This window comes from Crocodylus siamensis, chromosome 1 (genome assembly GCF_052110815.1).
Source record: "Crocodylus siamensis isolate JL-2025a chromosome 1, ASM5211081v1, whole genome shotgun sequence".
NCBI lineage: Eukaryota > Metazoa > Chordata > Crocodylia > Crocodylidae > Crocodylus > Crocodylus siamensis.
Window position 1 is genome coordinate 90,197,586 of NC_143395.1, and position 264,584 is coordinate 90,462,169.

At 44.0% G+C, this 264,584-nt stretch overlaps 1 protein-coding gene and 1 pseudogene across 3 annotated transcripts; both read right to left on the bottom strand.

Annotated features, from left to right (window-relative positions):
- Positions 1-13,999: 13,999 nt before the first annotated feature.
- On the bottom strand, positions 14,000-215,311 carry CDK19 (cyclin dependent kinase 19). 3 transcript variants are annotated; one of them, XM_090037957.1, is made up of 15 exons: positions 214,624-214,729; positions 184,340-184,457; positions 175,018-175,079; positions 161,494-161,569; positions 113,214-113,324; positions 93,324-93,464; positions 63,635-63,692; positions 60,741-60,872; positions 39,751-39,894; positions 39,428-39,497; positions 36,848-36,920; positions 32,832-32,929; positions 29,014-29,092; positions 21,548-21,811; positions 14,000-18,459 (listed from the first exon to the last, which is right to left on the bottom strand). In XM_090037957.1, exons 4-15 carry the CDS (start codon positions 161,515-161,517, stop codon positions 18,328-18,330), a joined length of 1,326 nt encoding a protein of 441 aa, XP_089894083.1. In that variant the 5' UTR covers positions 161,518-161,569; positions 175,018-175,079; positions 184,340-184,457; positions 214,624-214,729; the 3' UTR covers positions 14,000-18,327. The 3 variants fall into 3 exon arrangements, with proteins under 3 accessions (XP_089894083.1, XP_089894067.1, XP_089894076.1); XM_090037941.1 differs by lacking the exon at positions 184,340-184,457 and having other exon boundaries at positions 214,624-215,310; XM_090037950.1 differs by lacking the exons at positions 175,018-175,079; positions 184,340-184,457 and having other exon boundaries at positions 214,624-215,311.
- LOC149873028 (18S ribosomal RNA) lies at positions 107,325-108,345 on the bottom strand (annotated as a pseudogene).
- Positions 215,312-264,584: the final 49,273 nt, after the last annotated feature.

Below are 264,584 nucleotides of genomic sequence, written 5' to 3' on the forward strand. Positions count from 1 at the left end.
ATAGCACTTTCAAATGCCTCAGTATGACACACTGTAGGCACCTGCCAACGCAAGAGGTACGTGGCCAATAAATTATTTACATACTGGAAAAGAATGCCCCCTATCAGGTACCTGAGCTTCATGGAAAAATAAAACAGAGTGTATTCTCCAGGACTGCACAAGGGAAAAAGGCTGGGTGCTTATGTTTTGTCCAGATTGCCTGATATAATGTGACACTAGGTCATGAAACATTCAGTTCCAGATGCCTTCAGAGATGCCATGCTGGTTACACTGATGAATGCCTGCCGCAGCTGGGAGATTTTCCTTTGGTTATGCTTCCTATTCATCTAAGTTTCATTTAAGTGGATTAGCCATAGGGCAAGTTAATAAAGGTTTAAAAACAAGGCAAGATCAGCCCATTTGCTGGAAGTGCAAAAATATTCATGGCAAAAATAGTTTTGCACATTATAGCACCTTTCCTCAGAGCATTGCAAAGTGCTCGTGCACTGAGTAATTATTAACTAGGTTCTCAGGGCCTTTCTACAGGGACAAAGCAGACCACAAAAAAGTTTAATGAAGTAGCCAGGGTTGCATGGTGAATAAAGGAACTGCTGAGAGTTGGGTCCGTGACTCCTGACTCTTAGGTCTTGTCTACACACACACACACAGACACACAATTCATTTTGCTTTAATTCTAATGCTAATACAGTTGAATCAGTGAAATAGGGCTTTATACCCATCCAAAAAAGGAAATCAGTGACACTTGCTTTTCATTTAACTGTATCCACTTGGGAGCTTTTACCAATACCAGTAAAAATAATCACATCTGTAATGGAAATAATTATACCAGAACAAACTCTATGTGCACAATAGGCCTTCATTCAATTCTTAGTATGAGACCTCAGTCTCTCCACCCTATACTCAGGCGGGTAGTGTTGCTACACCATAAAACATGACCAGAAGTGCGAAAACTACACTAGCTGTGCAGCCCTGAGAAAGCAGCATACTTATCCCAGTTTTAAAGGGCAAAGCCCACTGTTCTCCTCAGGTTTTCCATGCAAGGGGCTGGGGTAGGGTGACATGGAAGGGATGAACTTTCTGCTTTCAGGAGACCTCTGCTCCATTTCTGCTTTCTGAGAGCCCAGATTTTAAAACAGTAGCATTACAACACTTTAGATCAGCTAAGGATTTTTCCTTTTATTAGTTTTTTGTAAATAAGACCAGTGATGTAGGGTCTGTTTATATGGATAATTCAGATTCTAACCCCTTTCAAGCAGGGACCATGCATTTCTTGTTTCCTGTAAAGCACCAAACATATTTCTGTGGACTCAGAAATGTAATCACTCAAAAAAGCAGGGTGTAGTTTGGGCAAAATGTCACTGTATGCTTCAGCTCTACAATCTCTGAAAATCAAAGCCAGACCTAGCATTGTGTTCATAGACTATAGGAAGCAATGAGAGATGACCAAGCCATCTCAGACAGAAGACAGGTCATTGTCTATAGTAGGCTTATTTCTGTAAAATATATCACCCCTGCTTCACCAGTGCTGCTGATGATTGATGACTGGAGGCTGACTGTAGACAAGGTGCCAGGATCATTTTATATTTTAACCATCACATCACATATATCTGCTCACACTGATCGTGTAGAACGACAATGCAGTGATTAAAGCATCAGTGGCCAATGCTTATTGCTAGTGGTAAGAAGAAAGGATGTTGGTGCCACGTGGATGGGAAATCTTTGGCAAAAAACATTTAGTGTGGACTCTGATAAGGACTTCCCAGGAGCTCTGTGACCAAAGCAAAACTGCAGGCACTGAATTTCAACCAAATTGCTGCAATGTAGAAAGGAATGAGAAACACGTTGGAGATTAGATGTATGGGTGCTGATGGAGAAGAGCGTCTAATGCCTGAAAAGTATCTGGGACCTCATGTGCATACCTGGTGATGCCATCTCTGAGTTACACCTGCCACAGCTATTGCAGAAGACCCGTCTCGAGACTACATAGGGAGAAGAACCGGATCCCATGTAGCAGTCAGAAAATGATCAACTCCCTGAATTGAAGAGCCTACTTCGAAAATCTGAAGGAACTCTACTATAGATTTCCAAATGCACAGGGAATACCAGTGCAAGCTAAGACAGAGCCAACCCAGCCCGTTCTCACCAGGCTCCTACATCCACAGCTGTTAAAGCATGTCCTGGTGCCTGAAAAATGTGTGATGATTCATGGTAATAATGGAGCCACTCCCACTTGCCCATGTAAAAGTGAATCATCCATGCTTGAAAAATAGCCAGATACATATCAAGATAACAAAATAAAATACATAACCCGCCCCCCAGGGGTCTGACGCACTCCCTCACAGAATGCACATAGGTCTCATGAGCTTTGTTAGGACTTACTCATATCCTGTTGGGGAGAATAGACTCTCGCTGTGCAGCATGGCATCCACTTTGTTTCTGCATGCACATCAGAAGGTAAAACCATTCACACGGTACAGTTTTGGCCAACAGATACAATCACCCGCCTCTGAACCTTCAGTATTTTGCTTAGTGGAAGACTAGCTGGGGTCACATTTCCTGTATTTTTCTGTTGCTTGTTTCAGAATTGGCTGTTGCACAGATGCTGGCTGGAACTGGGAGAGGGAAAGCTAGACAGAAAATTGTTGCTGGAATCACTGCAACTCATCAGTTGTTGGAGAACCAAGATACAAGGAAAGGTGAAGTATTGCTGCAAGAAAATTCATCAAACTCCTTGCGTGTTTCACCATCCCCATCTTCTTCTTCCCGATAATAAGTGACTTGTCAGGTAACATTATTAAAGAAGTGCCAGCACAGCTTCCACCCCTTCCAGCTGACAATTCTTACTACCTCCTGTGTAACCTACGATTCTGAACTATTGTGGCATCGGCTTAATTTCTTCTGTAAGCAAGGTATTATAGTGTGCCTCAGCGTTTCCTGTCAGACCTGCACACTGATGAGACAGATTTCATGCAAAAGAGAAAAAGACTGAAGAGAAAGAAAAACTTGTGGCAGGCAATATCTACTAAAATCCAACTGCTTTCCCAGGGTAAGGTTGGTTCTGGCCCATCTCAGAGCTTCTAGAGTGGTCTTCAGGGGAGCAAAGTGTTAAATCAGAACTGCATGTCACTTAACATGGATTAGAGAAGGCTAATCTTAGTATGGCTGGAGGGCTAATGTGTTTGGACACACGCTTAAGTTTGTCAGAAATCCTGACATGACGCAAACTTTGAGGCTGCTAAATTAGTTCCTGAGAACACCATGGCTCAGTGGATGTTTGAAGCTGGGGAGGCAGCCATTTTACAACTATCGAAAGCAAAATGGAACCAAGTATCTGTGGAGTCTTCATGGGGTCTTGCATCACAATTCTTTGTCTTTGGAGGTCCGGTTAGTCATAACGAGCAGAAATAGACTTGGGAGGCGATTCAACTGCATTTCAATTCATGACATGCAGGCAGGCAAGGATTTCAGGATTCAGCCCTCAGTTGAATTAAGCAAAGCAGGAGCCACCAACAAAATAAAAGTATGTCTGACCACCCACCAGACTCCCTGGCCACTCAAAAGTAGTGTCTGAATTTTGGATAACACTTGTCACATTCACGGCAGCTGGAATGGCGGAAGGCAAAGTCTTCAACTTCAACTGAATGTAGGAAACTGTCACAACAACAGAGCAGTTCCCCTAGGTTACTGTGTTTTCTGTAAATATTGTACATAAAAAATCTTTACATATGCCGTATGTTGTAGAGGAAATTCCTCAGAGGCACTCCTACACGCACAACCCTGTCCCAACAATATGTGCTGTAAATGGTTCAGCTTAACTATGCCTTTTCAGCGTGACAAAGCTGAATTGCCCCATCTCATCCCTTTCTCACTGAGGTTCCTTTTTGTAATCACAGGTACATATCAATGCTTGGATTCCCCTACATGTGTTGGCATATACCTATGCTGTTAAACATGCTCTTCACTGCATAAATTGGCAGGTCACTTATATCTTGAGGTCTTTTATGTGGTTAGCAGTTTGCACGACCTTTGCACAAGTCTGGAATTTTTATTATAAACATTTCAAAAGAAAATGATTCAAATTGTGAAATAAACACATTTTGAAATGTGTCAGATCTACAGTCTTGAACACGCAAGTCTTTCATGTACTTTTATCTGCAACACATCGGTACAAACATCTTCTCACTGCCCTCCATCACCTTAACCCACACTTGCAGAGATCATCCTTCAGGGTGAAAAGGCAGTTCAAGCTTTCATAGCTATTCAGTACTTGGCATCTCTCCTGAGACTTCCAGTAAAGATACCAATTAACACTAGCTATGTTAGTGACTTCCTTAAAGGCAAAACTGTCCATTGGGAACTGGACTTTGCATGCCAAACTCAGTTCTCCCAGGGCACCAAAAAGTCACTCAATAGTACTCAACTGTGGTCATTGCTAACACTGTAGTCATGGGCCAACACTGAAGTGACAATCTAGAGGTGAAAGGGTCTCTAGCCCAACCCATTAACAGTTCAGTCTCTGATGAAAGCATAGTTATTAGTTAGCAGCTATTAGTTATTTTCAGAACAGCTTGCAAACGCTGTGGCAAACATTATGATAGAATTGGAAACATAGGATTTCATAGGCTGCGTGATACCTACCTTTATCAAACAGAAAGTGGTTTTGGCTCACAACACAGTAGGCATAACTTAGGTGAGAGGTTTACCCTCTAGTAAGTGTAGAAATGAAAGCTGGCTGTGCATTCCACTGAAGGAAGTTCTTCGGTTACTCATTTGGGAATGTTTGGCTTTGAACATGTGAAGCTGAGATGCATTGTGTGCATCTGAAACCTTCCTGATGCATGAATGTTGAGGGTTGCTATACTTAGCTTAGTTATTTTGGCTGTGCAGAGTATCTTGTTTTCTTGTCACATTTTTGGACAACAGACCATGTCTTACCCCCACATTTGGGCATGCCGATGAGTGGAATGACTCACAGGAAACTTGATAATTTTTTTTAAAATTCTTTTTAGAGGTATCACTTCATTGGGGAGCAATGATGATGAACTGTACTAGCATGACCCTGTCGACCGCACTGAAATGGAAAGCCTTGCGAAATACCTCTAACATTTTCCTTAGGTGATCAACGTTGAAACTTTACATTAAGCTCCAGTGCTGGAAAGAGCCTGAAGTCTAAAAGCAAAGTATGTTTGACTTCTTCATGCACAGTGTACAAGAGCCATCAGAGACAGCCTACAAATAGCAGCCCTCAAGTACTTCATAGCACCTACAGTCAAGTCTCACTGTCCACATAAAGACTGGTGATAACTGCAATGGTAATCACCAAACAGGAAGGCATCCAATCATGTACAATATGGAGCCACAGATCATTGTTCTGTTTTCTTTCCTATCAACTCATATGGGGCCCCACTCAGACTGGAGATTATAAAATGGATTATTTACAACATCAGGAAGGTTAGGTAGGATAATAATGCATGGAGCTACTGTGATAATGAGAGATTAGAGTACAAAGGCTGAATATTAATAAGGCCAGGACACACTAGGGTTGTTGTATGGGTCTTGAATGCATGGGGGATAAATACCACAGTTTAACACGGGGTGGGCAGCATGCGGCCTGTCAGGCCATTCTATCCAGCCTGCTGAGTCCCTAAAAAATTTAGAAAAATAATATTTATCTGCCCCTGGTGACCTGTCATGCGGCCCTCGATGGCTTGCCAAAACTCAGCAAGCGGCCCTCCACCCAAAATAATTGCCTGCCCCTGGTTTAACATGTCCCTTTCTGCACTGATTGGCAAGTCACTTATATCTCAAACCACGCACAGGCTACTGACTAGTATTTTACAAGACTTACATTAACAGTACAAAGCCAGGTGTGTCTCCATACACTTTACATACATGTTAATAGTGAGCCTGCATTCACAGAGATGGAAGCACAGTGTGCAAACATGAAAAATATCAATTAATCTCAGATGATTCAAACATACTTCTTGCTTTAATAGCACTGTATGTGGTAAAGGACATCCCTTGAAATAGTTGTTTAGGATTGTCACAAAATTTGCAGGATTATTGCCTTCCCTAGATAAACAATGCTACTTAATAGCAACTCTGGCATATTTTGCAATGGAATGTTTGGACATTTTTCCTGTTGCTACTTAAAATAGTGGACCATCCTTTCTGTGCTTGTGAGACGTGATAAGTCACGAAGTAGGTTAAAGGTGTATACCAGCATATTCATTTTGGAATTCTCAATTCCATGTAGATATTGATGCTTTTGTGGCTAGTATGAACAGGTACCAATGCTTGCAGTCACTTTGTCATGGGTAAATCAGACCATGATCTGGAGTTTTTTGTGCTAAGTTGAACTGAACCTGAAGTGCACAGCTGGTTCTTAGGTTAAACTACACACCATTATGTCTGCATTTTATAGTTGTAATGCCAAGCTGTATAGTCCCATTTATGATGCTAAACTTTGAGAATTTATAATTTCACATCACTATGCAGCGAAGGAGATGACCATGTGGTGCTGTGGTAGGATTCTGAATGTTCCTCCAGTCCCTTAGTTCACAAGTGTCCTAAGACAGACATGTTTTTTTCCCCCAAAAAAACACATGATAGTTTTTCTGTGGCCTGTATGAAATAAGCTGGTGGCTCAATGATCAGATTACAAACATAACTTTATCTTACAGATGTACCTTGATGTACCTTTGCTGGCTGAATGCTCAGAGAGACTGAATGATACTCTTGGCCTCAGATGTCATCCCTCTAGAACAGGGTTGCATCAGACCAACCATGTGATGTTTGTACTGTGGCAGAAATCACTATGTAAGTAGTTCTCAAAATGCCAGCTATGTTTTTGCTTCTTTGTTGACTACAGAAAAATAACTGATCAATTGTGTTGCAGCGAACTCAGAAATACCACAACACGCCTGGATGTTTATCTTGTTGGGGCAATCTGACCCCAGGTCACTTCCTGCCCCTTGGGCAGGGGGCTGGACCCAATGATCTCACAAGGTCCCTTCCAACCCCAATGCCTATGAAATCTATGAAACTTCAGAATGTTTTTAACACTGGGGATTCCTATTATAACAGCGCAAGCATTGTGTGGCCCCGTATGGCATCCTCGAGAGGATTTCAAAGCATCCCAGGGTACTGCAGCACCTGGTTGAGAATCAGTTCACTAGAACAATGCAAGACTTCAGATGATCCTTCCAAACTGTCACTGGGCGCATCTACATGTGACACTATGTCACCGTAGTGTCAAGCAGACACAAACCATGACACCACAGCTACACTGTCATAGTGATGCGCTCCCTTGCTATAGTGCATTACTACGGTGATACAGCAGCTAAAAATAACCATGTGTCACCGGCACGATGCAGTAACAGCTGTTACTGTGCCCTCATTTTCCTTTAGGAAGTGCTAAATGATGGCACAGTAACAATAGCACCATAAAGACGCATGTAGACATGCCCACAGGCACTTAATCTAACAACAAAAATCAAAAGAACGAATATCTTGCTTCTATCTATTCTTTAGTATCCTACAGAAGAGCCCTTAGGTGTTAACATGAAGAATATTGTAAGGAGCTGAACTATTATTGTTATATATGCTGCTGTTAAATGCACATCAGATCTCACACTGAAAATATACACAAGCAGGATCCAGCCTGTCAAAACTTTGACCTACTGCAGATACTGACGCTACCAATGCTAGCCACAGTGTGACCCTGTGTAGTGATTTCACTGCCAAAGTGCAAAGCTAAGTTACATCACTCATCTTTCTGCCTTTGGCTGTTTATTTTCCTTCTGTAGCTGTACAGTTCCAATGGTTCATTTTCAGTTTGTTCTAGTAATTTTCAGGTTAAACAACTGTATATTGTGCAGGCTCTCAGAGTTGAGCTGCAGGAGTATGCTGTCACAGTTGTTTTTAAATTGGGCCGGAACAGTCTGATGATATAACTTATTCATACGCCAGTAGCAAACCAAGGACTTGACTGCAGCCCATGTGCACACATATTAAATATGCCACTTGCATTCTCTTTCTTGTCACATGGAAAACATAAAATACACATTATTTTGATTACTAGTTTCATAGCTGTGTCTGTCTGTTCCAAGAGAATAAAATATTTACTCTCATTTTTCTTTTTACTGCTGATTTAAAAATTGTATTTAAGATGACAGAAGAGAGTCCCGTGGCTAATTTGCTTTGATAACTTTCACTGACGATTTATATTTACGTCAAGGAACTTATTGGGTCAAATGTATCCCTTGTATAACTCCCTTGAGTTCAGGCTCGTTTCTCAATTTGGCTCGTTCTCTCTCATTGGCATCTTCAATGCATTGCTATGGAATAGCATCTGAAGGCAGTTTCGCTCCACCAGTAATTTGCATACTTCGTTCACAAATGGAAGATGACAATTTTCTGCCATATGATGAAGGCACAGAATACATGTAATTTATACTATTCCAAATTCTCCATCTTATTCAGGAGAATCAAAAGATACAATCTTATAAATCCTATACCAGTAGTTCTCAACCTTTTTAGACTCAAGACACCCCTTGTCTTTTCCTACAGAAAAATAATAGAGCATTTTTTCTGTTGCAAAGAACTCAGAAAGACCATGGATTTCTATTTGAAATCTCTGGACTTATCTTGTGAATCATGTTTGTAAACTTAACAGTGCTAAGACCCTGATACACACTTGAAAGGATCTCAAGGCATCCCAGGGTGCTGTGGCATCTTGTTGAGAATCGCTGCTTTATACATACATGCATTCATACTTATTATCATGTAACTTTGTTCCTACTATATTTACATTACATAAACTGGCCATGTAAACAGGAAATAACTGTCAGACTAAGTGATGCCTGAATGTTAGATTATGATTTTTGAAAACTTTCCCTGTAGATATTATTTTTACAAAAACCTAGAAATAGTAGAGTAATGGCAACAGCCAGTTGCATCTAATATCTATGTTCTCCTATCTTTCATAACTGTGCTAGTTGTTTCAATCACTTCTGGGGTAACTATTTGACTATTAAATATTTAATTCATAAATGAAAAATTGAATCTCTGCAGTGGTCTAGTGAAATAATACTATATTTTCTCTTTTTAAATATGTAAGAAATACAACAACTAATCAAATTTGGAGACTATGATGGATAAGATGGACACAAGATTCTCTTGCAACATCTTGTAAACAGTATTTAAAGCTACAGTAGGGATAAGGCAATGAGAGTTCAGCACTGGAGACCAACAGCTTCCATGCAACAGAGGCGGCGGAGCAGGTGTAGAAATGAGAAGGGGTGACATGATGAAAGGGTAGGAGAAGGAGCTTTCTCTCTGCATTTGAACAGATAGGAGCAGGACAAGATGGTATTTTTTAAGGCCACAGAAGAGGCCATTAAATTGAGACATAACATGACCACAGCCTTGAGGAGAAATTTGTGTGAATAGATAAAAAAGGTCCCATCTTTGAAATGTGATACAGAAAGAAATCACAAAACTTAGATGTAGCCTGGAAAGAAATCAGAGTTCAAGATGGTGCTTGGGTTCTGGGCCTGACTGATGGATAGCATGCCAGTGTTGTGAACAGTGATAGAGAATGGCATTAGTAGCAAAAGGGAGATTGAGAAAGGCACTAGTAGCAGAAGGGTGCCACAGAGGCTGAGATGATGTCTAGTTATCTGCAAGGAGATATCGAAGGAACACACTAAAATTTTAGTTTGGACAGGAGACGAGTAGATCTATTAAATATTTTAATTAACACACTGAATGGCTGTTGAGAGAACATTTTTATAACATTTGCAAAATGACACCAATCTGGGAAGCCTTATAAACATTTTTTAAGGATGGTATGAGAATTCAAAATGAACGTGACAAATCAGTGAGATGGATTTGATCTTGCTGATTACAGACTAATAGAAAAATCAAAGATGGGTGACAACCAGCTAGGCAGCCATACAGCACAAAGATATGGGGGTGATAGTGGATTACAAACTAAATAGGAACCAACAATGTGATTCTGTTGCTAACAGGCTACTCATTTTGTGGTGCATTAACAGCAGGACTGTATATAGCAGGAAGCAATTTATTCCATTCAGTGTGGGTGAGATTTCAGATGGAGGACTACATCCACATCTTAAAGAAAGATGCAAGTAAACTGGACAGTCCAGAGACAGCAGCAGAATATTTGAGGCTGAGAAAGCAAAACCTATGAGGAAAGATGGAGGGAATTAGGTTTAAGTCCACAAAAGGGAAGCTTCAAGGAGGGGGGTGGGTAGGGAGAAGGTGAGGATGGACCTCATGATAGTATCCAATATGCAAAAAGTTGTAAAGAGGAAAATTAAACAATTGTTTCTCAAGGCCACTGGAAAGACAGACAAGGTATAATTAAGTTAATTTGCAGCCAAGAACAATTGGGTTGGATAGCTGGAAAAACTTTCAAATTGTTAACACAGTTCTAGTGTTAATTCAAACACTCAAACAGGCTGCACCTGGATACTGGAGGTATTTAGCAAATTGGATAAACTTCTGCTAAGTATGGTCCACGAACCTGCCTCAATGCAACTTTTGCCTTGCCTACAATTTAGCTCTAAATACCAACAGAAGCTTGCCTTAGTTTTAAATACTCGGCATTTCTCCTTAAAGCAGTGTATGTTGTAGGGCTTATTTTTCTTTGGACCATTACCCTCAAATTGAGGTTTTTGTTTTATTTATTTATTTGTTTGTTTTTTTTACATAGAATGCCAGAACCCAGGGGTGGAATCCAATATTAAGCACACTAGCTGGGTATGATGAATAATCTCTGAGACAGGGCTATATATTCAAACACAAGGGATTTCAGAATACTGTTGCTTATATTGTACTCAGCCACGTACAAACCAAAGAGGAAAAAACAGAGGCAGTATAATCTAGGTGTTGTCCTTTATGTGCCCTTATGTCAGCTCTTGAAGGCTGAACAGTTCTACAGCAGGCCTTAGGAATACCCATCACCACAAATACAGATCTGTAGACCAGAGTGAATCATTTCCTACAGTTTGTAAATATAACCATGGATTTCCACAGATGAGGCAAGGAATTTACACTGTGGGGTACTCAAGAAGCTGGCAAGCATCATAGCCCAGCCCCTAGCACGGATCTTCAAGAACTCCTGGTGCTCTGGTGAAGTGCCCAAAGATTGGAAAAAGGCTAACGTGGTGCCTATCTTCAAGAAAGGGAGGAAAGTGGATCCAGTAAACTACAGGCCCATCAGCCTGACCTCTATACTGGGCAAGGTCTTAGAAAAGATTATCAAAGAGGACACTGTTAACAGACCGGCCAATGGCAACATCCTGAGGGATAGCCAGCACGGGTTTGCCGCAGGTAGGTCTTCTCTGAACAATCTTATTTTCTTTTACGACCAGGTGACCTATCAACTGGACAAGGGAGAAGATATTGATGTCATATATCTCGACTTCAAAAAAGACTTTGATTTGGTATCCTATGATCACCTCTTAACAAAACCAGCTAACTGCAGCCTCGGCATTACCATGATCCTCTGGCTGGGGAATTGGCTCCATCGTAGGACCCAGAGGGTGTGGTTGATGAAAGTCAATCGCCCCGGTGCCTGGTGACCAGTGGGGTCCCCCCAAGGCTCTGTTCTTGGGCCTATACTATCTAACATTTTCATTAATGATGTGGACATTGAGGTCAGAAGCGGACTGGCCAAGTTTGCCAATGACACCAAACTCTGGGGTAAAGTGTCCACATCTGAAGACAGGAGGGCTATCCAGGCTGACTGACAGGTTCAGGAAATGGGCGGATGAGAACCTGATGGTATTTAATAGCAAAAAATGCAAGGTTCTCCACCCTGGGAAGAAAAACCTGCAGCATGCTTATAGGCTCAGCAGTGCTACACTGGCTAGCACTACCGAAGAAATAGGTTTGGGGGTCATGATTGACCACAAGATGAAGATGAGCCTTCAGTGTGATGCTGTGGCTAGTAAAGCGAGCAAAATGCTGGCTTGCATCCATAGAAGTTTCTCAAGCAAATCCCAGGACGTCATTCTCCCGTTGTACTTGACCTTGGTGAGGCTGCAGCTGGAGTACTGTGTCCAGTTCTGGGCTCCACAATTCAAAAAGGATGTGAAGAAGCTTGAGAGTACAGAGAAGAGCCACACACATGGTCAAAGGTCAGGAAAACAGATCTTATGATGAAAGGCTGAGGGCCATGGGACTCTCCAGCCTGGAAAAGTGCTGGATCAGGGGTGGCCTGGTGGCCACCTATAAGTTTATCAGGGGTGCTCACCAGGATCTGGGGGAACGTCTGTTCACCAGAGCGCCCCAAGGGATGACAAGGTCGAATGGTCACAAACTCCTCCATGACCATTTCAAGCTGGACATAAGGAAGAACTTCTTTACCATCCCAGCCCCCAAGGTATGGAATAGACTGAAGCCGGAGGTGGGTTAAGCACCTACTCTAAATGCCTTCAAGGGACATTTGGATGTTTATCTTGCTGCGGTCCTATGATCCCTGCTGACTTTCTGCCCCTGGGGCAGGGGGCTTGATGATCTTCCAAGGTCCCTTGGGTTCATTTCCCAATGAAATCTATGAAGGGACAACTGTAAGCCTCTCTTCTGACTCCTCTTATAGCAACACAGGCAATACAACTTCCCTGAATTATTTCTTGTTTAAACTATAGCATAGTTTTCAGAAAACTTCCTATCCTGCTTCAAATATTGCCAGTGAGGAAGAATCTACTACAACCTTTGGTAAGTTTTTCTAATTGTTAATTACTCCCATTGCTAAAAAAATGAGCTTTGTTTCTAGTCTGAATTTGTCTAGTACCACCCTTCAGTTACTAGACCAAAGCAGATAAAGACATCATTATCAACTTTCTGATCCCCCATGCCAGTCCTTCACAGACTGTAATCACTTTACTGTTGTCTATGATAACTGAAATAGATTATTATCCACTGCAATCTTTCACAAAAAGGCATGGGTTTTCAACCCTTTAATCATTCTCATGGGTCTTTTCTGAACCCTCTTACAATTTATCAACTATCTCCTTGATTCATAAACATCAGAAATAGACAGTATTTCAGTAGTGGTTTCAGCAATGCAAAATACAGGCACAACGAAACTGCCCTACTCAGTGTTCATCCCATTTACACATCCAAACATTATGTTTGCCCTGTTAACCATAATATTTCACTGGGAACTCGCATTGATCAGATTATCCACTACGATCCCCAGAGTCACTGCTTCCCAGGATGCAGATTCCCATTCTGTACATAATGACTTGCTCTGTCTGGTACTTTCAGACTCTTCAGGTGAAAAGTACTATACGCTCAACTTAAATATAAACAAAGTAAAAGAAAGAAACAAAGTAAAGGAAAATGTGCCTGCATCACATGACACCTACTCTCTAAACATATCATGCAACTAGAAGCCAGTCTTATCTCTATTTGTTGGAAACCACCAGTACACCATATGTTACCTTGTTCAAAAAATCAGTAAAAACTGAAGTCGCCTCATTAATGCTGGTGAAGATGATAAATGTCAGCCATGCTATCATACACAACCTTTATAGAGAAAATGGGTGGAATTCATGAAGAAGCCAGGGCAATGATGACCATCTCTGAAACAGTAACTTAATGGAATTAAAATGTGAAGCTCAACAGAGCATGGGAAGTCAACTTGAAAAGCAGAGCTAAGCTCTTTAACTTATGTTCTTCAGTTTCCATGCTGTCATTTTAGTCTTTTGAGTCATTAGAACCAAAGACAGCCTAGAAATCATATAATGAGGGGAAATTTAGCCTCAAAACTTGTATCTTTTTTCAGAAAACAAATATATAGGGCCATCAGACTAGTAATCTTACATTTCTACAAGCAGCATCACTGCTGCATAGTAAAGAGAGAGAAAAACCTTAATGAGACCATTTCAAATCTGCTTTGCTTTTCCATAAAGCTGCATTCTATTTTGATGCATACAAAACCATAAATACCCTCTTGGGTATGTTTAAAAAAAAGCTATAATTCCAACTTTTAGGTTTTCCAGGCTCTATTTTGGGGGGGATTTATGATATAAACACCCTGACCACATACTGCATTTCTCTAGGACAGATCTTCCTTCCTTCTTAAAGCCAAAAGCTTAAAGTTTACAAAAGTTTCCAGCACACTTATCTGATTTGAACATTTTATTATTATTACAAATGTATATTATTTTTATTTAAAAAATTCACACTGAAGCAAAGTCAATTCAATTTCATTACAACCAAGAATATAAAATAAATGCAATGAACTCATAGCTTTGTTTTAACAGTCATTTCAAGAGTGACATCAGGACAACTTAAAAGCAGTAAACTCTTTAACTGTAGAATGGGAAACAAATATCTTGCCCTGTGGTTCTGCAAGTCCATCAGCGGGGGCACTGCTGTAAGTGCCCACCACAGAGCTAGAACAGGAAAGCTCTGCTGCGGAAATCTCTAATAAAACTACAAAAATGAGGGATGCGTGCAGGAAATAATAATAATAAAAAATAACTGAAGTAAGACAGGCAAATGTCCACAAATAGTAAACATGGGAAAATACAGCTAGAACAATTTGAAAGTATACTACATTACATATATAAAAAGTTCTTTAAATTGCTGTTAAAAAGGACATCTTCTGCCCACATTTTGTGTAATACTTTTAGTGTCTACACAAGACAGGTTTTTAAAAAAATTAAATAGTATTAATTTACTACTAAATATTTAGGAGATAACAGTGCATTAAGGACTTTTTTCATATAGTAATACATATTGCTGCTGTGTGGCAACATTTTTAGAAGATTACATATGGCCTTATGTACAATACATTTATTTAACCCTAAAACAATTCTTTGCTTAATGGTGTTTAAGTACCATTACTGAAGATTATGAAGGGGAACTAAGATTATGTTTATATAAAATATTATACACATTTGAATACTTCAAGCTTCCCCCCATCCCCTCTCAGAATGCTCTTCCCTCCCCACCACCCCACCCCCAAAAAGATACAGTGTCACAGATACAGTGCAGGACTCACGGCTTTCACAATATTCTTCCTTCATTGTGCAGTTTGTGCTACATAAACTTCACCAATGTAGACTATGCCGCTAATCCCATTCCCCACTTTTTTGTTTCCTCAAAAGGCCAGAGCAGAAACATTGCAGAATGGTACTGGATGGTCCAACTGCATCACCAAGGGAACAGGAAAAAAAGCTTATTGGTATCACTTTCCATTACTAGGTTTCAGGTTCTGTGGGGGCACATAGAGGTTCAGGGTAAGGATAAAAAGGGAATACCAGTAAGTATCAACTGCAATAACTGAGCAGGCACAAAAATATGCATGCTGCTGGTTGCTCACAACAGATAACCTGATTAACCTTTTGACAAAAAGAGCATTTTTCCCTCGTGAAACCACCCCTGAAACTAGGCTGCTTCATCTTGCGGCTGGCTCCCATCTATCTTGAAAGTCACATATAACTCACCAGAAAAGGCCAAACATTCAAAAACCAACTAGCGGAGGAAAGGGAATAAGTGTACACAGTAAACATTTCCAACAGTAACCTTTTCCTTTATCTATTCCCTATTCAGCTTTTACCTGGAAGGCAATGGAGGAGTTAGCTCAGTTTTATGAATGCGCACAGAAGCAGCAGGGCACTGGAGCACAATAAGTGATTTAGATCAAGCAAATACAGAAATATTTATTCAGCTCATGGCAGTTATTCTAGGGGATGGAAGCTCATTGAATTAAAGCATAATACAATGCTGTGAATCTTCATGCTTCACACATATGTGAACCTACACTAAAATTTAACTTTGTTGGCACCATAGGAATCCAACTCAGCCAGGAGACTTGTCCCCTTCCACCTCCTGCCATTACCATACTTTGAAGAGGTGGCAAAGAGTATAAACATTAGATAATTATGCTCAAGGAGACAATAGTGCTTTGACTGGATAGAGGGGTGAGAAGAGGAGACGACAAAGCAGCATATGTCAAGGGCTGCTAGCCAGAAATGTGGAAGCTAATAACAAGAATATCCAACAACGTTGTCGGCAGAGGCCGAATTGTTCCTCAGATACAGCCATGGGGCTCCTCCTAACTTCAATAAAAACTTGGGGAAATTAATCCTGGAAAAGATTTTAACCATAGCAGATTCACTGAACTCAAGTAAAGAACCGATGAAAATCAGTTCCCACCAACAAAGTTACTCAGATACACATGGCACATGATATCATAAAGATGAAGAGTATTCAGTAGGAGATGGTTTTGTCCTAACAACAATTGGCAATATTTCTCTTCAAATTGCTCCATTTCACTTTCACTACTCTTTCACCCATTTTAAATTTAATTTTACCTCCAGACACTTCTCCGAGAAGACCGATGTCATCAAAGTCACGTGGCACATGATCTGGCCAAACCACATTTCCAACTGCTTATGAAAGCAAAACATTTTTGCAGGGATGAGAGATCAGTCTGCACAGAAATATTTATCATTCTTGTATGACTGGGATGAATGAATGTTCTCCTTGGGGCGCACATATCTAACACCCTGCTAACATCTACCACTAATTTATTGTGAAATGTTTACTGCTTTACATCTAAATTCTCACATGGATTCAGGCTAGAACACAGAGTCAGACAGAAAAGACCACACTGTAAAGTGTAAATTCCAATAATATGCCCTTTTTATACATAGCTTGCTCCTTCTGCTACCACTTTTTCAACAATCAATTAAAAAAGCCTGGGGCTGCTTATCCAGCTCGTAACATTTTAAAGTAAATAAATGTCTTTCCAGTTTTAGTGCAATGAGAATCATGAGCCTTCTTTAAGCAATGAAATATAAAATGGAGCTGCCTCAAGTTACTTTACATTTCTCTGAATAACTGAGCCTTCATTAATTGAATTGCGGTCCTCTGATTATGCTTGTGAATGCTGATTATTTACCTGGCATAGCCTGCCAGTTATCCATCCACTTATGGTCCTCAGGCACAATCAAAATATATTTGCTTTTGGAAGAAGCGGAAACCACCCCCCCCAAGCCCCCCAACCTATTGCAGTGCAATCAAGTGCATCTGGTGTAACTAATCTGGGATAATCACAGCAATGGGAAGAATACAGAATATCCATTATAAACATGAGAAACTGGAACAGTTTTTAACATGCTTTTTAAAATGTACAATATTTTTACTTAAATGTAATGATCCTATGTAAAGATGGATACTTCTTTGTTCTTTATAAGTCTTAATATTTTCTGTAGTTAGATAAATGACTCAGGGAAATCAACAAAAGAGACTGCAACATCAAAAGCAGGATTTATAGAACATACTAAAGAGCTGTTCAACAGAAAGACGAGCCCTTCATCCCCACACTCTCTTCTACTAAGACGTGAGGCCAGTCAATGCATTTTCCTGGCTATTCTGGGTGCACAACCAGGGAAGATGTTCCATTCCTTTGTTCCAGCAGAGCCCTGAAGGCCATCTCTTTTTCATGTAACCATCATGGTCTAATTTTAAATAATGTTTAATTCAAAGCTACTTAAAAGGTGATGGCAGTAATCAATGGGATTCAATATGAATGATTTAAAAAACATTCATGATCTTCTGTTTGGTGTTCGGTCCAGTAGCATGCAGCATATTAGCTGCTGCAGAGACTTGGGTTGGGTACTTTTTATCTTTCTTTTTTTCTTTTTTTTTCTTTTTTTTTTTTTTAAGACCTTGCCTGAAAACTAGATTAATAAAAACAGAATAGTAAAATACTCTGGAACAGTAAAATTCGCTTTTCTTGACATCCATGAGCAAAACAGTAATATCCTGTGAAAATAACATAGTGCTTTAAAAAGGTGCATTATACTTGTATAGCTAAACTGGTCTGCCTAGTAAAAAACTAACTATATACAAGCTTGAAAGCCTGGGAGTTCAAGATTTTAAAACTGTAAAATCCCATTAAAGAGATTTGCAAAGATAGACTTATGGCAATCAATACAGCATGAGAAAGGTGCACCAGGAATTCTTCAAAAATTCCAAAGGTTAAAGAAGTTAAGTGCTGGGTTCAGATCAGAAGGTTTCATCAGAGTAACCACAATGGGACACATGCGAGGGGAGGCTGGGGGGCACTTCACAAGAATCTCCTTTATGGCAATGATGAAAGGACAGAGTTGTCCAAAAACAAAATCTTCAGTAACTAAAGTTTTCCTCTTGTCGTGAATTTTAAATCTGCATCACAGTTTGCATTTTTGGTTCTTCTCATTATTATGAACTTCATATTGCTGGAGTCTTCTGGCTTTTAGTCCATTCCTTTCCAAGCACAGTTTATTAGGCCTCTCAGTACCTGTGAGATTGATGAGACTGGTGATACTGAGAGCTCTGCTGAGATGATGTGGAATAGCCCATCGTACTCTGGGACTGAGAAGATCCCTGAATGTTGCTTTGGTAACTCAGGCGTGAGCTGGAGTGCTGAAGAAAAATAAAGCAGAGTAAAAAAACTGAAAACAGCTGAAGGAATTTTTCACAGCCAAGAGGATCATTCAAATCCAAGTGGCAGGTAAAAGTGACTGGACAACGTTAATACAGAGATGCAGTATGATAAATAATCATTATTATTAATACATTATCCAAAATATGCAAGCTGCCTGACAGATGCATAGAGAGACGTACTTTCAGTCAAAAAAGGGCAGCTTTCCAAGGGAAAATATTCACATTTAAAAAGTAGATTATTTAAAAAGTACTTTCTTACTTCCTAATGTCAACTGTTACAGTGGTCATATCCAACTACAATATCTGCATTTAATATTTATTATTTTTTACTTATATGCCAAAATTAACTAAATAGATATAAATAACTGCTTGCTCCAACCCTTGCTCCCCAAGATGGGGTGCTGCAAAAGTACTGGAAAGACTATGTATTTGGTTCGATAGAAGAGATTTGTTGATAAATTCAAATAATAATATACTGTAATTTTAAAATTGGGTCTCTGGGCTCCCAGTTTGGCAGAAACAAAAAAACTGATTTTCCTCTGGTTTCTCTTGAAAGTGCTTGAGTTACCAAACCCCACTTTTGCAAAACCAAAAAGGTGTTGTTATTCATTAATCTTATGAAAATGAATTAATCTCATGAATCTGGGCCAGATGAAGAAACATCAGCAGCTTTAAGAATATTATAATTTTCAATTGTCTTTACAGTATTTTAGAGATTCCTAGAAGAAAAGTCAATCTACCTATGTTTTCCCATTTCCTTATCAATAACATACTGGTCTACTAATAGGTATCATTATTCAACAGAGAATGTAAAATGCATACCCTTTTTCATGTCAAATATTTCAAAGCCTTGTGCAAAGAAAAAATAAATCTGGCTTTCATACCAAGTAAGTGCTGATGTGTCCCTGGTCTTGATTTTTGTTTTTAAAAGCTCAGGTTTTGTTGCCTTAACATTTAATGTCCAGGCATTCAAAAGAGAAAAACAAATAAATGTTTCGGCACCATCAGTGATAAAGTTTAATCTATACTCCATTAAAAACATAAATGAAGAATTAGGACGAAACTGCTGGAAAAGGAAAAGGTCAGAATGTTAAACAAAAAGCAAGGCCATGCCAAGCAATGTAGAATGCAGACAAACAAGGAACTTAAAGCAGTAGTAAAGCAGACTGGCTTTGATTAAATAATACAAAATATTGTTCATCAAAAGATTTTTAAAAAAAGCTAAATCAAAGGAGTCTGCCTCCCTGGATTTTGTAGAAGCTATAAGGAGTCAGATCAATGCTATAAGACTATAGGAAGGCATTAACTAGCCTATGCTGATTTTAGTCTCACAGAAGAAAATTTATTTCAACAGAGCCCAGTCTTGGACAAATTGCAGACATTCCATTACAGATACAAGACAAATAGCCAGCTAAAACTAAGGAGCATACAAATACCAAAGTAAAAATAGATAATCAGATTGTATGAATAAACAAATGATTTAATGGGGATATACAGAACATACACTGCAAGAAAGCCTTGAAGGGAGGAGACACTGAAACAAATGGCTGCAGGCTGAGAAGAATCATCTCACTGTAACTGCCCTAAAAAGATAAGATTTAAACCAGGAAATGACTGAGGGGGAGGGCTGCCCAGAACTCTGAAAACTTCCAAAGGATCCAAGAATTAGCAAAAAAAAAATCCTTTAATATAGACAGAAACAAGGCAGTAATAAACAACCTGCACCTGAACAGTTATAGAGACTTGTTCAGACCAAAAACCAGGCTGAAACTTATACAAGAAAGCTGAACTGTCTTTACTCCTAAACTGGCCATTACAACTTCACAATAGTTTACAATGAAGAAAGAAAATTAAAAAAATGGGAGAAAATGTCTAGCTTCCAGAAATCTAGCGGTGAGGGGAGGATTATGAAGTCAAAACAGCTATGCATTTACAAGAAAGACTGAATACATGCTGAGCTGAGTCCTTCTCTAAGAGGATCCAAACGGCAGAATCTGCAAAAACCATAACTACGAGAGATATCCATTCTCTTCTTTTTTCAATAATTTATTGAAAAAATATATGTAGGCCTTTAATGTAGGCTTCACTTTTTAAAATTAAAAATATTTTTTTAGTAATACTCAATGAATCTCATCAGAAATGACTGTGGTCTTCCCACATAATTGGGAGCTTGTTTAATATAATTCTTTATATGTCTCAATATATGTCACTTTTTTAGTGGAAAAATACTCTAATTTCAGTAAACATAGACAAATGTGTTAATTCAAAGTAAGTGAATTTGGAAATTTCATTCTCATGTAATAAATTCTAATGTTACTGGACTGAGACAGGAACATAACAGACCAATTTGTTGCTACTAAAAAATAAAATACTACATTTGAAGATTTATATTTGAATTTTCTCTTATAGTTGAGATGAAACAGTAGCATTATTATAGTGCCCTGCTTTAGAATAAAGCGTGCTGATCCACTAATGCTCATAGGCTATACTAACAAAAGAACTGTATTTTAAGATTAAAGAACAGTTAGTGAGGATTAGGACAAATAATCAAATCTGAATTGTCCTATCATTTTGATAAAGCAGAATAGAAGGTGTCAGGAATTAAAGATCCGGCTGCTCATTTAGCTTCTTTTTACCAGGACTGCTTTTCACATAGGCTTCAATTTTACGAAGTTGCTGAATGCTTCGGATTTGATCCTGTGTAAAGCATTTAAGTACGTGACAGTGATTCCACTAGTTTTCAGAGTTACTCACAGGCTTATGGTAAGTACATATTTAAATTCTTTGCTGGATGTAAGCCAGAACGCTCAGCACAGTACAGGATACAGCTCATTGACTGAGAACAGCTGATGAAATCTATATCTGCAACAGCATGCAATTCACTTCCAGTTAACTCTGACACAGCAAAATCCTTTCTAAACTGAAGCATGTGCATCAGGTGACAATGAGCTTCAGCTTAAAGTGTACTTGTTCTCTGAAACACACACACACACACACAATCTTCTTAAGAGCACAACTATACTTTGCTCCTTAGAATAACACAAATGAGAAGAACCAAAGTCTGTACCTGATAATCTGAAGGCATAACAGGCCCGCCTGAGTTAGTGCCTGAAGGCCCTATGCGTGGTTTCTTATTTGGAGGCACCTGATTGAGGCCGGAGTCCTGGCTATGCTGGAGTCCTGCCCCAGTGCCCCCTCCTCCTGCTCCACCTCCTCCTGCCGTCCCATTTGTCTGGGTACTGTTTTGTTGCTGTTGCTGCTGCTGAGGTGCTGCTTGCTGTTGCTGCTGAGGTGCTGTTTGTTGCTGATGCTGATTCTGCTGCTGCTGATTCTAGGAGAAAGCACAGCTAGGGAGGGTAACTTTTTCTGGCTTTTTTGTTTGTTTGTTTTTTGTTTAGTTTGGTATTACATGCTCTCAAGCTGCCCCTAAACAGAACAAGGAGTAAGAATCAACCAGTCACAGGACAAGAGACAGGTGGACCAAAGTGAAGAATGCATCCTCAACATGCTGCAGGTAGGAATGTGTGCTGATGAGGGCTGGGGGAATTCTGAAGTCATTTCAACTTTATGTTTGAAATTACTGACTGGAATCAAATTATCTGTGGTTCATTTTTATTTTTATTAAATAGGGAGGCCTAGATAAGCAGCTACTTGAATGACCGATGCGTAACTCGTAAGAACTATCATTTAGTGGGTAAGACCATATGCCCATCTTGCCCAATAAATATCCTGTGTCACACAGTGGCAGAGAGTGGATGCTGAAAGGGAAAGTGAACTGGGTATGACCAGGGTTTTTTCCACTGTTCCTCTCTTACTTGCAGCCTTCAGCATTTAAGATTGAGTCAGAGGCTGTATCCGCAACTCCCATGCTCAAGAGCTACCTGATGCACCTTTCCCTCCATGAATTTGTCCAACCCTGTTTTTTCATAGACATTAGGGCTGGAAGGGACCTCAGAAGATCAAGTCCAGCCCCCCGCTCGAAGGGCAAGTCAGCTGGGTTCATAGGATCCCAGCAAGATAAGCATCCAATTTACTCTTGAAGGTGTTCAATGTAGGTGCTTGAACCTCCTCTGATGGCAGGCTATTCCAGACCTTGGGGGCTCAGACAGTAAAAAAATCCTTATGTCCAGCCTGAAATGGTGTTGCAGTAGTTTATAACCGTTTAATCTCGTCATCCATTGGGGCGCTCTAGTGAACAAATGTTCCCCCAGATACTGGTGGTCACCACAGATAAACTTATAGGTGGCCATCAGGTCACCCCTGAGCCTGTGCTTTTCCAAGCTAAAGAGCCCTACTGCTCTCAGCCTGTCGTCATAAGGTCTGTTTTCCTGACCTCTGATCATGCGCGTGGCTCTTCTCTGGACTGTCTCAAGCTTCTCCACATCCTTTTTGAATTGTGGAGCCCAAAACTGGACACAGTACTCCAGCTGAGGCCTCACTAAGGCCGAGTACAATGATGTCCCAGGATTTGCTTGAGAAGCATCTATGGATGCAAGCCAGCGTTTTGGTCACTTTAGTAGCCGCAGCATCACATTGCAGGCTCAAGTTCATCTCGTGGTCAATCATGACCCTCAAGTCTCTTTCTTCGGTAGTGCTAGCCAGCGTAGCACTACCAAGCCCATAAGGATGCTGCAGGTTTTTCCTCCCAAGGTGGAGAACCTTGCATTTTTCGGTGTTAAACACCATCAGGTTCTCATCCGCCCATTTGCTGAGCCTGTCCAGGTCAGCCTGGATCGCCCGCCTGTCTTCCGGCGTGGATGCTTTACCCCAAAGTTTGGTGTCATCGGTGAACTTGGCCAGTCCGCTTCTGACTCCAATGTCCACATCATTAATGAAGATGTTGAACAATATGGGTCCAAGGACAGAGCCTTGGGGGACCCCACTGGTCACAGAGCACCATGATGATTGACTTCCATCAACTACCACCACCCTCTTGGTCTGACCACAGAGCCAGTTCTCCAGCTAGCGGATCGTGGTGGACCCAAGGCCACAACTGGGCAGTTAGACCAAGAAGTGATCACGGGATACTACATCGAAGGCTTTTTTTTGAAGTCAAGGTACATGACATCAATTTCTTCTCCCTTGTCCAGGTGATAGGTCACCTGGTCATAGAAGGAAATGAGATTGGTCAAACAAGACCTACCCGCAACAAACCCTTGCTGGCTATCCCTCAGGATGTTGGCGTCAGCCAGTCCATTAAGGATGGCCTCTTTAATAAACTTTTCTAAGATCTTCCCCGGGATAGAAGTCAGGCTGATGGGCCTATAGTTAGCCGGATCCACTTTCCTCGCTTTCTTGAAGATCGGCACCACACTGGCCTTCTTCCAGTCTTCGGGCACTTCACAAGAGCGCCAGGAGTTTTCAAAGTTCCATGCCAGAGGCTGGGCTATGATGCTCGCCAGCTCCTTGGGTACCTTAGGGTATAGATTGTCAGGGCCAGCTGACTTGAAGGTATCCAAGCCTCTCAAGGTGTTTTGAATCTGCCTAAACTCCTAACCCTATCTGGTCACTCAGGATCACATTAATTGTGAGGAGGGTAGAAGGCACAATCAAGAAAATGGCAGTCATATTCTTCACTTTATACACTGCTCTATGCTTGTCCTTTCACAGCATTTGATGAAGTGAGATCAAATTCACAGAAGCTTATGCTCTCTATATAAATTATAGCCTTTAAGGTGCACTATTTACCCTGACTTATAGTCTCATTATGAACCACTGTAAATAAGCTGTAGTATACTGAGAAAAAGCAGTGGGGCACAGTAATAAATAGCAATGTGTTGATACCTTTCACCCAACATTCAAAACAGCTTTCCAGGCAATGAATTAAACATCACAGCAGTTTTGTCAGATAGTAGCATTATTCCCATTTTACAGAGACATAGAGACAAAGTGAATTGTCCCCAAGCATGCAGCACATCCATGCAAAATAAGGAACACATCTCACTACTGCATTACAGTTCTGCATCTTACATCTTGCAATGAGAAATACCTTCGTAAGAGAGCCACACATGGCAGATACAGAAGAGTTTTGTTGGTGGCAATAAGAAGGAGGAAGAAAACAGCATATAGTCCAAAGACAGACGGTTGAAGGAAAATAAAAGTTTTCTGGCAGTACAAAGGCTAAGGTAGAATGAGGAATGACAAGGGTGTCTAAAGATGGGTAGGAGGGAGGAATATAAATGAAAACCAGGAGGGTCTGGCAGCAAATAGGAGAGAAAGAATGGCTAGAGTGGCTGTGGGAACAGGACAACAAACAACACTGTATTGATAGCAGAGAAGTAATGACTTGAAGGAATGGGAAAAGAAGTAGACTGTGATGGGCTAGGGATCGACAGATACTCAGTTGTAAGGAGCATCTCAGCTGCATCATTCTTGTCTCTGCTTTGGGGCTTGGCAGAGGCTCCCAATCAAGGGCACTGCTATACAGCCAAGGCAACTACAAACGTGACTATTTTATTTACTGGTTATATTAAATATATCATTCTCACTCCACAAAGAAAAACATTTCTTTATTGCAGCTTTAAACCTACTTTTAAATAAAAACTCTCAGATGCCGTACAAAGCAGTTAAGGCCTTTGCAGTAAACACTATAAAATGCTATAGAATTGAGAACTCATTACAAGGTTGTTTGGGGATACATTTATTGAGGTACCATTTATCAAAGCTTGGATGTGGTCAGTTTTTATAGAAAGCTGATGTAACTAACTTTTCATAAGTTGCTGAAACCAATTGCCTTTCGCAGAAATTTTTAGACAGTCTCACTAACCAAAAGCTATTTAGTTACCACTGTAAAATTAAGTCAAAATGTGCACTGGTGGCATACATTGTGGCAATGTCACAAGTTACACACCAGAGGAAATTCATAAGAATGCGTGTATTTAGGAGTGGAGAGAAGCACAGATTATCCGGCATTTTCAAGTACCTAGGAGTAACTGATGTTTCACATACATGTTCAGTGACCGAAGAATGCTTCCTACTGCTTGTATGCCTCAGACCCAGGCAGAGACAGTTCCTATTTTAAGAGAGACTTCAACAAGCTAACTTCCTAAACAATTTTAAGGTTACTGCTATTGAATGTTTTCTTAAAAGATATTATTTATCTACTGGTGTAGACTGAGCCATTATTAGTTATATAAATGATGGCCCTAATTAAGACTGCTTTTGTGTCGCAGTTCTAAGATGTCTGGGTCTTAGAAAAAAATCAGTTATGTAACATGTTGCGGGGGTGTTTTGCCTATGGGTGCTTGGATGTAAGCTGAACCATTTTTATTGCAAATCGTGAAAGCTGCCAAGTTGAAACCTGGACTGCATGAAAAACTGAAAGAGAATGGGAATTCCCATGACTTGGGCTAGTGGCTTGCCAAGCACTGAAGGGAAATGCAGAGTCCATGTTTCCTCTGACTTTTGATAAAGGCGGCATGAAACTTACCTCAGTGGTTTGAAATATCTATGTGATATTTCTGCTGCTGCTCCTGCTGCATTTGTAAGAAGTAGAGGTTTAGTCTACACTAGATAAAGGTTTGCCAGTACAGCTGTAACCAGCTAACCCTGCTAGTACAGGCAACAAAACAGTGCTTTTAGGTAGAGTGTTTCCTAGTTTCCAGAATGGAAGCTATTTTTATGAATATTATATTGCAGTTTAACTAATTAACATTATTTGGTTGGACTACCCCGTGTTCCAGTCTAGAGGGGTGCCAGGAAGAGCAAGCAGGGACAAAAATATGGTCAGTTGAGACAGCTTGAATGAAACAGTGAAATCATTCTCTTCCCAGGTACCAGCCATGAGGCACACAGCTGTTTTTCCAAGGCCAGAGTCCAATGGTCAAAGGACTAACAATAGTTAAAAGCAGTCCCAAAAGGAAGAGACGAAACAGTCTATAGCTGCTTGATGCTGACAGACGCACACTGGGACCAAAGGGCAAAGAATGCAGCAGTGCAATCTGTCTCTTCCAGCCGAAAGATAGGGGTGTCTGGGTTGAGCATAATTTTCTGAGACTTCCAAGGATAAAGTTTTGGTAAGACCAGATAATACATGGTATTTGTTGTTTTAACTCTCTTTTCTGATTGCTATGTGCCTTTGAATAAACAGACAATATATTTGGAAACACTTCTTTTGAGTCACTTAAACTAGCCGCTGGAGACAGATTTACAGAGGGGAAGTTTTTTACAGGTGCCCAAAACAGCTGGGTCTGTATTAACACAAACAGAACCAGGAACTGCTCCTGCCCATACATCTGGTCTGAACCAGGGATTCCACCAAGAGAAAAGTGTAAGTGCAAAGTCTCTTATTTGAGAGGGACTGCAAAGGGGCCTAAGGCACTGCTGGCTACATAGCTGTGACAGTATGATGGATGAAAGAACAGGTGAGGTAGCCCTACATTGCAGGCTAAATTGGACTGAACTGAAGCATACCAGTATGGGAGAAAGGCTGGTGAAAACTTGTCACTTAGAAGGGCTGCTCAAGACAGACTGGGAAAGAAACTGCAGGCGTTGTTTCCTCTTAAGTGACAACCAGCAGAAACACTTTTTTGCCTGTATAGCACTATCCACACACTAAGACTGATTGGTATAGAAATATGAAAATCATACACTGCAACTTGCAACCAATACTGCTATCCCAGCAAATTTTCTAGCACAAATCTGGCCTAAGTCAGGGGAGCAGTTTGTATCACAGACTCCCATGTGCCTTTGCACTACAGGATAGCATCAATAGGTACTGGTAGTGGTTTCCAAAGTTTTGAAATTAATTAAAGGTCATCAAAGCATTTTACTGTATTGCAAAATAAAAAGTGTTTTTGATGTTACTGGACATTTAGGTCTTACTTTTTCCTATGATCACATCATGATGTTTCATTGAAATTACAGTTGCAAATCATTAGCTTTAATTCAAATATGTTTCAAGAAATGTGTTTTCAAACTGTATTTTAAGTAACAACTAGTTCAAGAATCAATGTTCCTTTATGAGCACTGCACTGAAGGGTTTTGCTATTTTCACTGAGTAGGCTTCATATCTTGTAATGATTACCCAGAGATCCCATGGAAGAAAGCTGTCATTGAAATAGTTATGAGACAACATAATATGTTGTGTCCGCACTTCCCCTGGTAAAGTAAACCCAACATTCAGCAGTTGCATAGCTCAGTGAAAAAACTAAACTAATTATATAGTAAAAGGCCTAAGGACAGCAGCATATTTCCCAGCACTACCATCCTCTTATCTATGCCCTTATTACTAAAATGAAAATCCAGCTGCATGTCTGAAAGAAGAGGATTTTAATTAGAAAAATCTTAGGATTTAGATTGTGTCTGTGAATCCCTATTTAACCACTGATTAATGACCATTTTAGAAAAAGAATATTTTTTTAAAGGTTTGTTTTTTAACTGGCTATGAGTTGAGAGGATTTCTCTCCATATGGCTTCCAGCTAAACCAGGAAACCCAAAACCAAACTTGACATAACTGAAGCGGTGTTATGGGTTGTTATTGTTCTTGTTTTTAAATATGGTTTAAAAACAGGGGGAAAATACTGCTAAAGATCTTTTTAGCCTTTTTGATACCTTATAAAGTACCAAAACATGGCACAAAATCCATTTTTATAATACTGCAGACTGGCTTAAAAACAACTTTTCACTGTAAGGGATTCAGTAAGCAATATATATTCTAAAAATGTCCTTTTTTCTTCTAAATTAACTAAATGTTCTGCAAGACCTTTATTTACAGCATGCTTACATATGTGTCAGTCCCTACCAGTCTCAAAGGCCATTTACAAAACCAAACTGCTTTAAATATGTATGCTCTTTTATGTCATTTTTAACAAATACAAAGTTCCTAAGAAGATGCGAATATTTACTTTTAAATGTATTTTACCTCATGATGTTTCTTCTTATTTGGTAAGTAGGAGTTTAAAAAAAGCAAAGTCAGTCACTGAATTTTAACCATATCAGTATCATGACTTTTATGGTATCTTAATTAGGCTTTGTGGGTTTTCTACACTTGAAAATAAGCTAGGGAAAAGTATCATCTGTATTTAGTAGATTAACCATGTCCCTGTTCTAGACATTTCTTTTTGTCTCACAATGGGTATCAATCAACAGTGGCTGAAAAAGTACACACTACTCTTTCAAATGCGTTATTGCTGAGCATACTTTCAAATCTTTGTTTATATGGAACATCCTGATCGGAGGACATGCAGAGTCAAAGGGTTCCTCTTTGATCAATAATAGCCCCTTAACATGTAGCCATCAGGATGCTTACTGATTATAGAATAAGGCCCCTTTCTTTTTCTTCTTCTTGTCACATTAGTGCCAATGGTGTCTAACAGGCTGTGTATTAAATGTAAAGAAAACACAAGTTATCTGACTCACTTCAATTTACCACGTATTATTAATTAAATACTTTCCAATGTACCAACAAGTAATTTTGGGATGGTCTTGCCTGGAAAATACATTCTTGAGTAACAGCCCATGTGCTATTAGTTTTCCCTTAGAGGCATCATTACATTTTTGTTGCACATTAGACACAGTATTTTTTACTATACCTTATCCCCTTTCTCTTCAGGTTCATCCTCATTGAGGAATTCTCGTTTTGGATAAGGAATCTGACAGCCAGCAAACACACTGAAATACAATAAACAGCAAATTAAAAGAAAACAGTAAATTCGTTTAACACCATCTCTTTCAGGGGTTTTTTTTCTTTTGCTTTTATGAGTCCTAGTTATTAGAGTAAGTGGCACTTTGAATTATCCAACATACAAATACAGCAGGACATGCACTGATTTTAATTTGAACTCTGCTTGCTTTTGGCCTCCTGCCTGCCTTCAGAATTCACAGCAGATCTGAATGAGTACAAATGGCAGAACAATTATTTGCTGTCAGGACACCACATTTGTTGACTTGGTCATCCAAATCAACAAGAAATTCTGCAGCATTTGGCTGGGAGCATGTATGGCACAGTGTACTGAAAACCTGTTCCAAGCCAGTTAATGTCATGGGAACCTTCTCATTGCCTTTTTGGATCAGGCTCCATACATCCTAGCTGATATGTGTAAAACTGGATACAGTCTCTGAAGCCTTTCATAGGGAAAAAATAGCTTTGAGACCAAGCTAACTAACAAAATACAAAACACCATTTAGTATCTAGAGTAAGCAGTTTTAGCATCTTAATTATCATGCTACCTGATTGCTTTGAAATCTGAGGGAACTAGATCAGTCTGGGACAGCAGCATATAAATACCTGAGAGAGGGACCGGTAGACCAATTCCCATTTGAATTTCAACATTTCTTGGTGGTGGCTGACTCTAGGAAGGCACTTCTGTTACAACCCAATCAGCGTTTTGAAAGTGCTAAACTGTATCTCTACTAGTTACTAATTGGCATATCAAATAATTTGGGCTAACTCAATGTCAAGAACATAAGGATGAACAAAAAAAAACTCCTAAAGCAAACATTTTTCCTAGTCGAGCCCAGATCAACATGTGGAACCATTCTGATCCTCCATACAGATCAACAGCAGGGCTGGAACAGTTAGATCCACAGCAACAGACCTCTAGCACTTGAGGTGATGAAGTTGTTGGCTTCTTTAGTAATCTGTTGTTCTCTAAACGGACCAGCCACTAGACAGGAATGAGAGATGTTTCGCTAGCTATTCGCTGAAAGCAAAGCAATGATGGATTCTGACTTTTATTCCAGATCCTAGTGTGGGAAAGTGCCTACTGATTATAAATCCTTCTTCCTTTTCCCCTGCACATTTCCCTCCCTGCTGTTATTCCTTCTCAATACCCTCTCTTTACCACCCCCACAATCCATGTCATCTCCAGTCTGATCTTCTCCCCAGTGCCTCTCTCCTATGCAATGAGAGCAGAGGAGAGAATTTTTCAGTTCCTCTAGCTGCTTTCAGTTTCTGTGACTGGATACACTTCATCATCCTGGCACGTGGAGGAAGCAGGTGCAGGCAAAGTCCTACTAGCTCTTCCAGTCCTGGAATGGAGCAGGCCCAGTTACAATAAGAATCTTTGTAAATCTCGGGAGATAAACTAACAAGCTTCTACAGAGCATGCTTGAACTGAAATTTTTTAGAAGCTTAAAACTAAACCAAATTTGAGTGGACTTTCACAGAGGCAGCAAATGATAAATACCTTAAACCACAGAACGACACTCCCTAATTTCTGATCCAAAATTAGAGCCCTCTCAGGGACATGTTAGTAAGATTTTTAATGTGGGCAAAATAACAACATGGGCTAAGCCATTTCAGGTAAAATTTTCCAGAAAAATTCAACCCGAGTCAGATACCAGGCATGGAAAATTTCAGTCTAAATGATTAAAAGTTGTAGTGACAGTCTTATAATAGAAAATTTTAGGCAACCTGCAGTAGTACAAGTTGTCAAACGCACTACATCCCCATGGCCAGAGCTGAACTGCAGGGCTCTTTGCTGACTGGATTTGGACCCAGCAAGTGGGGTGAATGGTGGCTATGCCACCTGCAACCCAGATGGCATAGCTATTTGGGCTTGATCCAGCCTGTAGGCCAGGGGCGGGCAATTATTTCAGGTGCAGGGCCACTTCCTGAGTTATGGCAAGCCATTGAGGGCTGCACCCCTTGACAGGTGCCCTGCCTTCTGGTTGCTATCTTGGTACCTGAAGTCCCGCCCCCTAACCCTGACCTTTGCCACCAGAAGTCCCTCTCTTTGCCCCCCATAAGTACTGCTTGCAGCAAGGGGTTTCGCCATCTCGGAACCAGAAAAATACCAAATTATATTCTAAAAATCAAACATGTACTACAACATTAATTAATTTAATAAAAAAAATATTTTTGTCCTGTTTTACATGTGTTTATGTAGTGTACATACAGGTGATAGTATAATAGCTTAAAATGAAGTTTTACTCTTGTATATTGTGGGGGGGTGGTTAGGTGGGTATAAGTTTGTGGGTGTGTAGTTAATTGGGGTGTTGGGGGGAGGGTATGGGCGTGTATCTGGGGTTTCTGGAGGGGTGGATAAGCATGAGGGGTATAGGTGTGTCTGTGGGGTGAGGGAGCATGTGGGGGGGTATGGATGTGTGGGGGTATGAGGTTGGTGGGGGGCTGTGAGTGTGGGAGGAGGGTGGCTGGTTGTGGCATTGCATGGAAGGGAAGGGCTTGCCCACAGCCCTCCCCACCCACCCCAACAGCAGGCCCCAGGGCACTGTGTTCCTGCTCACCGTCACTTCCTCCTCTCATTTGCCACTGCTGCCCTTCTCATGCCACTTCCCCATCCTCCCCCATGCCCCCCCACTTGCTGCTCCAGTGCCACATCCCAGATGTACAGCTGAGACCACAGCAGGAACCGGACCAGCCCAGACAACACCGCATGGAGCCAGCTGAGAATTGTGGGGGCCAGACTGGTTCCAGCCGAGTCCTGCAGCCTGGCGCTACAGCTGGGACTCGTGTAGTGCCGGAGCAGCAGGCAGGAAAGCAGGGAAATAGCTGCAGCAGGTGGTGGAGGAGTGGCAGTGAGCAGGTGTGCGGTGCACAGCGACAGCTGGGCAGAAGCACAAAGGGCGAGGGTCACTAGGAGCCCAGGGTGGGGCACAGGCTACCAGGGGCTCTATGGAACTGGGCTGGGCTTAGCCAGCAGGGAGATGGGGGGAGCCAACTCAGCTCCACAAAGCCCCTGCCGGCCCAGTCCCATGCTCCTGCCACCCTACTTTGGGCCCTGCCAGCACTGGCCCCGGGACACTGGTGTGAGCCCTGTGTTCCCGCCCAGCTGTTGCTGTGCTCTCTGCACCCTCTCAGTGCCCTTTCCCCCCACCTTCTGCAGCCATTTCCTCAGTCTCCTCTCCTCTCCGCCAGCAAATTGGATAGAATAGCCTGGTGGGCCAGATCTGGCCCATGGGCCGTATTTTGCCATTCCCTGCTGTAGGCATACATCTGACACCTTTGCTGTGGAAGATATTCCTACCAGCTCAAAAGGATTTTGATAGTTTTATAACACCAGTTGAAATGATTTAACCATATCACAATATCGTTACTGGTAGAATTCAGAGTCTCTGAGCAGGAGAGTTTGTGGATTCTAATAAAGTGTGATTTGTCAAAAATAAATCAGAACTAAGTGTATTTTATACATTTTCTGAATGACAGATGCCCCAAAGGGACAGAATAGGTTTCTGAGTATCATCTCTGTTCCTTCATCTTCCCATCTTTACTGGGTAAAGCAATTTCAAAGTTTTTGTTCTCTCCTACACTACAGGTTGTCTTGAAAAGTTTTGAGTTACAATCATGATGGTGAGGGAAACTGGTTCAGCTACAAGCATATTTCTTCATTTTAAATGGTCACCGGAAAAGCAGAATCTCAGTAAAAAGCACAGAAAAAGCAAGACATACTCTGATGTAGGTAGTGGATCCTCCTGGAAGTAGGGATCCTGCAAAGCCTGCTCTGAGGTAATTCTCTTTGTAGGATCCATAGTGAGAAGTTTTTGAAGCTGTAGAACAGAACATCACAAACAGTCAACAACTTAGGAAATGACCAGTTTTGAAACCCCTGGCTTGTACACTTCACTTTCATCGTGATTCAGTAAGCTACAAATAGCACACTTACAGAAAAAAAAAATGGCATTTCATGTAGTGTAAAACTTTTCATTTCAATAACCTTCTATAGTATCATGACTATGGAGTGCTGCTGGCATAAGAAATTTAATTAATTGTGCATTGGTTTGAGCAGAACACTGAAATAAACTGGACCTAAAAGCAGTACCACAGACCCATGGAGGATCTCCCCAACTAAAAAATGATCCTCTGATGGCAGAGATGGCACAGAAACTCTTTGCTATCTCCTACTGCTGCCATAACAGGGAAAGAGAAACATAGAGGAAAGCAAGATCCCAAATGCAAGGCCCACTGGTGTTAGTTATGGCTAATGCATGAAAAAGCAGTCGGAAAAGAGTTGTAATTCTGTGCATAGGGACTTGTCCTGCACAGAGGCTGCACTAGGACCAGAGAAGTGCACATAGGACCTTTACACTGCATTTGTGCACACACCCCTGGATCTATCATCTCAGCAACTCAGTTTGTCACAGCCATACTGATAGCACTGCTGTCATATGAGAGAAAGCATTCCCCCTCCAGGAGGAAAGGTGATGCCAAGCTCTCTCCCCCCTATATGGATATAATCTATAAACTGATGTACAAGTATACAGATCACTTCAGCCATCTTTAATATGTAGCCAGTCCTCAAATTTTTTTAAATACAAGTTTAATTGCACAGCCAGCAGACCAAGGCACTTAAGGGGGCACTTAAGGGAGCCCACCCCTGCCCCAGCCCTGGCACAATCTGTGGGCAAGGCAAGAGCCCCCAAGGGCACACTTGCCTGCCTGTACACTAATGCCAGGAGCCTGGGCAACAAGCAGGACGAGCTCATCCTCCTGCTCAGTGCAAAGAAATATGATGTCATTGGGATAACGGAGACCTGGTGGGACTCCACCCATGACTGGACCACGGGTATAGAGGGCTATACCCTGTACAGGAGGGATCGTGTTGACAAAAGGGGCGGGGGTGTAGCTCTGTCTGTGAAGGAAAGCTACATGTCCCTGCAAGCTGATGTTGGCGACCGGCATGGACAGCTAGAGACCCTCTGGGTAAAAATTCGTGGGAAAAACGGCACAGGGGACACAACAGTGGGAGTCTACTACAGACCTCCCACTCAAAGTCCCGAGCTTGACCAGGAGTTCGCCCGGGAACTGACTGAGGCCGCTTGCACCAGGACCTTGGTTGTCATGGGTGACTTCAATTACCTGGACATCTCGTGGGAAGATCACTCAGCTAAATCTGAGCGGGCGCAAAGCTTTCTCTTGTGTGTGGATGACCTCTACCTGACTCAAGAAGTCTATGGGCCAACGAGAGGCAAAGCGCTGCTAGACCTGGTACTGGCTACGGGGGACGACCTAATCGGCGACCTAGTGATTGATGGGAAGTTGGGTGACAGCGACCACGAGCTGATCACCTTCACCATCCGCCGTAAAGCTGGCAAGTCAGTCAGCAACACAGAAGTCCTTGACTTCAGAAAAGCCGACTTTGATAAGCTCAAGAGGCTTGTCGGTCAGGCCCTCAGGGACCATGACCCCAGGGAGATGGGAGTTCAAGAAGAGTGGTTGCTTCTCAAGGAAGCAATCCTCAGTGCACAAGCTAAATCTATTCCAACACGGAGGAAAGGCAGCAAGAAGGCACAGCAGCCCCCCTGGCTCTCCAGAGACCTAGCGGACCTACTGTGGCTAAAAAGGAAAGCCTACAAAGGATGGAGGATGGGATTCACCTCCAAGGAGGATTACTCCGCGCTGGTCCGGTCCCGCAGGGAGCAAACCAGGAAAGCCAAGGCTGCAACTGAACTCCAACTAGCTTCAGGCATCAAGGACAACAAAAAGTCCTTTTTCAGATATGTGGGGAGCCAGAGGAAAAGCAAGGGCAATGTTGGACCCCTGCTAAACCAGATGGGGCAACTGACAACTGATGCCCAGGAAAAAGCCAACCTATTAAATAGGTACTTTGCGTCAGTCTTTCATCAGTCACACGGGATGCCCATGCCTGCTATGGGACAGGGAAATCTGGGTGAGGGGGATCCCCTACCCTCCATCAATGCTGACCTCGTGAAGGAACACCTTGAGAAGCTGGATACCTTCAAGTCAGCCGGCCCTGATAATCTGCACCCCAGGGTACTCAAGGAGCTGGCAAGCATCATAGCCCAGCCCCTGGCACAGATCTTTGAAAACTCCTGGCGCTCTGGTGTAGTGACCGAAGACTGGAAGAAGGCCAATGTGGTGCCGATCTTCAAGAAAGGGAGGAGAGTGGATCCGGCTAACTACAGGCCCATTAGCCTGACTCCTATCCTGGGGAAGATCTTAGAAAAGTTTATTAAGGAGGCCATCCTTGAGGGACTGGCCCAGGCTAACATTCTAAGGGATAGCCAGCACGGGTTTGTTGCGGGTAGGTCTTGTTTGACCAATCTCATTTCCTTCTATGACCAGGTGACCTATCACCTGGACAAGGGAAAAGAGATTGATGTCATATATCTTGACTTCAGAAAAGCTTTTGATCTGGTATCCCATGATCACCTCTTGGCCAAACTGCCCAGTTGTGGCCTTGGCTCCACCACGATCCGCTGGCTGGGAAATTGGCTTCGTGGTCAGACCCAGAGGGTTGTGATTGATGGCAGTCACTCATCATGGTGCCCTCAAGGCTCTGTCCTGGGACCCATCCTGTTCAACATCTTCATTAACGATGTGGACATTGGAGTCAGGAGTGGACTGGCCAAGTTCGCCGATGACACCAAACTTTGGGGCAAAGCATCCACGCCAGAAGATAGGCGGGTGATCCAGGCTGACCTGGACAAGCTCAGGAAATGGGCGGACGAGAACCTCATGGTGTTTAACACCGAAAAATGCAAGGTTCTCCACCTTGGGAGGAAAAACCTGCAGCACCCTCGTAGGCTCGGCAGTGCTACGTTGGTTAGCACTGCAGAAGAAAAAGACTTGGGGTCATCATTGACCACAAGATGAACATGAGCCTGCAATGCGATGCTGCGGCTAGTAAAGCGACCAAAATGCTGGCGTGCATCCATAGATGCTTCTCGAGCAAATCCCGGGACGTCATTCTCCCCTTGTACTTGGCCTTGGTGAGGCCGCAGCTGGAGTACTGCGTCCAGTTTTGGGCTCCACAATTCAAAAAGGATGTGGAGACGCTTGAGAGAGTCCAGAGGAGAGCCACGCGCATGATCAGAGGTCAGGAAAACAGATCTTACGATGACAGGCTGAGAGCCATGGGGCTCTTTAGCCTGGAAAAGCGCAGGCTCAGGGGTGATCTGATGGCCACCTATAAGTTTATCAGGGGTGACCACCAGGATCTGGGGGAACGTCTGTTCACCAGAGCGCCCCAAGGGATGATGAGGTCGAACGGTCACAAACTCCTGCAAGACCGTTTCAGGCTGGACATAAAGAAGAATTTCTTTACTGTCCGAGCCCCCAAGGTGTGGAACAGTCTGCCAGCGGAGGTGGTTCAAGCACCTACATTGAACACCTTCAAGAGCAAATTGGATGCTTATCTTGCTGGGATCCTATGACCCCAGCTGACTTCCTGCCCTTTGGGCAGGGGGCTGGACTTGATGATCTCCCGAGGTCCCTTCCAGCCCTAATGTCTATGAAATCTATGAAATCTAGTAGATGGCAGCTAATCTGTTAAAATATTAAAAACCACAGCTGAAAAGTTCAATGCATGATTTAAATTTTGTAATTCCTTATGCTTACACCCTTTTGCAGTAAGCAATAAAAGTCAGAACAGTATTCATGTTACAATAATATTTCAAGGTAAAATAACACCTAATCATTAAAAATGATTTTGGAAATGTACTTACCAAAAGGAAAACTTTGCTGTCAGGCTTGACCTTGTGTTTCTCCATGTATTTTATGAGGCTACTATTGGCATATCTGGAAAATTGCCAAGCAAAAACATTTCAGAAGTAACAGTGTAAGACTCAGGAAATGTATCAGGCAGTAAAGAAAACTCATTTTAACTATGAGAGATTCGTTCCTTTTGTATTGCATTTGCTAGCAGATATAACATCTTATTGATAACCTGTCATTTTCTCTATTCTGTAAAGCATGAATACACGTCCTAACTTTTGCTCTTGGTACTTATATAAACTGTGAGTATTTATTTCAATAGAATATATAACTGCACTGCCTCAGACAGGCACAGTGATTCCAACAGTGTGGCTGTTCAGCGACCATTTGATACCTGGGTGCTTGTTGCAATCGCTTCTCTTAGTTGGCTGGGAAATAGCTTTCCCTTTTTTGCAACAAAAACACTATGTGGAGTTTTAGTATCCACTCAATTCAAAATACAGCAACTCCTCACTTAATATCCTTCTGGTTAACACTGTTTTGTTATTACGTCACTGATCTATTAGAGAACATACTCGTTTAGAGTCACACAAAGTTTGGTTATAATGTTGTTGGGCCGCCACCTGCTAGTAGGTAACTACCGTGACAAGTGGATTCACTTAACATCATTTTGCTTAAAGTCACATTTTTCAAGAACATAACTACGGCATTAAGTGAAGAGTAGCTGAATGTGGAATATATATCTTGCTTTTAATATGCAGATATCAGGTATAATTATTATTTGACAGCAATAAACAGAAAAGCTCTTATGATTGGTCTAAGGTCACTGTCACGATACAGCCTCCCCAGGGATGGCCGTGATGTCCCTACAGCCCCATGACTGTGTCAGCTCCACCCTATGGATGCCTATGAATCTCTCCTGCCACGTCTTGCTGGTTTAAATAATGAAAATTGGGAGGCCGCCCTCAGGTTGCTGCTCAGTCACAGTCCTGACAGACTCCTCTAAACGCTGTAGGTTGTTGGACCCTTTACTGGGTCCCACACTTAGGAGGTGCCTTACAATACCCCCCAAGTCTTATGAGCTAGATGTCTGGCTCCAAAATCTCCCACACTCCATGCCTCACAGGTGGCAATTAGACATTGTCCCTTTTTATGAGACCTCCATATAGCTTGGCCTCCTGTCATCGTGCACTCTGGCGCTGGGCTCTCCGCAGCCCTGTCTCTGCGCCCTCTCTGGCGCTGGGCTGTCCACACTGTAGTGTGCCCCAATGAGAGCTCCTCCCCAATAGCCTCAGCCTGATCCACCAGTTTAAATAACACAGCACACAAGCCCCTGGGCTACAACACAACAATAACATAGGTCTACCGTCTATCCCTTTTAAGAAGGCAAGCTTCTCTCTCAATTTAATGGGTCTCCTCCCCACCAGCACTTATGAGCTCCTATAGACCCTTAATCCTACCAGCATCAGAACAGGCAGTCAAGCATCTCCAAGTAGCTTCCTCTATGAGCTCCTTCCCTCTTTGCTGTTGCCAGAGAACTAACCCTCTAGTCCCAGCCCTGGGGTTTATATGTGCCCAAGGTCCTGTCTTCTTCTGGTCAGCTGACCAGGTGCAGGCTAATTCCCTCATTAGCCTGCTGCCACAGCAACCTGCACCTGTAGGGGTCATGCCTGGCTCATAGGGCCCTCTCTCTAGGCAGTTTCTGCCCTTAAAGGAGCATGCACACCCTTCGACAGTTACATAGCGGATCCGTGGCAAAACTGGAAGAAAAACTACATCTCCCAAAGGCTGGTCTTGAGCTTTATCAATATGTCTGTGCTGCCCTTTGTGCTCTTGCCCTTCCTCTTCTACAAAACAGGACAATCTGATTAACTGAGCTAACAGTCGCATGATAAATTTAGAGGACACTAATCAAAACAATATTCTTCCAAAACCTAAACAAGACTTAAGATACTGTATTTTCTTACATGCAACACACCCTTTGTTTCTGTAAATCAGAGTTAAGAATAAAGGCTTTTACTAGAGTCATGACTGTACACAGCAAGAACAGAACCTAATCTTCAGGTGACTCATCCTCCCTTTCCTGCTCAACTAAAACTAAAACCTAGCTACTGTTGAAGACTGGTGTCTATGAATGGATCTATGTTTTTGACAAAGGAGCTAAAGAATCTTCAAGACTGTAAACTAGGAGGAGAGAGACCAGGAGCACCTAGCAGACAGCAAAACTGCCCTAAGAAGGGTTTGCCTGATTAGTGAAACACCAAGACTATTCAAAATGAAAGACAATCATTAACACCTGTGGACTGAAGAACAATGAGCCATTAAATCAACTGAATCCTCAGCTGCCTAAACAGTAATGCCACAGCTACTGCAGTGTGAAGCAGAAATCAAGGCAAGGTACTTCTATCCTGGGCAGAAAATCAGCTTCTCTACTTAATACACGTACCCCAAATTGGGGGGACTGATTTTTGGGGAAAAGGTGCATGTCATGTGCAAAAAAATACGGTAACAGAAGCCAACTTCTAGTGATAATTTTTGTATAACTGTTCCATACAGTTCTTAATACCTATGTGTGGTAGATAATCACTTACGTTGTTCTCCTAAAGTCTTTTTGAAGTGTGGGATATTCTGGCATCTTCCTTATATCTTCCCAGTCTTTATCTTAGAAAAGAAAAAGCAATTGGGCAGTTTAAGTGTAGAATAAGCCATACACTTGTACACAAACTAGTATTTGTTTGAAAATTTCTATTACTTGTTCAATATTATTGTTCTGCAATTCCCAATGCTTCCTTGTGCAGAGGCTCCACATCCATCATACTGCCAACTTTCATACAGCTATTCAAAACAGCAAGTCATTTCCTTTTTGCTGAAATCCAACTCAAAGGCTTTATGGCTGACCTTAGACGTAAATTACCTGCAGGGAATCCCATTACGCTGAAAATGCGATCTAGCTGATCATGATGAAAAGGATTACTTGTTTTGATGTCTTCCTGACGACAGTGAAAAATAGGTTCTGAAGTCAATAGTTCAGCAAATATGCAGCCAATTGCCCATATATCTAGAAGAGATGGAAGATCATTTACGTGAATTCACTGAATTCTATCAGCCTGGTCTCAGTTACAGCATAAATACGGCCTCAACATCTCACAGTGAAATTCATTATAAAACCAAAGCTTTTAAAGCATTAAATAAACTAATATACAGGAAAATGGAATAAATGCATCACATTTTCAGATGCAAAACAAATCAAGCTCTTGTAAACTCCATCTGAAGCAGTGCTTCAGCAATCAAACCGATCCAAAAAGTGGAAACTGTAGCCCGCCCAACCTCTGCTGATAACTAATCTTCAACTTAACCTTTAAATAATCTTCTGATTATCTAAAACAAAACATAACATCCCAGAAAAGATGTACTGAAATAACAGCTGTATCAGAAACTTTAGAATAATTTCTCAAGATGATCAAAACACATTCTGAGAAGGAAAAATTTATCATCCTTTGTGTGCCTAGGCTGTAATTCCATAGTACACCATGCAAATCATTTAAACTGGAAGTGACCAACCAGCAGCACATGTGCCACAAGTGGCACAGGCAGCCTCCATGTGTTGCATGCAGAGGGAAGAGACAGGAGCGAAGACAGGCAAAACAGCAGCAGACGAAGTAGGAAGCAGAAAACAGAGCAACAGAACAGGCACACAGCACAGGGCAGGGAGCAGGAAGCAGAACAGCAGATTGGGCAGGACAAGGGAAACAGAGTGGTACTTGGGGATGGTGTGGGACTACTTTGTGGTACACCTGGCAAAAAGGCTGGCTCTCACTGATTTACATGAAAGCAAATCTAGTGACCTCCATTTGATGGGAAGATATTTGACGTTTTTTCATTGTTGTGTAGTGTTCAAAACAGAATGTACAATCTACCTGTAATCTCAAATAAGATATATAAAGTCTACAGACTGTAAGTGATCTAGCTAATGGTCATCAAAAAGCCTTAGAGTCCTGTCCTACAAAAAAAAGTTTCATTACATCAAGCACCCTAAAATGTGAAGTAGGAGATGTGGCAATGGGAAATATTGGCAGGAAAAGACTATCTGGTACAATATATTGTTAGCATCCCTTAAAAAAGATGTTGAGGTTAGGAAAATAAAAGTTATGGATAAGAGAGTATAGATTCATGCCTGATTTTAGAAGCTGAACTAGCTAATCCAGGAAGCTTTTTCCAACTTTCTTGTTTCTGATTACCTGAATACTTCAATCAACTTTTTCCTATTTTAAGAAGTGCAAGGATAAAATGTTTATTTAACTACAGACTAGTTCACTAAATTCATGACAACTAACCTTTAATAAGATACCTGAAGCCAGAGAATATAACAATATAAAATCAAACCTGATCAATACTATATGGACTGTGTTCTAAAGATTATATGATGCCTTGTGGAAAACTAAAAAATGCATCATGCCAGCATATTTTTCCTATAGAACAGCTATTAGATCAGTGATTCCCAAAGAGTGTGCTACATTGTGCAGTGAGAGCAGAGGTGCACTGTAAAAAAATGACACTTTTCTTTCTTTCTTTTTGGGGGGCGGGGGGTGGGGATTTTAAGTTGAGCCAGCATGGCCATGTCCCCCAGACATGGGCAGAATGCAGCAGCAGCTTGAAGATATCCAGTCCTGGCACAGCTTCCCAACAGCTGGAATCGGAGGGGGGGGGGCTGGGAGAAGCAGTGGCAGCACTGGGACTGGATGTCTGGATACTATTGCTGCCTCACCCTGCCTGCACCTTGGGGATATGGCTATGCCACATTCTGCTGTGCCCTGCTCTTCATGTTCGACGTGCGCCTCTCTTTAGTCCCAGGTCCAGCTGATTGTGGGCAGCTTAGAGAGCTCTGACCCAGTCCTCTGGGGAGCCCTCGCCAACAGGTGTCCCTATGCCCCACTCCCGAACCCAGCTATGCCTGTGCCCTGCAACTTCCCAGAACAGCAGAGTTTGTTTATAACCTCCCACCTCAGTCCTGGGACACACAGCAAAGCGGCTCCATGCACACTGTCAGAGATGCTGCTGCCCCAGTTCAGCCTGACACCATTTCCCCAGGAGGAGAGCTTTCTCCATGTTTGCATTGCCATCACTTGTTCCAGCCCCCCGCTTCCCAGCTGCAGTGTGCACACAGCTTCTAGTCTTTGGGGAGCTGCAGCCAGACCCGACATCTGCAAACTGCATCTGTGTAGTCACCACCACTTTTCGCCTTTCCCCTTTCAAGGTGTAAGAGTGAAATGTGCTGCCAATTTTAATCCAGAAAAAGGTGTGCCCAGATATCATAAGTTAGGGAAACACTCTAATAGGTCATCCAAGTCTTGCTCTTTGTCCATACAACACTGTTCTTTTCTGAAGTTTAGTTTTCTAAGTCCCAAATAATAGGATTTCCCACACTTTTTTCAAGAAATACGATCCCCCATAATTCACTATCAGACTTTCTCCCTGATGATTAGCCTGTTTTCCCTTTCATAATTTCACCTCATTACTTCTTGGCAGAGCAGAGCATGTTATAAGCATTACATCACTTTCTCAGGATTTATCATGTTTGGTTTTTTTTATTACCAGGAGTATGTGCATGAAAACAAGATTTTAGGTACTTAAGATTTTATCTGCTCTGGCAGTGGGTACAGATTAGTAGTCACGACATTTCTATTTGGAACTACTGAAAAGACTTAAATCATTCTGTCTTACACCAGCAAAACTTTTAACTCACAAAGTAAAATATACAGTGATCTCCTTTTGGTATCAAAGATGAACTCACATATTTCGCATCAAATTATGGCTCCTGACTCCCTCCTGCCCCCCAGGAGCTAGACTGGGTGGGAGAAAAATTACATTTGGAGGATAGATTCAAAGTTCCTGGATCTTTCGGATATGAATTAACATAGAAATCATATCTGTCCTATCCTCTTGGCTTCACAGAGTTATCAACATGACATTGGCAGTCTCTCTAGAATAAAAATGTATTTTTAACTATGCTTGGTTGTTTCAATTACTCAAGCAGCACACCAGACACCAGCATACATTCATTATGATGCTTTTCATTCTTTACATTCACAAAGATGAAAAAATAATAATTAATAAATTGAGTCTGTTATGCTTCTTGCTGGACTTCCTTCAAGTTCAGGGTATTATAAAACTATCCCCTGAATACTTACTAAAACTACAGAAAATCTGGAGTTTTCATTTTTCATATAATCAGAGATTAAGTGGCTGGAATAAGCCACATGGCTTGCAGTCCAAGTAAACCAGGATTTTACAATAATCCTTAACTTTTATGTAACCTACTCTCAAACAAATCCTTGGGAGGTCCTATAATTGGCCTTAGTACTAGGACTTTTTTTTCTTTCAGATACTTCTACTCTGGTATTCTATGCTAGTTACTTATTATGTGGGTGTTTCTGTGGGAGGAATAATTTTCAGGGATCAAATCCTGAAAACAGCACTCTAGTGTCTGTGCCTTTGTCCACAGAATAGACAGTCAGTGAAGAAAGCTGCTGGAGCAAGCAAAAATTTGTAATATGGAGGAAACTGAGACAGAAAAAAAGTGATATGCAACAGGTGTTTGTAATGTCCACAGGGAAGTCATTTCATCCTCAAACCCAAGATGAGCAGTAGGCGGGACCTGCATCCCCCTTTACTGCAGAAGGACTGGGCAGATGCTGAGAGCGCCAAAAAAGGCCCGATCCTTGTTGGGACAGTACAGCCCCAACCCCTTCCCTGAGGCACAAGTACCAAGCAAAATGCCTTTGTACGCCACATTCTGGCACATGTGCCGGGGCTTGCCTACCCCTGTGCTACTCTATGCCCCTGACCATCTTTCTTGTCCTTCCCTGAACATTTTCTAGTTCCATTATATCCTGTTTGATATACAGCGACAAGAACGGTACACAGTATTGAAGATGCAGGTGCACCATGAATTTATATACAGTGGTAGGATGATGTTTTTTATTTTGTTTACAATTCTCTTCCTGATAATGCCCAGCATTTCACTGACCTTTTTTTTTTTGGTTACCAGTGAAAACTGAACTGACATTTTTAGAGAACTACCTAAAATGACTCAAAGGGCTCTTTCCTGAGTTGTAATTGATGGTTCAGAGCCCAGTATTATGCAGGTATAACTAAGGTTATTTTTCCCCACAGGCATTATTTTACACTTGTAAATACTGAAGTTGATCTGCCACTTCTTTGCCTACTCAGCTTTGTAAAAGATCTTTCTCTTTCCTCAGCTCTTTACTATCAGCTTGGGATTTGACAACCTAGTATAATTTAGTGTCACCTGGAAATCTGAAAGTTCACCCTCAACTCTCTTTTCCAGGTCCTTAATAAAAATGTTGAACTAAACCAGGCCCACCACAGATCCCTGCATATCCCACAACTGACCTTCCCCCATTGTGAAAAGAAACCATTTAGCTTTACCCTTTGTTTCTTATCTTTTAACCACTTTGATCCACAAAAGAGCCTTCCTTCCAAACCAGTGGCAACTCAGTTTTTTTAAGAAACTTTGGTGAAAGGCCTTGTCAAAAGCTTCCTGGAAATCCAAATATGTATCAGCTAATCCCCTTTGTCCATATATTTGTTAATGCCTCCAAAGAACTTCAGGAGATTGGTGTGAAAGAATTTTCCTCTACAAAACGCATGCTGATTCTTCCTAAGCATATTATATTTTTCCATGTAACTGCTGATTCTGTTCTTTTCTAGAGATTCTACCAACTTTTCATGGATAGAAATGACTTACTAATTTGTAGTTCCCAAGATCACCTCTGGAGCCTTTTTTGAAGATTGGTGTTGGCAACTGCCAGTCCTCTGGCACAGAGGCTGTTTGTAACGACAGGTTACACACAACTGCTAACAATTCTGCTATTTCACAACTGAATTCTTTCAAAATTCTTGGGTGAATGCCATCTGGTCTTGGTGACTTACTAGTGATTAATTTATTCATTTGTTCTAATACGTCCTCTATTCCCACCTGAATGTGATTTAACTCTTCAGACCCACCTGCTGGGAAGAGTTGATCCAATATCCTTTACAGTAAAGACTAATACAACAAATTCATTTAACTTCTCTGCTATGGCCCTATCAATTTGGTTATCTAATGGTCCCTCCAATTCTCTAGCTGACATCTGGCTTTTGACGCATTTAGAAAAAGTTTCTTTTATTAACTTTATCATCTTTTGAATTCCTATCTTCAAATTTGTTTTTAGTTATTATTTTATGTAGTCACACAGCCATAATGCCATATTGAAGACAGCAGCCTATTTTATACATTCTGAGTCTTGGTACAAATTTAATGCTGGTAACACAAAAGTACTACTAACGGTCATTAAATGGAATTTATCCAAACTCTTAACGACACACTAAAATAAAAAAGCATATGTCTTTAAAGAGGGGAGATGTCATATTTGAATACTTCTGATATGAGAAAAAATAAACAGAATTTATCCTTAATTTACAAAACGAGGACAATTTCTCTCTTGTTAAGGACAATTACTTGTACTTTCTTTCAGTAGAAATTCTGTTTTATTTCTCCAAACACTGGAAGAACACCTCTTGTAAAAGATTGGTAACTGACAGGTTCTATGCAGATTTGCTGACAGGTTTGGGTGAGTTAGCATGTGCAATGCTTTTCATAAGGAAGCAAACAGTGAGGTCGGTAAGCCAGAAGCCAAGGATTTGGGTATCACTCAGTGAGATGTTAGCAAATATCTACAGAAGCTTTAACAAACAGCAGCTCAAAGAAATAGTACTGAAGAACTTTTGTTTATAATTTAAAAATCTGATGAGTGAATTAGCATTTGCCTACCAGTATGCTCTCAGAAACTCAGAGAATGTATACAATGGGCAAGTGTATTTCACAGTAGTGCGCTATCAGGAAGTGGGACCTCTCTTATGCAATTATACATAGGACCAAACTAGTCAAATAAAGAAGGGTCAAATCATCATGCATGTGAAATTAATGAAAAATATAAAACCCTAAAGTTATCCTTTTTATATAACATTTGGGAAATTTCATTCCCACCTTTTTAAAACAGGCTGAATTTTGCCCAAAGTTTCTTAAAGGCATTCAAACTACTGTCATAATCAAGGTTTACGCTCCCATTAATAACATCTTACAAAACTCTTAAAAAAAATAAAAACAAAACAAACCACTGGTGAAATCCTGGCCTCAACAGTAAAATTGTCAGCGACTTCACAGGGCCAAAATGTAATCTATTCCATTTAGAAAGAATTGTTTGCACATTAAAATATCTATTCTTTTTTTTTTTCTGTTCCTGTTAATGTTCCCATAAAAAAAGAAGATCCCTGGATCTTCGGAGGTCAGCTGATGGTGTATATTAGACACTTAGCATCATAATTTTTTTTTGTGACAGTAGGTTTAGTTCCTGTTATAAACTTAATGCCACAGACACGGAGCAATGATTTCACATGCGTAGGTGAAAACCTAAAGAATATAGTAATTTTTTTTTTATTTAGCACAAAGAAACCCGATTAAATGCTTAGCAAAGTATACAGTTTTCAATATCACACAAAATCACTCAAACTACCAGCTTTCTGCTTACCAACAACTCAGCAAAGTGACTTTGTCACCTTGAGCATTTATGCTGTGCACTGGGCAAGGATCCTATGCAAAAAACAGCTTGAGTGATCACGTAATTAAGGACTGTAATCGTCTTGCACACAAGAATTCATATTAAAATGGCAACTGTAAATCTGGTCTTTTCTAATCTTCAAGTGCTGGCTTTTGCAACCTTAGAAACATTCTTTTAAACACAGCTTATGTTACCTATGGGTGAGGCAGGACAACAAGCTGGGTTTGGACATTGATTTTAGGAAATGTGGCCCTGTCCATCAATTATCCTTCCCTGAAATGGAGTAGTGCCAGTCCCAGGTTATATTTTCAATTTGGATCATTGGGATGTGCATTAATTTACAATGACAGTAGGGCTTGGATCTCAGACCACATCTCTCTCCTGTCCTTGTGGGTGAGAGGTGGGCACAGAACACTGGGTCTATATGTTGGGAAAGCATACCTCTTTTTCACCCCAGCCCGGGGCAGAGCCAGACAGGCTGCCGTGGCTTGGTTGAACTTCCCTTTCAGACCACAGCATGGGAGCAGCAGCTGGGGACTTTCAGTCTCCAGTTTAGGTAAGAATTCCTCCCCCCTTCCATTACACGGTCAAGGGCACATCCCCCTTCTTTGACCTCCTATTCTCTCCCTCCTCTGCCTGCCATTGCTGTTGTTCCCAGCTCCCCTGGAGGTGGGAAGAGCTCCAGAGTTCCTCCTGTCCTGCTCTAGCTGGGCTGCACAAGGAACCAGGCTCAGCCTGAGAGAGCAACAGCAGCAGGCATATTCCTTTTCTCTGTCCAATTCCCCTGGGCATTTTCCACCAGCCTGGGTGCAAACTCAGAAAGGGGGAACCAGCCTGATGCCCTTCCACTGTCTCTGGCTCCCTACAGCTGGAGAAGGGCAGGAGTGAATCTTGAGCTCCCCCTGCCCCCCATATCATCCAGGGACAGTAGCAATAGCAGGCAGGGGAAATGAGAGGGGAGGGAAGATGCTCTGAGCACAGAGGGGAAGGGGAGAGTGACAAGAGCATTGTGTATGGGAGGGAATTCTTATCTGCTTGAGGGACTTAAAAAAATTAAGTACCTGACTGCTACTCCTATAGTGTGGTCTGCCAGTTCAGGGGAGGTGGGGGTAAGAGGGCAGTTAAGACTTGGGATGCAGCACCTATCTCTGCTCCCACCTATCTCTGCTTTACAAAATCCTGGATCCACCAATGACCCCAGAAACAGCTACTCCCAGGTGCTTCTAATACCATATGAGCTGCTTTTGCTGCTTCTTTTCTGGGAGCAGCAGGAGCCCATCTCAGAAAGTATGTTTGATTATTATTCTGGTTATTAACTGTAACACATTTCAATGTTTCTCTATCACCAATTGTAAATCACGATATGCAAGTATGCTCTACAGGCTGATACAAGATGAGAGACCTGCTTCTCACTGCTAGACTTGAAGTCACAAAAACCAAAATGGATGCGGCATACAGTCAAAGTTTGTTCTAAGTCTCAGTGAATCCAGTAAGATTTCTTCCTATTGATTCCACTGGGAGATAAACACTCTGACATCTAAGCTGCTGTTGCAATTCATAGGAAGGAAGAAACAGGCAAGATCTTTCCTCTCCGACAGCAGAGATGCTTATTTTCTAAGACTTTATTTTTTCCTCTTTGTTTCAGAATCTCTCTGGGTTTCTTTGTTAGAGAGACATTCAATCCTACATTAGTTTGTTGCAGTGTGTGAGTGGCTGAAAATAACCCTTGCATCTTTACATGCAACTAAGTTGCAATGTTGTGAACTGAACCACTGTGACTGGACTTCTGCTGCCAAGACAGTCAGCATCAATACCAGGCAGATGATTTGTAAAACAATCCCAGCTACATCTTGAGAATGAGATATTCATCTGAGGTGCTAATCTACAATGCCACATTGAGAAATATATTTGCTGTTGCTGAAACAATAGTGTTCCAAGCCCAAATTGCTGAATCAGTTAAAATGTTACTTAGTATCAGGTCTGCCTGTCCTGGAATGGCTGTAAAGGTTATGCAAGTGGAAGAGCTTTCTTTAATCAAGTTCCAATATCTAGATTACAGCTTGATAGCAAACTCTTTGGACAGCAGTCAACAGATGGACTCTTTCAACGAATGCTTTCAGGAACAATATGCTGAAGAGCTGGAGGAAGGGTCTGCAGAAACTCATTAACAGACCCAGCCTTTTGGCTCTCTAAATGAAAACCTCATCTTTCATTCAAAAATAAAAAGTCTGCAGCCTATTTCCTTGTGGAGGGACCCTTAAAACAGTTAATTTAATGAGATTAAAAGGAATTTGCAGCCAAGATATGCTTCTGCAGGCATAAGGCTGAAGAGACCAGTATCTCCTTGTCTCCTGCACCAGTGTACTATATATGTAAAACAAATCAGTTAAGTCTGGCACAGTTAATACCCCTCTTAAGGATCTCCCTCAACTATCTTTTGGTTGTCCCTGTGCATAGCTGTGCAGTGTGAAATGGAAAGGAAGGTGCAAAAAATGTCGTAACCTTCTTAACAATGCTAAGTTTGCATCTGCTTGTTAATATTTGCATCCACCCTATTGCTGAGACTGCGGCAGCTACTTAGGTGAAACTTCCCTTATACATCTCCAAAATGATCTCGCAGGTGTACCTTGGAGATATGCCCTGTATTACTCACAGCCCCGTTCCCTATCCAGCTTCTCCAGCAGTCCCTGACAAGGAAAAGAAGGGACCAGCGGAGACTGAGGGCCTGCTGCTACTCTGATACATCAGCTTCTCTGGTATTTATTCATTTACTTGATTTATAAGTCATCCTTCCCAAAACAGACTCAGGGAGGCTTACCATACAACAGAACACCCTATAAAATCGGAGAAACCATAAACCCGAAAAATCAATTGATTTCTCACCCTAGCTTTATTTCCTAAATGTCCATCCACGTAGGAAGAACTTACATCGTTTCCAAATGATGCCCAAGCTTGGGTTCTGGCAGGCCTCAAGAGAGAGGGAATTCTAAAGCTGAAGTACAACTGAGAATGTCCTCTCATATGTTTCTGCCAAGGGTACTTGATGCATTGAAGATACTTGCAGGAGATTGCTCCTGGCTGTCCTTAAGGATCATGAGGGAATGTTATGAGAGAAGGCTGTCCCTTAGGTATGCAGAGCCCAGACTGTCTAGAACCTTATGTGTCACAGCCAGCACCTTGAATTGCACTCAGAAAGCTATTGGGAGCCAGGGCAGATGCTGGACCACTAGAGTTACGTGCTTCTGGTGCTCCAACCCCATCAGGATGCAGTCTGCTGTGTCTTTAAGGGCAGCATGCAACACACGTCCCCCTTGAACCACTCAAAATAGGCAGTCATGATAAAAATCCTTTAATGAGACACCCCTGTATGGCACTGAACATGAACTCTAAAGACAAAACACTTGGCTTCACCAGCCATTATAGCTTGCAGAAAAAAATAAGGGTGCTTTTACAGGTTATTTTTACAACATTTTAAATCTGTAGAATATTATGCTGTCAAAGTTGGAACAGTTTTAGAGCAGACACAGGTTAAGGCTTAATGACACCTCGGACCTACACAACTGTGACTTGCCACTCCAGGACGTGGTGAGCAAGGGCAGGGACAGCAGCCAGGATTTTATTTTTCCTCTGGGAGAGGAGTGGGGAGAGCAACATGTAGCTTGGAGGTAGAGAGACCACCATGAGGGCTATGGCTTCCCTCACTCCACAGCCACCAGAGAGCAAGAGATAAGAGTGAGAGAAAGAGAGACAGAGAGAACCAAAATCTTGCACGTTTCACGGAAGTGAGACTGGGTTGCAGGGGAGCAGGGTTGGGTCAGCTGGGTTAGAGCTGAGACCCAGCAGGCTCACTGCATACCACCCCACGGTAGGAGTTGCGTTAGCACTCACAACAGGGCAGAGCCGAGACCCAGCTAAGAATGGTTTCCATTCTCTTCACAGAGGTAAGCAGTAGGATTGCTGTTGTTTGCATGGGGGTGCTAGAGCAAGCATCAAACTGGTGAGCTGCACCTGGCTGTTTAGAGCAGTTAGGGTGCACTGAGGTTGCACCCCTGGGTACAGAACAGGGTGTTTCCTTGGGCCCAGCAGTTAACTCCCTGGGCAGTAGAGTTCAGGAGGGTTGAACATTTGCCCATTGAGCAAACAAGTGGGATGGTCTGGGAATGGTGCATCCTGAGATGCCAAAGGAATGAAAACAGAGTGTTTTGTCTCCCTGGAGCAGGCAAACAACACTAAATGACCTAGTAAAATGGATCAAAGATAACCCTCACCTGAAGTGGCATAACTTAAAACATGACCACTGACCTCATTTTTATACACTACTAGCATGCCAGTTCCTGGAACATTTAATGCAGCAAGCAAGCTCTTACAGAGCTTTGGATTCCTGTTTATTTTCAGTTCTCACCATCAGCCTCTTACATTTCACAAACTGCCAATTTATGTAAGCTCCTTTAAAATCTTTTATATAAATAACCTTGCAGCAAAAACTAACACCTGTTACGTTCCTGCCAACACAACGCTGCTTTCCACGTGACCAAAGGGAGGGAAATGTTTCTTTCTATTCTAAAATAATTCTAGAGTTCACAACACTGCATATACATGACATTTTTCATAGATTTCATAGACATTAGGGCTGGAAGGGACCTCGGGAGATCATCGAGTCCAGCCCCCTGCCCAAAGGGCAGGAAGTCAGCTGGGGTCATAGGATCCCAGCAAGATAAGCATCCAATTTGCTCTTGAAGGTGTTCAATGTAGGTGCTTGAACCACCTCCGCTGGCAGACTGTTCCAGACCTTGGGGGCTCGGACAGTAAAGAAATTCTTCTTTATGTCCAGCCTGAAACGGTCTTGCAGGAGTTTGTGACCGTTCGACCTCATCATCCCTTGGGGCGCTCTGGTGAACAGACGTTCCCCCAGATCCTGGTGGTCACCCCTGATAAACTTATAGGTGGCCATCAGATCACCCCTGAGCCTGCGCTTTTCCAGGCTAAAGAGCCCCATGGCTCTCAGCCTGTCATCGTAAGATCTGTTTTCCTGACCTCTGATCATGCGCGTGGCTCTCCTCTGGACTCTCTCAAGCGTCTCCACATCCTTTTTGAATTGTGGAGCCCAAAACTGGACGCAGTACTCCAGCTGCGGCCTCACCAAGGCCGAGTACAAGGGGAGAATGACGTCCCGGGATTTGCTCAAAAAGCATCTATGGATGCACGCCAGCATTTTGGTCGCTTTACTAGCCGCAGCATCGCATTGCAGGCTCATGTTCATCTTGTGGTCAATGATGACCCCCAAGTCTTTTTCTCCTGTAGTGCTAACCAACGTAGCACTGCGGAGCCTATAAAGATGCTGCAGGTTTTTCCTCCCAAGGTGGAGAACCTTGCATTTTTCGGTGTTAAACACCATGAGGTTCTCGTCCGCCCATTTCCTGAGCTTGTCCAGGTCAGCCTGGATCACCCGCCTATCTTCTGGCGTGGATGCTTTGCCCCAAAGTTTGGTGTCATCGGCGAACTTGGCCAGTCCACTCCTGACTCCAATGTCCACATCGTTAATGAAGATGTTGAACAGGATGGGTCCCAGGACAGAGCCTTGAGGGACCCCATTGGTCACAGGGCACCATGATGAGTGACTGCCATCAATCACAACCCTCTGGGTCTGACCATGAAGCCAATTTCCCAGCCAGCGGATCGTGGTGGAGCCAAGGCCACAACTGGGCAGTTTGGCCAAGATGTGATCATGGCATACCAGATCAAAAGCTTTTCTGAAGTCAAGATATATGACATCAATCTCTTTTCCCTTGTCCAGGTGATAGGTCACCTGGTCATAGAAGGAAATGAGATTGGTCAAACAAGACCTACCCGCAACAAACCCGTGCTGGCTATCCCTTAGAATGTTAGCCTGGGCCAGTCCCTCAAGGATGGCCTCCTTAATAAACTTTTCTAAGATCTTCCCCAGGATAGGAGTCAGGCTAATGGGCCTGTAGTTAGCCGGATCCACTCTCCTCCCTTTCTTGAAGATCGGCACCACATTGGCCTTCTTCCAGTCTTCGGTCACTACTCCAGAGCGCCAGGAGTTTTCAAAGATCCGTGCCAGAGGCTGGGCTATGACGCTCGCCAGCTCCTTGAGTACCTTGGGGTGCAGATTATCAGGGCCGGCTGACTTGAAGGTATCCAGCTTCTCAAGGTGTTCCTTCACGAGGTCAGCATTGATGGAGGGTAGGGGATCCCCCTCACCCAGATTTCCCTGTCCCATAGCAGGCATGGGCATCCCGTGTGACTGATGAAAGACTGACGCAAAGTACCTATTTAATAGGTTGGCTTTTTCCTGGGCATCAGTTGTCAGTTGCCCCATCTGGTTTAGCAAGGGTCCAACATTGCCCTTGCTTTTCCTCCGGCTCCCCACATATCTGAAAAAGGACTTTTTGTTGTCCTTGACGCCTGAAGCTAGTTGGAGTTCAGTTGCAGCCTTGGCTTTCCTGGTTTGCTCCCTGCAGGACCGGACCAGCGCGGAGTAATACTCCTTGGAGGTGAATCCCGTCCTCCATCCTTTGTAGTCTTTCCTTTTTAGCCACAGTAGGTCTGTTAGGTCTCTGGAGAGCCAGGGGGGCTGCTGCGCCTTCTTGCTGCCTTTCCTCCGTGTTGGAATAGATTTAGCTTGTGCACTGAGGATCACTTCCTTGAGAAGCAACCACTCCTCTTGAACTCCCATCTCCCTGGGGTCATGGTCCCTGAGGGCCTGACTGACTAGCCTCTTGAGCTTATCAAAGTCGGCTTTTCTGAAGTCAAGGACTTCTGTGTTGCTGACTGACTTGCCAGCTTTACGGCGGAGGGGCCGTAGAGCCCGAGGGGACCCGAGGGGTGTGGCGCATGCCCATCCGTGTCATGCCTCTGGTAGGCTGGCTACGGTTGGGGCTGGCTATGACTGGGGGGGGGGGCTGCCCCCCAAACTCCCTTTCCCTCCCCCCTTCACTTCTGACTTACCAGCTGGAAGCAGCTCTCCATGCTGTGGGCTCTGCTCCATGCTGCGCTGTGCTGCACGCAGCATGCATATTTATTGGCCAAATTATTGGCCCTATTGGGCCGATATCTAATACAGACAATTTTCTTTATATCAGTACCAATCTGACATTGACCAATGTATCAGTGCATCTCTAATGAAAACCTATACAAAAGTATTCTGTTACTTGTAACCTTTGCATAAAATGGAACTTCACAAATATTTTTATTTGAAAAGAACAAGTTTGATACAAATGAGTTATGTAAGAAGTTTATAATTAACAAGTTATTACTACAGCAACTTATGAAATCTGAAGACAAGTTAAACATACTCCTCATAAAGATGTCTAGATGCAGTTTGAGAGGTACATGGCTCACCAATGAATACGTGCCTAATATGAGTTCTTAAATTGAAATGGAAACTCTTCCTGGAGTGATTAGCTCATTAAAGATTGCTTTTTAAGTGCTCAAAATGCTACAGGCAACATGCAAGTTCAGACTCATAAGGAGCACAAACATTGCAGCAGTCATTACGTTATAAGCTTCTCTTTGCTTTCAGGTTCTGCATAACTTCATCTCTGCATATACCTCAGGTCTTAGGTTCTCTTTTAATTCTTTACACTGACAACAAACCTGGCCTCAGTATGTTTTCCTCTGCTGTCCTCAGCTCCATGCTTTTTTTTTTTGCTATCCCATGCACTGTGAAAGGACTCTACGCCAGCTCCATTGTGCGACTTCCCTTTCTGTTTATTCAGATTCCTCAGACTCCTTCCTTATGTCAAATCTACAAATGCTAACCTACATCAATAAAAATAATGATTAAAAAAATAATCTTGCCAACCTGTCAATCTCCTCCAGGATATCAAAATAAGTCCTTGTAATGTACCTTGGTTTATACCAGCAGTGCTCAACTCATCTGGCCCTACAGGCCCAATCTGGCTTGGGGAACTGCATTTCCGGGCTCACAGGGCTCCCCGTTGGTCTGAAAATTTGATAGCAGGACAAGCAGTGGCAGCAGTAACTGTTGCAGCTCTGGGAACCATGGCAATGCTGTCATGGCTTCCCTGCTGCCAAACTTCCAGACCCAGGCAAGTCCCACAGGCCAAATGACACAACTCAGTGAGCCAGATCCTGGTTTAGACCATATAGTCCTTAAGGAGAACAGAGTGCCATGCTACGTCAGACCAAAGGTCTATTGAGCCCAGTATCCAGTTGTGACAATGGCAGGAGTAGATGCTCTAAAGCAGCATTTCTCAACCCATGGATTGCAACTCAAAAGTGGGTCACAAGACTATATAAAAGGGTCACAAACAAACGTTAAAAATGGATCAAACAACTTTAAAAATGGAGAAACATGTGGGAAATGGTGGCTTTTTCCCTGCAGGCTGTCAGAATTTCAGCCTGCAAGGGGCTGCTTAGGGCCCCCCATGCCCTTCACACATCCACCCCCTGTCTCACACAGCGGGGGTGGGGGCAGAAGTTCAGGAATGAGGGGCACTGGGTCGGAACTGGCCAATGTTTACAAATGGGTCCTGGTACAAAAAAGAGTGAGAACCACTGCTTTAGAGGGAGAGCACTGGATTGGGTGCATCTAGAGCAGTGATTCTCAACCAGGGTGCCGCAGCTTTAAGAGCCTTTCAAGTGCAACAGTGCAAGTTAGCACCATTAGGTGCACAAACATGATTCACAAGAAAAACCCAGAGATTTCAAATAGGAATCCACAGTGTTAAAAACATTCTGATCTGTTGTGGTCTTTCTGAGTTCTTTGCAACATATGAATTGTCCTATTATTTTTAAGTAGTCAAAGAAAGAGTAAAAGCTAAGAGCTGGCATTTTTTGGAGGGTGTCTTGAATCTAACAAGGCTGAGAATCACTGAACTAAAGTAAACCATCTCCTTGTTCATTATGTTCTCAACATCCACCATCACTGGTATGGGCAAGAACCAATTAAAGTATCACAGCTGACAACAACAAAAGCATGTTACACCAATAACAGGAGGTATCCTAAGATGTTAGAGAAGGGGGTGTGTGTACGTGTACTTAATTTACCTGGATCAGCAAATAGTTTGTCACCTATCAGCAATACCTCTGAATCAAGATAATTTCCTACTATTGTGGCAATATGTCACAGAACACTAGACAACCAACAGTGATTCTAGTATGTTTTAAAGTTACAGGCAGCTGTGATGGCCCCCACACAGCTGTTAGGCAGCTGGGAATGCACTGACTCACACCAGCAACCTAGGCAAGCTCCCTTCCCACAGTTAAACCTCCTATATTGTAGGTTGTCCATTGAACTATTTATATGAATTCTAAGTCACTGGGCCTTCTTCCATGCAGAGAGAATCTTGAGATGGCCATTTAAACCAACATTATAGTCCATTTATATAGTTGCAGAGCTACAGGGATTGGACCAGAGTTAAGGATCTAGCTAACATTTGTAACTGATATGGAACTGTAACTACCATATTTACTCATGTGCCACAAGCGAGTTTCCCCAAAATTTTCTACAAACATTACCAATGCAAAATTGGGGTGGTGTTTTAAGGGAACAAAATAATTTCCACACCAGAACGGAGGCATGGGGATGCTGGAATGGTTACCAGGGACCATGGGCGACTGGTGCCTCCAGTCTCCAGACCATAGGCGACTGGTACCTCCAATACTGTCGGGGCACCTGTAGCTGGTCACCACTCAGCGCAGAGAGAGAAAAAAAAATTGTGGGGACCATGTGTGTCCTGCTGCTGGGCAGGCCGGGCAGCAAGGCATATGGCACTGTGCTGCATCACTTTCAAAGGCTGCAGCGAGGCCATACAAAGATTGCGGGGGTGGGGGAAGAAACATGTCCCACTCGGCTCCCCGGTGCTATGACTGCAGGAGCCTCCAGGCTCTGTTTGTCCCCTGACCCAGCTCGCCCAGGGCTCCATTCACTGTGAATGGGGCCCTGATTGGGCCAGGTCATGGGGCAATCAGAGCCCAGTGGCTTATCCACGACGCATTGGATCCAAGGGGTCGGGGGAACATGCCACCCCTCCCCCAGTTCCCCCACACTGAGCGCAGTGACTTCATAGATTTCATAGACATTAGGGCTGGAAGGGACCTCGGGAGATCATCGAGTCCAGCCCCCTGCCCAAAGGGCAGGAAGTCAGCTGGGGTCATAGGATCCCAGCAAGATAAGCATCCAATTTGCTCTTGAAGGTGTTCAATGTAGGTGCTTGAACCACCTCCGCTGGCAGACTGTTCCACACCTTGGGAGCTCGGACAGTAAAGAAATTCTTCCTTATGTCCAGCCTGAAACGGTCTTGCAGGAGTTTGTGACCGTTCGACCTCGTCATCCCTTGGGGCGCTCTGGTGAATAGAAGTTCCCCCAGAAACTGGTGGTCACCCCTGATAAACTTATAGGTGGCCATCAGATCACCCCTGAGCCTGCGCTTTTCCAGGCTAAAGAGCCCCATGGCTCTCAGCCTGTCATCGTAAGATCTGTTTTCCTGACCTCTGATCATGCGCGTGGCTCTCCTCTGGACTCTCTCAAGCGTCTCCACATCCTTTTTGAATTGTGGAGCCCAAAACTGGACGCAGTACTCCAGCTGCGGCCTCACCAAGGCCGAGTACAAGGGGAGAATGACGTCCCGGGATTTGCTCAAAAAGCATCTATGGATGCAAGCCGGCGTTTTGGTCACTTTATTAGCCGCAGCATCGCATTGCAGGCTCATGTTCATCTTGTGGTCAATGATGACCCCCAAGTCTCTTTCTTCTGCAGTGCTAACCAATGTAGCACTGCCGAGCCTATAAGGGTGCTGCAGGTTTTTCCTCCCAAGGTGGAGAACCTTGCATTTTTCGGTGTTAAACACCATGAGGTTCTCGTCCGCCCATTTCCTGAGCTTGTCCAGGTCAGCCTGGATCACCCGCCTATCTTCTGGCGTGGATGCTTTGCCCCAAAGTTTGGTGTCATCGGCGAACTTGGCCAGTCCACTCCTGACTCCAATGTCCACATCGTTAATGAAGATGTTGAACAGGATGGGTCCCAGGACAGAGCCTTGAGGGACCCCACTGCTCACAGGGCACCATGATGAGTGACTACCATCAATCACAACCCTCTGGGTCTGACCACGAAGCCAATTTCCCAGCCAGCGGATCGTGGTGGAGCCAAGGCCACAACTGGGCAGTTTGGCCAAGAGGTGATCATGGGATACCAGATCAAAAGCTTTTTTGAAGTCAAGATATATGACATCAAGCTCTTCTCCTTTGTCCAGGTGATAGGTCACCTGGTCATAGAAGGAAATGAGATTGGTCAAACAAGACCTACCTGCAACAAACCCGTGCTGGCTGTCCCTTAGGATGTTAGCCTGGGCCAGTCCCTCAAGGATGGCCTCCTTAATAAACTTTTCTAAGATCCTCCCCAGGATAGAAGTCAGGCTAATGGGCCTGTAGTTAGCCGGATCCACTCTCCTCCCTTTCTTGAAGATCGGCACCACATTGGCCTTCTTCCAGTCTTCTGGCACTACACCGGAGCGCCAGGAGTTTTCAAAGATCCGTGCCAGGGGCTGGGCTATGACGCTCGCCAGCTCCTTGAGTACCCTGGGGTGCAGGTTGTCAGGGCCGGCTGACTTGAAGGTATCCAGCTTCTCAAGGTGTTCCTTCACGAGGTCAGCATTGATGGAGGGTAGGGGATCCCCCTCACCCAGATTTCCCTGTCCCATAGCAGGCATGGGCATCCCGTATGACTGATGAAAGATCCCGTGTGACTAGGCTAGGTCATGGAAGAATCCCCACAGTGCAGCAGAGTGGGGCAGGGGTGGGGGGTGAATGATTTGGCCCTGCCCCTACCCTGCTCCCTCCTGCACTATGGGGATCTTGATATCTCTCTCATGTCCCCCAAGCCCAGAAACTAAAGGAAGAAAAGAAACCGTACCTACCTACCTGCCTGCTCTGCTAGGCCGACTGAGCGCCCAGTGTGCCCCTCCACACCGCTGCAGCAGCCTGCAGCTGGGTTGCTCTCGTGTTGGGGGGGGGGGGCCTAAGGCCAGTTAGCCCTGCCCCCTTACCCCAGCAGCTAATTGCTGCCACTGGCTTCTCTAGGGGGAGGGCACAACCAATCTCAAGGGGTGCATGTGCACATGCATGCACTCCCTATGCGTCACCAATGCCAGGGGCCACATGAATCAGGTACAAATTTGGCAGAAGCTGGGAGACGGTTAAAACTTGAGCTATGCAGCTTGCAAGGACAGAATGAGTGACACTGAAGAGTGAACTCTGACCATCCTCCATGCAGCCTGTATTAAGCCCTGATTCTGGAAAAATCTCCCCCCCCACGCCCCTTCTACCTTTCCCAAAACATGGTTCGTGTCTTATTTGGGGGCATGTGGTATGCAATAAAACATGGTATTATACTTTCTAACTCTTTATTCTTTAGAGTGGCCCGAGTCCTGATACAATTCCTTAAAAGGGCCAAATGCCTGTTCTCACAAATACCTTCAAAAACTTAAGAAATTTCACTATCACTGGTAATCTAAAATGATACTTCTTGTTAAAGCTAGTATTATTTTCTTTCACAGAATTTTGCCATTGATATGCATCTATCTCTTTATATACTTTTGTAATATAGCATATTATTAACCAACTAAAGCTGACTAAATTGACTATAATTGAGATCTTTGTTCTGAAGGTAATAGCAATTTCTTCAGTGTTTAATACCCAGTGTGTAAAAGATGTAAGCAAAGGATAATAATAATTACTGCGTGAATAAGAGGTACCTTGAAGAACACCAGATAACACAATCTCACTTTGTGGAAAATGTTTAAACTTAGAGTAGACTGTTTTCTCTAGGGAGCAAGATACCCTGAGTATTTTACTAAAAAAGTTTTGATAGTCCTTTCTTTACTTGTAATTCATTCTATACTTCAAATATGTTCCTATCACAAATAAATTGCAAAACTTTAATATTGCCTTGTTACATCTTGATAGTAAAAAACAGTTGAACTTATTAAGTTTCTACCATATTAGAATGTAGTATTTTTGGTTAACAATCTTATGGGATCTATTCTCATAGTCACAGAAAGTTTTTACAGGCCCCAAGTTTTTTTTTAAAGCAGCAGTAACATTTTAATCAGTTAATTGATCTGTACAGCTAACTGATAGAAGGCATTATTTTATCTCATAATGATCATATTTTACCTGAATCCCAGATTACTCTGAATTTAAGATGAACAACCAAAAATTTAGATTGTAGACATGGAAAATTAATACATTTGTTATAGATTTTCCATGTCTAGAAATTAAATTCTCCCACCACAACCCCCCGCCCCCACTGGGACAAGCAGCAGCAGCAGAGCAGGCAGCAGAGGAGTTAAGTGTCAAGATCCTGCCCCTTGCCACCTGTCCCCTTGCTCCCTCTCATGATGCCTGGACATCTCATGTCTGCCCCTGTGGTGCTTGTACCCCCTCTACCCACCCCCATCCATCTGCTCATTCCAGTGCCTGCCCTCCTTCACCTACCCCTCTGTGCCACGCCCTGATGCCTGCCCCTCCCACCCCCACAGTGCCTGTACCCCTGGACACCTCCTCCTCACCAATTTGCCTCCCCACTGCCTGCCCCTCCCCACAGCGATTCCACCATGCACTGCCCCCCCCGCTGCTTATTCCCTTACCTTTCTCCACCAACACCTTGCAGTTCTGACACCTGCTGGGGCCCAATCCAGCAAGGGCAGGGAACATGAAGCACATGTTGCCTCCAGCCCCACCCAAGCCACACAGAAGCAGCAGCTCCATGCTCCCTGACTGGACTGGGACCCAGGGGAAGGTAAGAGGAAGCAGGGAATATAGGCTTTGGGAGGCAGTGACTGTGACTAACTCTGATCCTGGCCTTGGAGTTAGAGCATCAGCTGCTGCTTTCCCCTCCAGCCTGTACTCAAATCCAATACAAGGGGCTGTCCCCCATCCCTGTCACCCCTGGCATGTTGAATGGGGGAAAAAAACCTCACCTTTGATTCAAGTAAATACAGTATTACATTTCCTTGCAGATAGAAATGAAAATCACTCACCTATGACTGGAGCTCTTCAAGGTGAATTCTGCATATTCTTAGACAGTGAGACCTGCGTCCGTTAGAATAGCCTTGCATCCTGTCCTCACTGTTCCTGCCCCAACACTGACATGTCTTCTCCCTCCCCATGTGTCTGACCCTGCAGACCACCCAAGGCCCAGCAAGCTCCACTGGCCAACATACAGCAATATCATATTATGTAACCTTCCAGCTTATTTAGGAAATATATAGATATACCACTTCCCTTCGTAGTAACTTACCAATGGCCTTCGTGTAATGCCTGGCACCAAGTAACAGTTCTGGAGCTCTGTACCAGAAGGTCACCACAACTGGATCCAAATCTGCTAATGGTTTTAGAGGTGAATTGAACAATCTGGCAAAACCCATGTCAGCTGGAAAATGAATATTAAGACTCTTATTTGACTGTACATAATGAATCATAAAATAACAAGAACAGTGTTGCTATTTTGTTATCTCTTTATTAGTGGAAAATATGACCTAATAAACACCAATCATTACAAAATCACAGTTAACTAGATACCCTACTGAATTTCTTCAAATAACCCTGGCCCCAATTCATCACTAAACACTTGGAATAAATTTGTCTCATTCAAGTGGCTTCATCATGGAACTATAATACAGTACACAAAACTGTAGTACAATACTACTATTGTCCAAATGAGCTCTGGAAATTATTCACAAGGCAAGGATTTTTTTTACCAACTATCAGACCAGTTATGATTTTATTGGACCAACTAGTTGGAATAATGTTAGACAGACTTTCAAATGCAAGAAATTCTTCATCGGGTCTCTGATTACAGGAAGCTGGAAACTGCTCAGGTTAATTTCCTTCCCCAATTAAGTTTATGCCCATAAAACTAAAACGTACTTTCCCCTTCCCCTTTTTAGTGTATTAACTGCTTTTGAAAGCTTCCGAACCAAGAGCTCTTGTGACTGATAGCTATTTATCTATGGAATGAGACTAGAATTATCACAGTATAAACTTCCTTAATACTAATTTGGAGAAATCATTTAAAGAGGCAAGAAGTTAGACCAGTCAGTGCCTTGACAAAGCATTACCCACTGACTTCAACTAGCTCTAAGAGTAAGAATGCTTTAAAAGTAAGAAGAGTGAAAAACTGGCCCCTAAATTCTGTCATAAGTCAATGAATACCAGTTAAAGGATAATGTTAGAGATAAATCTGGAATGCAATCAACTTGCATAACTCAAAAATAATACAATAGTACTGAAGATAAGGAGTTATCTAGGCATGTACTTGTTAATAATGATAAAAACACTAGGAAGGAATTAAAAGTGTGAATTCTGCAAAAACATTCCAAGATGTGGACTGCTTGGACCCCAATTATATTCTATATTTTATTCTATGTGCCTGGAGCATGCAGGCTGCAGACTGTGGCTCTGCCCCAGCTCCGGACCATGCTGTCACCGTACAAGGAGTTGAGGCAAAGCCACGACCTGCTGCCTGCATGCCCCTGCCCGAAGAATGTAGGCTGCAGATTGCGGCTCTGTCCTGGCTCGGGACCACACTGTCACCCCTACAAGATCCCAGCCCAACCCCAGAGCAGCTTCCTGCCCTGCTGTGTGCCCTGCCAGCACTGCTGGGGCCGGTGTCTACAGAAACCCAGGCCCCATGCTAGCACAGCGCAGCTGCTGCTGGAGTCTCTGCAGAAACCAGCCCCAGACAGCTGGGCAGGGGTGGCTGGGAAATGGAGACCACTGCTGGCTAGATCCAACCCGCAAGCCAAGCTTTGCCCACCCCAGCCTACATAGTGAAACTGACTTAACTAATTTTAACTAATTTAACATAATTATTTCTCTGCAGTTCTTTAAAAAAAAATCAAACATTTTAAAGTACTTTTCTAGAAACTGCCTACACAATAAAGTCAAGCATTGTTAAATTCAGCAACCTGGAATGCAGAGTGCCAGACTATACTAAGCAAGAGATTTTTCTAGTCAAGTAAACTATTGTATTTTCTCACATACCACATACCCCCAAATAAAACATGTACTTTTGGAAGGGAAAATGCAGGGGAAAAGTTTTTTCAGACACGGCCAACTATGTGTCAGAGTAAGTCCTCCTGGAAACAGTGTCCAGAAAGTGTGGCATCCCAGGAGACAAGTCTGGGTGAGGCAACCAGACTAGGCCCCAGACCCTTGCAAAAGCACTGGCAAGACCAGCTTCTTCACTGCAAACAGTCCTTACATAAGCTCCAGTAAATAGTATTGCTGTTTCCATACAACAAGCCTCATGATACTACAGACCACATGCAACAGCTAAACCAGTTCAGTTGCAGCTAATAGTTACTGCAGCTGTGAAATGTTAACATGGGACTCTGTCCCTTCTTGCCGGGACAGACAAGTAGGAGCCGTTTTGGGAGCACCATTTCTGTTTGTTTCTATTCAACCCTGCTTCTATTCCTGCAAAGACAAGAACAAAACAAAAACAAAAAACAAACCAGCTTTTCTGCTTAAGACAGCACCAGTTTTGGAGAACTGGTGTTGAGGGAAAAGGTAAATGTGGTATGTGAGTAAATGCAGTGCCTCCAACTGTCACCAGTGCAAAAAAGTTTCATAATAGTTGCAGGAATTCCTAGGCTGGATGGTATTAATAAGGTAATGGGTAGACAATTTATTCACCCTATAGTAAGAGGAGGTGGGGATTTATCGTACATCTGCTACAGAGTAACCACCATTGTGTATGATTTACCCTGTGGTAGGTGAAAGCAAAACTCTAATAGCTTAGCCCTCAATCCTTTCACTTACCTCAGGACAAGTTACCAGTCACCTTGAAGTAGCTAATTAATCTGCACGTACCCTTACATGCTTGTAGGGAAATTTCTATTTGTGTGCAGGCAGCCAGTTGCTGATTTGTGCTGAAGAATCAAAATGTTTATAGCTCCTGCATTTTATCTTATCTAATGGACCTACAGATGCCATTATTATTCATATATAAGTCTACACAATTTTTTTGAAAACTGCCAACCTCTTAAGACTCATTGACAGAGGTCCACAGTTTGTCATGTTGCATACAGAGTCCTTTAAAAATAACATGGATTTCACTTTACATTATGTCAAATAATATTTTTAATTATGTGTTGCACAGCTAATGAAAGCATTATTGAAAAGCATTACCTATTTTGACTCTTCCTCTTTCAGGACCTTCTCCCATTACCAGAATGTTTGCTGGTTTCTGGAAAACAAAAAGGAGAAACTCAACTGACCAATACTGCACAATGAATACCCACCAGAAATCTCCCCCTCTCTAATACTTTTACCAGACACCATCTAAAAGTATAGTGTGATCAACCTCTGTCAATACCTGAAAATAAGGATCTGGTCCCAACCATGGGACTCAAAAAAACAAGGCTAGATGTCTAGCTTCATATGTAGTCAATGGGGAAACATGGGACACCTCCAAAAGATAACTGAGAGAACTCAGATGCTGAGCACAGAGGCACGCACAGGTGACCATGAGGAAACACTAAACTGGTAAATATGTCTGAGGTCCAGCCCCAGCGGACTCAGGGCTATAGGAATCACCATCCACCCAGTCAGAATGGCCAAGTGCAATGCATCTAACTGACAGGATACATCTAATTTTCAGCCCAATTACCTAGTTGTTGGAACATTCACCTGGGAAGTGCGAGACCAGGGTTCTGGGCTCTCCTCAGCCTGAGGTGATTCAAACTTATGTCTCCCATTTCTCAGCAGAGTGCCCTAACCACCTGGCTACTTAATATTCTGGGTCAGGGTGCTCTCCATACCACTTGTCAAAGCTGGACTTTTTTTTGTTTGTTTTGGATTTAGGCACCCATAATATGCTAAGTACTCCTGTAGGTGCATACAGCGCTCCTCTGTATCCCACTCTATCCCTGCAGGTTATCCGCCTGCATGAGATTCTCAAAGTGATTTAGCAGAGGATGCAATCATCAGGAAGGGTGTTAATTTTAGCCCACAGTTATTTGCAAAAATAAAGCATGGGCTTTTCAGTAATCTAAAAGATGGCAAAGATGATGTTTGATCTGTGGTCACACACAAAGCCAGTTCTTTCACCTGTAATGGAATATGCCATTTAAAAGGGCAAACTTCTGCTTGAAATATAAAATGGACAATACCAAACACTGTCCAAGTTCAAAGCATCTGAGAAGTTGAAGTATACAGTACAGCAGATGTATAAAGACAGTTATTATGTAGGTATATTCAAAGTAGCTATCTCAAGTGGAAAAGATGTGGAGCACAGAATATCATTTATTATATATCTGTATATTAGCAACACATACTAAATAAGCTGCTATCACAAGCTGATACCAGAAGCTAACATTGGGTTTCTAGTGGAGGTCAGGCACAACTTTACTTCAAACTCCTAAATAATTTCATAAAGTGTCAAAATATTGTTTCTAGCAAGTCAGCAGGATGTCAGTAGTCTTAGAAATATTATTGAAAATGCATTATCAATAGTGTTGTTAGAACAGCACAGCTGTCAACTCTCCCTGGTGGGGGAAAGAGGTTGGAGGAGAAGCTACTAAGGGCTCTTAGTATTAAGGTATCACTCTCTCTTTGTTCTGCAAATTTACTATCTCTTTGTTACAGTAAAGCATATATTCCTTAGCGTTCTCATGCAGATAAGAGTAAATTGCAATTTTTAATGGTCTCCTGGCCTTGAGGCAGGAAAGGTTTGAACTTTTTGTAACCTAAAGTACTTTCTGAGCAGGCGCAATTAGCTAATGCATATAAGCCTATCCGCCCCGCATACTTAAGTAGTTAATTATAATGCACATGCGACGGATGATGTGACGTCATTTCATATATGTTTGTATGAACCGGAAATGAGATGTAAGAGTTCCTGCTTCTGCACACGTGCTCAGGAGAGAGGGGATAAAAGCCAGCTGAGAGTTGTCCTCAGTGGTTGGAGTGATCCTTTGTTTCCGCTCCAACCCTATTTGCAAATATATACCTTTTGTGTTACTAATGGAGTGTGTCTGTGACTGAGAGTTCTTTGCCTCCCGAGAAACGAACCATAGCAATTTCTGCAACAGTAGCATCAGGTAATCTGCAGTCTGTGGCAATATAATACAAGGCTCCAATTCAAAAGCATGTCCAAAGAGCACATTGGTCTAACTATCAAGGCAAAACTTCTGTGGTTCACAGGTTTGGAAGACCCTTTGAAATGGACGACCCCTTCAAAAAATGTCTTAGCAAAAGAGTCATTAGAAAATATGTCACACTACTTTTACTGTATTTACTATTTAATCCTTTTCATCTCTGTGTATCTATAGTGTAAACATTCTTAAAGCATCACAACTGCAGAGTGCTCTAACGAAAGTACAGCATTAGCTAGATACTCATTCTTGAATATTTAGCCTCTGACAAAGACAAGAATACAAATGAATGTTAAGAAATTTTCTTTAGGGCAAATTTTCACCTCTTAGGCTGCGCCCAGACAAGAGAGAATGTGCCTGCTGTGGTGTCTCAAAGCAGTTTGAGACGCTGCAAGAGGCATGCTAGGAACGAAAAAAATGTTCCCTTCGCTGCATATTTGCAGTGTGGACTCTAAATTTGATACCAGGAAATCCTGGGATAAAAAACAAACAAACAAAAAAACCATGCCAGAAAAAAGACGCTCAGGGAGTAAACCAGGAGTGTGCCATGAGGCAACCAGAGGCTGGGTCCCCCAAGGAGACACTGGCACCCAGCCAGAGCGTCTCTATGGCTTCCCCATGCCCCTGCTGCTCCAACATGCTTCCTTAGGCTCATGGGGCAAATATTAGTGAAGCAAGGCTGCAGCAGTGGCTTGGACCCAGACTCTGTCCCAGGCAAGTAGGGACATGTGGGTAGGGGAGGACCCACTTGGGGGGTGTAATGGGCTGGGGTGAGGGCTAGAAGTGGCAGCAGGGGTGTGTGTGTGTGACAGATAGAGGTTGGGGGAAGAAGGGACAGGAAGGGAAGGGAAGGGAAGGGGAGGGGCTTGCCCAACACAATCCCTGAGCCCCAGTTGAAGGCTTCTCAGGAACACCATAGGGATTGCTGGGGCCTGGCCACAGGCACAGGGGGCAGAACAGCAAGAGCTGGCACTGCTAAGCACCACAAAGCAGCAGGTGGGACAGCTGCAGCTGGACTCATGTTCAGGTGTTGGGATGGAGCTGAGGCCAGGAGAGAGCTGGTAGGGGCAGGCAGGGACTGAGGGTCAGGAGTGAGGGGCACTGGTGGGGCTGTGGATTGGAAGCGAGAGGCAAGGGTAGGGCCAGGACACTGGCATATCAGTGCTGCTCAGCACCCCACAACCTAGTGAGGGAAGGGGGTGGGGGCAGCTCTGATTTTTCTATAATAAAAAAAACCCAAAAGCAAATGCCAAAGTGTACAGATATTTAGAATCTGTTTTATGATGACAGAAGCACTAGTAGGCTTCCAAACTGCTTAAAATCATAAATAGATCAATAAAACATTGCCCAACTGATCTCTCCATATGCAGTGGTGTTTCATTTCAATCATGGAAGAACACGGATTTGGGTTATTTTAATGAGAGAATTTAGGTTTTTTAAATCAGAGAAGCTGCAATTTTTAAATAGGGAACACCAAGATTTCTGTTAGTGAGGCAAATGGCGGGACCCGGGCAGAGGAGTCCATGCAGGGCCAGCAGCGGGGATGCAGTGGGAAGGCAAATGAGATGGCTGACCTCCTGGCCATTTGGGGCCAGGAGGACAGGCTTCAACAGTCTGAAGTGCACCACTGCAACGAGCACATCTTCTGGGCAACAGCTGCCCAGATGGCAAAGCGGGGGCACCAAAAGACATGACCACTGTGCCACCCAAAGGCCAATTGTGCAGCCAAGGTCTGCTGGTAGCTAGCCCAGAGTGCAGTGCCCATACCACAGCCCAGGTGGCTGTGCAGACCCCATCTGGGTCCGGCAGGCATACAACCATAGGATCGCAGGTCCAAGGTGATGCTGTCGTAGGTGGCAGCAGGTCGCAAACAGGCAGCAGCCCCCAATGCCAGACTGCTACCGTGAGTAGAGGGCACGGGGGCACTCTAGGTTAGGGCTGCTTCAGCAGTCCAGCTGGCACAAGGGGCTAGTGTACCCAGATACCAACTGGCCAGGCTTCAGAAGCTCTGAGTGCTCATCAGGCATAGGTGATGCATAGGCTCTCGCCAGCTGGGGAGTGAGAGGCGATGGCTAGTGTTCCCCCTGAGAATGTGGGGATGCTGAGAGAAGCCTCCCCTGCTCGGTGATCAGCCACTGGGGACCCCCACACCCCATGCAGTCAATGATCAGCCGCTGGTGCCCCCCCAGGATCAGGAGGCACCAGTCACCCATGTCACCAGGGCAGCTTTTTATACTGCTGGGGCCAGCACAGGCAGCAGGCCCATGTGCACCACCCAGGTGGCTGAAGACCTAGGAGGAGCTGGGCAGGGTCAGTCTGCCTCAAGTGATACAATTTGCCCCGGACCAAAGTGCATGTTCAGTCATGTGTGCTGAGGCACAAATCTCCAGCACAAATTTGTGCTGCTGCTATTTGACCTCCTGCAAGTACACATCCCTACAGATGTGGATGTGTCCTTACAGCTGAAGAAAAGACTGCAAATCTGGAAGTTCCTATATCCTCTTCTTATTTCCATACTAGTATAAGCTACATATCATGGAGTGCCTAACTTAAGCTTTTTTTTTTGTTCTCAAATACATCTACTCACAGCATCTTTGCAGTGCTACTTTGAGAACTATGGCAAATTTGAGAAGAACAAAAACACAGAAAGCAAAGTAAGTGTCACAGACTGTGCAAGGGACATTCTGATTACCTTAGTACTAGAAGTAGAATGTTTTTATCTTGGAGTAGATTTCCAAGTATAAGCAATAATTTAAAAAACAAACTAAAAAATTGCTGCAGATAGACCTACCACACGTAAAAATTAACAGTGGGAAAATGCAACCTATAAACTTAAGGATAGATCATTCAGCTGGGACAAAGCATCGTAGCCCCAGTGCAATTTTTTGAAGTATAGTTCCACTCTGAAAAACACTAGCCAAACTTGTAACCTTCTTACTCAACAGACAGGATTCTGAATACCCTCTGAATTCAATCAATTTATCTTAAGGCTCAAGTAAAATTTTATTATATTTTACTACTGCTAAAGTCACAGAATTAATACTGTCCCAGAAAAGTACGCGAATTCCATTCAGGAACCCTTCACCATCTGAACTGTTAGCCTAAGCACTAGCCAACAGTCTAGCCACTGACTAGGTATCTAGTTTGTAGGCATCACTGTGTATAAGCAGAAATGCCTAAGGGGCCAATCTGGATTTTGCACCAAATGCCTAACCAAAGGATCTTACTGTTGCATACAATATTACTAAACACTTCTGCAGATCTTCATATGTAAGCTATAAAATACATCAATATTTCAGTATGAAAAGTGATGCTGTAAAAAGAATATTGTAAGGTTCTATTTTTATTGTCTTTCAAATGCTTCCAAGTAAATTTGTCCTGTTTATAAACAAAGAGATTTGCAATACAAGAGCCAGCCTTACAGATTCAACCTGGTATCCAAAGGTCAAGCCTCGTCCTTTACAGCTCACCTTACAAATCACAGCAATAAAAATCTGAAACTGGATTGAGAATGCAATCCAACTCTTCCTCCTAGAAATGTATGGGGTCTTTAATGGCAGTGTCACTAACAGAGGCATAACATAATTCAAAAGTCGGAGCAGATCTGTTGGTCACCATAATACTGCTCTAATAAAATATGACACATCTTAACAAGAAAGATGCAGAATTCAACATCCTGCTTGCCACCAGACACCTCTGAAGTAAATAGACTGCTCCAACTTTTATCCAAGCCTAATTTGCAGAAAATGAACTTTTCCATCTAGGAGAATTTATAAAATCCTCCAGCTCTCTTGTGCAGGATAAAGTTTCATTTCTACCTGGGAAAAATGTTACAATCTTTTCATTCTCCTTTGCCTGAGGAAGGGTGTGTGTACCCAAAAGCTTGCAAACAGAGAATTGTTTTTGCAACTATTCTAGTTGGTCTAATAAAAGATATTGCCTCTATCATACTGACCGATTTCTACAACTATTTATTTTTGGAAAGCATTACAAAAGAATTTATAGCCTTTGGCAAAACACCATATTGATCTTTACTAATGTAACCTGCAGGGAATAATAAAGCAAGTTAGGAACACAACAAACTAGAGAAGCCCGACATCAGGTTAAGGGCTAAAGAAGGCCCAAAGAAGTAGCGTATTTTAGGCTAGATTTCAAAAGATCATGGCTATCCTTGCATTAAATTGGTTTCAGTGGGAGGCTCAACGTGCAAAGAAAAATCCAAAGCAACTAACAGCTCTACATCAGCCAGGAAGACAGGGGAAGAATAGGAAAATCCATTACACACACAGCTAGCTGAACCAAGGCTTCTGTGGGGAAGCTACTGCTAAAAAAAAAAAAAAAAAGCTAACGTGAGACTTAAGACTTAAGAATGCAAAACATCTTCTGAATTAACTCCCTCTCTGTGTAGATACTCTTGTTCTACACTAAGCATGCCTTTTTGTAGTTTAGCTAAATCCAATTCTAAAATTGACAACAAAAAATCATGGTGTGGAATAATAATGGTTGCACACACATGTTCAAATGATTCGGGAGAATTCTCCCAAGTTTGTTCTCCTGGTACAAAAATGTATGTGGAGATGCCTGAACAGACATTCACATGCTGAGCCCTAAAGAGTAGAGCCCTTGTGCACATCTCAGTGTGCTCCCTCAATCTCCCTAGGGACAGAATGGCAGCAGTGTACATAACAGCCCTAATGGGCTGACCCAGACTGCTAATGGTCATCTTGCGTCTCCCTGCAGCACAATGTGGGATTGCTAAAGAGGCATGTTCTTCTCCCTCCTTAGCTGGAGCTGCAGAGTCCAGCAAGTGATATGCTGTCTCCTGGGAGGCAAGAAGGGAGGTGGAGCAAAGCACCCTGGGATGCTGAAGGACTGTACTGTGTACAGATATTTGTGCTCTCGGGACAAATTCTCCCAGGAGTGATTTAACCCTGATTGTTCCCAAGTTATTTTTCTCCTGGAGCAGCCATTTTTACTATGGGAGAAAAATCCTAAACATTTGTACACTCGTGATTTCTTCTGAGAAACTGAAGGTCTGTATGAGGCCAGTGTTAACATGAGGAACTTGTGTGGAATATTCACTGAAAGTTATTTCCTCATATACAAACCATAAACACATATGTAACCACAGAAAAAAGAGCTGAGACAGGAGGCGGAGAAAAGGAGGAGATGCCAACAGAACAATGAACTGTATTCAGGTAAGCAGTGACTCTTGGTTTACTAGTCACAGAGGACAAGCAAGCCAAAAAAGTAAAAAAGATGACCGAACAGCTGGAGTATGGTACAGTATTTAAATAGCTTAAGGTTTAGTTTATCTAAGAGACTGAGGTGACTTGACTACAATGTAGAAGTTCATTTGTGGAGGGAAAGTATTTGTTATTAAATGACTCTGGGACAATGAGAAAAGCATAAAAACAGTAAGTGGCTGGACGCTGAAGCTGAACAATAAGGAATAAATGACAAACTTAACAACAAAGTGGTTACGCAAGAGGAAAAACTTCTAAGCCAGCTGGTGGATTCTCCATCTCTTGGCATCTTCATATCAAAGTGAAAGATCGTTCTTGAAGCTGTTTTAATTGAGCATTAGTTGTTTAGCACACATAGAAATAAAATGTTGAGATTTAATGACAGAAATTTAGTCTGGACTATGAAACTAAAATTTTAACATAAAATAAAAAAACAAACAAAAAGAAACAGGAAAAAGGCCAGGCCTGACCTTAGGTGAATTTTTATCCCCACATCCAGAATATATTCTATATATCCAGCCTTTTACAATTTTCTGAAAATGTGATTGTATCATTTTACGTAGGAATTTTCTATTACATAAAAACTGTCTACATGATATGAGCAGCTGTGTATGATAAGTTCAGAAACTACTAAAGAGGAATCAAGAGAGAAAGATATGAAAAGAATATTTTAGGCTGCCTAGGAGGTATAGTCAACCAGATGCTAGCCTCTTGGGACAATAAGTCTTGGGACTTTATTTCAGTGTCAGACAGTAGCTCCATTAATTCTGCTTTAGGGAACTGTTGTTTCTAAGAGACGAAATGTACATATAAGGAAGAAGAATATGCTAAACTTGTTTAGATGTGCACAATATCTGACTGCCTCAAACAATTTTGTCTTGATATGGCTTCTCTTATATAAAAGACACTGGATTTGACATGATTTGGTCAGGTGATGAGGCAGCTGAAAAAAACAGGATAGATAAAGTAGCAGTTATTAAAAAGGGGGAGGAGGGAGATTTAAAAAACCAAACACATAAAATTGTAGGCAGATGACTATTAAGAAACAGGTATAGGCAACACCATAATTGTTGAAATAGGTCTTGCAGTTATTTATATCATGAAGAAAGAACCATTCTAGGTCAGAGACTGTCAAGGGCTGTGCTGCCCATGGCATACAAGAGACCAGAAACAAAGAAATACATTAAAGAAATCATGGACATCTCTTCCCTAAAAGGGTAGTATTTCACTCAAAGGAAAAAAAAGACATGCTACAGAATGCTCCATTCTGAATCATTAACTTCTTAATAAAAGATGATGCAACTCTACAATAATGTCAACACTTATGACCCAGATACATGCCAATTAAAGAGTCTGTGCTTTCCTAAAACTCTCCCCTTACTGAGAGCACAAAATGCCAGCTGTGAAACAAAGTGATACTGCTAGGTTTGCACAGGTTTGGTTGCTATAGAAACAGCAAAACAGTAAGAACTGGAAGTCTCACATTTAAGTTATAAGCTGTAAAAAAAGAACAGACAAAGCCCTGCTGAGAAATGTGTTTGAGGCTTGATTGCCCAAAAAACAATTAAACAAAGAATGAGGTCAACAGCAACAAATTGGAGTGAAAATTTGAAACATCTGCAGCAAGGGGTGTAGATGCTGATATAAATTTGGCAAGTTCTTTACAAGAAGTTAATGTAAATTATACTGTTTTCTTTGCTTTGATGAATGGACTTGGAAAATAAGGAAATTAATCCATTTCAGGGTGAAAGCTGGAAATTCTGAAGTAGTAGATGTGTCTTTAAATAATAAAACCATTTGAAATACAAACATGAATGCCACTCCATAACAATTAGCATTAAGTGGGTCAATGTGCCTCCTGTCAAGTCTCTAATGTGGTTGCAGCTGGAGAAAGAAAAAAAAAAAATCAACTTTAAGGAACAAAGTAAAACCATCAACAGCCTTGCAAGAGCATAACAAAACTAATTTGTTTCATAACAGGAACGGCCAAATAACAATGGATAGTAGAGTACTAGTTTTAATAGCCATTACTGTTCTTATATTTCAATACACTGGTGGCAATTCTTTAGAGATCTGGTCCGGAATTATATTCCTATAAGAAAGTCTCCATAGGGTCATGTAGCTTTCCATTGACTATTCTTCATTGTTTTTAAACAAATGTTTCCTTATTGGACTGTACCAACAGACAAAGAACTAGCTGAAATAAGGAATTTTCTATTGTAAACAACAATGTAGTTGCTCTCTAAATAAAAGGTTCTTTCCCAAATTCTGAAATTAGCAAGATGATTGGGGTTTTGCAAGTCTTGGTTATTTACTGGGTAAAGTGCTCTTAGGTAGCACAGAGTTTTTCAGCTCTGGATTCTTAAGAAAAAAGTGAAAATAATTGTGGTAATGTCATACTGGCCTTTACTATACAAGTTCTCAAGGCCATTTAGCTTGCCTATTGGCAGTATGCCCAAAGAGGCCCATGGTCAGGATTTAGGTGTATATGCAGATTTATTTTTAGAATCGTGCACACAGCTTCCCTGAACACCCCAAATCCCCTTTATTGCTTCCCCACCATGACAAATACATTTCTGCAATAAAGCAGAAGCCTGTAAATGGCTTTCCATCAGAAGCTCAAAACTCAAATCCACTTTGAATTAAAAATGAGTACTTTATTTTTAGTTAGAGTAGGTATGCTACCATGCCAAGTTTTACAGCAAATCATCAAGCTTATTAATGAAGTAATTCAGTAACAAATGACTCTCTAAATCTTTCATGAAGCATTCCAACCTTCTAAATGGCTTTTCGGGCTCTTTTCTTAACTCTTTTCACTATATTAAATTATGATGAAAGGTAGCCCACCATCCCATTTTTAGAAAAATGTTTGGTCAAGGGCTTTCTGGAAATAAAGTACCTGAGAACAAGACAAGGTCTTTAATGTACTCTTCACATTTGTCGTCTTTGTACTCCTATCATATTGCAACCCCAAAAGCCTAACAGCTGTGATTTTATAATATCATTTTCTTCTCTCCTTCATTAAATTATTAGTTTCAAGGTCCTTCCTCTCACTGCTGTGAATCAGCTCTATATTTTTAATTATATTCTCTGTTCAGATTTCTAGCTCCTCTAGTTTCTGTATTATTTCTTTATTTTCCTGGTATTAGCATTATCTCTCAGTGTGGTACTGTTTATTGATTCCATCATCCTGCTGCTTACCACTTCTTCTACATCAATCTTTCTGAAAGTATTTTTACAATGAACCATTCCACTATAACAGGTCAGTACAAGTACATGATTTATGTAGCTTTCCTACATTTTAAGAGTGGAACATGTTTAACAATATTTGGAAGCTATTCAATTGCATTTTAAATCTGTCCAAATTTAAACAGAAATAAGGTAAGGAGGCCAAAATGGTTATGCAAAAATGTAACAAGTAGTACTGTGCAAAACTTTTAAAACTAAAACTAAATTATCCAATAAGGCAGCAAATGAAGAAAGATATAAAAAACAGAAGCAAGCTAATAAAGGACACTATTAGATTGGAAGGTCTAACTTCCCAATTTCTAATTTTGGTTTATCGTAAAAATGGAAATTAAATAGGGATGCACAGAAATGTAAAGTTGAGAGCTGTCAGATTTATCTTTTAAAGATGTACATGTTTCAAAATTTCATGCTTATTTGATGTTCTCAGAGCACCATCAGCTCTGGCCACAAAGAATGTTTCAATCACATTCAAAAGAAACTAAGCCCAACCTATGCCCTTTCTTCCATTTTATAACAAAGGCAGCATTTTTGTCTCACCCCTTCTCAAGTCAAACATTTACCTCCTTGCTCTTTGCACTGATAGTTTTCAAGTGAAATTCACAAAACTAATTCATCTCTTTATTAAACAGTGTACATCTGCATTTTAGACCAAAGGAACTATTGAAAAATCTCTCAGACATAAATATAGAATAAATATTCAACTGTGAGCTGGCTGTGGTGACTGCTGGTCTTGCAGATTAAATGTTTTACTTCTCTATCGTTCAAAAATGCTGGATTATCAGATATCCATTATTCTGGAGACGTAAAATTTCAACTATAACTTCAAGCACAGAGGCTGGCCACAAACTGAGACAGATAATAATTTAGTATTTACCCAGAGTAATCAACAACCTGTATAGGATAGGAGATAAGTAAAATACTTCTGCTGGAAATTTAGCAGTTAAAGATTTTGAATAGCATCCTTGGCTATTAGCCAAGAGGGGCTTCAGTAAAAGAATGTAGCTTTCATGTCAAAGCTTGATAACACAGGTATATTGTTACATTTAAAACTAATACAGAATCTTTCCTCATACTGCTTTCCCAAGGTGAAGGGATGCAGCAACACTAAGCATATGCCTACATTGCATGAGTATATAAATGAAAAAATATCTAGTTTAGCCACCCCAGATTTACATGGGCTTCAGCACAGACTAAACTCTACAGATTTAGCAAAAATCAGAAATAATGGGGGGTAGAAAAATAAATCAGTGTAAAGGAGGTAAGAATCCACTGAATTCAGTGATAAAGAACCAAAAAAAGACTTTATTACGGCAAGGAAAAATTTTTCTGAAAAAGAGGTTTCGTGAATTTTTAGGAGCTATAAGAATTATCCTCTTTGAACACACCGTTTTGCTATTTTTTTCAGATAGGGATGCTGAATTAACTGAAAAATTGTTGCAAAAATTAACTCAAGGTGGTGTCAGGACTCAAAGCAGGCCCAGAAGACTGGCTGTTTCACCCCAATCAGTAACAACACAGTTGAAGAGAATAGAATTACACATGCACACACGCAGAGAATTCCATAACATTTGACACAATTTATGTGCAGTGTGCCATGAAACATTTTCTATCCCAAAGTACTTCATTGGTGCCAATTCTGTAACCATGTCTTTGATCTTATAATGTTAACTGGTGTATTGTGGACAGCAAAGAAGCAAACAAAAAAGAAAGGGAGAAATTAATGGAAATTAAAAAAGCATGATAACATTGCTTTAATAAAATATTTTTTAAAAATCAGAACATTTTTAAAGCAAAGTATTTGTTTATTGCTTAACATAGCTGTTTAAAGTAACGTATTCATTTTATCTCTGGGGTTCTCAACACATCACAATCTATTCTAACAGACTTCTCATTAAGCTATTCAGTATTCAGTCACTTAGAGGCTGTTTCTATCTGGCCCTGCAGAAGATGTTTTGTACCTGAGAAGAGGCGGAGAAGTGGATTGCTTTACCCCTGCTATGTAGCTCAAAGGAGTGCAGGGAGTTTTTCCCCATTCCCTCAAGGGCACCGAGTATCTTAAGGGAGTGACACTATTGCTCATCTCCTAAGCTGCACAGAAGTATAAAGGGAGTTGGAATGCAAAACTCTAGAACTCTTGGTTCACAGATGATACCTTTTAATAGACCAACTAAGAAATTTTCTGCAAGCTTTCCGGGCCCCACACCCTTCCTCAGGCTCAGGGAAAATTAAAGATGGTAAAAAGTCCCCATAGGTAGAAAATAAACTTTGTTTTTGCATTGAGGAAGCTGAAGGTGGAAGTCTGTTCCTCTGGGCTCATGAGAGTGTGTTTGAGTTGCTCTTCGATGTGCAGATCAGGCAGGATTCTTTTCCTGGTGGTGTCAGATGGCAGAAAGGCAGGGAGGTGTAGAAACCTTTCTTGTTGAGTAATGAAGTTTAAATCCAAAATCGGCTAAAATTCGGCAACTTAAAGGGAGTTGGTGCACTTGTTAAAAGCTGTAGTAATAAGGTGACAGGCCTTTCTTGTGTAAGAGCTCCAGGAGACATGCTACTGCACCATACCGTGGGGTATGGTGACCAAATCAGGGTAGCTCTAGCCTACTCCTTTCCAGCTATCATACCTAAATTGCTCTTGTGCTGAACAGCCCTCTGGCTGCCAATATACTGAGAATGGACTTACAGCTGTATATTCTTAAAACAGTATTTTGTTATGCTCTAGAAGTCCTGTCATTGTTTTTTGTTTAAAGGTAAAAGCTGAGAGACAACAGGTCTGATAAAACACTAACATAAAATACAATTGTTTGAGATGTTTTGATGGTAGAACCTGACTGAGGCAGAAAATGAGATAAAAGTATTCAAATGGAAGTGATTTACACCTGTTTTCCACTGGTGGGACTTTTCCTTATTAAAGTTGCTGTATTTTCATTACAATTCTTTGCCTAGAGAATTAGGGATCATAACTACCAGGTTGGCTATTTTCAAGTGGTGCAATAAATTCAAAATTGTCAACTTCCGATATTTGTTGTAGATAGTATTCTGCCTATTCCCCATAGTTGGGTAGAACTATTAACAGGAAGATGAACCCTCTAACCCAGTGGTTCTCAACCTTTTCAGGGACAGATGGACAGTACCAAGTCCATCTGCAAACCAGATCTGGACAGTGGTACTGATACAGTGCTCAGGATAGGCCAGGCAGGCACCATCTGGCTGTGCAGAAGGGAGGGGGGTCAGGCCAGCCCCAATGTGGCCCCACGGAATAAAGGGACCTAAACTCAGTACTGCAGGGGGGACAGGGGCATGTTGTGGCCCCAACCTGGCCCTTCTAGGGGAAGGAGGCAGACCCATCCCTGATCCAGGTGGCAGGGAAGGGAATGGCCTGGCTCCAACCAGCTGCACAGGGCTTGGGGTTTGGGAATTTACCAGAAAGAAAAGTGGTGCATTAATGGCCACTGCTTTCACCACTGCCAAAATTTCCAGATCCTGGGGCACCCCACTAGCCAGATGCAATGGCTCTACAGGCCGCATTTGGCCTGTGGCCTGCAGGTTGAGCACCCCTCTTGTAGCCAAATCAAAGTACAAATGGCTGCAAATGAAATGCAAGGTAGAAATGACTGCATGCGAATGCCATAAAATGTTAGCTTCGCTTTAGGAGATAGCTCGCTAAAAAAATTCTGATACTTTATTCTCCTGGGAGTTTAAGTCAAGAAAAATAACAAAGCTTTTCAAACTGCAATAAATAATAGCAACAAAACAGATGCAATATTGACTAATTTTGTTCAAAAACCTAGTTCTGCCTGCATGGTTTAGATTGACTGAATTAGGTTGAAATATTAAATCCTTTACCAGAAATCTTAAAAGGAAAACAATAAGGAAAAATATGACCTACCTATTTATAGAGTTGTTACTTTACAGAAAATTTGTCTCGAGTATCTGCCTCTGTGTCTACCAACAGATTTATGACTACTTCAGGGAATATGCACTATGGAATCAGATCAGCCATTTTATTTTTTAGGTATAAAATGTTGTTAGAATTAAGTAAAATTTTAATATATCAATTATTCCTGATGCATTTTAATAATCAAATAATTACTTCCAAAGATATTGGAAAGTTTACTCGTTCGCTAAGATTTTCAAGATGCATGGAACAAGCCTACTTCCTGAATATGGGTGCAAAACTGCTCCACTTTCTTCATGTGCAGCTTTCCTAAACCCAAACCTTGAGAATCCTTTTAAGCACTCAATCACTACTGTTGTGTAGAAGGAACATGCTAACACATGTACAATAAATTACTCTGAAAAACTGTAGCTAGTTTAGCTAGACCTGGGCAGGCAATTATTTTAGCCCACAGGCCACACAGGCAGTTCTGGGGAGCTGGCGCAGGCCAGTCAGCACCACCCCCACTGCCAACAGCCTGGAGCCCATGCACCCTGCAGCTCCTCCCCATCGTCACCAACAGTGCAGTCCCAGCTCTGGCCTGTCCTGAACCAATGCTGGACTCGCCCTGGCTGAAGCAAACCAGCAGGAACCCGCATGCACAGCCCTGGCTCTGGCCTGCCCTGCGCCTGCTCCAGACCTTTTCCTCATGCTGAATAGTGGCAGCAGCTGGGCAGATGTTGCTGCTCGGTGTGTGGGGGGAAACGCAGTCCCTCCCCATCACCTCTGTCAAGCCCTTTTCACTGCAGCTGCCCGGAGCCCACACCCCACACTATAAACCAATATATACAAAAACCATAAGGATAACCATACTTATGTCCACAAAACCAGCAACCATTACAAATACACAAAAAACCCTGCAATCTATTATCAGGACCTCAGATTCAACCATATGTGCTCTGGGGACAATACTCGTGACACCTACCTCACCAGTCTTAAAAGTGCCTTTACCCAGCATGAACAGCCTGGCAGAGAAAAACACTGCATCTCTGAACAAGCCACCTAAATACGCAGCAATAACCTACTACAATACAAAAAACAAAACCCAGAGATCACATACTGCTGGTTGTCACATACTACCCAAATGAGAACCTAAGAGTTAATGACAGTATATACTCAGAGGATCTGATTTTAAGAAAAATATTCCCAAGCACCCCCTTCTCAGCTCCAGACTTTAAAATAATCTCTAAACGTTGCCCAACTCATCATTAGAAGCAAACACCCCACTGATTAAAAGGCATCAACTGGGGTACAATCCTGCCAGCACATCTCCACTGCTACCACATTCAACACCTCCCATGATGAAACCATTTGAATCCATACATCCAACACATATGGATAGGGACCTACTGAATTTGTGGCAGAAGTGGGGTACTCAGCAGGTCCTTTAATTTTTCAAGTTCTCATGCGCACCCCACTCCTCCCCGCTGATTGGCAGAGGAGCTCCACCGCTCACAGCGCCTCACTCGCTCCTGATCAGCAGGGAGTCAAGAAGTGCCATTTTAAATATGGTACCGTTTCTGCCTTCCTGCCGGTCAGCAGCAAGCAGCAAAGCTGATGGGGCCCCTTGGCCAATCTGAGATGGGAGGCAAGAATGGCACCATATTTAAAACTGCAGTTTTTGCCTCCCTGCCGATCAGAGCAAGTGGCAAGGCCCTCTGATAATCAGCAGCGTCGGGGGGGGTGTTACAGAGGAACCTGCAAGATTAAAGGAGTGGCCATGCACCCCACTTCCACCATGAATTTGGTAGGTCCCAAAATACTGATCACAGGATATAATACATCTCATCCAATACACAAAATGCTCCCCTGGAAACTATGTGGGTAAAACTAGACAAAGACTATACTCCTGAATGAAGAATCACTGGAAAAAGATAGAGGATAGAGATGGACACAATTACCATTAGAAGAACGCTTTACAGGACAATCCTTCCAACCTGACCAACCTGGGAACAAAAATTCATAACTTCCTGGATACTAAAAACCAAGGTATAAATGGCTTTATGACTCATTCCAACCTACCTGCTATCTTGTTAACCGCTCTGCTTTCCACAGATAACAATAGCCCTTTTCTCTTTTGTGTGGTCTTGTTTTTCAACATATGGGAAATGAAGACAGGATAACCCAGTTTTTAGAAGCTTCTTCTGATCACCTCTCTTTGGATATGGACACATGTATATTAGCAGTCAAAAGGGGAGCATTTCAAAAGGGCGGAAGTTATTACATTCTAATTGGGGGGTAAGCTGGGAGTGATACAAATGAAGATGCAGCAAAACTATTTCAATTTTTTTTTTTAACACTGGGCGAAGCAGTGTTAAAATTGGAGCCATTTTTACCTCATTTGTTAGAATTCCTGGGTTGTCTGCATGTAACCATTAGAACCTAGCTGCTACCCTATTGAAACAGCTCCAAACATGCATGTACCCACACCCTTTGCTCCTACTTCAGTCATCCTTTCACATTCTTTCACAAGTGACTTCTTTCATATTTACGTATAGTTAACACAAACCATTGTTTTTTTCCCCTGTTATTTAGCTTAGTCTGGGTCCGCTTCTTTCCCAGACCTCAAGGAGGGTACTTTGTGCCCAAGAGCTTGTCTAGCATCTCTCCCAATTATATACTTGGCCCATTAAAGGAAAAATTGCAAAAAAAAAATTAAATAAAATCTTGCCTCTTGTACACTCCTGGATTATCAAAGCTTGACTAATATGCCAAGCCCTTTAAAAAATTCAAATTACCATTAGCTACTTAGTTACTGCACTGTATTATATGAAATACTAAAGTGTTTACCTGGACTTAGAAAAGGAAAATATTTCGGCATCTCGGATATCACAGTGGATAGACAAACTTGAAAAATGTTGACTTTTTAAAGACTTATGTTTTTACATATAACAGCCATTAGTTTCTAGTTTGATATTACATGAATTAGTGCTTTGGAATCAACAATCAGAACAAATGGCAATAATGGGAAAAAGGGCCAGGGCTGGCCTTAGGTGCCTGTGGAGCCAAGCATGGGGAAAATCTACTTCCATCCTCAACTGTCTACATGGTTTCCTGTCTCTGACCCAGGAAAAACTGTCTCAGTCCTAGTGAGCGTCATTTCCTTTTCTAAATGCACATCTCTTTCTACCAATTTTTTGGCAGTCATTGTTCCAAACAGTCTCAAAATCCTTTGCACAATCTTCACCAAAGTTTTTTGATGTGGAAACCATGACAAAGGTAATCTAAAACATATATGGAGAGAATAGGTAAGGTACTGAATTCTAATTTTAAGAGACTTGTGGTCCCATGTCCTTCAATTAGCAGTAATCATGGTTATCAGGGAATAAGACAGTCACTTGGTACTACATTTTTCAAAGGTATTTAGGCACCTAAATTATTGTTTTAGTGGGAATTAAGCACCTGTATACCTTTAAAAATTTTGACCATAAAGCTTTCATGTTGCATCTTAGTTCTGGAAACAACTGCATTTTCCCTCTCATAAATACCAGCTTCAGTGAAAAAAGGTAGCCGGTGTACCAGTGCTTACTTTAAAAGACCTTTCATGTGAAAAGGAAGTGCTGGTCTTGGGTCACATATATAGAAACTTTAAAAATACTCAACATCTTTGTCACTCCCCTAATGCTTGGCATATATACATTTCACTTAATAAATATGCAACAGTATACTTTTTAGTATTTTCTCTCATGTTTCTATTATGTGGTCTGGCCAGCTTATTTTACCTATTTTGAACTGCATTAAGAAATGGAAAATTAAAATAAAATAATGGTCTCAGTCTAAGTACTGTTTTAACTAATTTAGTAAATTCACACACAATAATCAAATATTGGAGCAATCTCCTTTTATTCAGGACAGTAATGTGTCCAGCCCTGATATATATATTCCCAAAGTCAATGGATAACTGAAGCAATGAAATCTTTTAAACTTCATAATTAATGCATGGATTACTCCATAACGTTTATGGCAGCTTTCCAACAGTTAAAAGTTAAAATAACATGTGTAAGATAAGATAGCAAGAACAAAAATACTGAGCATATTTCAAATAGATGTTTTAAGTGCTCCTAGAAAAGACTGAGGCTACAGAAATACAAACTTCAAGGTACACAGTAACAGTTAATTCCTTTGGATCCTGCTCATCTAATCTGAACTATTTTCTTAAGATCCAGAGGAAAAATAAGTCTGTAAGAGGAAGGATGGGGGCAGCAGGACACAACAGAAGAGCAAGGGAGAGAACAGGGAACAACCAGGACAAAAAAATAAACAATACAGAGGCACACAGCTGGTTCTCCTAGAAATCTCTTCCCCAGGTTGTTGATTAATGTGTCCTGTATAGCTTCCCCATGCCCCCTTTTGCAAGAAGCCATACAACCAACTAGACATGGAAAAGTAGTTCTGTAAGTCACTGCTACTACAATGAGCTTGTTAGAAATATTATTAAAAATGCATTATCAATAGTGTTGTTAGAACAGCACAGCTGCTAGCTCTCCTTGTCTCCTTGGTGGAAGAGGGGGGGTTAGAGATTAAAGGAAAAAAAGCTACTAAGGGCTCTTTGTACTAAGGTATCACTCTCTCTTTGTTCTGCAAATTTACTATCTCTTTGTTACACTAAATCACACTTTCTTTCATGGCTCCCACATTTCTTAGGCTAGATAAGAATAATTACTATTATGTCCTTGGGTTTGAACCTTTTGTAACCTGAAGTTCTTTCTGAGCACGCGTAATAAGCTAATACATATAAGCCTATCCGCCCCGCATACTTAAGTAGTTAATTATAATACACATGCGATGTATGATGTGACTTATTCACATACATGTTTGTATGAACCGGAAATGAGTTGTAAGAGTTCCTGCTTCTGTACACGTGCTCAGGAGAGAGGGGATAAAAGCCTGCTGAGAAGTGTTCCCCGCGGGCAGAGGGTTTGATCTTTTGTCTCTCTCTCTGACCCTATTTGCAAATATATACCCTTTTGTATCACCAACAATGTATGCCTGAAGGATCATTAATATTCATGAGCCTCCAAAGAAACGAACCGTGATTTTTACATCAAGCTAATAATCATGGACACACCAGTTACCGTATTTTTCGGACCATAAGACGCACTTTTTTCCCCCCAAAAGTGGGGGGAAAACGAGGGTGCATCTTATGGTCCGAAGGTGTGTGTCCCGGGGAGAAGGGGCGGAGCTTGCCCGCGGAGGCAGCGGAGCCCGAGCGGGACACCCGCCTCTTGTTTATGCCGTGTCCCGGGGAGACGGGGCGGAGCTTGCCCGCGGAGGCGGCGGAGCCCGAGCGGGACATCCGCCGCTTGTTTACACCGGAAGCCGGCGCCCGTGCCGGTGGCCGGGAGCCGGCAATAAAAATGGCCGGCCACCGGCACACAGTCTCTCCTGCCATAAAAATTGGGTGCGTCTTATGGTCAGGTGCGTCTTATGGTCCGAAAAATACGGTATTTGGAAGATGGCAGGCAATGACAACTTAAGCACTTCATGGAAGATGTTGGTTAGGTAGTAGAGCTGTATAATCCCTTACACTGTTAAATCCTGGTCACATTTTTATTATGTTCATGTCTAAGTCACGTGCCTGATTAAAGTAACTTGAAAACATAAACTTATGAGGCATCCAAATCTTTAACTGGTGGTATTCCTCAGTTCCTACTTTCTTTCTTTGGCCTTCTAATATATTCTATTAGGTTTCTTCCGCACACTCCCACCCCGCCCTTGATTTATACTGCTTTGCATCTTTGTCCCATTCCTCATTACCATTCGAATGAGGGAGGTATAAAACATTTTTTTTACAGTTGTGTTATATTTTTATATTTTCAATATTTACTGTAATGTGCGGTTACAAAAATACTGTTCTGGATTCTGCTAGTTTATTTCTAAGGTTTTTTTTACTCAGATTTTAGTTTCTATTCCTTTGTTTTGCTATCTTTTAACTAATTTACAATTTAATGTAGTCAGAATTAATATAAGCCCCCAGTTGGCAGCAGGAGTTATTCTAATTATTGGCAACAGGAATTATTCTAATATAGGGAGCTCCAATGTTCTAACAGAAAAGAACAGTTACCTACCTTAAAGTAACTCTGGCTCTTTGAGATGTTTTGTTCATATGGATTTCATGGTTGGTATGCATGCGCTGATAGAGGTGCACCAATACATCGGTCCAATATCAGATAGGAACGGATATAAAGAAAACTGACTATATCGGAAATCGGCCTGATTAAAGAACTCCCCGATGACAAGCTCCCTGGTAAGAGATGCAGGGGTTGGGCACTGCCCAGTGGTCCTGGAAGGGCAGGGCCATCTTTGAGCCTGTGGAGGGCCCGGCAGGCCCAGGTCTGGCACAGGGCCAAAGCCAGGCCAAGGGTTAGGGGCGAGTGGCAAGAGGCCCTGTAAGCCTGCAGCACACTTGGTGATTGATAGAGCAGTGGCCCACCGAGAGGCCATAAGGGCATGGAGCCAAGAGTTGGAGTGGTGATGCAATGGCCCTCATGGTTGGTGAGTGGACTGGGGTGTAGGGAAGGTGGAGCCCCAGGACCACTCACATCAACCCTGTGAGTATTACTGTCCCCGGGCCAGGGTAGACACACCACCAAACCCCTCCTTCCAATAACCGATCCATCAAGACGTGGCAGGAAAGTCGGGGGCCTGGCTCAGGGAGTGAGAGAATATTCACAGCACCAACAGAGGGCATCACACCTACACGTCCATTTGCCTCTCTCACCCGACACAAGGGCATAAAGAACTGAGTGGACCAACACCACCTTTTCATCATGGAGACATGCATGAGGCTGCCAGAGCGCATCAATTTCCGTGCTCTAGCAGACTCGATTAATCAAGTCTGCTCCGATGCACTAGACTGCCAGCACATCACAGCAGGCTCCACACATATGTACAAGCCCATAGATTTTATTTTGTACAAAATCTTTCCTATAAATTATCTCAAATGTTCTTTATGAGAATGGGTATAGGTTGTAGCCATAGATTCATAGATGCTAGGGTCAGAAGGGACCTCAATGGCTCATCGAGTCTGACCCCCTGCCCATGGCAGGAAAAAGTGCTGGGGTCATGTGACCCCAGCCAGGTGCTTGTCCAGTCTCTTTTTGAAGACACACCAAGGTAGAGGATAGCACCACCTCCCTTGGAAGCCTGTTCCAGGTTCTGACAACCCTAACCGTGAAGAAGTTCTTTCTGATATCCAACCTAAACCTACATTCTGTCAGCTTGTGGCTGTTATTCCTGGTTATTTCAAAGGACTCTCTGGTAAACAGAGAATCTCCTATTCCCTGCTACTCCTCACTACCCCCAACCCCTGGTGAATGTGTGTACAAGATCCCTCCTCAGCCTTCTCTTGCAGAGGCTGAAAAGGTCCAGGGGTCCCTCAGCCTTTCCTCACAGGGCCTTCCCTGCAGGCCTCTAACCATATGAGTGGTCCTCCTTTGGATCCTCTCAAGGTCGTCCACATCCATCTTGAACTGTGGCACCCAGATGCAGCCTGTGACAAGTAGATGACATCTGATCTAACGACATGGGCAGACAAGGTTCCTTGGGTAAATCTGATAACTTTTCTTAGACCAACTCAAATAGTTGGAAAAATTCTTCTTTACAAGCTTTTGGGTATAAATACCCTTCATCAGGCTAAGGAAGCATTTGCAGTTGGTGTGTGCTCTTACTGGATGGAATGAATAGTAAAGAAGCCAGAGGCTGGTATGCATGCAAAAAAGCCAGTCAGTGAAGATGTTAATTGATGAGTCAGTGGGTGAGAGAGAGGCTGGTGGGGGGAGGTGGAGGGGAATGAATGGGGCTGGTAAATAGTGGAGAGATACCTGAGGAGTCAGATGTTAGGCAGGTTATGTGTTATAAATCAAATGTCTATATTTAGTTCATGATTTTTTGTATCCAGGAGGTTGAACCAAAATACCACATGTACATGTAGAATCCATTAGTTTAAATAGAACATATTGTAAATAAAATTGATTATTTGTAATGTCAACAAAAGAAGAGGAAAAATTAAGAAGTACAGGGAAGGAAGAAGATGCGTTAAAATAAAATATAGTACTGGAAGACTGTTTCAGAGGACAGGAGTTTCAGAAAGATTTTTAAAGATACAAGCACAAATAAGATTAGGGGAAGAAGCAGAGGAGAAGCCTGTTTCAGAAATACTGAACAAGTCAGAAGGAGTTCTAAAGAGAATCACAGGCTTAAGCAAGTCTCTGAGAAGAACTTTAAAATGACTGACAGTTCTGAACTGAATCGTGAAGTATGGGAAAGAGATTAGTAGAGCTGCATAAACAGTGCAGTGGATTGGTTTATAAATGGAACAGTATGGAACACCATCATGCACTTGAAGGAAACTACAAAGTTTAGAAACTGCAAGGCAAAATAAAGAGCTATGAAGAGAGAGAGAGATGAGTGTTTTGGGACAGACTGAAGCAAGGCAATATACTAGTAATACTAAAGAGGTGGCATGAGGCAGATTAACAGGTACATGGGTAGAGGAGCAGAGATTGCAACCAAATGAAAGGTTTGTCTCAAGTAAAGAAAATGGTGGAAAGAGGTATGATTAAGAAATTTCTTCTTGCCAAACAGAAAAATCTAAGCTGGTTCAGAACTACTTACAATTTCCTCTCCATTAAAAACTGGTATAAATGCTGAAAGTGGAATAACTTGGGCAGGCATGCAATCTTACAGCAACCATATCTCAGGTATTGGATACATGGGCTGCATTCAGATGAGCATGTCCCTGGGGAACCAAACGTCCAAGTAGCAGTGCTACTTGTCCCCAGGGAACACCTATATCAGGTGTGCTTTGGAACGCAGCAAGTTATCCCAGGGACAGTAGGGGAGGCTGGGGCCAGCACTGTCCTGGCCCCAGCAGCCTTACCTGGGTCCTGGGGGCCTCCTGAGCTTGCAGCAGCAGCGATCCTGCCTGGCAGCCACAACATGGCTCTGGGCAGCCAGGCTCTGATTTTTAGCAGCACACGCTGCTCATTTGTGTGCTGCTCCATTTCCCCACCCCTCCATGGGTTTCTTCTGCGAGCTATGCAAAGAAAACTCATGGGGAAAAAAAGCGGACCAGTGCATGCATAGCCAGCGTGCCCTTGCAGCAGGGAGAACACCTAACTGTGCAGTATGTGGCACTGCAGACGTGTTTGCAGCACAACATACTACATGGCCATGCTCATCTGGATGCGCCCATGGGATTTAGTACTGAAGTGTAGGGCCAGACTTTCCAAAGGTGCATTAAACATGCAGATAAACCCCAGTAAGATTTTTTAAAGTATGTAAACAGGTTAGGAGCCTAGCTACCATTCCTGAAGGCTAATCAGAGGAGTTAAGTGTCTAATGTACTTAGACACTTTGAAAAATCTCACCGAGCTATATTGCTTAGAAAATCTGGCCTCTGCTATATGCCATAGGTATGTAAAGAATGCTTTATAAACAAGTGCATGCCACCCTGAGTTACTGCTTTCTTTTACATAACATACTACATCCTGTGCTGTTCATTAGGGGTGCAATGATAGAGATTTTGGGGGCCAATACCTATAGCCAATTTTTAAGGTGGCATATCAGCTGATACTGATCCGATTTCCAATACAGCTGGGTGCAGCTGGTAAGTCTGTTGTGGTGGAAGGGGGCAGGGAAGAGCCATGGGGGGCGCAGATAAACATCCCCTGTGGTGAGGAAGGGGGCAGGGGCAAGCACTGCCAAGCTGGGGCACAGCATGGGATGGAGCCATGGCTCCTCGGGGGGCAAGGAGGGCAGGTCCCATGGCTGCTTGCACCCTGGGAGGCCATGGGGGGTTCTGTGCCCCCAGATCTGCACAGGGCAGGGCAGGGCAGGGCAGGGCAGGCAGGCTGCAGCTGCAGGCTGGAGCCAGGACTATGCCGGGCTCTTCTCAGCAGGGGCTGGGCTCAGGGTGGGGGCTGCAGCCACTCCTAATTTCGCCGTAGCCCCACTCCCAGCATCACTGTGCACCCAGTACAGCCCTGGCTCTTCCTGGTGCGTGGGTAGAGGTGGGGAATTGAGGTGGGACTGTGCCAGGCACACGGTGGCAGCAACACTGGGAGCAGGGCTATGGCAAAATTTGGGGTGGCTGCAGCACCCTCCATAGCCCCTGCCAAGAAGAGTCTGGAGCAGGCTCAGCTCTAGCTCACAGTTGCAGCCTGCCTGCCCCACCCCATGCTAATCTGGGGGCACAACCCCCCCAGGGTGCAACCAGTGGCAGGAGCTGCCCCCCCCCCCCCCACCCAAGGAGCTCTGGCTCCATTGCACACCCTGCTCTGACTGGGCAGCGCCTGCCCCCGCCCCCCCCACACCCCTTCCCTCCCCCACAATGGACTTACCAGCTGCACACAGCTGTGGTCCTTGCTGCCTGTGTGCTGTACTGTGGCTGTGGGCACACACGCACGAGCATAAAAATTGAATCATTACAAAAGTGTTGGTTTTCTATACAAATGTTACAACTGCCACTTAAAATGCTCAGTTTTAACATAACAAACCAGACAGAAAATAAAGGTTAACACTACTGTCAGCACAGGGGGCACTACCTAGTGGTAAGAATTCCTGGAAAGAGCAGTGATCTTAGCATGGCGCTTAGAAAAATGCACAGCTGATCCACACCCAGAATAAATCTGACCCCTTGCTTGGGCTTCCCCATTTCCCTCAACCTGGATGGTAGAGTGAAAGCCTCAGATTCTATGATTTCTGAAATTTTCTGCAAGAAGACAGATTATGGCATTCTCCAAGTCCTACAACTCCAGAAGACAAGTGCAAGCCTGGAATTCCCCACTAAAAAACAATTAATTGGATGGAATCAGTAAATGCTCCTCATGTTTATGATTCAGGTGTAGCTACTGCCATTGTTTCCTCTTCTGATTTGTTTGTGTATCTCTGTCAGCTGACCAAACAGAGGTGAACAAAAAAATTCCTCCCTTTAACCTCATCTCAACTAGCATAGGGAGGCATTAATGAAGCCTCACTGAGAAAAAAAAATTGCCAAAAAAGTCACCAAAAGTGATTACATAATATTTATAATATTGGATCAAGTGAAACCAGTCGCTGATACAGAGTGTTTATAAAGTCCGTGCGTGATTTTAAACTTTAATAACTTCGGATATACACATGAGAGAAGTAAGCTGGCAACTGAAACCATAATTAAGTTTTTTAGCCTACTGTAAGCTATGCATAGGGTAAGGCTCAGCAATTAATGTACCTCTTATTCCAGAGGTGATTATGTAATAGTTTACACATATTTATTATGTTGTTTATTATGAGAACCTCTGTGTATTAATAGTGCTCACAAAGTTAACAATGTTTTTCTTTGCAAATTGCTATTTGGAAGTAGCTGCTGTGCTCAAAAGTAGATATAACATTTTCTTTTCTTGTCCTAGCCACATGATATCCAATATAAATTACTATTTTAAATGGCTCAACTGGAGACAAGCATATATATTATATACCTAATTACTACAGTAATTACTTCTAAAAAGATGCAACATTATGAAAAAAAATCAAAAGCTGAGTCATGAAAATATGAAGACTGATGCTCTTGTCCCAGACTCAGTGTTCCCTAAAATGCCTATTCTAGCTGGTAGAATTTAAGCACTAAACGTTTAGCTTTTCCCCTACCATGGATGGAGGGGAGGGGAAAAAAAGTCAACCACAATATTACTATGAAGTTTATCATCATGATTAAATAAATTCAGAGAATAAACTTCAAATTATTGATGATCAACAATCTACCTGAGAATTGAGTGCTTTTTACCAAACTGTAACCTAAATGGTACTTTGGATGGTGCAGACAAATACATATGTCTTCCTAAGCATCACCATTTTTTAATTATCCCCCTTTACAAGCTGTTATTTAAATACTGGTATTATTAAAAGTGCAACGACTGTTCAGCACTGAATCAACATTAGCATATTATGACTAATTTTTCTTTATTTTTTCCTTTTTTAATTTTTGTGAACATAACCGAATTGAGAAGTCAATCTAAAGAATTTAGACTCACTTAATACTGCTTACATCTGTCCTACCCCTACTCGGACGAAGCAGAGGTAGCAAATACATCAAGAAGATTGACATAGATGGATGTTACACACTATGTCAAATTCTCTCACACGTTGATTAATAATGGACTCTAACTTACACAAATATATGTATTGCTTCATAGGTCCCATCTACACATTACTCTTAAGGTGTGAGTAACCAGTTAATCACACCTTAAGTTGTGACCCAGCTATGTGTTCAACCAATTAATAGCATGATAAAATGAGCAATTAGGTACAAAATTATTCCACACAAAATGTGTAATTAACTTCCTAGCTTATTCTTATCATGCCATCAATTGAAAATGTGGCCAGATGCTCCCCTATGGCTGGGGGACTCCCAGCCACAGGGGTGCACCCACCTGCTCACCATGTGATCACATGGCTGGGAGCCCTGTCAACTGACATGGACTGTGGGGGTTTTTGCCGTCCCCCATAGTGGGAGACATACCTCTTCCTTATAACTCTTGAGCTTATTTTAACAAACTAATTCCTGTCCTTGTAGTGGCAGGACCTTGACAGCACCCTCATTCACCTTTTACCTGTGGCAAGCTGAAGATTGTTTTTGATGTTTTGGCTATTGTGCTTGGTAGCAATATGTGATGGATTATTCCCGGAGCTTTAGGAACAGGTTATATACACACTTGTCTAGTATGGTGTTGATAGGGATGATCCTAGCTTAAGTAGCACTAAACAACCTCCTCAGGTCACTTCCAGCCCTGTTTTTCTATGATTCCATGATAAACATATAGTCACCAATACAGAGTGCTTGTCTATGGGTTTTCAATAGCACCACTCACTGTCATATCCTAATAAATTAGCTTTTCAAGACAAGATGACAATGAACTTCTGAGTCTTTTCTTTTCCATTTCTGGCTTTAGAAAGCTCTCCTTTCTAAAGTGTGATCATTGCAGAAGTACAATGAAATGCACTCTTTTCTCTTAAAGACAACTGTCACTTCCCAAGGGAAGACAGATATCCAGAACTATCTTTGCTTTATACAGGTTTCCCTTGCTTTATACTGTACATGTGTTGCTGGAAAAGGGTACACAACTCAAATTCATATAATGGGAACCCACTTTACAACATAACAGGTATACTTTCCAAGACCCCAACTGTACTGGCCCCCAGGTGCAATTCTACCACTTTTACAAGATAATTTTGGTACTCACCAACAGCAGACAGTACACACAAGCATAGGGCACTATCATAATGGGGGCGGGCAACAAGATGTTGCAGATGAGCAAGGAGCATGGATCCACACAGCAGACTATATTTTGGTGCACGTCACTCCCACAATGCACCGCACAAAGCAGCTGACTGCAGGCTTCCACCACACAGATCGCATAAAGGTGAATTTACCTCGCATATAACAAATTTTTGGTATAAAAAGGGTCATCACATAAGAGTGAATTCACACATACAGAACCCACATAGCGCAAGGGAAACCTATATATAACAAAAGATAATATCTACAAAAATACCACTGGACAAGCAAAGCTTAAATAAAATAGTTCTCAAATTTTCAGCCTTCCTATGGTAGGTGCCTTTTCAAGATACTGACCTCACAGACGTCACGTCTCTGAAACTGTGTACGATACAGTCCTTAGACTATCTGTGCTTTCATTAAACATTGCTCAACAAGAACTTTGGAGGTGTTTGGCTGCTTTGTTTTTGTTTTTTTCTCCTTAAGATGCAATTAAAAATGGTTTAACACATTCTGGAAAAACAACACTTCTTATCATGGACCGTCTCCTGAGAAAAGTGATACATTCAGCACTGTACTCAGTGCTATTTTTGTACTTTATTTCCTGCTGTTGTCCAAAACTACCAAAGGCCAAGAAGCACAAATAAATCAATATTTAAGAAAAGAACAAACCGCTAAAGGTTTAAAATTATTAAGCAAAGAGTGCTATGTTACTTTCGCTTTAGTTCAGTTAAAATTTGGACCATACTGCTGACTAATGTTACCACATGTTGTATCAAGAGATCCATTACAACTGGCTGCAGAGGACAGACCAAAGATGGAAGACAGCTGTGTTAGCCCAATTGTAGTCAACCTTTTTGGCAGAAATGCCACAAATTAGCCCTACACCCTCTGCAAGTGCCACTCTTATCTGCTGCCCTGCTTTCTGCTCCCCGCCTGATCAGCTCCTCTATGTTCAGCTTCATGTTCTATCTGCTGCCTGTGCTGCCTGTTCCTACCCCAATCTGCTGCATGCCAAACACAGGCCACCTATGCCACTTGTGGCACCTGTACCTCAGGTTGGCCACTCCTGCATTAATTTTTCTGCAAATAATCACTTATTCTGGTTGCTTGTGACATCAACCTGACTCTGCTTTCACTGATCACTAAAGGCGTGGCAACAACCAGTTGTTTCATCCACCAACACCTGATAATATTTTATATTATATTATTATAATGTTTCTGCAGATACCACTGGGAATCTGAAAAGCTGTGGGCACCTATAAAACCACCCAAGTGTTAATTATCATTCCTACTACTGATGCAGCTCTGCCAATGGTAGCATACTGATTAGAGGAGCTGCTGCTATTTTAATCACTATGGTGTTTAAACTTTTCAGAGAAATTTTAATTAAAATCCAAGCAATTACTAGCACCTTGTTTATCTTAGTGTTACTCTTCTTGTTAACACTGGTAAAGCTGCATTAGAAATGGTGGGAAACTTTCAGAAAAAGAGTCCAGCTTTGAACAGCACAGTTGGCTGGTTTCATAATATTCAACCAACTTAAAGAGCTACTTTAGGTCATGAGAAACTTCAAAGCTGACAACTCTTTCCCAGGTCTTGTCCCACAATCAACAAAAAATATCACATGGAAAAGAAACACCCCATAGTACAAACTATTATTTCACTCACTTTTATGATAAACTTGTACATAAAGCCAAACAATGTGAAAGACTATCCATTTTTCATGATGAATGGACCTTTCAAAGCAAAGCACATACTTATACTAATGACTAATATATACGTATCAGTGGACTGATGCATTGTTTTTGGATACTGGTATCTGCAATCTGTTTACCGGATGCAGTGTCATTGTCTTAGCTCAGATGTTACAGATAAAGACAATGTGAAACCGTAGTTTGTTTTCATTTTTAAAGCCTCCAATGGCATCCAGCAACAATAACAGGAAGAACTGTAGGGATCAACATGTAAGATTGCTACTTCTCCTCCCAAAAAAACCTATATGAACTTTTCTTAATCAGGTAAAATATACAGGACTTACCAGGTCTCTGTGAAGCACCCAGTTTGCATGGAGGTAATGTATTCCATCAAGGATCTGGTAGAGTAGTGATTTAACCATAGATCTTGGCAACTGCATGGGCTTTTTATTTGCTTTTGAGGCACGGTGAAACTTGATAATATGCTAGAAATAAAACAAATAGAAATATGAAGCTTGTTTCAACAAAGTAAAATATTTCCTCTCAAATATTATCACTAAAAAAAGGGAAGAAAATAAAGAATTCATTGGCTTTTGCAATGGAAATTCATGGTGGTGACCTCAATTATTTTTTCAAGCTAATGTATCCAATTCTAATAATTTTTTTACGTAAATCTTGATATAAAAGAATGGTTACTTACCCTTCAGTAACACTGTCCTTCAAGAAGTTTTCCCCTCCATGGGGACCCCTCTTTTGGTGCATATGCACCTCATTCTTATGAGAACACAATCTTCTGACCAGCAGTGACCATAGGAGCCAAGCCCTGAATATCCTCATATGCCACCCCGCCCTCTAAGGGTATATGAAACAGAGTGGCTCCCACAGCTTTTCCATATTTCCATTAATTCAAAACCCCAGAGGAGACACATTCCAAAGGAGTAAGGATGGAGGTCAGATTAGGTACAAAGCATCTTGAAAAAAACAATTTTGCTAATGTAAATAACCATCCTCACTTGTAGTGATTGGGGGAGGTCCCAGACAATTGAAAAAGGGCAAATATAGTGCCCATCTTTAAGAAAGGGAAAAAGGAGGATCCAGAGAGCTATAGACCAGTCAGCCTAATCTCAGTCCCTGGAAAAATCATAGAGCAGGTCCTCAAGCAATACATTTCTAAGCACTTGGAGGAGAAGGTGATTAGGAACAGTCAGCATGGATTCACCAAGGGCAAGTCATGCCTGACCAACCTGACTACCTGCTATGATGAGATAACTGGCTCTGTGAATGCGGGGAAAGCAGTGGATGTCCTAAATACCTTGACTTCAGTACAGCTTTTGATACCATCTCCCACAGCATCCTTGAAAGCAACCTGAGGCAGTATGGGTTGGATGAATGGACTGCAAAGTGTATAGAAAGCTGGCTGGATTGTCAGGTTCAATGGGTAGTACAATGGCTCATGTTTAGTAGGCAGCCGGTATCAAGTGGAGTGCCCCTAGGGTTAGTCCTGGGGCTGGTTTTGTTCAATATTTTTCATTAACAATCTGGAATATGGGATGGAATGCACCTTCAGCAAGCCGGCAGATAACACCAACCTGAAGGGCATAGTAGATGCACTGGAAGACAGGGTTAGGATTCAAAGTAACCTAGACAAATTGGAGGATTGTGCCAAAACAAATCTCACAAGGCTCAACAAAGACAAATGCTAAGTCCTGCACTTAGGATGGAACAATCCCATGCCTGGGGACTGAAAAGGACCTGGGGTTTACAGTAGACAATAAGTTGGATGTGAGTCAGCAGTGTGCCCTTGTAGCCAAGAAGGCTAACAGCATACTGGGCTGCATTAGTAGTAGCGTTGTCAGCAGATCAAGAGAAGTAATTATTCCACTCTGTTCTGCACTGGTGAGGCCACATCTGCAGTCCTGTGTCCTGTTTTGGCCCTCCCCACTATAGAAAGAATGTAGACAAGTTGTAAAGAGTACAGTGGAGGGCAATGAAAATGGTTCAGGAGCTAGGGCACATGACTTATGAGGAGAAGCTGAAGGAACTGGGTTTATTTAGTCTGGAGAAGAGAAGACAAATACAGTCACAAATACAGGATACAGAGTACTGATCCAATGTGCTCCCGTAATGCAACTCCATTTAGCAAAGCCAAAGCATTCTTCACTATCTTCAGTTTCTGAATGTTCCCGAAGTAAAGCCACAGGCAGAGTGCCTTACAACAATCTAATTTTAAGGTTACAATGAAATACATAATTGTGACAAGGTACTCTAACCATTAGTCTGTTACATGAAAGGAGAAACTGGCTCCATGTTTTAATGAGTGATACCAGCTCTATTCTTTCAAAGAAAGGGCCTAGGCCAGTGATTCTCAATCAGGGTTCCACACAATGTTAGTCCTGTTAGGCACGTAAACACAACTTACAAGACAAACCCAGAGATTTCAAATAGGAATCCACAGGGTTAAAAACATTCTGACTTGTGGTCTTCCCAAGTTCTTGGCAACAAAGGAATTGTTCTATTATTTTTCCATAATAAAAAAAGAATTGAATGAACGATAAGGTCTGGCATTTTTCAAGGGGCGCCTCAAGCATAAAAAGGTCGAGAACTACTGGCATAAGTACTTAAGTACTTAACTTCAGGGGACAGTTCCATACTTTGGGTCCCAGGTGGAATGAGGTGTTTATAAAGAGAGGGACAGGACTTAAAGACGCATTCCTATCCTTAACTTTTCCTTTTTGGCTAACTAACTGGATCCCATTCCAAGGCACGTTACTCTCCCTAGACATCAACCTAAGCACCTAATGCAAGGTTTCAGATTGCATTCCAGGGACCCAGCACCTACGAGTTAAGCACTGTAGAGCCTGACTTTTAGGTACTTAAATTCTTTATTGCATATAGCCTTTGACTTTGTAGGAAAACAAAATGGAGGAGCTTTCCACCATTTAAGTGCAGCCACTGAAGTACACATGCACTAAGACAGAGGCAGTTTGAGTGTCAGACAGCTTCATTTTGCTGCTCTTCTTTCATGACACATACCACTATAAACCAATTTGGTGCCTCAATCCATCTTTACAACCTGGGGGAAAAATAATTCAAAGAACACTAATAGACAGTCTGGGGAAGACTGCATCACCCTTTCATGTCTTTAAACTAAGCAGTCCAGTTTCACTGCCCAAGTTGGACATGCTGCAGTAGATGTAATTTTCAAAGGCTATCTTACCGTCAATTAAAAATACAAAATATAGTAATACCAAACTCGTGTTACTATACATTCAAGTCAAATTATTTGAAATAAAGGAACAAATGTATAAGGTTCATATCTGCATCTGAGCTGCAAAACTAAAGGATACACTTAGCCTGGGCAGTGAAACTGGACTGCTCTGTTTCCTTTGTCACATAGTTTTACTTTCTGATGCTTAAATGCTAAAGGCCTGAACAAAACAACACTTATACCAAGGTAACTTGCTTCAGTTTTACATACCACAAAATAGAGAGGAAAAATATTAAGGTTACTCTGGAGTGACTGCATATAATAAGTAGATATTACAACACCTACCCACTAAATGGCAGGAGTAGGTTTGCCTAAAGCATGGGTGGGGAATTATTTCGGCTAGAGGGCTGCTTAATGAATTTTGGTGATCTACTTACGGTCACAAGGGTAGCCCCACAACTTGACAGGTGCACCGCCCTCTGGTTGCCATCTTGGGACTGGAAGTCCTGCCCCTAACCCCTGACTTTTGCCACCAGAAGTCCCTCCCCTTGCCCCGGAAGTAATCCTTTTGGGAAGGGGGTTTACCATCTTGGAACTGGAAAAAAAAAACCCCAAAAAAATCACACACCTACACAACCTATTTTCATTTTATTTCAAAAAATATTTTGTCCTGATTTCTGAACGTTGGGGGGGGGGGAGAGAGAGAGAGAGAGTGTGCGTGTGTCTTTATCTAGATAGATAGAGAGAGAGAGAGGTGATTTCGTTAAAAGCTCAAAATGAAGTCTACCCAGGAGAACTTGTACAATATTTTCTCCAATGCCTGATGAAGGGTGTTTGTGCCTGAAAGCCTGCAATTAAAGAATTTTTTTTTCAAAAAACTGGTTTGTCTAATGAAAGATATCATCTGTACTATGAGCCCTGATTGCCTTTTCCTCTAGACCAATACGGCTACAACCTGTACACCCGACACATGGAAGATATTGAAATTTAGCTGATTTTTAAAAAAATGAAATCTTCATATTTTCCTAAGCAGGAAGCAACTGTGACCACCTGAAACCTGAGACCCTGCTCCTGTCTTTGTTTCAAAGTAATCTGAATCATCATAGATCCTCACAGGAGATGAGAGGCTTCTTACCAGCTAGGAACCGAATGCCCAGTGGAGTTTTCCATCTGTTAACACCTCTGTGAAATCCTATGAAATATGAACTTCCATTTCTACCCAGGAGAACTTTTACAATCTTTTCTCTGATGCCTGATGAAGCCTGTTTGTGCCTAAAAGCTTGCAATTAAAGAATTTGTTTTTGCAAAAATCTTGTTGGTCTAATAGAGAGTTATCTCGTAGTAGAGATATCTTTTATCTCTACTATGAGTCCTGATTGCCAAAATTAAGCCTTACTTTCGTACATTTTGGGGAGGGGGAATGGGGGCATGTGGGGGGCATATGGCAGTATGGGTTTTTTGGGATTGCTCTGTGTGTGCAGGGGGGAGGGGAAGGGCAGAGAGGCGGATGGACATGACAGCACCACAATTCCCGGCTGCAACATGGGGCTCACAGGACTCTGGCTCTGTGCTTCCATGTGTAGCTCTCAGCTAGAATGCCAGGAACCATGCATGGGGACACGAAGCCTGTGTTTCCTGATGGCGCAGGACTCCCCATGGCTCCTGGCACTAATGCACTGTTGGGCCAGGCTGGGTCTGTGAGGGTCCCAGCATTGCAGCTGTGAACCATGTGCTGCAGGGCCAGCCCAGCAGCCTCTGTGCCACACTGCATGGACCCCAGCATTGCAGCCAGGAACTATGTGGTGCCTAGAAGGGCTGGGCCAGGCTTGCAAGCTCCGCACCACAGGTCCCAACTGCAATGCCAAGACCTCTGCAGCGCAGCATGGAGCTGGTCTGGCCTGGCTCAGCCATGCAGTCCATGGTACCCACCTGCAACACCGAGACCTGCACAGAGCCAGCCCAGAGCATCCCGTCCCAGCTTGATGGCAGGGGAACCTAGAGAACTGAGCATGGCTGGGCCAGGACAGGCCAGCTCTGTGCACTGCACGGGTCCTAGTGCTGCAGTCCAGAACTGTGCACTGCTGGGCTGGGCTGGCTGTGACATGCTGTGTGGGTCCTGGCATTGTAGCCAAGAGCCATGCAGCACAGCACAGAGCCGCCTGGCCTGACCAGGCACCTCCCAGCAGCACGTGGTTCCCAGAAGTGCAGTATGGAGCTGGCCAGCCCAACCTATACCCTCCAGGCACCACATGGATCCCGGCTGCAATGTCAGGACCCACACAGCACAGCATGCAGCCAGCCGGGCCAGCCCTGTAGCACACCGTTCCCAGCTGCCAGACACACAGAGCCAGCCTGGCCCGTCCCGTCCTGACCCAATGGTATGCTAGTGCCAGAAGCCGTGGGGAATCCCATGCCATCAGGCTGGGCCACCTCCATTCCTCCATGTGGGGTTCCTGGCACACTAGCCAGGAACCTCACAGAGGCACAGGACTGGAGTCCCTAGCCCCACGGAGTGGGCAATCGCCCAAGGTTTCCCACCCCCCACACACAAACACTCTTAATTACTGTTCTTGGACAGAGGGAGCACTGTGGAACAACCAGAGGGCAGAAGCCTCTGATAGGCAGAAGCTTCTGAGGGCTGAGGGAGAAGCAGAGCCAGGCAGGCAAGGTTGGGGTTGGCTGCATAGCAACCAGAGCCCAAGCAGCTTGTTGCTGCAGCTGGAGGCTCCTATTGCCACCGCCTTCTGCTGCCAGCTCCTCGTAAGCCACTGGTAGGTAAATAGTTCTCTAAATCTTAGAGGGGCTCCATGGGCCGGATAGAATGGCCTGGCAGGCTGGATGCAATGCACAGTACGTATTTTGCCCACCCTTGGCCTAAAGCAAACAGCTCCCCAGGGTCACCCACAGACATATAACATTAACTAACATTGTTTTCACCACTGTAGATTTACCTTTGGTTCTTTCAGGGATAGTTCTTCATTAGTTTAAGTCAAATTACTGTGGTATAGCAGTTTCTCTCATCTATCTGCTCCTTTTTCCCCACTGATATAAATCTGTTGTCTGGCCAACCCAAAGATTCCACTATAGTGTTCAGATTCCCAGGGCTGCTAGGGAAATGCTCACATTTTGAGCTGGGTTTTAACATTTTTTGTTAATGGAAACATTATAGAAATATTTCAGTTGCTTTTTGTATATTATCTTAAAACAAAATAACATAGTTAGTAACACAGTAGCCATGTAAGCACACAGCCTGATTTAATTAATATTTCTTTCACCCTTATTAATATTTAATTTCTAATTTCTTTTCCTAGGAAACTGAAGGGAGTTCCAGATATTTTTGTTGGTACAGGACAAATTAGAGTGAGCTGTGTAACAACAGAACACACAGAAAATTTATAAATTTATTATAATTTTCCATACAGGGAAACTAAACATTGAAGGATCATCTTAAAATCCTTTCCCCCACTGCTGCAGATGGTAAGGGGAAATGTGGTGAGGGGGGCAGTAATGGGGCAGAGGCAGAGAGAGGCAGGCAGTTTAGCCCCTGCTGCCTGTTCCACCCCCACTTCCCCTACTGTACCTGTTCCCCACCCCCCAGCCACAGCCTCATGCTATCCTGATACCCCCTTCCCCCATTCTCCCCTCCTCCCCTCTCCATGCTTCTTCTGCCACCAACAGCTTCAGGTCCCTGCCCCACTTCCTCCCTCTCCTCTACCCTGAAGTCTGCCTTCCCCCTGTCTAATAGATTCATAGATTCTAAGGTTGGAAGGGACCTCAGTGGGCCATCTAGTTCAACCCCCTGCCCCTGGCAGGCAAGAAAAGGGTCAAACCTGGGATCATATGATCCCAGCCAGGTGCCTTTCCAGTCTCCTCTTGAAGACCCCCCAAGGATGGAGTGAGCACCACCGCCCTTGGAAGCCCAATCCAGATTCTGGCAAACCTGACCGTGAAGCACTTTTTCCTAATGTCCAGTCTAAACCTACTCTCCAGTAGCTCATGGCAATTGTTCCTTGTTGTTCCAGGGGGTGCCCTGGTAAACAGATCATTGCCTACTTCATATTGCTCTCCCCTTATGAATTTGTACGCCGCCACAAAGTCCCCTCTCAGCCTTCTCTTGGAGAGGCTGAAGAGGTTACAATCCCTTAGCCTTTCCTCATACGGCCTTCCCTGCAGGCCTCCAATCAAATGAGTGGCTCTTTTTTGGACCCTCTCCAGGTTGTCCACATCCCCCTTGAATTGCGGCGTCCAGAACTGGACATGATACTCCAGCTGCGGCCTGACCAGTGCCGCATACAGAGGGAGAATCCCCTCCCTGGACCCATTTGTGAAGCACCTACAAATGCACAACAAGGTGCTCAACTCCCCTCCCTGCTTACCTTTGCTTGGTGCCAGTAGGTTCTGTTCCTGCTGCAGCCATGGGCACGGACCATGGTTCTGTCCCATCCGTACTGCTGTTACAACCCAGCCCTGTAGCAGCAGCAGCTGTTGATGCTGATGCTACAGGGCCAGGCTCGAACAGCAGCACCAATTCTGTGCCACTGCTATGGCATGGGCTGGAGTCATGCCAAGGGAGACTTGGGGCTGTGCAGGAAGAATGGCAGGGCATGCAGAGGCAGTGCGTGGAGGGGCAGACAGCAACTGTGGCTCCAGCTCTGGGTTGGCTCTGGCCCCAACCCCAGGTTCAGGCCAGAGCTGGAGCCCCAGCAGCTGCCAGCCTCCTATCCCCTCCACCCCCTGCTGCCTCATGCTCAATTGTAAGGCAAGGGGTTTTCCCTCCACCATGATAAATGGGGAGAGAAAACTTGTCTTCTAATAAAGTAAATACAGTAATTAATCAATCTCCCCATTCCCATGTTTAAGAGCATGGTGAATAAAAATCGACGATTTTTTTTTAATTTTAAAAGCAGAATTTTTTTATTTAAAATAGATTATTTTTTAATTTAATCATATTTTAAGTTTTTTTTAGGGGTGCACTGATAAAGATTTTTTGGGTCGCTACCAATGGCCAAATATTAACCAGCCATATCGGCTGATACTGATCTGATAGCTGACACAGCTCAGCAGCGTGGAGAGCAGCATCTGGACAGTAAGTGTGTGTGGAGGAAGGGTCATGGGGGGCAGATCAAGGCCCCCATGGTGAGGGAGGGAGTGGGGCTGGAGCAGAGGCAGGGACAGGTACTGCACAGCTGGGGTGGGGCAGGGTGCAGGATGGAGTCAGGGAGGTAGGTGGGGGCAGCTCTCACTGCTGTGCACAACCTGAGGGTGGCACAGAGGGATACATAACCCTTAGATCTGTGAGAGGAGCTAGGACAGGCTGCCACTGTACGCTCTCAGAGCTGGAAACTATGCCAGCCTCTTCCCAGTGGGAGGGGCTGGGAATGGGATGCATTCAGAGCAGAGGCAAGGCAGGCAGTGCTGGGAAGGGGGACTGAAGGGGGTGTGGGGAACTACAGCCACACAAAATTCACCTTAGACCCCCTCCAATGCTGCCAGCTGCCCTGCCCCTGCCCACTCTAAGCACAGCCCAAGTACACAGCGGGCAGCCCACCCTTGCCCCACGCACAGATCTGGGGGGGGGAGGGGGTGCAAGTACCCTCCCATGCCTTCCCTGAGGCACTGCCCCCACGCCTCCCTGACGAGCCACAGCTCTTTCCTGTGCCCTAGCCCACCCTGACTGTGCAGCACCTCCCCTCCCCGGCCTCGATCTGCTCTTCTGCCCCTTCCCCCTCACAGACTTAGTGGCAGGAATGCTGCTCTCCAAGCTGCTGGGCTGCATTCCTGGCTGCATGCATGCTGTCCCTGCGCACATGCACGCAGCATTTATCAGCAACATTATTGGCCACTTTAGCCAAAAAAATCCAACTGCCAATATTGTTAATTTTCCTTGTATTGGTGCTGATACAATATGGACCAATGTATCAGTGTACCTCTAATTTTTTTAAGATGCTTTTTAAAAAAAATAAACCTATACAAAGATAGTTTTAAGACTGGTTAAAGCTCAAAGATATCACGATGGAATAGGGATTATAACTTCTAATTATATACTATGTGAGACAATATATTCATGTAACTTTTTTTTAGAAAAGTTTTATAAATAGGTCAAAACAGGCCATTGACTATTTTAGGGGCCCAATCTTATGGGGCTCCCAGAGGCTCCTCTATAAATTAGTAAAGATTAAAGAAAACCACTCTACCCAATGGGAATCAGTGCTTAATCTAGAAGACCTCATTAAGGATCTCTGTGATACTTAGTTTCAGTTCTCAAACTGTGGATATATGTCACCAGAGATAACATCCTTGTTAACAGCAGTATATGGAGATGAGAGATAACAGACCTGATTACCCACCCATCAGCCCTATTGTCTCTCTGCAATTGTGTGTCAAGTCCATACTTCTCTCCAAAAGTGCAGTTTCAAGAAATTAAATGAATAGAGGATTGTTGGGTGAAGTAGATCTGGGCAAGGAGGAGTCTAGAGATAAATGCAAGGAGGGAGGGGCAATAAAAACAAAAAGGAAAAATTTTGAGCAGAATATTTCTGAAGCCTTGAGGGATTAGTTTCTGAGTATAGCCTCGCCACTCGTCTGAGATCTACTGAGGGAACGGTATGGTAGAAGAGAAAACCTATCATGGCAGCCGGCTTGCCAGGCCATAAGAGAGATCTTGTTTGGGAATATTTTAATGAAGGTTATTATCAAACAACAAAAATGTGCTTTTTGTAGAAAACAATGATAAAATCAAGGCTTCCTGACTAGTGATTGAAATCAAATGGATTGAAATCAAATCCACCGTGCTTAAGAGATGCAATCCAAAAAACAGAAATGCAAGTGAAACTAGCTTATTTTAGGTAAATCAACTCTATCTTCATCTATATATCTGAAGACGTACAGAAAAGCCAGAAAGAAAAAGACAAAACTAAATAGAAAATGCTATGAAAACTAAATAAATATGTAAGTCATATGATATACGACTTTATCATATATGAGTGCTGAAAAATCTTAATAAGAAAAAGTCATGAGGTTGAGAACTGCTCCAAGAGAATAACATGTACATCGTAGACCTTCCAGAATATGACAGAAAAGCAAAATAAGACAACAGTAAGCCTATATAACTTCTGTTCCATTGAGAAGCCCAATAATTTACCCCAGCTGACAATGAAAACTCATTAAGTTACTATTCTAATGTTTATACATGACTAATCTTTATGACACTGAAATAATGTCCAGGCTGGGTAGTTCCCCACAAATTTGATTCTTCCTATTAAATTCTCTATCTGGCTGCTCCTAAATCTAAGACAAGCCTCCTCCTCATCCAATCCTGGATTAAGGTTTCGAGAAGGAATAGTTATACTGAACATCAGTAATATATAAATAACTAATTGCAATTTTGAGAAAAATGCATTTTTGAGGGGAAAACCTGGATTATAGAACTTCAAATCCTGTTTCTAGCAATCAAAATATTCATACTTACTCTCTTCTCATCTGTATGAAATATATCCAAGAATAACATAAAACAAAACCTAAAGATTTCTTCTTGGTATTTAAATCCAAGTGGCATAATTTTCACAGGTGATATGTAGCTCGTACTGACATCAGAGATTTGTTTGCTGCTCTGAAGATCAGGTCATTTGGCTTTGGTGCCTCAACATGTATTCAGGACCCTAACCTTAGCCAGGCTAGTTTGAAAACTCTGGCCAGTATTGAAGGCATATAAAACCAAATAGAAAGAAAAATGGGTTAAGGTTAGCAGAACTACAATATAAAAGCTCTCCAAAATCTCCAGTTTTGGAGGCAGTATAATGTTCAGTTTCAAAAGCAGCCCTTTGTAGACACAAAATCAATTCAACAACCATTCCATAAATCACTGACAGGACCCAATATCCTCATCAGGACCTCAAACTCAACAACCTGATGGCATGACATAGTACTCCTTCATTAACTTAGATTCACTAAAATAATTCTGCTGTTCATATTTTAACTTTGCAATTTTAAATGAAAGATTTCAACTTTAAAACATCAATGAATTTAAGAATAATCCCCTTGTCAGAGATGAGTAGGAAGGTATTTCTGGTTGCTGTTGCAGCCCAACCCATTAATTCTACAAAACATAAGCAAACATAAATAAATTTCTTGTAATAGAAACATAGAAATTAGGGTTGGAAGGAACCTCAGAAGGTCATCTAGTCCAAACCTCTGCTCAAAGCAGGACCATCCCCAACTACATCATCCGCACCAAGGTTTTGTTTACCCAGGTCTTAAAAACCTCTAGGGATGGAGGTTTCACAGCCTCTCTGGGCAACCTGTTCTAGTGCTTTACTATGCTTCTAGTGAGAAAGATTTGCCTGTAATATCTAACCTCACCTTCCTTTACTGAAATTTGAAACCATTGCTCCTTGTTCTGTTATCTGCCACCACTAAAAACAGTCTAGCTCCATCCTCTTTGGAACCACCCTTGAGGTAGTTGAAGCCTACTATTTAATCCACCCTCAATATTAGATTCATAGATGTTAGGGTCAGAAGGGACCTCAGTAGGTCATTAAGTCCGACCCCTTGCCCAGGGCAGGAATGAGCGCTGGGGTCAAATGACCCCAGCTAGGTGCCTGTCCAGTCTCCACTTGAAAACCCCCCCAAAGTAGGGGAGAGCACCACTGCCCTTGGAAGCCCATTCCAGATTCTGGCAACCCTTACTGTGAAAAAGTTCAACCTAATGTCCAACCTAAATCTGCTTGTCATTTTGTGGCCATTGTTCCTAGTTACTCCAGGGGGTGCCCTAGTAAATAAAGCATCTCCTATAGACTGCTGCCCTCCCCTGATGAATTTATAGGTAGCCACAAAATCACCTCAGCTTTCTCTCGCGAAGGCTGAAGAGATCTAGGTCCCTCAGTCTCTCTTTGTAGGGGCTTGCCTGCAGGCCTATGACCATGTGAGTGGCCCTCCTCTGGGCCCTCTCAAGATTCTCTCCTTCCCTCTTGAAGTGCAGCACCCAAAACTGGATGCAATACTTCAACTGTGGTCTGACCAGTGCCACATAGAGGGGAAGCATCACCTCCCTGGACCTGTTCATCATGCACCTGCTAATGCACGGTAAAGTGCAGTTAGCCTTGCTGATCACTTCGTTACATTGACGACTCATGTTCATCTTGGAGTCAAAGACCCCTTTCCGCTGCTGTGCTGCTGAGAAGGTCATCCCCCAGCCTGTAACTGTGTAGGTGGTTCTTTTTGCCTAGGTGCAGCACTTGTCTTTGTTGAATTGCATCCTATTTCATTCTCCCCATTTTTCAAACCTGTCCAGATCCACCTGGATCCATTCCCTACCCTCTGGTGTGTTAACTTTGCCCCATAATTTGGTATAATCTGTGAACTTGGACAGGGTGCTCTCTACGCCCTCATCCAAGTCACTGATGAAGACACTGAATAACACCAGCCCAAGGACCAAGACTTGCAGGACGCCACTGCCCACATCTTTCCAGGTCAATATCGACCCATCCACCACCACTCTCTGTGTGCAACCCCTAAGCCAGTTTGCCTCCCACCTGACTGTGTGATCATCTACATCATAGCCTGTCAGTTGATTTATGAGAGCAGAATGCAATACCGTATCAAAGGCCTTCTTAAAGTCTAGGTAGATGACATCTACCCCGACTCCTGCATCTAAGCATTTTGTTACCTGGTCATAAAAAGAAACAAGGTCAGTCATAGATTCATAGACATTTGGGCTGGAAGGGACCTCAGAAGATCAGAGTCCAGCCCCCTGCCCCAGGGGCAGGAACTCAGCTGGGATCACAGGATAAACGTCCAATTAACTCTTAAAGGAGTCCATAGTAGGTGCTTGCACCAGCTCTGGCAGCAGTCTGTTCCAGGCTTTGGGGGCTTGGACTGTAAAGAAGTTCTTTCTTATATCCAGCCTGAAACAGTCTTGAAGAAGTTTGTGACCATTTGACCTTGTCATCCCACCGGGTGCTCTGGTGAACAGGCGTTCCCCCAGATCCTGATGTATACCCTTTATATACTTATAGGCAGCCACCAAGTCTCCCCTGAGCCTGGACTTTTCCAGGCTAAAGGGTCCAATAGCTCTCAGCCAGTCATCATAAGGCCTGGTTTTCTGCCCTCTGATCATGCATGTGGCTCTCCTCTGGACTCTCTCAAGCTTCTCCACATCCTTTTTGAATTGTGGAGTCCAAAACTGGATAGGCAGGGGGACACACGAGACTTGGGATACATGAGTCTTTGAACTTTTGCCCCCCCCGCACAAAGCAAGGCGAGGCAAGGGGTGGAGGAACAGGTACCTGGTAACCTGGGCAAGGGAAACGGTTCCGAACTCCAGATGGTTCCAACCCCCCTCCCGGACTCCGCCTCGCCTTCTGCGGACAGAAGAGTGAGGGACAGATGCCAGAGGGGGATGTGGAGCTGCACCCAGCACCCTCCAGCCAGCTCCGCGAGCCCACTAGGAGGGGAGAAGCATCCACCCAGAGGGCAGCACCCAGGACTCACCACCATGGCTACTGCCTTCCCAGTGGGGGGATGGGGGGGCGGGGTTTCTCAGGTCCCAGCTGTTTCCCTGGGGGCTGATGTGGCTGGGCCCACCCCCTGGACAGGCCCTCTCCATCCCATGCCAGCCATCCCAGCCAGCACAGGGGCCCACCCACAGTGGCAGTCAACAGCCACACACCCCAGCACTGCACCCTGGGTCCCTTTCCTGCCCCTGCGCAGCCCAGCTGAGGAGGCTGGGGGAAAACCCAGGAACACGAGCGAGAGGAGCGGACCGGCTGACCGGCATGCCAGGGCGCGCGACCCACAGGAAGGCTGGGGTGACACAGATGTGACAGCGAGGGAGGGCACCACCACACAGCAGGTCAGATGGACCGGTGATGGACTGATGCTGCTGAGATAAAACCCTGGCACCCCCTCCAGGGACCCCACTCCTTGTCTCCCCTTGGGTCCTGACAGGATGGGAGTGGGAGTGCAGGAGGCCACTCATGGGAGTCGGGGGCTGCCCTGGGGCTGCTCAGCACCTGGGCCCCCCGTGGCTGGGGACTGATCCTGAATGCCGAGCAGTCTGACCCAGGGCTGGGCTGCATGAGGCCCAAGCGCAGCTGTTGCACCCGCATACGCAGCCACTGCAGATTGGGATGGGGATGCATGGTGATCCTTCCACAGGTTCACCTACAGAAACCTTGTTACAACTTCTTTTTCCTCTAGTTTGACTGTCTTCTCGGCACTCTGCCAGTGCTATGACCAACCATGAAAGGACCAATTTGAGGACCTCACTAAACCGTCCTATCGGTAGTAGCAACAGGAGGTGTATACAAAGGGCAGGGACTTAATCAACATGAGCTTATGACCCGCACTTACTAGGAATTCCTCATTCATGGGGAATAATTACAATCCCCGATCCACATCACAAACAGGGTTCAATGGGTTACCCACAACTGTCAGCATAGGGCAGACACACGCTGGGTCAGTCAGTGTAGCACACATGCAGCCCCAGACATCTAAGGGCATCACAGACCTGTTATTGCTCCATCTCCAGTAGCTGAATGCTACTTGTCCCTCTAAGAAGTTGGACACTGACCACTCAGGGCTCGCATAACTAGTTAGCATGCCAGAGTCTCATTCATTATTGGAATTAACCAGACAAATCGCCAGATGAATCGCTCCACCAATTAAGAACGTCCATGCACCATCACCCACAGAATCGAGAAAGAGCTATCAATCTGTCAATACTTTTCATGTCTGGGCTGGATGAGGTTTCCCATGTTGAGTCAAATTAAGCTGTAGGCTCCATTCCTGATGGTACCCTTCCATCAATTCCTTTAAGTTTCAGCTTTGCAACCATACTCCCCCATTATCTTAATCATGGCCCCAGCTCCAAAAACTGACAAAAGTAGAACTGGAGTCCTATTCCATAGCTATCAATCTGTCAGTCTGTCTTGCCAGATGAGCCCAGGTTGGTTTTGGTCTGATCCTCAGAGGTCAGCACTCATTGGCATGTATTAGCTCTAGAATTACTACAGTTATCGAAGTAATGGTTGGAGCAACCAAAAGAACCGTAACTGATTTAATGAGACATTCACAGTTTCACTGTACCAGCTGTGTGTACTTAGACATGCATGACTTAATCCTTGAGACAAGCATATGCTACTGGCAGGATCAAGCAGGTAGCCGTGCTCCTTAGGCAAGGGAGAGCGCGGTGTGGGAGCCTCACGGACATGTGCCCACTATCCTAGGACCGCTGACTTTCCCGCCTGCAGCCCCCCACCTCTTGGCAGCCCTGCAGGGCCCCTTCCCCAGGGCGGGGAAGGCGTGGGGACTGCAGCACAGCATCACGGGGAAGGACAGCAAGGAGGGAAGGGCAGGCATTGGGCCTCAGCCTAAGCATCCTCTTCCCACCCGCTTTCCCCAGGATGCCCCCTCAGGCAACATGGTGGGGTGCAAAGGCAGACACCTCAGCAGTATCTGCCCTCACACCAACTACTAGTAAAGATGGTGTCCACAAGACAGGAAGGGCAGAGGGGCAGGGACCCGCACAGGGCTCCCCAGCAAGGACTGCCAGCTCTCACCAGCATCTCTTGGCATGGTCAGACCTCTGGGAGGACTCCCAGGGCAGCTCGTTCTAGCTCAGCAGGGTTTGGCCAAACATCCTCCAGGAAGGTGGAGAGCCTCATCTCCAACGGAGGGGATGATGCAAGTAGGGGAGGTAGCTGCTTCACCTGAACACCAGAGGGGCGACTGCCAGCCCGCTAAGGGCCCTCCCCAACATGACTGCAGTTGCCACATTGATCGGTAAAGAGGGAAAAAAAAAAAAGAAATGTACAGGTTTCCTGCAATTTATGCAGGTTCTTTATATGCTAATTCGCTCTTATGTGATGACCACACTTAGACCCATAAATCATTATATGCGAGGTAAATTCACTCTTATGAGATCAGCAGAGATGCCCTCCCACCCAAATAAGTAAGTCTGTGCGGGGAGAGGAAAGGACCATGGCCCCACTCACCCCAGCCCTGGCTGCAGTGGCCCCGGAAGCAGCCGACAGTAGCTGCCTGCACCAGGGCATGGCACAGCCTAGGAGCAGGTGAGTGGGGCAGGCAGAGCACAGTGTCCTCAGTGGCTGTGGGCAGCAGGTAGCAGCCATTCCCAGGGCCACTGCAGCCAGGGCTGGGGTGAGTGCCGCTCTGTTCCCTCCGCCTTGCTGCCTTTTGCAGCCCCGGGAGTGGCACCCGTCCCTTCCCTAGTCCCAGCCTCACTCCCTCCCTCACCACCGTGGGAACCTATCCCTATTTGTTACATTGCACTCTTACAACAGTCTTAAAGTCTTACTAAAGAAAGTCAGATATAGTGGACATCAGTTATGATTTACAAATTTTAATAAGTGAGATCTTAAATGGCTTAAGATACACTCTGGAAGTTGTGGACAACAGCAGAAAAAAAACAAACATACAAAAAAAATCCCCTTAAGCTAAGACAGAATTGAAAAAAAACACTAAGAAAAATGCAATAGGCCAAAAATGGTTTCTTAATGATAAGGCATCAAGACACGCATTTAAAATAATCTTTATTTAAAAAAATTAAGCAAGGTCAAGCCTGAGTATTACAAAGAAGTGGGAACCTGGCTTAACGAATTGGACTTGTTCTTAGATGTGGCTTACCCAACACAGCGTATTTCATAGGACAGTGCAAACAGATGTGTACTGAAGATAGTCAAGTGGAAGAAAGGACAGCACTCTACCTGTGGCTTTATAATTAACTCAGCTTCAGGTAGAGTAAATAATTGTTTTTATCTAAAGATATTTTTATCAAAAAAGACAAATCTGAATGCAAATTACCTTATAAAGAATAAAAAATAAATAAATTTCAGATGCTAGAAGACAATATGCCCCCAACAGAAGAACAACAGATAGTCTTACTCAGATCATATTATTTGACATACAGATTTATAAAATAAAGGAATGAGTTTATTTTAAAATATATGGAATCCATTTGTGGATTATACTAAGAAATTTAGAATTGAAGTATAGAACCAAGTGTTGGTTGAAAAATTACTACACAGTGGATTTTTTATCTCTGAATTATTCTTCCTCCTTCATATGGACTGTTTTGTTTGCTTTATCTGATATTATCTGAAACATATGTGTGTGTGGGGGTGGGGTAATTAGGACTGGCTGATAATCAGGACAGATAATGTTCCATATATTAATAAAGACTTATTCAAAAATATTTTTAAATTATTGTAACTCTCTTCACCACTGCCTTATGCCAACTTCATAAGCTACTAACAAATTAAAGTTTATATTTACTTGTATCTGCCCACATATAATCAAATCTGATGGTCTGTGATAGTCTGGTATTAAGACACTGAAAAAAAATTAATAGTGTTTTTTCTTGCCCAAAATAAAAGACCATTTAGATCACATGCAATTACCATCCAGTTCCAAAGACTTTAATGGTTGTACTTCCACCCATCATTTTTCTTAATTAATAGGATGAAGTTTTACTGTATTACAAAACAAATGGAAGATGATAGAATCTAGCATTCCCTCCTTATTCATGTCTGGCCAAAATTTTCTAGCATAGGAGCCTGAAGTTAATCCCTTTAATTAAAAGCAAACTGATTTTTGAGCAATGAGCATTCAGTGCTCTCTGAAGCCAGAAAAAGCTGCCCATACTTAGCAACTCTGAAAATCAGAACATAGGTGATATAGGTGCTTATATCTAAATGGAAATAACTATTTTTAGTCATCTGCGTTTGAAAAATGTTGGTTCTGATATACATCTTGCTAGGCAAAGCACATCTATTATCCCACAATTCAAAGATTTTTTTCAGACATATACAACCAACAATTACACATTTTATTTTAGGGAGTTCTGTGAAAGTGGGTCAGTAGGAAGACTGCCAAACACATAGCAAGTTCTCCATCCCAGTGAATTTAAGGGCCCAAGCTGTAGAGCACAGGAAACGCAAAACACAACACAACACAGATGGAATGGCAAGTGGTCGTTATATCTGAAATGTATCACAATACAAGTGTATTTTAAGGAGGGTTTTTTTGAAGGAGGAGGAGAGTGAAGGAACTTTACGTACGTTAATTGGAAGGCTGTTCCATGTGTAGGAGGCAGCGTGGAAAAAGACACAAAGTTGGGAGTGAGCAAAAGAGACAAAAGGGGGAGTGCTAAGAGATATGCTGGAGAGGTGTGGAAAGCACAAGCCAACTGCAGAGGATATAAGGGCGAAGTTAGGGAAGGGCAAAAGTTAGGCAGCTTTGAATACAACTAACTTTACACAAAGAAAGAGGCGGGCATTCTTGTAAAGGCTCAAAAAGTAGGAAGACATGATCAGGTGTGGAGGAAATGGAAATTATTTTGGTGGCAATAATGTCACATGGAAAGGACTGAGGAGATGAGAAAGCAGGAGACCAGATCATATAAAGCTAGGGTAGCAAACATTAAATCTCAAGTAATTGGGACCTTGATTAAATAATAGCCAGACTACAGGGAGTGGTGAGAGCAGTACAACACAGTGATTCTTCATCTGAAGCTATTAGTGACATTTTTTAAATAACAATGTGAACACTACATGCCCAAAACACTCAAATGGCAAAGACTTGTGAACAGGGTTCTTGAAGATGACACAGTGCAGCAGTACAATCTGGTTTTGCCTAAAAGCAGGTAAATTCAACTGATGCATAGAACGAATTAAATTCTATGCATGTAAAATTATATTACATGAAATGGGAATAAAACATGCTCAGTTATCAGTTAAGAGGAATAACTATGTTCTTTGTGTAATTTAACTTTGATCAAGAAAACTTGAAAAGTGAATGGGTGCAAATCTGTCACTATAGCAGAAGCTCAACTAATTATATCTGGTATATATAGCAGAATGAAACCTTTGATTTTATTCTGAGAGAAGTAGTTTCTTTTTCCTTGTACATGGTCTGTTTACTTTTCCCAGCAACAGATTTATGATAGTATCTTGTGTAAGTAGATCTCTTCATTTAACATAATTAGAATTCATTCAATAATCTGTCAATCATATTAAACTTGTCATTAGTAATGTTAGCTTTCCAATTTGAAAAACCCTAATAAAATACTACTGGGATTGATATTGGCTATATCAGAAATCATAAGAATGATTTCAGAGAAACTTTGCATTACAGATTACTCAGAGCCACCATTTAGTCTCTTTAGGCTTTGAACCCAAACCCCAGATACAAGTATTTTTTTGACATATGGGGAGCTTGATAATCTGTACCCAAATCAAAATCAGAGTGCAGTGCACCCCCAGCCCCAGCGCAGACTCCATGGGGCCCCCAGTCAGGTACCCCCCATCAAAATTGGCTCCTAGAGCTCATGCCCTGCTCACACTCCCTAGATATGCTAGCAGCACCCAGCAAAAGCCCACATCACAACACCAATAGCTAAAGCACAGGGAACCCAAACCACATAAGGTAATGTTGCTGTTGTGGCTCCCAGGTGGTCCATGCAATATTCCCATCCACCCACTGTGACCAGAAAGCTGCAACTTACAATCAGCACTGAGTCAGAGGAAGACTGAGGAAATCATGCTGGCTCACTCATAGCCACTCCCCACCTTGACACCCCAAAGAGGAACCAGGGCCCTCCTCCTTGCACTGGCAGAAAGGATCAAGCTGGGGTGCAACTCTACCTTCCAGCCCCAGATCCACCCCTGAACACTATGTCTCTGTGAAGGTAGTTACACTCTTTCTGCCATGCTGTTTTACATTTTGCAACACAGAGGCCAAAAAAATGTTTTGGTTTGGATTTTTTTTCTATTTTATGATGTCACAATTTAGAATCCCCTTTTTTATTCAATTTCAGTCTAACAGGACAACTGTCTTGTTTTCAAATCTAATCACCCAGTTTTGAGGTGCACATGACATTGTAGATGGATTTTAGATGGAAGACCACAATTGGACTAATAATGGAACCTCAGTTACAATTTTAGAGAATGACAAAACTCAAACACATCTGTCACACATGAATGCCAAAAGTGTCAAAATCTGCACTTACCCACAAATCATGTTCGGCATAATCAAACAGCAGCCAAACCTTTCTGTCGCTGTGAGAAAGGAAAACCTTCTGTAACGCAATGACATTAGGGTGCTTCAATTCTCGTAAAAGCTGCAAGTGAAGAGAAAAAAAATCAGTGTTTCTGCAGCTAGATAAGACACCATTTATATTAATGTAATTTGTAGCAAAATGTACCAAATGAGCAAGACCAGTATATTACCATAGTTAGATAAAGACATAAGTATGGCTGGTTAAACCCATGCTGATTCTTGCAATAAAGTCATCTGGCACTGTAGAAAAAACAAATTACTGAAGTGATTCAATACATTATTGCTCATAACTCCAAAAAGAGCCAGCCATTTTGCCTCAGTTGCAGTCTTAATCTTTGCCTGGTTAAGATGCACAGCGATATACCGCTTAAAGGCCAAAAAAATCTGGGCATCACTAGATATTCCGTTCCTTCTTCCACTGAGGGAAAGGTATAAAGTGCAGGACCAGGTATTCCCTCCAGATTATCATCCTTGCCTACCCCAATAAAAGGGAATGTATAGACCAACAAATTCCAGGAAGTATGTTACATGATGCCTCATGGGCTAAGTTACAGTCAAAAAGCTTGAGGCTGAATCAATTCAATCTTCACATGCCAGTCTAAATTGCATAGATTAAACTGATAAGCAAGTGATTAAGTATTCACTTCTGATTCCAAAAATGCAACCACATACCTACAGCGGCTCAGGCCAGAAGCTGGGGTGGGGTGGGGTGGGGTGGAGTGGGGAAGAGGTGGGGGTGCTAGTGCACTCCTCTCCACTCTGCTGGAACAGACAGCTTGGGCACAGGCTAGCCCACCCACACTGTGAGGGGAGGTTTGCGGGGGAGGTGCAAAGCAACTTGTGATGGTGGGGGACTGTGAGTTGACTTGAATCTGGAGGGGACCTGGGACAGAAGTTCAATAAACCGATTTAAGCTTAACTGATTTAAGTTTAGTTCAAGCACCTCGCTGCCATTTTTAAGCGCGGAGATGCTGATAAATGAAATGCAGGACGCTGCTAGAGTGTGGTAATTACCACGCTCCAGCAGACTCGACTGAGTCTGCTCGGACACGCTGGAATTCCAGTGCATCAGAGCAGCCTCCGTGCTCATGTATAGGTACCCATATGGTTTCTCTCCTGTTATGCTACTTTTATTAGTAAACATTCATATTATTACCAACAAAAGACCATTATTAACATCACAATAACCAACCAAAAATACCACAATTAATGTTACTCATTCAACATTTGCTTGGTGCTCTTGTGCCTTATGGTTCAGTCTTTACTTTCGTTTTCACCTGCAGTTTTTTTTTTCCCCATACAGGAACCTTGACTCATTTAGGTAGGTTTTTATATGGGATGACAAAAGACACATTCTTGACACAAAAGTCACCTCTTAACTCTGCTCCAAGTCCCTGTTTCAGTACAAAAGGTGCTAGAAACATTCGAAGGAAAAAGGCAATTGAATATTTTTAAGCAAGGACACAGGAACACTTTTCCTCTTTTCTCAGAAGCAGGTGAGCTGTTTAATTGAAAATGAAAACAACAAGATCAATAACAATATTAAAAGCAGACACCCTGCACACAAAACTTTAGCCCAAACAATTTAAGTCCGACAAAATTTTAAGATCTTATATTCACTTGCTTATCATAGGAAATGTCAGGCTATCAGCCCACTTGTAATGATAATACCAACAGTTCAGAAAGCATCTGACAAAGAAAGCTCCCACCTACAATATTTATGCTTTTCTGAATCAATCAGTCAATCTCCAAGGTGCCACCCTGCCTTGCTTTCTGCCTAACTTCAGGCTAACAAGGCTAACTAAATCTCCATACCCAAAGGTTCGAAAGTCAGTTTTGAATTCCAGGTCTTTGTCACTGCACAAGTACAGGTAAGAGACAGAATCACAGCATTACAGAAAGTTGGGGTTGGAAGGGATTTTACGAGGTCATCTAGTCTAACCCATGCTCAAAGTAGGACCATTCCCAACTAGACCATCCCAGCCAAAGCTTTGCCTAGTCAGGTGTTGAAAACCTCCAAGGATGGAGCTTCCACCACCCCTCTCGGTAACCTGTTCCAGCATTTTACTACCCTCCTACTGAGAAAATTCTTCCTAATATTTAACCTAAACTTCCTTTGCTGCTACTTGAGACTGTTGCTCCCTGCTCTGTCATCTGCCACCACGGAGAACAGTCTAGCTCCATCCTCTTTCGAACCCCACCAACCTTCAGGTAGTTAAAGGCTGCTATTAATTTCCCCTTCAGCCTGAGCTTTCTAAATTAAGAAATCTAAGATTCAGGTTGGTGGACACAGGACAGATGCGGCCCAGCAAAGGGTCAATCTGGCACAGGGGACTGATGGCACAAGCTGCACCCAACTACCCATCCCTTCTGCAGCACTCCCCTTAGCTGCAGAGCCTGCTGCTCTGCGGCATCTGCTCTTAACCTCACTGCAAAGGGGTTGAGGACAGAGATAAGGGTAAAACACAGGCAACAGGTTCCTCTAGGGAGTGAAGACGTGTGGCCTGCAGTAGGGTTGGCTGTGCCAACAAAAGGTTGCTGACCCCAATCTACTAGGTACTAAATGTCATTGTGAAGAGTATAGGGATGAGGAGGGATAGCAGGAACAGAGAGGTTACCATGAGAAAGCAACTAGAGAAAACGTCTTTAGAATGAAAGTCTTCAGGGAAAGGACTCGCTCTTACCAATCTTTGATAAGATCAGAACTGGGGCCTTCAGGAACTACCATAATATAAATATATATTTTAAATTATAATAAACAAGAGCAAAAGAAGGAATAGTTTTAAAAACAAGAGTGAATCTTCACATTTTTGCAATTAACAAGAGAGAAACAAATGAACAAATTAGAGCAAACTAAAAGGGAACAGGGACTTTCCATTTGTCATTTTTTTACACTAGCTGTCAACATGCACGCTCTTATCCCATGGTAAGTAGATGCTAAACAATGGCAGCTTAGCCCTCTTTTATTGATGGAAAAATTATGGCTTAGCTTTTGCTTACTGAGGCAAAAGACTGCAAACAGGCAGTTATCTCTGAGCAGTTGATGCACAATAAGCCTTTGTCCCATTTTTACTCATTAATGTGGTCATCTGTCCATTCTCTTAGAGTCAAAATTCCACCCGACCCTGGATGGTAATTTTTCTTGGTGGGCATCAGTAAACTGACATTGGCCACCTTTTATTCAGTGGGTTATTCCAAATCCTTGTTCTCTGATTGAAAGAGAAGCTTAAACTCTCCCCATCAGGCAATAATAGTCTTGATCTCTGCAATGGTGAGAGCACCAATAATTAAACTGTATATTAGAGCAACTCCAAATAAATGGCAGGCTGAGAGCGCTAGCTAATACAACCAAGGCTTTATTCTGATTAATGCTTCCAATTCTTCACAAAGATTAGAAGCCAGTGTTGTCAAAATTCCACTCCTATGACTCATCAACTTTCTCAAAGGAAATGAATAAGTTTCTCATGGAAGGGACTTTTCTATTTACCTATAAATCAACATGAACACCTGTAGCACAACAATAAAACTCCTGCTGCTTTTAAGCAACAACTAATAATACTTGATCAAGAAACAAAATAAGTTTCCAGGCACATCTAAGAGAAAAAAAACTTCCATTTTTTCCAATAGAAAAGACTTGAGGTATTGCCATTATGGAAAATGTTTTAAAAGAATAGAATTAATCATAACTGCTTATTCTACAGCTTACAAACAATAAGCAGGTTTGGCCTCCTGGATGGCTCTCAAAACAAGGGCTTTTGTAACCTGTAAATCTATGGAATACAACAGCTGCTGAAATCTTTTACTGTTGCCTATGAATTCAACCTCTTCAACACAATTCTGCAGTGCATAAATTTGAAGAAATTATGTTTTACCAGATCTTCTTCCTCTTTTGGAGGATAAGGACTTTACCTCATCTTATTACAAGATACTTTCTATTGAGCTGAAACAATTTCTCAGCGTCTCAAACATTTTTCTCTTACAAAATAATATGACTTTGTAATGCTGTCTGCTTATTATTGTTAATATTATTATTAACTTAAAATTAAATAAAATTCCTACAAGTAAATACTAAAATTCCTACTGAAATTTTACAAAATTGGATGACACATTTTAAGTTATATACAGGACATTTTCTTGTGTACAACATGCACCATTCTCTCCAAAAATAAGCCCCGCAAAACTGGAGTGTATGGAGTAAGCAGGGAATGTGTTTTCTTCACTAGAATAGAAGGATATCTGAAGACCCTGTGCATGCAGTTGCAAGCTGCTGCTTGTTTGGCTCAGCAAGCTGAAGGGGTGGAGGAGGCTTGTGTTAAGACATCCCTGTTGGCTGAGCACCATAGCTTATGCCCGAACAGTAAGTGAACTGCTGGTAGTATCTTGATAAGAAGCTTTTGATGGGGAACAACACTTCATTTGTAAGAACTTACATAAACTATTTATAGTAAAGAACTAACAGTTTTGCTGTTGCCCTTACAATGGTCTGCAGCCTAACCTTTCAACACAGAGTAAGTCCTCCTGGGATCATTGAGTGTCCAGGAAGTGTGGCGCCCCGGGAGACAACCTAGGTGAGGCAGCAGGAACTTCCTGCCCTCCATCGCCCAAAAAAGGCTATAGTCTAATTATACAAAGGGAAAGAATGGACCCAGCCAAGGATAACAGATAGGAAGATATAAGAAAACCAAGCATCTGAAGTCATTTTAAACATGTTTTGTTTTTTTTAATCTTCATGTATTTTTTCATTAGGCCTCTCCATTTGCCCAATCAGGCTGTTCTGCCCCTTGATCCTACTTTCAAGTATACTATATCCTCTTTTATCCTGGACCTGACACATGGATTTTGGGATTAGACACTTAATCACTCAGTCAGTACTACTCAGTGTCTAAACATGAAGAGAGGGCCTGTAAGGACAGAGTTTCTCAACTGGTGAGAAGTGTCCCACTGGTGGGATGCAAAAGACGTCTAGGTGGGACCCGAAGTTTCGAAAATAATTACAGTAATACCTCAGTGAAGCCTTGGCAAAGCTCATTTATAATGAAGTCTACCAGCAATGAGCTCCCTGCAGGCTGGCAGAGGTCCAGCCTGCAGGGAGCTGAAAGGAAGCAGAAGGAAGGCTGTGAGACAGGGGCACCATATGCATGTACACTACTACAGCACATACACATGGACCCACGCAGCTTCAGGGCAGCTCCGACAGGTAAGGGGGGCGGGGAAAGAGGGGGATTAAGGTCCATGTAGGGAGGGAGCTGGGCAGGGCTGGGGCAAAAGGGTGAAAACCACTGCTGTACAAAAAAGTGTCCAGTCCAGTCCGGGACTCTATTACAGCTCCCTCTGCTTCTCTCCCCAAAGGGAAGAGGTGGCATCTGATTACTGGGCCTCTTGGAAGAAGTAGTCTTCACAACTCATTCCTGTTCAGAGGATCTGACAAATACTTCTCAAATGTCTTTTTTTTCCTCTGCTATTGCAATGGGGATGAATGTTAGTTAAAACTATTTGTGTTGTTTGATATTATTAAACTATAATTCCCCAAACTAATCTAACATTCCAGAAGGAACACAGTGGGAAGAATAGATGGCGCAAAAAAATTGTTAGCATGTTTCAGGGCATTCTACCTACAGAATACATTTTTGGCATCCTGGCCAAAATCAAAGTCAGGCAGTTACATTCTTAACACCCACACTTCTTAATTATGCCAATTAAGATTTCACACTATTACAAGCCTTATTAGGGCAACAAGTACCAACATATGTGCAGGTTTGGGAGGGGGGGCACTGGAGGGTGTGGGAGGAATCTCCCCTGAAGGTGAGGTAGGGTGGCAGGGTGGGAGGGCAGAGTGGAGTGATGCGAACAAGTTTCTCATATCTAGATGTGAGCAAGCGTCAGGTGGAAGGCACAGTTGAAACTGGCAGAAGGGTGTGCTTGTGCAGGTCTTTGGGCAGGCAGGCAGGCAGGCAGTGGTTGAGGGGAGGAGAGGAGTAGAGTTTTCAGATTTTAGGGTGTTGTTTGGGGAATCTTATCCATGAGTTTATTGTAAACTATTCTGTACTTTTTGGATTGCGAGGGATATAAACCTAAAAAATAAAATATACAACAACATGTAGATAACTAAGATACCAACACTAAATTAATTTAGAGATGCAAGATACATGAAACTGAAGGTTAACTACAAAATGTAGAAAAATGTAAAGGCTGCTTTTGCGATAGACTCCAATGAAGTTCCAGTAAGGTACGCTAGTATTCAAGTCACGATCCTAAGTTGGATAGTAATGCTCTGTATCAGATGATACATAACTAAAATGGCTAAATGACAGCATTATTATTGTGATGCTGTACACCATATGCTACAGTATCCAGGGATCTTATTTTTTATTAAGGATCTTATTATTGTTGCATTTAAAAATAAAAAAGATCCTTTAAGTATGTGGGGAGCTGCAGAATATTAACACCATTATGTTCGCAAATACTTAAACATGGTTCACAAGGTAAACCCAGAGATTTCAAACAGGAATAAATAACATCAAAAACATTTTGACCTGTTGCACTCTAAGTTCTTTGCAACAGAAGAATGGTCCTACTCTTTTTCCACAGTCTAAAATAAAATAAGTCTGAATAAAAGCTAAGAGATGGTATTTTCTGAGGGGTGCCTTGAGTCCATAAAAAGGTTAAGAACTGCTGCTGCATGTACATCACAGACCTTCTGAACACCAGTTACAACAGAGACATATCTACCCTCACATTTCAACACCAAAACCTAATACTTGAGCTAAACAAGTACTATTATAATCTTCAATTATATCATGTCTTAGAGTGTATTAAAAAAACAGGAATGCTAATCAAGCCACAGAAACAAATTTTATGCAATAGATACCATGCCAAACTGACATTATAAAGATACATGCACAAGCTGATAAAATATTCGCACAGGACTTTGGACATATGCCCCTTACCAAAATGTATACAATTGCATCTCAACACTAATAGACAATTATACAACAAGTTTTCTATACAACCAAGGTGACAAAGAGAACATTAGACATAACTTACTTAAATCAACTTTTTTTTTTATCTGTTTGTTACCACAAACCAACAGATGGGGCTCACACATTAAACTGTGTAGCCAGTAACTCTTCATGCCATGACAACAAAATGGTGGGGTAAAAAAAATAAATAAATAATAATCTGTGAATACATGCTCAGCAGATAAATCTTAAAACAGGGCATACTTGAGGCCCCAAAGGCTTAGGGTACTACATTAAAGCAGACATTAATAAGACTTTTAAAAAAGAAATGGGACTGGTGGGTGATGTATGAATAATGACACACACACACAACTGCTCTACTTAATCACAAGGTAAAACATTTATTGAACATTATTAGAAATGTTGTGGGTTACTGTTAAGGGTACAGCTATGGAAAATACTGCTCTATACTAGATGCTTGTCAATAACAGGCAATACAGTAACAGAACAGTTCCATATAGCATAAAAATAGGAATACACGACATCAGTAATACACTTCAGTTAACGTAGATCATAAAATGAGACAGCAATAAGTAAACATTCTGGAATTACAGATGAAAAGGCAAGTACTTGGCTATTGTGACTTTCCTATGGCAGATTTTTTTTTTTTTTTTAAGATGAGACATATTTTAATGTATGTAAATATATTATAATTACAGATTTAGATTAAACAGTGCATGTATGAAAAGCACCCTAATCCAAAGAAAAAGACTAGGAAGAACTGACTTATCTGGTCTGACTTCTTACAATGATTTTATGTTCAAAATAAAAAGTTGTTTTGGCCTTAAATTGGTTTTAATCCTGTTTCCTATGCTGAATAAAACGCACACATCTGCCCCTAACACTGAAAAGTGTATTAAGATGGAATAGCATGAATGCTCTCTGAAAGAAAAAAAAAAAAATGGGTAGATTGTATTTTTAAATTAGTGCATTAGCTGCCGGTCAGAATCTGTGTGGTCACAACAGCAGCTGCCAGGAAGCTCCTGCCAAATTACATAAATTCATTTTTACACGTTACAAAATATGCCAGCTTTCAAAAGTTGTTCTGCTCTGAAAGCTGAATTAAATAGACCAACATTCCAAAAGAATTTGAAAAGTTGCCAAGTGAAACTAACTAGTAATTTTTATAAACTCAATTAAATTGTAAATGCAGTTTAAATGCTATATGTTTATTTAAAAGCTCAGTAGCCAGATGAATGCAAATGATCAAATTAGCAGCTTTCTCTCACGTTCACTTAGCTGCAGTAGGTTTCCGAACACATGCTGTAACTGCTATTCTTTTAAAAGTAAATATCCACAATATCCACTTTTAATGAGTAGATTATAATCTAACACACAATGTTCTTTTGAGACAAAAGGTCATGAAACCAATTGCCCAGTGAATGGAACAAGTTATAATTCAAAAGTACTCTGTTTAAATTTTTTTTTCTTTAAGGCTCTGTAGGAACATGAGTCAGCCCACATTAACCCAACGATGGGAATCAGATCAAATCACAGATTTGCTTTGTCCTAAAGCTATAAATTCAAAATTAGATATTAAGTTTTTACATATTTGATTATTGGTATTAAAACAGTCCTCTGGTCACTTAAATCAGACACCAAAAATGTTATTTATTAGATTACAGCAGCACAACCCATCATAATCTCCCCATTCCTTGTGACAGCGGGCATATAGGAAATACTCAAGGCTTTGGTCTTTCAGAAGTATTACCCGAGTTCTGTAGAATGTTCTGTGCTCTACATTCCAACAGATGAACAGAGATTCTCATTAGATTATGTCATTTAATATTTTTCATTTCTAAATTCATGCCTTTTAGTCGTTTGAATGGAATGACGTTAGCTATTACTCACAGACCCATTTAAAATGCTGTTGCAATGCCATCAGCACACAGAAGTACAAACATCAGACCTTTTCTAATAAATATTTATACACTGGTTAAATAATGAAATTCATACAGTAAGTTTTTAAACTGAACAAGCCCCATGTTGTACATTTATTTGGTCATTAAATTCTGATTGTAAATAAGGCAAAAATCATACTACAAAGAAATGGCACTTGTCAAAATACAGTACTCAAGAAAAAATGCTTTGTTAGGTTTGTATTCAGGATTATTAGTTCTAACACCATGATTTAAGTAAGATTTAATCAGAAACCATAAAAAGCAAGACAAAAAACAGTAAATACCTTTTCCCTTTTGGTTCATTTTCAGCAATTCAAAAAGTTAACTTCTTACCATTCGTGATGCACTTGATTTGCTTTCCATTCAAATAGATTAGAAATAAATGTTTGTTTAATGATTTTAAAGTATCGGGTACTGATGTACTGTTATACATCCACAGCTAGTGTTATAGTTATTTGTCACAAGAATGAAATGGGACAACGTAGAGTATCTTTATTTTATTGTAAATTCCCAGGTTTTCAATATGTAGCACAGAAAGCAATTTTTTAGTTTTAATTATAATGGAAAATAAGAACTAAGATAGTAGTTAAAAACTACTGCTAGGTAGTATGTACTATTTAATGCACCTGTAACTTGATTTTGAGGTGCACTGTTTTACTAAGGAATCAATAGCTATATAAAATATCTTCACAATCCTGGGTTCTTTTATAATTATTGCTGCACTCAGACAATCACAGAAAAGAACCCCATTGTAATAGGTGCTATACAAACACAGAAGAGACCCTCCACAAAAGAGCTCACAATCTAAATATAACATGAAATAACAGTTGAATACAGATAGATTGGAGGTTTGCGGGATTTTAAAAAAAAGAACAGTGAGAATTTGGACACACGTTATTCTTGTAGTATTATACACATCCTTATAGTGCTATAAAAAGCAAGTGTGCACATGGTCAGGCTACTGTAGCACTACAAAGATGATGCTCCATTAAAAAAATAACTTGCCCTTGTTAAGTGTTAACACTTAGCAGCTGCAGGACAGAAAACCAGATGTTCCTGCAACTGAGACAGAAAAGTCTGGAGAAAAAAACTTGATATACTCAGTGAAAAAAGTCTACCACAAAATCGTCCATGATTAAGGCAGAACTTGAATATGAGGACCCAGAGAAAAGTCAGGTTTACAGGCTTAAATGACAGGCTAGAGTATTAGGTCATCCACAGCAAACAAGAAAAGTGGAAGGGTAGGAGGGGAAAGTTAAGAGTTCTATTTTAGCAAACCTGGCGAGTAAATATCAGAAAGCCAAGCCAAAATTTTAGCTTAAGCAAAAGCAGGTAAGTCTGAGAACCATTTGCAAAGAACAGGATTTTTGTTTACTAATGAGCTTATCCAGAGTACAGGCAGAGAAAAGAAGGCAAATAAGGACACAGCCCCATAGAAATAGATGGATGAGATGATAATATCTGCCAACAGACAGTGAAGGAGCAATCAGAATCCAAAAAAGAATGAGAAGACCAAGTCACACAAGTCAAGCAAGGAAGATTTTAAGACGAGCATAGTCAACTGTATCAAAAGCAGCTGAAAGATCTCAAGGAGAATAAGTATGAAATACTAGTCTGAGATTATTGGAGCCTGACAAGAATGAAGCAGCTAAAGCCAATGAAGCTGAAGCACAAGAAAGAAATCTAGAAAGATTCATATTAGTATATATTTTGAAGATACTTCTCATATGCTATGCATAACCTCATGGGTATTCTATCCAATAAAGACTGTGCAAACATTAATTATACATCTCATCAACACTATCTTAGAAGCAAGATTTCTATATCATTTCATAAGTATCCACTCTGCGATACTATCTCCTGGTCTCAATAACCATTTCTATCTGTGAAAACAAACATATAGCTTATCTCATGTTAAAACACAATGGCTTTGCTCTTTGTCTTTGTAACAATCATTTTCCAAGGCAAAAAAACCTTTTTAATTTTCTTTCCCTAAAACTTTTAAAACTAACTGGAAATTCTCTGAGAAAGAGGAAAGGTAAAGTTCAAACAGAAGTAAATATAACTTAACCAAAAGTTTCTGTATGCCACTGGGCTCAACTGATATTAGCATGTCTTGACTCTATTAAGGAACACACATACAATTCTTCAACAACTGGACTTGCTAACGAGTTACAATTTCATACAGCTTGGACCAAATTTAGCCCACATGTCAGCCCATTAGCTCAGTCTGAGAGATCTTGCTGTCTGATCTTGCCAAGAGCCACATTCAAATAGCCAAATGTTAAAAAGGGAAACGCTGTACATAAAATGTAAAGTAAAATTAAAACAAATTTTAGATCAAGTTCAAAATAACCCAGCTATGGCTTTAAGACCTCTGATCATCCAGAGAAACTCCTGGCATTTCTACTAATATGCTGAAAAGCCACATCCTAATGTTAGAAATATTATTAAAAATGCATTATCAATAGCAGATTTAGGAAAAAAAAAAAAAAGAACACAGCTGCTACCCATCCTTGTCTCCTTAATGGGAGAGGGAAGGGGGGGGTTGGAAATTGAAGGGAAAAACCACCAAAAGCCCTTTGTACTAAAGGTATCACTCCCTCTCTGTCCTGCAAATTTACTATCTCTTTGTCACACTAAATCACACTTTCTTTCATGACCCCACATTCCTAAGGCTAAGATAAGAGCAAATGCCATTTTTTGCCTTCAGGATGAACCTTGAGTAACCTTGAGTCCCATCCACGCACGCGTGATAACCTAATGCATATTAAGCCTACCCGCCCCGCATACTTAAGTAGTTAATTGTAATGCACATGGGACGTATGAAGCGACATGTTTACATATATGTTTGTATGAACCGGAAATGAGTTGTAAAAATTCCTCCTTCTGCACACGTGGTCAGGAGAGAGGGGATAAAAGCCTGCTAATGATTATGCTCGGGGGCAGAGGGATTTGATCTTTTGTCTTCTCCCTCTGACCCTATTTGCAAATATATACCTTTTGTATTGCTAATAAAGTGTGTCTGAAGCTGAAAGTTTTTTTCCACCTCCCGAGAAACGAACCATGATTTTTTTAATTCAACACTAACAAAATGCAGTGAACAAAACTGTCTTTGTCATGTAGCTTTCCTGGCAGTTTCAGCCCTTTTCTTTACCCTCCTTCTGCTAGCTTATTTACCAGCAGGTACCTCCTGCCAAGTTAATGACACACAAAAATTTGGTCATAGCCCAGCTCCAAAGTAACTATTTGTCAGTTCATCCCTACAAATCTGACTCCCAGAATGAGCATTTCAGTCACTTCAGACATCTTGACATCAGCCTCCCCTCTTGCATCACAATCTGTTAAATCTTCTTAAAGGTATGGACAAATAAACTAAACAGCTGAGATTTAAACAGGACAGGGACTTACCATCCACTAGCTGCTACTCGGCAACTACCCTTGTATATGCTTTTATTCTACAGTAGTTGAAAACTAAAGCAAAGTACCTTGGCCCTCTTTCACGTAATGCTGTGACAAAGGGCAACTGCAGTACTATTATCTACTATACCTTCCATGGACCTCATTCCTAAGCTGAATTACCTTTTGCAAAAGTCTAAATGATTTATTTTACCACTTTAATTATTCCTCTACCTGACTAGATTTTATTATACGCGATATATAACCTGATGGAACAAAGACCTGAAAACCTGGCTCCTAGGTGAGTTACTGAACAACTGTTTGCTTATTTTTAATAAGAATATAGCAAGCAGTTAAGGGAGCAGAAATAATCCGCTCTGGGAATTTAAATATATTCATCAGCATTACATTTTATGCAATTCAGACTGTACTTGCAAAATGTTTAGAAGTGTCATGTCTTACATTTCTGGTCACAATATTTTTGTACAGCAGTGCTTCTCAACCAGGGTGCTGCACCACCTGACCCCGAGACAGGATGCAAGCACTGGCTCCTCCAAACAGCCTGGACCCTGTACCTGCATCAGCATGCTGGCACTGACCACATCTGTGCCTCAAGTGACATGCACTGCCTACAGGCAGATGGATGCAGGACTTTTCTGAGCCCAGCAATACTGCTCCTCCTGCACCCTCAGAGCTGCAGAGGGCAGGGAGCTGCAGGGAATAGATCCAGCATTCAAGCTGCTGCAGGTCCCATCTGCCACCCTCTGCACCTGTGGCCACTGTCACCCACTTCCTCCCTCTGCAGGCGGGGAAGGCAAAATACAGTCAGCAAGCCAGATCTAGCCCACCAGGCAATTCCGTCTGGTCCATGGGGCCCCTCCGTAAGTGTGACCCCTTGCTGCCCCTCTGCAAGCCAATGCCCCCACCATACCCCCAAACACACCCACACTCTGCCACAACCCCCACCCAACCACATACCCCACACCCACACCACCACACTCTCCCACACACCTCACCCACCATACCCACACCCCACCACACAAACACACCCACACCCCAACCACACCCTCCCACATGCATCTCCTTACCCTCCCCCACACATACAATATACAAAAGTAACTGTATTCTGAGTTATTATGCAATTGCCTCTAGATGCACTACCAAAACACATAAATCAGGACAATTTTTTTTAAATAAAATTAAAATGAGTTACAGTAGTTGTCTGATTTTTTTTTTCAGTATATGATTTGTCTTTTTTCTGGTTTCAAGATGGCAATCCCCCCTCCCAAAGGCGTACTTCTGGGGAAAGGGGAGGGACTTCCTGTGGCAAAGGTTAGGGGCAGCACTTCTGGTCCCACAATGGCAACCAGGGGATGGGGCACATTACAGCCCTCAACAGCTCACCAAATCTCATTAAGTAGCCCTCCAGCCGAAATAATTGCCCACCCCTGAGACAGCAGCCTCCTTCAGGGGTTTGATGCTGTACCCTCAAAGCTCCACAGTCTGCTCCCACCTGGCAGTCTTGCCACACTGACCATTGTATACCACCCCCTGCCTTGCTCTCCCTCTGCTTCGCCTGCTGTTGCCCACCCTGTCACTCGGAGTTGCTTTGGAGGGTGCTGCAGAGGTGTGAGACAGTAAACTACACAGGAAAAAAAATGAGGCCTCACTAAGTTCCAGAAAGTAAATCAAAAGGAGTCTTGAGTCTTAAAAGGCTGAGAACCACTGTTACATACCCTGCAACATAACACTTTCTACCTGACGGTACTGTCTCAGTTTTCAAACCCTAGGTTTGGACTGCTTGCAATCCTTTGTGCACATATATTTTATATATAAAATTGCTGGTAACTTCTTTTGCTTTCTGCCAAATTAATTCTCTCCTAAAGGAAACTTACCCCGGAAAAGGCTTCCTTTACCAGAGAGTACCCGATGTACTGGAAAAAAAAATAGTAAACTTGAAATGACAAAGGAGGAAAAGGTTGGTACCGGAATCAGCTCAGAAGTTTAAATGCCAGAAGCAGAATTAGACCTTGCAAAAAAAAGTAACACATATAGCAAGAAGTTCTTCATTCATGGGCATTTAAAAAAAATTGGAGCCATTATGTAGTGAGAATGGAACAGAAATTAGAAGTAACCCAGATATGGGCCAAAAATCAAAATAATATTTTACTCAACTGGCAATACAGATAATGTTGAACATGGAAGCAAAAGTAGAAAGGTTATTGTGAAAATGGAAATGACCACATCAAAGCAATAGCAACTTACTAAAGAGTTTTAAGCATTCAGTTTGCCAAGGCCAGGGGAGGAAGAGGAAGAAGAGGAAGAAGGAAGTCAGATAATCTCCACCCCAACCTCTAAAAACTGGCACATGAAATCACAGGTCCAGTAGCACAAAAACTGATAAGTCAATCAAGCCAGAGACAGTATCATATGACAGAAGAATAACAAACAGTACCTGAACTAAAGCAGCAGGGAACCTGATTCAGGCTATTATAAAACTGATAATCTAATCTCAAAATTATGCAAAGCCTTAGAACAAATTTTGAAGGGAAAAGTAATTAAAGACATGGACATAAACAGAAAATAGGTCAGAAATGAAACAGGTTTTTGCTTTACCTGTATTGTGCCAGATTATTTAACCCAGTATCGTCCTTTGATAAAATAAAATCACTGATTAACTAAACAAATGAAATGCGCTAGATCTAATCTATTTGATATAGTCCCACACGGGAACCATATTTGGTAGAAAAGAACTCAGAATAAGTGGAGGATGAGTAACAAACTGGCTGAAGAAGTGACAACAAATAATGCTAAATGGAGAACTACTGAACTAAAAGAAGGGTATTAGTAGAGTACCCAACAGACTGGTGTGCACAAGTCTTATTTAATATTTTATTATTAACAGAAAGTGCATACAAGTGACATTTACTAATGATGCGAAGTTAGGAGGCATCCTAAACTACCAGAGGATCAGGGTATCATATAGGGAGAACTGCATGACCCTCAGCATTGGAATAGTACTTACTATAATCTGAGGGATTACATGGGTATGTGAATTTTTACAGTCTAACTGGACTGTAACTTCTGTATTTTCTTCCTCCCCCCACCTAAAAGCAACATTTATCATAATACACCATGAGGTTTGCAATATTAAAATATCTGGAATTGTAAAAGTTAAGATTTGTCCAAAAGGATGCAGAAATGCAACAATTAACTCAGTTGCACTTAACAGTCTATACATTTTAGCAACATAAAAAGAAACGTTTATTCACATTAAGTATTTAACTTAAATGGATTAAGGGGAAGTGACAAAGGAGGGGCTGTATTAATCAAAGAATGACTATTAGCCACTATTGTGATGTGAACATGAAAAATAGGAAAACAGTGATTCTAAGATATATAAAGACATTTTCACTAGAGTTAGATAAGTATGAACAACATTATAAAAGGCCCTTTTGAGAACTTATCTAGAAGACTGAACAACTCTGGTCATCCATATTCAAGAAAGATTTGTTCGAACTAGACCAGGTATGAAGAAAGATAGTCAGGATAGTCACAGGAATGGAAGACATCTCTCATGAGAGGAGACTGAAACAACCTGGTTTAAATGGAGACTGAGGGTGATGGGACTGGTTTCTATAAATACACCAAGGGTAAACAGTAGAGAAGAACTATTTAAGCATATATACTACAAATTAACGGTGCACCTTCCAGCCCCCTCCTTCTGCTCTATCTGCTGCCTTGCTTTCTGCTCCCCACCTTTTCCTTAGCTGTGCTGCCTGCCTTCTCCCCAGTCTGCTGCATGTCCCACACAGGCTGCCCATGCCACTTATGACACATGTTGCAGGTTGGTCACCCTTCATTTAAGCTAAAGAACACCAGCACAAGAACAAATAAACTGGCATGAATCAATTAGGCTGGAAATGATAAGTTTGCCAACCATCTCCCAAAGGGTATAAAAGGCTTAACATACCAAACTGTCTTAAGCTCTTGCATTAACACGAACTAAAGGCTACCCTAAGTTTTTCATTTTGCTCATTAGTGCCCACACCTACACAAGACGATTACTGAACAGGAACTCATTATTAGTGCACAGTAGCTAGTTACTGCTACACGGTAATGTCACTGGGTATGAATTGTGACTCAACACTACTGCGCAGGAGTAATAAGCTACTGCACAATAAGCACCACTAGGCAACTGTGCTGGGATGCTACTACACAGTAACGCTGGTTACTGCGCAGTGGGTGTTTCGTGTAGACGTGCCCAGTATAATATAGAAGTTGGGTCATCAGGCCTACCACCCTTTCCCAAAACATAGGCTTGCGATTCTCAACACCCCCAACTTAACTTTGAAGAACCTCTCTCAAAGAAAGAACGAGGGTGTGTATATACTGGCCTGCCACAGCCCCATCTATTGGGTATCTGTGGGTGCAATGCCCAGACAAACTGCAGCTCTAAAAATTCAGCTGACACTCATTTATGCATATGTGGAATGAGCTGTACACTCACATCTACTGAGGGAAATTTCTGACTGTACCATTTAAAAAAACCCAAAAAATTAATTCTCATCCTTACACTAGTAGCACATTTTAGTACATTTTCACCAAAGCAGCCCCTTCAACCTGGGAGCTCTCTCCATTGTATTTGAACCTTCTACCATTAAAGAATGTGCTTTAAGGAAAGACTTAAGTCCCCAGTAGATTTATGAGCTCTAGTCGCCCACAAAAGTATAGGGTTAAGCCAACAGGAAATTCAGAGCTAGTAAACTGCTTCAAGCCTGTTTTCATTATTAGTAGACATCAGAGTAGGCAGAAGAAAAAAAAAAGGCACCACACCCTTGTTCTGTAATGAGCAACTGAAAGGTATTTGTTTTATAAATATAAATCTTTCAGGCTCTGAAAACTGTCTGATGTTATTCAATAGCATTCTTTCTGAACAAGAGCTTGTCAAGTAACTTTTAAAAGTAGTATATTTTAATCTCAAATGAAGGAAAAGGGAACAAAGCTAATTGTGTTTTTAGTCCAAGCGATACAGAAAAAGAAATTTAAAGTAACTTTATTGATTTTCTTAAAGGAGAATAAAAAAAAAGTTAAATTTGCACATATAAAAGTTCTCTTTGCTTCATATGTATCATTCTGGCATATTTCACAAGCATCTGAAAGATCCTTAAAGAAATGCACCTAAAACAAATGCATCATAAGTGAGCACTACTATAAAATTTAGTGCCAAAATGAAAATTGTTCAGCTTCATGACAACCACCTACTATTTTTTCTTTGAGGTGTTCAAAGCATTAAGAGTGATAGAAACTCAGGCTCCTACTTCAATATTTATTTGATCACATTTTAAGTGTTATTATACATAATATTTTTAAGCTAAATAAACACTAACATACATTTATTTTTATGTTGCTAAAAATATACAGAATAAGTATAACTTAAGGTTGCATTTCTGCATCCTCTTGGAATATCTGGCAATACAAAAGTTAGTTTAGCAGGCATAATGGTTTATTATAATCAAATGTTGCTTTTTGGGGGGAAATATAACATGGAATTCTTTAAAATTGTTCCTGTTTCATCTAGAATGCATTTAGTCAGATTAGGCAAGTGTGAAGCACTTCAGGCCTGTCTCCTCACTTTTGGGAACATTTTGAAGAAAGTACAGAAACTAAAGCCCAGTCGGACTTTAAAAAGTTCACATCCAAATTGGTATGATTATGACATGTGTTTCCTCCTCTTGTTCTAGTTAGAGATAGTTCTTTTCCAAATTTAGACTGGTTTTATATTATGTTTTTATCGTTGCAAGGAAAACAGATCAACAATATCCATTCTAGGGAAATTTTTCTCAATACCTAAACCAGCTCTAAAACTAGTTCAAGTCAGCTGATTTAAAAAATCAGAGCACAAAAGATAACCAAGAGAAAAGAAAGCATAGGATTCAATTTTAGTACCTTCTTGGTTGAAACATATGAAATCAAGTTGGAATTTTTGGTCCACTGAAGTCATGTTCTCTTTAAATAAGAACTTTTTTTTTTTTAGAATATCATTGAAATAGCAACATGTAAAGCTCTCCAGATGAGAAATTCTCATCCCTGATATTAAGGACAGTTTTTAGGAAAAGATCTGATTGTGTATTTCAGTTAGACATTTACAGTTTTGCTTTGTTTTTTAATCCCCAGCGAAAGATAGAGGAGTATAGTCTTCCCTCCAATAAAGGGAAATTTCTCCTTATGTAGGGGAATATGTGGTGTATTAACAAAATACAGATCAAACTGAGTAATCCCAAACCACTAAACTGAAAAGATAAAGCAACTTAATAGAAAGTTATTAAGAATGTTTGGAGTTTCTGAAAGTGTTAAAACGCTTTGAATTTTCTTTTGGGTGGATTTACAAGGAAAAAAAATCCTACGTTACTGAAAATAGGAGGAAATATAATTTCAGTAACAAAGCTTTAAGAGTAACCTATATGAACTGAACAAAATTAACATACAAAAATAGTTTCTGAAATAACTTCTGTAAAAAGTGAATCATCCTGTTAAAAAAAAATGAAACCTCCAAAATTATCTCCAGTTAATCCTGTGTTAAACATTTTGTTATAACATATCTGAACATGCCTAAGGCTGGGTTTATGTTGAGTTTCAGCTGGATAGCCTTATAAGGATTACTCTACTTTAGAGACAAGTATTTTTGAGTAAAATGTTTCATTGGAGAACCTGCATGGTTGGAATAGATTCTACTTCACTTCACTTTACTATTCATCTTATGTGACAAGTTATCGTGTCAGAAACTGACATTCTCTAAGTCAGCATACCCAGGTGGGATGGAAGGTGCTGACAGTATTTTCTGTAACTGTTGTTTTCCAGAATGCTTCAAGAAGAAAAACCTATAAATTACACAACAAATAGACCCAATAATTTTGACCAGTAGCTTATTTTTCAAAAGCAGAATTTTCCTCCTCCAAAATTTATTAAACATTTGGCATTAGAATGAAGGATTTAAAAAGGAGTGTAATGCACTGTATAAACCAGAGCAAAACAAATTACAATAATGCTTTTTCCAATGTCATAGGAAAGAGAGACTAATCTAGATCTTCACATGATAAATCAGTCTGAGAGTTAGGGATTTTTCTTCTTGGTTACTTAATGTTTTCCTATCCTGACACAATTAGGTGCACTAAACGTAATGTACTGTGTTCAAACACAAAAAATCTACATTTAGTTGATACCAATGTGATAGTGTCTTATATTAGTATGGTTCACAAATTAATTTTAAAATTACATTTCTTCTTAAATTTGAACTCTTGGAAGATTAGAGATATGTATTGCTTTCTTGCAAACAAGTCTGTCTCAGGTAAGTAGGGTATTAAAATATAAAAGGGGATATTATTATATAGATATAGAACTCCAACATGATCAACTGCACTAATTTACTGATTCAGACTCTAACCCTGTGGATTTAAAAGCTAAATTATCGAGTTCAAAGAATAAACTGACAGTCAGCAGACCACATCAGGTAGTATGCAGAGGGAATACTTTTGGATTTTCCTACAAAAAAAATTACATTGATGCTGTGGGTCATTTATTTACTGGTTGGGGGCACCAGAACAGCTATGTAAATACATTTTTCCTAGTATGTCAACAGACTAAAACACATCAAATTGATTTATATAAAACTTTAGTTATAGGCATGGAGTAGTTAGCCACTTAACTGCAAAACTCCACACGTTGTAATCATTTTATATTAAAACACTGCAAAACGTTTAGCTGTGCAAACTCAGCAGAACATTCTTAATATAACTAATTAAGTAATTCTTACCTAAACATATTATGGAGCAATTCTTAAAACGTATATTATGTATATTGTTAGTTGTTTCCACAAAACTCTAGGTCGCATTAAAACAGTGCAAGATGCACAGAGCAGAGGAGGAGGAAGCAAGAAGCAGCCTGATTCTGCAGTAAGGAGAGCACTCCCTTGCCAAGGGGAGTCCTTATTTCTGGTTCTTACTCCCCATGCCATATATGTATTTTATCCAATGGCTGCTGAAAAATGCATAAAACAACACTGAGAACAAGCTCCAGAACCCCCTCAGCCTCCACTTCCTGAAATGTACCCACATTAGTGGATTAGAGAAATGAGCTCCCTCTTACTTGTTGCCCTAGTCTTGTGAACTTTCTATTCCTTTGCTTCACAATGGTTCAGCATCACCAGGAGAGATAGCTGGTAACCCCAACCTAACCCATCCCCTAGCCCATGGTTTGATCATTTCCCTGGAAAGTGGTACATGTCAGCCCAAACCCCTGCAGGCTGAAGACCTTAAATACAGACATCCAGTTCCCATGTGACTGTTCTAACCATCTGGCCATTATAAAATAACTCCCTCCTTATATCCCCCAACTTAAAAGAAAAGACTGGAGTCAATTATCTGTACATGAAAGGAAAACTTAAGGACTGGATTTCAGGCCAGGAACCCCTTTCACGAGTCCCTGATCTCTGTTCTAGGGCCTTCACTTTCCTATGCCCTCTGCCTCCTTTGCCTGGCCCAGGTATAAAGGAGAAGGAAGGCTTTCACAGTTCAAAGGCAGAAAGGACAAGAGCCAGAACTTCTGGGGTGGATTCATACAGCACTATGGGTGCCAGGAATACTGGGAATGGGGGCTAAGAGGAAAGAGAGGGAAACTAGACACTGGAATTAAGACAAAACTAGAACAGGATGGGCCAGAAAACAGGGACTGGGCTGGAAAGCAGACAAGGACTGACTTGAGTGATGAGGAAAAATGAACTTGAGCAAGGTGCAAGGGATATTTGGGAGATAAATACAGGGACTGACTGGAGCAGGCAAGGAAAAAGCAGAGGGAATAGACAAAAGAAACTTGGCCACTGAAGAAAAACTCTTCTCCAGAAGCTGCTGATATGGAAACCAAGATTCCCAAGCCCCACTGATGTTCTAGTGTCACAAAGGATGTGAGGGAGATCCTGGGGAAAGAGTGAGAGCTAAGAGTCAAAACCAGAAAGGAAGTCTGATAAGAAGTCTCAGATATAGGTACACGTAGCCTGAGAAAGGGTTACAAGAATTAAAAAAAGGAAAAACTCATCCCTCCTACACAAAGGAGGGTTTTAGGGTCAATCTTAATTATTTCAGGTACCACTGCCATAACAAACACTCTCATGTCACTGTCCAAAATGTCATTAATATAAGATGGTATAAATCAATTAGGTAAATAAGTTAAGAAGCAAGGGATGTAACTATTAATTTCTTATTTCTACTCATCTTGAGTGTTTTTACAAGGTCACAAACTCTACAACAGTATTTATTTGAATATGAGTAAGATTGGTCAAGGACATTTTGCTTTATTCCATACTACCAAGGTAGAAAACATGCTGTTACTGTGCCCTTTGTAAAAAAGGAGCAAGGCAGAGGCTTTCCTTCTATTTATGGCAAGAAACATGGAAAAATACAGGCAAGAGGCTAAATGTTCATAGTATATAATGGCACTGTGTCAGTGACAAAACATTGCCAATGAAGAACAGATTGAATTTTATTAGTAGATGTTTAGGATTGAATCCAAAAAAGATGACAAAGCCAGTAGGGAAATACAAATCACCCCAGTGAGGGACTAACATTAAAAGGATCAGGGTGAGGAGGGGGAAGGCAACTAAGTTACAGAAAATACACCTGGGGATCTCATCCAAACAGCCCTTTGCTCCTAACCATAATATCCCATATCAAATTTTGTTCCCAAGGTCTGACTCATAGTAAAAATTCAGAACTGTTTACTGACCTACACTGGAAAGGCTGAGAAGGCTCCAGGGAAAGAAGAATAAGCCATACCTAGAAGCACCTGAATAGCAGCATAACTGCAATATTAGGGAGGCTGTAGTAGTATAACTATTTTAGTATGAAAAAAGCCAGAACCCTAAATAAAGTATCTATACTGCTAACAAAATCTGTGTACATCTATATCAATGAAGTTTTACACTGAGGTAGACAACCCCTAGCATGAGATCCAGAGCATGGCAAGTGAAGGCATTTTGCTTGCCACATGCACCTTGGGACAGATGGGAAGGAAGGAGCCAGGGCTGCGCTGCCACAGGAAGGATTGGGTCCCTCATAGCTGCCCTGCCACCAGACCCTGGCATGCCAACATCTTACAAGTCAAGGTTGTAGGTGTTTTTGGCACTCTGCCCAAAAATGTTGTTGACCTACATTTTATACAATTGCTTAAATATTTTTTTGTAATCTGCTGGAGATTTATTTTTTTTGAGGTTCCACCAAATTCCTTTTTGATATTCAGATGTTCTAAAAATAACAAAGCAGACTAAATGAGATGTGGTATTAGACTGGCATGGCACTCAACATTATCAACAGAGTCACTGCAATTAGTGAGGAGAAAAAACATCAGAAGACTGCATTATGTTGAAGAAAATGCTGTGGCAAAACAGAAGCATGTGAAGTCTAAAAAAAAAAAAATCACTTTAATATGAAAAGGAAAGACCGTTTAATCCTACGTAAGATACATATGTTTAAAGATACATCATTAAGGACATGTAAGGGGTCCCTCCTCCCATTTCTCTTACTAAATAATGATTTATGAATGTGATTACATACAACGACAAATTAACAATGAGTTGAAATACTACCAACATCTCATATTGGTAGTAAGTGGATTTGACTCCATACTCTTCATAAGAACATTTGTTCAGCTGGTTCTTTTCCAGAGGCACTCACGTCAATATTCTGTTGCCTAGGCAATAAAAGTCTATCAGGTCACTAATAGATTAGATTAAATTAAACATTTGTAGCTCTCCAATTGCCTCAAAATGTTCCCAAAAGTGAGGAGACAGGCCTGAAGTGCTTCACACTTGCCTAATCTGACTAAATGCATTCTAGATGAAACAGGAACAATTTTAAAGAATTCCATGTTATATTTCCACCCTCCACCAGAGTATAGTAAGGATTTGGTCAGCCTACCATCCTCCCACAATATTTCCCGCTTTATTCCTCCTGCTCCAAAATGGCACCCTTGCCTTGCATCCCTAGGCATGTCTCTTCCAAAATGCTTCAGAAGTAGTTCTACCAGTTTATTCTTAGAGGCATTTAAGTTCACTCCAACAATTCAATTCCCTGACATTCATCTTCATTATAGGCATGCCATTTATCAGAGTGCCAATTATATTGACTTTATTTAATAATCAAATCTGAATCATAAAGTAATGGATAACTTTATAGAGTCCAAAAATTAAGGATATTCAACAGGATGCCACTTAAGTAAATATATCATCCATTAGGTTTGTCACTGGGCAAAGAAAACATTTCCATCTCAAAACCCTCCATCTAATAAGGTAACATGACAATTGAACAAAAACAATAACCAAAACAAAACAAAAAATGAGACTTATTGAAAACAAGGTTTTTGGTGCATTTGTTTTCTATAATTTACCATACACACTGTACTTTCTGACTAGAGGGTCAGGAGTCTACATATAATATAGAAACTTATTTTATTTAAATTTTTACCAAGAACATTTTTAAGGACAATCTAAAAACATTGAAATCTTCTATGACCAGGTTGGCCAACCTGCAGCACATCTGTAACAAGCAGCACAGGCAGCCTTTGCAGGTCGCTCACAGCAGATGAAGAAGGGGGCAGGCAACACAGCAGGAGATTAAGACCAGAAGAAAAAAGCAGGGCAGCAGATCAGGTAGAGGAAGCGGATTGGAGTGGCACTTGGGAATGGTGCAGAGCTAATTTGTGGCATACCTGCAAAAACTTAGCTTCTACTGTTCTATGGCAAGACTTGTTAAAATCTACCAATAGAATTACGTAAAATAAGCCATCTTACACTCAGAAATTCTACCAGCAGCTTCTACCTATACATTTTGGGTATGATCCAATGCCCACTAATGTCTAAAGAACATCTCCTATCAGCTTCAACAGGCATTAACTGCAAGCATGCAAGTAATGTTCACTGTCTTGTAGTGTTAGCCTCCACTCATCACTATCCCTGGCTCATTTTTCCAAGATGCCTTTTGGCTTCTGCCTTGAGGACCTGCTGGCGCAGGAAGAATTGTGTTGAATCTCCACCTCCACAGTGACACTAAGGATGCACTTACATGTCACCATATGGCAATGTTGCTACAGCGCTGTGCTTTACTATTTCCTTTTGGTATACTAAAGCATGGTGCAGCATGGGTGATTATTGTGCCATGCACACAGCACACAGGTAGATTTTGCTGCTACATCACTGTAGCGGCGCACTATACTGGGGGAGTGTACCGCTATAGCAACATAACTGGCAACATAGCTAACAATCATGTGGAGGCCATGTTATCACTACATCACCACAGCATGCCATATGGTGATATAGCATGTCACTTCATTGCCATAGGGCGACATGTAGATGCACCCTAAGAGTCTCTAATCAGAGCAAAGCCCATTTAATGTTACTGGACATTACGTATACTACGTGAAATACATTAAAGCTAACCTATGTTAAAGCTAAAGCTAGAGCAGTGCTATCAGTGGTGGCTGTGTGGCAGCGGTCCTGCCTGCCATCTGGGTTCAAGTCCCAGCTAGGATGACTGGGGGTGAGTGAGCTTACAAGAAGCAAATCTTCTCCCAGGCATAGCAGGGATCACTGAAATGTGGTGGGACCCAATGCATGACTGGGCAGTGAATATCAAAGGCAATAGGTAGTATGTACAGGAGGGATAGGAAGGGTGGGGGACATCCTCATCAAGTAGCACAGAGTCAGAGGAGGGGCACACTGAAATCCTCTGGATTAAAATACAAGGCAGTGGAGGAGAAAGAGACTTAATGGTGTGGGTCTACTACAGACCACCCAACCAAGGGCAAAGAGCTAGACCAGGAATTATTAAGTCAGCTCATGGAGGGCAAAGGATGTGGCCATCATGGGTGACCTGAACTTTCCAGACATCTAACCCAGGAGGTGCACAGCCTCACCAGGGCAGATGCCTTGCGGGACCTGGTGAGGGGGCTGCAGGTGCTCAGTGATCATCACCCGCTACAATTCACCATCCAGTGCAAGGTGGCAAGGCAGCAGCCCTAGATTTCAGGAGGGCAGACTTCAATGAGCTAAGGAGAATAGCCAGAGAAGCACTCAGGTCCTGGAGGGGAGCCAGATGTCCAAGAAGAGTGATCACACCTTAAGGAGATGATCCTCCAAGCCCAAAAGGAGGTAATCCCAACATGGATCAAAGGGAGCAGAAAGGCACAAAAGCCCCCATGGCTCACCAAAAGCATCTGGGAATGTCTCCTAGCTGAAAGGGAAGTGCACACCCAATGGAAGGGAGGGGTCATAACCAGGGAGGACTATACTGCAGTTGCTCTGGGATGCAGAGGAGCAGTCAGGAAGGCCAAGGCAGAGACGGAACTGGGACTAGCTTCCCCGATTAAGGACAAGAAGTCCTTTTTTAAATACATAGGGGGTAAGAGAAGGTACCAGGTAACGTGGAGCCCCTAGGAAATTTGGTCTTCACACCAGACAACAAAGCTAACCTATTTAACAACTTCTTTGCCTCCATTTTCCTGAATAGGGACCAGATTGGCCCCCCTCAGGCCCCAGGAGAGGCACACCTAGGCCAAGGGTCAGGGAGGATCTAGTCAGGGAACTTCTGAAGGGACTGGACGTATTTAAATCAGCTGGTCCGGACAATCTCCACCCCAGAGTGCTCAGGGAATTAGCTGAGGTTATTGCGGGACCCCTGGAACGGCTTTATGAGTGCTCGTGGTGCTCTGGCATGGTGCCAGAGGACTGTAAGAGGGCCAACATGTTTCCCATCTTCAAAAAAGGGAGGAAGGAAGATCCAGGAAACTACAGGCCAGTTAGTCTTACCTCAATTCTGGGTAAGCTTTTTGAGAGAATTATCCTGGCACATGTCCACGAGGGGTCAGCAGGGGAGGTTATACTTGGGGGTAACCAACCCAACTTCATTAGAGGCAGGTCCTGTCAGACCAACCTGGTGGCCTTCTATGACCATGTCACCACAGATGCAGGGATAGCAGTGGACGTAGTCTTTCTGGACTTTTGGAAGGCCTTCAACACTGTCTCTCACCCCATTCTCATTAAGATACTGGGGGACTGTGGTGTCGACACCCACACAGTCAAATGGGTCACCAACTGGCTGGAGGGCCACACCCAGAGAGTGGTGGGGGATGGGTCATTTTTGACCTGGAGGGATGTGGGCAGTGGGGTTCCCCAGGGCTTGGTCCTTGGGCCTGCACTGTTCAACATCTTCATCAGTGACTTGGACAAGGGGGTAAAAAGCACCCTGTTCAAATTTGCTGATGACACTAAGATGTGGGGGGATGCAGGCACACTAGAAGGGAGGAATAGGCTGCAATTGGACCTAGACAGGGGTGGGCGGATGAGAATAGGATGGGATTCAACACCAACAAGTGCAAGGTGATGCACCTGGGGAGGAAGAGCCAGCACCATACCTACAGGCTGGGGAAGTTCCTTCTCATCAGTACAGAGGCAGAAAAGGATCTTGGAGTCATCATTGATGCCAAAATGAACATGGGCCGGCAGTGTGGAGATGCAGTCAGGAAGGCCAACCACACCTTGTCATGCATCCACAGCTGCATCTCAAGCAGATCCAAGGAGGTGATCCTCCCCCTCCATGCGGCACTGGTCAGGCCGCAGCTGGAGTACCGCGTTCAGTTCTGGGTGCCGCACTTCAGGAGGGATGTGGACAACATGGAGAGCATCCAGAGGAGGGCCACTCGCATGATCAGGGGGCAGCAGGGCAGGCCCTATGAGAAGAGGCTACGGGACCTGAACCTGTTCAGCCTCCACACCAGAAGGCTGAGGGCGGATCTAGTGGCCTGTTACAAACTAGTCAGGGGGGACCAGCAGGCATTGGGGAAGTCCCTGTTCCTCTGAGCACTACCAGGAGTGACCAGAAATAACAGTCACAAGCTAGCAGAGGGTAGATTTAGGCTAGATATCAGGAGGCGCTACTTCATGGTCAGAGCGGCTAGGATCTGGAAGCAACTTCCAAGAGAAGTGGTGCTGGCTCCTACCCTGGGGGTCTTTAAGACAAGGCTTGACAATCACCTTGCTGGGGTCGTTTGACCCCAGTACTCTTTCCTGCCATGGCAGGGGGTCGGACTTGATGATCTGCTCAGGTCCCTTCCGACCCTACTAACTATGAAACCCTATATCTGATTATGACCAAGCATCTAACTGGGGTCATCTGACCCCAGCACTCTCTCCTGCCCAGGGCAGGGGGTCAGACTCAATAACCTACTGAGGTCCCTTCTGACCCTAACATCTATGAATCTATGGGTACACCCCCCATCCTTCACTAGCAGGCCAGACTGGGCAGAAGCAGAGCATCTGCCACGATGTCCCAGATGCTGCCGTAACACCTTAAAAGATGCTGAATGCTGCAGACATGACTGGGGTGGGCAGGGGCAAGAACAGCTAAGCTGCCCAGCCCGGCCCGGCCCAGCATGACTCAACCCGCAGTTAATATTGGCTACAGTATCAATATTGGCCGATATGGCTGGTTAATAATCAGCTATGGGTGCACCCCTATGTGATATTCTTATATGATTCTAGTGAACATGAGAATTGTGCAAGTATTCAGAAATAAAGTGAATATTTTTCTGGTCATTTCTCTTATCCGACCTTTTGTAATTTAAAAACAAGGAAATTTAATGTACAAAAGAATTGCAATATTAATTCCACAAATGTTCCAACTGAATGAACTGTTCTTAATTCCTGCTTTCAGTCATTTTAGATACCCTCTTTACTCCTCCAGTCCTCTAGAACAGTGGTTTTCAGCATATGGTCCATAGACCCCTGGGGCACAGACTGTGCCTAAACGGTCGGCAAAATATGACTATCATCGATCAAAAGTACGTAAATACCCACACATACCACTGAAAGGTGTCCACACCTCCATTCAAAATGTTTTAAAGGGTCTGCAAATGAAAAAGGGTTGATAACCACTACTCTAGAAGCAGAGCTGTATCTTTTTCAAAATCTTCTATACTTCCTTTCCAGAATGGCTCTTGGCAAAAAAGAACAAACGCAAGCAGTTCAGGCCACACTAACTGTCTGACAGGAATGGAAACCCACTATTGGCAGAAAGCCCCAGCTTGCTCATGTCCCTCTGAAAACCAACTGCCTCCTCTCTCGAGAAATCTTCATCAGAAAAAACACCAACAGGAGTTACAAATGGTATCTCTCAGGGGTTACGTAAGAGAGTCTACCCATGAAACTCTTATAGTATTGGCAAAGATATCATTACAGGAGTCCATAATTATTTCTAAGCAAATTAGAAAATTCAGTTTTATAGTGAAAAATTTAAACTAAATGAAAGGTACATTCTAAACTAGAGCTAACTATAGTGCTGCTCATAGAGCTGAAATACTAGTACACATGGCAAGTGCACACTTCCTGTGTTTTCAATGACACTGAAAAGCTACAAGTGACTTCTTCCAAACACAAGAAGAGTTCGTATGGATGACAGAACAGGGAATGAACATAGTCGGGGGAAAGGCAACCAAAGTGAGAGAAGCAAGAAGGGGAGAAGGAGGAAGAGCAGAAATCAGCAAAGAAACAAGATTCAAAACAAATATAGATGAGAGGTCATAGAAGGAGCATTTCTTTTTTTAATATGAAGGATGCATTTGCATTTTGGAGATAAAAATAAAGACATTTTATCTAACAACTTGCTACTTTTCTTACTGCATTTTAATTTTTCCTGTCTTTTGAAATAACCCGGAATCATACTTGCAATGCCTTGCTGTCCACAGCTAAAATTGAGTCTTGGATTCTGCATTTCTTTTTAATTTTGGTTGAAAGCACTGCAAATTATTAATGCATTTGTGCCCTTTTCAGAGTCGTCATTTTGAATTTGCTGTAAGCTCCACGTATTGAAGGACAGCCTGGCGCTAAGAGGCATCAAAAGCACTTGTGTCCCTACTCACGATTTCAATATAAATTTGTGCTCAGCATCCAACCCTCGGAATATAGTCTATTCTCCTATACAGGCTTCTTTGGGTTATATATGGCTGCCAACTTTGCACAATAATGGGTGAAAATTATTTATTTAATTTAACATACTTGCTACAGATTCATTGGTATTGTCATCAAGTTTTGGGCACACAAGATGCAGCTTAGGGAGGGAACGCAAATTAAGCTTTGTAGGGGGGAAAAAAAAAAAGGTTAAAACTCCTGTGCTTGGATGGTAATTGCACACATAAGCAACACTCTCCTCCTATCCCATCTTCACAAAGTGTTTTTTTGTGTTTGGGAAGGGCAAGGGGGAGTTCAGTTTTTTGTTCTGTTTTGTTTGGTGTAGAAAGTGGTGGTTCCAGTTATTCAGTGTAGCTGAACAGGTACTTCGGGAAAGATACTTCATTTTGTCACATATACACAACTGACTGGATAAGCTTGCAAAGCCTTGCTATTTATATACAAGTTAGAATGCAACTCTGTACTGATAAGAGTGATATCAGTCAGCTGATAAAGCACAGAAACAGGCAGGAAGCAGATACCATTTTTTCATTCCTCTCATGCCAACAGCCCTTAAAAGGGGAAAAAAAAAAAGAATTAATACCCAAACCACTTTCTGAAGCATAGAAGTTACAATTCTCTCACACAAAAAGACAAACACTTAAACTGCACAGCTTATAAAAAATAGCCCATATAATTGGTGTAAATCTCATTATTCCCATGACATGCACATCAAGATTTGTCTGGTTGCTTTACAAGCATATATTCTGAACAGTTGATTTTATCTGTAAGACCATGATCCACAGATCTCTAATACATGTCTAATACCTCTAATAAAATTCTTAAAATTTTGTAGCATCAATATTTTACTCCTTCCAGCTACTGAAATAGGGGCAAGGGGTTTCAAAGCTTCCACAAGCACAACACTGACACTTTTTTTCTAACGAGCTAGGAAAACTTTTCCTTAAAATCCCGTGTTGCCAAATATACTATCTATTCATGATATCTTGACTGGGATAAGTGACGTTTATATTTAAAAAAGAAATTGTTACAGAAAATGTACTGCAAGTTAGTTTAATTCCTTCCCAGAGATAAATTTGTGGGATTTTAAGTCTTACTTTATTCAATGTAACATATTCACCTGAATCCAAGACAACCCTGAATTTAAGATGACCTCCAATAATTAGATTCTATATATGGAAAATGTTTCAAATTTGTTTTTATTTTCTATGTACATGATCTAATTATTGGAGGATCATCTTACATTTGGGTCCCCCCCACCACTGCAGATGAAGGGGTAGTAATGAGGCAGATAGTTGGGGGTATGCAGGGAGGGGCATGCAGTGGGGTTACAGGTGATAGGATATGCAGTAAGGCAGGGGTTGTCAACCAGGGGTACGCTCAGCAGCTGGAGGTACAATGATCTAAAAAGGTTGAAAACCCCTGCAGTAAGGGACAAGAGGTAGAAGGAAGCAGTGGGAAGCTGGCAGTAGGCAAGCAAGCAGCTTATCCCCTGCAAGCCTGTCCCCACTAACTTATCCCCTTTTATGCCTACTCCCTTAAGCCTCAACCCCTTCCCCCTCTCATTGCCTCTGCCTCCCCCCCTCCACAGCCTCAGGTCACTAGGTTTCAAGACAAGGGGATTTACCCCCCCATGTTAAAAATCTCATAATTCGTGTAAATTTACTCAATTCTCATACTGAAATCGAGTAAATATGGTACACTGCAAAGAAGGAAGGAAAATAAAAGCAGAAAGCCATCTTTCTGCAAGGAAAAAGCCTTGCAGCAGATACTGTAGAGTGCTTTTGAGATAAAGGAAAAATGGAAAAGGCTTTGCAATGCATTCAAGTTCCCTGCTTTGGTTAAAAGTCTCACTAGTAAGCAAAAACATTCATCTAAGTTTACATCTTACAATGTGGAGTTCTTACACGCTATACAATATTAGTAAAGTATTTTAAAGATGTGTAATTTGAAAAACTCCTGTAAGGCAAGTATTTTTTGAAGTTCTCAGGTGTGGAGACAGGAAGAGTGACTCCAAGTTATTGGCAGAGCCTTGACCAGAACCCAAAATTAATTCAATTGCTCACACATCACTGGATCAAAACTGCCTCAGAGGCCTTGCTTACCCCACAAAAACTGACCCCTCATTCTTACTCAGGGCTGTCCAACTTCTGCGTAAGGGGCAGGGGGGCACCCTCCCAAGGTCTCCCCACTGTGCAGGAAACCTATCCACCCCACCCCCACAACAGCACAGGTATCCCAACCCTTTTCCACCCACTGCACAGGTAGCATGGTCCCCTCCCCAGGCTCCCTCCCAGCATACTGCTCCGCCCCAGAAAGCAAAGGCAGGAAGCAGAAACCAGATAAGGGAGCCCACAGACCCCAGCTGCCACAGCAACATGAAGAGTGGGAGAAGTAATGGCTGGGTGAGAGCTCATGGGCCACATGTTAACTGCTTATAGGTTGCACATAACCAGTGGGGCAGCCCTGCTCTAACTCACTGTAACCCGTTTTACACCCATATGTACAAGCGCTTCAGATTCATAAGCATGCTAAATTCTGGCTGGCTAAGCTTAATTTATCCCCACTATATAGTCTAAACAGTTTCAGCCTACGCTGTGTACAGGTCAGTATGAATAATGGTTCAACTAGTCCTCCCACTACATGTCTTAATGGCCACTCCTATACTGTAAACTGACCATGTCTGGCAGGTCAAGAAGGCTGCACTGACTCCAAATGTGCTGTCTCCTAAATCAGAAGCAATGTAGCTGTATCTACACAGCAGTCTGGGTAACAGTGCCAATTAGCACACCAGCAGCAGCAGCAGCAGCAAAGACATATCTGCAATACTTCTGGTTTAGGAGGCAACACAGAGCAGCATTCTTACCATGCCTGGCTATGGTACTGTTAAGGTCACACTACAGTTACATCTCCATGATACATCTCTTTCAGTTATTGTTACAGCTCCAAGTAGCAGGTCACAAAGGGTGCCTATACACATGCTCCAATGCATTCTAATTAGAACACATCAGAGCAGAACCTAGTCTGGTAGAGCATTCTAATTAAAATGCTCCAGGATGCTGCAGTGTCACATGTATTCAGTGTCCCAGGTTTCAAAATGGCAGCAGGGGCCATTTAACTAAAACTTGTCAAACAAGCTTTAGCTAAAGAGTCCCTGTGGGTATTTTGAAACACGGAACGCTGGGTAAACGTGACACTGTAACTTTTTAATTAGAGCAGTTGTCTGGGACCCGCCAAACCCAGAGCACATGTATAGACACCCAAAGTTAGATAGACACAGGACTCTGCCACCAAAATGGTTTTGATCCCTACTCCTAAATTCCACATCTGGAAAACATGCAACAATCCAAAATACACACAAGCACAGGCAACATGGGTACACTCAATTAACAAAATACAAGAGGCTCAAACAGGATTAGGTCAATTTCCTTTGCCAAAAGAAGATCACTTATCTATAAAAGAAACGAATAAACAAAACAAAAAGCCAAAGGCTTATGTTTAATCTATTTTCTCCTACGTAAAATTCAGTGAAAGTTAGAATTTAATTCACTGTTTCTACTGACAATATACAGAGTTAGGAACAAATCACTGGAACCAAGTCCCTGGTATTTATAGAATGCTATAATGTTTATTATGCTGTGCTTGGCTCATTCCGGTCAGACATAATGAAGAATGTCTTGCATATGAAAACTTGTCTAACTTCCAATTATATAGTTGGCCCAATAAAAGACATCAGCCTAAGCAATCCTTGCTTCTTGCATAATTTCGGGACCATCAAAGCTACAACATCACTCTTATACTGCTATATTATGCAATAATTATTACTGCGCTATTCAGACCAACTGAAAACATATACTTACACTGAGATGACTCAATTTTTGGACAGATCAGAAGGAAACTGATTGGGAGCAATTTCCCTACCATAAAATGATACATTTTTTTATACTGGGTCCCAATATCATCCATGGCCTCTTTTGGCTGCAGAAGTTAAAGGAATTAAGAAAGTATTGAATACATGAGATGTCTACAGCACCATAATCTTTTGATAGGATTTGTATACTACAGTTCACAGTTACTTCCAGAACTTATTCTTGTATGTATACAACAGAAAATGAAATGTTAGTATTTGATTTATAAAGTAGTTTAAGCTTCCTGATTTACATAATGTGTTTTGTTTACAGGTTTTTCTTTTTCATAGTGAGAATAACTTAAGTTAAATAAATAGAGATATCCAGGAATTCAAGTATCATAAAATACTGATCAACACAAAGGTATCCTGGACTTGATATGTTCAACTTGTTCAACTCACAGTTAATATACACACCAAAGCAGGAAGCTAGACCCAGGAAAGGCCTTCAGCACTTATAAGTAAGATACCACAAAGCCAAATTTCCAGAGTGGCATCCAATACCCCACATTAGGCATCAAGACTCCCTTTACAATGCACAAAGAGAGTCAGGTGCTTCGGTATAGATTCATAGACATTAGGGCTCAAAGGGACCTCGGAAGATAATCGAGTCCAGCCCCCTGCCCAAAGGGCAGGAAGTCAGCAGGGGTCACAGGATCCCAGCAAGATAGACATCTAAATGTCTCTTGAAGGTGTTCAAAGTAGGTGCTTGAACCACCTCAGGTGGTAGTCTATTCCAAACTTTGGGGGCTCGGACAGTAAAGAAGGTCTTCCTTATGTCCAGCCTGAAACGGTCATGGAGGATTTTGTGACCCTTCTATCTCGTCATCCCTTGGGGCGCTCTGGTGAACACACATTCCCTCAGATCCTGATGAGCACCCCTGATAAACTTATAGGTGGCTACCAGATCACCCTTGAGCCTACACTTTTTCCAGGCTGAAGAGTCCCATAGCTCTCAGACTCTCATGGTAAGGACTGTTTGCCTGACCTCTTATCATGTGCGTGGCTCTCCTCTGGACGATAATGCCTATCCCCCAAAAAGTTCTCCTTTAGGCACCAAAATCCAGCTTGGGGTCACTCTGCACCCAATGGATACTGTCCAGTGTTGTACATACAGACTGGCTTACAAATAAAAAGTACTGTCAACACCATTATAAATATACCTAGGAATGTCACTTCATCTGATATGCCCCCTTGCCCCAAAATCCATACATCAGCCCTAATTCCCTGTGAGAGTTAAAACTCCTTTTAACGTAGAGGCTTCCAAATACAACCTTAGCCATCTTGCAAGTAATGCATCTGAAATTCTTGCATTTACCTTCAAGATGAACAAATTCATAGAGCAAATAATTTTTCTGAAGTGTTTTCTTTCTGCAAATACACTTCAGTTATCCTACCATCTCGATTCTAGACAAGAGAGCCATCTTTCCTTCTTTAAAAATCAGTTACGTTTTTAAAATAAATTAAGAAATTCCTACAAGCTATTTTGCCCATGAACACCATTTTAAGGCATGTATTGCCTATGTTACAAAAGTGAACATGCCACCTGATCATAGAGTAAGTTTATACGCATCTGTGATACTGTATTGAAAATTCCAGGTTGGATAACTCCTGAGCTGCAAAAGGTGTTATTTTTGTTGCATTTAAATTAGTTGCATAAAGATGAAGAAAGTTCTAGTTTATGTGTTTTAATTTTATTGAGATTTACTGCATCAATCTTAAAAGTGCTCACTTTTAAACCCAAGACAAATTTATTTATCAAGAGCTTTCAAATGGTTGGAATACCAGGTATTTGGCATTTGAACGACAGAAGCTACAGAATCAACCTACAAAGAGCCAAATCCCATTAGGATCTCCAAGAGGATTTTCACCCCACAAGCAAAAGGAACATTACAGCTTGTACAAAATGTGAAGACCTGCCTCAAAGGTGTTTAAAAGTTGAAGATACAGTTACCACCAGTAGCTCCAGAAACCACTCTCTACTGGTCATTATCACTGATAGCATAGCAGCCCTTTCCCTTCTACGAACAGGGCACATTAACAAAAGCATAGAAAGTACGGCATAAAAAAGTCCCCAAAAATGACAAAATTATCTGATCTGTAATCTCTAAAGTTAAATACAGTAGTCTTCACATTCTACCTGACACAAATAAAAAGGAAAGTCAGCCTCTAAATTCAAGCCATATTATTCTCCTGAATACCTAGACAATGCTTATATTGAAAAGGATTCAAATACTTGAATAATCTAACAGCCTTCTTAGTGATAAATTCCTTGAACTTCAGCTTTCGCTTAGATAGGTTTCTGAACCTCAGCTTTCACTTAGATATGTTTGCATATTCCAGGATAGGCTGATAATTTAGGATACTGCCAAAGTACCAGCATAGCACTGCTTCCTATATGCAACATGATTCTCATGTCTGAATTACACCGTATACGTACTACTCAAAAGGATGAATCTCTTCCCCCTAACTATTGAACAGGAGACTGGCATCCATCCTAACAGCTGATGAGTAGGGACTTACAGAAATTGCAATTTTTGAGATTTCATAAAATCCAGCATTGACTGCAAATCATCAGCAATCCCTCCATCCAGTAGTCAAGGATGGCTGATGAGGCCCGTCTGAGATCAACAGACTGTGTTGTAGCTTGGGCACATTTCCTAATTGGGTGGGTAGTTCTGGGTTATTGGTTTGGTCTGCCGCTCCTGTTCTTCCATCTTCTCTTGTCATCATAAGGTTTCAAAGTATTGAGATCCTTGCAGCAGATTCTTCCTCCATTCAGGGTGGCCCTGAGTGATACCCTCCCAGGAGTTAATATCAATGTTCCATTTTTTCAAGCTGGCTTTGACAACGTCCTTGAAGTGCTTCCTCTGGCCTCCTCTTGAGCATGTGCCTTGACTGAGCTGGGAAAATAAAAACTTGTTTCTGGGGTCAGATATCCGGATTATATGGCCAGCCCAGCAAAGTTAATGTCAAATGACCATTGCCTCATGCTTAGGGTGTTTGCTTGCAAGAGGACGCTAACATTGGTGCATTTGTCTTCCCACTGGATTTGGAAGATCTTCCACAGGCAGCATTGATGGTATTTCTCCAGCAACTAGAGGCGTCTCCTGCATGCTGTCCACATCTCAGCTTCATACAGTAAGGTGGGGATCACGAATGCTTGATAAACCATGAGCTTGCTTTCGGATCTGATGTCACAATCTTCAAACACCTGTTTCCTCTGGCATCCAAGTGCTCCACTTGCACATTCCGGGCAATGTTGAATTTCTTTGTTGATGTCAGCCTTCTATGAAAGATAGCTCCTGAGGCACGGGAATATACTAAACATTCTCCAGAGTCTCACCATGAATCTGAATTACTGGAGCTAGGGACTGGTCATTAAGAGCTTCTTGACGGAGTACCTTAGTCTTCTGAATGTTCAGCATCCATCCCATTTTCTTGTATGCCTCGGTAAAGACATCAACAACGCCTGAAGATCTGCTTCCAAGACAGCACACACTATCGAATCATCAGCATGCTGCATCTCAGTGATTGAGGTTGGGGTGGCCTTGGTTTTGGCTCTGAGTCAGCTGAGTTTAAACAGTTTACCATTCAATTCGGTAGTTTAGCACCACTCCAAGTGGAAGCTTGTTAGTGGTCAGATGTAGCATCACAGTAACGATTACTGAGGAGACTGCTGGAGCAAAGACACAGCAGTGCTCAACTCCCATCTTAACCTCAAAAGGAATCTGTGATAGATCTGTTACTGAGAACTGTGCAAAGGTGCTTTGCAATTGCACCCGGATGAATGGCCAGGCCGCCTTGGCGCCAAAAGCTAAGCCTGCAGAGGCTTCTGGGTTGATGTGCCGTGGCGGGAAGCCACTGCAGCACATACACCATCGATCAGTTGGCGCGAAAACCCTTGCAGGCTCGAACAGGAAACATACCATATAAGGGGATTCACACAGCAGCGCGCAAGATTGATTGGACAATCGTCAAGCAGCGTGTTTAAAACCTCACTTCTCCCCAGGCTCAGGGAGAGAGCCTGCAGACGGCACTGAGACAACAACTCTGAGGCTGAAGAGAAAAGGAACTGATCACCCCAGGCCGACTCTCCCCTCTTTGAACAGAGGCATTTTCTAAGGCCTTCGCGTTACCCACTTCCCTAACCCAATGACGTTTATGCACATGACATAATGTTACACCTGTTATCGCTTATGATTTTTTGCCTAACCATGAGTATTATTTAAAGTGGTAGCAATGATTGATAAGTTCAACCTTTGCATAGTTGTATTTGTTGTAGCCACCACTGTTTGTTGTATTTTGATGTACCTTTCTATCTTAGGGGTCATTCCATAGTAAAATAAAAAACACTTTTTTTTCAAAAAAATCACTGTATGTCTTCGGCTCACTCAAGTGCACACCGCATCTCAAACCTCCACAAGAACCATTGCCCATATATTGTCTTGAAACAGGGAAAGAACAGTGACAAATATTGGTGGGCATTCCTATTTCAGAAGGATCCTCGCAGTGCTTCTCATCTGATCAGGCCAAAGGCTTTTGTGAGGTCAAAGGCCATGTGGAGAGGTTTATGTTGTTCCTGGCATTTTACTTGCAGCTGGCAAGCCATGAAGATCATGTCAGTTATGTCTCTTGCCCTAAACCCACACTGAGATTTTGGGAGGAGCTCTTCAGCAAGTGGAAGGAGACTGTTAAGGAGGGTTCTCACAGTGATCTTTCCTACAGTGGAGAGCAAAATCCCTCTGTAATTTCCATACTTGGATTTGTCTCCTTCCTTGAAGACCACCATGATGATGAGGCCTTGAGGTCATCTGTGATTTCCCCATCATTCCAGATCCTTAACATGAAGGCATATAGCTATGATGCAAGCTCCACCCCCCCACTTGAAGATTTCAGGAAGGATTCCATCAGCCCCAGATGCCTTGCCATTCTTCACCTGCTTGATCACAGACTCATAGAAGTAGGGTCGGAAGGGACCTTGTAGATCTTCAGGTCCAACCCCCCACCTGGACGGGAGAAAAGACTGGACTCAAATGAGTCCAGCCAGGTAGTCATCAAGCTTCTTCTTAAAGACCCCCAGGGTAGGAGCCAGCACCACTTCCCTAGGAAGTTGGTTCCAGCTCCTAGCTGCCCTAACTGTGAAGTAGTTCTTGCGGATGTCTAATCTAAACCTACTCTCTAATAATTTGTGTCCATTGTTCCTTGTCATGCCAGGGGGTGCTAGGGGAAACAGTGTCTCCCCTAAACCCTTCTGGTCCCCCCTAGTGAGTTTATAGACTGTCACCAGGTCCCCCCTCAGCCTTCTCTTGTGAAGGCTAAACAGGTTTAGGTCCCGCAGTCTTTCAATGTAGGGTCTGCCCTATAGTCCCCTGATTATGCGGGTGGCCCTCCTCTGGACCCTTTCAATGTTGTCCACATCCCTCCTGAAATGGGGCACACAGAACTGGACGTAATACTCCAGCTGTGGCCTGATCAGTGTTGCATAGAGGGGGAGGATCACCTCCCTGGCTTTACTTGAGATGCACCTGTGGATGCACGACAAGGTCTGGTTAGCCCTACCAACCGTGACCTCACATTGTCAGCCCATGTTCATCTTGGAGTCAATAATGTCTCCAAGATCCCTTTCTGCCTCCGTGCTCTCAAGAAGGGAGTTTCCCATTCTATAATTGTGCTGCTGGTTTCTACTGCCTAAGTGCAGCACCCTGCACTTGTCAGTATTGAAACGCATCCTGTTTATGTCAGCCCACTCCTGTAACCTATCCAGATCTTGCTGCAAGATCTTGATGGCTCTCCTCACCTTGTTAAGTTGTTGGAGGGATTCCGAGATGGTCTCTGACTGGGTGTTGTAAGATGGAGTTGAGAACACTCTTGTCAACAACAGTCCTAAATTTAGAATGTCTTAAAAATGCTCCTTCCCATGGGGACAGATAGCCCCCTGTCCTTGATCAGGTCTCCTCCATCCTTAGATATCAAGGGGTTGATCCCTGAGTGCTCAGACTGTAGATGTCTTTGGTGACACTGAAAAAAAACATGCATGTCACAGATACCAGCGATTTGAATCTCCTTAGCCTTGTCTTCCCACCATCTGTCCTTCATATCACGGGTCCTTCTGTGGACCTTTGCCGTGGCTTGTGGGCTATTCAATTTTTTTTGCTTACAGTGGATGTCTTTCTGCCAAGCATGAAAGGCATTATGCTTGCAGTCAATCAACTCTTGAGTCTCCCGGTCACTCTCATCAAACCAGTCTTGATGGGCTTACAGAAATGTGGTGGGATTCATCCCACCACTGGGCAGGTAGCATTAGGGGCTATCGGCTTTACAGGAGGGATAGAGAAGAAAGGAAAGGTGGGGGTGTGGTGTTCTATGTCAAAGAGCAATACACATCCTCTGCCAGCAGAATGGGGTCAGAGGAGGGGCAACCTGAAGTGCTCTGGGTCAAGATACAAGGGGGCCATGGGGAGAGGGATCTAACGGTGGAAGTTTCCTACAGCCCCCCCAACCAAGGGGAGGAGCTGGATCGTGAATTTTCAGGCCAGCTTGCAGAGTCACTTAAGGCAAGGGACGTAGTTGTCATGGGTGATTTAAATTACCCAGACATCTGCTGGGAGGAACAGTCAGCCAGGTCAGACCGTTTCAGGAGGTTTCTGGCCGAGATACAAGACCTCCACTTAATTCAGGAGATGCACAGTCCCACTAGAGGAAATGCCCTGTTGGACCTGGTCCTGGCCACAGGCGACAACCTGGTAAGGGGCCTCCAGGTTCTTGACCACCTGGGTGATAGCGATCATAGCTTGCTGGAATTCACCATCCAGCACAGGGTGTCAAGGGCCTGTAGCAAGGTGGTAGCCCTAGGCTTCAAGAGGGCCAACTTCAACGAGTTGAGATTAGCGGGAGAGGTGCTGGGGTTCGAGAGCAGGGGAACTCAGTGCCCAAGATGAGTGGTCATTCCTTAAGGATACGATACTCAGGGCCCAAGGGGTGACCATCCCAACAAGAAGCAAGTGGGGCAGGAGTGCCCAAAACCCCCCTGGCTCACCAAAGGCATCCAGGAATGCCTGATTGCCAAAAAGGCGGCATACAACCACTGGAAGGGGGGTGCTATCTCCAAAGAGGAGTACACCTCCTCTGCTTGGGCCTGTAGGGGGGCTGTCAGGAAAGCTAAGGCAGATATAGAGCTAGGACTTGCATCCAAGATCAAAGATAATAAAAAGTCTTTTTTCAAATATATCGGGAGGATGAAGAAGGCACCGGGAAACGTGGGGCCCCTGCAAGATTCTCTGGGCAATCTGGCGGTTGCGCCAGAGGAGAAAACAGACCTCTTTGACCAATTCTTCACCTCCGTTTTCTCGTGCAGAGACCAGGACTTCCCCACCGTGATGCAAGACGGACTCGAGGGGAACGTCTCCAGACCTCAGGTTGGGGAGGACCAGGTTAGAGAGCTTCTGGAGGGGCTGGACGTATACAAATCAGCGGGTCCAGATGCTCTCCACCCCAGGGTGTTGAAGGAGCTAGCAGGGGTTATTGCAGGACCCTTGACACGGCTTTACAAGCGCTCATGGTGCTTGGGCCAGGTGCCAGATGATTGGAAGATAGCCAATGTGGTCCCCATCTTTAAAAAAGGGAGGAGGGAGGACCCAGGCAACTATAGGCCCATCAGTCTTACCTCAAACCTAGGGAAACTCTTTGAGAAGATCATCATGGAACACATCTGCGATGGGCCGGCCTCAGAGATGATGCTCAAGGGCAACCAGCACGGTTTCTTTAGGGGCAGGTCATGTCATACCAACCTGATTGCCTTTTATGATCATGTCATAAAAGCACTGGATGCAGGTGTCGCCGTGGATGTAGTCTTTCTGGACTACAGCAAGGCCTTTGACACCATCTCCCACCCCATCCTCATTATAAAATTGGGCAACTGTGGCATTGATGTCTACACAGTCAGATGGATTGCAGATTGGCTGAAGGGTCACACTCAGAGGGTGGTGGTGGATGGGTCATATTCGACCTGGGGAGAAGTGGGCAGTGGAGTCCCCCAGGGCTCGGGGTCCTTGGGCCCACGCTGTTCAATTTCTTTGTCAGCGATTTGGACAATAGGGTGAAAAGCAACCTGCTTAAATTTGCTGATGATACCAAAATTTGGGGTGAGGTGAGCACGCTGATAGGGAGGGAAAGACTGCAGCAAGACCTAGATAGGTTGCAGGGGTGGGCTAACAAAAACAAAAACAGGATGCATTTCAATACTGACAAGTGCAGGGTGCTGCACTTGGGCAGTAGTAACCAGCAGCGCACTTGTAAGATGAGAAACTCGCTTCTTGAGAGCACGGAGGCAGAAAGGGATCTTGGAGTCATTACTGACTCCAGGATGAACATGGCCTGACAATGTGAGGTCACTGTTGGCAGGGCTAACTGGACCTTGTTGTGCATCCACAGGTGCATCTCAAGTAGGGCCAAGGAGGTGATCCTCCCCCTCTATGCAACACTGGTCAGGCTACAGCTGGAGTACTGTGTCCAGTTCTGTGCGCCCCACCTCAGGAGGGATGTGGACAACATTGAGAGGGTCCAGAGAAGGGCCACCCACATGATCCAGGGATAATAGGGCACACCCTACAATGAGAGACTGCGGGACCTGAACCTGTTCAGCCTTCACAAGAGAAGGCTGAGGGGGGACCTGGTGACTGTCTATAAACTCACTAGGGGGGACCAGAAGGGTTTGGGAGAGACCTTGTTTCCCCTAGCACCCCCTGGCATAACAAGGAATAACGGCCACAAATTGCTGGAGAGGAGGTTTAGATTAGACATGCGTAAGAACTACTTCACAGTTAGGGCGGCTAGGATCTGGAACCAACTTCCTAGGGAAGTGGTGCTGGCTCCTACCCTGGGGGTCTTTAAGAAGAGGCTTGATGCCTCCCTAGCTGGAGTCACTTGAGCCCAGTTTTTCTCCTGACCAGGCAGGGGGTCGGACTTGAAGATCTACAAGGTCCCTACTTCTATGATTCTATGATGTTTCCTGCTAGAACATTCAAGCAGCTCTTCGCAGGTGCTAATGACAGTGGACATGAAGGCACCCCAAGTGCTACCAACATTTTCCCAGTGTTGACAATTGGAATTAGCCAGTTTTTCGTTGAGGAACTGGTGGAAGAGGTCACTCTTGATTGGGTCCTCAAGCCCTTCAACGTTGACTTCCATCAGCATTGCTTCTGCTGCAGCTGTCCTTTGGAAGCCAGTTTGAATGGCATAAATGAGCAGATAAGTGACCCTTCCAGCAATTAACAGAAGTTTAGGGTTGGAAGGGACCTTGTGAGATGGTTGGGTCCAGTCCCCCTGCTCTGGGCAGGAAAGACTGCTGGGGTCACATAATCCCAGCAAGATGTGCGTCCAGTCTTCTTTTGAAGATTTCCAGGGTAGGTGCCTGCACCACCCCCGTTGGGAGTATATTCCAGAGTCTGGTCACATGAACTGTGAAGAAGTTTTTCCTTAAAAACTGTCAGCTCCTAGCATAGCTCAGGTGATGTAGATACCTTTATGATCCTGAGCACAAACAATAACGTAGTAGTCAATCAAGTGCCAATGCTTGGGTCTCAGGTGTTGTCATGATGCCTTGCGCCCATTTTTCTGGCAGAATAGGGTGTTGGTGACGGTGCATCTATGTCCTGTGTATTTGGTCAAAAGAAGTATGCCACTGGAGTTGATCTTTCCCATGCCTTCCTTGCCACTGGCTCCGTTCCAGAGGTTTGAGTCTCTTCTGACCTCTGGTGTTGAAATCACTAAGAAAAGGGAAGTGACACTCCCAGCAGCACAGAAGTGGAAAGGGATTGCGGAGTCACAGTGGACTCCAAGATGAACATGAGTCAGTGTGACAAAATCATCAGCAAAGCTAACCACACTTTATCATGCATCAGCAGATGCATGACAAATAGATCCAAGGAGGTGATACTTCCCCTCTATGCAGCACTGGTCAGACTGCAGTTGGAGTACTGTGTCTAGTTTTGGGTGCTGTACTTCAAGAAGGATGTTGATAGACTCGAGAGGGTCCAGAGGAGGCCTACTTGTATGGTTAGGGGCTTACAGGTCAAGCCTTATGAGGAGAGACTGAAGGACCTGGACCTCTTCAGCCTCCACAAGAGAAGGCTGAGAAGTGATCTTGTGGCCACCTACCAATTCATTAGGGGGACACAGAAAGGGATCAGAGATGCTCTGTTCACCACGGGGCGTCTTGGGGCAACAAGGAACAACGGTCACAAACTGACAGAGAACAGATTTAGGCTAGATATCAGGAAAAACTTCTTCACAGTAAGGGTGGCCAAAATTTGGAATGGGCTTCCAAGGGAAGGGGTGCTCTTCCCCCCTCCCTTAGGGGTCTTTAAGAGAAGGATGGATCGGCATCTGGCTGGGGTCATCTGACCCTAGCACTCTTTTCTGTCTAGGCAGGGGGTCAGACTCAAAGATCTGTTGAGATCCCTTCCAACCCTAGCATCTATGAATCTATAAGAATAAGTCCAACTCCCTCCAGAACATCAGAAAGGACTTGGTCAAGGTTAGCATAGGATTTCTCCTTGGTTTCATCAGTGATGTCGAATCAGGGAATATGCACTGATGGCAGTGGTGTATTGACTCCCTGCCAGTTTAAGACGGAGAGTCATGAGGCACCCATTAATTCTGACAGGGAACTCACTAAGTCAATTTACAAGTTCATTCTTAATAGCGAAACCAACCATGTGAAGTTGATGCTCTTCTTCCTGTTTACCCTTGCAGAAGAAGGCATAGCTGCCTCCTTCTTTGAGCTGCCTATCTCCCACTTGCCAGGTCTTGCTCACTGCAGCAACAACAATGTTGTGTTACCTGAGTTCTCAAGCCATGGTTGTGGTACAGCTCTCTAGGCGTTCACTGTTAGTCTGTTCATGGGGGGGCCCTGCTGTTCTAGAGGTCGCACAATTGATTGCGTGTCTTCTTTGATTTTGACTGCAAAGGTGATCCAACTGGACACAGTTATCCAGTCAGGGAACAGGTAACTAGGCTATGTTTAGGGCATCTTTCCTAGGGCCTTCCCCATGCAGGGTAAGCAGAGTGGATCAGAACTACTCAGTTGCAATTACAGTTGCCAAATCACACTCCTGGCTACAAATGTTAGACAACCTTCTTGTAGCTGCCGCCTTTGTGCCAGTTCATGACTAAGAGCTTCCAGACCTCACAATCCTGCTCCCATCATCACTATATGGCCACCAAGGACTTGAATGTGCTGGAAAAGTCATTTCCACGGAAAACACCTGTGCATAATTTATCATGCAGCTCCTGCTGCACATCAACTTCCACAGTTGATGACAGAATAGGACCTTGATCCAATGACAAGGAGGCCAAGACAGTTGGAGATCTCATTCCGCTGCAGCCTTTATTTGCCCTTACAGCTGCTGACATTCTAACATCTTCTGTGTACTATGCCATTGAGGACTTGTGAACTATTTTGCAGCTAACCTTCCCTAAAGGTCATGGCACAATCTGCCACCTGTGAACATGCTGGGCTGCTGGTGGCAAAGCTGCACTGCATTATTTGGTAAAACACCTCAAGATGGCACCCCAGCTATTAAAGCAGTCATACCAGTAAGCACGCTTTAATATTCCCTGAAGGACACTGTCTACTTTAATATATTGGTATGAGTTTTAGTCTACCATCAAAGTCTCTCAGAAAAAAAATGTACGAAAGACTCTCATCAATCCAGGGCACCTCAAGCAACTGTTCACAACCTACCACACAGCATATCATCTCACCCCATAATGAAATAAAGAGTGTGCAGGAGAACTTTTGCTAGTCTGCAACCTAGCTGCACTGCCCTTACTTCCAATTTAATCTACCTGCCCTTGTTTACACATCATGTTCAGGCTGTTAAAATATTGAAATCTGAATTCTTCAAAATCACTCGCATAAAGAAAAACTGAGCTTTGCACATTTGAGATATCTGTATTATTCCCCCTTTCCGGTTGTCATCATGCAAATACATTTCCAAATAACAAGACTAGAAACTAAAATATATTTAGTTTGCACAATGGCTCTTTCTTGCCTAGACTTCCCTTTTCTGAATCTCTTTGCTATTACCATCTTAAGCAGACATGTCTTTACCAAAGCCAGTGTCTTTTCTATAGAATTCTAAGTTCACAAGCAAAAGGAGCATTGCAGGTTCTTAGGAGACAGATTTGTAAATTTGTTGATAACATAAGAAAATTAAGTTTCTCTTTGGCAATCACATCACCACCATCTTTAATATCTCACAGCATTTACCAGCCTTAAATTTTACTAAGGTCAGCAGTAGCCTGCCATGCCATCTCTCTTACAGGAGTTTTGTGGGAAATATTCTGAAGAGAAATAGAAGTTGTCAGGTAAAGCATTCAGGAAGTCAGAATGTTATGTATTATAGACTTACAAGCCTTATATGTTGTGTTATTTTATAGGTTGTCATGAACTCCTGAACCAAGCAGGTCAAACAAAGAAAAACCAAGACTATGATGCTGACATTCTTCATGTCACCATAGGAAAGTTAATCACATGCACTCCATTTATTTTATTGGCGGTTATGCTGACATCTGACAAAACTGGCCCCCCACCCTATGGTGACAATGGGAAGAAAAAAGTTACTTTAAATAAAACAGACATCTCTACCCTCCCCTAAACATAAATACAATTAAAAAACAATAAGGAAGCCAAAAGGTAAAGACGAGTAAAATATTACTGTTGTAAAAACGACCATGCAGAAATAAAGATGGCTGGTTGAGATAGTTTAGTCAGAAATGATCCTGCCTTAAGCAAGGGGTTAGACTAGATGGTCCCTTCCAGCACTATTTTTCTATGATTCTGAAAATAAATGCTATAACTAGTGTTAGATAGAGCTGGTATTATTCCCACAAAGGCAGAAACTCTGGCAGGAGGTCACTGGGTGAGGTTTTTTAGCTGTGCTCAACAGCACTGTAACTACCTCTGATCTCCACAGTGAATAACTTGACCTTAGAGCTATGGCTGCTTTAAAGAGAGTACTTTTTTTTACTGCCAAATCTCCCTTTGTGGCCTCTTCAATTCCTGACCACCGTAAGCTTTTACACCAGTTTTTCAAATACCTCATTCTTGTGTGATGGTACTAGACAATAAACAGTTTGGGGTACAAATCATATCTTATGTTTTTACAGCACTGAGCACACTACCAGAATTCAAAGGAGGCAAAATTGTATCTGATCAAACATGTACCTTTTACAATGCTTTCACTAGAAAAAGTGTATTCCTAGCGCAAAACTATTTTTGGTCTCAAAAAAACATATGGGCCAAATCCTGCCTTTAAATATAGGCATGTGGTTCCTAGTAACATCTTAAAAGCTGCAGAAATAATTCAAAGGGCAGAATTTGTACTTAAAATTAGGAATAAAAGCACAATTGAACAATTAAGTAGATCACTGCAGGTAACTGCTGCAAAAAAATATTAAAGCAAAATGGAAAATTAATAGGGGCACACTGATAGAGATTTTGAAGGCTGATACCGACAGCTGATATTTAAGGAGGCATATCGGCCCATGCCAATCCAATACAGCTGCCATCAGATGGTAAGTCCAGTGTGCTGGAAGGGGGAGAGGAGGGAAGGGGCATGCAGGGGCAGATCCTCACCGCAGGGAGCGTTGAAGGGGGCAGGGGCAGGGGCAGGCACTGTCCAGCCAGGGCGAGGTGGGTGTGGGATGGAGGCATGGCTTGTGGAATAGGGGCAGCTTCTGCTGTTGTTTGCACCCCTGGAGGGCAGGGAGGCATATGCCCCTGGATCTGCATGGCAAGGGGTGGGCTGCAGCTGCGGGGGGAAGCCAGAGCCAGTGTTGCGCAGGGCTTTTCTTGCCAGGCACTGGGCTCAGAGTGGGCTCTGGTGGCACTGGGAGGAGGCTGTAGCCACACTAAATTCTGCCACAGCTCCACTCCTAGCACTGCGCTGCCACCTGGCACAGCCCCGGCTGAATGCCCCTCCTCTACCCAAGAGCCAGTAAAAACCGCAGCTGCGGTAGGCAGCAGTGCAAGACTGGGAGCAGAGCTGTGGCAAAATCTGGGGTGGCTGCAGCCTCCTCCCAGTGCTGCTGATGCCTGCTTTGAGCCCAGCCCCCGATGAGAAAAGCCCCGTGCAGGACCAGTTCCAGCCCCACTCTGCACCCATGCAGATACAGGGGCACACGCCGCCCCCCCCCCCCCCCCCAGGGTGCAAGCAGCAGCAGGAGCTGCCCTCATCCCATGAGCCACACCTCAATCCCATGCTCCCCTCACCACCCCCCCAGCTGGGCAGTGCCTGCCCCTACCACCACAGGTGGTACTGATCTTCCCCCCACACCCCTTCCCTCCCCCCTCACCTTCTGACTTACCAGCTGGAGGCAGCTCTACACGCTGCCGGCTCTGCTCCATGCTGCGCCGTGGCTGAGCGCAGCACAAGCATTTATCAGACAAATTATCAGCCCCATTGGAATGATAGCTGATTATATATACATTAAAAAAATAAATAAATAAATAAATAAAATCGGTACTGGTCCAATATCAAACTGATATATCAATAAACCTCTAAAAAAAAAATCAGCCTATGAAAACTTTCTGTATCTGAATCTATACAATGTAACAAGATTACAGTGACCAGACACAAAAGAATAAGCTATCATTATTCTGAAATAAAATACATTATTAGTGACCTTTCCATGAGCATCTTTCAGAACATTACTCCTTCAAATTCATTTTGAAGGCAACCAATTGAAACACAAAAGAGCATTTTTGCTTTTATCTTAAAGACACTCCATCAGAAGGGTGTGTTATAATGTAAATCTCCCATCTATGGACAGGTTATAAGTTAAATATTTGCAAGACAAGTTAGGGAAAGCTTAAAACTGAATGAATATGCCTAAATTTAATGTTTTTCTTTTAAGTTTCTGGATGCGTCTCACACAGAGCAAAACATCATATAAAGCATAAAAAGACACTTTCACTTATATACACTTACTGCAATCTCTCTACAGGCCGACATGGATATCCCTGTACCTTCAATTTGCTTCAGTGCATACTCCTTTTCATCTTTTCTGTGCACAAAAAACAAAAAGAAAAACGTTACAGATCTCATCTGATTTCAATGATTAAGCCAATAAATGCAAGTAGAATAAAAAATCATCATAAACTAATGCAAGAAATTGAAAAGCCAACTTAAGCCAATTACCGCATGATGGGGGGAGGGAAATCAAAAGCATCTTTATTATCCAGCCACAATCATCAAAACTAAAAACTCAGATCATAACAAGTTGTTAATCTTGCCCTATTTCTCTCTTGAAGGTAACCACCCCCTGCAAGGAGAAGCTCCACAGACTTTCTTCCCTGAATCTAAGATAGCATCTAGCACCAAAAAACCACAAACACATGCCACACTTGCAAATTTCTGTAAGAAAGATCAAAGAACAATGGCAAAGGGCTCATAAAACTAAATTTTAAAAAAATGTAATGACCTACTTTAACCTTACAGCCCCTTAAATTTGTATTTCTTTTCAAAACTGTTGACCAGATCCAGTAGAGTCTCTGCTGGGCTCTCATCAACTGCACATGCTCTTCAGGATTTAGTAAACCCTTAAGCAGAAAAATCTCAGAAATGCATGATGTTCTCATTAGGCCTGTTTGAACTAGCTATTATTTGCTTCAGATTAGGCCAGTTCGGGGGACAGTGATTCAATTGGGTGATTCAAACCATTGTCCTGAAACAATCTGATCAAATCCGATTCAGAGATCCGGCTGCCGCTCAATCTCTTAATTGAACAGGCCCCATCCCCCACCTGCTCTCCCAACCCCATCAATGGCTGCCCCGCCTGGCCCCCACATCCCAGCACTTTTTAAAAAAAAAAAAAAAAAAAAAAAAATGCCCCACGCTCACCAGTTCCTGCCAGGCAGGGGGGGCAATCCTCACTGCCCTGCACTGCATGGGGAGGCTCTGCCACGAGCCCCCAGAGGCCCCGATCGCCACTGTAGCAGCTGGTGACTGCGGGGCCTTTTTTTCCCTCCCCCACCACTGGGATGCTGGGGCCAGGCAGGGCAGCCATTGATGAGGCTGGGAGAACGGGCAGGGGTCCCCGCATGGTGCCCTCTCCCCCACCCTTACTGGCACAGAGTCTGGGTCCAGTTCCCTGCGGTGGCAAGCAGGGACTGCCCAAATCTCCAAATCTTTTCTGAATTGATTTGGAGAGCTTTGAATTCACCTTTTTATTGGTCTCTCAATTCAATTTGGATCCAGAGACTCAGCTGCTGAAATCGGGCCGGATCTCCTCCAAATAGAACGAGCAATCAACTCTTCGTATAGCCCTAGTTCTCATTGCATAAGAAACTGTGCATTTCAGTCACCAGAGAATGCGGTAAATTGTAGAAGGGCTCAGAAGATCAAAGGTAACAATAAAGCAAGTCTTGCAAAATCCCATTCATCCTCCAACATAACCAATTTACTGTGTATAGTTAACACTGTCTTTAGCTTCCAGTACGTCTGTCATTCACACACCTGTTCTTTGGATTGAGAATTCATTTAGCAGGGAAACTGTCAGCTTATTCCAACTATAAAAGGAGAATTTGAATTTTCAGCACATTTTGCAGAAACTTCAATCTGCTTTTGACCCATAGATAATGCAACAGTTACACTGATTAGAAAATTAGTTTTGCCTACCTCTGATCTTACCTCAAAAGTCAGGAGTTACTACTACTTCAAACAAGCCATAAATTCAATCCCTAGAAACCGGTGTACTATGTTTGTAAATCCACTAACTGCACAGAAAAGGATTATTGAGGTTGTAGATAAATTGGGTGCACTACTCCATTTCTTTTCAACAACTGCCCCCCAACCCTGTCTTTAGCAGGAGCAAGAACACATGCCACGTTTTTCCCTGTTGGCAGCTTAGAAACTGGTTTCAACTACAGAAGAGCCTTTATTAACTAACAGATTCCTTTAGCTCAAGTCTGCCAGATTCTAAGTCCCCAGAGGCTAGATCCATGGGGGCTGAACACCATGCAGTCTGCACAAGACAAACCATGGGCCACTGACCTACATGAATGCTCCACCCTGTGCAGGACCTCTAACACCGCTGTACCAAGTGCCCCTCCTGTGCCACAACTGCAATGCATGGGCACCATTCCAGACTACACAAGTCAAGAACCTGATGGTGTTTAGCACCAAAAAATGCAAGGCTCTCCACCTTGGGAGGAAAAACCTGCAACATGTCTATAGGCTCGGCAGTGCTACGCTGAATAGCACTACACAAGAGAGGGACTTGGGGGTCAGGATTGACCACAAGATGAACACGAGCCTTCAATGTGATGCCGCAGCTAGTAAAGTGAGCAAAATGCTGGCTTGCATCCATAGTGCTTCTCAAGCAAATCCCAGGACGTCATTCTCTCGTTTTCTGCCTTGATGAGGCTGCAGCTAGAGTACTGCGTCCAGTTTTGGGCTCCACAATTCAAAAAGGATGTGGAAAAGCTTGAGAGGGTGCAGAGGAGAGCCATGCGCATGATCAGAGATCAGGAAAAAAGACCTTATGAGAGGCTGAGAGCTACGGGACTCTTCAGCCTGGAAAAGCACAGGCTCAGGGGTGATCTGATGGCCACCTATAAGTTTATCAGCGGTATTCACCAGGATCTGGGGGAATGTGTTCACCAGAGCACCCCAAGGGATGACAATGTTGAACGGTTATAAACTCCTGCAAAACTGTTTCAGGCTGGACATAAGGAAGCCTGACCTCTATCCTGGGGAAGGTCTTGGAAAAGATTATCAAAGAGGCCATCCTTAACAGACTAGCTGAAGGCAATATCCTGATGGATACCCAGCACAGGTTTGTTGCAGGTAGGTCTTGCCTGACCAATCTCATTTCCTTTTATGACCAGGTGACTTATCACCTGGACAAAGGGGAAGAGATTGACGTTGTACATCTTGACTTTAAAAAAGCCTTCGATCTGGTATCCCATGATCACCTCTTGGCTAAACTGGCTAACCGCGGCCTTGACCTCACCACGATCCGCTGGCTGGGGAATTTGCTCCGCAATAGGACCCAGAGGGTGGTGGTCGATGGGAGCCAATCGTCTTGGTGTGCTGTGACCAGTGGGGTCCCTCAAGGCTCTGTCCTAGGGCCTATACTATTTAACATCTTCAATGATGTAGACATTGGTGTCAGAAGCAGACTGGCCAAGTTTGCTGATGACACCAAACTTTGGGGTAAAGCATCCACATCTGAGGACAGGAGGGTGATCCAAGTGGATCTTGACAGGCTCATGAAATGGGCAGACGAGAACCTGATGGTGTTCAACACTGAAAAATGCAAGGTTCTCCACCTTAGGAGGAAAAACCTGCAGCATGCTTATAGGCTCGGTAGTGCTATGCTGGTTAGCACTACAGATGAAAGGAACTTGGGGATCACGATTGACAAGATGAACATGAGCCTTCAGTGTGATGCTGAAGCTAGTAAACCAAGCAAAACGCTGGCTTGCATCCATAGATGCTACTCAAGCAAATCCCGGGACGTCATTCTCCCATTGTACTCGGCCTTGGTGAGGCCGCAGCTAGAGTACTGCATCCAGTTTGGGGCTCCACAATTCAAAAAGGATGTGGAAAAGCTTGAGAGGGTGCAGAGGAGAGCCATGCACATGATCAGAGATCAGGAAAACAGACCTTACGATGAGAGGCTGAGAGCCATGGGACTCTTCAGCCTGGAAAAGCACAGGCTCAGGGGTGATGTGGTGGCCACCTATAAATTTATCAGGGGTGCTCATCAGGATCTGGGGGAACGTCTGTTCACCAGAGCGCCCCAAGGGATGACAAGATCGAATGGTCACAAACTCCACCGCGACTGATTCAGGCTGGACATAAGAAAGAACTTCTTCACTGTCCAAGTCCCCAAGGTTTGGAATAGCCTGCCGTCGGAGGTGGTTCAAGCACCTACTTTGAACACCTTCAAGAGAAACCTGGATGTTTTTCTTGCTGGGATCCTATGACTCTAGATGACTTCCTGCCCCTGGGGCAGGGGGCTGGACTCAATGATCTCCTAAGGTCCCTTCCAGCCCTAATGTCTATGAAACCTATAAAATATGAAATCTACATAGCCCCAACCCCTCCTTCCTACATAGCCTGGACCACCCTCAGCTCCTCATGTTCCTGTGCAGCCCCGCCCTCTGGGCTGGGACAAGAAGCGGAAGATGGAGAAGGGTGTGGGAGCCAAGAGTCTCCAGCTGCTGTTGCAGCCATTAGGATGTAAGGCGGAAGGGGAGGGAAATGGCAGCTGAGTGAAAGCCCAGGGGCTACAAATTAACCCCCCAAGAGCCACATACAGCCTGTGGGCCACCAGTTGGACAGCTTGGTTTAGTTTATGAGAAGAGATAGCAACCTGCAACCCACTGAGCTATCTTATGGAAAAGAATAGTCAACCTTAAATGGAAAAACCTCTTTCAGAAGTTTAAAAAGGAAAGCCTCACCAACAGCTAGTTCATTTGACAATTAAATACTCTGAGATTACCCAATTTTCATGTACACATTACTGATATGTGGCTGAGTAAGTTAGCAGTGTTACTTACACTTTTCTCTTAAGCTATGTGAAAGCATGATCAAGAAATGGCTGTTTTAACTACTCTGCCAAAGAATGAAGAAAAAACCTACTGCCAAATGATATTGTCATCTAAAATGACTCCCCAGGTATTAGAAGTGATTAGCTGCATCAGTCTGAAGTCAGGGAGAAGATAAAACTACCTGGGGTTCAGAGATGCACAAGTTTTCATAGTTTTTCCAATTACTCTTCCCCCACTTATGAGCAGCCCTTCAAAAACTGAAATATATTAAAAACCCAACATTCCATGACAAGTCAAAACTTCTACACCATAATTAAATACCATATTTATTTATTCATATCCCAAAACAAGATGCCCATCTTATTCAAGCATGTGTGGGAAGACAAAAAAAAACCAACCAAGATTTTTCCAAAGCCTTACCTGCCACAGCACAGGCTCATCATAGCTAAATGCTTTGCATGTTGAGCAGGAGCAGAGTCCACTTGTCAGCATTACTCCCTCTCCCCTTGCTGCTAAAGCAAAAACTACTTCCAGTTCAGCAATGGCTCAAAAAGGATCAACCCTCTAGCTTTTGGCTGAGCAACAAGGGGAGGGAACTGACAAGGAGTGATACTAATGAGTGGACTCTGTCCCTGGTCCATGAAGGTGGAAGAGGAGCAGAGTCCTCAACAGCCATGTAAGCATCCTTAAGCCACTATAAAAATCAGTTTCCTCACTTAATATCTTTAAAGATATTACATCTACCGAAGAACCTTGCCCTGCCTATGGCCTTAGACCAACATGGCTACAACAAAAAACCCAGTTTCCTCACTTAAAACATACAGCCCAACTTTGGATGGCTATTGCTAAGGAAAAAGGCATGTAGTCTGCAAATAAATACAGCATGCTTTTCATTATACAGAACTATGCATACAAGGGCAATACCAGATTCCTTATGTACCTAACTAGCCGCGTTCTCACATTTAAGTAAGATATATATGTAAGTATACTGTTAGACTCTTAACATTTTATTTATTTTTTTAAATATTTGAACGTGATGCTACAGAATACCCAAGAAAGTCCTTTGGTAGGTTACAGCACAAGTAATTCTATCTAACGAACTTCCACAAAGCATTAATAATTCACTATTTAGAAAATATACTGTGACAGGGCACTTTTGGGTGCCTGCCACTTTAAGGTTGGGAGCAGGCAGCCGACAGGTGCGGGCCAGCCCTGATGAGGCAGCCATTTTAGACCTAGGCCCACAGGGCAGAGGCAGCAACCTGCTTCTGGCAGCCAGAAAAACATCACCCGGCTGAGCTGCTGCTTGGAACATCCTTGGAGGTAAGGGCAGGAACTACAGGGATGGCAGTAGGTTCCTGGTTCTGGGTCTGACTGAAAAATGCACCCTGCTGGGGAAGGATGGCCTGGTAGGTCTACCCATGGCAGGAGAGCTCCCCAGAAATGCCAGGCTAGTTGCCTCCCCAGTGAAAGACAGGGAGGGGCACCTTAAAACCCCAGCCTCCACATCCTGATGAGTCGCCCAGACTTAGGGACAGGCATGGGGGCCAACCATATCTTCGGACATCTGAGCTCCACAGGGGTGTAAGACCCCAGGGGCCCCAGTGAGGCTGTAGTAAAATGGCCTGGAGAGAGGGCAGGAGAATGGCCCCAGAGGGGGGCAGTAAAGTATGGTGAGTCCGCACAGAGTAGGGGGTGTCATTATGACCTGAAGGACTGTGCGTAAGCAAGGTGTCGAGTAGGACTGAAGGCTGGCCTAAAGGGCCGCATGAGGGGGTGTAGTGAGTAGGGCTGAAGGATGCCTGAATGGCACATAGGCCAACCCCTATGAGTACGTGAAAGTGGAAAGTCGCCCAGTGAGGGGCTAGGGGCAGAATCAGCCCAGTGTTAGGCACAAGGACTATGCCACAGTGTAGGGGAGCACAAGCAATCCAAAGGGCTGCATGTGCAGTGCCAACATGAGAGTAATCAAGCCTGATGGCCCAAGGGGGTCACTCAAGGGAGCAAAGTAGGTTGAGGGTAGTCCAGTGAGGGGCAGCATGCAAGAGGCCCTGTGAGAGAGTGTAGACTAGAAGAGGCTCCAGTGTGAGGGGGGCGGTATGAATGTGGCCCTAAAAGGGGCAGTGTGCAAGAGGCGCAGCAGTGGATCAGGTTTGGCCCAGCCTGAAGCTGGGGTGCAAGAATAAACTGGATGCCATCTGCAAGGCATGGGACACAGTAAGGGAAGGTTGGAGCCATATGTAAACCCCTAGGCATCAGGATCTTAAATGGGCAGCCTCCCACATTTTACACCAGGTTAAGAAACAGCAAGTCATGGCAGGAAAGACTGGGTGGACTGCCCTACTTAGACAGGTGGGCAGGCTGACATGAGACCTGGGCCTGTCACATATACACTTCTGTAGCAACAAGATATTTATATTTATTATATAGAACTTAAAAGCCACATAAACTATGTTATTTTACCAGGCATTTTAAAAATAAAAACTGAACCATACAAGATGTGTGTTCTGCCTTAAAGTTTTCCTGGATCCAGCATTTGCCAGTTGACCTAGGTGAAAAATAGTTCTGTAAATCCACAAGGTTAATTTCTTACTATACAGTAAAGTGAAATAAATGCTTACCTGGTTTTATGTCAATTCTTCTTTGTAAAATGCAAAAACAACCTTATTCATTGTTCCTGATGTTATTTTGCACTTTGTCTCCCTCTGAATAAATAAGGCCACATGGGTGGCACACAGGTCCAAGGTTTTACCAAACACAGCATGTTTCAGAGGATTTACACCACCTTAAATTTTATTAAGTATCAGAATATTTGTGTCAAGTAATTTTACAAGCAAGCTAATGGAGAGCCAAAGCAGTTTGCCTAAAATCACAGCAATGGCATTAACAAAAACCAGGATGACCTGAAACTAGCCTGTTGCTCTAACCACTAACAATCACTTCTAAGACATTACTTTATGAGCCCTCTTCAAAATTCAGCTAGGTTGTATATTTGTCATGGCAACTTAGTTTGAATTCATGTAAGCTTAATTTAGGTATTATCAGGTAAAATTTAATGACCTGCATTCAGGAACTGCTATGGTGAATTGCTGGTGCTTGCAAGTTGTAATAGTGACAGTTCGTCTTCTAAATAATATGAAAGTACTTGTTCTACTAAGGTTATACCAGATATCTAGCAACACTGTCCAGAGCAGGGGTTTGTAACCTATGGCCCACAAGCCAGGTTTGGGCCATGAAGAAACTGGACCTGGCCCATAGCAGCTCAGAAAATCTGCAGCATACACCAGTCACAGTGGAGAGGGTCCAAGCACCTGCCCTGTTCAATTTAGTCTTTCCTGCACCAGAGGAAGCATCCACAGGCTCCTAGCGCCTGGCTCTTTCTGCATCTGCTGATCACTGGGGCAGGGAGTAATAGAGGAAAGCTGTGTGGGGCTGTGGCCCACAGCAAGAGCTAAGTAACGCTGCCACAGCAAATATGTTGCCAGTGCCTCCTCTAGAGTGGTGTAAATTGTAAAAGGCACCACACAGAAACAGCACAACTCCAATGTTCCCCTATAAACAAAACTGGGCAGGCAGGCAGGCAAGAGAGAAGCAACAGCAGCAGGAACCAGCGCAAGCTTGGCTGTAGCCTACCAGGCAGGTGTGGGACAGAGACTAAGAGAGCTGGTGATGCCAGACTGCTCCCTGTCCCCTCTCCCCTCTTGCAGGGGATTCTGTTGCTGCCAGTGGCAGCAGCTGCTTTCCTGCTCTTTGCAGCATGCTGCAAACCAGGCCAGCAGTGCCAAGCCCCTTTCCCTTCCCTTCCCCAGCCCCCCTCCCCAACAGAGGAGCTGGGCTCAGTCACATCGCAAGGAGCAGGCAGGGGGAAGCCCCCCCCCACACACACACACACACCCAACCCACACCCTCCCATCACCCCCCTCCATACCCACACACACACCCAAAACTGTCCCACACACCCCACAGATATATACCCACATCCTGACTCCTACCATACCCACACCTCAACCACACACACAAGCCCTACACACACACACCCCACCCAATCATATTCATATACACATCCAACATTCCCACACACCCCACATATAGCCATGTGAAACCCCAAACACACCCCACCTGCACCATACCCACACACACCCAGAAGTCCCACATACCCCACACCTCAACCACACACATGCTACACCCACATATACCCCCGCACACCTCCCATGCCCCCACACACCACACCTGGCACCATACCCACACATCCCCCAAACCACATACTCCCCAAACCACACACCCCCTACCCCTCCACACAATATGCAAGCAAACTGCCCCCCGCCCCAAAAGGAGTACTTCCTGGGCAAGGGGAGAGACTCCCAGTGGCAAAGATCAGGGGTTAGGAGGCAGGACTTCCAGTTACAAGATGGCAACCAAGAGGTGGGACACCTGCCAAGGGGCAGAGCTACCTTTGCAGCCCTCAGCACCTCACCAAAACTCATTAAGTGGCCCTCCACCCGAAACAATTGCCTACCCCCAATGTACAGCCCTGGCCCTTTATAATAAATAATATGAATAAAAGGGATGAAGTCTGTGTCTGACTAGGAAGGATGATGCCAATTTTCCTACCATGGGGGGGGGGGGGGGGAAGGGAGGAAGAAGGAGGCAGGGGTTGATGCACAAAGTAGGCCTTGGTCCAGTAGGACTCCTAAAATTTCAAACTCTGGCACTGAGATACAAACAGGGCAATAATTAAATAGAATAGGTGGTACATGTTCTCTCTGCCATTTTCCTCACTTGGGTTTAGTGAAACAATGCAAGTTTTAACTCAAGAGTGCCCCTGATAGTTAGTTTCCATCAACACCCAGCACCAGCTAAACACTGAAAAAGTTAGGAATCTATAAATGAGTATTTTGTTATTTTACCTAAAGAATTTACTGAAATTCATTTAATTTAGACTAGTTCATTTTGGGACCTATATAAGAAACTTAAAACCCTGCAATGGTAGTTTTAGCAGAATTCAGTTTAGCAGAAACCTGCTCCTGCAGATTTTCTTTTTCCTAATCTATTAAGTATTCAGCTGTTTGCCAATCTCAAAAGACAGTCTGCCACAGCTATCTCCAATGCCAAAAAGTTTCAAAGTGACAATACCAAAACGATACCAGATTTTCTATTCTTGCCTCTGTCGCGGGGCACTCCCGCGCCCCGCTCCTAAGGAGATGCCCCGGGAAGGGGAGAGGTGTAACAGGGCACCAGGGTGCCTGCTACTAGCAGGAGGAATAGGGCTGCTGAAGCACCCTGGAGCAACACAGATGGGGGTTGCTAGGGCAACCAGGCAGGTCATGTGGCCAGGAGGGGGCAGGGCTAGGCCCTTATAAACAGCTAGGCCAAAGCCTAGCTAGCAGTACCCTTCTGGATGCCACAGGAGCAGGAGCTCTGTGGCTGAGCTGAGCGGCCAGAGTCGGGGGTTGCAGCCTTACCTTACCGACCGGCTGCGATGATGCTAGGGATGAGAACACCCTGATAAGAGGTAGGGCTGGGAGCCCGAGAGGGGCTGAGAGTTTGCATTACGAGCGGGTAGGCTCTTTGTTGGTTTTGTTACAGCCATTCGGGCTTGGCTTGAGTTATGGTTAACCGGAGGACCGGGTGAGGCTGTAGGGGAGTGAGGAGGCCTCAGCGGGGCTCCCCAGCAGTTTGGGGGCTCCGGGTGCCCAGTAGGGGCACAGTGCCAGTGAGGCACAACGGTTTGTGCCGGAGTGGCACGGAGCACGGGGTTGGACCCCGGCCCGTAAGGGTGGCACTTTGCCCAGTGGGGCAAAAGACCCAAGAAAGGGCCAAAGGGGGCCAGGCACGGCTACGGCCACCTGAGCCCCAAGCGCGGGAGGCGTGCAGCGCCGAGAGCGCGGTACACAGGCCCCAGGGAGGGCGCGGCGCCGAGAGCGCGGTACACAGGCCCCAGGGAGGGCGCGGCGCCGAGAGCGCGGTACACAGGCCCCAGGGAGGGCGCGGCGCCGAGAGCGCGGTACACAGGCCCCAGGGAGGGCGCGGCGCCGAGAGCGCGGTACACAGGCCCCAGGGAGGGCGCGGCCCGGAGAAGGCACAGCGCCGAGAGCGCGGTACAGGCCCCAGGGAGGGCGCGGCCCGGAGAGGGCACAGCGCCGAGAGCGCGGTACTGGCCCCAGAGAGGGCGAGGCCCCGGAGAGGGCGCAGCGCAGAAACGACCCAGGAAAGGGTCAAGGGGGCCAGGCACGGCTACGGCCACCTGAGCCCCAAGCGCGGGAAACCCGCAAGCGCGGAGAGCGTGGCAGAGACCCCAAGTGGGGCCGCAAGCGCAGAGGGCGCGGCGGAGACCCCGGGAGGGGTGAGAGGAGCTAGGGAGACCCGAGGGCGTCAGTAATAGGCCGGTGGGTGAGAGCCCGGCCCAGGGGCGCCAGGCGGGTGATGAGCCCAGGGTGCCAGAGGGAGAGCACCAGAGGGGCAGGGGACCAGACAAAGTCCCCCGGGACAGCTGCAAGGCTTGGGGCATGCTAAAGGGGAGGTTTAGAGGCACGCATTTGCCCATAAGGCTGGGGTGAGAGTACCCCCCACTTTGGAATGGAGGGGATACCATCAACGTGCCGTTAGGTGTAAGCAGGCAGCCTCCCATTCTGAACCTCAACAGCAAAGACGTGGCGGGCAAGTAGAGGGTGCCAGACCACCCTAATTGGCACGGCAAAGGGGCACTCGCGAGCTCACGGCCGCTCGCGGGGCCATCCGTGACAGCCTCTAAAAAGAATGCCTGAAGAAGTCAAGTCATTATCTTGCTGCTTTATCCCTGAAACTCCATATTTGTTACAATGGATACTGTAAGAAGTGCTAAGCAGTGGAGATAACAGAACGGAACACAAATTAGACTACACGACCCAGATGACGAACAGGAGGTGGCTAACAAGAGTAGCGTGTCTGGCATTAGCAGGGCAGCCCTCACCACACATTCATCGGGCTGCCACACACCCCAAGATAAGGAACTACATTCCAACCTTGATCCAGTAAAATCACAGTATTTGCATTACATACTTAACTATCCCTGTAAATGACAAAACTGTTTCTAAAGACATTAATTTTAATAGCAAAACAAGGCAGGAGTGCATCCTTAAGAAATTACAATGTTTCAAAAGACATTAAAATGCCTGAATCCAAAGATTAAAAGTATTATTCATACAAGTGGCCTAAAGCTCAGGTGCAAATGAAAATTTGAACAATCACAGAAAGAAGCCAGTGCAAAGAAATCAGAAAGGTAATGAAAAATAGAACACAAATGGAAAAAAATAGAATATTTTTGAAGTACAGAAGTAGTTCAGAAGAAAACAAGCCGCAAACACATTTAGAACATTATGCCTAAACATGTTCATGACTTGTGTTTGAAAGTACTGCACCCTTTCACCCAGTACAAATACTGTTTATAAGTAAAGCAGTAACAAGATAACTTCATTAAATGGTTAACCAGAACTGATCCACAAGATACAAGGTATGAACCCACAAGACAGAACTATTTTGGATAAAGAGATGATACAAAAATGAAATGAAGTGGAAAACAAAAGCGTAGCCTCTCATCTCTCAGCCTGTGGAACAGCAGTTCAAATGAACTAGCAAAAGGCTACCACTTGAGATGCGACAAAGCCCTATGACAAAGTACAGCCTGAGGAGCATGGCTATCTAGACTAGTTCCCTGGAGCCCTGGAAAGGGAGGAATCCTGTGCTCATGACTAGTGGTAGAGCAGCAGTTCTTAAACAGGGGTACACAACTCCTTGGGGGGCTGTAAACAGGTTTCAAGGGGTCTGCCTGGGCCAGTCTGGCCTGGTCCAGCCTGGGGAGGAGCTGTCTCAGACCCCAGGGCCGAGGCAAGTCCTAAGGAAGGGGAGGGGGCAGGCCCACCCACCCCAGCCTCCATCTTGCAGGTGGCGCTGCAGGTGGGCAGGTGAAGCTTCGCACTGCTCCAGCTCAGGCGAGTGGGGCCCCAGAGCTCCCCAATGCCAAGCCCCACCCACTGCATCCAAGACCATGCAGACAGAGCTGGAGAGCTGGGCCAGTCCTCTCCCACACAGGGAGCAGTGGCAGCTCCACAGGGGGACTCAGGAAGAAAAAGATCGAGAAGGCCATAAGATAGAGGGCCAAAAATGTCTGAGTAACTTTTGTGTATCGGAAGTATTCCCTCCAATGTGCAAGGAAGAAGGGCTGATGGATCCATGCAGTCACAGGTATTCCAACCTGGCTCCAAATCTTCTATTGCATGGTGATAGGGGAAGAGCTCCGAAAAAGACATACTCCCGAGCAAACAGGTAAGACGCATGCACTGGACTGCCTCGGCATTCTGGAACTTCACCACTGCTACTAGTGCAGCCTGTGGAGGTGGTGGCCAGATTTGTCACTAGCAGACTATCCTCCACCTTGGGTCTGGGTGGACTAAATGAACAGATGCAACAAAAGCTGTGACACATATTCCAATCAAATGTAATAGCCCCTATGATGCCTTCCGCTAAGAATTAAAAAGAAAAAGAGAGAGATGTGGCAGAAACGTTTAATTAACATACAGCAACTAATTAAGATGCTACTCCCAAGATATTCCTTTCCAGTCCTGAAATGAGTGTGGGAAGGAAATATCCCTTAGAGATGAAAGTAAGTACAAAGGGCATCTTTTTCATTCAGAATGGAGACAATGCACTGTACTTCACACTTTGTTCTTCTACTTCTGATCTTGCAAATAAGAAATTCTTACCACTCCAATTTTCAGGAAGAGGTGCTGGAAATGCTTCAGTTTAATTTATGTAAAACAGTTTTACCCAGAATTTGGATTACCAGTATGCCACTGTCTGTTTTATATAATTTAAATCTGCTACACATTGTTGTTTCCTTCTCTCTAAAATGCCACCATACAATGCCAGCCATCCCAGCACACATACAATGAAACCAGAAGGCAGAGCTCCTCTTTACCTTCTGCTGAATATTCTGCTATCTCCAAGGCTTGAAGTCCATACACGAAGCCCTTCTGGAATCTATGAACACAGCAGAAGTAAAAGGCAGAGAAGTTTATGTGGATTTAGAGGTCATACTTCTCAAAACACAACAATGCCAAATTCCTAAATGCTATGCATATTTTACTAATTTGTTCTCCAGTCAATTTATAGACTTATTGGTGCACTATAGTATAAGTCCATGCCCACAAGGTAATTACTAGAACTCAAACTAAATATTTTTTTTAAAAAAATCAAGTTCTGTTGAAAGGAAAGACAAAGTTCCCAATTCAGGCTACTGAAATTACTAAAGTAGAATTAATGTGTGTTGCAAATCCAGGTAATTACAAGTTACTTATATTTTTATATAACCAAAAGGGAAATCTTAAACATAAAACAACGGATCTGATTTTTTCAGAAGAAAATTGAGTTGAGTTAAACAAGTGACATATTAAAAATAATAAGACACAAGAAGTATATAGAAAAAATAAATGAAACAATGCTCCTGAAAACTAGGAAAGCACACATATATGTATGTTACCAGGAACAAAACATACATATGAGTTAACAGGAAAACTAATAACCTACTACTTCAGATTATAAACTAATAGGGAATGGTCAAAATTACTACAATATCTTATTAGAAAGACAATAATTGATTTTGTCTTCATTTTATAAAAATAAATTCAGGTATACTATCAGAGTAGATACTACCAACATAATAACCTTTCTGATTATTTGCCCAACAGTCATCAGTGTCTACAGACTCAACAGGGTAAGTGCTGCTAAAAGAAAAATCTTATTTGTTAACTCCTGCTGCAGACTATGAGTTGTTACTAAGTTCTTATATTCTGCACTTCTATAGAACCTCTTCAAAAGACCTTACAACATTCATGGTAGGACATACATATCCCTATTTTATGTATGGAGGGCAAAGTAGAAATGAGGTTAAATAATGTAGCAAGAAAACACAGTGACTTTGGTGTTAGCTGAATCCAAAATCTTTGTCATAAAATCATGAGTAACTGGAGTCAGGTCAGGGGGATGCCAGGATCTTTTTAAGGGTTGTCACTATTACTGGTACAAAAGGACTTTGCAGGTTATGCAAGGGACAGGTGTTTCTGGACTGCTCCAGTACCATTAGAAGCAGTTAAACCTTGCCCTCTTCCAGTTTTCCATTAACTTCTAAAATTAAGAGAGTTAGAGCAAATCTTCAGATCAGAAACATGCGCTGGTTGTTCATAAATACTTCAGACTGATCATATCTTCAGCAAGTTAAGATTTCCTATTGCTTCTTATTACAGAGGAGCCTATTAACTTCAGTTTTTTTCCCTATCTCTTGTAAATACCTCTACTTTAAGGTTTCATTCTCTTTTCCACTGAATCTCTACCACTATTACTACCAATCTTTTTAAAGAAAGTTCAAGGGACATATCAAAACTAAAAAGTTCTCATCATTACTAATAAAGCTGCTTCCAAGGAACTCTCAGGTGACAAAAGAGAGTAATTATATGCAAGTAAGCTTTCTTCAAATCTATTAATACCAACTCTCCTAATAGTCTGAGAAAAGACATTCATGTTCACAGAAGAGCTGTCCAATTTCTAAGTAGTCAAGGGCTGCATGACCCACAGGCCACACTAGCAGGAACCACATACCCCACACCACATCCATATGATACAGACCACTCCACCGCACTGCACTACATGTCCACCTCCAACGCAGCACCCCATATGGATGACCCCCCGCATCATGCTGGCACCATCCCACCACTGCACTGCATGCTGCACAGCTCTGGCCTCACCCTAAGTGCCCTATAGTGTGTTATGCTGCACTAACCCTTGGAGCAAGTGCAGCACAGAGAACTGGAGGATGGAGGAGACTCCAAGGGCTGTTGAAGTCAGAACAGTAGAGGAAATTATATCAGGGTGGGAGCCCACAGGCTGCTATTTAATCCTTTGCAAGCCACCAATTAGATGGCCCTAATTTAGAGCTTCAAAAAGTATTCAGTTTCTTTTGGTCCAGACAAGATCTTGCCTTCCTGAAAGCAGGAACAATGCAGAGTTATACTTGGGCTTATGTCCTCCCAACACAGCAATATTAAAAGGTAACAAAAATTTGGGAAATCTTTCCTTTTGGGAAAATATATTGCGCAAGAGATTTTGCTGCCCCTGGATGAGAAGCAGCCCTAGCAAAAGAAGGCACTTTCTATACCAAACATACCAGCAATTAGGTGGCAAGACAACTGACATATACAAAGTATCTTAAAAACAGACTGTTGTTAAAGGGCCAACTTCTCTGGCAGGCACACCACAAATTAAGCCCAGGCCCCCCCCCGAACACCACTCTGATCCCCTTCCCCTGCCCAACGTGCCACTCGGCTTTCTGCTTTGAGTTTGGTCTAGAGCTTGAGAACCTCTACTCTAGGCCAGTATGGCTACAGCATGGATACCTGGCAGATAATTTTACAGAACTGCTGAAAAGCCTGTAGCTAAAGATCATTAAAAAACATTAATTACTGGTAACAGTCCAGCTGTGACTAACTCACATAGCTAATCTTTTTTCCTCTCCAAAATATCCCTGGGATATAAACATAGGACAGTAGTCAAAAGGCTGACTATAAGCTAGAGGGATAAGCTTCATCTGGGGAAACCACAAACATTATGAATTTGTATTGCTTTTTTGTTTGTTTTACAAGAAACACCATGTCCTGAAGAGAAATTCTTCTGTAATCACTGACAATTTGCAAGAAAAACAAACTCTTACAGTAAAACCCCAGAGAAAGGACAAGGGCCCACAAAATTCTGCAAGATTGTTTTAATATTACCTTTGTGGTACACACATCAGGAAACTGTAGATACCAGCAAACTCTCCATGGCAGCAGTCAGAAACATTTTCAGGCAGTGGACTGAAATGATCCAGCTCAGGTGAGCAGGTGCTAGCACATGGCTACTGCTACCACACCCACCATTTCTCCCTGCCCTCCTGCCCACAACACAGCATGAGCTAAGCTCTCCACCACCCAACCACAGTGCAGCACGAAGTCCTCCAAGGCTGCCAAACATCCCAGCTCTGCAGGCCAAATACAGCTACAGGCTAGAGGTTATAAACCCCACGTTCTGTGAACCATCTGCCCTTCCTGCTTCCCCAACTCAGCTGAAGTGCCTTCCAGTCTTCAGGGCTAGGGACAAGTTACACATAAACTGGTTTAAGTGATCAGAAACTGGTTTAAAACTGTAACAGAACAGAAGCTCTGTGCACATAAACTGGGTTCAAAATGGCTGAAACTGGTTTAAGATAAACCTGGTTGAAAGTAGTATCAGACTTAGCTGATTTAAGTCAAACCAATGTATGGAACTTCTGTCCCAGACCCCTTCCTGGTTCAAGTTAAATCACAGCCCCCAGCATCCTAGTATGTTTTGCAGCCCTGGGCTGTGCTGTCTGCTTGAGCAAAGCAGGGTTGGCCCTGCCCCCCACTCCCTGCAGGAACAGTGACAGCTGGCTAACAATGGGGTGGGGGTGGAAAACCCGGCTGGTGCAACCCCATCTGCCTGAAAGGGGTGAAGCAACCCCTGCCAGACTTCCCCCCTGACCCCCGGGAGTGGAGGTGGGGCAGGGGCAGGGGCTGGGGCCAGCAGGGGCAGGGACTCCATCCTGGGTCTGTCTGGCTTACTTCCCTGCTCTCTGTTCAAGCGGGGGGGGGGGCATGGCCAGAGCCCACCCAGGCAGTGCCTCAGACAAAGGGCAGGCAGGGAGAGGGATTAAAAATTCCTGGTTTTCCTCTATCCCACAGGCAAAGGGACCCCAGCTGGGGTCTCCTGGCTTTCCTCCATGCTTGCCACTCTAGAAGCAAGGTGCCCATGCCCAAGACGGGAGATAGGGGAGTGTAATTCCCCTCCCTGCCCCCCCTTCACCTGACGTGCTGCCTGGGCCGGAGTCTGGCAATGGCTGGCTCCCCCTTCACCCTCCAGGCAGATCCCAGCTCTTGTCCCTGCAGGCCAGGATGGGGGTTTAAACCCCTCCTCAATCATACTCAGTGGCCTGCCAGGGCCTGGCCATTCCCCTCACCCCCAGGTCAGCTTCCTTTCAGCCTTGCGACTGCTGCAGAAGGGAAGGGAGGGCTTGTTCTAATGCTTGTAGCCTGAGCTACTGCAGGCCTCTGGCTGCATTTCTGGAATCAGAAGTGAATGTCTATTCACTTGCAAATCGGTTCAATCTATGTAGGTTAGACTAACCTGCAAAAATTGAATCAATTCAGACTTGGGCTTTTTGAGTGTCTGTATTTAGCCCAAATCACACAGTTAAGGGTAGTGTGCAAGCCTACAAAATAACATGGAGGCAAGTCTTGGTTAAACTGGCATGTAAACACAAACTGACTTCAGGTTACAAATCTGACTGATTAGGAACAAGAAAGATTAAGTAATCTACTCTGACAGATGGGCACACTGCTTGTTTGTCCTACTTGAAAAAACACCACTAGGCAGAGACTGAAATGGAATCTGTCAGGTCTCATTTCATTCGTTCCAGTTAGGAAGGCCAGCTACCACTGCCAATGGACAATCTGGATATGATTTTTCCCTCCCAGTATAGAGAGATTCAGATATTAAATCATTTACAAAGTTGTATAACAGGCTTAAAAGTTACAAATGCACAATGGGGTAAAGCCTAGTAGATAAAGCTTTTTTAATATTAAAATTAAAACCAGAGCATAAGGCAGAAACAGGCAGTCATTTCAGCTGGAGGGCTGCCAAATGAGTTTTGGCAGCCTGCTCCTTCATAGGAGCCCCGCCCCCTGATCGCCATCTTGGGACCAGAAGTCCCGCCCCTAACCCCTGGCCTTTGCCACTGGACTCTGTCCCCTTGCCCCTTGCCCTCTAGAAATATTTCTTTTGGGAAGGAAGTGTTGCTATCTTGGAACCAGAAAAATAAACAAATCATATACTGGAAGTCAAACACCTATTATAACATATTTTAATTTTATTATAAAAAATATTTGTCATGATTTTTGTTAGTGTAGTGTATATAGTGATGATTGCATAAAACCTCCAAAATAAATTCTTGCTCTTGTATATTGTGTGTGGGGGGAGTGTGGTGAGGCTGGTGGTAGCTGTGTATACGGTGGAGTGTGGGTGGGAGTGGGGGCAATAGGGTATGTTGGGGGGTGTATATGTGGGTGTGTTGTGGGAGCAGGGTGTGGGTGTGTGGCATTTGTTGAGTGTGAGGTAGGGTGTGGGGACCACCCCACATGCTCTCCCCAATGGCGCACAGCTCCTGCTGCTAGCAGCAGCTGCACCAGCATGTGGCCAGGCTCATGCCCCACGTAGGCACTGCCACATAGTGGCGCACAGCTCTGGCCAGCGCTGCACATAGTGGCAAGGAGCACAGCCAGGCTAGCCTGCTTCTATCAAACAGGACTCTCCACAGTGTACATGCAACTGCCAGCACTCGCACACCACTAGGGAAAGCCCTGCGTGCTGGAGTAGGCTGCACCACTCCCACTTGTGCAGGTCCCAGGACTGCCAAGAAGCAGAGGGTTAAGTACTCCCCTCCACTTCTGGCAGAGCCCCAGGATCTGCATGGCAGGGAGCAGTGAAAGCAGTCAGCTCCAGCATGGGGGGCTTCCCCTGGTGATGCACGAGTGCCAGCAGCTGCATGATTGCCGTGGGGCGCCCCACACAAGAGAGGCAGGCTGGCTTGGCTGCACTCCTTGCCACCACATGCAGCGCTGGCCAGAGCTCCACGTTGCCAGGCACGGGGCATGAGCACTAGCTGCCTGCTGCTGCTGCTGACAGCAGGGTCTATGCACCACTGGGGGAAGTTTGTGGGGGATCCCCCCATCACACTCGCACTCTGACCACTCAAGCTCTGCACTCCTGCTGGCCCCCTGGGTACAGGCTCTGTGCTGACACCAGCCCCAAGCTCTGTGCTGCTGCCTAGCTGAAGCCCCCCTGCCACTTCCTACCTGGTGCCCAGAGCAAGCGAGCAGAAGACCAAGAAAGCCAAGCAGGTCCCCAGGCAGCTGCAACAATGGCAGCAGCAGCCCTGTCCAGAAGCTATGTGCTGGCTGGGCCAGACCCTTACACCCACATGGGCTGGGTGGGCTTCAATCAGTTAGTGGGCATCCATGGGCCAAATGAAAGTACCTAGCAGGCCATATTTTGCCCCTGGCATAAGGGCATGTGGTTTTTTTCTATCTGGTTCTTTTTGTTACTCTTCTATATACTTTCAGTAGCTCACTCCCCTACTATGAACTACACTTACTTGTTAAGTCTAATATTAAAACAGAATTGAAGAACTTTTGTGGTAAGGTAAGGTAACTGGCCAGGCTGTGGAGGCAGGCACCCAGCACCAGGTCTCCTAAGCCCCATTCTGCCCCACCACGCACAGAAGGGGAGGAAGAAATTCTCCTCCACTTCCATGTGGCAGCAGAGCAAAGCAGGGCTCAGGTGAGCTTTACTTTCTTAAAACAGCTGAAGAACAGCCTATGTAGTGCTGTTCAGTGGTAATCAGCCCCATGGAAGGCTTCCTCAGTCACAGGCATGGGAAAGCCTGCCCTGAAAAATGCCCAAAATTTGCTCCAGCAAGCCTGCAGCCTGCAGCCTGCTTTTCCCCCTGCTGGAGACTGAATTACAGTGGCCCCTTGTAGCAAAAGCTTGGCTCTAATAAATCAATTAAATATTCTAAAAGAAGTAGAGTGGGGTACGGTTTTTTGTCTGGTTGTTTTTTTGGGGGGGTTGTTTGTTGGGGGGTTGTGGTTTTTTTGCTGTTGTTTTTGTTTTAGGGGGGAGTTGTTTTGGGGTTGTGGGGTTTTTTGTTTTGTTTTGTTTTGTTTTGACACACAGATATGGCTTTACATTATAGATCACAAAGAAACAATGGTCTTTCAGGCACAGCACAAATCTTATAGCTTTACCCTTTCAGTTAAGAGCGATTAGCTGACAGATGTACTTTTCTCTTCCCTGGAAACTTTACTTAGAGCTTATTCAGGTAAGAGAGCGCTAAACTTTCTTTAAGAGTGTAGTATAATAAAACAACCACTTAACCTCACAGTCTGAAATGGAATGCATGCTATACAATCTCTGTTCTCCCACAGAATATTTCTATTTGTATTTTCTGTATACTAAAAAAGGCATTTTATATTAAGGAAGTACAATAATTATACATGTTATACTCCAGATAAATCACTTATTGCATTATGTTTCAAGTTTGTTGGCTAAACAAATATTGGACAATAGATCACAATGGTCAATTCATACAAATACGCAACTTAACTTTCACACAATCATGACAGACAAACATGGCCATTATCTTTTGTGATATGGTCACATTAGACATGAGGAAATATTGTGCCCCTTTCCAACCTTGTGCAAAAGTCCCCTTTGTCACATGCACTTATCCCTGCTCTCTAAAGAGAGTTCTCCAGGCAACTGTATGCAGAAGAAAGCTATGCTGAAGAATCACTCTAATCTTTCTATGGAGAGTAGTAGTAAGGTTGGAAAATCATTCCACCCATTCTACACAAACAGGCATCTACAAAGCAGCTGCCCAGGGCCAAAATAAAATAGAGGCAGAAAAAAACCCCTCTCTCCACAGTTCTCGTCAGGGACATGGAAATACCCCTGCATTCCAAATACTGTCCTGATAAAAGCAAAGTTAGCTTTACTTACAATCACTTCAATAACCAATTTACAAAGTTTATCAGGGAAGCTTTTAGTCTCATCTCAAACTTCAAAGCCACTCCTGTTTATATCCTTAAGTCTTCCTCTTTTTCAACAGCATGGTTTGGATGAAGTTTCACATTGGCACACTACAATATTTTGCCAGTGAACTCACAGGTTAACAGTAATGTAACTTGTACTGTGTCTTTCAGTTGAATAAACAGAACTTGAATTCAATAAAGCAAAAAGTCTAAATGCTAGCCCACCTTTGATGATTTATATGGCACCCTACTCCAGTTGAGATCTTTGTGCAGTGCTATAATACATGTTCATGCAAAAACATAGTAAACAATTTTTTCATTGACATAGAGAATGGACTTGAGAACGGCAGTGTGCACAACTATCAATAACACACTAAAATCCAAAAGAAAATAAACAAAAAAAATCATTTGGTAGCGCACAAGAAAGTTTATTGTAATAAAATGCAGTCTCAGATCAGCAATCACTTGGCAAATAAGTGGCTCTGTCTCTACTTCAGAGATATTTATCTTGCAGGAAGTCATTATCCTCTTCTTTTTTTTTTTTTTATACACATTTTCTTAAACATTTTCTTAACTAAGCTGATTTAGAAGATGAAAAACAAAAATGGTCTTGCATTTCCAAGCCTCCTTTATGCTTGTGGTTTTTGATCTGCGACAAACTGTGTATCATGCAGTTTCAAACACAATTAAGCATTTTAGACAAACAAATGGGCCAAAACCAAGCTCATTTCACATTCAGAGAATGAAGAAAATGTAAAATTTAAGCCAACAACAGTTGACAGTAAATAATTCATTTTAGGCGTCAAACAGCCAGCCCGCTGAGCCATTTCCTCCAGCCCACTGAACTACCAGGGATGGCAAGTGAGGCCTAACACAGAATGCAGGGCTGCTGGGTCCTGGTGGACACAGCCAACCAGCAACAGGAAGATGAGCAAGGGTTGTGTTGACACAGTGTCACACAGCCTGCCATACCATCACCACCCCCACTGCAGGAGCTGCTATCCCTGCTGATCCATGCCCTGGCTTGGATCCCCATGGTTCAGATCTAGCTCAGGACAGGAAAGAGTGTTTGATACCTCTCATTTATGGGACTTCAGTAACCAAAATCAGCAGTATCCTTTTTACTCTAATGTCATAATTTAAAAGTCAAAGACAACTATAGCATTTCAAAAAGTCAAAGACAACTATAGCATTGCTTTCACACATCAACTATTTCAAAACTAAATACAATGATGGTCAGTGGAACAAGTGGTACTCTTCAATAAATCTAAACAAATAATGGATCACCATGTCTCTCTCTCAGGAGTTCTTTTCCAAAGAGAAGGTCTTCCTGAGGGGGACATACACTTGTGTTAGCCCTGAAGTATCAGATATTCTACAAATTAAAAACACATGTGAAAAAGCCTATATTATTCTCTGAAAGACACTAGGGGTTTGCAAAATGGGCCTTATTCAATTTGGATTCAGATTCGGCCTGAATCAGGGGCAGTGATTCAATTAGTCGATTCGAATCGCTGTCCCGATTCTGAATCTGAAGATTCAATACTGATTCGGAGAATCAGCGATTCGGACGTAGACGCAGCTTTAAATGTTTTCTCTACATACCTTGGGGTACCAGCACAGCCCATGAACGCTGATACTGGGGCGGGTGGAGTGTCCCACAGGAGTGTGGGGAAGTCTACCGCATGCTCAGTGGCAGCCCGCCGCGTGCTCGGTGGCAAACCTGGAGATAAACGAAAAGTACTTCTGCGTTTGCTGGGGAGCACATGGGAGGCCCGCTCAGCAATCAGCCACAAGGAGACCTCCGGTCGCCCCCTCAGACCCAAGAGGCACCAGTCACTGAGCCGGGAGGGCACGGGGGGGGGGGGGGGGGGGGGGTTCCCTCATGTGCTCTCCAGAGGACTCGGAAGTGGACCAGAAGTGCTTCTGGTCCACTTCTGGGTCCGCTGCCAAGCACAATGGGGAGCCCCCACTTCTGTAGGACACTCCATCTACCAGCATCACAGCATTCACGAGCCACCTGCTACCTAGAGGCATGTAGAAAAAAACATTTAAAGCTGCATGTCCGAATCACCAAATCTTTCCAAATCGATTTGGAGGGTTCCGATTCAGGTGTTGCCACCCACCCCACACAGCTAAGCTCACCCCACCCCCAGCTCAGCCCCTCCCCCCCACAAGGAAGAGGCTGGCACAGCCCCTGGCCAAGCCCACAGCAGGCAGCCCACCCTTACCCCACACAAATCTGGGGGGGAGGGGGAAGACACAAAGCTCCCCCGGGGATGCGTGCAACAGTAAGGAACCACCCATCTCCCTCCCCACTGACCTGGAAAAGCTACACATGGCTCTGTCCTGATCCCAGCCCCAGGGTCACATTCACTGTTCTGGCTGGGCAACACCTGCCCCACTCCCTCCCTCAATATGGGAACCTTGATCTGAACCTTGAACCCATGCCCTCCCCCCCCCCCCCCCGACATACTAGCTGGACACTGTTCTCTTAAGTTGCCAGGCTGCTGCATTCCTGGCCATGTGCATGCTGCAGCTGCGTGTACGCACATGGTATTTATTGGTGACATTATTAGCTATGCCAGCCAAAAAAGGCCGATGACCAATAACATTAGTTTTCCTTTTATAGTTTCATAGTTGGTAGGGTCAGAAGGGACCTAAGAAGATCATCAAGTCATGATGGGAAAGGATACTGGGTTCAAACAACCCTGGCAAGGTGTTCATCCAGCCTCCCCTTAAAGACCCCCAGGGTAGGAGCCAGCACCACTTCTCTTGGAAGTTGCTTCCAGATCCTAGCCGACCTGACAGTGAAGTACCGTCTCCTGATATCTAGCCTTAATCTACCTTCTGCCAGCTCGTGACTGTTATTTCTTGTCACTCCTGGTAGCGATCAGGGGAACAGGGACTCCCCCAGTGCCTGCTGGTCCCCCCTGACCAGTTTGTAAAAGGCCACTACATCCCCCCCTCAGCCTTCTCTTGTGGAGGCTGAACAGGTTCAGGTCCCGTAGCCTCTCCTCATAGGGCCTGCCTGCTGCCCCCTGATCATGCAACTGGCCTTCCTCTGGACCCGCTCCATGCTGTCCACATCCCTCCTGAAGTGTGGCACCCAGAACTGGACCCAGTACTCCAACTGCAGCCTGACCAGTGTCACATAGAGGGGGAGTATCACCTCCTTGGATCTGCTTCCTGACTGCATCCCCATACTGCCGGCCCATGTTGACCTTGGCATCAATGATGACTCCTAGATCCTTCTCAGCCTCTGCACTGACGAGAAGCAATTTCCCCAGCCTGTAGGTATGGTGCTGGCTCTTCCTCCCCAGGTGCATCACCTTGCACTTGTCAGTGTTGAAACCCATCCTGTTCTCATCCACCCACCCCTGTAACCTGTCCAGGTCCGATTGCAGCCTATTCCTCCGTTCTAGCACGCCTACTTCCCCCCACATCTTAGTGCTGTCCGCGAATTTGAACAGGGTGCTTTTTACCTCCTCGTCCAAGTCACTGATGATGTTGAACAGCGCAGGCCCAAAGACCGAGCCCTGCGGAACCCCACTGCCCACATCTCTCCAGGTCAAATAAGACCCATCCACCACCACTCTCTGGGTGTGGTCCTCCAGCCAGTTAGTGACCCATTTGACTGTGTAGGTGTCAACGCCAGTCTCCTAGTTTTTTAAGGAGAATGGGGTGAGACAGTGTGTCGAAGGCCTTCCTAAAGTCCAGAAAGACTATGTCCACTGCTACCCCACCCCTGCGTCTAAGGATTTCATGACGTGGTCATAGAAGGTCACCAGGTTGGTCTGACAGGACCTGCCTCTAATGAACCCATGCTGAGTGCCCCTAAGCATAATCTCTCCTGCTGGCCCCTCACAGACATGCGCCAGAATAATTCTCTCAAAAAGCTTACCCAGGATCAAGGTAAGACTGACTGGCCTGTAGTTTCCTGGGTCCTCCTTCCTCCCTTTTTTGAAAATGGGAACCACATTGGCCCTTTTCCAGTCCATACCAGAGCACCAGGAGTGCTCATAAAGCCGTGCCAGGGGTCCCGCAATGACCTCTGCCAATTCCCTCAGCACTCTGGGGTAGAGATCGTCCGGACCAGCTGATTTAAATATCTCCAGTCCCTCCAAAAATTCCCTGACTAGGTCCTCACTGACCCTAGGCTGGGGGGAAAAGTGGGGGAACAATCTAGTCCCCGCTCAGAAAAATGGAGGCAAATAAATTGTTAAATAAGTTAGCTTTGCTGCCTGCTACAATGACCAGATTTCCCAGCGTGTCTTGCAGAGGCCCCACATTACCCAGTACCTTTTTTTTTGTTGTTGTTGTTTTTTTACTTCCTATGTATTTAAAAAAGGACTTCTTGTTGTCCTTGATCTGGGTAGCTAGTCCCAGGTCCATCTCTGCCTTGGCCTTCCTAACCACCCCCCTACAGCCCTGAGCAACCACGGTATAGTCCTCCCTGGTGATGGCCCCTCCCTTCCATTGGGTGTATGCCTCCTTTTTAGCTAGGAGATGTTCCTGGTGCTAATCCAATATGACACTGATATATTGGTGCATCTCTATCGTTAACCAATCCAAACTACTGATACTTACAGTTTCTTGGCTGGACACTATGATATCTCAAGAGGTTCTCAGTGAAGATCAAACTATACACTTATTGGAAAAAAAACCACAGAAATAAATTTTGAAGAAATGAGAGGTCTGTGCGATTTTAGAACAGTATTACTTGTAGCAATGGACTAATCAAGAGACATTATCTAAGTGGTACCAAAAGAGCCATTATGTCACTGGACCAGAATTATTTCCCTTTAATGCATATCTTATCCTAGTCACATTAAATTAAATTCTTATCTTTTTAGTATAAACAAAAAAATAACCCTCCATTATTAAATACAAGGATTTGGAATGGAAAAACCTGCCAAAGATGATTATTAGTGTACCTCTATATTCTTACATTTAGGGAAACTAAGCCTCATTTACTCTAGAAGTCTTGAATATTCTTCCCTGGGGCATTCCAAAGATATCCATGGGACAATTAATTCTCTGGAAATTCTGCTTCTTTAAAGTACTTAATGAATTCTCACTCTTGGATCTCAAGCCTCCAGAGCAGTGGTTCTAAACTCAAGGCGCCTTTCAGAAAGTGCCAGCTGTTAGCTTTCACTCATTTGTTGACCATGTACAGGCAACCCCCGCTTAATGCTCATTTTTTCAGGAACCAATTAAGAGCGCTAAGTGAAATGAGCATTAAGCAAAACCAAAAGTATACAACAACCCAAGATTTCACTGATTTCACTTAGCGCTTAGAGAGTTTCATTATAATGCTCTCCATCTTGGGTCATTAAAAACACTTGTGGTCATCAAATACTTTCAGTTTTGCTTAACGCTCATTTCGCTTAATATTTTTTTTTTCAGGAACCAATTAAGAACGCTAAGCAAGGGTTACCTGTATAACCAAGCCCTTCTAAAACACATGCCATCATAAACAACCAACAGAAGTGGAAAAAAAACAAAAAACAACTTATCCCTATCTAACCCGCATATTGCCTTTGTTAGAGCTATAACATCTTTACAGCACAACATTTTGGATCTTTCTTTGCCACCTTGCTGGTGACCCAAATCTGCCACTCTAGGGCAGGGGAGGTGTAGGTCACCCCCCAAAAAGCCACCAACTGACACATCTCCATAGCCTAGGAAACCTAACCCATCTCTATTTGCAAAGAAAATTAAGCACTAAGACTAAATATAATAACCATGCTGAAGAAAGAGGAATTCAGAGAATAAATGAACAGACTAAGTGCCAGTTATTTATCTCCTATCTTTTCCCAGTTAAGACTTTATTCAGAGCAGGTTGGACTGGCAAACCTCCTTACTTCAAAACAATTTTCAGATAAGGCACACAAATTGTCTTATTCTAATTTGTAGTAAAGCCCATGGCTCCATAACATTATCATCTGAGTGTCAGGCTTGCCCTTTTTTTGTGTCTTTACAAAAAACCGAGTAAATAACTGCACTGGCTGTTTCAGTGAGAAACACCCATCTATTACAACTAACATCAAAAGATAATGGGATGCCCAGTAGGTTTGTGTGAGTCGGCAGCAATCCAGTCCGGCTTCAGATGGCAGTGATCTGATCTGGAGCTCCAAACCAGGTTTCCACCTCGATCCAGCCGAAGCGGCTCCAAAGCTTTGGAACCCCCTCGGAGATCTGGCCATAGGGTATAATGGGGAATCAATTAAATATCTATAACTTTGTTGTTTTTGTCTAATTTGGATGAAACTTGCAGGGATGGTAGCCTCTGCTAAGAGCATGAAACCTGCCAAGTTTCAAGAAGATCAATGCAGGGGTTTGGGAGGAACTGCACCTCAAGCTGTGAACAAGAAAAACTCATGACATGGGTGACACTGTGTATGTTACACAGTCCCACAAGCACCCATGTCACGAGTTTTGCCTGTCAGCAGCTAGGGGTGCAGGGCCCCAGAACCCCCCTGCACCAATCTCCTTGACAGGTGGCAGGCTTCCTGGCTGCAGCAGGGGCCACCATCCCTGCAGCTGTCACCCTGCTGCGCCTGAACACTCACGTTGCCATCCATTGCACGAGTTTTGCTTGTCCACAGCTTGAGGGGCAGTTCCCCCCAAACCCCTGCACCAATCTTATTGAAACCTGGCAGGCTTTGTGGCATCACCAGGAGCTACCATCCCTGCAGTTTTGACCCCCCCTGTGTTGTAACACAAATGTGACAGGAGTTTTGATTTCAAGAATTTGGAGTGTGGTTCCCCCCAAACCCCTGCACCACATTTCTTGAAACTTGGCAGACTTCATGCTCTCTACAGAGTCTACCACCCCTGAAAATTTCATCCAAATTGGACAAAAAACAACAAAGTTATAGATATTTTATTGTTTCTCCATTATACCCTATGGCCAGATCTCTGAGGCGGCTCCAGAGGCGCTTTGGAAGCTCCAAACCACTTCAGGAAGCCTAACAAGACCAGCGCTTTGACCCAGACATGCTGCTTCAGACCCTTAAGCGTCCAAAGCTTCTCTGGATCCGAAGCTCTGACCGAAGCCTCGCACAGCCCTAACGCCCAGCTTGTTTAAATTTGTACAGAGTACTTATAGATGACCAGGTGGCTGCTTTACAGATTTCTTTGTGATTTTCTGACAATGAATCTACCACAGCTATGCAGGAGTGAGCTGAAATAATGAACCTGGAGTTGCACTTTTATTTCCCTGCTTCTTGTAGCTGATATATTTTAGCCTTCTGCTAACAGAAGGTTCTGAACTTATTTCTGCTAGACATTAGATAATAAAAATACATACAAAAGGTTTGCCTTCCTGAACTGAGCTGTGGCATGAGTAAAGGTGTGTATACACACATACTTTAAAGGCTCTGCTACCATCTCTTTGGGTTACAGTAGAGCTACACAGAAGACTGAAGGACACTTTCCTATTCCCCTTAATGCTTAGAGTTAATTTAAAACTTGATGATGGAGCTGATTCCACATGCCAAGTTCCAAGCATCTCAGTATGGAAAATGTAGTACTAAGCTCCCAAGAAAAAAAACCTATTATTTCAGACGATATTTAAACTAAAATGATAAATAATTTGATGCATTAGTAAATCAATATTTATTAGTAAGGAGGTATCTTAATAAGTGTTTAATATGGAACCTTTAAAATTGGATTAGACCCCATAAGAAAACAATGCATTTCAAGAGGATGCAGAAGAGTCCCTTCCCTCAAAATGAAATCCATCATCTTAGTGCACTAATGCTATCAAATAAGCAGAGACAAATGGAGTATCTACATTGCCAGCCTTAGCTTCAGTCAGTATTGAAGAAATGTGATAATCTGCCATACTAATATAGATACAGTTAACCTGGGGAAAAACCTCAACCAGACCTATAATATATGGAAAGAGACAGATTCTCCTCCCTCCCCCCATAAGCTAACAGCAGATATTATCTCTCTTCTGAATTCTGGCATAAGAGGCTCTACTAAAAAGCCAAGAAGCTAGGCTGTATCTGCCATATGATGTATGATTAGACTTTTCCATCTGCTTGATGGAAAGCAGGTGATCTGTTCCCTGCAACTGAAAATGCAGAAGAAAGTCTGGTGGTTTTTCAGTACTGGAGCTACATCTCGACTTGTATGCACAGAAAGTTCTGGTCTTCCTCTGAGGCTGTATACATAAGAGACCAAATATCAGAAACCCTACAATGAGAGACTGCGGGACCTGAACCTGTTCAGCCTTCACAAGAGAAGGCTGAGGGGGGACCTGGTGACAGTCCACAAACTCAATAGGGGGGACCAGAAGGGTTTGGGAGAGACCTCATTTCCCCTAGCGCCCCCTGGCATAACAAGGAATAACGGCCACAAGTTGTTGGAGAGGAGGTTTAGATAAGACATGCGTAAGAACTACTTCACAGTTAGGGCGGCTAAGATCTGGAACCAACTTCCAAGGGAAGTGGTGCTGGCTCCTATCCTGGGGGGTTTTAAGAGAAGACTAGATGCCTGGGATCATTTGAGCCCAGTATTTTCTCCTGCCCAGGCAGGGGATCGGACCTGAAGATCTACAAGGTCCCTTCCGACCCTACTTCTATGATGTGTCTACCTCAGTAGTAGTAGTAAAACATTCTTTTTTAAATAAAGATTGAGAAGAAACTCATTCTGCCAGAAAGAATGAAACATGAAAGAGAGTTTCAAGGATGCATTTCCAAACTCAACAGATAGTAAGAAAAGAAAAAACTCCAGTAGTGCAAGGGAGAATCTGCATACGTCTGCTTTGTAAGGCAGGTCGTATAAGACCAAGAAAGACCAAATCAGATGTTCATCCCAAAGAAGGAATGCTTTGGGAATACACTCAAGCCCATGAAGGTTATGTAGCAAGTACCTTCTGGCCATATAACTAGAGAAGTTCAGACTAGAAATAAAAAACAATTTTAAACAGCAAGGAATCACTGGACCAACAGCTGCTGTGAATTCTCCATCACTTGACAGTTTTTAAATTAAGAAAATATTTTTCATAGAGATTTGTTCATTCAATAAGGAATTAATTCAGGGAAGGTTCATGGTCTGTGTAATAGAGGAGGTCAGACTAAATGATTACAATAGTCCCTTATGCATTATAATCTACCAATTTATTATTAAAACATCTGTGGTACACAATTAAATTTGCTCTCCCTCCAACAGCCTTTACATTAAGGTTCTCATTATGTGGGTCAAGTTAGTAAGAAGTTGAAATCAACAACAGTACTCGGTGAATTGTATGAAACTATTCAAAATACTTATGGTTTTGCAGCCTAGGACTGGAGGCCAGGAAAGCGTAGTTTCACTGGCTTCCAGCACAAGCCAGCACGATTAGCAAATATTAAGTGAAAGAAAGAAAGGGCAGAAAGGGAATTACAGAAGGCTCAGTAGGAAAAGCTGGCAACTCCATTCCAACACCTGACTTATTGAAGCTGGAGGACATTTGTACTAGTAACTCCAAGCGATTGAAACTAAATTATTTAAGATGCAGCTACCAAAGTCTTGCAAGCTACCCAGAAGCATGACAATTTTACCAGTGTGGGGTGCAAAGGCCCAAAAGGAATAATATCCACTTCTGCAAAAGTGTAACACAAGACCATTTCCACAGGAAGACACCCTCCTATTTCACATTTAGCTTGCAGATCTTTTGGTACACTTTTTTGTTACTTAAATACTATGTTTTATTTGGGAGGACTGGCTGAAGAGCTCCTGCAGGAGCAAAACCACCTACAGAACTCAGCTGGCTGGGCAACCCACTTACACCGTCCTTACCAAGCAGCACATAATTCCATCTCTTCCTAAAACGGAAAGTGAAATTTACATACACTTACTGAACCTGGCTGATAACTAGATATGGACAGGAAAAAAGCGAGGAGTAAACTGACAGCTCAGGCATACCAAACACACCAATACTAAAGACCTTAATTGGACTTAATTCAAGTAAGACACCCAAAAATGATATGCTTGAATTAACATTAGAAGTGCGACAGTTTAAGAAATCCATCATAGAATCATAGAAGTAGGGTCGGAAGGGACCTTGCAGCTCTTCAAGCCCAACCCCAGCTTGGGCGGGAGAAAAAGACTGGACTCAGATGAGTCCAGCCAGGTAGTCATCAAGCCTCTTCATAAAGATCCCCAGGGTAGGAGCCAGCACCACTTCCCTAGGAAGTTGGTTCCAGCTCCTAGCCGCCCTAACTGTGAAGTAGTTCTTGGGGATGTCTAATCTAAATCTACTCTCTAATAACTTCTGTCTATTGTTCCTTGTCATGCCAGGGGGTGATAGGGGAAACAGTGTCTCCCCTAAACCCTTCTGGTCCCCCCCTAGTGAGTTTATAGACAGTCAGGTTTAGGTCTCACAGTCTTTCAATGTAGGGTCTGCCCTGTAGTCCCCGGATCATGCGTGTGGCCCTCCTCTGGACCCTTTCAATGTTGTCCACATCCCTCCTGAAATGGAGCGCACAGAACTGGACACAGTACTCCAGCTGTGGCCTGACCAGCATCACATAGAGGGGGAGGATCACCTCCCTGGCTCTACCTGAGATGCACCTGTGGATGCACGACAAGGTGCGGTTAGCCCTGTCAACCGAGACCTCGCATTGTCGGCCCGTGTTCATCTTGGAGTCAATAATGAATTCCACTTGCACATACAAACCCTCCACCCAGACAAAGCCCATGGCAGGGCTGGTTTCCTCCCACCCCCTGGCCTGTGGGAGTTGCCCAGGAGACCGGGGGGGCAGGGATTGGGGACCCCCACACCTGTCCTGCAGGCACCTGCCTTAGGGCCCTGGAGGTGCAGGTGAGGGAGCTCCAAGAGGAGCTTAGCAGGCTGAGGGGAATCAGGGAAGCGGAGGATGAAATTGACAGATATTTCCTTTCCCTGCAGGGCCACACACCCAAGGAAGAAGCACCTCGGGAAGTGCCCTCCACTGCAGAGTGGCAGATGGTCACCTCCAGAACCAGGGCTGCTCGCAACACAACAGTACCACTTCCTCCACTTCAGCTGGAGAACAGGTACAAGGCCCAGGCAACTCTGGAGGAGAAGGAAGGAGAGGAGGCAACTCCACACTCTCCATGAACCGAGCAAGCTGAAGGAGCTAAGCAGTCCTGGAGGAAAAAGCGTCGAGTGATCGTCATAGGTGACTCCATCCTGAGAGGTAAAGAAGGCCCCATCTGTCACCAGGACCCCTCAACACGCAACGTCTACTGCCTACCCAAAGCAAAGATTCAGGATGTGAAGGGGATGATCCAAGCCATGATCCAGCCCACCGATTACTACTCCATGGTCTAATCCTTGTGGGTACTAATGATGCAGCCAGGAGAAGCCCTGATCACCTGATGGCGGACTACTACACTCTGGGAGGCATGCTGAAGGAGGTAGGCGCACAGGTGGTTCTCTCTTCTGTCCTACCAGTGAGTGGACACGGAAGATGGCATGCGACGTGCATCGCAGACACCAGCTGGCAGCTTCGGGAATGGTGTCTCAAGGTGGGCTTTGGCCTCCTCGACAACGACCCACACATCATGACAAGAGATATGCTCGGATGGGATGGGCTTCACCTTTCCCCTTAAGGTAAGCGTGTGTTTTCTTCTAGGTTGGCAGATCTCCTCCGGCGGGCTTTAAACTAGGCTCGCTGGGGGAAGGGGAAGACGAGGGCAGAGGAAGCCTAGGACTGCCAAACCAAGCAACACCCACAAGTGCACCCCAGCCTACACCGATGAGCAGAACATATACACAGGTAAGCAACAGGGGCCAGGGCAATGCTGCAAGTAAGGGGCCAGTGCACACATCCTCAGGAGGCCTCAAATGCCTTTACACAAATGCTTGTAGTACGGGAAACAAGCAAGAGGAACTTACCCTCCTGCTAGCTGACACCAACCCAGACATAGTGGAGCTCACTGAAACGTGGTGGGACCCAATGCATTACTGGGCGGTGAATATCAAGGGCTATACACTGTACGGGAGGGATAGGACAGGGAGGAAAGGTGGGGGCGTGGAATACACATCCTCATCAATTAGCAAAGAGTCAGAGGAGGGGCACACTGAAGTGCTCTGGGTTAGAATTCAAGGCAGTCAAGGGGAAACAGATTTAACAGCGGGGGTCTACTACAGACCACCCAACCAAGGGGAAGAGCTAGACCAGGAATTCTTAAGTCAGCTCATGGAGGTAGTTAGGTCAAAGGACATGGTCATTGTGGGGGACCTGAACTTTCCAGACATCTGCTGGGAAGAGCAGTCAGCCAGGTCTGACCGCTCGCGTAGGTTCCTAGCCCAAATGCAGGACCTCCATCTAATCCAGGAGGTGCACAGCCCCACCAGGGGAAGACGCATCGTTGGACCTGGTGCTGGCCACTGGTGATGACCTGGTGAGGGGGCTGCAGGTGTTGACCACCTGGGCGACAGTGATCACTGCCTGCCGGAATTCACCAGCCAGTGCAAGGTGGCAAAGGCCTGCAGCAAGGCAGCAGCCCTAGACTTCAGTAGGGTGGACTTCAATGAGCTAAGGAGAATAGCCGGAGAAGCACTGAGGTCCCAGAGGGGAGGGGTGGGGAGACAGGTGTCCAAGAAGAGTGGTCGCTCCTTAAGGAGACAATCCTCCAAGGCCAAAGGGTAGTAATCCCAACATGGGTCAAAGGAAGCAGGAAGGCACAAAAGCCCCCATGGCTCACCAAAAGCATCCGGGAATGTCTCCTAGCTAAAAGGGAGGTGCACACCCAATGGAAGGGAGGGGCCATCACCAGGGAGGATTATACTGTGGTTGCTCGGGGATGCAGGGGGGCAGTCAGGAAGGTCAAGGTGGAGATGGAACTGGGACTAGTTTCCCAGATCAAGGACAACAAGAAGTCCTTTTTTAAATACATATGGGGCAAAGGTTCCAGATGGGCCCCTGCAAGACATGCTAGGAAATTTGGTCATTACACCAGACAACAAAGCTAACTTATTTAACAATTTCTTGCCTCCACTTTCCTGAGAAAGGACCGGAATAGCCACCCCCCACTCTGGGCCCACCTTAGACCCCAGGGGAGGCACACCTAGCGCAAGGGTTACTGAGGAACTAGTTTAGGAACTTCTGGAGTGACTGGATGTATTCAAATCATCTGGTCTGGACGATCTCCACCCTAGAGTACTGAGGAAATTAGCTGAGGTCATTGCTTTACAAGCACCCGTGGTGCTCTGGTACGGTGCCAGAGGACTGCAAGAGGGCCAATGTGGTTCCCATCTTCAAAAAGGAGAGGAAGGAGGACCCAGAAAACTATAGGCCAGTTAGTCTTACCTCAATCCTGGAAAAGCTTTTTGAGAGAATTATTCTGGCACGTGTCCACGAGGGGTCAGCAGGGGAGGTTATGCTTAGGGGCAACCAACACGGGTTCATTAGTGGCAGGTCCTGTCAGACCAACCTGGTGGCCTTCCAAAACCATGTCACCAAATCCATGGATGCAGAGATAGCAGTGGACGTAGTCTTTCTGGACTTTTAGAAGGCCTTCGACACTGTCTCTCACCCCATTCTCATTAAGATACTGGGGCACTGTGGTGTCGACACCCACACAGTCAAATGGGTTGCCAACTGGCTAGAGGGCCGCACCCAGAGACTGGTGGGGGATGGGTCATTTTCGACCTCAAGCGATGTGAGCAGTAGGGTTCCACAGGGCTCGGTCCTCGGGCCCACACTGTTCAACTTCTTCATCAGTGACTTGGACGAGGAAGTAAAAAGCAACCTGTTCAAATTTGCAGACAGCACTAAGATGTGGGGGGAAGTGGGCGTGCTAGAATGGAGGAATGGGCTGCAATCGGACCTGGACAGGTTACAGGGGTGGGTGGATGAGAACAGGATGGGTTTCAACACTGACAAGTGCAAGGTGATGCACCAGCGGAGGAAGAGCCAGCACCATACCTACAAGCTGGGGAAATCCCTTCTCGTCAGTGCAGAGGCTGAGAAGGATCTAGGAGTCATCATTGATGCCAAGGTCAACATGGGCCGGCAGTGTGGGGATGCAGTCAGGAAGGCCAACCTCACCTTGTCATGCATCCACAGATGCATCTCAAGAAGATCCAAGGAAGTGATCCTCCCCCTCTATGCGGTACTGGTCAGGCCGCAGCTGGAGTACTGCATCCAGTTCTGGGCGCCACACTTCAGGAGGGATGTGGACAACATGGAGAGGGTCCAGAGGAAGGCCAGTTGCATGATCAGGGGACAGCAAGGCAGGCCCTATGAGGAGAGGCTACGGGACCTGAACCTGTTCAGCCTCCACAAGAGAAGGCTGAGGGGGGATCTAGTGGCCTGTTACAAACTAGTCAGGGGGGACCAGCAGGCACTGGGGGAGTCCCTGTTCCCCCAAGCACTACCAGGAGTAACTAGAAATAACAGTCACGAGCTGGCAGAAGGTAGATTAAGGCTAGATATCAGGAGGCGCTACTTCACCGCCAGGGCGGCTAGGATCTGGAAGCAACTTCCAAAAGAAGTGGTGCTGGCTCCTACCCTGGGGGTCTTTAAGAGGAGGCTAGATGAACACCTTGCTCAGGTCGTTTGACCGCAGTACTCTTTCCTGTCATGGCAGGGGGTCAGACTCAATGATTTGCTCAGGTCCCTTCCAACTCTACTAACTATGAAACCCTATATCTGATTATGACCATATATGTGGTCACCACCTACACTGGAAGTGATAGTGCTGCTCTATTCAGCACTGATTAAGCCTCATCTAGAGTGCTATGTGCAGCTTTCACATCCACATTTCAAAAAGGATATGGAGAAGTTAGACAAGGTCCAGAGGCAGTTGGCAAAGGGAGGGCTTGGAAAGCAAGTCATACAAGGAGTGGCTGAAGGAGCTAAACATGTTCAGCTTACAGAAAAGACACTTAAAGGGGGACATGATAGCAACCTTCAAATACTTGAAGGTCTGCCATATAGAAAAGTAAGATTAGGACCAGTGGGTACATCTACACATGCACTTTAATGCACAACAGACTATTTTACTGCGCACCAAAACATCACATAAAAACATGAATGTGTAGTAAAATATTCTACTGCACATTTATTGTCACTAAAAAAAGTGTGCAAATGCGCTACTGTGCCTTAGCACAGCCTAACGTGCATTAATTTAGTACCTCACATTACAGGACACCTTTACACATGCTCCGGAGGTATGCATGCGTTGGGGGGGGAGTACGACACTTCAATAAGAATGGCTCCAAGAACTGCTCTGATTAAAGCACTGCCATATCTTGTGTATTTTTGTGTTTGTTTCTGAGCTTAAAACATGGTAGTGGGGGCACTTGAACTAAAGCTCATTCAATGATCTTTAATTGAAGCGCGCCCACCATTTTTAAGCACAGGGATGCTGACACACAAGACAAAGGATGCTACTGGAACATGGCAACTGCCAGACTCCAGTAGACTCTATTAATCAAGTCTGCTCCAACGCACTGGAATTCCAGCACAAAGCAGTTTCAGCACTCATGTATAGGTGCCTGGGGGTACTAAATTTAATGCACATTATAAAAGGTGCATTAATACATCTGTAGATGTGTCCAATGACTAAGTTGAAGCAAAAGAGGTTTAAGATCTGACATCAGGAAAAACTTCACTGTTAGAAGAGTGAGGCAGTAGCAGAGACTGCCTGGGAAGGTTGTGGACCCTCCATCACTGGAGGTGTTTAAGAGGTTGGACAACTGGTGGTCATGGATGATATAGGTGTAGTTACACCTATTCTCTACTATAGGTATTTTTCATGCCTCTGGGCTTTGCTGGTTGCTCCATGTGGCTGGGAAAAAATCCCATCCCACTCACCCCCCTTTTCTGCTACATGTGTACATGTGCCAGGTGTGTGTGTGTGTGCGCGCGCGGGCGTTTGGGGCTTTTTTAAAGCCTCCCTCAAAGGCACTGTATGTGGCTGCAGCCGAGGCTGTGGATTTTGACTGAGGTGTGCCAATGCTCCTGCCGTAATGAAAGCCAGAGGTTACTGGCTAGCAGATCTTGCCTCTCTTCATAGGGTCAGACCAATAGCTATATTTGGGGTCAGGAAATAATTTTAACCCACTGTCAGATTGGCATGGACTGGGGGAGCTTCTGCCCTCCTCTGCAAAAAAAGACATGACCCTCTACCCAAGATCTCTTGACCATATATATATTAACAACAATTTATAGAAGCAGGATGCTGGCTGCCATGGTCCCCTTTCCTTATTTGTGGCAAGTTGGGGCATTATGTTTTCTGTTGTATCATGGTTGACAACAGTTTTATTAAGATGTTAGATTATGGATGGTTTAGATAAGGATGATCCTCCCTCAGGCAAGGGGTTGGACCTCTGGATGTCCCTTCCAGCCCTATTCTGATTTTTATGATTAAATCTTTCACGTTATAACAGAAAATGTCTGGAGAAATAAACCATCAACAGCTGAATCAACTCATGGCCTACCAGGAAAACAGACACTAGGGGTGCGTGAAGCAGGCAGCATTTGATTCAGATTCGTCCCAGTTCAGGGGACAGGGATTCGATTCACTGATTCGGATCACTGTCCCGATTCAATTCTGATTCAGACATAGACACAGCTTTAAATGTTTTTTCCACCTACCTCGAGGTACCAGACGTGACTCTTGAATGCTGAGATGGTAGGGCGGATGAAGCATCCCATGGGATGCAGGGGGATTCCCCCGCACGCTCAACGGTGGACCCAGAAGCAGACCAGAAGTACTTCCAGTCCAATTCTGGGTCTACCGCCAAGCACATGGGGGACTCCCCCGGTGTCCCCCCCAGCTAGGCTATCAGCCACAGGGAGACCCTGAGTGCCTCCCAAAGTCCAGGAGGCACCAGTCGCTAAGCCAGTGAGGAGAGGAGGTCCCTCACATGCTCCGCGGCAGGCCCACTTCTACATCCACCGTCGAGCACCCTGGGAACCCCCCATGCTCCCATGGGATGTTCTATCTTCCCCACCATCTCAGTGTTCATGAGCCGCAACTGGTACCTCAAGGTACATAGAAAAAAAAAAACATATAAAGCCATGTCTGTGGCCAAATTACTGAATCTCTCCAAATCGAATCAGAGGCTTCCAATTCGATATGGAGAAATTAATGGGGCTCCCAATTCGATTCGAATTCATAGATTCAGCTGCCGAATCTCCTCCAAATCGAATCAGTGACTGAAGCGTCACACAGCCCTAACAGACACTACTAACTAAAGAGGATCAATTATTAATGACTTACTATTGTAAAAGCCTTTCATTTGAGTAACCAACATGGGCAGAGGGTGACCTAATGGGACACGTTCAACAGAAAGGCTAGAAGAGAAGGTGCTAAAACCAGTTTTTAAAAGGCATGGTCTCTCCAGCAAAGAAACTATCAGCAGAAAAAAGAAACTGAACTGAAGGCATAGGCGCCGACTTTGGTTTTTGCTGGTGGGTGCTTGCAGACGTTAAAAAAAATGTAAATGGCGCTTTATTTTAACTAGGGGCGTTTCCGCAGCAAGCCCCACACATGCCCAGAAGAGGCAGGGTGTTTACAGACACTGCAGAGGCGAGCTGAAGTTAAGATCAGGTGCTTCAGTGGAGATTTTTTGGCATTTTTATCTAATAGCTGATTTAATCAGCTTTACCTAAAAGTGCCAAAAAGCTCCACTGAAGCACTCCATCTCTACAGATGCTGCAGAACCAAGTTAAAGTAACACGCTGCTTTTTCCGGTAAAATACAGGGTGGGGTTGACACCTGCAAGCAGCCACAGAGATCTAACATGTAAAACTAAAATGATCAGAGCTTGTGGGTGGTGAGCACCAGCTAATTTTCAGTAGATGCTTGATCCCCAGAGCACACAGAGTTGGTGTGTATATATATGACTGAAGGTATGGGAAAGCTAAGGGCCCTGGGCTCCCAGAAGGACACCAAGACCCACTCAGGAAATATGATAAACTGAGGAAGAAATCTGTTTGAAAAACTAAACCAGAGTACCTATAATAAAATGAGCTCTGAGGGGTGTGCATTTGAGCCAAGAGACAGACTTTTGAGGACGAGACTGATCTTCAAACATAAGGTAGCAGGGTTGAAGGACCCCTGCCACAGAAGCAACAGCTCCCTTCCAGTACCTTAGCAGAATGCCACTGAGGCCTAATAAAGCCAAAAGGCTGAATCCAGCAATATAGAACCACAAGGGAGAAACTCAGCCAGGGCTGTAGTTGGCCTATGATGTTTTGCAATTAAGTTATTCCTGACTGCACCGTGCTTTATTTGCAATGCATGGCACAAGCAACTGACCAGGTACAAACAATTAATTAGATCCAAGATCCATCTACCCTTCAGTACTGAAAGTATTTGTGCATGGTAGTATACTATTATTATCCCCTAAATGCTAATTAAAAGAATTGCACTAACACAAATGGCAGTAACTCAGAGTGTGTAATTCCTAAATATCAGCAACCCATTATGCCATCATTCTGGACAACAGAAGATTAAATTCACATCAACCACTTCTTTTGGTATTCAAATCATTCACCATTCAAGCTAAATGATTACACACAGGACATGTAAGCTGATCTGAGCTCTTTGGTCCCTGACTGCACAAGATAATGTTGAGCAAAGGAAACTATTTTAGGAAATGCCCCTGCATTGTCCTTTCTGTGGACAGTATTTTGGTAATGAGAGTTCAAAGACATGATACCTGGAATTAAGCAACCTGGTCCTTAGCTTGAGTTAATAAATTAAGATCCCCTATTTGTTTAAAAACAAGCAAAAGTTTTCAACTGCAGCAGAACAAATTGAGACCTAAGGAAAAAATTCCTTGGTGTTAGAACAGTCTCTCAGTCTGGTTTCCTAGTGGATCCTGCCCATGGAGGGAGCTCCCCAAGTGAGTTGAAGTCTGCTTTTCTGAAGTTCAGAGTCCTTAGTCTGCTGCTCTCCATCCTTCCTTTCCTCAGGATCCTGAACTCTATCATCTCATGGTCACTACTGCCCAAGTTGCCATCCACTATACTACATTCCCCACCAATTCCTCCGTTTGTGAGCAACAAGTCAAGAAGGGCATGGCCCTTAGTTGGCTGCTCCAGCACTTGCGCCAGGAAGTTGTCCCCAGAATGCACCTGCTTGCCACTGCTTTTACCAGCTCATAACTGCCCTCAGGGCTTCAGACCAGAGGTCAGACTCAGATGGAGATAAGGAACTAAATCAGGAGGTGAAAAGAATGGCATCTACCAGCTCACTGCTATCCACTGCAGCACAGCAGGTACTTAACAAGGAAGCAAATTAAATGTACCTTAATCAAGTATGAGTAAGCAGAGGGCATACTTTGACAAAGTATATCTAAATAGTGGTAGTGGGCTCCAGCACTCCAGCTTTTGACTTTATTAAATGAAGTCTCCCTCTAGAGCAAATATACAACTTGCTCTATCATAGAGACAGTTAGTGAGGCAGCGGAATACTTAGTGATATTTTCCAGTTCAAACAAAGAAACTAAACCTCGAGTCAATCCTGTATGAAACTCTCATTAACAGAAGTAGCATATCCAAGAGCAGAGATGCTTCATATCACGGTGAAACAGACAAACATTTACTGAATTCAGTACTTAGGCTCACAGATTGATTAACTACATTTCAAACCTTGAAACTGAAAGGGACCACTAGCTTCCTGTATATCTGATTTTCACAGAAGAGTCTGAGAAGGAAGTAAGACAACGTAATAGAAAAGGAATTAATGAGTATTGCAACATATTTGCTATAACATCTTATCTTAACTCTACTGCAATCATAATAGTCAATGCTTTATCTTTAAACAATCTATCACACAATCATGCGATAAATACAAATGAAGTTGCTGAGATGACTTTCTAGTTCCATAAACAGATACATTTCAGATCACAAATGACTTAATTGTTCTTTACTTCCTGAAGTCATGAGTAGTTTGCCTTAAAAAAAATAGACAACTACCTTGGACCAGTTCCAGAATTGTTCAGTATTTGATTGAAACAAACAAATCTTTTAATGTCAATTACTGTACTTTGTTTCATCCAAGGCACACTTGAAACTAAACTAGGATTTTTTTTCAATCTCTCAACTCTTGAATGTCAACAAGCAAGGTCAACAAGAGATACATTTTGGGAAGCAAAGAGTAAAAGTTTACCATTTAATCTTACAAAGAAAAATAAATGGCCTATGTTTGTATATATGGGCTAAAATACAACTTGTTACATCAGAGGAAGCAGAGTAACCATGAGGAAACATCATATGAACATGAAAACAACAGAAAAGGAGAAAGACATGGGTATACTATTCAATCACAGAATGACTACAAGTCACTAACATAAGTCCATTAAAACGGCAAATAAAATTCTAGGATGCATCAGAAGAGATTTTTAGGAGAGAGAGGAAAGTATTAACACCATTACATAAGACACTGATAAGATCTCATCTGGAATACTGTGCAGTTCTGATCAGGCATGTTAAGTAAGATGAATTAAAATTAGTGAAAAGAAGTGCAGGGAAAGATGATCAAGCTCTTCACTCCCTAACCTTATGAAAGAAGAGTAAAAAATTTAGCTTGTTAGCCCAGAAAAATCTCAGGTGTGGGGGAACTGGTTAAAAACAAGGGAGGAAAGAACTATTTAATGTAAAGGAAAAAGCTAGAGTTTGATTGATTTATGAAAGGGATCATATGACATCACAAATGTTTGGTAGTGCTAAGGTGATGATGTTGCCTTCAGGGTCCAGGAGATCTGCAAAAGGCAAGAATTCCTGTGGGTGATAACAGTCCTACTTAACAGGTTTTTGTTCCATCTGCCATTTACCTCAGCTGTGTCTTGGAGGAAAGGTACTACGATACCTCAATGCTTGCCTATGTCACTCCCAACCACACAGTTGGCCCAATAAAAATACCACCTACAAGAATTCTTGCCTTTCACAAGTTATTCCAAGCTCCTTTTTGTCCCATCCCCTCCAACTCTGATCTTCTTCACTAAGTCTTGCCACATTTTCCTTCTTTGCTCATTAAACCTGGTTCACTTCTGCAAGGAATCTATTCTTCTCAAAATCCATAACTAGGATGTTTTTCTCTCTCTCATTTTCACAAATACAACCTCTTTCTATGCCTCATCACCCAGACTTATTTTATTTCTTCTCACACAGGCACTACATCTTCCTGGTTATAGTGATGCATATATAGTGGGTAATGAAATATACAGTTGAACATTACCTGCTATGCTAAATATTTTAGTTTGCTTAGTTTATGTTATCTGGTAAAGCAACACAGATATGCCAACAAAAAAATTCTCTCAGCTGTTGTATGCCTATGCTCAAGTATAGCTGTACTACAAATTCATCTGTAGACTAACCCACTACATTCAACAGTCTGCGGGAAACAGCTGCAGTTGCCTATAATCATATTACAATGGCTACGTTTCCAACAGGACAAAGTTGTACCAACATCTCAGCAACTGTGTCATATCAATTTATCCATGGCTGCAAAACACTAATTACCCAATTCTTATTTCATTTTCCATCAGTATGCTTCACAACCAACTAAGGTAGATAGAATTCTGTCCACCATCATGTACTTGTATTTTATTTTGTTTTGTTTTTAAGGGCTGACATAGTAATGTCTGTGTTTTTAGGCTCTGCATCAAGTCAAAATAGTGTTCAGTCATACTCAGGAGAATACAGTGATCAGATAATCAACTTCATCCGTATTCTTCAGTTCTGTCTCAAAGTAGTCCGTTTCAACGAGGGCCTCCCACACAACATTAAGGATAAGGATTTAATTTCACATAAAGGCAAATGCTTAGAGCAAGGGGACAGGCTGCTTTTACCTTAACAAAATTCAAATCTTTGTGATTCAATCTGGCAGCAATGACAGGCCAGAAAGTTGATGTAGCAAATAACAGAGTGCTTAACCCTGTTAGATGCAGAACAGGTTAGTGGAGCTAGAGAAAGGAATCTCAGGTGTAGACATACAACTAGGGTTACCATACATACAGGTTTTCTTTTTGGGTCCTTCCATTTCCATCTAGAGGAGTTTTTTAAATATTAGCAAATGTCTGGGATTTTGTTGTGCCTCTGCTTTCCTAGTACTTCCTGGCTTGCCTGAGCAAGGAGCTGCTTAGGGCTGGGGGCAGCAAGGGAAGGTGATTAGAGGCCTGCATGTGCGCATATGCCTACTGGCACCAGGGCTGCAGCAACCAGCAATGATGGAAGGAAGGGGGGGCAGCAGGGTTGGGCAGGTCAAGAGTGAGGGGTATCAGCAGGAACGGGGAAGGGGCTGCAGGTTGGGAGTGAAGGGCACCAGCATGGTCTGGGGGGGGCAGGGTACTGTGGGTCAGGAGTGAGGGGCAGCACAGGGGCATACCCCACAACTACAGCCCAGCCTAGACCAACGAGCGAAACAAATAAACAGGTAAGCGACAGGGGCCAGGGCAACACTGGGACAAGGGGGCCAGTACACACATCCACAGGAGGCCTCAAATGCCTCTACACAAACACTCATAGTATGGGAACTCACCCTCCTGCTAGCTGGCACCAGCCTGGACATAGTGGGGTTCACTGAAACATGGTGGAACTCAACACATGACTGGGCAGTGAATGTCAAGGACTATAGGCTGTACAGGAGGGACAGGATAGGAAGGAGAGGTGGGGGCGTGGCACTCTATATCAAGGAGGAATACACATCCTTGTTAATTAGCAAGGAGTCAGAGAAAGGGCACTCTGAAGTGCTTTGGGTTAAAGTACAAGGCAGTCGAGGGGAAAGAGACTTAACGGTGGGGGTCTACTATAGACCTCCCAACCAGGGGGAAGAGCTTGACCAGGAATTCTTAGGTCAGCTCACTGAGGTAGTGAAGTCTAAGGATGTGGTAGTCATGGGGGACCTGCCATAGCAGGGGGTTGGAGTAGATGATCTACTCAGGTCCCTTCCGACCCTAGAAACTATGAAACTATATCACTGCCCCCCCCCATAATGATATCTCCCTCTCCCCATCCTCTTTTTTGAAATTGGAACTATGGTAACCCTAACAGTTCAAAACTTGCAGGCATATAATAAGCCATAAATCTGAAAAATAAACAACTTCAGTGCCCAAAGTATAAATCATGAAAACCACCAGACACCAAGGTAATTGTGTAATACTTGCAAAGAGAATTTAATCTAAGCCACATCAATGGGTTTCCCCTCCCTTTAACTTTACCAGCAAACATGAGATTGTAACTAACACCACTTTACGCATGCTGCACCACCACTGATTTCACCCCCACTATAATTTAACACTTCCTTAGGTAGCTTTACTCATTGATTTTTAACACTTGAATTATGCACCTTTTACTCAAAGTACCTGCTCAGCACAAAAACCCCATACTAATTTTCTGAGATTTTTGGAGTCTTGCATTACCTAAAGCAGTTTCAATCTTTAAAAATAATGAGGAGGAAAACTGTTTACACAAACTGATACGCAAGCAAATTTATTTGCACTTATGAGGAAAGTTAGATATTTTAACAGATCAAGAAACCCATGAATTATCAAAGCCCAGGCCACACTTCTGTCACTATGTCAGTCAGAAGAGGGGCTCCCTAACCAAAGCTGTGTCTACCTTAGAGAGTTATGCTCAGAGAGGTGAATCCATTCCAAGAGCATTTTGCCAATATGGTATACTGGCTTCCATGGTAAAGCATTCCTAGCACAGCCATAGCCCAAGAAATTCTATGATCTTTTAGAATTTGCCCTTCCTTCTACTTCTTTAATCTGCTTACAGCTTTCACTTGTACAATGACTGAACTATACTGTAAGCACTTCAGGAAAGGTACCATGTCTTTACTTGTTATGGGGAAGTTTCTAACACTTTTTGGCACTGAAAAAAGAAAGAGAGAGAGAGAGAGAGACAGAGAGAGAGAGAGAGAGGAACTGTCTTCCTCATCTTCAGCTGCAAGTTGTCCATCATCTTCCAAGTTTCTCCATATATACATATAGGGAAAAAATAAGATTTAAGTAAAATTCCTTCTTCTCACATGCCTGCAGTTAGTTATTAAACCCATTAAATCAAGTATTTCTATCACCCAGTTCTGAAGAGGAATCAGGTATTTGATGGCACAGCAGAAACTATTCTTGTGCTGACTGTCTTGTCAAAGGGGACAAAAGGGAATTTATCCACACTTTCAGACAAGAAAGACCTTTTTCCTTTAAAAAAAAAAAAAAAAAAAGCAGCTAAATCATTAACACACATTTCCTCAATAAACTCAAGAAATGAACTGCATGCAGGAAGAAAAGGCAATTTCATGATGGTAATGTAAATGTAAATCCATATTTATCATGTCAGAAGGCAAGACTTCACTTAGGCAGCATGGACCACAGAACAATGTCTAGAAGATTCTCAGAGTCCATGTCGCAGTTCTTCTGCCAACTTGTGGTATGATCCCAGGCAAAACTGCCACCTTGCATCACAGCCACCCCATCCATAGCATGGAAATAATGAACTCACCCACTTCTGCATGGTGCTCTGATGCCTATGTATTTAGTATAACTACTATCATTTGTGATTTACTAAATACCTTGCTATAAATTGTTCTGATATAAATAGCAGACAATTAAACAGATCTTTGCTAAAAAGCAATTAACAAACCAGCAAGGCATTAAGCATGTGTAAAGGTAAGTAAAAACTATCAGAGAAATGTGATAGTTAGAAATATTTTATTTATATGAAATTCTCAGCACCTATTTCAATCTTGTGGGTGCTACTTCTGTTAAAGCAGTTGAAAATGAAGCAGACTTTTTTTTGACTCATGAATCCCATTTGTCCTGAATATGCTTTTGAATTTGTCCACTGTGCTCTTGAACCAAACAGTAACAATTTTCTCTCTCTAGAGCAGGGGTGCTCAACCTCTGGCCAGCAAAGCCACTGTATCTGGACTGCAGGGCTCCCCATGAGGCAGGAAGTTTGACAGGGGGTGAACAGTAACCATTAATATGGTCACCCTCCTCGCAACAAATTCCCAAACCCCGAGCCCCACATTTCCAGTTGCATGCAGGCCACCCCCCACGGGGCTAGGCCAAGGTTGGGGCCCGGCCACACTCCCTTTCCCCACAGAGCTTGGCTATACCCCTTCCCCACTGCCACATGGGGCCAGTTTGGGGCAAGCCATACCCCCTTCCCTTATGCAGGGGCAAACCATGACACTTTTCCCTGTCGAGCTGGATTCAGGCTGGGCCACACCCCTCCCCCCTGCAAGGCCAAGCCACGTCCCCTTTTCCCCACACAAGGCCAGGTTGCAGCTACCCCCAAACTCTTCTCTGCATGGCCAGGTGGTGCCCATCATGCTGGCCCCAGTTCTGCATCTAGACCACCAGCAGGATCCACTCCACAGACAGACATGGCACTGCCCATCTGGCCCATGGGCGGGGGAGAAAGTTAAGCATCCTCTAGACTATTGGATTACCTCAACAGCCTCAAGTAGCAAAGACAAAACTGTGTGAAAGGAAAAGAAACATTCTGTATATCTTCACATTGACAGAAGCTAGAGATTGATCTTTCCTAACCAGTTAAATAAATGTCTTTGCACTCAAACATGATGAAACCAAATATTCCAATTTTTACTTCATCCTGAAAACTGTCTGTCCTGTAGAGAAGAAAATCAGACTTATGAAGACTCACAATATAATCACTGTTGCTAATGAAGAAACTACAAGGCATTTAATAAAGAATTGGAGGCAACAAAATCAACACAGGACTTTATTCAAGTATTCTAGTCACTCTTTTAAGGGTAAGTAGAAAAAAAGTGTTCTCTGCATAAATTGTGAAACAGGAGCAAGCCATGGGAAAAGAAGATATTGTTACTAAAGGTCAAAAGTGAAGTATTCTTTGCAAATTCCAACATCTCAGTTACTGAGAAGACAGGCAGTGAATTACTGAATATGATAAGCAGTGAATTAGTAATATTGACACTCAAGTCATAGTCACCAGACCTGAAATAATTACCATATCTGCATTACCTCTCTCAGAGTTTTTGGTTTTAGTCTGCAATAAACTTGAAATAAATCACTGGCTCAGACAAAGTGGTTTACTTCACAGCCCACAAGGGCTACAGAACTTAAACCAAAATTTTAAAACTAATTAAATTAAAATTAAAAACTTAAACCAAAAATTAGGCACCCATGTCTAGAAAAATGTATGCAAACACATATTTAGACACCAAACAAAATCGGAGTGTTTTCCCAGGTGTCTAGATCTTCACACAAATATTACTAAATAAGTAGCAGCTGCAAGCGCTTGGCACCTCTAAAAATAACATTATTTTTATATGCACATTTAGGCACTTTTTTCTATTAAAGCTTAGCTTCTACAGACATTGATTAGGTCAGTAGAAACATGTAGAATAATATCTTAGATGCTGAATAAATCATTGCTATGTCTAGGATCTACCTTTGTTCAAATCATTTGCCAAGATCAGAGCAATGCAGCTACTTCTACAGTCACTTTATTGAAGAGCTTGCCAAGCTCTGCATGAACATATTTTACTATTTCATAAAATTTAAAAGGCAAGTTTTTGAACCAAAGTAACAAGGCCTCTATGGGATTTTTTGCAGGATTACAAGGTACTGAATACCTTGAGCATCTCACAGGGAATCCTGGCTGTTACTAAAAGGGGAGGGGGGCCTTTAAGGGCAGGGTCTTGGTAGCTTGGGCACAGGCAACCAGCAGAGCAGGCATTAAGAAACAGGCTTGTGGGCAGGTCAGTTGACAGGGGGAAGTCATATGACTAGAAGAGGGCTCAGGCTTGAGCTATAAGCCTACTGCCTGCACCAGTCAGGACACTAGTCCCGAGAGCCACAAGAAATGGAGCCCATTGTAGCAGGGCCCCTGAAAGACCCAGGAATAAGGGTAAACTGCCATGCAGGTCTGGGAACAATGACCCAGGGCAGAGAAGTGCTTCTAATCAGGCAAGTGGTCTTTGTTTTAGGTTACACCTCTTGCTTGAGTTCCAAGCCTGGGGCCCTGCAGAAAGCATGTCCAAGGCCTACACCCAGACAGGGGCTGAGTGGGGGACCAGGGGATCCGGAAGCCCAGAGTTGAGCAGAGGCACGGCTGGGGCCCAAAGCCAAACCTAGAACAAGAAGACCAGTTAGAGCAGAAGGGTAAAAGATGGAAGCACCAACAAGTAAAGGAAGGCTTGAGGTGGCCTGGAGACTTGGGGACAAGTGTCCCACCTGACTGGTGATTCAAAACACCTGAGGAATGGGGCATGGTGTAGGGACAGACTAGAGCCACACAACAGGCCCTTAAGGCATACAAGGTTGAGATGACCACAGGAGAGAGAGTACAAAAGCGAGCAAGAAAGAGCACGCACCATGGTCTGGCCAGGCTCTGGGGGAAGTCTCCCTTTCAAAAAGGTTTCATCAAGACACAGCAGGCAAGGAGACAGGGCGAGGCCCAGAGCAATAAGGTATAGAGAGAGCCTAGCAGGGATGAGGAGGCATCACAGCACTTCTCAGGCACCTAACCTGTTACGGCATCTAGAGATTGAAGACTGACTACAAGTAACATATAGATGAAATCCTTTTTCTAGTTTGTACAAGATTGCTTTGCAAACACATTGAAACCATCCCTACAAGCTGCCAGAGAGGCCTTCCTTTATATGAGCCTCAAATCCCGTGATGATTGATAGACTATAAACATGCATCGCTGCTGGTTTCCATTGCCAACACAGGTACAGATTTGTCTTTCATCACTAAGAAACCTTGCATGAAAACTGATGCAAGAGATTTCTTTCTAGAGTGACTTAGAAAGGAAATAAAATCACTCTAACACACTGGCTAAGCAGAGACAGTCAAAAAGCCCAAGGCTGAATCAATTCAATCTTTGTGGGTTAGTCTAAGCTGCAGAGATTGAACCGATAAATAAGTGAACAGCCATTCACTTTTGATTCTGGACATGCAGCCATATGCCTGCGCTAGAGCACATCTCCTGCTCTGCTGGAGCAGACAGCCTGGGCCAAAGCTAGCCTGCCCACTCTGCGAGAGGGGGTTGAGGAGGAGATGCAAAGCATGCTAAGATGCTGGGGGACTGTGAATTTACTTCAGTGTGGAGGGGATCTGGGACAGAATATCAATAAACAGATTTAACCTAAGTCAGTTAAGTCTGATTCTGGTTTCTCAAACCAGTTTCAGCCATTTTGAAAGTAATTTAAGTGCACTGAACTTCTGTCGTGTTACAGATTTGAACCGGTTTCCAATCACTTGTATCGGTGAACCTCTAACATAAATTGGTATATCGTTCCAATATCAGATTGGTACCAATATGAAGAAAATTATCTGTATCAGATAATTATGGGGCCAATAATTTGAATGATAAATGCCTCCAGCTGGTAAGTCAGAAGGAAAGGGAGGTGGGGGGGGCACAGATCAACACCCCCCATGGTGAGGGAGGGAGCAGGGGCAGACACTGCCCACCCAGGGCAGGGCACGGGACAGAGTCACAGCTCATGGGATGGGGGTGGCTCCCACTACTGCTTGCACACTGGGAAGGCAGGGTAGGGCATGTGTCCCTGGATCTGCCAGATCTGTGCAGCGCAGGGTGGGTGGCAGCTGTGAAGAGGAGCTGGAGCCAGCCAGCACTGCACAGGGCTCTTCTTGCCGGGGGCTGGGCTCAGAGTGTTTGCAGTCACAGCTTTTCTCAGCACTTGGGTAGAGGTGGAGCATTCCACCTCTGGGGCTCTGCCAGGCAGCAACATGGGTCTGGGAGCAAAGCTGCAGTGAAGTCTGGGGTGACTGAAGCCTCCTCCCAGTACTGCTGGGGCCCACCCCAAGCACAGCCTCCAGCAAGAAAAGCCAACTCAGGCTTCCCTCCACCCCCACAGCTGCAGCCTGCCCCACAGCTACAGCCTGCTCCGCACCACACAGATCTGGAGGCACATGCCCCCCCTCTGCCCCCTCAAGTTGGGAGCTGCCCCCACCCCATGAGCCACGCCTCCATCCCACACCCACCCTGGCTGTGCAGCACCTGTCCCTGCTCCCTCCCTCACCATGGGGGGCATTGATCTACCCCCCCCATACCCTTTCCCTCCCCTTCCACCACACCAGACTTACCAGCTGATAGCCATCAGATACCTGCTACAGCTGCCATCAGCCCCTAAAATGTCTAACAGTACACCCCTAATTTATGTGTAACTTCTGTCCCTAGCTCTAATCTTGCACTTGTTCTCCACATTATTTCTAACTTGTTTCCATCTACTTTGTACTGAAGTGCCCTAAACATGCACAAAAGAATGCCAGTAGCAGATTCGCTAGTGCTATAGAGAAAGGAACAAGGATCACCTCCATGATTCAAAGCATGGATAGCTATGCAGTCCAAAAAGGTACAATGTCTTTTGACAATAATACCCCAGTGTAGGCTCATGGGTAACTATTTTAGGGATTTTTTCCCCTCTACCATATAGGTCCTCTGCCTAGTGTTTAATGTGGGTTTTTGATTATTCCCACTTTTCACTGTTATTGTATTTCCCACCCATATTTAAAATAATTATCAGGCTTCTAGAGACAAGTATAATACTTTTCCAGCTTTATTGCTTCCAGCTAAACCAGTACATCTCATTCACAGATGAATAAACTGAAAACATAAGAGTTAAAAGGACACAATTGGCTTTTACATTTTCTTAAGACTGAAAATTACACATCTGTCTTAAGTTTTAAACTAACTCTTAGAAGTATTTTCCAGGCTTACTATACAACAAAGGAACACGAGCAGAAAACACTTTAGCTGGTGGGGGAGGGTGACCTTGTTTTCATGGATTCTTCATAAGGCACCATACAAAGGAGAAAAGCCCTGAAAATGTGACTATAAAAGCCATAAAAGTCACCAGGGGAACTCAGGGACAGCTGCAAGTACCTGGAACTACTTCAAGTCCTTTTTTAAGGTTAACTAGACTTTATACTGAAGACTTGAGTTCAGCTCACAGCTCAGATTTCTCATTTCCCAGTCCTGTATCTGGACCTCTCAATCCACCCTTAATATTACTGCCCTTGCATTTACAGTCTCCAATTTCATTTTGCAAAACATGCTGCTTACCAACATAAGAAAAAAAATGCAGTGTTTTAATGCCTAATACCACTATCACATACATGCTACTGTTTGCTCACCATTATTTTGTGTACCGTTATTTCTTCACACAGTAATAATGGAATTTTGTATTTGAAAAAAATATATCAATGTTAATTTACTATAGATTTTCCAAAATTATTTAAAGTTCTTGGACATATGGAAAACAGCTTACATTTTTTTTTTAAGCTTTCTGCAAGAAAAGCAAGCCACCTACCTGGGATTTACAAACATATTGAAGTTTTAATTCTTGAATTGCAATATGAAAATGAAATTAAATAAAATACGAAAAGTAACAACTAGGTAGGGCATTAACATCCCATTACTGTAGTAGCAGGGGAAGTAGAGTATCATATAATCACTCTGACTCCTTACCAGCTAGTCTAGAATCACACACTCCAACTATAAGACTTATAAACTACAGCATAATTTAATGTTTCCTTAGTGTCAAACTTCCTTTACTGGGCTGCAAGGCTCCTCATAGGTGGATTCAGACCCATGTCTGGTGGCAGAGCATTAAATAAATGGGTGCATTAATCGCCATGGTGTCTCTCCTGTGCTGTGCACATGCATCCCTAGTGGGTCTCTGTATGGCTGAATTTGGCAGTGGATCCTGCCCCCAAATTCCCAGCCCTTCCAAGAGCCCTGCAGGCTGAAAGACGCATCTCCATGGGCCAGATCTGGCCTGAGGTACACACTTTGACATTCCCCACTCTAAAGGATAACAATGTAAAAGCAAGCCTAGGAAAAGGCTAGACAATGGGGGGGAATAGTGGCATGATATTTCCTCTGTTTGATATTAAGGTGTTAAGCAGCACTTACTCCAAATGAACTCTTGTAGAAACCTTTTACTTTAAGTACTTACAGAAGTACTTCACTATGCTTCTTGTAAGTGCAGGTTAAACAAATGTTTTTCTGGGGTGGTTTGGAAAGAGATGATCCCCTGCTAAGCAAGAGACCACCCCCCAACATCCCTTCCACCCCCCCCTATATTCCTTTGACAACAGCACCCAATTTTTTTCCCCAGCATCACCTCCTCGGAAATTTCCTGGACCAGGCTGACAAGCATGAGCAGTAGAGGCACTCAGGGACCACTGTTACTACACAGATTGCAAAATGCATGGGGATAATGACAGGTATCCATCTGACAAAGTCAACTTCAGCCCATGAAAGTTTGTGCTCTATGCATCTTAGATAGTCTATAAAAGGTGCAAATCTGCCCTGCTTTCAGACTAATGCAGCTAACTACCTCAGACAGGTATCCAAGCCAGGAGGCCACACTCACCCAAACGGATCCAAGCAGCTCACACCAATGCCCCGACTGGCCCCAAATCTGGGCACAAAGCACCCACACCTGATATCCACAAGCTCCCCCCAACCCAGGGCTGGGTCCTGAGCCCACATGTGGCCCCAGCCAAGGGAGATGCACCTGCCTTTGCCCCTGGGAGAGGCCAGAGGGATTGCTCTGCTTTGCTCCAGGATTGTTTCCAAATAGCCCAAAACTTTTCCCCAGGATTTGGCTCTGTGTGTGTGTACCTGCACATGTGTGCCAGTGCGTACATGCACCTGTGTGCACATGTGTGTGTACATGTGCCTGTACACGTATACACGTGTGCATGCAAGTGTAAGAGTGAGTGTGTGTGTGTGTGTGTGTGTGTGTGTGTGTGTGTGTGTGTGCGCGCGCGCGCGCCAGCTATGTCAACCCCTCCCAGCACCAGCACCGGGGGCCCCGGGCGGAGGCCGGCCGCACAGGGCGGGGGGGGGAGGCGCCAGAGGCCGAGGGCGGGGATGGCTCCTCCGTCCGGCCCGGGCCGTGGCTGCGGGCCTTACCCGTCCTTGCGCCGGGCCTTGTAGACGTGCCCGTAGGTACCCCTGCCCACTTTGCAGCCCTCGTACTCGAAGAGGTCCTCCACCCGCTCGCGCTCGGCCGCCAGCTTGGACTTGAACTCGTAGTCCATGTCTGCCGTCCATGGGGCGCGGGCGGCGGCGCCGGCTCAATGCCCCCCGCGCCGGGCGCCCCCACCCGCCACCATCGCCGCGCCGTTCAGCCACTCCCGCCTTCCGCGCTGCTCCCTCCAGGGGGCGGGGGAGGGGGCCGCGCCGCCGCCGCCCGCTTCAGCTCGGGCTCCTCGCAGCGTCGCCCGCGCGGAGGGATGTGGGATTCGTAGTGCCGCCACCTGCGCAGCAGCCCCGCAGCGCCGCTCGCCGACTATAACTCCCAGCGTGCCTCACGCCGACTCCGGCCGAGTCGCGCCTGCGCACTGCGCTCCGCCCCCATCGGAGATTCAGCGGCCGCTGGGAAACTTGCTGACTCCACACATTGCGGGGCAGTGGCGGGCGGGACCGAGCGAGCGAACTCGCGGGCCCGGGCCCGCGGCGGGGCGGGGCGGGTGTGGCGGCCCCACCGCCTTGCCTCCCCACGCACCCCCTGGTGCTCTCCCGCCGTCCTCCTCACTCGCGGGGCCCCGCTGCAGCCGTTGGACGCGCGGAGCCCAGGGAAGCTCGCGCGGCAAATTGTTTATCTCACAAGCTGCCACTCACGTCCTGGTCCCGCCCCTCATGTTCAGCGACGCTTCCGATTGGTCAAAGGAAGTCTCGCCCCCTTTCCCAAAGCATAAAGCCAGGTGTCTAGCAATAGCAGAAGCACTGCTGTTTAGGCGATACTAGGGAGGGTGTGTGTTCCCTTCCTTGCCTCCACCCCCCCCCCCGCTCTTGGTGTTTATCTTATTCTTGAGGGTGTTCAGGATTTTTGTAATGGCCTCAGTGTTCCTCCTTTCAAGCTGTTTTGCTACTGAGCTGTTCCTTGGCTGCTCCTGACAAAAGTTGCTTCTATTTCACAGCCCAGCAGATAGTTTGTAGCTCCTTCCAACCAAACTGTAGCTATTTTCGTTTCCCTCTGAAACTGTATATTCCCAGCAGTATCCCAGAGGTCTGAGAACAAGCAGTTCTGGTTCCAGCAAGCTGTCCTTATTTGTCTTGTCCCTACATGTTATCAGGGGCCTTCTGAGTCTAAAGAGAAAGGCTTTAAAAAAAGAATAGAGCTTTTTTCAGGCATTTAAAAAGGATGCTTCTGTACTCAAGCAGTCACAGGAGTGTTTTGAGTCTCTAAAACTAACATTAAATGCCAACATTTTTTTCTTGTGTAAGATCTTTTTGTAGATCAAGTTTATCTAGGGCGTTCAGACACTGGATTAGCAACATGCTTGTTTTTTGATATTACTCATGATTTCAGCCCTAATCAGTCATCAGGACTACCTCATGCTGTGTGCTGTGAAAGTTAATACAAAAGTCATCGCTGATCAGCAGACTCTGGTTTGAACAAGCAGCAACAAGTGAATGAAGTGGAACAAACACTGTTACTAGGAGAACAAAGTAGTAGTAGTAGTAGTTGATTTGGCATGTAGGAAACTGAAATGCTTGACAACCTGCCTACTCACTTTCAGCTAGCTGGCAGTGTTTTTATGCATGAGTTAACAATGTGCTAGTCTAATTGATTGCAATGGGGATTTGTTTCCCATGCATAAGGGACACACCTTGTGAGAGAGATGAATTACCAGATGAGAGGTTTACCATTGTTGATAAAGGAAAGGGACAGATTAATTGCAGATAGGGCTAAATTATTACGGTGAAGACAAGAAACTTGTTTCTGAATGAGTGGCAAAAAGATTAATATAATCCTGAAGTGATAATTCAGGGGTTGGGAACCTATGGCCCAGCAGGCCAGATCCAGTCCCTGGATGTGGGCTTTTCCCTGCTGCTGCTGGGAGAAGTGCCATCTGCAGGCACTTTCCCACTCTGCCCTGCACAAAAGTGTCAGCTGGATCCCAGTGTCCACCACATCTGACCCACCCAAACTGGGTCACCCCAGCTTGCAGCCCAAAAAGGTTGCCAACAGCTGTGGGAGCAGGAAAGCTATGTCTTTTATAGTGCCAGACAGCTGACTTCCCCTCCTGTAAGAGTCGGTGTCAAACAGCTGACTTCCCTTCTCTCTCCAAGCAAACTTCTCTAGAGAACTATGGGTACTGTTTTCTGCAGTGGTTCAGTTGCAGGTATGGAACTCTATCAGCACAGTCTGTTTCTGAACTCCTACATATTGGGATATTTCCATTTGCCTGTCAGCAACAATGCTGAAGAAAGTATTCTAAGAATAGAAAAAATCCTGTATCTTTAGTAGTCTCAGGCTTTACAATCCTACCAAATGTTTAGTCATCTGGTAATCATACTTTGCACCTGAGGAAGAAACAAGTACATTTATCTACATTGCTATGTTGCCCTGATATGTTAATTCATTTTTAACCAATAAAAGAAATACCCAAGTGTGTTACTAAGACTAAACTCCACAAACCTCCATGTAGCCCTTTTCAGTCAAAATAATGCGAAAAGATGGGAAATATAAATGACAAATATGTCTCTCTTTCTTCAGTTCTATCATGTACCTATATAACTATATGCCATATGGCACCATAACTAATTGCATGCCTGCAATCTCAGTTGCTTTTTTGTCTCTTGGCCTTTCTCCACTTCTTATCTCCACTTTTCTCAGCACTCTATTTTTCCAGCTCTTTTATTCCTTTGCTTACCTTCCCTTTCACTCTAGTAACTATCCCTTGCTCATCTCATTGATGCAATAGTGGATTTGTTCTCCTTCTCTAATCCCTCCATTTGTTCCAAGGGACAATCCCATCTCCATTGTACCCACTCATCCTTTCCTTAACTTTAACCACTCTATGCTCTTTGGTTCTTTCCCTTCACAATACAAATATGCTTCAGTTTTTCCTCTCTCTGTCACCCACCTGTGACCCCAGTTGCCGCTCCACCTAGGCATTCCCACAACCATGTCACTAGTAAAAATCAATTAATTTGCTGTCTGTAATAGTAATCTGGTATAAGTCTCAACTTAATTTAAAAGATGAATTAAGATGTGTAAGAAAGCTATGAAAATTTCAGGCCTCAAATCATTAAAAGGTGAACGGAAGCCCATGTATATTTATTTGCAATTTTGTAACTTTATATGTGTATACTAGCAAACTGCCCATCAAAAGTTATGTGGGGGGGCTGGCATGTGGGTGGGGACAGAGCACCCCCACCCACCACCCTGTGCCGCCATCACCTCCCAGAAGTGAGGGGTGGGAGGGGAGTTTGCATGTGGCAGCTGCCACCACCACTTCATGCTGCCGCTGCTCCACATCCAGCTGTCCACCACCCCCTGACACTCCATGTCCATCCCCATGCCACCACCTTCCTGCTCTGTGTCCAGCCCCATGCCACCCATTCTACCTCCCCTTCCCGCTCTGCATCTGCCTGGCCCACTCCACTGGAGCCATGCCTCACCCATCATTCTTGACAGGCATTCTTGATGCAGCACTGGCTGAATTAAGCCCTTTATATAGAGGGCACATTGACAATGGATTAAGCCCTTTATATAGAGAGAATTTTCGCCACGGTACCAAAACTAAGCTCTGAATTGACTGTTTTCTCTACAAAATAAATAAACTCTTAGAAAAAAAATACTTTTGATCTCATTAACTCTTGCAAGGGACAATACCTTTTTCAGGTCCTGTCAGGCAGTCATAGTTCATACTATGTTTACTATGTCTGAAATGTTTAAGTCTAATCTGCAGATATTAAGTATTAAGGAGAGCTGTAATTTTTGGTGGTGCCCTGCATGTACCACAACAGTCTGATTTTCTCAGGCAATATATTTGCCTTATGGGGGAAGGGATTCATATTTTTGAGCTGGTTCAGTTTGTCCTTGGATATTCACTTTCTTTACTGTGATACCTTGATGATTAAAGGCACTATGGCAGAAAAAAATAGCTCATTATGTTTTGAAAGGTAAAGAGTACTAATCTTGCCATCAGTAGAGGCATTTTCATGAAACTAAGTTTCATGAAAGGGCCTTTCTTTGATTTCTTTCCCCTTTAGTATTGCAATAGTGTTTTAGAATCATTAAATGAAACCAACTGGAAGTGGAAGTGAAAATGAAAATGGCTCGTTTTTTTATTATCCAAACTGAGTAAGGTGAAAGTAATTAGCAGAACATTCATAAGAGATAAGGAAGCGTATTGTTTAAACTAACGGTAAACCTAACAGTGTCTGTTTTAAGAAGTCAAGGAGAAGAAAAGAAAAAACAGAAGTAGCTATGATCACAGTTGTACCAAAATAATACATAGCATAGTGCCAGCTATGTTTTCCAATACAGAGCTAAGTTGCAGAAGAATAGTTGTAACGATATTGTCTGTTCCTGGTCTACCATTCCCTCACACACCTTCCAGCAGTTATCCTGGATCCTTAAAAGCACAGAATTAACTCAATGGTCAGGAGTTTATCCTTGCCAATATAAATTATTTAAAGAGTTCAGTTTTTTTGTTCCAACTTATTTTAGGCAACTCCAGAGGGAGAGGTTTTTCTTCTCTAAAAAGATGGAAACAATAGTGGGGTTTGGTTTTAATCACTCTACATTTCTCTACACATGCCCTCTGACTAGAGAGAGGCTCACAAGGGTGGGGAGAGGGAGCTGTTTTAATGAAAGGCTGGAGAAGAACAGGACAAGATATCCTTGTCTCCCCTTTACCTCTGGAAAGGGAGTCACACCAGGTAGTAACTTAGAGAAAATGGAAGACTATTTAAGCAACAGCAAATGAGAGGGAGAAATACTGAAAGAAACAAGTTGTATTGTGTAATTAGGGTTACCATATTTCCAGTTCCAAAAAAGAGGATACCTGCTGGGGGGAGGAGGGGATATGATTGTGAGGGGCCCTGTCCCCTCAGGCCCTGTTGCTGCCCCTCATTCCCAACCCACAGTTCCCTACCCCCCTGGGCTATTCTGGTGCCCCTCACTCCTAACCCGCAGCTCCCACCCCGTCCCTGCTGGTGCCCCTCACTCCTGACCTGGAGCCCCTTGATGCTGCCAGTGCCCTGGACTCCTGACCCAAAGTCCCCCACACCCCCAGTGCCTCTCACTCCCAAGCCACAGGCCCCCTCCAGCCCTGCTGGTGCCCCCCACTCTTGACCCACAGTCCCCTACCTTTGCTACCCTGCCAGTGTTCTTCATTCCTGACCTGCAGCCCTTGCATCCCCAGCCCTGCCAGTATCCCTCATTCTTGACCCCCAGCCCTGCTGGCACCCCTCACTCCCCCACCCCTGCTGGCACCCCTTACTCCTGACCCACAGCCCCCTTAGACGGCATCTCTTGGCCGTCCCGTGCCTGCAAGCACAGACCATCCCACCCTTGCCCAGCCATGCAGCTCCCCGCTGCCCCGAAGAGCCGTCCCACCCCTTCCCTTGCTGGAGAGGCAGGTGCTTCTCCCCCCTCACCCCCTGCCTTGTCACAGCCCCAGTGCTCAGACAGGTTCACAAAGCTTCAACAGGCACCCCCCCACACACAATTATACCCTCCACACAACCCTGCCCCCCCCCCCACACACACAAAAAGCTCTTCCAGACATTCCCCAAGCCCTGGCCCTCCAACTTCCATGCGCCATAGACTTACCTACATCCAGCTACTGGAGCTACCCTCACCACCCTACCTGGCTGTATGCTAGCCACATGCATGTGCACATGCCGATGCACATAGGACCCCCTGTCTCCAATTGCCCCAAGCAGCTCCTTGCAGGCTGGACGGCTACCAGCCTGCAAGGGAAAACCTGTGGTTTCTTCCTTTAAAGAGGAAAATTGGCATTTTTCTGCAGCAAACAGAAAACCCGGATCCCTGGTAAACACACATGCCACTAGGGCAAGTGAGGAAATGCCGTTCTACCAGCAAAGTCCAGGACATTTGTTCTGTTTTATAAAACTGCCCAAACAGAGATCGGAGGACCCAAAAAGAGGACATATCCGGGAAAACGCAGACGTATGGCAACCCTACTGTAATGCTATTTCCAATACTTTTACCTCCAAGCAGAAAGTGAAAGCAGTTTTGAAAAAATATTGCAAAGCAGACGGAAACTTAGTAAAATTTGAAGATTGGGAAGGAAAAAGAATCATCTTTGTACTTATCTATGAGGTAGGGAACTTTCCAACGTTGAATATCATTTAGATATTTTTTCTGGTGTGGCTGTGCACGTGGCTATTAGTAAACTCACTGGGTGTTTACATCAATATTTTCTCCTATTATTTCCTGTTACTTGAAGTCTCAACTCAGTCCTATTTCTTTGTTTCCTAAGTCAAATAAGCAAAAAAATTTCTAAAATACACAATTCTTTCTCCTTTTATTTGTGTTGATGTATCGAAGGCCTTCAAAGCCCCACAAGTTACAGGGTTTTTCCCCTGCTCATTTTAATACCCCAGAAATTCCTGTATATCAGGAAAGTGAATCTTGGCAAAATCCAAGCCTGCTTATTGTGAACTAGAACAGCTTTACTGAACATATAAGCCTGTTAACTTTACCATTTTTCAAAAAAAGGAAAAAAATCACTTAATTTAAACAATGCAAAATCCTGAGAGGGAAGGGTATTTTTAATAGGACTGATTGTTCAACTTTTATTCACACCAGCTCTCTAATCAGTCTTTTAAAGCAGACAAGACATGAATTTATAATGTAAAAAGGTGAGGGGGGGTTGATCATTAAACACCTTGGCCCCATTTATACACCAAGACAGACATAAAAGCCCATTTATTCCTCTCTACAGGTTGCCTTGTTTTTATACTGCATTTACTTTTCCTTTACAGCTTGTTCTAACTCCCTCTGTGGCCTAGATAAGAGAAAGAAATAATTTATCCAAACTTTTTCTTGTTTCTGTATGTTTATCAGGGAGCACCAGAAAGTCCCTGCCTTGAAGTTACTCTAGCCCGCAGCTAACTGTAGTTGTTCTCTACACAGTGCTTGCTGAGCTACAGGGAGCTCTTTGGCTTCTTTACCTGTGGCTCTTGACAAAAAAAGGCCCCAGGCTTTTTTCTTTTTCTTTTTTTTAACCTTGCTGCATCCATTAGACTTGTATATCATGCAATAATATATTGTAGATTTTTCTTTTGAACTGGAGTCTTTGCCACAGATCTGTATAAGTTGTGTCTCTTCTGTTAGCACTGACTGGTCACATGGCTTCTAAATATCCTTGTCGTATCTACTTGCTTTACTCTCCTAGTTAGGTGAAACTTTAACAGAAGCGCTTCCTTTTTGCTTAGTCGCACCAAATAGCAGTCTCACTTTGAAGGCCAGAAACATCCTTTTTGCAGCACTTTTGGTAAATGGGGCATTAGTGAGCCCATAAAAATACTTGTTTACTTCAGCTGAATTTAAAATGAGGCTGCCTTTCCCAGAGAGTAGAAAGATCTACCCTAGCAATACAAGAACGTAGGAGCAGAATGCACAGAAGGGAGAAAGGCCTCATGTTGGTGGGGGAGAAGTATTGTAAGAGGATTATGTCTCCATCTGGGAGTGCTGCCAAAGCAAACCTAGGTTAACTTTAGAAAGAAGATCGTAAGTACGTTGGACATTTTTTTCTGAGATGTAGAAATAATCCAGACTCTGTGGTTGTCTGCATGAGAAATTCAAGAGACTATAATGAGGTGAGGCAGCATATTATTTGACTGGAAGGTCTCTGGTTAGGGTGCAGGAGCACGTCACATCTGAAGCGGAAGTAACCAGTAACATAAGTTCAAATCACTTATTTAAATTGAAGTCTTATAACTGTGACAACAGAAAAGTAGTTTATGTCCATAAGGTTAAAATTATTAACATTTTTAATAACGATCTTTGCATTTTCACAGCACATTACAACCATTAGGTAATTTAGCCTCCAAACACCTGTGACAGACAAATATTAGCCCCAATTTATAAAACTGGAAAGAAAAACACAAAATTTAACTGACTTGCTAAGGATTTTAAAACAAGTCTGTGAGTGCAAGCTAGAAATAGAAACCAGGAGTCCTGATTTCTGCTCCCATGATCTGATCATCATAGTACACTGGATTTTAAATGTTTATTTATGGGATCATAATTAAAATAGAAACCTTATGCTGTTTTGTTTGGGAATGGTTCAATACCGTGGCCTCAGAATAAGTTATTCTGCTTTTAATCAAATGCTTTGTTCTGAAATTTAAAAAAGAGATTACCTTGTAGAACAGCACAAGCTCATCATTTGACCTCCAGTTAACAACTAAGCTTAAAAGACAAACCTACAAAGATAAGGTAATTTAGAAGGTTAAATGTTCAGCAGTGGGAACAAAATAAAGCTATACCAGAATACTTCTGTGTAGCAGAGATAATGCTGCGGTTCTTTGTTCTACACCCATTGAACTTCACTGTAACAACACATAGGGTGTCACATTTTAGCTTTCATTTTTTCTGTGAGAAGCAGGACCAAAGGGTTTATTCCTTCTAGGTTACAGCTATGTAATGTCATGGGAGAATCTAGAGTTTTGAAAAGCGGGGTGCAGAGGGTGAGGTGTATTATCACATATGAAACAACACATTGTTCTCTAGTTAAAAATAAACCAGAAGCTTTACTTACATGCTTGGGACCTAGGGCTGGAGTATGTAGTTTAAGACTGAAGCCAAACCAAATATAACTGCACTGAAATGAGTTAAAACCAATCTGTGGGGCTGCAAAATAGGAACTTCCTTACTAGGAGCAGCTAACTGACAGCAAAATTGCAGAACTTGATTTGTGGAACATCAAGAACATTAAAAAGAAGAGAGGGTCGTTAACACCTCTGGAATGAAGAATGTAGAAAGATTGTACAGTGTAGATTACAATAAGCCATGAAGTCAAGTGATTCCCTCAGCACTGCCTGACTAGAAATGCTGCTGCCACTGCCAGGCAGTCGGTTTTAATCTTTGGGAGGAGCCAGGAATTAAAGAGCCGTGCAACTGCACCAGTGCAGCCCCCCTTCTTTCCACACCCCCCCCCACCAGATCCACCCCTGTTTAATATTATTCCACTGTCCAGTTTGTTGCAAAAATGCAAAAACAAGTCATTAACTTACTATTTAAAAAATATTCCCCCATCAGCCTCCCAGCATGTTCCCCTTAGATCACTTTTCTAGGCAGAACACTGTCTCCAACTTTACTGTTTTTGAGGCAGGGATGTACAGGAAGTCTTTAAATCTAAAAATATGAACATTGCCCCTAATTAAGGAAAGAGCAAACTGTAAGTAACTGTGGGTAGTTACCACTTTTTCACAGGGTACACAGAATCAGCATTCGTTGATTTTTTTGGTTGTTGGTTTTGCAGATATGCTTAACATCAACCCCTCCAGTCAAATTATCAGGGAAACTAATTTTCCCTGGCCTCTGCACTCCCATGTGAAATGCCAGACATCACAACGACTTTTCTCTGTAGCTAAAACAAGCTGGAAACCTTCCTACAGAAGCTATCAGTTGGACAGAGTGATGATTATTCAAGGAAAACAAAAAAAGTTTTCTTTCATACCCAAGAGAAGACTTAAAATATTTTGAAACTTTAAATCCTTGTGTATAGCAAACTTGCAAGCACAAATGTGTTTAAGTTAAAACCCTGCCCACCATAGAAGCAAAACTGTGCTAAACAAACAGGTTCAACACAATAGTAGGCACTATCGTTTTAATTGTTCCCAGGGCAGACAAGAATTTTCAGACCACTGTGCTAGGAGACTCCATGGTAGAGACAAGCTGTGGCAAGTCCATAACAAAGAATTCTTTTGTTTGTTTTTGGGGTTTTATCCATATTACTTGTTACTATGTACATTTGATATGTCACTTCTAATTGTGCTTGACTGAAAATGTTTGAAAGGAGTTTCAAATACAGTTAAATTAATCTCAACACAAATTCTCTTAGCAACTCTGCACTGTGGTGACTGCAGTAGTTTCAAATTAGAACTTTTCTGTCCCTGAATTTTCTACCTGGAAAATAGGTGGAGTATTCATCCATCGTCAAGAACACGTTTGGAGTACATTAGACTCCCACCTGGACACCCTCACTGAGGAGTAAAGTGCCTTTAATTTGCTGTAGTCTAATACAGAGTATCTCTGTGCAGACAAGATCTTTGGAAAGAATGAGAAGAGAATGTGCTGAGTATTAGAAGAATTATTGTCATGCCATGATTTTTATCCTCTGCATGTGCCTGTGTCAGGTCACGAATTCTGTAATGGAAGAGAAGAGTGAAGGAAGACACAGCACAGCCTATTCCCATTTTCTTATTTCCTCCTCTTTGGCAGCAAAGAGGTAAGGAGATAGTCACATAGTTCACAGGTATTGGGTATTCCCATTGTCTAATGCAGAGGTGTCAAAGATACGGCCCATGCGCCAGATCCAGTCCACAGAGCCCCATTTGCCAGCACCTAGTTCTACCCCGGGATCCAGAGTGAACACACACACAGCATGTGCTAGACCAAACCCACACACAGGGCCTAGGACATGTGCCACATGCAGTGCCTGCTGCAGCCAGTCTGGGACATGTGCCTCATGTGGCACCTGCTCTGGGACCCACAGTGCATGAAGGGATCACTCTGTGGCCCCTCAGGGATGGGCTCAATGTTGCACATGGGGCCCAGGCTTACCAGAGTGGATGTCATGTGTAGGGAATGTTCTGGACCAGCCCACCTGTGGCACAGTCCTGGACAAGCCAGAGTGAGGACCATGTACACTGTATCCAGAATGGGGGTGAGGAGCAGCTTTGTGGGCCTGCCGTTCATCTGGCCCATGGACTTGCCTTGCGGGCCAAGTGAGTTTGACCCCCTGGCCTAATGTAACAGTACTGCTGCTTCTTCTACCCACTAGTTCAATCTGTTTTTGTGCTTCTGTGCTTCTTTTTGGGTTTCTGTGCAGGTTTTTCAACAAAAACCCTTAATTGCAAATTAAAGAGCCATGTTTTACATGCTTTACATGTTTCTTCATGAGAAATCAGCACTTTAGCAGCTAGAATTTCCAAGCACTCTAAGAGTTCTTTCCACCCCATCTCCTGATGCTTAACAGAGACATACTGCATCCAGTCCCAGACCAGACGGAACAAAGGGCATGTGTGTACAACACTTTAAAGCAGGTTAAATGCTTTTGCTCCACTTCGATGGGTTGATGTTTGCACACGGCGGCGGCATATTGCTTGTTAATTCCAGCCACTGTAACACATTCAACGGTGTAATGCGCCTTAAATGACTTCGGAGCACAGCAAACTAGAACACCTCCAAGGAGTTTTTGTTTGCTGCCCTATAGCCATGGAGCAAAGCATCAGACTTCATGCAGCTCAGGCGCTGTGCAGGCAGCCTGGCAGCAGCCTGGGAAGACTGGCTCCACCAAAGGAAAAAAAAAGCAGCAAGCCTGATGTTTTTTTTTCCCCCCTGAAGAGCCTGCCTGCCAGCCTATATGAGCTGCGTGAGGAACGGTCTTTCCCTCTGTGGCTGCAGTGCCCCCTGGGACCACCTAAGCTGGGTGCTTGCAGGCGGATGCTGCCTGGGGGAAAACACCGCTGCCATGGAGGGAAACACCAGCCCTCACCCCCACACTGCAGCCCAGGGACTGTTCTGCCCACTGGTAGCTTGCCCTCCCCTCCCGGCCACCAGAGAGACAGGTAAAGATCGGGGTCTGACATAGGTGTACATGACATGGGGGTTTTCTTCACCCTAAATAGAAGCGGTGTCTTAAAAAACCCACCGGTTCAATTTATAGTGAAGTAAACCCCCGTTTTGTCTACACACACCCTCAGTGCCTTACAGAGTTGCTGTTGAGCACCAGTGAGGTTGGGAGAGTTGGGTAGGAAAGGAATATCAAGAACTGGAGAGCAGAGGTATAGAGCTCTAAGCGATGCTGCTGGCATCCCCTCCAAATTGTCGCCTTAGGCATGTGCCCTATTTGCCCAGCCCTGGATATGCTGTTGTCTCAGAACCTGCTGCTACCAAGATTTCCCCATTTCTGCATGTGATAGGGTGGCCAAGACACCCTGCCACAGTAAAGTGAGGAAGAATATAAGGAAATAAAACTTACCGGAGGACACTGAAGAAACTGCGCCAAGCTGAGGCAGGAAAGATGCCGCACCCCAACTAATTAAAGGAACCAGATGGGGCCACAGCAGTTCAAAGGCTGTTGTGGTAAGCCCAGCTGCCAGAGTTCAAGTCTGGGACAAGGAAAATGGCGCAGCAGATGGAAAAGAGGAAAACCGCACTGAAAAAGAAAAAGGAAAACATCTGTGTCCAGAAGACAGCGAATCAGATGCTGACACAGGGGACACAGTGAAGGAAAAAGAGAATTTAAAGGGACACTGAGGGAGCATCCGGGGTTGGTCTGGAGAAAAGGGGAGGAAGATGCAGATAGAGAGAAGGAGGCAAGAGGAGGAACTGACCCTGAGGCTTGGAGGAAAGCCTTGGTCCCTAAACTTATCTGAGAAGAGCCGGTGAAGCAATGGAGGAGACCACTCTGTCAGTGGGTCCAGTCCCAAGGGGTGAAGATAACTGCTTTGGGACCCTAGAAGAAAGAAGACATGGGAGGGGTGAGTCCATCCTGACCTTGAAGGTAAAGGCAAGATTAGAACTGAGAGGTGGTTGTCTTGGGACCCGTGCAGGGAAGAATGGGGCAAGCAGCCAACTTAACAGAAGACTCCACCTAGGGGGCTCACAGGACTAAGACCAGACTCTCCATCCAGTAGGCAATCAACAACAATCCTGGAACATCTTGTGTGGTTAGGGCAGGGTATGAGGATGGTGGAGCCCTGCAAAGATAAACGGACCTCCTGAGCCTTCAACTGAGTTTTTGTCTCCCAGAGTGTTTGGTACCTCTCTCTCTAACCATCCAGGCATGGCTGGAGAATTTTCAAAGGACAGAACATGACTGTTACAGCAGAGATACAACTCGGCTCCAGGCAGCACAACCCAGCTCCCTTACACTGCAGCTGAACAAGTCACCACAAATATGATTTTCATACCTATTCTCCCTTCCTTCCTCCTAATTAATACAGAGTAGCACAGGGTTACCATATGTCCAGGTTTTCCTGGACATGTCCGCTTTTTGGGTCTTCCCATCTCTATCCAGCGGGGGGTGTTATGTGATCAAATGTCCAGGATTTTGGTCAACTCAGCTTCAGAGTTTTTCCTGGCCTTCCCTAGCAAGCAGCTGCTTGGGGCTGAGCAGAGGGCGGCTGGAGGCAGGGCACATATGCACGTGGACAGCATGTGGCCAGGCAGGGGGGTGGGAACAGCCCCAGCAGCTGCATGTAGGTAAGTCCGTGGGGGGTTGCAGGGCCAGGGCTTGGGGACTGCCTGGGGGAGCTGTGGGGGGGTGCAGAGATGTGTGGAGGAGATAGGTGTGGGGGGCGGGGCAAGTGCTTGCCAGCACTGGGGGAAGGTGTCCAGGCACTGGGGCTGCAGCAGGGTGGAGGCGGTAGTGGGGCAGCGCCTGCTGCTCCAGTGGGGGAAGAGGGCAGGGGATCTCTTCAGGGGAAGCAGGGAGCTGTGTGGCCTAGCCAGTGGCATTGGGCCTGTGCCCTTGCTTGCATGGGTGGGGCACCCAGGAAATGCTGCAGAGCTGGATGGAACAGGGGACTGTGGGTCAGGAGTGAGGAGCACCGGCAGGGCTGGGGAGGCTATGGTTTGGGAGTGAGGGGCATTAGGGGTGGGGGACTGTGGATCAGGAGTGTGGAGTGCTGGTGGTGCCAGAGGCTGTGGGTCAGGAGTTAGGGGCACCACCATGGTCCAGGGAGACAGGGTACTGTGGGTTGGTAGTGACAGGCACTGGTAGGACTGGCAGTCTGTGGGTTGGGAGTGAGGGGCAGCAATAGGGTTGGGGTGGGGGGGAGGCTGTGGCTTAGGAGTGAGGGGCAATGGAACGGGTAGGAGCAGGGCATTGGAATATCACTGCCCCTCACAAACACATACCTCTTCCCCTCCTCACCTCATGCAACAAGTGTCCTCTTTTTTGGAACTGGAAATATAGTAACCCTAGAGTAGCAGCTTAAACCAAAGCTGGAAATTCCCAGCCTCACTAATGCATTGCAACCTTCATAAAGCTTGTGGTTCCATCCTTCACTAAAAGTTGTCTTAGCCAGGCCTTCCTCAAGCTGATGTGGAGAACTTCTTCTCTAGCTGCAGATTCTCTACAGGGCAATCTTTACTTGTGGTATTTTACCACAGAGCTCAATCTCAAATTCTCTCTCCTTTTACAGAAAGCCACCCCCCCACCCCAAACTATAACATGTGGGGTGCTTGTACACATGACAGGGGTTTAGTCCTCAGGGTTTTATTCTCTGCCCCCTAAATAGAAACAGTGGGTTTTTAATTTAAACCCACCACTTACATTTTTCTGTCACATTACCTCCGGGTTCACCGCCGAACACACCCCAGGGGGCGGGCTGTGCTCCTGTGGGACGCTCCATCTGCCCCACCATTGCAGCATTCATGAGCTGTGCCTGGTATATCGAGGTACATAGAGAAAGCATTTAAAGCTGTGTCTATGGTTGAATCTCTGATTCTCTGAATCAGCATCGAATCATCAGATTTGGATTCAGCCAAATCGAACTGGGGGCTGTGATCTTAATCAGCAAATCAAATCACTGTCTGTAATTCAGGTCGAATCCGAATCCAATATGGCCCATTTTGCACACCCCTAGTGGACAATAAGCTGAATATGAGCTTATGTCTAAGCAATTTTCTGAGCAGCAGCTCTGCAGAAAAGGACCTGGGGGTTACAGTGGACATAAGCTGAATATGAGCCAACAGCGTGCCCTTGTTGCCAAGAAGGCTAATGACATACTGGGCTGCATTGGTAGAAGTGCTGCCAGCAGGTCAAGGGAAGTGATTATTCCCCTCTATTCAGCCCTGGTGAGGCCACATCTGGAGTACTGTATTCAGTTTTGGACCCTTTATTACAGAAAGAATATGGACAAATTGGAGAGAGTCCAGTGGAGGGCAACAAAAATGGTGAGGGGCCTGGGGCACATGACTTCTGAGGAAAGACTGAGGGAACTGGGCTTATTTAGCCTGAGAGGGCTAAATAAGAGGGGAATTAATAGTCCCCCAGTGGAGGACTGAGAGGGGACTTAATAGCAGCCTCCAACTACCTGAAGGAGGTTCAAAGAGGATGGAGCCAGACTTCCACCACTGTTCTCAGTGGTGGAAGATGACAGAACAAGAAGCAACAGTCTCAAGTTGCAGCAAGGGAAGTTTAGATTAGGTATTAGGAGGGTTGTAAAGCACTGGAACAGGTTACCCAGAGAGGCTGTAGAATCTCCATCTTTGGAGGTTTTCAAAACCCAACTAGACAAACCTTTGGCTGGGATGAGCTAGTTGGGGATGGTCCTGCTCTGAGCAGGGTGTTGGACTAGATGACCTTCTGAGGTCCCTTCCAACTAACTTTCTATGATTCTATGATTACGGTGAGGGACCTGATCCTTTTTTTTCTTTGGAGCCAGAGTCTGCCAGTGGCTGGAGCGGCCAAGTTGCTTGTGGGCTGCATGACCTCTGAGCTGCAGAGGGTCCCAGTTCTTCCCTCTGCAGTGGCAGCACTCCCTGGGGCCACCCAGGGGTGCCACTAGTGGGCCAGGTACTGCCCCAGCTCAGAGGCAGCACCTACCTGGCCTGATCCAACTGTTCCCCAAGCCTGCCTGGAGAGCAGTGCCAGGTGGGCTTCCAATGAGTTGGCTTGGAGAACAGTTGGATCAGGCCAATGCTACCTCCAAGCTGGGGCAGCACCTGGCCCACTAGTAACCTGCCTGGGCAGCCCCAGGGGGCATGGAGAAAAATACTGGGGCTCCCTGCAGCTCAGGGGCTGCTCAGTCCACCAGCAGCTCACCCCCTGGCTGCGGGAGAGATGAACAGGCTACTCAGAGGGGAAAAAAAAAGGTTTGGGCCCCCTCACTGTTTCTGCCTTCAGCAGGTGCCTACTGAAAGCAGAAGCGGCAAGGGGCCTGATCCTTTTTTTCTGCAGAGCCTGCCCGCCTCTCCCACAGCCGGGGACGGGATGGGAGCATGAGCTGACAGCTGCAATACATCTTTGCAAACTAAACTACGTCTGGATGTAGTTTACTTCACAATGATGCAAACTCATTTAAAATCCCCCAAACTGGCACACATGCAATGTGTGATGCTATTAAGCCATACAAATGACATTTTCGTTATGTGTACATCGTGATGACCGTCGCATGTACAAGGTCCCATGATGCCCAGTCACCTCATCTAACCACAGTCCAAGCTAAAACTCATCACCCAAGAAGCAAATATCTAAGCAGAAGTGGGGATAAGCCTAACTTTCCTTAAAGGGCCAGCTACCTTTCATATTTGTAGAACTGCACATCTCTCCTACTACTTCTGCCACCACCCTGCCCCAGCCTGGATGACTGTTAGTGTTGAAACATTCCCCACTTCCCCATTATATATTTTAGACTACAGGCAGTCCTTGACTTACAATGTTTCAAGTTACAACTTTTGGCACTTATGTTTATATATTGACACCCTGTTTCAACTTTAGGATGTTAGTTTCAACTTTACAAGGCTTGATCTGATGTGACGCCATGCCAGCAAACAAATTCGCTGTATCGCTCATCTCCCTAAAGAACATCTGTCCAAACTGCCTTGAACACTTTCTTTAAGAAAGCAGACAAGACTCCAGAAAAACCTACAGCCAAGACTCCTGAGAAGACTCCAGCCAAAAACCCTTCAAAAAGTCCAACCAAGAGCCTTTCAAAAAGTCCAGCAAAGTTACCTCAAAGAAGCCCTTCCAAATCAATATGATTGCTATTTCCAATATAAATACATTAATGTAGCTATATTACTCATCTATAATTGATCGAGTACAAAATTCTGGGGTATTTTTGGTGAAAATAGGGTATCTGGCCTTGGTTCAGGAACCAGTCCCGCATTTATAACATTGTTTCTTGTGAGAAAATTGGTTCTGAGTTATAGCGTTTCAACTTAAGGCGCAGTTTTCAAGAACCAATTGTGTCATAAGTCTGAGGACTGCCTGTATTATCAGTAGGACTTCACAAGTGTTCATTATGTTTTAGTGCTTTTCCAGTCAATAGTGATCCCTAATTCACTTTAACTTAAAAGAAGTAAATTGATATAGCTCTTAAAAAGGTCCTTTCTAGCGCTAATCTACCAAACTAAAAGCCTAATTTTTTATTTTTCAAGCAGTTTTCTATTTCATAGCAAACCCAACTAAAATATCCACTTTCCTGCTCCGCTATTCAGTTCCTTCTGGCTGTTTTACGTCATCTCCCTTCTTCATTTCTAAGCAACTGTGTTTAATTCTTCACAGAACAACTCATCACTTCAGCTTTTTCTTCAGCTAACTCTGTTTATCATGCCAAATTCCTGATTGATGCTTTATTGTCATATGCCCTCCCACCTACCACATAGCAGAAAAGACCTGGTTTTCTGCCCCAAGAAAGAATTTTTAAAAGATAGTTACTTGTTTCGGAGACCCTATATCAGAGGGAATACTTTGTAGTGACTTTAGGAAGTAGAGGGAAGAATGTGGTTTTGGTTAAATCCCAAGACTGAGATAAAAAAGATAAGATCTAGGTGTATCCCAGACTCCTTATGCTACCTTGTGGAAAAAAAATCACATAATTTCCATGCTTGGGTTCCCATGGGTGCAAAAGGAGAACAACAATATTTATATGTACTTCACAGTCTTGTTCTGAGGCTAAATTAATTCTAAACCTAACTGAAAATAGATAGTTCTATACAATCTCTAGGTATTATTCTACTTATAATTCTTTTATACAAGCACTTTATTTGCTATTCCTTTTGATACATGACTGAGAACAAAGATCTGTAAAAAGCAGAAACACGCAACAGAGACACCAGAACAAGGACTGTTTGTTAAATTGAAAGCTTATGGAATAAAGAATAAGTCTGTATAAAGAAAACTATTGTTTAAATAGTGGGCATTGTGCTACTTGTAGGAGTGTCTCCTTTCTGAATGCATTCAAGTCTATTTAACTTATGCATGTCCATTTTGATTTCAGTCATTCAACTGGATTTCTCTTCAGGTAAAAAAAATGTAGATAGTCACATAGAAATATAGCCTAATGAAGTGAGTAGGATACCCATTTGTTTCTAAATAAATGTGTGGGTGTGATTCAGGATGTCCTCAAAACGATGTACTTTAATTCTGGAAATATAAGGCAATCATGTAAAACCCAGGGATGTTGTGAAATAATAAGACTGGGAAGTTTCAAAGCAGTTAGAACAAGGGATCTAGAGGTTTCAGAAGCAAGGCCCTGGTGGTGAAACACAGCAAGGGACAAATAGTAGCTGTTCAGGTGAGGAACAGTTTTGGTAGTAATAAAAACAAGAAAATTAATGCTGATAAATACAAAACAATATTTGAAAACACCAATTACAGATAAAGAAGAAGGAAAGAAACCTGTTGGTACCGAATAGTGATGATTCAAGCAGGATTCCAGCTAATGATGGGGAAATGCAGACATTAGGAGAGCTAAGGATCATTTCTCCATCACTTAGATAGTCTGTCTGATCCAAGCCATATATAAAACTTGCTTTTTGTAACCAGGAGTTATTTATTTGCAAAAGGAAAAAAAGTTCTTATTTTTATTAATGAAATTATAGTTCCATATGAAGCCCAATTCTCCAGTCCACATGGCTGAACAATTTCTCCTGTCTGGACTTGACATGGCTGCCAGATGACTATCCCTCACTTAAAATCCTATGCTTTCTACCAGCATCATGTTTTTTTTCCTGCCATTATTAATTATTCTTTTTTATCATGTTAACAACTTTAAGTTCAGAAGCAGAAAACTGAATTTGGCTTATGGTCAATAACTGGTAATGCCTGTTATAAATCTGTTATAAACAATTTACTGTGACGTAAAAGAGGAGGTTTACTACATGTCAGCTGTTTGGCAAGTGCCTTTGTGAATACTCATAGCCTGTTGTACAAGCAAGCCAAACTTTGATAGCCTACCCCCCGCCCCCAAAGAAAGAGGGCTGGTGTATGATACAGTCCCAACCCTCTGTTTGCCCTGAAGTAACTAATGTGTCTGACTGTTATAATTGTGTATGCATCAATGGTTATTCTACCTGACTGCACTGGGTTTAAAACTCACGTAGTAATAGTGATACAAAACCATGTGCAGACAAGCTCTTAGATGGGTTTAAATCTGTCTAAGACTGGTTTCATTTTCGTCAACAGCTGCAACCCATTTTAAATATATATAAGGGAGTCCATGCACAAATGTTACACTGGATTAATTAATAACATTTGAATTAAACCAATGTGACTTTACTATGTAGAAAAGCTTTTTAAGAGTGTTACCTTACAGGATTGGGCCCACTGTAAAGCTCTGCAGTAGTTACAGTGTATCACTTAGATCTCTTTCTATCCGTGACCAAATTGGACTGGAAAATCAAATGGCCCGTATTCTGGGCTCTCTTCTCAACCGTGTAGGAAGTCAGGCCATGGGAGCAGCCATATCACCCCCTAGTTCCTAACGTGGATCTTGCCTTACTTTGCCCTTCTGGCATCTCAAGGTCCCACCCTGTTGTCTCACCTGCCGCATCTTGATGTTAAAATGGGGAGGCTGCCCTCAGAAGCTTTGAGCACTATTTCTCACCTGGCCACACAGTTTCTCTGTCCCCAGAGTATTGACTTGGAGGGGATCTCCCTGGCTCCCAACATAGCACTTGGCCCTTTGGTCCTTAAACCTTCATCTGGGCTTCAGCCTTCCAGCTTTGGCCCTCTTGTTCTGGCTGTGCCCCTCAGCCCAGGTCCAATGCATTGCCCCACCCCCACCCCATCTCACCCTCTCTGGGTCCTTCAGCCCCTATCTCACTCTCAGGTTCTGGGTTTGTGCCCTAAGTCTTTGGGGTTTCAGGCCCTCTCTCACCCTCCTATTCTTCAACGGGGTCTGGGCCCATGCCCATAGTCCTTGTTGTTGCAGTTTCAGATCCTTGGTTTGTAGTCTGGTCCTCCTGCAATGAGAGTGATGCACCCCTCCAGCACTGCCTGTGGCCTCCAAGCCTCCTCTGGTCCTCTGGTTTGAAGCATGACTGCAGATCTAAGCCACAACTGCTTCCAAAGTAAAATCCTTTCCCCAAGCCTCGGGCCATGTCACTCCACAGTAACAAATGAATGTATAACCAAAATAATTTATCTTGAATGTTGCGGGCTGCTGGGCTTCCTTGCAGCCCTCCCAGGCTAGGGTCTGGAGTTCTTCTGGTCTAACAGGGAGCAGGGAGTTCTCCTTCCCTCCAGGGAGGGAGGTAAGTGCCAGCATCCCTCCTCAGGTGTGGTTCTTCCCTTATCAAACCTGTAGTTACTTTTCCGGTTCACCTGATCCACCATTTCCACCCCAGGCTTTTCAATAACTGGCCTGGTTGCACTGCCTGTGCCTGGGGTAAGCAGCCATTTGAAAGGGTTTCCACCTGTATTAGTCCTTCCAAGGGCCTGGAGCCAGCTGGTTGCTCCCTGGCTCTCTGTAATGGTGGGGTAGGGGCTTCATTTCAAGGCTGCTTCTCATACATATTTGCAAAAATTTCTGTTCTATCTCAGCTCTCTTGAAAGCACATTATAAACCTTGGTGTTGACTAGTAATGAGTTAGTTAATTGCCCATCAAATATAAGATTTCAGAGAATGTGTACATGGCCCCCCCAGGTCCTCGCTCACCCTTCAAAGCCAGCCATGTAAAGATGCCCCCTGCCACCTCCTCCAGCCTCCACCTCACAGCGGGGCTTCTCCAAACTCCCCTTCCTCCCTTCCCACTGTCTCCCCCTCCCTGCCAGCTGTTCTTGGGGTCAGGCAGCAGGGGGGCACTACCACTGTGACTCCCCTTCCCTCCCCTCCCTGGCCTGTTTCCCTCCCTTCCTTCCTTCCCTGCCACTTGGCCCCAACAACAGCTGCCACCATGACCCCCCTTTCCTCCCCCCACCCCGCACCTGCCCAGGCCCATGCAGCTTCCCTCCTCCCCCTCCCTGCTGGCTGTTGTCAGAGCCCCCTATCCCACCCCCCTCCCTCTCTTCTTCTCTCCCTCCCTCCCCATCGCCTGGCCCTGAAAACAACCACCATCATGACCGCCCTTCACCTCCCCCTGCCCCACTCCCCTCCCTTCCTCCCTGCCCATCACCTCTCCCTCCCTGCCAGCTGCTCTGGGGGCCATCAGGGACAGGTGGCAGGGGGGGCACCACCACCGTGTTGCCCCGCTTCACCCTCAGGCAGGGAGGCATGGGGAAGCCCCACTGCTCAGGTGGCTGGGGCATGTTTGCTGCTGCCACAAACTTCTCCAGCAGCTGCTCAAACTTGGGCCTACGCGGGCCAGGCCCACTCAGCCAATTGCTGCTCGCCCTCTCAGCGGTGCGTGCACAGTTGGCCAAAAGCATTCAGACAGCAGACACACAGACAGACGGACACACAGACAGGCAAACTAAACCCTTTATTATATTAGAATAGTTACACTATTAATATGTCTGGCTTCATCAAATCACCCAGTTGTCTTTGATTTGTTCATAAATAGCACCACTCTAACTGCATATAGGGTACATCTACACAAGATGATACTGCACAGTGATTTAGTACTTGCATAACTAAGTACTAAATGACTGTGCAGTAACTGGCATTACTGCACAGCAGTGTCCCAGCATGGTTGCCTGGTGATGTTTACTGCACAGTAGCTTGTTACTACTGTATAGTAGCATCTCATCACAGACTGTGCCTGACGTTACTGCACAGTAGTAACGAGCTACTGCACAGTAAGTGTCTCATCTAGATACACTCGCAGATAGCTGAGGCAGGAAGTTCTTCTCACATCCCACTGTGATACCAAAGTGGCCTTTCTACAATGTTAGTAAAAATAAAATCTGCAATAAAATCTCACTCATCCAAAGGCAGGCATAATTCTTGATGTGGTTGCATTCAGTTCAACTGCACTTCTTGTCTTGGCTTACCCAAGATAGATCTGATCTTCTAATTTTCCTTTTCTCTCTCTCTTTCTGTATTTGAAAGGAATAAAAAGGACATTAGGTGTCATGAGATGTAAAGAGCCCTATGGTGCCAATATTTGAGTAGGATCAAACAAGAGGGAATTCTACACAAAAATAATGTATTATCCATCCTGTTTGAAATTACACTCCCAGGAAAGGAAGTAAAGTGTGAAATGTGATTCCCTGGAGAAGAAAAGAAACTGAGGCAGCAGAACCTAATGATCTACTGACTGAGCCTTATTTACAGGGTGTTTATAAAGTCCTTGTGCAACTTTAAACTTTAATAACTTTGGATATACACGTAGAAGCAAACTGTAAATGGTGATTGAAAGCATAATTCATTACATTTTTAGCACAGTGTAAGTTATTCAAAGGGTAAGGACCACAAATGCAATTCATGAAATTGCTCAGCAGTAACTGGAAAATGTTTTCCACGAGTTGGAAAATTGGATTAAACAATGTATCACGAAAGATGGTGGTTATGTTGAAGCCTAAAAATTTGAGCTGTATTGTGTTAAAACTTAATGAATTATGCTTTTAATCACCATTTACAGTTTGCTTTTATCATGTGTACATCTGAAGTTATTACAGTTCAAAGTTGCACAAGGACTTTATAAACATCCTGTATACTTCTCCCTGGTCTTTTTCCAGAAGACTTTTAAACTATATTCATTTGCTTATGAAGTTAAATACAAATGTAGTACTTAGCTTAGGTTGTACCTGCATTTTCCCAGTGCTTGAGAAAGTTCACTTTGGGCACGTCCACACATGCAAGCATGTGCGCTTGCAGCAGCTCAAATAGAAGCGGTGCAAATTTGAACTGGGGCTTTTTGCCTCAGCGCATGTACTTGGACATTCACTTTGTTGTGGAGCAAATTGTGCCACCTGGAGCAAAATAACCCTGCCTGGCTCCTCCCGAATCTGCAGCCATGGGAAGCTAGAGCCTGGGGCCAGCACCTGTGCTGTCCCCAGCAGTATAAAAAGCAGGCCTGGCCTGGTCCTAGCAGTACAAAAACCTGCCCTGGCAAACAGCTCAGGGCTACTCGCTCAGCCATTTGGTACCTGGGGACATTACTCCTTGTGCCAGCTGGACTGCTGCAGCAGCATCCCATATCCATTTTTAAAAATACCCCGAAATCCATGTTTTTTCACAATTAAAACAAAAGACCACTCTATACACATGCACACACACTCACATATATACATCTAGACAGAGAGAGAGAGACAGCGATCAATTGGGCCATGCTTTATTGGTATATTTACAATGTTAAAGCAATGTGGAAGCCTATCATGATAAAATAAATTCTAAAAACCTGTATGTGTTGATGTGTACTTTTGGTTTTCTTCGCACATGATGGGTGTGTGATGGGGGGATGTGGTGTTTGCAGGAAGGGGGTGGGAAGGGGTGTAGGGGAAGGCAGGTATGTGTGTGTGGGGTATGTGGGTTGGTGTGTGAGTAGGTGTGGGGCAATTGTTGGAGGGACTATGGGTGCGAGGGACCTTGTGGGGAGGCTGCTCAGGAGGAATGGGTCCCCTGGCCCCCACAGGGGGCAGCCCCCCCAGCACGTAGAATGCCCCCCCGACAGAGCCCCAGCTTCCCCTGCCCAGTGTCCCAGCTCTCCCTGGAGGGCCCCAGCCCCCCTGCCCAGGATTCCAGGCACCCTGGAGGGCCACAGCCCACCTCCCCAGGGTCCCAGGCACCCTGCTGAGGGCCCATAACTTACCTTTAGCAGCAGCAGTGGGAGTGAGGTGATTGTCACGGGGGCACTGGGGTGCTCCATGCCTGAGATGAAGAAGAGGTGAGCTGCCAGTCACCAGGGCAGCTCAGGTGAGGGTTGTCAAAGCTGCCAATCATCAGGGCAGGGCAGCTGTGGGTTGCCAGGGCAACCAGCTGGTCAGGTGACCGGAAGGGGGCAGGGCCGGGCCCTTTACAACAACTGAGGCCTGGGCCTAGGAGCAGTTCCCTTCTGTCTGCCGCAGGAGTGGGAGCTTTGTGGCAGAGCTGAGCAGCCTGAGCTGGTGGGTGCTGCTGCTGTTGTTGCGCTGGCTGGCTGCGATGATGCTGGGAACAAGAGCACCCTAAAAGGAGGTAGGATTGAGAGCCTGGGTGGGGGCTTGGAGTTTATGGTTTGGAGTACGGAGACTCTGTGTTTGTTACAGCCAGATGGCTTGAGTCTCAGTTATAGTTTACACCGGAGGACCGGGAGAGGCTGCAGGGGAACGAGGAGGCCTCAGGGGAGCTCCCCAGCAGCTTGGGGGTCCCCAGTGCCCAGTAAGGGCAAAGTGCCAGCAGGGCACTACAGTTGCACTGGAGAGGCACAGGGTGTGCCAGAGAGAGGCGCGGTGTTTGCCCAGAAGGCAGAAGACCCAGAGAATGGTCAAGGGGGCCAGGCACGGCGGCGGCCACCTGAGCCCCGAGAGCGTAGAGCACGGTGTAGGCCTGGGAGGAGGGCAACCGCCGCGGAGAGCACGGCATGGGCCCTAGAGAGGGCAAGGCCCCGGAGCGGGGCAGCGGGCGCGAGAGGCGCGGCACAGGCCCCGGAGCAGGTAAGGAGCCCGGGGTGATAGATCTATGCATGCCCTCTCTAAGGCGGGGACATATAGCGGCACCCCATACGGAGTAGGGGCAGGACACGCTTACTAGTCACCTTTATCCACCTTTACTAGTCAGGTGGATAAAGGCAGCCTCCCATAAACATATATTAAACAGCAAAGTCGTGGCGGGCGAGATTCGAGGGTGCTTGGACCACCTGAAGTGACTGTAGAGGGGCGCTAGAGAGTACACGGCCGCTCCTAGGCCCCACCCGCCCACAGTGATCTGAGCCATGGCAGCAAGACCCGGTGCGGCATGCAGGGACTGTGCTCTGGGCCCAGTTGGATCCTGGGGCCTCTCTGCTGCTGGGCCGGGCTCTTGGTGGCAGGACCCAGTGCGGTGCACAGGGACTGTGTGCCAGGCCTAGCTTGGTCTTGCTGGCCCTGGGGTCCCTTTGCTGCCCAGTTGGGGTGGACCTTTGGTGGCAGGACCCAACGCGGTGCATGGTCCCCATGTGCTGGGCCCAGCTGGGCCCTGCCGCCCTCGGGACCCGTGTGCCACCTAGCCAGGCGAGACCCAGGGCAGCAGGACCCAGTGCTGTGTGCAGGGACCACATGCCATGCCCTCTGGGTCCTGCTGGCCATGGGACTGCTCCAGGCAGCACAGGAGCCCTGAGGGCAGCAGTACCCAGCTGGGCAGGGATCGGGGGCGGGGGGGCTGGAGGGCTAGCAGGGGGAGGAGCTGGGCAGGGCAGGGATAAGGGACTGGGGGGAATGGGTGGGGCTGGCAGGAGTCCCCCTCCATGGTCCCCTCCTCCAGCCTCCCTGACCCCTTACTCACCAGCACTGGAGCCTGGCCGGCCACATGTTTCAGCACCAGGGCAAGCCAGAGTGTCTCTCTGGAGGACCCAGTCTCCGGCTGCCTCAGGGCACAGTCCCTGCTCCGCGTTTTTTTGTTTAATTTGTTTTAGACCCCTAGATATCCAGGGGTCTAATTTTCTCCCCGCGCTGCAAGTTTGCAGCGGGGGAACATTTTTTTTCATTCCCACACATGCCTCTTGCCCTGCCTCAAAGGGGTTTGAGGCAGGGCAAGAGACACGTGCGTGTTTGTCTGGATGCGCCCTTTGTGTCTGAAAGCTTGTCTAACATCTTTCCCAACTTATTTTGCAATAGAAGATATTACAAAAAAAACCTTCCTTCTCTTAAAATGTAGGGTACTGAGAAAACTAGTTCTGAAATGTGATCTTATGTGTAAGTACTCTGAGTAACCCAGATGTTTTAATAGTTGTAGACATATTTTAATTTACCTTGCTTGTGTCAATCCTATAATTATTATGCACAGAATAACCTTTCCAAAGTTAGCCAGACTCTTTAGAATGTTAGTAAAAAGCAAAATCAGTCCCTAAAACTCTAATCCCACAATTGACAGACCCCTCCACCCACACCGAGTCAATTGTAAGACTGTTTTAGTCTCTAAGTTAGGGTCCTATTTCTATCTGTGACCTTCCTTTGGGAAGGATTTTTTAAGAAATAATTTAAATGCTCTCTGCCTTCATTTACTTGAATTTAGAATCTTGTACTCTAGGGGTTATTATCAAAGTATCAACTGAGCACACCACCTTCCAGAAGTACATTATGTGATGTGATTTGTCCTTGTCAAATGAGCATCACTTGTTCTGCTATCTTCAAGGGGGAAAATAAGTTTTAATTTATTTATTTTTATGGCTGCTGTCTCTGTGCTATTGAAGACAAGGTCCAAGAAATGTTGGACTAGAAACTGATGATGATTATGGCAGTTGTTAGATCACATTAGTCCATTTCACAGACTGGGAACAGCCCAGAGACTCACGCTTCCTGCACAAATAAGCATAACCCTTGCAGTTAGTTCCCTTGTGCCAAAAAACTGGCTTATCATCTACCATCCCCATTTTGAATCCCATTGACTTTTGTAGGTAGCCTAGGTTCAGACTGTTGAGAACTTTGATAATATAGCAGAGAGAGATTTTGAATATGGTTCAGTGTTGTAGTGGAATAGACCAGGTTAGGTTGTTATACCTGCTACTGATACTATGTAATCTAGTACTACCTGCCTCATAGTCAAGCACTTAGCAAATTAACTGAACTACTCACTGCCTCGTAGCAGGCAATCGGAGTGTGTTTTATGGAGACCAAAAAACATATTTTGGGCCTCCCACTACAAAAAGGATGTGGACAAATTTAGAGAGAGTCCAGCAAAGGGCAATGAAAATGGTTGGAGGTCTGGGGAACATGATTTATAAGGAGAGGCTGAGTGAACTGGACTTATTTAGTCAAAAAAGAAGACAGTGTTCAACTACCTGAAGGGTGATTACAAAGAGGTTGGAGCTAGACAGTTCTCAGTGGTGGTAAATGACAAAACAAGCAGCAATGGTTCAAGTTGTGGCAAGGGAAGTTTAGATATTAGGAAAAACTCTCAGTAGAAGAGTAATAAAGCATTGGAACAAGCTACCCAGAGAAGTTATGGAATCTCTATGCTTAGCAGTTTGTAAGGCCTAGACAGACAAAACCTTGGCTGGGATGATATATTTGAGGATGGTTCTGTTTTGAGCAGGGATTTGGAATAGATGACTTCCTGAAGTCCTTTCTAACCCTAATTTTCCATGATTCTAATATTATAAAAGCCTAAATCTGTCTATCTGTAATGCTTTGTTCACACTCTGATTGGCTGATGGAAACAGCCAATCGGAGTACTCCAAGTGTGAGGAAGCGCTGCCATGAATCCAAGGCCAAGCCAAGGACCAAACGGGGGGTGGGGGAGATACGTCCACCACCACTGGCCTCAGCTCCCCCACCCCGCTCCCTGCAAGAAGCAGAAGAATGGCAGCATGGGCCGTTAGGTGGTAGCACTCCGTCCCAGCCCCCTCCCCCGTCATTCTTGATGGGCAATTAGCCAGTTCTATGATATTGCTCCACCTAAGGAATCTAACATAGGGTACCATCCAGTGCTCCACTGGGCAGCAGTAAGGGGTACAGCCATCGGTGGTGCTAGTTGCTCAAAGTGAAGGTGAAGGCTAGATCCAACCTAGCAAACACTACTGTGGAAACAAAAGGATTAGTGGAAATGCACAATTTCTGATTTTCCTGAGAGAACATGAAGGACAACGGGAACCATAGGCAAAGGTGAAGGGCACTTCCTGATGAGTCCCACCTTTGGAAGACTTAAGCATGGCTTCATGTAAAGAGAGACCATCTCCTGAAACTCACAGCCCTGCCTGGACCAGAAAGGAAACACAGGATCTCTTAGGGCATATGTAGATGAAGCAAAATTTTCCATTTATGTCGACACAACTGCGTTTGTGTTTGCACGACCCAGCATTTCCTGCCACTTTAAAGTCCATTTAGCACCTTAAACTAACACTACTTGGAGATGGTTTAATTTGTGTTGCTTTCCAGTTACGCCTCTCCAACTGTAGATTTTGTACATGCAAACAGCCAGAGACTCTATAGACTTCTAGTTAATCCCCTTCGCCACGAGGGGGCGCTATGTTCTGTCCTCTGGCCAGTAGGTGCTGCTGTGTGTTTACCTTCCTTCACGCCTCTCTCCTCCCTAACAGCATGCAGTTCAGGCAGGTCAAGATGGGTTTGGTCAAACCTAGTAGTAGTAGTAATAGTAGTAGTAGTAATATTAGTATTATTATTAATCTATGGGGAAAAGGGGCTGTTAAACACAGATATGTGTAATGGCAGAACCGACCAAAGATGTTCATGTTAATATGTCACAGAGGATACCAGCCAAGGATAAGAAGGGAGTGAGGAAAGGGATGTGAAACAATGTCAGGAAAAGATGATGGGTTTGCAACAGGCCTACCACAAGATGAGGAAAGAGAACAGAAAATCTGGAGCCATCTTAGGGACTTTTCCTCCCTACAAAGAGCTATATGTGATCAATTTGGTGTGGGTTGCACCCTTTCACCCTGGCTCTTACTGTAGACACATCATGTGAACTGGAAGGAGAAACCTCCTAAGAACACAGCAAGGAATAGGGAAAAGCTGATGGTGACCTAGACTACAGTGTAGATACCCAAGAGGTCTTTGAAATGCAGCAGGATAGGAAGAGCCAGAGAAGCTGAGATAAAACCCAAAGGAGCTGAGATGAACACAGCACAGAACAAGCAGCATGCTCAAATAGATGAAATATTGTTTGTTTGTTTGTTTTTTAAAGATGTGTGCTTTTTTATTTTGTGGCAGTACCTAGACTTCCTCTGTCTTCTTTAAAATGGTACCTTTTCATGGAGAGAACAAAAGAATAAACTTTTAAACAGTCATTTAATTTTGCAAACATCTAATAATTATAAAATTGTATTAGAGCCACTTGATAGAACTTAGAATACCATGGAAAAGCAGCATGTCAAAAAGGTTAGGCAGTGTTCCTAGTTTGGAAGGAATCCTTTTCTTTTTTGCAGTGTTGAATGAGGAAGACAGTCTTTGTCTCGTGGGAATTTTTTGCCTGTAGACAAATGTCCCTTTTAATACTCAAGGACAGCCTCTGCAAACCTTTCCAGAATATAATCTTTGATCTTTTGCTTGAAATTTCTAGGAATGACAAACTTGTTTCTTCCACCCTGATAAAATACCTTTGCATTCCACTCTGTGAGAACTTCCACTGGGACCAGCCAGGCATTATCACCCCAACTACTTGTAATAAATTTAATAATTACAGCACAATGTCCATATCTCTTACTCAGGACCTGCAGCCCCATCAATTACCATCTCCCTCCTCTTTGTCCTTGGGCTTATAGGAAACCTCATTAAACTTATCATGACTGACTACGGCTGCACACTTGTCTCAAGGCAAGTTGTCTGGAGAGAAGTCTGACCTGGACACTACCCAAAAGATCTTTATGGGTGTTTCCAGATGAGTGTACACGTGCCTCTGGCAGGGCAAGAGACACGTGCAGGAATGAAAAAATGTTCCCTGCACTACAAGTTTGCAGCCCGGGGAAAAAATTACACTCCTGAATATCCAGGGGTCTAACAAAACTGCTCCACAGAAGAGTGGAGTAGGGCACAGTCCCAGACTGTGCCACGGAGTCAGTCTTCCAAAAGAGATGCTCTGGTGTCAGCCAGAGCATCTCTTTGGTTCTCCTGCTGCCTCTGGTCCCCGGCACAGTCCAAGGGAAGGTGGGGGTGAGGGTTCATGGGTGTGGGCGGGTGAGGAGTGACGGGGATGTGGGGAGGCGGTTGGGGAGTGGCGGGGGGTGCCCCCGGGGCTGCGGGAGCTGAGGACCCAGCCCAGCCCCGTGCAGCTCGCTAATCTGGCTTTGCACTGGAGCAGGTTGCAGGGCTCTGGGAGGCACACACAGGACCCATGCCTCCCAGAGCCATGTGACCCGCTCTGGTGCAAAGCTGGACTAGTGAGTCACATGGGGCTGGCCCAGGTCCTGCTGCATGCCACCCCTCTGCAGGCACAGTGGGGCAGAGGTGGGACCTGGTGCGGCATGTGGGGACCGCGCGCCACACCCAGCCGGGTCCTGCCAGCCCTGGGGTCCCCTCTGCCAACCAGCTGGGCCAGGCCCTTGGTAGCAGGACCTGGCACAGCATGAGGGGGCCGTGTGCGGCTCCCAGCCGGGTTCTGGGGCCTCTCTGCTGTCTGGCTGGGCTGGGCCATGCTGATAGGACTTGTCACAGCATGTGGGGACTGTGTGCTGGGCCCAGCTGGGTCCTGCCACCCTTGGGGGCCCCTCTGCCACCTGGCCGGGCCATTCCCATGATGCAGGACCCAGCTGGGCATGGTGCATGGTTACCACATACCGCACCGGGTCTTGACACCATGGCCCAGCCCAGCTGGACAGCAGAAAGGCCCCAGGACCCGGCTCCAGGGTGCCTGGGAACCTGGGCAGGGCATGGCTGTGCCCCACCAGGGTACCTGGGACCCTGGGCAGTGGAGCTAGGGCCCTGTGGGGGATAGGGGCTATGGCCCTCCAGAGGGGAGCTGGGGCCCTGGAGGCCCTGTCAGGGATGGGGAGCATTCCATGTGCTGTGGGGGGGCTGCACCCTGTGGGGGCCAGGGGACCCACCCCTCCTGAGCAGCCCCCCCACAAGGTCCCCCACACCCACAGTCCCCCAAGCAATCACCCCACACCTACCCACACACCAACCCACATACATCCACCTGCCTTCCCCCACACCCCTTCCCACCCCCTTCCTGCAAACACCACATCCCCCCATCACACACCCATCATGTGCGAAGAAAACCAAAAGTACACATCAACACATATAGGTATTTAGAATTTATTTTATCATGATCATACAGACACTGGTAGGCTTCCACATTGCTTTAACATTGTAAATATACCAATAAAGCATTGCTAAACTGATCACTGTCTCTATCTCTCTAGATATATGTATATGAGTGTGTGTTTATAGAGTGGTCTTTTGTTTTAATTGTGAAAAAACATGGATTTTGGGGTATTTTTAAAAATGAATTTGGGATGCTGCTGCAGCAGTTCAGCTGGCACTAGGGGTAGTGTTCCCAGGTACCAAGTGCCCAGGCCCCAGAAAGTGAGTAGCCCTGAGCTGCTTGCCAAAGCAGGGTTTTGTACTACTGGGGCCAAGCCAGGCCAGCTTTTTATACTGCTGGGGACAGCACAGGTGTTGGCCGCGGGCTTTAGTTTTCCCTGGCTGCAGATCTGAGAGGAGCCAGGCTCTTCCAGGAAGAGCACATACCAACTGCTGAAACTTCCTCAGCCTGAGAGAGGGTTTTTGAACCCAAAACCTTGCTTTAAAATTGTTTTCCAACTATTTGAGTTGGTCTAATAAAAGATATCAAATTCACCCAAAGAACCTTGTCTGCCTATGTTCTTAGACCAACAGGGCTACAACCCACACCCCTATAGCATGAACTAAGGAACTCTGAGAGACCATAGCTCACAGGAAGGCACACTACTCTCTCTCTCTCTCTCAAACAAGAAGTTCTAGAGTTTCAATAAAGAAATGTCCTTCCAGATAAGTCCTAGAGAGTGGCTGTGTCAGAAAAAAAATGTAAAAGCTGGATTTCAGTGTTTTTTCACTTTTAACTTTTATACTTTTAAAAAAGTTAGTTAACCTTTTTTTTTAACTAGTTAAAGTAAAAGTTAGCCATTTCTTTACCTTTTTAACTAGTTAATTAACTAGTTAATTCCCATGACTGGTTCAGGACAACATGAAGTGGTGCAAAGAGCACAGGGATTCCTGCTTACATTGTGTTGTGGCTGCTGTCAACAGCCTCATACAGTGAGGACATGTGGCACTAGCTTAATTGGCAAAATATGTGGACTCTGATGATATAGTAATATTAGCCATTGTAAGCTGACAAAACTTATAAAAGACATTATTTTATAATGAAGACATGGACTTAAATCAGTGATTCTCAACTTTTTTAGACTCCAGGCACGGATTCAGAAATATTCTGAATTTAGCAACATCCCAGTTGAGAATCACTACATTAGGATCCAGCTGGTACCAAATGTGGGTGCTGGGAGCAGGACTTCAGTCTGTCATGCTTCACTCTTTCCACTATCTGCCTGCTCCCCATTCCTGGTCTGTACCTGAAAGGCCGCCTATAGTCCCCATCATTAAAGGTGCTCCTCCATGGTCTTACATGCCAGTGACTGAAGCCATCTGTCATCGTAGCCCCTCCTACCATCATGAGAAGCCTGTGGGGAGGGATGAGCCAGACTGAAAAGCACAGCTTTGCAGCACCATGTCTGCCCATCTGCCTGCCCCCAGGTGAGAGTGTGGGAGTGACCAGCACAGGGAGTGCCAAGGAGCAAAAGGGGCAGCAGAAAGAGTCGTCCAGGACTGTTATTTCCCTTGGCTCTCACTGTAATAAATGAACATTCAGAACACTTGGTGTCTAGTAGGAAAGAGTCTATAATGTTGTCAAATCAATGTTTAGTAAGAATGTTTATTGCTATTCTTGAATATAATCACTTGTTAAAACAACATATATTCATGTTTTATTTTTACTAAATTTTTGATGCATACCAATTCCCAAAAAAGAAATGTATAGTTAGCAGTTTTTGTGCAGCTGTTTAACACAGAGTCCTATTCATGCAAAGCTTTTTGGCAGTTTTATATTAAAATAATACTGTTTGTTTTCATCTCATGAAACCATGGATGTGTGTGTAAAAAAAAAAAAAAAAAAAAAAAAAAAAAAATTGAGACAATTTTTCTGCCTCAATAGCGAAAAAAAGACTAAGAGTTAAAGCTAATAAGATCAAACAGGAAGATTTAAATACTTTAGGAGATTAAACATTTTTCATAGAATACTTCCACTAAATGTTAGAAATATGTATTTTATACTGTCTTCAACACAAGGAGACTCTTCTGGGTATGTTTACATGAGATGTTTACTGCTGAGTAGACTAATTAGCTCCCCAGTAAGCATCTCACATCTATATGTGTGACCCTAACGTTATTTAGAAAACTAATTAACTCCGCAGCAGGGTAGTACTTGTAAATACAAATATTACCCTGCTGTGGAGGTTTTTTTTAACTCTTGAGCATGGCAGGTGTAGACGCTGACATGGCTGGCTCAGGCATGGGTGTGCTTTAGTGCAGGGGCTGCCTTCTGGCTAGTCCCAACAGAAGCACACTCATGCCCCAGCCAGACCCTCCACAGCACATTGGGCCAGGTTGGAGCAGTCCTGGGCTGGCAGGCTGACCCCCCAGACCTGTTGCCAGCTGGGACTGCTTCGACCCAGTTCATCACACTGCTGTCCCAGGTGCATGTTCAAACAGTGCACCTTGGTTTTAAGTTGATTGTGAAAAGTACTTGTTTTAAAAGGGTCAACCTGCGAGGACATTTTTAAAAAATCAATACTCTGACCACATGGTAAAAGCTGCATAATTTTTCACCCTAAAATGCAGAAAATGTATCTACCAAGAATGCTGAGAAAATGAAAGAAGCAGCAAAGAATTCACAAAGATTGGACAAGCTACAAGTCTTGAAAATAAGAGGCATAACAGTTAGAGAAGGCATCAAAATAACATTTGGCTACAATATCCTAAAAGGTGTACAGAAACGCAGTCAGCTCAGTACAAATGAATAAAAAGGGCTACTGCTGAATGAACAATAAATGCAAAAGAGGTGCTGAAAGAAAGGAAGGAGCATTTTGACAGTGTTAAACCTTGGTCCATCCAGATACAAGCATTTTAGGCATGTTAGATGAAAATGCAGCTTGCAAGACATAATGGATATCAGCAGTGAACCACCATGAGAAGAAGAAAAAGAGCAGTGAGTGAAGCAGTTAAAATGGGAGAACTGCAGGAGTAGACAACATAACAACTGAGCTATTAAAGCTGGTGGGACAAATGCCAACAAAGCATTAGAAAAAATGTATAAGGAAGGTTGGTAACTAGAGGAGGCACCAGAGGATTGGCTGAAGGCAGTAAATTGTACCAGTTTTAAAGAAAGTAGATCCTGCCAATCCAAATAATGATAGAGGAATAAGCTTATTGTCATTACTAGGAAAAACAAGATGAAAGTGAATTGTCAGCAGATTAAGGCCGGTTGTAAAGGACATATTGGGAGAAGAAAAGTACGGCTTTAGACAAGGCTGAAGTTACATAGATGACATTTATTCACACTTCAACAGTTGATAGAAAGGAAATAAGAATGGGATTAAAGATATGTGCTGTCTTCATTGAGTTCATGAAGTTTGATTTTGTTTGATTCAATTTAGGGGGAAGCATTGTGGAAAGTAGCAAAATCATATGGCAAGCCAAGTAAGATAATTCCAATAGTAAAAGACTTGCAGTTGTAAGAACTTGTGCAAAATTAAGCATCTGGTTCAAGTCAAATCACTTGAACCAGATGATGAAATCATTGTTGCTTTTATCATGTCCTTCAAGTAAACATAAAGAAGATTAGATGATCTAAAGATTAGATGAGATACTGGATGATCTAAAGCAGGGCTATTCAACTTTTTGACAACTAGGAGTCAGAATGTATCCTAGCATTTTGTTTGCAGCTAGATGGCAAATACACCTTAAAATATTATATCATGCATCATGTAGTAAAAATAATAAACAATACATTAATTAATTAAATTATAATAGTTTGTGCTCCTAGAGCACTTTTCACTTGAGCCTCTCAAAAGGCTTTGCAGGCATTACTGCCTTTCAGTGGCAGGGATTATCTTATACTGCAGAGGAGGGACCTGTGGTGCAGAGAAGGAAAGGGCTCCTCTGCATTACAGTGGGATGAGATAAGAACTCTTTACAACATGGTCTAAGGCCAGTTATATGCACATTTGCAGTGCTAATGTAACAGGCTGGTTGTTAAATTCACCCACTTCACCTCAATCCCACCACAAAAAGTCAGGCTGATCCAAAGGTACAGCTACTGGAGAAGTGGGAAGGAGATGCTCCACTGGTTGCTTTGCAGCACTGGCCCCATTCAGGGTCACGGCTAAAAACATCCCTGTCCCCCACAGTGGAGCCAGGGCACTGCTCACTTGTCTGATGTTGCACCAAGAGCCAGAGCCAAGCCCCATCACCTTCCCCAACCTAGTTCTCAATATGGGAGCTGCACCTTCCTCCTCCCCTTAGACCCAAGCACTGCTAGCCTGTACGAGTCAGGCCTCCACTCCCTCTCACCCTGGCCAGCTCTGCTTACCGCATTGCCTATGGAAGCCAAAGCTGAAATCAGGTGTGTCTACATGGTGCCAGTTAGCTCCCATGTTAGCTCTCGCCCCTTCCAGTTCAGAGGCGGTATAGCTGTTTGCAAGAGTCTGCACTTGGTTTAATTCACTCTGCTTCACAGGAGTGGCCCTGAGGTAGCTCAGGTACCTGTGACAGCACTGTCTTTTGTTGTGTAGACATACCATTTGTGGCACTCAGTAGTGTGCTTAGTAAAATCACATTAGGCATATCCAGATGAGCAGGAATGTGTGTTTCCCTGGGGGTAAGTAGCAGCAGCACACAATGTGTCACTACTAGTTGTTCCCCAGGAACACCCATGCCATGCATGCTCTGGTGCATGGCAGGTTGCCTGGGATAGGATAGGGGAGGCCCAGTGCTGGCCCCAGCAACCTTACCTGGGGTCCTGGGGACTAGGAAAGCTGCAGCTGGAGTGTTCCTGAAGCAGGAAGTCTGGCCACCAGCTGGAGCATGGCTCCAGCAGGTCAGGCTCTCATTTTTGGTGGCATGTCCTGCTGCCATATGCGCTGCCCCACTTTTGGCATGGATTTTGTTGACCCTGGGATCTCCTGGGGTCAAAACCCCATCCACACTGCAAAGTAGCAGTGCAGGGAATGCCTACATGTGCACAGTGTGGCACCACAGATAGGTCTGCAGCCCCACCCACTGCATGTCTGTGCTCATCTGGACCTGCCCATTGTGGACAAAGCTGACAGTTGAAAAGCTCTGATCTAGAGTCAAGTTCTTTATATAGATGTTATTGTCCAACTGGCAAACATGTTTGAATTAATTGTGATGTTATTTACTATCATGGAAAATTAGCATTGTTGACTACCAATAAATGACAGGAAGATTAAGTAGCTGGATCTTGGAAAAGATACAACAGATGAAGAGTTAAAATCCAACAGGAGTGAAGTAGTAGGGCAAATAGTTCCACAGTTTTATCACTGCAGTTAAGAATAAAGTTAAAAGGAGATGTGCTGTAACTACAAGTGCTGGACAAAAACTGATAAAACTGGAATGAAAGAAACATAACCTTTAGTAGTGAAGTGCAAACATAATCAAGCCAGTGTACCAACAGTACCACTCTATCAACTGCCTTATGTGAAACATGTCGGAGGACTGTGAGTAGTAAAGAATTCTTCAAAAGATAGCATATGTAAAATGTAATGATTTTAAGACAAATGAAATTAAAAGGAGAGTAGAATGTAAAAATCAAGGTACAAGATTGGCTGCAATCATGAATATTTTGATGGTTAGGATACTGCAGGATAATGGAATGCCAAAGCAAATTCTGTAAACACACCTGAAGTCAGTTTGATTTGAGAACCAACCATCAGTTATATGGCTGGACATCATTTTCAGGGACTTGACCAAGTTGGGCTATTGGAAGGACAAGCCCTAGGCAAGAATGAACACTGATATTGCACTGTTCCATATACCTGTAGAAATGCTCTGGAATTAAAAAAGGAAGAAAACGAATCTATGACTCTGTGAAAATGTGCAGTATCACAGCAGCCCTTTCTCTAGTTGAGAAGGCCCAGATGGGATTGCTTTCAGTTTGTCAGTGCCCTTTGTGGGTCTGTAACAGGGAACCCTGGCCCTCTTATCAAGAAACAGGGCGGGCTCTTTAAACCCAGAACCTTCTGGGTGTGTCTGGCTGGTCAAGCAGGGTTAAGGATTGAGTCCTGCCAGCTGGTCAGGTGACAGGAAGGGGAAGGCCAGAATCATATAAACTACAAGTGGAGAAGGCCAGAGAGGCAGCAGAGAGGGAGACTCCCAATGACTATGGAGCAGCTGTGGCAGCCTCTTTGGGAAGAATATGCCACACTGTGAGACAGAAGCGCAATCACATAAAGTAAGCAGGCACTTTGCCTCTCTTTTTTTTTATTATTTTCATTATATGGCCATAGGAGCCTATGGTTTACTTTTGATATTAAAATGCTGATGGCTTGTGGCTGAGGCTGTAGGGGAGGAGGAGACCTCATTAGCACTGAGAGGGGCCATGATAGAGTGCTGAAGAAGCTCTGCTGCCCTATGGGTGCAGCACTAGGGCCATGAGCCCAAAGTCACTTGAAGGGGAGATATGATGAGCCTTGAAGCCAGGTCCTAGTGGGTGGACTTAGGCAAAAGGCCCTAACTACTGAAAGAGGGGAAAAGCCAGAGGGGGCTGAGGCCCCAACAGCCTGGAGCCACAGGGGTACAGGGTAGAAGGGCTAGAAGGCCTGGTGTTACAGAGAGTATGGAATGGAGCGTCTTGAGCCTGAGCCAGTTAGAGAGCTAGAGCCTTGGAGTTAAGCCCTGATTAGTGGGTTTTGACTGAGAGGCCTAGCTAGAGAGAGAGGTAGTAAGTCCACAGTGGCTGAGACCCCAACACAAAGAGGAATTTATAAAACATCTGTGAGGCATGGGGCACGTTAAGGGGAGGTAGAAGCATGCATTTTTGCCTTTAAGGCAATACCTCATTATCCTACGGGTGGTGAGCCTGGAGTCTACCTGGGAACCTGTGGGTCAACCTTCCTCTTTCTTTAGAACCAAGTAACATCAAGTCATGGCAGGAAAGTAAAGGGGGCGTGGGGAGCTGATCCTCAGAGAAAGAAAATCCAGTAAGACTTGACAGGGGCACACTTACCAGCATATTAAAAAAAAAAATGCAGCTGTCAGAGGGTCAAACAGAAGATAGCTCCTGACTTACAGGATAGTGGCTGAGAGTGCCTATCCAGTACTCTAAGTACTTACTGGCCCTGCTAACAAGCGAGTCGCTAGGTTGTCATGCTTGAACACTTAGGTTAACAGACGATTGTGCCACCATCAGTTTTCTACTAAGTAAAGCTATAGACATTATTTTAACAAGAGAATTTAGATACAGAATTGATGTTATTAGCAGTTAAGGCACCTATTACTATTAAAAGAACAATATTTCTACAGGGGCAAGAAATTAAGTCCAGTTTCCTACCATCGTTTCTCTGTCTCTCTCCTGTTACAAAAGGCAAATGATTTTCTTTACTGGGAGAAGCTTGGATAGTGAGTGTTCAGACCAGAAAAATAGTTCAGATGAATCCCAAATGTTTAGGGCACCCTGTCATATTCACTAATAAAATAGAAAGTAACTATGTTTTTGGCCTTTCAGGTGTAATCATCTTAGGTGTCGGTTGTAGGAATTGCTAAATTTAAAACAATCAAATTAGTATACTTAAGTTGACTGTTACTTTTACATACTTTTCCCCAGAATAGGACGTATATATTCTGTGATTTGCCATATGGAAGGAGTTCCGCATTGAAAGAGACCCCCTTGGTAGATTAAAAGTCAAGAAAACCTTCAGTTAGTGAAAGCATAATCAAAAACATGTTTTGTGCCATTCTCTACACATGGGCTAGCTTGGGCTCAAACTCAAAGCCACAAATGGAGACTTGGTATCATAGATAAAACCCTAAGTAGTAATTTGGAAACCTAAAGGAAAGAGTAGCTATACAACTACAGAAATATTTACCAAGTTCAAGGTCATGAAGTGCAATGAACATAAATGGAAAGCTACTGAAACACGGTTAAAAAGAAATCTGTAGAATTAGCAAAAACCAAAATACCTTCCCTGTGCATGTTTTCTAGGTCAATTATTAGCTCTAGGTGTGTCCAAATCTAGGAAAAAAGTTTCGCTTTTCTGTTCCCAAAAAGAATAAATTAAGCTTTATTGTTCAAAAATATGCCCTCTATCAAAATTAATTCCAGAGCAATTTTCAGGGCTGAGTCACGACCTTTATTTAAAAGGTTGCATTTGGGAAATGCTGACACAAGCTTAGTTGCCAGCAGCGGGTGCTATGATAGTAAGACTTAAATCACACTGTCACTAAAGGTAGAATAGATTATTTCTACTGTAAACTAGCCAATGATGTGTGCATTTTAGTGTTCTAGGCCACATACATTCTACTTCTCTTTTGGATGAGGAAAGTTTATGGCAATTTCTAGGCAAAGTACAATACAATATATAAAATTGTGACAGACTGAATCATTTAAAATGTTGCCATTATTACAGTATTACTAATCTCAAGATTTTATTGATGATCTTTTGACACATGGCCTTTTTTTCTTTAAAATATAGCTACTGGATTAATGTGTATAAGTAAGACTTCCTTCTGCTTTTTTCCTAACCCTCATTATTTCAGAGAAGCCTGAAAATGTAAACCCTTAGTATTCAAATATTAAATCCCAATTTAGTCATTTTTTGAATCTTATGACTTTTGAGCCAATATAATGAATTTGAGATCCAACTCGTTATTTTTAGTTATTAGGGTTATTGGAACTAATGAGAGTATGGTTACTGTAATCCTCTGGTTCCCATTTTAATGACTCATTTTATATTTTTGTGATAGATAGGTTAAATTATCTCTGCATAAAGATGGTTAAAACACAATCATAAATATCCAGATTTATTGGCGCAAGCTACCAGTCTAGCAGAGAATGGAGCCTGGCTTCCTTCAGTCAACTCCATAAAAAGGAATTGAGCTTGCTCTACCTTCTCAAAGAAAGTATGTAATCCAATACAGGAATAAGGAATCTATTTGGAGTTGAACTTTATGTTTCCCTCTCTTTTGTGCCCGTTTGGTTGAAGCGAGCAAAGCTTATAGTTTATTCTCTGCTGTACCTGTTTGAAAAGTGTTTATATTTTAGACCAGTGATTCTTAACCAGATAACTGTGGCAGCCTGGGATGCCTTGAAATCCTTTCAAGGGTGCTGCAGGGTGCCATGCAATGTTAGCAATATGAGGTGTATAAGTATGATTTACAAGATAAACCCAGAGGAATTCAAATAGGAATAAAGATTAAAACCATTCTGACTTGTTGTGATCTTTCTGAATTTTTGCAACCAAAGACTTGCTCTATCAATTCTCCATAGTCAAAAAGCAAGTGAAAGCTGGCATTTTCTGAGGGGTGCCTTGAGTCTAACAAAGGGGTGCTTTGAAAGTAAAAAAAAAGATTGAGAACCACTGCATTAGACACTTTAGTCAGTGGGTTTATCCTTTGTAAATAAGAGTTCCCTAGTCTAGGGCAGATTGATTCCTTCAGTTCATTTTTGTGGTGCTACCCAATTGCTTGATATATACAAAAAAACCCCAATCTGCTAAAGATCTTTAAGAACTGGGTTTGTGTCCTTTTTATAAGCATTGGCATCTGCTCTTGCAGGTGTTTATTAAGCATTAAACGTAAGCATTTGTTAATACAAACAAAAGTTTTATACAGACTAACTAAAAACTCATCTCCCTTCAATTGCTTAGATTTCAGTTTCTTGTTTATCCATTTCTCATGCTCTCACATCACCAGAGTCTCTCAGAGTAGACATAATATGAATAAATACACATGATAAATCTTGTTTTTGAAAAAAAATGTATAGGCTCTTTTAAAAAATTCTTTATGGTAATTTCCCCTCCTGTAAAGTCACTGGTAACTAACTTGTAGAAATGTGGTTTTAAGGGGGAGCTAAATTTATATTTTTCTCCTTTCGTAACCTGCCTCCCCTACAAATGGGTACACTAGAGACAAGTCACCCCTCCAAATTTTTGGTCTGTTATTTATCCAAATCCTTATGCATGTGAATATTTTTTTTTACACATGTCAGTACTCCAATTGAATTTAAATGAGTTAACTCATGTGCATGAGGTTAAATATGCCAGTGTTTGCAGAAACAAGGCCTTTGTTTGCCTATTGACTTCCTTTTTATTTAAATCAGATGACCTATATGGGGGTTAAGGGCACAGGCACTGATTATTATTTTTGCCAGGGGGAGAAGGGAAGTAAGATAATGGATAAGTGGAAAGTTTTATGCATTTCAGGTGATAACCCTCTTCCCAAGTGGAACCAGGACCCTTGAATCCCATGTACTCAGCACCTCTGGTTAAGGGGTACGTGAACATACTGGCTATTATGATATACCAGTATGTTATGGGAAATTCACATTTAAATCACTGGACACTTTTTTCAAGTACTGTTTTAAAGAGTAAACATACAAGGCAAGTTGTTTGTTTAAACTATATACCATTTAATCTATCAATTTAGGTATTTCCAGGTGCCTAAATTGCAGTTTTCCTGTTTGGTATTAGTCACTGAAAATCAGCACCACTTCCAAGATACCACTAATGTCCTATTTAAGTTTGAGAGAGTTTTAAAACAAATGTTTTATTTTCAAATAATCATTTGGGTTATTGGTTGCAGTTTGACACACTTATTAAGTATTGAACTGTATGGGTTAAATGACATGAGAAGTTTCTAGAATACAGAGTAATTGTGTACATATGTAACAAGTGGGTGTCCCAGGGCTGGTCTGATCGTTGACCTGCCCACCTGTCTGAGGGCTAACAGCCCACCTTCCTCTCCTGCCACACCTTGATGTTAATGATTATACAATGTTAATCAAGTGGGAGGATGCCGATTTGCTTGCCCTAGCAACAAGGGCCTATGTACATGGCTCTAACCATCCCTTACCATGTCCCATGCCTTGCAGATGTTCCTCCAGTGCCATACACTGGGACCTGAGCTCCAGAGTCTCACACAGGACTTTTACTCCCCTCTAGAGCTTGTAGTCCCAGTGTCTCACAGATGTTCCATGGCCTGACACCTGGCCTACTTATCTGGCCTACTACCCAGCCAGTCATTCACTTGGGCTCCCCTTGTCCCAGGAGCTCTACCCATAGCTCCCCAATACTCAGAGCCGCACCCCCTTGGATCCTCATTCCTGCCTCTGTTGTGCAGCCTCAGAACTTATTTGTGAGTCTGGGTGCTACCTCAGGTCCCTCCATTTACCCAGGACAAGGAGCCTCCTGCCATCCCCATAGTTCCTCCCTTACCTCCAAGGTGTTCTGAGCTGCAGTGAGACCAGGAACCAGTCCCCATGTGGTCCTTGATGGGCTGACAGTCAGCTGGTTCCAGATCTATATCTTTCTTCCCCCCTCCCCAAGCTGGCAATCAAATGATTGTCAAGATACTCAGCTTTCAACTTGTGGGTGCAGGTGGAACCTAGAATCATGATCCCAGGCTCCTCCTGCATGGTGCAATTAAAATCTGATCCCCAGTCTCTAAATTGCTATCCTGCCATGCATGCATTTTAACTGAGTATCTGTCAGTGCCCTTAGTCACAGATCTACTTTTGTTTTTCATTTAATATACTTCAAAATCAATTAATGGTCGCTCAAGCCAAAAGTAGAATAAAACTTACCTAACAGTGGTGTTTGTTTTTTCCACCACTGTAGCAATTGGGCATCTATGACTATAATAAGGTAAACTATAATATCATCAAGAAATGTGCATCATGGAGACCAACTGGCGGCTACAGGAATGGTGCTTCGAGGAGGGCTTTGGCTTCCTCAGCCATGACCGGCACATCACGACAAGAGACATGCTTGGATGGGATGGACTCCACCTTTCCCCTAAAGGTAAGTGTGTTCTCTTCTCGGTTGGCAGACCTCATCCGGTGGGCTTTAAACTAGGCTTGTCAGGGAAAGGGGTAGATGAGGGTGGAGGAAACATCAGACTGCCAGACCAAACAGCACCCGCAACTACAGCCCAGACCAAACCGAGCGAAGCGAATAAACAGGTAAGAGATAGGGGCCAGGGTAACGCTGGGACTAGGGGGTCAGTATACACATCCATGGGAGGCCTCAAATGCCTCTACACAAACGCTTGTAGTATGGGTAAGAAGCAGGAGGAACTCACCCTCCTGCTGGGTGACGCCAGCCCGGACATAGTGGGGATCACGGAAACGTGGTGGGACTCAATGCATGACTGGGCGGTGAATGTCAAGGGCTATAGGCTGTACAGGAGGGACAGGATAGGAAAGAGAGGTGGGGGCGTGGCACTCTACATTAAGGAGGAATACACATCCTCATCAATTAGCAAGGAGTCAGGGGAGGGGCACTCTGAAGTGCTTTGGGTTAGAGTACAAGGCAGTCAAGGGGAAAGAGACTTAGCGATGGGAGTCTACTACAGACCTCCCAACCAGGGAGAAGAGCGTGACCAGGAATTCTTAAGTCAGCTCATGGAGGTAGTGAAGGCTAAGGATGTGGTAGTCATGGGGGACCTGAACTTCCCGGACATCTGCTGAGAAGAACAGTCAGCCAGGTCTGAACGCTCACGTAGGTTCTTGGCCAGAATGCAGGGCCTCCATCTAACCCAGGAGGTGCACAGCCCCACCAGGGGAGACGCCTTGTTGGACCTGGTGCTGGCCACGGGTGATGACCTGGTGAGGGTGCTGCGGGTGCTCAACCACCTGGGCGACAGCGATCATCGCCTGCTGGAATTCACCATCCAGCGCAAGGTGGCAAAGGCATGCAGTAAGGCAGCGGCCCTAGATTTTAGGAGGGCAAACTTCAGTGAGCTAAGGAGGATAGTTGGAGAAGCGCTGAGGTCCTGGGGGGGGGAGCCAGGTGTCCAAGGAGAGTGGTCGCTCCTTAAGGAGATGATCTTCCAAACCCAAAGGAAGGTAATCCCAACGAGGATCAAAGGGAGCAGGAGAGCACACAAGTCTCCATGGCTCACCAAAAGCAGCTGGGAATGTCTCCTTGCTAAAAAGGAGGCTTACATCCAATGGAAAGAAGGGGTTATCACCAGGGAGGACTATTCTGCAGTTGCTTAGAGATTTAGGGGGGTAGTTAGGAAGGCCAAGGCAGAGATGGAACTGGGACTAGCTTCTTAGATTAAGGACAATAAGAAGTCCTTTTTTAAATACATAGGGGGTAAAAAGAAGTTCCCGGGTAATGTGGGGCCCTTGCAGGACGCGTTGGGAAATTTGGTTGTCACACCAAACGGCAAAGCTAACATGTTTAACTATTTCTTTGCCTCCGTCTTCCTAAGTAGGGACCAGAACAGCCACCTCCCCGCTGGGCCCCCCTCGGGCCCCGGGGGAGGCACACCTGGGCCACGGGTTACCGAGGATTTAGTTAGGGAGCTTCTGGAGGGGCTAGATGTATTCAAGTCAGCTGGTCCAGATGATCTCCACCCTAGAGTTCTAAAGGAACTGGCCGAGGTCATTGCAAGACCCCTGGCACGGCTTTACGAGCACTCGTGGTGCTCAGGAGTGGTTCCGGAGGACTGAAAGAGGGCCAACATGGTCCCCATCTTCAAAAAAGGCAAGAAGGAGGACCCGGGAAACTATAGGCCAGTTAGTCTTACCTCAATCCTAGGCGAGCTGTTCGAGGAAAATTATTCTGGCACACATCCAGGAGGGGCCAGCAGGGGACTGCATGCTTAGGGGCAAGCAACACAGGTTCATCAGTGGCAGGTCCTGTCAGACCAACCTGGTGGCCTTTTATGATCAGATCACCAGATCATTAGATGCAGGGGTAGCAGTGGAGATAGTCTTCCTGGACTTCCGGAAGGCTTTTGACACTGTCTCTCACCCCGTTCTCGTTAAGAAACTGGGGGGCTGTGGTGTAGACACCCACACAGTCAAATGGGTCACCAACTGGCTGGAGGGCCACACCCAGAGAGTGATGGTGGATGGGTCATTTTCAACCTGGAGGGATGTGGGCAGTGCGGTTCCCCAGGGCTTGGTCCTCAGGCTCGCACTGTTCAACATCTTCATCAGTGACTTGGACAAGGGGGTAAAAAGCACCTTGTTCAAATTTGCTGATGACACTAAGATGTGGGGTGGGGGGATGTGGGCACACTAGAAGGAAGCAACAGGCTACAATCAGACCTGGACAGGTTACAAGGGTGGGCGGATGAGAATAGGACGGGATTCAACACAGACAAGTGCAAGGTGATGTACCCGGGGAGGCACAACAGGCACCATACCTACAGGTTGGGGAACTCCCCTCTTGTCAGCATGGAGGCGGAAAAGGATCTTGGGGTCATAATTGGCTCCAAGATGAACGTGGGCCGGCAGTGTGGGGAAGCAGTCAGGAAGGCCTACCGCACCTTGTCGAGCAGGTTCAAAGAGGTGATCCTCCCCCTCTATGCAGCACTGTCAGGCCGTAGTTGGAGTACTGCATCCAGTTCTGGGCGCCACACTTCAAGAGGGATGTCGACGGCATGGAGAGGGTCCAGAGGAGGGCCACTCGTATGATCAGGGGACAGCAGGGCAGGCGCTATGAGGAGAGGCTACAGGACCTGAACCTGTTCAGCCTCCACAAGAGAAGGCTGAGGGCGGATATTGTGGCCTGTTATAAACTAGTCGGGGGGATCAGCAGGCATTGGGGGAGTCACTGTTCCCCCGAGCACTGCCAGGAGTGACCAGGAATAATGGTCACAAGCTGGCAGAGGGTAGGTTTAGGTTAGATATCAGGAGGCGCTACTTCACAGTCAGGGCGGCTAGGATCTGGAACCAACTTCCAAGAGAAGTGGTGCTGGCTCCTACCCTGGGGGTGTTTAAGAGGAGGTTAGATGAACATCCTGCTGGGGTCGTTTGACCCCAGTACTCTTTCCTGCCATGGCAGGGGGTCGGACTAGATGATCTGCTCAGGTCCCTTCCGACCCTAGACACTATGAACTATGAAAATTGAAATCCATGTCCTTTTAAGTACCATTTGGCTTAAAAAAAAGATCAGATAATTAATATTGTATGTATTTGTAATTTTGGCTACTGAATAGTTTAAATGAATTGGATGATGATGTTTGCAGTAACTTCATATTTCATAGTTTCATAGTTTCTAGGGTCGGAAGGGACCTGAGCAGATCATCTAGTCCGACCCCCTGCCATGGCAGGAAAGAATACTGGGGTCAAACGACCCCAGCAGGTTGTTCATCTAACCTCCTCTTAAACACCCCCAGGGTAGGAGCCTGCACCGCTTCTCTTGGAAGTTGGTTCCAGACTCTAGCCGCCCTGACTGTGAAGTAGCGCCTCCTGATATCTAACCTAAACCTACCCTCTGCCAGCTTGTGACCATTATTCCTGGTCACTCCTGGCAGTGCTCGGGGGAACAGTGACTCCCCCAATGTCTGCTGATCCCCCCGACTAGTTTATAACAGGCCACAATATCCGCCCTCAGCCTTCTCTTGTGGAGGCTGAACAGGTTCAGGTCCCGTAGCCTCTCCTCATAGCGCCTGCCCTGCTGTCCCCTGATCATACGAGTGGCCCTCCTCTGGACCCTCTCCATGCCGTCGACATCCCTCTTGAAGTGTGGCGCCCAGAACTGGATGCAGTACTCCAGCTGCGGCCTGACCAGTGCCGCATAGAGGGGGAGGATCGCCTCTTTGGACCTGCTCGAGATGCATCTGTGGATGCATGACAAGGTGCGGTTGGCCTTCCTAACTGCGTCCCCACACTGCCGGCCCATGTTCATCTTGGAGTCAATGATGACCCCAAGATCCTTTTCCGCCTCCGTGCTGACAAGAGGGGTGTTCCCCAACCTGTAGGTATGGTGCCGGTTATTCCTCCCCAGGTGCATCACTTTGCACTTGTCTGTGTTGAATCCCATCCTATTCTCATCCGCCCACTCTTGTAACCTGTCCAGGTCTGATTGTAGCCTGTTGCACCCTTCCAGTGTGCCCACATCCCCCCACATCTTAGTGTCATCAGCAAATTTGAACAGGGTACTTTTTACCCCCTTGTCCAAGTCACTGATGAAGATGTTGAACAGTGCGGGCCCGAGGACAGAGCCCTGTGGACCCTCACTGCCCACATCCCTCCAGGTCGAAAATGACCCATCCACCATCACTCTCTGGGTGTGGCCCTCCAGCCAGTTGGTGACCCATTTGACTGTGTGGGTGTCTACACCACGGCCCCCCAGTTTCTTAACGAGAACGGGGTGAGAGACAGTGTCAAAAGCCTTCCGGAAGTCCAGGAAGACTATCTCCACTGCTACCCCTGCATCTAATGATCTGGTGATCTGATCGTAAAAGGCCCGAGGTTGGTCTGACAGGACCTTCCACTGATGAACCTGTGTTGGTTGCCCCTAAGCATGCAGTCTCCTGCTGGCCCCTCCTGGATGTGTGCCAGCATAATTTTCTCGAACAGCTTGCCTAGGATTGAGGTAAGACTAACTGGCCTATAGTTTCCCGGGTCCTCCTTCCTCCCTTTTTTGAAGATGGGGACCATGTTGGCCCTCCTCCGGTACCTCTCCAGAGCACCACGAGTGCTCGTAAAGGCGTGCCAGGGGTCTTGCAATGACCTTGGCCAGTTCCTTTAGAACTCTAGGGTGGAGATCATCCGGACCAGCTGTCTTGAATACGTCCAACCCCTCCAGAAGCTCCCTAACTAAATCCTCGCTAACCCATGGCCCAGGTGTGCCTCCCCCGGGGCCCGAGGGGGGCCCAGCAGGGAGGTGGCTGTTCTGGTCCCTACTTAGGAAGACGGAGGCAAAGAAATAGTTAAACATGTTAGCTTTGCCATCTGGTGTGACGACCAAGTTTCCCAACGCGTCCTGCAAGGGCCCCACATTATCCGGGACCCTCTTTTTACCCCCTATGTATTTAAAAAAGGACTTCTTATTGTCCTTAATCTAAGAAGCTAGTCCCAGTTCCATCTCTGCCTTGGCCTTCCTAAGAACCCCCCGACATCCCTGAGCAACTACAGAATAGTCCTCCCTGGTGATAACCCCTTCTTTCCATTGGGTGTAAGCCTCCTTTTTAGCAAGGAGACATTCCCGGATGCTTTTGAGCCATGGAGGCTTCTGTGCTCTCCTGCTCCCTTTGATCCTTGTTGGGATTACCTTCCTTTGGGCTTGGAGGATCGTCTCCTTAAGGAGCGACCACTCTCCTTGGACACCTGGCTCCCCTCCCCTCCAGGACCTCAGCGCTTCTCCAACTATCCTCCTTAGCTCGTTGAAGTTTGCCCTCCTAAAATCTAGGGCCGCTGCCTTGCTGCAGGCCTTTGCCACCTTGTGCTGGATGGTGAATTCCAGCAGGCGGTGATCGCTGTCGCCCAGGTGGTCAAGCACCCGCAGCCTCCTCACCAGGTCATCACCCGTGGCCAGCACTATCCTGTCCCTCCTGTACAGCCTATAGCCCTTGACATTCACCTCCCAATCATGCATTGCGTCCCACCACGTTTCCGTAATCCCCACTATGTCCGGGCTGGCGTAACCCAGCAGGAGGGTGAGTTCCTCCTGCTTCTTACCCATACTATGAGCATTTGTGTAGAGGCATTTGAGGCCTCCTGTGGATGTGTGTACTGACCCCCTAGTCCCAGCGTTACCCTGGCCCCTATCTCTTACCTGTTTATTCGCTTCGCTCGTTGGTCTGGGCTGGGCTGTAGTTGCGGGTGCTGTTTGGTCTGGCAGTCTGATGTTTCCTCCACCCTCATCTTCCCCTTCCCCCGATGAGCCTAGTTTAAAGCCTGCCGGAGGAGGTCCGCCAACCTAGAAGAGAACACACGCTTACCTTTAGGGGAAAGGTGGAGCCCATCCCATCCCAGCATGTCTCTCGTCGTGATGTGCCAGTCATGCCTGAGGAAGCCAAAGCCCTCCTCGAAGCACCATTCCTGCAGCCACTTATTTCTTAAGTGAAGACACCGTATTGCACAATATTGTCCAAGTATTACAAGTGGATTTATTTCTTTTTGCTATTCAGCATACATAAAATTTTGTAAGGCTTATTTAAACATTAGATCTCTGTGTGTTCATTGTTGAAATGTTTGTTCGTCATTGAAACATATCAAAAGATAAACTGTACTGTGCTATTGTACTTCTGAGTACTAATTAAATCTGAACTTGCTGCAGAGGGGTCCAAAGGAAGGACAGTACTTTGTATTTATTAATAGCTAATTTGATACGTTAGAATAGCAGCCAATTGTATACAAAAACCTCTTATTCATCCAGCATATATGAAACATAAAACGGATTGCTATTTTGAACTTAAAATGCATGTAACTAAAAGGATCAATGTTACTTGTTAATGAACATACAGTATAAACAGACAGGAATCTCTCTAATGTAAATGAACAACTCCTGTTTGCAGAGAAGATTTGACCCCTCACTTTTGACTCACTGAAGCATGAAGTTCACTATGGTTGCTGCTCTCTATGAAAGCAGTAATCAGAGAACCAAGCCTGCTAAATCAACAGGGAGTGGGAGGATAGGGCTGGACTGGGAGTAGTGTGCTGCAGATGAAAAACAATAATGAACACTTTTGCATACCACTTGGACAAATGTGTCTTGAAAGTAGTTTACTTCCTGTGCACATGCTAGGTTAGCAGCAATCCATTTTGTTTTTCTATCTGTCATCAATCAATAGTATGGTGGAACTGTACTTAGTTGAGGAACCCCTCCCTACAACATACTTCTATTTTTGCTTCCTTACATACAGAAAGATTTGTAGTCTCTCACATACACATGCTGTCACAGACAGTAAGAAGAAAGCACTGCTCTCGTCTTGCAGCAATATTTATGATGCTGTCATTCACAAATATTATTTGTTGCACATCAGGTGGGGAGTGAGTAGATGTGTATTTATTTCCCCTTTGCACCTTTTATATTTTTGGGCAGGCATCTGATGTAAGTTGGCTGTTCTAAATTAGTCTTTTACAAAAGCTACCTAAGGATGACTGCAGCAGCTCAAAATAGCCTTTTAAAGTGAACCTCTCTATACAGGAGATATTTACCAGGTGGTTCCAAATGCTGTATTGCTCATTTATATTAATGGGTTTATGTAAAGGGGCAGAAGCAGAATAAAACAAAATTGTTCATTGTCTTTTCTTCCCATTAAACATTCTTTTAGGGTTAGCACACTGGGCAACTGACCAGTCAAATAGTGTCAATTTAGTGCATATTTTTGATCAGTCAAAGATTATAGCAATTTTACCCAAAAACCCTCCATTTTTGTAGTTTTGAC

Excerpts from the sequence above, each read along its gene's own strand:
- CDK19 (XM_090037941.1), bottom strand. The coding sequence starts at position 214,764 with ATGGACGGCAGACATGGACTACGAGTTCAAGTCCAAGCTGGCGGCCGA. Across the intron at positions 113,325-161,493 it reads CGGCCTGTAGAGAGATTGCA|CTTTTACGAGAATTGAAGCA; the intron begins GTAAGTGTATAT and ends CTTCACTTGCAG. Across the intron at positions 21,812-29,013 it reads CTGAAGAGAAAGGGGATAAG|AATCAGCAGCAGCAGAATCA; the intron begins GTATAGTAAAAA and ends GCTTTCTCCTAG.